This window comes from Plutella xylostella, chromosome 10 (assembly GCF_932276165.1).
Source record: "Plutella xylostella chromosome 10, ilPluXylo3.1, whole genome shotgun sequence".
In the NCBI taxonomy this organism is placed as follows: Eukaryota; Metazoa; Arthropoda; class Insecta; order Lepidoptera; family Plutellidae; genus Plutella; species Plutella xylostella.
In genome coordinates this window covers 6,023,011-6,311,368 of record NC_063990.1, presented here as the reverse complement: position 1 = coordinate 6,311,368, position 288,358 = coordinate 6,023,011, and the positions used below count along the sequence as shown (strand labels likewise).

Genomic DNA, 288,358 nt, shown 5'->3' with positions numbered 1-288,358 from the left:
CAACGTTTCCTCTTAAAATAGACTTAATAGGGGGGGTTCGTGAAGGTCTACGTGGGGCCTTGCATCTACGCAGTTACGCTATTGTAATCCTTAAGCAATAAGCACCCAACTATTACCTAACTTATCAGAATTAAACAGTAGTTATCGTGTTACCTACTCTGAGCAAATATAATTAGGTTTAGAACTTTTCATTTAAACAATTTAAACATTATAATTATGGATACAAATAAGTAGTAGGTAGAAAGTTATATACATGTATAATTGTATATACTTATACATACTGAGTTTAAAATATTTAGTTTAGTTTAATGTGTGGTTTAATTATTTAGTTACGTATAGGTACTTACGGTGTTTGGTTTAGAAGATATCATTTAAATAAAGTCACAATTTAACTGCAATTACTTATAAAAATATGTAATTACTCTCAAATTAGGTAACAAATTACCGGGTGTTTGCTTACACGACTTAGATAATTTATGTAATGTCCATAAAAACATAATAATGAAGTGGTTAGTGAATAAACAAGTGAGTCATAGTGTTTGGCGGGCCAAGCCGCGGTGGAGGCGCCTGGAGCTATTGAGGAGGGGGAAACCCCCCACTAACGAGCACGAAAGCCCCTAACAAGGACTTATATAACACTTATGCTGCTGTTTTCTATACTGAAAGCGTCGGAAATAGAATGAGTGCTATAATAGGGACAGGTGTCAGGCGTTACCCTTTTATGAAGAGGACAAAAGAACCGTTGGTAATAGAACGTAAACAGTGACACGGCTTATCAACGGCGTGCGTTTTGGAATATACAATAGGGGTTTCATAGTCCAAATAGTTACTTTACTAGCGTTTATTAGACGATTAGAAGTTTTTTATTAGACGTATGAAGTGTGTCTTTCTCTGTTAAGTATATCAAGATTATGTTTCAATTATCTTTGTAATTAGTCATTGGGCACCTCTAGGGAATGCAATCTCGTACGAGATTTCCACCTAGCGAGATCTCGCGAGACTCAAAACCCAGTCTCGCGAGATCTCGCAAATTACGAGATCTCGCGAGATTGGGAGAATGTCAATAAAAACATATATGCAAATGCTTATTAAGAACTAGTAATTGAAATGATATGTAATTAAATAGAAACTTCGTTGTTAGTTATTAAAATAATGTAAGGTTTGTTTTAAAAATCATCAGAGTACTTATTATTTTGTCTCTAATTCTAGTAATAACATTTGTTTATTGCTATACCTAATTATTATAAGTTCCTACTGTAGCTAATCAGTTCAAATTCATACAATATTGGTAACAAAATAATGATCTATATTATTATTCTTTTGAAAATTATTGCTTTAGTTTCAATAATAAAGAGTAATAGGAACATTAATTTTGATAAATAAAAACAACAATTTAACTTCACAAGTTTTAAATAAATGTTGTGAAATCGTATTAATCAAATAAAATAAGTTTAAAGTAGAAGTCAGATGAAGTTTTCAAGGTACGGAAAGGCAAGTTAGTTTGTCGGAAAATGGCTTCTCAAAAAACACGTCTTTAGCATGAAAAACACGTCGTCACGGTGCATTTCTCAATCTCGTTATCTCGCGAGATCTCGTTCAAAATTTGACGAGATTCAATCTCGTAAAATATGGCCGAGATCTCGCGAGATCGAGATCTCGGCGAGACGAGATTGCATTCCCTAGGCACCTCACAGACTTCAGCTTCAGACAGACTGTTTACATATTTATGTCCTTTTTATAAAATTAATGGTGTTTTTGTGTATTTTGGATATTGACACGGATAATGTGATGATCAACTAAACTAAAGCTCAAACTTCTGCAAATACTAAATCCTTGTAAAAATAAATTCTAAAAATATATTTATTCCTCGTAAAGTCGTAATACATTTATAAATATAACATTACCAAGTATTAAAAGATAATACTTATTTGTAACAGCTGACGGTATCAAGTCAACAGAGCACTTGTAACAATAAATCGTGACGGACCCAAGTGACCTACATTATACACTTGTTTTGATAATTCTACCAAGTTGTTGAAAGAAGTGCCGTGACGTCACGACTCACCCCACACTTGATGTTTGCTCTATCGATCAGTTTCCTCATCAAATATAGCTTTGCTTTAAGGAAAACAACTTCTTATAAATTATTCAGAATAATCTTGGAAAGTTGCAGAGTCTCGAATTCATTTAGTGCTTTGCATGTTTTTTACAGTTAACTGGTTACTATTTACATTCATATAAAATACAAGAAAGGGCTCCGCCCGATTGACTTGTCAACTGTGTTTTATATTCGACCTGACAGTCAGCATCTTTCTGAGTGGCTTATCTTTTTACAACGGTAACAAACCCTAGAACAATGCTCTGGCGTTTGTCACCGAGACGCTAAGAAGCATATAAAATACATTAGAATTAAGATAGACACAATTACCAATAGCGGAGTTACAGTTTACAAATAACCAAACAAAGTTGAAAACGTAAGCCCACAACAAGTAAGAGCATAACAACGACTGAAATTCTTTCCACAATCAAGTGCATAAGTGACTTCTCTTCAATCTACCCCATTCAGCTATTATACTGGCTGTATAAACCCCTTATTTTGTAGGGAGCCAGTATTATACTTCCATACTGTTATGTGTATAAAACCCCTTATTCTGTCGGCAGCTAGTATTATGCCTCCATACTGTTGTGTGTTCGTTCCAAGACGACCTCTGCACTTGAGGGGTCTCAGCCTTGTCCTCTTGGCGCCCAGCGCGGCCTTGCTGTGCGAACCACTAAATAATACTATCCATCAAACTTACATAATATCTGGAGCATTATTCAGGTTCAGTAATAGGGTTGCAGAGCGATTTAGGTGATTCTTGGTGCATTATGATATGCTACGAATACACTTTCATTCTAGGAACGCTGAGTTTCCCTGTCGCGAATTTGTTTTGACGAGGATTTTTGGATTCAAAATGTATTGAATTTGACAGTAATTACTTCGTAAATGTTAGTTCTTTTTGACTTATTTATTTATTTATTTATTTATTTATTCTTCATTGCACAATATACAAAAGTAATTATGTACAATTAGGTGGACTTAATGCTAAAAGCATTTTCTACCAGTCAACCTACAGGAGACTTCGCTATAGGGCCCCTGAATTGGAGGCGTGCACTTGCACATTCCCACTATGTACGCGGGTCGATATTTATGTGAACTCGCTCAGTTATCTGCAGTAAGTGTCTATAATATGATAGTTTTAATGTCATGCTACAGCATAGATGAATAAAATTTTACATCGGCATCGTAACTATTAAAATAATAACAATTAATTCGATAGGCGAGTCCCACACGCCCCTGAATGGGTGCTAAACATTTCTGCATTCACCACGTATCAGCTGAGCCACCGTTTAGCTCGTCTCCACTTTAGGCCGTATACAGAACTTACTTTACTTTTTCATAGTTTGCCTAACCAGCGCGGGACTATATCCGCAGTAAAGTAAGCGCTTATAAGTTTCCAGCTTTTACACCTAACAGTCATCTCCATAAAAACACGCGAAAACTGATTTCGCTTTTAATAACTACTAATAAAGTGGGAGTTTTCATTCCTTTTTTAAAAAGCCTCCGTTACAAGTCGTCGTTGGCGCCCAACACGGGGCCATTAAGGCGCACTAACGAGCGTGTTAAGGCTCTCGTAACCTCCAGCCGACGAGCTCAACCCAGTGTGAGAGCCCCTTTATTTCCCGCCAGCTGCAGCTGCAACCGACTTCAATAATGTACAGAGCAGCGACATATCGAGTTTGAGATACAGAAAACTATATTTTAACTTCAGCAGTTGAATTGAAGTTGTATTGGAGTTTGGATGCACATTTTCTTTTCACACTGTTTCATTTGTTCAGTGAGAAAGTGGTTTCAGAATGGAAGTTTCATATGCTATAATAGTAATAGTATTATGATGATAATGTCCTTAGATAGGTAGTCGGTAGGAGGACAGTATAATAAAATAATGTCGTGATTGTGACTATTTGTGACGCTCCTTAGCAAAGGCCTATGTCCATTCATCGTCCATGTCCAGCATTGGACGATTATGGGCTGATTATGATGATGATCTGGCCAGCACGTGGGTCGTAGTTTGTTGTTTATACACTAACAGAGCTCGTTATCAATCACTCCACGGCCCATCTGAGGCTACATCTGGTTACTGTATAAACTAACACTGACCGCCATCCGACAGATTGATATTGGATAACCAGACGTAATACAAATACGGACCTGGAATTTCATTTCTGGATTCGATATTCCATGAAATAGGCACGTGAAGGCGTTGAGACTGTTAGTAATTATAAAATTAAGTAAGTACCTCTTGGGCGGAAGCAATGAATGGATCATTTTATCTATAGGTACACAAAAATATGTCATAAGTTTCCTTATCTGACTTACGTTTATATTTCATGTATTGTCAACGAAATAGTATGACTGGCAATGTTTATTTCAGTAAGTTAAGAGATTTGCTACTAAGCTTCGTGACCTACCTAATGTCTATTGTTGCCATTATTTTGGTAACGTAATATGAGGGTATCTTTTTTCAATACACTACAAAACAGTTACTTATCTTTTATAAAATCTCCTCACATCTAAGAGTACAATAGGCGAACATCTAAGAGTCGTCCTTCTTTTGTTTGCTGATATTGTTTGAATTTCGTATGTCTTTGACATAACAAGTTGTACCTAGAACCCTTTGCTGTCGAATGGCTCTCTCTGACTACAAAGCCTTTGTTGATCAAACATCAAGATTTCACAACTGAAAACAAAATTCACCAACTAATTTGTAATAAAGTAATTTGTAATTGATCCTTCATTAATTATTATTTTAGTTAAGAACTCATTTACCCTGTGGCGTCTTTTATAAGCTGCAATTGAAGGTTGAAATTCAATATTTATTTTATGGTATCTTTAATAATCCCTTTGTGTGTTCGTGAGAGCGTATAGAGAGTCCAAGCCAACCGCATTTTCGAGGGCTAGACAAATGCCAATGTTGTATCGTGTTCTTGGTTACTTAAATATTGTTCACTGACCGATGATCGAATCATAATGATCGAAGTCACTGACAGTCAAATTCAAATGATGGCAATACTTTACAGATACTCCTGTCTGAGACTGTTCCCCCCCTATTGAAAACGGAAAATGATAAGTGTAACTACCCAAACGATATAACTTCAAGGGTATGTAAATCGTAAATACGTTTTCATTTATCCTACGTGTTGGCTCGGAAAAGTCACGTGCGCTCTTCAACTTTTGTCACCATAGGAGTCGATTGAATATCTACTTAATATGTATTGAAATGGCGCGCACGGTATAAGATATATGGGACTACGCTGATACGACCTATATCTCTATTACGAGTATATCAATTTAAACGAAAACTCTCGATTTTCATTTATATTTTATAAGTTATTCCTTTTCTTTGCTCTTCCAATAACCGAATCCTATTTATCAATCTGGTATTTTGTTCTTCGAATACTGTATAATTATTGAGATGCCTAGAGTTACCTACTTAATTATTGAACTTCATAGTAGTGCTTAAGTATATAAAATGCATATCCGACCGAGTAATTGTTGCCTCCGTGACTGATCACGAGTGGAACCAATTAGGAGATTGCAATGATTTGATCACAAATGGAGAGCATGAATGTGCAGTAAGATTGATCGACGTATCGGTCAGATGTAATTCTAACTTGCACTGTGGAACCATAATTTATGGCATGCTATCAGATAAATGTACTTACGACTCAGTCTAGAGTCTAGACTATAGACTGACGAGCTTTTTGTCTCCAACTCTCTATTCCAAAAGGAGAAAGTTATCGCCGACTCATTTGTTATTGTGGCAGCGTGGTGCCACGCGGTTCTATCGTCCTAGCCGCTAGCCAGACGGTAAATTTACGTAGCCACAGCTCAGTTTTCCTGTAAAAAAAGTTCAGTATCTAACTGCCTTTCTTTTCAGAGTTGGCGAAATTTCAACTTTGCAAACCAATAACTTGTAAGTGGAGTAAACCAATTTCAAAATACTTTATGTAAGTTAACTAAAAACTTTTTATAGATACCGTATTTTTAGTACATATTTTTACGTAAAATGTGCCCGTGATAGCCTTAAACCATGTGGACAGTATCGTTTATATTTATGTACCTAGTATGTTATTATCAATGAATGCACCTTTTCCGTCTCCTCGTATCGATCACTGAGATACAAAATCATGTTAAATGTCCAACATTCCTTCATTCCTCACAGTTGTGCCTTCAATGGGCGGCGCAAGTGACGGGGCAATAAGTGGCAGGTTCCCTATTTACATACTCGCTGGCCATATCGCCGCCGCCTTCCCGTGATAGGGTCACATACCGTCACCGCCTACCCGAGTTAAGGAAATTGTCGGTATAATTTTTAACCCATACCGAGGGTTATGAGACGTCTGAATCCGTTTATCATCACGTCACGTCCCCTGAAAACGTATGAAGCAAATTCTGTCACTGCTGTATTGCGATAGATACATACATACGAGAATATCGGAACAACTGAGATCGTCAAATGAAATTCAACAACCCTGCTGCTATAACTCGGAAAATGGTCATGAAATTGTGATATTTCTTGTATGACCTACGGTGCAGTAAGGCAGGATATTTCAATATTCCTATAAAACTATTGAATAACGGGCTCTTCACAGATATCGCTCCAGGGCGTCGGCGTCCGATATTCTCGTATAAAATATATTTAGATAGTATTTGAAATTTCTATTTTGTCCCGCAAAATCTCTTACGTATTCATACCGTTACAATGTCATAAACATAAGTTTTTCATATTAATTATCTACCTACTTTAAGTCTGAAATTACAATCGATTACTAATTAAACGTAGCTAAGTTTTATTACATTCTTGCTCCTATAGTTATCTAGGATTGATTTAGCATAGTTTATTCACGAATCTGCATCGATTGACGTGCTTACGCAATACGTAGGCGTAGTAAACAATATTGATTGACGACAACACAATGTTTATTATTGCATAGTAAATAGTACTAGCAAATGGTTGGCAGTATTTCAAATCATTAGGTACATACACATCTAACGCCATTATACACTAGACCTACTGCATGTCGCTTGGGCGCTTCGCTGCTAATTGAAAATACAAACGTTGTTGTATGTATTGTATTTAGTATATGTATAAATTTTTGCATAATTTATCAGCTACTTTAGTAGTAATTGTAGGTTTACATAAATTTTGCAGGATATATGTTGATAGATTTATATCAGATCTCTTAGGCCGTGGCCACAGCTTTCAGCGGTGCGGGATGAGGTGCGGCGTGAGGGGCGGCGGGCGGTGCGGATTGCGGTGGTATGCCACAGCTCGACCAGTTGCGACCGCGGCGGCGTTAGCGCGTTAAAAACAAAATTATTTGTTTTGGTCGCGCGTTGGCTAGTCCGTCCACTTGATGCCGCCGCGCGCGCCGCTTTGAGCTGTGGCCGCCTCGATACTCTCTAGTACATTTGTTTCGCTCGCACACCTCGCCGCCCGCCGCCGCCGCGCACCGCGCCAGTCAACCCGCACCGCTAGCCGCGCCGCTTTTCGCGCCGCGGCTAGCTGTGGCATACTTCGTACGTTGTCTAGCGTTTGTTTTCGGCGCTCACCGCTAGCCGCGCCGCTCGCCGCGCCGCACGCCGCGCCGCAATTGGCTGTGGCCACGGCCTAAGGCCGTGGCCACAGCTTTCAGCGGTGCGGGATGAGGTGCGGCGTGAGGGGCGGCGGGCGGTGCGGATTGCGGTGGTATGCCACAGCTCGACCATTGTTTTGGTCGCGCGTTGGCTAGTCCGTCCACTTGATGCCGCCGCGCGCGCCGCTTTGAGCTGTGGCCGCCTCGATACTCTCTAGTACATTTGTTTCGCTCGCACACCGCGCCGCCCGCCGCCGCCGCGCACCGCGCCAGTCAACCCGCGCCGCTAGCCGCGCCGCATTTCGCGCCGCGGCTAGCTGTGGCATACTTCGTACGTTGTCTAGCGTTTGTTTTCGGCGCTCACCGCTAGCCGCGCCGCTCGCCGCGCCGCACGCCGCGCCGCAATTGGCTGTGGCCACGGGGTTAGGGCCAGCATGTTGCATACATCTGGCATTCCAAGGTGTAATATTTGATACTCAATCTAAAACGCGAGCTTAAATATAGTAAAGTACCGTTAGCGATTCATAAAATGAAATACATAAGTAATGCGATGATGTTTTCGAAATAGAACAGATAAAACTTATTCAATATGTTTTTTTGTTCCTGTCCTTACATTTTCTTACGCTTTCAATCAGAGCGCCAAGGCTAAGGTTACACTTTCAATCTTGTTTTTCTAAGGAAAGTGATCGGCAAAGAAATTGGAAATGCTGCCCGTACATTGCGATAAAAAGAGATGTTAGCACCAGACGCTTTTGTCCGCCGTCTGTTCTTATTTATATTCAGTAGAAAGCCGGTGCCTGACATAAGAATCATTCAATATATGTAAATGACCACCTAGGGTGTTGTGGGCCCATTGAATGGAGATAAAACCACATTCTATATGAAAAATTGCTTTCGAATAGCCGTCATCAACTTTTAAAATAGTTGGGTAGAATGGGAAATTCTTTCTTGCTGCCGTTTTTGAAGAAGCATTACTTTTAGCTAGCGCTGAGCTTTCAATTTATCTTTCAGTCCGTGGCATTTTGGACATATCAAAAAGCGTTGGGCGGGCGGAACCGCCTTAGTGGGAAGGAAAGTGCAGCCCATCCTATTTATTATTAAGTAGATTGAGGCTCGCGTCCACCTTCGTCGGCATCGTACGCAATGATAACGGATTATAGTATTATTTACATAGAAAAATAAGTGTTTCCTCATCATCGGCATTGCCCACGCCGCCCGTTTAGTAACTATTTAGTACTCCGTAAATTTGTGACAATCCGTTTTGATGATGCGATGCGTCCGATACTTTGTGGACACGCTCCCGTTACACCACAAATGCACACACTTCTATGAAAACCACGCGTGCCTATTTTTGAACTGATGAATGACAGCTGGAAATGTTGAGAAATGCTTAACCTTTTGACTAGATTTTTACACGCGCAATTACACACTTGGGGAATCTAGTATAATTGACGTCTTTTTTTTTTTTTTTTTTTTTTTAAAGATTTTATTATCACTCCACAGACCTTATGTCCGTGCCTTTTTGAGAGATCAATATATTGTGAGAGTTTGGTTGTTTTTTGTCTTCATCTTTTAACTACTCACTACTCAATGTGGAAGCTTATAATATATATATTTTATCTTTTATATATATATATACCTATATATTATTAATAATTTTTTTTTTTTTGCACTCCTGGAGGAAAATCTACACAGACACCTGGGAAGGGGACCCAGGTAGTGTCGGCCTTTAACCGACAAAAAACCCCCAGTTGTGCATTTCTTGTTTTTTTTTTTTTTTTTTTTCTTTGTTTCACACAGTCACACTTACAATTATAATGGCAACAAACATTTGAAGGGTAGGGCCAGTGTCAGCTGTCTTCAGAGAACTTAACAGACGCCTGTCAGTGGCCACACACTCCTTTTGTCATCGCTGTTGTTTTGCCTGGTGTTAATGTGTGACAGTGTTCTTAAAACTATCTTAATTTTATTGGTTAGTTCTTATACAGATAATATTAATTCATGATATACTATACAATACCTACATATCAAAACTATACAATACATGCTATATACTATACATAACAAAACTATAAAATACATGCAATACGGTTTGGCCGTCAATATAAAATTAAAATCAAAATTCTCCTATTCCGCTCCATTTTGCGTTGCCAAAAGCCTTGATTGCTGGGCAACGACCTCTTTGTCCCGATTTTTTATTGCCATCTTTAGGTTGTACTCGAGGATCCGTTTCTTCGGTGCTGTTATTGCCGTTTTAGCGAGGTTGCCGATAGCGTCCTCGGTGTCATCCGCATAGTAGGTGCAGGCGGAGGTGTGCCTCGACAGCGCCACTACTGCGTGAGGTATGCTATCGTGCAACTTTATTTTATCTTTTGTTTTTATGATAATGACGGATTCGTACGTCAATCCCTGTGCTTCGTGTATGGTTAAGACGCGTGATCCCGTTCCTTCTCCAAACCCTTGGCTGGTCAGGGTCTCTTTTTCTTCCTGTGTATGCGTCAGGAATAGAGTGTTGGTTTGGGATTTTGGAATTGCTGCGTCTGTAAACCTTTTCAGCTGCAGGGATTGGATACGCGTTGTGGCTGCGTATATGCCTGAGTATACTTCTCTTAGGGCGTATGCAACATCCATGGGGTTTCTGTATGAGCACAACAGCTCCTGGGTGATGTTTGCTACCAGTGTTGGGCGACTGTACCTTAGTTCGAATAGGTTCTCTCTGTCTATGTACGGTAGCTGGTTGATGTCTCCGATTAGAGCAATATCACTGGCACGGGACAGGCGGGCGGCAATTACGATTGCCCCGAAATGGTTCATCAGGGCCTCGTCAATTATCAGGCGTTGGCATCCGACATGTTCTCTAAAGCCGTTTACTAGGACTGATGCCATCGTACGTACCCTAGTTCTAACCATGTCCCCGATCCTATGCGCTAGCCTGTTTCGTATATCGACGGCCGCCTCAGTTGTCGTGGTGATAATGGTGTCTTTGCTCACATCGAAGTTATTTACCACCCAGGTTGTCTTCCCACATCCAGGTACCCCGTTCACCCAAGCGATGGTGGGCATCGTCCAGCTATTCCAGGTAGCGTTAATGGTTTCCGCTTTTGCTAGGATTTTGTCCTCTAGCATAATCCTGGTACACTGAGCTACGACCACCATTTGGTTGTTGTGTGGGAGAGTGAGTTTCGGGATGTTGCGTTCCCAGGGCACGAATCCGCATTCCTCGCTATAAGCCGCCATATACGCTCCAGTCATTTTGCCTCTGAGGACTTGGCAACTACTGTTATCGTATATGCAGGCTTCGGCCTCCTCGAGTAAAACTTTTAGCCGGCTTTCGTTCTCTTGCCTGTAGGTCTGCATGATCGTTTTGCAGGACAAGAGATTTACCTGCTTTGTGGCGGTTGTAATTGCCATAAATTCGATGGCGGCATTCTCTAGATGGTCGTTTGAGGTGGTAGCTGTTTTCAGCTTCGGTGGGACCACCTGGCCCATATCCGCTCGAGTAATTTTCCTCTGGGCAAGCCTTTTTCCAGTTTTAGGTTCTCTGGAGATTTGGCGCCTCTCGGGTGTCCTCTGTGGTTTTCCTATAAGGCTTGAGGCAGCTGCTTTAAAAGCCTGGAGGAACCCTTGGACACGCCCTTGCGATGTTAAATTGTGCATCCTCCTTTCCATGTTCCGTTGTTCTGAAGCGGCGACAGCCCCAGCGGTCATCCTCTCCTGTAGGCGTTCAGATCCGGTGACCAAGTATTCGGCTTGTTGGTGGCAGTTGTCAATGCCCCTCGCAAGTATATGACCTTTGAGAAAGCTTAGATCTTCGCCTCTGTCCTCGTACACCACTATTTCATGATGTTTTGAGGCTTTTAGGCAACCCAGCTGGTCAACAATTTCGCCTTTCCTATACTCGATCACCATTGCGTCTACGCTTATTATCCTGGGGACGTTACTGTCTAGCGCTATCTCTCCAAGCTTACTGAGCCATGAGCATGCCTGAACGAACGGGGTGTCGTCGGCCCACTCGAATAGTGCGATGGTCTTGTTACGCCATCGCACTAGTCTGCAGGGCTGATTTCCCACTAGGGTTACTGGCAATGCGTCGTAGGCTTTACGCTTCATGGTAGCCTTCGATGTGCTCCCATTGTGTGTGTGTCCGATGTGGAGAGAGGCTAGGCCGGGTGATATGGCCACGCTCTTTCGCGCCCCTGAGATACAGAAGCTGATGCCGAGTCTTTCACTGCTTCCGTCCATGAACAGAGCCACGCTTCGGAGTCTTAGTCTAGCTTCTCCTTTTTCTCCACAATCCAACAGCTGATGTGTTGCTGTTTCTTTAGGAGTTGCTTGTGGTGGTGCTGTGATGGTTGTGACTGAGGTATAATTGACGTCTGTGGGGTAGGACATTATTATGAATTCTCCTCTCCTAACCCCCCCTCTCCCCGGCAGCTGGTGAGCAACGTGCTGGTGTTCCTGTGCGTGAACGCGGCCGGGCTGCTGATGCACTCGCTGATGGAGACGGCGCAGCGCCGCGCCTTCCTCGACACCAGGAACTGCATCGCAGCCCGGTTGGATATGGAGGATGAGAACGAGAAACTGGTAAGCGGTTTAAAAATATACTTTAACGCATTAATTACGCGGTTTAAACGTCCACTTTTCGGCATCCTACGTAAAGTCCTATTTATCCGTTTGGTGATATGCGTACGATTCCGAAAGGTGGACGTACTGATGCTGCGAGTATGGCATAGGCCAAGAGATGGCAACAGTGGGGGCTGGATTATTTAGGGTCATCTTCCCTGGCTGCTGTCACGGGACCATATCGATACCGATATGCTCACTGTCATAGTAGGAGAGCGCTTGCATGGTGCAATACAAAACAAAAACGCTCAACCGTAATATATACCGTAATGTTCGTATACAGGGTGTTGCAAAAAGGGTATACCTACTAAGCCGAAACTTACGTGTGCAGCGAGTTTCGGCTTACATAGTATACCCTTTTTGCAACACCCTGTATAATATACTTAGCATAATCTGACGCTATAAAACGTTCTTATTATGTTAAATCACAAACAGTTTTGCTAAGAAATAGGAATAAATTCATAACTCATAAAAACTTGTACATGGTAGGTACAAGTTTTTATGAGTTATGAATTTATTCCTATTTCTTAGCAAAACTGTTTGTGATTTAACATAATAAGAACGTTTTATAGCGTCAGATTAATAAATTTCCGCTCCGAACGTTTACTAATCTAATAGGTATAGTTAATTGAGCATTCCGATTGCTATTTGAACTTGCGGAAGGGGAAATGGAACGCAGCGCCATCTGGCGAGTTTAGTGATTTTAATCGAGTTTTCAACTTCTTCGCGAAATCCTCTGTAAATATTGGCGCTTCAAGTTTATTTGGTGGGAATTTTAGGCTGTGACCGCTATTGACATGGGATGGGGTCTGGAGAATGTAATCGTCACGCCAAATATTAAAGGATTACTCAAAAGATTTCACATGGAGTTTCGAACTTTTATTTCGTTTTGTAGTCAACTCTGTCCACTTTTTAATGAACCTGCAGGCTCAGTTGACAACTCCTGCATTTGAATGGTCAACTTAACTCACCATAACTATTGAAATTATTTGGTTCAATTTATTGAATTTGTTCGAGGTGGCACATTTACCCGATAAAGCATTTATTATTTACGTGGGACTGCATTTATTACAAGTGTTTATAGTCCGATTATGCTTAAGCTGACCTCAAATTACAAATTAAGGTATTACTGTTTAATCTTTCAGTACGCCTTCGTCCTTAACCAATTTCATTTACATTTGGCTGTGCCGGACATTGGGTACTTGACCTTACTTGACTTCACTGAATACTCGCATCATTAGCCATTCACACTTAATACTGTTATTACTGAACGTATCATAAGCACGTAATTTACCCTAAATTATTGCAATTGCAATTTAATAACAATACAGGTATCATGCAGTTATTCTGCTTTTTATCAGGTTGTAATAATACATTAACACTTGAAATGTTTTTGTAGTGCTTTCAAGTATTAAATTATGCTCTCCTTTTACGGAACATTCATTGTGTATTGATGTTACCATGGCCAGAAGTAGGTACAATAGTACAATTGGATACTTGATACTGACCATTGTAATTAGCCTGACTTGATTTTACACATAATGTAAAAGAAGAGCGCGGTTTAAATAGGATTAAATATTGTTTCTAGGTTGAAAAAAGATTTATTGTTGTCAAATATAACAAAGAGTGGCTATTTTTGAAATGTATAAAATGTATAAGAATACTTATTTAAATGCTCTGTATCAGTATATTGTCCATAATGTTAAATGTTGTTTTAAATTCTATCTGTATACAAAATCACTAAAACATCTTCTTCATTTACTTACCGTATTGTATATTTACGCTGTCCTATATCACTATATGATTTAATGTTAACCAGCATATCCAGCACGGGGCGCAAGACTCAAAAATAACTGTCAAAGTTTTTCCGTCGCACGCGCCATCGATGCCGCGCGATATTAGAGAACGCTTCGCAAGATTTATAACACGTCTTGTTGTACCAAGTCTTGTGCTCCGTGCTAGGTATCCACCTCTACTTGTGATGCAACAACACTGACACCCCCCCCCCCCCCTTTCCCCTCAGGAGCGGCTGTTGCTGTCGGTGCTACCCCAGCACGTGGCCATGGAGATGAAGAACGACATCATATCGCCAGTGGAGGGACAGTTCCACAAGATCTACATACAGAAGCACGAGCAAGTCAGGTTAGTTGGAAAAAATACGCGGCAAAATTAAGATGGTGTTCGGGAGTATAGTAAAAGCTGGCGTTGAGCAATGCTTTGGTTATTCTGAGTGTGACGGAAAAAGAGGGGAGTTGTAAGTTTAAAGTGTCTGTGTGTCGGTCTGTGATAGCGTACATGCCAAACGGCTGAACTGTTTTTGAAGTTGGTTCAGCCGTTTGAAGATTACCTATTAGCTCTTTTCTACTGCATGACGGGATCTGATAAAATTCCTATCAATCTGTCCGATCAAGGCAATTGTCAAATACTTAAAACAAAATTCACATTAGAATCGGTTCATCTGTTAGGATTGTATTTTTACCAAAGAATAAAACCCATTACACAAGAAATCCGTAAACTAAAAACTTAACGTAACTTTGGTACGTGCAAATAAACCAAATATGCTGTACGTAAAGCTAAACTTCAGTTGCGATTGCGAAACTATATTCAACCAGAATAGGTATTTCCCTAGTTCTGAAGTTCGTAACTTTGGTAGTGAATTAGTTCCCTGAAATAGCGTTTCGTATTTATGTGAATAACGTGAAGTTTACTTTACGACATTACGAAACGTATCGGAAATTTGAAGTTGAGTATTACACAAGTAGCATAGGTTACATTAATTTATTACATACACAGATACACAGATACACATATACACATATTTTTATGAATTAGACATCCAGTCATTTTTAATAACGATAAACAATAAAAGTTAAACCACAGTTTACGCCTGATGTTATGAAGTGGCAATTATTGCAATTTATACTACATTAAGCCGGGATTCGAACTAGAGACTCACTTGGCCTGAGGATTGAAAATTTAAAATAAACATTATCGCCATATTTATATTTACCCGGCTAACGGGTTTATTTCTTATCTACAAACCGATTTATTTAATTCCGCGTAATAAGAATGCATAATAAAACACTGTACGAAGAAAAACGTTTGATTCCTTTATATTTATTCCCATATCAAAGGGAGATGCTAATTTTATAATATACATAATAATTATGCATTACACAAGCGGCTCCCTTTTCATAAATATCAAATCTGGTCAAGAACCAGATTTGCAACACTCTGTACACCTGCAAACGTTTTCTTTTTAATCTTATATTATAATATTTTATATCTTCTTTGACCTTCCCCTTATTAAACTATACAATGATGTTCAGCAATATGGCAACAACGACATAATAGTTCTTGATTACTGGCCAAACGTTCCACAAAGTTATCTTTCTGATAATCTAAGTTATTCTTGACTGTAGACACAGTATAGGTACATAAGTACTCTGTAAAGCGCATTCAATTAAGTCATTTATAAACGTTTAAAAGATAAAATCTGTTACAAATAACGCATTTTAGATAGGCAGTAGATAAAATGTACATAATAAATCAATCGCTTTTTCGTTCTCTTTTAGGAGCGAAAATACATGTATAGTATAGATTGCTTATGGATAAGTACTTACTTCATTTGATAATAATATAAATTAGGTACTTAAATACTTACATTATGTACCTACATATATGGTTAATCGCAATAATTAACTAAAGTGTCTGATATTTATGACAGCTATAAATTCCAATTAGCATAGTATTACGTAGTTATGTGAGTAAAGAGATAAGTTCGCATGCAGCCACCGAATTACCATGTAAATTGGAGTACGTACTTGTAGGTAGTCGACAGAGCACAGGTATCGCAAGAATTTGTGGAAATTGTACTGTAGGGTGTAGTGAGTTTGTGTATATAATTATGTGTACCTGTTTATTTAACTGTATGTAGGTACTAGTGAAAATTTGTTTGAAACATAGACGCGTATTGTTAGTTAATTTAAAATCCTTTTCATTGAATTTGATGGAGAAAATAATATTATTTTAATTCGAATAACCTTTGACTTACGTATACCCACAACGTATACCATGTCGTTTTTCTGTTGTAGGTATGGGATTCATTTGGTATAAATTATAAGTCTTCCTGTTTTTTATATCCTTTGCAGTATTTATAATGATGACTGTACCTACATCGTGGTTTAGTGCACCTATATTTCGAGAGCTGCTAGTTCCCCGTGCACGTTCAATTTATTATTAGCTACACACACAAACACACATCGCAAACATTCATCTAGCGGAACCACTCAATAGGCGATGCATTTGATGAAGGACCATGTTTCAGTGCCAAACACAGTTTTAGGAACACGGCACCATCCAGTAACTGAACCCAGGACGCCAAGGTGTTAACGAAGCTTCTCCCACTAGACCAGAGGGACCTAGTGCAATCTAATTGAATAAAAATCCTTTCCAATATTTTGTCTATGCTGAAAAAAGGAAAGTAGAGGCCAGATATTATCATCTTTAAAAGCGAGGGGCTAGAGTTTAAAGTGCAATGTTTGATACTGGCGCGAATCTACTGATATTCTCAAAACCTATACCTTATCGGGAAACCGACTGGATCTGTGCCAAATAGTGAACCGATGGCTTTCCCAGTGCCCCAGACACTTGTTCTGAAGATCTAAATAGCTTCCATTGTGGGAATTGAAAGAGGGGTCATATAAACATGCATATAGGGTACACTGTACCTACACAGTTACTTATGCGTCACACTACCTAGACTAGAGTTTAACAATCATAAAAATGTTGAAGTGAAGATATCCTACTAGTTTACGTAATATTGAAAAAGCGAAAGTTTGAATGTCTGTCGCACTTCGTAGATATTTGTCACATTTTCAAGGGAAAATTGGTAAACCAATTATGATTAAAATTTCAATATAGGACGATTAATACATAGGCAAACTTTTCAGGCGAAGTAAAGCATGCGGGTCCCAATAGATTATTAAAATTTACATTTGAACTTCGAACCACTATTTCACCACTGATAAAGTCAAAGTAAGCAGAACTGGCAGAACTTAAGTATGAAATGAAGCGCTGTCATTGGATGTAATAAGGTTCATGCTGAGATGCATTTATGCATTTACTCAAATGAGAAACTGCCCATAATTTATTGATAACATGCTTTAATCTCGATTTTAAGGTTGCTAGGTATATAATCCACACTTGGAGTACCGAGTTTCTACCGAATTTATTTGATCGGAAGATATTGGATGTGCCACAGCCCTACTCCGACAGCTTGTGACAAATCGGAATACGAGTAGGTACCTAATAAGTTACGTTCGTCTTGTCGGATATCGCCGAATTGTGAGTATAAGGAAATGTTTTCCTTCTTTTTCTTATCAAATTGTTGGAAATAGTTGAATAAAACAGCTATTGTTGTCGGAGTTATTATATTAAATACAGTTTGTCCCTTGTTAAAGTGCTCATCCGAAGCGTAGTGACACCAAACCAAATTACCTACTTAACAGGAATCTCTTCAAAATTATAACACGCCTAATTTTTTGTCAGCTACATCGGTATGTATTCATGCAGTCAGGATGTGACTATTGGGTTTTTATTAAAAGACACCAGTTAAACAAGATTAGCCTCGAATTTAATAGTCACATATAAATCGATACATAGTGATACACAGGAAGTAAGAGATGACAGCCGTCACATAGAGTATATTGTTCTCCTTTTTCTTCTTGACTATGACTTTAGTTTACAATTACAACACTAGGCCTTAAACTAAAGTCATATCAATAGACCAAAAAATTTTAGCAACAGTGACATTGCATTATTCAATATTGTTTACTTGACTGGCTATTGTGAACTTCAGTAACTATACTTCAGTAACTGTCGGTTCCGGTCTTAATGCCGCTTTGCTCTTTAATTAAAGTTCCTTTGATATAGCGCTTTCTAGCATTAACTACAGGGCGAAAATGGAGCCTTTTAGTGTAATACGAGGATTGTGTAATTTGTGTATGAATGCAGTGTCAACTGAAGTCCAAAAAGAACTAAGTCGAAGTAGATTTGAGAAAAAATACACACATGATCACGCACGACTGTAATCCCAGAAATAAATATCAATGGTAGAAATACTTGTAGTGTACTCAATAACTCTAATTTATTAGGTACATTCATTCTCATTGTCAAGCGTCATATCCCGTCTCGAAAGCCGAAAGAACATTCTACAACTAGGAGGAAAACTACGTATGTGTGATGAAAATATAATAGACTAGCTGCGCCCGCGAGCTTCACTTCGCCTTTAAAAGATTTTCCCGTTGGAATTCCAGGATAAAAAGTAGCCTAAGTTCTTCCTCAGGGTCTAAACCATATTTATACCAAATTTCATTCAAATCCGTTCAGTAGTTTTGGCGTGAAAGAGTAACAGACAGACAGACAGACAGACACAGTTACTTTCGCATTTATAATATTAGTTAGGATTGATAGTGGCAATAGAATTTCCATTTCAAAGAATAAAATGAAATAGTTTCAGCAAGATCAGGAGCAAGCCCACATTATTGCAACGTGAAGGGGCCCAGATGCACGGACACACTGCGAAATGTGGAGCATTCATTATAAAATCTTGCACACGAATGGAACTTCAGACCAAATTAGGCTTATCTACGCCAACGCCAGCGTGAGCGAAGTTCTAAAACTTTAATAGGAGAGATTTCAACTAATCCGTGGATTTGCATAGGCGTGGTTAAGAAATAAGATATGACATTAATTTGGGTTAGTCGACGAGTGAGGTTATCTACCCACAGAAACAAGAGCCCTCGAATTCCTCACAGTCATTAAAAACGTGTTAAAAACCCATAACAGGTGAATCGCTAAGTAAATACAGACTTATATTACACTCTCCATATTTCAATAGATAAACAACTTACTATTTTGTACTTGTATGTAGGTCATTGACCCCTGTCTCATATTTCTTCACAGTCTGTAGTTGGAATGAGTTGGAATGATAAAGTAGCCATTTACTGCTTATAAATAACCTGCATTGTAATGAATTGCACAATTATTGTGACAAGTTCGTATGTTTCTCGGATCCTCACTCTTTCGCTGCCTAACATAGGTATAGGTAATTATTATAGTATGAAAGTATTGCTTAATTACTGCTTAATTGTTGTGTAGTTAAGGTTAACTAACCCCGTAGGCTCGTCCTAGTCTAAGGTTGGATGGCCGTATTTGAGAGATATCCTTACGCAATATTTATGATTTTTCAATTTAAATTTCGAGTAGGTACATACAGTAAGCGGTTTAACGTAATGTTTCAATCAACAGCCATTTACGTGTCTGACTGAAAACAAAACACACACGAACGTTTCAGTAAGTAAATAATAAAATGGAATTGCCAATAATTGTTGTGTGTATTTTTACGATTCTTTGTCCGTATTACGAGCTGCAAGTAGGTAAACACATTGTAGGCTTACTTTTATAGCTCATTGTATTAGTATTGTATTGATGTTGTATCATATTGATTGAAATGACGAGGATACGTCTACCGCTGTCATTATTTAGCTGTCATTGTTTTTGTCGTGTACTTTATTAGTTGGCCTACGATCATTGTAGTGGTTATGCCGTCGTTACATTCTTGTTTGTTAATAAAACAGTAGTTCCATCGTTCCATCTTGTATGTATACTTAGTCGATATTAGAAAAGACTTGGATAGTCGACGCACGTATGTAAATAAGCTAATACATAAAAATATACATAGTCGGGTCACGGACAGCTACGGATCTTCGGTCAACGGCAAACCCCAAGGGCTGTATGTTATGTAAAAAAAAAACAAATTTGGCATCCGCTCACAATATCTAATTGCCAAGAAAGACATGTAACGGACATGTTGAGATTTTCTTCGCCCCCTTATTTATTAGTGCTGCCAAACGTTTGACGTCACCGCTGTACTAGCTAGCGATATTATGTCCAGGAATTGACTAGGAAAATATACAAGTATGTACGGTCGCCTGCGCCTATAAGTATACAGGCGGAGTTTTTAAAATAGCGATCTCAAGCTCACTGCTGCTCAAGCACATCCACATAAACACCACTGCTACACACATCACACACAACACGTCCCCGGATTTATAACAGATGTAGCTGGTCCCTTCATCATCAGGGATCGCGCGTGGTACTCGGAAATATTATGTAGAACATGTTTATTTATTAGTCCTATGGGCAGTATATGTCTATCACGAGAACAAACAGACTGAATGATATTGTCAATTAGGTCCAAAGAACTACGCCTAGTCGATTGTACTCACGAGTCTACCAGTTGTACTCAATGATTACGACCTATAACCAAGTTTGTTTATGTTTACTGTTGCCATCTAGCCTCCGACTTCCAGACCGACGTCCTTATCTTGGTAGCTTTGGTGAGGATTTTCAATGTTTATAAAAATAACTCGATTTATGGTGTATTTACTCCACATTGTACTAGTATATTTCGTATAAGTAAATGATATTTTTAATAAACTGCGCCATTACTGAGATCTCACTGTAAGTAGGTATTCTTCTTAAAGCTCAATTTCTGAATATTCTTTTTCACTTACGTCTAAATCCGTTGTTTTCTTTAGACGGTAAGCTTGCCTTCGAGGTTTTCACAAAACGGCTGCCAGGGGCTTTCTTATTTTGCACTTTCGAGCACATTCAATGCGCCATTTTATCTACTCCTATTCATCCCTTAAAAGGTTGATATTAGGTAACGTTATTAGGATTATTTTCGACCTAAAAATTCATCAAATTAAGTACCTAATATTTTATAGCGTGTTTAATTTAAGTTTTTGAGTCACTTCAGACTGGCTGAAACAAAGTGCCATTATACGGAATGTTGCGAAAGCGGCATACTATGCAATTTAGTTAAAGTAAAACTTATATGTATTCAGAGGTAGCCAAAGCCAACGTGGTCGCTAGAGCACACAGTTCACTTACAAAGTGAAATTCATATTTATGAAGTCCCACTTAAAATAGCATTGTTCCCGTTACACGGAACGTTTAGTCATGTGCACTATATGCCTATCTACTCCTATTATATATTTATAGTTAAGTGACTATCGTTCAAAGAGGTTTAGTAATGATTAATAAATTTAATGTATTATTTTTAAGTAGGCAGGTAATAAGAGTGAAATGATTTTTGGAACTTATAATATTGTAAAGTGATTTGATGTATGCAACGAAAAAACTACGAAATAATATATTTTAAAATCTCTCAAAACCTATGTAATGTACATGTATGTCAGAGTGCTTTATCACTTATTTCCCGGAATTTTCACGAGAATTCCTTCGATCGCGATGCGAAGCACACCCGAAACAAAATTAAACTTGTATGAAAGGTGTTTTTTTTTAAAGCAACTACTCACAACACTAACACAGCTCATGCGATTATCTCACTGCAATACATTAGTCATCTAGAACGAGTCATGGATTGTTTTATACATAAATAAGTACCCTTATACTGACCGGGACGTGTGGCCGGTAATACATACTACCTAAGTATTTATGTTACTATATGTCCATGTATAGGTATATCATTTTACGATATCTGCTATGCGAAGGCACGACTTCCCTCTTTTGTTTATATGTAATAGTTATATATTTGCTATGATAATGATGCTGCTAAAGATTTGGTCTGATTATGTTTTGTGCTCGCAATGTGTGTTTCTAACATAACATAGTCGTAACTCACGTCTCATCAATCTCATTAATACACAATGTATCTTGTATGTCTGCCACTTTTGTAGTTCTTCTGTTACAATAATACTGGAAATGTAAACTCACTTCAGTGGAAACAACGAGACTGTAAACGAAAATAGCCATCAGTTTCTGCGAAAGAGCATGTCGCCGCACCGTCTCTATTGATTCTCTTCCACGATGCGACTGCTGCGTGCTGTGAATCGAGAAACTGTATCGAGAACAGACGAGTACTCGATGCGAGACTTCTCGGATGTGCCGTGGCGGGTTCGAATACAACGATCGTTGTTGCCGACTCCAGCACGCGCCGTCTGCAACCCCTCGCTCGTAATTACAAACATGTCTGTAAAACAAACTTATTACTCATGGTATGTTGACAATGGCCCACACAATGCAGCCTAATGCGCGCCGTCAGCGGACACGTTAACAACGTCCATTTGTTTCATATCGACAGTTTCATTGACGCAATGGAAAAGCTTTTCCTGCCGTGAAATATTGAGTGTCGTTTGTACGGAGCTAAAGCGACGCAGCGGCCGCGACACTCGAACAGAAAAATTGAATATTAATAGAGCTTTCAATCTGAAGCGTGGGAGCACCGGCGATTTCAACATGACCGGGTAAATATAAGCAACGGAGGCGGAAATTTATACTCGGATGAATAATTTAGAAAAGCATACGAGGTAGAGAGCGGTGGAGATGCAGCTCATTTAGTTTTTACTTACACCTGGAATAGATCTGTGTAATGTTTGAAAATAACACGGCTAATCTATCATCGCGGCGGTCCGTGCGGCAATGACACACAGAATACACGGCTAAATATAGATGGCCACATCGGTCACACAACGCAGCAGACAATACCTCTGACCGCGATTATACCGCATTGTCAATGCGGTTTGCAACCGTGCCGTATCTACAGTTAGACAGGCCTTCTCAATGTTGTAAAAGCCTAATGCCTTTTGATTTTTTATTAATTTCTACAAAAATAATTCCCCCTTTGTGCCTATTCATACTTTGTGTTTAATAGTGAGATACTGTCTGGTTGAGAAAGTAATTTAATGGGCCATCAGGCACAGTTTAATTACGTAGTACATCTCTGTTCATGATCTGAATGTCGGCCGCCGCTTCAGTCGATCCGTCTTGTTGTCGACAAGCAATTAATGGAAGTTTTTGTTATTATCATGTAATTTGTCATGGTTTGTTTGTGAAAGCTTTCCCTAGGGCAGCAGTATCAGTGACCAACTAGCCTTTTAGCCCATTAGCAAAGGAGTGTCATATCGATCGAAAGCTTTAGTAATAATTGAATTACTTGACAAACGAACATGCATAAAACTAATTATTTTACGTTGTAAGTGTGGCTTGGATATTTACCAGGAAGTTTTTACAATTAAAAACCTAATACTAGGTACTAAATATAATTGTAGCTTACTTAACTGTCGTACACTATATTGTCATAAAATAGTTTAAACCAGGTGTTAAATACGTAGATGATAGTTTCCGCTAAACATCGCTAAACGTCTAGTTTTCATAGTGAGGCCATTAGCCCCTAGCGTGTTGAAAATCATACTTGAACGAGTTATGATAGAGCTATAAAGGGCAGATATTATTTAATATTTATGCCTATAATACAGATTGAATTTTAAATAAACAAAATATTACTGGAATACCTGTAATATTTTGTTACAATAATTTTGTTCAATATTTTGTTAAAATCCCGTATCTTTCTTAGACAATATATTATACTGTATAAGTATTTGTTCATTTATGTATCTTACATATTTCATAATAATTATCGTTACTGAAATGAAACCATCTACTTGCAGTTTCAGAAATCCACTCCAAAACTATGATTACATAAACTTTTACATAATATAATGCATCCCTCATTCCCTACACACACGTATATCGTATGTGAGTGATACCATAGACAGTGAGAGCGCTGCAGACTGATCCCTTTAGCCTAAGCGGATTTAACTGCAGCCGTCTGACTTTTGTCTGCCAGTACCAAATCCACTTACCCTCATTACACTATAGCTACGTACTCACGTATCCGTCTGTTGAAAACCCCAAGTAATGTAATATTCGACAGCATTAACATCAAAGTTATCTATTAACGTGCGAGTAAGCCGTTTGATTTGTGTGTCACACACATCTGTAGATCAAAGCTGTGGGATGTATCATCAATCTGCGCGGTGTAGTTGTTGAGTGGTTTCGCACATTCCGGGCGGCCGCGCGAAATTGCCTGTCCGACTTGTGTGAGACGCTGCGAGTCACGCCAACCTGTGGGTTCAGAACTTCCACTTCCACGATATTGTTCATGTAATGTTGCAAGTGTCCTACAGTCCTATGAACAAATATTAAAGTATATTTCAGCTGCAATTTCAGAAGAACAAAGCCAACTTCAAATCTCAGGCTGCGGTAGCAAATTAAATTTGCAATAATCAGCTTCCCTCAGCGCGGAGACTCTCATTACCATTGCTGAGTGGCTTAAGTGAGAGATATACTGCTCGTGTAGCCCTATATGTATAATTTAGGCGAGAAGTAGCACGCTAGATAGATAGCTCTTGCCATTTGCATGAAACACTGAAAGCTGCTTCGAGCACGTAATTTATATCGCGTCAGAATTATACGGGTAATGGGCCATGTTTGCAAATACGATTGCAGTCTCTGCTTGTAACTGAAAGTTTACAGAATGTTAGTTTTTATGTTTTGCACTTCATTAAAAGTAAATTGATACTTAGAAGATTTGTGTACTTATAATAGCTTACAGGGAAGGAATCGTAAAGTCGTTGTTTACAAGTTGGTTCGTTGTTTCCTTACTTAATTTGCTTTCAAATACGAGATTCAAAGCCGCAATTGCTATCACGTCATATTTTGATGGTCCTAGTTTCATAAATTCATTTTACTGAAAATATTGCTTTAATTTCCGTTTCATAAAGGGTAACAATATTCTTATTCACAGCACGCAGTTTGTTTATAATGTATTTCGTGTTTGTTGTCCTTTGCCGGCCACGGTCGCCATTATTCAGGCTTCAGCTAATCTTTCATTTCATTAGGAGTGATGGGTGAGATGGGAGGTGCGGGGAGGGGCTCCTCTATCAGGCGTCCTGACTGTCTCCACCACTGGTACTCCGAATAAAAACTACACCCTTTGTTATATTTTAGTTTCTTGCTGTGTATCTTCAGCCTATTCCTCCATATTGTAATGTAAATCAAATATGTAACCAAGAATAGTGGATGTTTTCGCCAAGATATATTTGAAATACATTTTATACCTCGTTTAATGTCCCTTTAGGGGATCAACGAGGATGGTCAAAGGGTACTTGTTGATGCGAGGAGGCATGCGCCATGCAGCCCATTCATTCGCTTCTGCCTCGATATAAATTAGCTGTATATATTCCGGTAACCCTCTTACGCGTCGTCCAGGGCTAAACGGATTATAGCCGGCGCAAATAGGTCTTCGTTGATATAAGATTAAAGGTGTTTGTTGTTTGATTTATGTGTAAAGGTATGGTGAGGTTGAAACTTGATCTAGGTCCGTGCAGACTTTGTATGAGCTTATTATATTTTCTATTAATCATGGACTTACACATTCGTAAGATTCTCAATCATAACAGCACAGCTTGAGGTCAATATCTGGCGAATATTTTCGTAGCTGTGTGATATAATGATATTGAATGAAAATATTTGTCCAGAACAAAACGCACAGTGGCAACTCATTATAGCTTGAGGGCCATTGAGAACCTTCAAATGAATTTTCTCTTTGAGATTTATTTTTGGGTGCCGAACTTTATACCTCTTAATATGTATACAGATTTTATTATTCAAAAGCTTCGATTTTGAGTAGTTCTTGCTTTGATACCTAAACATCTGAGTATCGCACGTAATGAAATCTGTGACCAAAATGTTTAATTTGTGGCTATACATTTATACCGATCGAAACCTCATTTATTGCAACGCCCTGCGGTGGCAGCTTTATTAATCGCTCAACCATTTTAATCATACCGTTTGAAATGTCGAATTGTAGGTTCCAACCATTATGCTTACCACAAACTACAATATTACGAAATTATATAAAGTGCATGTCATAAAGGCTTGTTGCGGCTGGGGCAGCCAATTGATGGAACTATGTCAAACCGTCCTACTGGCTCGGAGAATACTGATTTGGAATCCCGTCTCGATCCGATCGGAATTTAGCGTCGCAATGGCGAAGCGCTGGCATGCGGGCTCCTTCCAAAGGTCTAAAGCATGAATAGGCCTTTTTGAACATTTTTGTCTGAACACATTCCAATTGAAAAATGTGGGTTTAAAAAGTTGGTGTATGAAGAATTTTAGGTCAAGGTAGCGTTTGGACATGTTTGGCTGAGTTCAAGTTCAAACAATAGCCAGTGAAGAATTTGGAAAAATATTTCTTATTTGTCCGGAGGTCTAGAAGGAAGTCGAACAGTTACTAGTCTAAATAAACTTCTGAAGTTAAAGATTGTGCTTTCAAACTTTCCATCCATTCACTTTTTGACCAGCCCAAGTGAACTAGGTGTAAAATTGTGTATGCTGTCTTTTGAATTTTCTATCCAGCCTCCTCGATATCCGGCTGGAGGTTAGTCCCTTATCTCCAATAACTATTATCTTCCCAGGCATTCCAAATAAACCACCATTGTGTGCATTGTCCACCAACCCGTACTAGGCCAGCGTGGTGGACTACGCCTAAAACCCTTCATTGGAAGAAGACCCGTGTCCCAGCAGTGGGGACGTGATGGGTCGTGATGATGATGCTGAACCATTGTGTATTGTTGCAGCATTTTATTCGAGGATATCCAGGGGTTCACGGTGCCCTAACCTCATTAACAACCATTCCTCCCAGACATTTTCAATAACAACCGTTGTGTATTGTTGCAGCATTTTGTTCGCGGACATCGTGGGGTTCACGGTGCTGGCGTCGCAGTGCAGCGCGCAGGAGCTGGTGCGGCTGCTCAACGAGCTGTTCGGACGCTTCGACCAACTCGCCAACGTGAGTAGATAGCTGAAGGAGTAGCACGGAGCGATATTAAGACGTGACAAAAGTTTAACATTGCGCTCACTCACACCGCCAACCTCAAGAGATAGCGCGACGGAGAATTTTTGGCACTTCTTAAATACGCCCCGTGATAGCCCTTCTGTCTTATTTATTGATGGACAGTTATTGTGTATTAATGAGTACAATGAATTAATTAAGAGGTACAGAACCGAACCAGAACAAATAGATATATCTAAATAATGTGATTTCATAAAATTATCTAGTAATGCCATTAAGCTAGACGTATGCTGTGAGCGCGCAGCACAGAACAGATCACAAGCAGAGGGACTGCTTCCTAACCCCCAGCATACGCCTAGTGTGGCCTAGCCTTAATGACCATTGTTTCATTCCCCAGAATCCCCACTTTAGCAGGCACCACTAATTTAATTACAATGATAGAATTTCATAACAATAGGTAGGTACCTACCTGCCTGCACAGCAGTGGCTGCCGGTGGTAAATCCATAAATTAGGCTAATAAAACAGTCGTTTTGTATAAGGATAAGGTGTTCTCGTTGTTATCCCTCGACCCTCATTAGGATTATCTTTCCTTGCTATGTTTTATGTACATTATATTCATTTTTCCACAATTATATTTTAAAAAATCCATGGGTAGGTTAGCTTACGGTCAAATCATACCTATTTTATTTTACAAGCTTAATTTTATAATCTGTTACTTATGTAGGTACTGTAGGGTTTATATAACTTTAAAGACACAGTAGCGTGATATAATAACTATCCACTCCAGAATCGATTCCGTGAAATTCGGTACGAACAATCGAACATACGAGTATTTGAAGTGATCAATTATTTATTGAATAGTAATTTGAAAACCACGTGCGCATTATTGGTTGCGTTATTAATCACGTAAATGTTTAATTCCCATTGTGGTGAAATTCGAGTAGCGCCTATTCCGCTTTCATAAGGAAGAATAATGAGATGTGACACGAATGGACTTCACAAGTTCATTAGTGAACCCAGCCGGTGGCGCATTCTATTCTGAACATTGTAATATTGTAAGCAACTTCATATGGACGAACTTTACAGTGTGTTTTGATGGAAATTGTTAGGTTGTCTGAAATCGACCCAGCAGACTATAGCAGCCCTTAAAAATCTACCTTTAAGGGCTGCTATACTCCAAATTCTTCGGTCTGTGTTAGCCTAAACTCTCCGTCAATTCGCCGTCTCTCCGCCGGCTTAAAAGTTATGAAAATGTTCTTAGGTTAAATAAATGCAAACTTTACATGCAGTGAGTTGCGCTTAGTTTACAGAAGATATTGTTAATAATCTGTTTTTATAACTATTCATTTTGAGCAGTTTTAGAAAATGTTACCTAAATTTATTCTGTATAATGCAGTCTGTAATTTTCCCTTCTTCTGCTGCGTAAATTTACGGTCCCGCTTAAAAAAAGCTAAATTTGTACAGCAAGCTGTATTCATATTTATTCACACATTTAATTCAGCAGCGCAAAACAAATGGTCTCCCATTATGTATGAAAATTTCTGCCTCACGCTCGTTTAGTTTTCCCACCCGCCACGGTCTCTACTGGGTACAGTGCCTTGAGAATTATTCAAATTCCCGTTGTTTGTCTTTAAAAATATACAATTGAATAATGTTTGCATAAAATTACAGTCGGAGCACCTCGACAGTCATCTCGACTTTATAAGTCGATACATTAGCTGATCATTAGTAAGTTAACAGGATAGGGTTGCCATTAAACCTAGAACCTTGGCATAATCAATTAATCATCTCTGTTACACTATAAGCGTAAGCCTTTTTTTGTCTGAAGATGACGATCCTTCCGCACAGTATAAACACGTTTGCCTGTCTCCAGGACAACCACTGCCTGCGCATCAAGATCCTGGGCGACTGCTACTACTGCGTGTCAGGGCTGCCCGAGCCGCGCTCCGACCACGCGCGCTGCACGGTGGAGATGGGCCTGGACATGATCGACGCTATCGCGTGAGTGCCACCCCTAACTTGCTGAAGGCCTACCACAGGGCGCACGCTAAGATGTGACAAAAGTTTTGCATCGCGCTCACTCACTTAGCGTGGTTTCGAGAGCGAGAGCGACGGTTTTATTGTCTCGTCTTGTTCCCGTACTAGGCCTTCTTACGTTATTTTTTCGTGAAAAATTGAGAGATTTCAAAATGTTTTTCTCCCAGATAGAAGTAATGAACTCATAAATCCCTATTATCGTTCCCAGAGTGCTAATAGAAACATAGTATGATGCTTAAGGGTCTTTCTCCCTTTCAAAGCGACACGGCGACAACGAAAAACAAAAGCCTTTCTTTAAATATAAAATACAAGTTCTTCATTTCATAAAACAAAGACAGGAAAAATATGTTGGTACATGTTAAGAGGAAAAAACGGTTGTTTTTCAATATGGAAGTCTTTTCTAAATTAAAATTTCAGGGTAGTATTATGATGATGACTATGACCAAAAATCACATAAAGCATCGTTTTTATATGTATTGGTTAAATACTATACACACTTCTCTTTCCTCTTCAAAATAATTCTTAAGACGGATCACTTATAATATAGGTCCTCATAAATCATGAACTCTCTTGTAAACCTAATCTAATTGCTATTCTAGAACGGTCAGGCCGTCCTAAAATATTAGTAATTAGTTTATAGGATTATCCTGTAATGAGGCTGCTAATACAATTAGCACGGCGTAATCTAACAAGTTTGGGCTGTGTTGAGATAAATTTCGCGTAATCTGTCTTCATTCAGCGACTCCATTCTGAATTTATAATAATTTTTTAAATTGCTTAAATCGTGTTTTGTTTTCATAATTCTATAATAACTTTCTACGTTGACCAGGTCAATCGTTTGAATATTTTTGACCCAAGAACTGCATGGGTACTTAGCAAAAGTAGGTACTGTAGTGTTTTCCTAGTAGGCACCCATTAAGTATGAATTCACCCAATTGTTCTTCTGAGTGTAGCAAAAGTATATACCAGTATACTATTGCACCCTGTATGTATAGGCACCTTATTAAAAGGCAGATGCATCCGAGCCACGTCTTTCCAGATGAAGCCATCTAGGGCCGGTTTGCATTCGTTTGAAGACCATTTCAGGAATTCCTGCCGTTAATTTGATTCGAGTACGGTCCAATTAAAACTTTTGATTCAAACGCCACGGCCGTCGGAGAGTTTATTTCAAATAAAATATTTACTGGGTTACATTTTTGTTAGACAGTTTGGTGTAAACAATGAACGCAATGTTTGTTTTTGTTAGCGTACCTGCTGATCATAATTTAAACACTGAGACAGTCCAAGAATTTCTAAATTTTGAAGCATTAGAAGTCGTCACATGCTGAAAATAGTTCACGATTAAACAGATTTAGATAGTACTAAAGTTTAGACGCAAAATTCCGCTCATACTTATTTTTATGCGACCAAAATATGTAGGTTACAAAATGTTAATAATGCGTTGGCCCACGGAGAAATTCGCGCGAGGATGGGTATAGCGGGGTCCCTCAGAGCGTGAAGTACGTTCACAGCTGATTGGGCTTTGACATCGTTTTACCATTTCATTTTCCTCTTCAGTTAACACTACAATCGATAATCCGCCTAGCAGCCACCCAAACATCACACTTATCACTACCGCGTCAAGCCCTAAACTTGTTCACCAATATTGTACATGTTACTTTCAATGTTTTACTTATAAACACCCTTCAATCAAATTACAACCCTTCGGTGGTAACATTTAGAACTACCATCAGGGAAACAGAAAGCTCTAAGCAGTAATGACAATCAATGCAATCTGTGTAACTTGCTCGGATCCTTAGGGTGCGTTGCACCATTTAACTTTAACTATTACAAACGTCACATCGTCTGTCAAAGCATCGGTTAAGCGAAAAATTGGTTGCACCATTCAACTATGGTTAAAATGACGTCATAACTTTAACGATAACCATAACCACCCCATGTTGGCCGGTTACTGTTAAAGTTAAAGTCAGGTAGCTGTCAAACCCGTTGTATAACCTCAAAGTAACAGTATTACGTACAAATATTAATATTCAATAATTCTTATCATGTCGCTTCTACGTGAAATAGTGCTTGAAACAAGTTCCTCAGAAATTGAGATTGAGGTGGAGTAAGTACGGAACTTATGAAATATGAAGAGAAAGGTGTACTTTCAGAGAACTGATAGATTCGCAGGTTCCAGGTCTCAAAAATGTGGCTCGTGTGTTGGCTTTAAAACTAGAACCTTTCTTACTGCCTCCAACGACGAAGTAAGTGCACCTATTATTATGTTGTAGGTGTAATGATCATCTTCACCACCAAATAAGCGTCCACTTCGAGCCATGGGCTCTTCCAAGGAGCGAAACAACACTGTGCCCTCGGCCTTCCTTATCCAGCCACTACCGGCTACCTGCCGGTTGCCGGTCCAGCGCAGCAATCTAATATCAAAGTAACCTACGTAACTCTTTAATTGAATAACCTTGTTTTCAGAAATTTTGCAATCACTCAAATACAGAAATATATCAATGAAAATAAGGACAGAACTAAGAAGAGTGCAGCCCATTATTGTGGCTACGGCATAGCTGCATAATATATTATGTAAACAAAATAGAGACCCTGTGCTGTACCACCAGCTAGGTTTTTTATGATGATTCATCATCTGATGAAGAGGAACCTGTCTCTGCAGTTAACAGGAATGATGAGCATAATCGAAGGATGTCAATAAATAATTATTTTAATAGATTACATCGTTAGTTTTTATTTCAACTTGTTACGAATTAATTAATAAGATAATTAATAATAAAGGCTTCTATTCTATTATATTCTCTGGGGGTGTAAGTACCTGCACCTGGCTCTCTCGAATGGAACCTTTGTGCATATCCCCAAGGTCTAAACTGCCTTCCAAAGCTTGGACCATTTCTCCACCACGCTGGTACACTGCGGGTTGGTGGGTTCACATATCTAGATGTGCTTAATCTAGATATGCAGGTTTCCTCACGATGTTTTCCTCACCGTAAGAGCGATGGTATACATTGTACTTATGTTAAAAGAACTCATTGGTACATGTCAGCGCCGGGATCGGACCCGAATCTCTGGCGTGAGAAGCGGGCACTTACCCGACTGAGCTACCACCGCTCTTAATAAAGGCTTATTAGAGTCTACTTTGTCGCGGGTTTTATTGATGATAATCTTTTGGTCAATATTTGGAGGAACAACAGACTTAGTTCCTATGACATGTTGACTTTGAGTGCTTTGACAGAGAATGACGGCTACAATGTACTCTGTGACGGCTTCAGTCCGACAGCTAGATTTGGTATTGCCTTACATAAAAACGTTTCCCACAATAACTTTGGGGATAATTATGTCTCAAACGAATAGCAACCCTAATAACATTAACAATGACCGACGATTTGATGGTGCAACACGTTACAGTAAAATATTAACTGTAACGACTCTGTCATTGCTAAGTTTAACCTTAACTATTACGATAACCGGGATGTTGATGCAACTCACCCTTATACTCATGCAGTTTTCAGGTCCGTAAAGTAACCTCTATGACCTAACATGTGCACACGAGCTCAGCATTTTAAATTTCTCCTCGAGCGGGTTATGCAACTGGAAAAACTATTCTTTCGATGTAATTTATCGAATTCGGAAAGAGCGTGGCTACTTATACGAAAGCTGTAACATAATTGTACAAAAAGTGAATAAAAATTATCTTTATCATCTAAAGCGTGTCTCTGTACTATCGTGCCATATAGGTACCTAGTTTTTGCGTAGATATGGGTATCATAGGCCACTATTGATATGTACCGAAAAAGTCTTACAGCAAAACTACTAAAAGCGAAGCGAAGCTCGAAACAAGAGCTAGTAAGTTATAATTAGCCAATAAGTATCGGAACGAGCCCAGGCACGAGGCCGCAGTGTGCCCACTTTACTGATCACAAAGAATATATTTAGCAGTCCTTTGATGAGGCGATGTGCAGATAAGCGGGTATCTCGGCATGCCCCGCTGCGCACGCCCCCCGGTGGAGTCCGCTGTTCTAGGGACGCGACACGCAACGGCCACGCTACTGCGATGCCACTGCCACGTATCTTAGATGGGATATGAAATACAGGCATTATGTTGTAAGACGGGCGTAGTTTACTGGATTACTATTTATTATACCACATCATTGTTAGCTGATGATGATGGTAACATAGGATGGTCTGTGACAACTGATTGTTTACTGTATTTTATAAGTCGGAGTCCGATAGTTACGCTTGTGTGTCTGTGAAAGAGCGCGTACCTTTGTGTCCGCCAGAACCATATACGAATAGATACGTGATGGATCTGGACTGCTTCGTATAAAATTGTTCATTTAATGTTATGTGGTGCTTTGTCTAGTTTTAAACTGTTTCTAAATTCGGTTAGATTGTTTCAAGTACTTGTATTTACCAGAATATACTTAGTGTTCCAGGGTTTTAGAACCCGGCTATAATGTAGCCTCTATTTAAACAGACGGGCCCTGATACGGATAAGCGCAAGGCAAATATCCCGCTCGCATCTTTCTACTCGACCTTAGCGGGTCAGTTGTTGAACTCAAACATTTGCTCGTAACTAAATATTTAAACGCCCGTGTTTAGTTAATGAGAACATTATTAATGGTCATCACTGACGTAAACGGCTTTGGGCTGGCTGTTTGGGTCAGATTATAGTGATTTTGTTTCTGCTTATGACGACCTGCGATGTAGCCATGTACTACTTAGCAAAAAAATATGTAAGACATTTAGAGCAAACACTTGGATTTTGAAAGGTGTAACGACGGGTTCTGAATACTGCGTAGGTGCGTAGCCTCCAAATATTAAAATTATCCGTATTTACCCGCAGTGATGACGCTTATATTGTGGTTGGTTGATTTCATAATAGTGGGTAATATGGTGATGTGGCGAACGATGCAACACTAGAGCACACGGAGGTGTCGGGTTGCGCTGCGGCGGCGAGTGTGGCGACCCGCCCCGCAGGCCGCGGCGGCTGCCGTGTGTGCCTGCTTTACCCCGTCTAGCTTGTCTACCGCAATGGACAGATATCTCATGCAGGATACAAAGAGGTCACTCTATATAACGAAAAACGAAGCTTTGGAGCGCTACTGCGCGAGCCACGACTCTATCTCGCTGTATTAAATATGGCGATGGAACGATAGCTCCTGTGCGTTCATTTTTCATCAGTATAGAGTAACCCTCCATTTCGGATCTCGGATTCATATTTCTGTGCTACAAGTTTCGAACCTTGCAAATATTTTGTCAGTGAAAAGAATTGCAGCTGAACTATTCGAACATTTGCCAGAGTCATCAGCATAAATCCATAAAATTACAATTTCCATTAAAATATTCCAAATGACACACAAGGAATCAATTAAATATCAGAACTCCAGTGCGCTATGTCGCGACATACCTGCCGACGTAAAAGGCTAAAGCAATCTGTTCTGCACTGATACTATGGGACCATTTACCTAATTGCTAGACATTCTCTTTACAATTTTTATGTAATTTATACAGATTGTATTACCGTTAAAGGTAATTTAACAAGATCGAACCAATTTTATGTCGTACGTTTGATGGGTGGTCGCATATATTATTTTGTATAGCACGTAGACCGTTTTCAACGATACTTCAAGCTATAGTGCCACAAACTTATCTGTTCCGATGAGAGCTCACGTAAATGTCTAATATTTCTTCATTCTACAAGATTTTAAGTTTGCCAGTAGTGGTAATTCGCTCTTGTGGTTTTAATAAACTATATGTGATCTATATGAATATATAATTCATTGGTAAATAATGATATATGGATCAATTTAGTTCGCTGTCCCCGGAACAGATAAGTTTGTCGCACTATAATGAATTGTTAATGCTATTATACGCGTATTATTTACCAGATCTTATGCTACAATTAATATGGCAAGTGCATTATTTTGTATTCACGAGTTAATGTAGACTGTAGGCAGTTGGTATAATAAACGTTAGTAAATTTTCTCTGTGCCTCTTGCAGGTTGCCTGTTAGAAAATGTTTTTACCATTAAGTCCACCTGATTGTACATAATTACTTTTGTATATTGTGTAATAAAGAATAAATAAACAGGAAATTCCTCACTCATTTACACCAAATAAAATTACACGTATTAAAAATACAAGGATGTTAACTAGAACCTTTTTTTAAATAAAGCCTGGATGACGGCAAAAGTGATGAAACAAGTTTCAGAAGTTTAATATAAACATCAAATTTTTATAATAAATTCAGAACATGTTTCGTAACTGAGTTGAAGTGAGCTTCGTATAATCGTGAAGTTTTCCTCCCGCCAACTTTCACAGGTCACGGTGGTTAAACTTTAAGTAAATTTAAGATAAAAATGGTTAAAACTCAGTAAATGGGTAAATTAAATTTTTATTCATAGGCCCTTGATCTCGTTTTCTGTCGAATCTCCAAATTGGCAATATTGGTAAAAGTGCAGTCTGCCCTTGCCATGACAGAGAGGATCCACATTGCGTATTAAATACAACATTTACTTACTTAACATTGCAAGTAGGTACATAACGACTACTACACAGAATTGTATTATAGCAGTTCGTCAGTGTTTAATGCTAGTCACAATGTTATAAGTTCAAACAACATATTCCTTAGTGTCTGGAATCAGTAAATCCAACCCACTTATCATAATAAATTCACAATTATTTAAACTACTCTCCACTATACCTAGTTACACTTTAACTATTTGAGTTCCTGTGATTAGCTGCTACAAGTCTATAGCAAATGCAAATGAATCTGGTTTGTTTGTTGGTAAACAGCGCTCGAGCGTCCATTCGGCCGCATGATGTCACTGCACCAGCGGAGTTCACAGAGTTACCAGCAGTAGCAATTAACTGCGACTGTCATTTCGCCAATGTCTCCTCATCCTAACTAATATTATAAATTCGAAAGTAACTGTCTGTCTGTCTGTCTGTCTGTTACTCTTTCACGCCAAAACTACTGTACGGATTTGAATGAAATTTGGTATACATATGGTCTAGACCCTGGGAAAGAACATAGGTTATAGGTACTTTTTATCCCGGAATTCCCACGGGAAAACTTTTTAAGGCGAAGCGAAGCGCGCGGGAACAGCTAGTAACTTATAAATAACATCATTTCCCGTTTCGGCAGGGTTACTCTAGCTCGATAAAAAACGAACGAACGTGAGCCGACCAGACAGTCGTGGTTAGCGCAGTAGTGCTCAGAAACTTAGTTGGGTACTTACTTTCGCAAGCTATATAGAGTGACCCCTCGGACGCGACGCACTACTGACTTGACCATCATGGCGCCACTTATTAATATTTATGCAGCTGTGTGTGTTGTGTAAACATTCAGAGGACTCGGTCCCACTAAATTGTTATAGTGCTACTAAATTTTACGATTTCGCATTGTACTCGTGTGTGTGGTGGTGTATTAATGTCAACTGTAACTAAACAGTAAAAGTTCACATACACAATTCTAATTCAGTTCTTCCCAAACAAAATGCTGCGTATGTATAATTTTGTAAGAACTCCTGTCAGCCACGATAAAATGTAAATAAAGCTAATGGAAATCCTTCAAGAGTAAACACAAGGAACTGTAACGTCAGGCGTTCACTAAACATTAGGCCTGATCCAATATGTTAGGGAACAAACAAGAGGCGTCATATTGTGGCAATCCCAGCGGAACCAATCACACGGATGGATCCCACTCTGTGTTCGGTAATGCCGGTGGAATGGGCGCTTCTACACCGATCACACGCACACGGTGCAAGAGGGCTACTTTCGACCAAATAAGAAGTTTCGATAAGCTGCCATGCAAACGTTGCTTCATTAGAATCGCGGTAAGTGCAGCAGCGAGCGTTCCAAAACATCGTATTTCGCAAATCCAGAGTGACCCTCCAGGCCACACAATCAATGCGCATGTTTTGATAGCAGCGTTCTGATACAATCGTTTCCCTGAATACGCCTCTGGTCCCGTGCGCGTCGGCTCACTCTGGCGGTTGTTTAGACACAGTCCTCTATTTGTTGACTCGCTCAGCCCGATAGTGTGCAAGAGAACTATGTATCAGTGAAATTTCGCGTCGAACTCGCTGCTAAAAGTTCAGCTGTTATATTGGGCGTCGGAAAACATTTTCCTTTCATTACATGAGTTGATGAATTTTTAATATCCATGAAACGGAATGAGCGCTTTATTTTTGTAGACGTGTTTTTCTGTGTCGAAGGCTTTGAAACATTTACCTACTGTGAAGTATTTTCGTTGAGTCGTATTTATATAACGGCGGCGGATTCTGATCGAACAGTCGCTTTTGCTGGTAGTTTTAAGTAAATTGATGGATCCTCTACCATATTTCTTTGTTTCTGGTGATGTTGTTGAACGTCGAGGCACGAGGTGGGGGCGGCAGCTGTCTCCAGCGCGTGGAACGGCCGCGATATCAAGCGATTTATCTACCATTAAAACTCTTCCACTTGTACTGAATTCGTACCACATAAATCACTTGCGTAAACATTACCACCAACTATTCATAGGTGCAAAACTACGCTAGCAGATTTGTAAAAGCACAGCTGTAATAATTTAGCGGTGTCCCACATATTATCATTGAATTTAATGAGTGTCGTCTTTGCCAATTCCGCGGTTTAAGTGCTCATCCCGAATTCTTTAGTTTCTTTAAATTAAAGGTCTCATTTTGATAGGCTGTTATTTTGCTTACAGATTTTTATGATGTCTACGTCCATAAGCATCAGTCAGTACATCAGTAGATCTGAATCTGTAGAATTTTTAATAATTGGCTTGTAATATCAACCTTCATGATATTTAAAATGAATAACTTTATGGTATTTCCACACAAAACGCAGGTCGGAAGCTTCAAAGTTACAATTCAATATACGAAGCCTTTACAGCGAGAGTTAACCCTGTGAAACACAATTTACGGGATACAAAAGTTCCATTACAGTTCATAGCATTACGTATTCAAAGAATTTATATTGCGCCCTTCCCCCTGAACAAATTCAGAACAATGTTTCAGTAATCGGGGCTTAAACCTAAGGGATTAAATATGTGATATAATGTTTGACCGGAATACCTACATAATATATTCATAATGTATATTATTTTATCGGTAAGTACCTATATATGCACATGCAGGTCAGTGTATAGAAATGCTTATTTTTAATGGTGGGTATTTGGTGGCAATATTATTATTTATCAATAAGTATCAATAGAAGGTAGTAGTATTTTTAGGTTAGGTTCATTGTATAACGATGCGGTTGGGCCCCCTATTCAACGTGTACCTACCGGAAACATACCAGACTGTAAAGATATAAAATCGCGGAATTTAAAATAAGGCAAATACAAAATCATCCTGACCTGCAGGCATTCGGCAGTGGCAATTATGTGGATGGCTATATGGTAGCTATTACCAGCGGATGCTAGAATGTCCTGCTGAACACGTCTATAATATAAAATTATATTTATTTTCAAGTAAATTCTAACCAATTAAAAATAAGACCGGTTATTTACCGAACCTACATTATTATTTTAAAAAACAACAATGTAGAAAAGGTGTTCCAGCTCAGTGAGGGTCCCTAGACGACTGCCACATTTCATAATTGCACCGAATCAATGGTGATGTGCTGCTGAAGTACTGTAGAGCCTCGTTAATCCGTACCCAGGCTTATCCGAACGCCGCTGTAATCCGAACTGGGTTTGGCTGATGAAAACGACTTGTCCTTACCCAAAAAGACGATGCCTTTGTTTGGTGAATAAATAGAAACCGCCAGACTAAAATTGGCCACTTTATTAATAAGTAACTTGTGTAACAAAAAGTTTAAATATGTATCTTAGTAAACTTCAATTCATAATATTCTATCAAAATATATAGTCACTTTTTCCGTACTATAATCCGAACGCTCCGTGACTTTCGTGAGTCCGAACAGGGGTTATGTTTTGGTATTTCGGATTAACGAGGCTTACTTTATTGCAATTCGTTGCATTCGAGGTGATTATGGCGTTGAGGAAGCGCTCTGATATTCATGGTCGGTGTTAGTTTTCAGGAGATGAAAAACTCTTGTATATAGATAGTAGATATAGATACCTATTGTGAATTTTTTAACAAGTTCATTTTTACCATGATACTTTTATAATGTAAAAAATATATAATTGAAGTTATGAATATGCGATAAAATAAGTGTTTGTGAACCAAATCCGGCTTACAGACAAAAATATAAACGGTGCCGACGCCGGTGTTAGAAGTAGACGGATTATCGTTTCGCCACTTACTGACGAGCGGGGCTTCGGATTATGCCTCGATTGTTCACAAACATTCCACGTCATATTCCTGGAAAGTTTTACCTTGTGACATGCTTTTACTGGCAGGTTACTTAGAATAGGTAAGTTATATTTTACTGTTGGTCTTCATACTCGTACCACAAACAATAGACAACCGATAAAAATATGTTTACTATCAATTACCTTGTTTATTTATGTAGTAGGTGTTATAATGAGTGAACTAAGGCTTGTTCAATAAAAAAAGGTTTCGCAGCTTTAAACTATACAGATATTTGTTTCAAACTTATACCAGTATTTGTATCTTTTATATAACTTCAGTCAGGTAATATTTATTTTTCTAAGAAATATAGGGTCGAGTTGAGTAAAAGCGTTAAAGTTCACTCGCACTCCATTTAAAGCACAAAGGCGAAAGTATAACAAGAGCTTTCTTTTCTCGCAAAAGGAAAATAAAAGTACTTATATTGGTGTCTTTTGTGCTCCGTAACAAGCCGCAACAATATCGGATGCACAAAGTGCTTCCATCGACCCCCAGGAAATGTAAAACGGAAACAAATTGTTTTCCCCACATCTGCTATTGGCAGTTGGAAAAATTCTAGGTATAACCTAGGTACGTGCTGTAAGCAATGTAGGTCATTTACTATAGTTTTGTTGTTATTTAGTTGGGTTTCTTTCGTTAGGTAGATAGCGTATGCTGCATTTTCATCCCAAAAACTTGCAAAAATTCCTCATGAAAGCCACATAAAAGCTTCGTTGCGTTGGCACAAAATAAAATGAATTTACTAAAGTTGTGTTTATACTCTACGGTCAGGTGTCACCGCTTTTGTCTTCATTAATGAAAAATTACGACGCAATTTCTCAAATCCCGACGTCCGCCGCTCGTCGCCGACTCATTTACAAAACGTGGATGTTGCAATTATTCGTTTGAAGTTGACAATTTGAGACAAACCCAGACAGATATATTTGTGCTTTACCCAACAAAGCACATCGTAAACAAATACATAGCGTCACGGATTTCTTTATTACGCAATACAAACACATTTTGTCTGCTTAGTTTTCCTTTCATCCACATTTTCCATAGCCGTTTTATGATGGCCTTATTAAATAAGTTATGGCCGAAATGGTAATAAAGCAGTGACCGTCGCACGCACAGCGAGACGGCGACGAGGCGACTGTAAAGTTAAACTAATTTGTTAGCAATAACTTACTTTGGAAGGAAACGAAAAAAGCGTAGAGACGGCGAAAATAAAGCCTTGATTACGAATCGTGGATTTAATCAGGTCGCGGCCACGCCCGTGATGTAAATGCGCCGAGCGTTATTTAATTGCGGGGGATGCGCTTCTCAAGGGCCATCCGCGCTCATTACTGCTTTTATTTATACTCCGCTTAACTGGCATAAACCTGGCTCGACAAACCGGCAATTGCGACTTCCCCGTTTGTACAGTCGGCTAAATAATGACATTGGCCACCCCAGCGTAAACGTTTTCGATACATACTTACAAACCATTTTTATTAGTTATTGTACATTTTGTTTAAATATTTTGGTTTCATTTCAGGTATCAGCTGTCATTAGATCATAAAATTTAAACTTGCACTGGAGTGGCCAATGCAATCCTTTTGCTGACTGTACTTCAATTTACAGAAGCGCGCTCTCGTATTCTAATATGAAACTCTATTAAAAACAAAGTTACGTTGGAGAAGTTCATTCATGCACCGATTCATCACCCGCCTACCACTACAGATGCCTCAAAATTAAACGATCTTTCGCCTTTATCTGGTTTTGTTTGAATCTACGCCAAGGCATAAATTGCCATCATTAATTAGAAACTCGCCATGTTTACAATTATTTGTAACTGAAAGTTGGCCGTCCGTCTACAAGCCACGCTCTTGACCAGTAAACTGCTACACGCAAAGTAGATGTAATAATTTATGTGTGTAAACATACAATAGGTGGTTGCATTTGTTGGATATTGTGTGTTATTCCTTTACCTCGTGTTTGTGGAGATAAAACTGGCACAATAAACTCGCAGACTGTTTATAGTTTAGCACCGACGCAAATGTAGTGGCAGTGTGTAAAATGTGTATATAAAAATCTCTTGGCTTGTTATGTTTATGACACTGAAAATTACGACCAGTGTAAAAGTAAAATCTAATATTTTTCTGCGTTTGCAGTATTGCCAACTTAAATGTGCGATAAATGATGCCGCTGTTTAGTTTCATAATAATTTTATCATCAGCTACACGATGTGTTCAGTTTAATGGGACCCGGGTCGGGACATACTTGGGTCTTTCACAAAAAAATATCAATTCTCTACTGACAATATTATAAATTACTCTCTTCAAAATTTTGCTCGGCTCTACTCTTCCAGCTGCCTATCAGTTTCCCATACCTATGTCATACCGTCTTCACATCCCTGGTGCAAGCGAGACAGCTACATCTCCCTCTCCCTCACATCAGAGCTACCGTCTTAACATCCCTTTAGCAAGCGAGACAGCTAAATCCCCCCTTTCCCTCATACCGATGCTACCATCTAATCTAAACATCCCTGGTGCAAACAAGACAGCTACATTTCTCCTCTCTCTCAAATCGATGCTACCGTCTCCAACTCCACATCCCTGGTACAAGCGAGACAGCTAAATCCCCCCTCTCCCTCAGGTCGGTGGTGGAAGCCACGGACGTGCAGCTCAACATGCGCGTGGGCATCCACACGGGGCGCGTGCTGTGCGGCGTGCTCGGCCTACGCAAGTGGCAGTACGACGTGTGGTCCAATGACGTCACGCTGGCGAATAACATGGAGGCGGGCGGGGAGCCGGGGTGAGTGAGCACTCTTTAATGAAGACGGGAGACTGAAAAAACTTTATTTATTTATCTTTGTTCACACGCCTCTACCTTTTGCGTATCCACTTCTGGATCTATTGTAGATAGGGCTCATGAACAGATCCATTTTCAGGCAGCAGGTAGAACAGTGTTCAGAAAGGAAAATAGTAAACTGCTTCTGATCTACGAAAACCTACCCTCGTTGTTGCCAATTTAAATGACAGCTGATGGAAACGTTAAGCTCCAATTTCACCATAATCTGTTAGATTTTAATATGGAGATGACGTATAATTGATGACATTACAATGTAACAGGGGTGTTAATGATCTAACCGACTATGGTGAAACTAGGCATAAGCATTGCAGTCTTTACTCCAGCAATTATTTCTTTAACCTATTATGTTCCAATGCTAGACAAAAGTCTTTCTCTGGGTCTTCCACGTATACCTGTCAATGGCCTCCTCAATCCAGTGCCTAAAATTCTCAGGTTAGTATATATCATATGACTGCTTGTATACCCCCAGGCGAGTGCACATAACGCAAGCGACGCTGGAGTGCCTCGGCGGCGCCTACGAGGTGGAGGCGGGGCAGGGCGCCAGCCGCAACGCGTATCTCAGGGACCACTCCATACAGACCTACTTCATCATCCCCCCGCCGAGGCGACGGAAAGTAAGTCAAACATAGACTAAGGGTGTCTTGCACCAAACATTTAAACGCAATTAAAACAATTTCTGTCTTACTTCGACAGTATAGTGTCACAGCAAGAGATCATAGATTTAATTTTGATTAACTGTTTGATGGCTGTTGGCCCGCGTGGTGGACTAGGCCTTAACCCTCCCTTCCTTCATTGGAAGGAGACACGTCCACCAGCGCACCAGCAGTGGGGACCTGTTGGGTTGTTGTGATGAGGCTATGTTTAGGCTACTTTTAGTGATCAACTCGAAGACATGGGGATTTCCCTGATATCAGCTCATCATATTCATCAGCCCGTAGTTATAATTGCCTACTGATAGATTTGGTTATGTCCCAATGAGCTTACTCATGTCAGGAAGGAAGTGTAAGGGCTATTTTAATAATTTTGTTGCCCCAGCGGGTGGCGCTGGCAGACACTTAAAATTCGCATATTTATTTACCCCCTGTATGTATATGGCAATGCCGAGCCCAGGGAAATCTCTCAGCAGACAGTTTGCGCAGTGTTTAACATGGGTTGGTTGCGAAGCTTCGAAATGGATACAAATACAAGGTACCTATAGAGAATACCAACCACGAGATAACCACTAATAGATACGTAGTTAAACGTGTAGGACGTTTTGTAGCACCGCGCCTTGTGATTGGTCTAATTTCGCTCACGATCAAATAGAGGCTGCGTATCCAATGATTACGCTGATTCCAATATTATAGTACTTACCTATAGAAGGTATTTCGCGAGTTAAGTTACTTGTACACTTTCATTTTTTTCAAGTTTCAAAAGTTCTTTGATGTCTCGGAATACATAATTTTAAACATATTACTCAAATACATGACATAAACTTATGATAGTGGCTTTGGCGGCCCCTCGGGGAGTACCCGTCGTAAGGGCTTGTAGTGTCGGTATGTAACACGGGTCGTCGTGGGTAGTGACCCTTGTTATGACATCTTATGCCGAATGGAGAATGTTTTTATTAGTCTCCAACGTCTGCTGAACTTCAGTCGAACTTGAAACAAATAATATAATTTTACCGGTTCTAAAATGTTTCGTGGAAAGGACGTATTTGTCAAAACTGAAGTAATTTGTTCAGCCTGAAAGTTTCCCTACCTACCTAACATTTGTAGAACTACAACTTTACTTTATTTACCTCTTCTATAACGTTGACAACTAAAAGCGGGTACTTATAGCAAAATTAAATACTATGTTTTATTGGCACCCCGTGGAGCTATTTACTTAATTAATGTATATAATCATGTACTGTGTACATATACGAGTAGTGACAAATCTCTGCCACCTACGTATATAGCTTTATGGCTTAATTATATCGCTTTATATAGGGTCAATGTCACATGGATCACTGCTGTGGCACTAGATGGGGAGACCAACTCTGCTGATTTATGTCTGGTTGGGGAAAATTTTAGTTTCAAAGGTATACAAGGTTATTGTTGATAGGTACTAATTCTGTTAGGTACTCATAATACTAATGAAAAGTTATGATCCTGAGTTATGGTTACAGTTCATTTGTAAGGTAATAAAGTTTAAAAATACTTTAGTAACAATGGAGTCTGATTGGCTTACGAAGGCAACAAGGCTCGCGATTTGAAGAATTACTCGTATTTTTTGGATAATTCTATTCACAGAAACGTTTGGTTATGGTGATTAGTATTAGCCACTGTAATTACAAATATCACTGATCAACACCTACTATAATATTATTTTTCTTTCCAATTCCAGATGTGTCTCTCGTCAGGCGTGGGGCTGGGGTCGTCGCGGCGCAAGTTGTCGTTCAAGAACGTGTCCAATGTGGTCGTGCAACTGCTGCACTCCATCAAGTTCAACGTAGACGTGCCATTCTCAAACATGGCCGCCTCGCCACAGGAACTAAAGGCTAATGCAGCTAGAAAGGTAAAGAAATACAATACACAAAGGTTTTTATTAATAGCTTTTGCTGATTGACATAAAATATAAGATGTAAGTGATTCGTTTGAGCTACCGAGCCAAATTAGTCAGTCATATGAAACGACATGAATAATGATATGACATGCTTGTGTCATATTCTTCTCAGGTTGAATTTGCGTCATGATATCGAAACGACACTGCTTGTGTTGTTTTGAGATACACCATGTTTGGATGAGATGATTTTAATAACAAATAATCTAATTAAAAATCAATGCTTTGAGTAAATTACAAAACGAAATTTACTATGGTACATATACTTCAAACTACAGTGCATGCTAATAAAAGACGAACAAATGATTGGTTTAATTAACGGTTTATCATAAACTTCTCAAAAATATTCTAAAAACTACTCACTGACTGCACGTTTCGTTTTCAAAATTGCACCTTTTCGGACGAGGCAAATACGCGCCGAGTCTATTCTGTTTTCTTGGATAATATCTGTTTGTGTGGAACTTGTTTTGAAGAGTTAACTTCGGCATTTCTTTCAGCAAGGTAAGTGCTCTTCTTTTAGTACAGTTTGAAATACGAACCCTGATACTTTCAGCATGTCTTGTATCAATACTTATCTATCAATACCTACATATTTATTTAAGTATACCTAACTTACCTACTATATGTCTCCTTATATATTCGTTGTGGTAGCTAGAAATTTATAAAAATGCTATAATTTTATGTATACAATATAAATTGTAAATGATCAATATTATTGCTAAGTACTGTAGTAGGTACTTTCGATTATTTATAAAACATCAAAGTTCGTGTCTATAACTAAAACAATTCATAACCGTAGAATAATATAAGTAGGTAACGTAAGCTCTAGTCTGTATTTAAACAACTATCCATGCACCCAATCTTAACACAAACATGTTTATTGTCAGCTAGGCTTCTTCTATTCATAGGCTTGACAGCATACACCAAATTCTATACCAGCAGCAACAGTAACAGTAATCAAATGATTCACCTGTCTAACTGCCCATGTGTCACCCAGGTGCTGGATCTCCGCCGCGCGTTGCACGCGGAGCCAGGGTCAGCCGAGGCGCTGCGCCTGGCGGCCATGCGGGCGGAAGACGTGAGCGCCCCCCACCAGCACACGTTCGACGCCGTCATGTCCACCCGCCTGCGCACTGACCTCCCGCCGGTCCTACCACCCTCCTAGCGACTGAGACATTAGAGCCGTGCTTGTCTTTGCTTGTGTTTGGTTTTTGGAACGCGGCTTTGCGAGTAGTTTTCGGTATCCAACTTTGTGTTTGGACTTAAATATCTTACAGTTAACGTTTTAACAACGAATTGAATGAAAGTAACGGTCCGTTAAGTGTAAGGTAAGGTGCCTACAGGAATTCGCAAGGATGGATATTGAATGTGCGGCCTTTTAAATTCAAGAACAAAAAACAACTTTTGCCGCTAGACCCATCGGCTGTACATCAATATTTTTTTTGTATCTTGGTTCCATCTGTTTACAGCCATAGTAGTTCTTTTTGATCACATGGTCAGAAAACATCTATACTGCAAGTCCATGACAGAATCACAAGCAAGATAAAGCAAGGCACTAGTGTCCATATGCGCATTTATTATTAGATATACTCCTACGCGTATGCTTACTTATCTGTGCGTCACAAGCCACTCTTTAGTTGCACAATCTAACGATGTGGAGGACTTTGGAAATTATGTTTTCACTTTCTACTTTTGTATGACAATAGCAGATAAGTCTGTTTTTTGACATTTGATTGTATTTGCGGGTCATATACGCCGCAAAGCAAACGCTTTCGCATCGCTGTTTAGATTTAGAACCTAGATCTAGATGTGCAGTCTCGAACAAAGAAACCTGACTGGTAACATTATTGTCACTTTGAGACGGGTCAGGTTTCTTTGTCCCAGACTGTACCTGATGACTTAGTTCAGCCATGAGCGTATATGACCCGCACTTTCTGCCTCTACGACTGTACATGAAACGTATTAGGTATGAGTGGTATGACCTACTTAATACCTACATAATGCGATTCATACTGTGTTCCAAAATTATAACCTTGCTATTTGTTTTCTTGTAGTTAGTTAATTCGAGTGTTGGTTTTCAACTAAAACGGCTTTGAAACCACGAAATGATTATGCTTTTCATGAATAAATACCAAAAATGTTTCATGAGATACTCGATTATGTATGCTTTCTTAATTACTTATATGAAACCTCAACTTCCGAAGACTGAAAACGATATGCACTTTGTCACTGACATACATCTAAAATACAGACATTGCCACCTACATACCTACACCATATCGAAGTAAGAACCATACAACAAATGCAATGAACATTCCCCCCATTCAAAATATCGTCTTAGTTGCTTATGTTTTCCAATTTTATGTATCTGGTAGTTACAAGTGTATTGGGTACGTGACACAAATAAATGCTTCACAAAGTTACCTACGTATCAGTAAAAACTATGCTATCCGATTCTACTCTCCGTGACTATCTAGTAACATGACATTGGAAACAACCAGCGATTAATTCCGGCCGTGTCCTCGTTGTTTTCAGATGTTCCGCCCCTGGACATTAGTCCCTCAGCAATTAACCGCTGGAACAGTAAGCCAAGCCGCCATGTTGTTCTTGTGTACTCTTGTATCCCTACAACCGGGCCTCACTCTAATACCCGACGAACTAAATAAAATAAACTACTTCTATCCGCTTATAAGGACCACTCCTAAACGGACTATGGGAACAAAACTAATCAAGTATAGAGTACCGACCAGTAACCTACCACAAACGCACAAGATAACCCTGCTTGCAGTGATTTATAAACGATAAAATAAAAGAATCGAATACAAAAGCAGGGTTATTTTAGACCTTGTGGCACCACCACAGAACCCAATACCTACCACACTATTAACAATTGGACACGATATTAATTTCTAAATTTGTGAAGGTGTAACAAGTTATTTGAATAAAGCCGCTCGCACTGAACTGTGTTTCACTCACGCCCCGGTAGAGACCTGCGCACGCATGGCATGACCCCATGACCTGACATGTAACTGCATGGATTGATCCTTACATTTGTAACCTCACAACGATTTTCTCTGGATTTTTTCATTCTCATCTAGCTGCAACCTCATTAGAGTCATTAGTCTAGCTTAGCGCAACACCATCCAGAAAAGATCGATGCGAATTTTATTAATTTAAGTTTAAATAACAGATTCTATCTCTCAGTAATTAATTATTTATCAATGAATGCAAATTACTTTCATTCATAACTCAGACCACTACTTAAATCTGTCTATCATTGTAAACTAGGTCCATTCAGATCTTCTAATCTTGTTTCTAAATTCATCTATTGATTCTCATTTGACTTTACCTATTTACTATTATTGTAATGATGTGATGCTGCTTCGGAGCCCGGACTTTAGCCGTCAAGGTCAGTGCGCGCCCCCGTACGAAGCATGTGTCTCCAGCGTCCGCCACAGAGCAGACCATTCTGCTCTGTGAACCCGCCCTTGTATACTTAACCCTGTGACCGTCGCCCTATCAGTGTGTCCTGTCGATGTTTCAGATGGGTTTTGGTGAGCAGTTGGCAATAAGTGGTGATTTGCGTCCACAGAGCAAAGTGACGGAGAAGTTCAAGCGGCCGCTGAAGAAGCGTCACTCGTCTGTGTACCACCAGCCCACCAACCGAGTGAACAAGTTCCTGGCGCAGGCCATCGACGCCCGCTCCGTGCACCGCGAGAAGGCCACACACGTGCATCTGCTCACGCTCTGCTTTAAAGATCCAGCTAAGGAGGCCAAGGTGAATGCATACAACAACCACTATGATGAAATCTGCATACTGTTAAAAACAACCGAAGTGCGGTCATAACGGAATATGGCTGAAACTTTGGCAGCACTATCGACAATCACATTGAAATCCAGTTTACTATGCGTCTTCTTCCTACTAACCTGTTACGTCACGTTTCCAGTACCGAGCATCGAACGACGGCGGCTGGGCGGGCTCGCTCTCCGCCGCATTAGGAACCCTGGCCACGGCCGGGGCGCTGCAGGCCACTATCCTGCCCCGGACCACCATCCTACTACTACTATTCGTCACAGCCTTCTCTTGGTCCGGAGCAGTGCTAGGGCTGACTCTGGCTGCGAGACTGAGGATAATTCCGTGTGATGTGTCCCGGCCGTTTGCGCTCAGGAATGCTATCACGACGTTTACGTTAGTGCTGGGGTATGCCGTCAGCCAGGTCAATGTGGTGAGTTACAGAAGATTAGTATTTTAATGGTATGGTGTGCTTAAGGAATGCCCTCTGCATAGCTATAAAAGTAGCTGATAGCTTTAATGGCTTGAGTAAAATGTTAAATTACAATCTTACCAAATAAAACTATATTTTCCAGGTGACCTGCCGAGAACTGAATATATGCAGGAACCTCACAGAAAACATAACAATGAACGACATCCGCGCAACAAGCGACGACATAGCCACAGTGTTATGGAGCATCAACGACCACAGAATATGTCCGATACCTCTGTACATAACCCTGGGCTGTTGCCTGAGTATGCTCGCAGTGGCCGTGTTTCTGCGGCTGCCGATACTGATAAAAGGGGTGTTGTTAGCCTTCATGACGGCAGGGTACATGGCAGTCATTCTGGCGTACCACAAGGATCTGTTCGACTGCTACGATAGGATGGTTGAGTGAGTATTAATGTTGGTTATTCAGTTTTTAATCAAAACATACATACCTATTGCTGTTACAGTCATGCACCCGCATATATAGCAATGTTCAACAACTGGGTTAGTTTCCATATTAGGTACTTTATCATCAGGCATATTTTAGGTCTATGCCTATACTCATCCTAGCTTTACTAAAACTTATTTATCCCCTATTCCAGACCAGGCCCCATAGGCTCAGCCTACGTGTCCTCAGCGTGGACATTAGCCCTGGCTCTAGCGGTCCTATTGCACGCGCGGCAGACCGAGTGGACCGCCCGGCTCGACTTCCTGTGGCAGGCGCAGGCCAGGGATGAGAAGAGAGATATGGATGCTTTGCAGGTAAGGTTTAACATGAATGTTTATGTTAAAGTGGGGGATTCAAACAAACAAAGAAACTTAAAGCTAGATGCTTCTGTGACCATCATACAGCGGCTTACCTACGCTACGGACAAGACTGGACTGAAACTTAGATTTTACGCATACTAGGATCTCATGTAATGTTTTCGTCGGTTTAATGACTTTCACGTCACCCATTGTAAGCCATACATGCCTACAATGGGTGACGCAAGAAGCGCTAATTTATTTTAATTTGCCAAACGTATATATGTAGGAATGGAGCATTATCATTTATTATTATTTGGATGAACAGAGTGTGTGAAGAAAGGAAGAAAGCATCGATTGTCTATGAAAGGAAGTTTGACTGAGATGGATGGAGGATTAGAAAATGTGGTTGTGCTCAAATATAAATAATTATTTTAAAAGATGTTTTAACTAAAATAAACGAGATTCAGTGATTAAATCAGCTTGGTTCTCATTTCCACCGCCTGGTCCCACAATTTTGGGGGCTCGTCCGGGATCGAGCGTGGAAATGAGAAAAAAACGACGCGTGATGAGCACACAGGACGACGGCCATTAAAGACGAAGACGAAAATACGACGAAATTAATTGGAAAAAGTGATTGGTGACAAAGTTGGTCGCTAGTCACTAAATATTTAAAGACGAAGACTAAAAATGACGACGCAAACAAGAAACGACGAAAGAAGTAACGCAATGCTTGGTAGCATGGTGTCCAACGACAAATTCTGCGGAGTTACAAAATTCAGTGGAGAAGATGAGACGTATTCCTCGGTGAAGTGGGCCGCCGATATTGAAGATAATGCCGAGATATTCGGATGGAGTGCCCGGCAGAAACTCATTGTCGCTCGACAATCGCTCGTTGGTACGGCTCAGTTGTGGCTGAGATCGGAGGAGACGTACAAAACATTTGAAGAACTAAATGCCGCCTTACAAATCGAATTTCCTGATGAATTAAATTTAAATAGCAAGGAAATGCACAAGCATAGATACCCAGAAGAAGAAAATGACAGCCATAGACACGAATCATGCAAAGAAGAACTGAGTGACAGCCAAGAAATGACAATGTCAAGCAGCAACTATCAAGAAGTTGTAAACAAACAAGGTTTACAGAATGAAAAGGGGGAAAAGATAGATATTTGTGAAAAATCTGTAAATATGTTGATAGATGACGGAAATGACGTTAACCTTATTGTAGACGATGTATATATTGTAAAAAGCGACGATGAAATGAAGACAATGAGAGATGAACTAATCGATATGAAGGTTAATCTCAAAGATGATATCCCTGAAGCACAGTGGCCAACGCGTATATCATCGATGGAACAGAAGTTAGTGGAGGAAGAAGTAGCAGAATGGTTGAGAGAGGGTATAATTCAAGGAAGTTACTCAGAAGATTCTAATCCTCTGGTGCCGGTGACAAGGAGAAAGACAAGGAAGGTGAAAAAGTTTAGAAATCAAGTAGTACCGAGGCGAAGAAGGATAAGAAGGCGAGTGACAAACGAGAGAAGAAAAATAAGAAGAGAATCGATACACGAGATTAAAAAGATGAAAGGAAAGAAGGAAAAGAAGATGAAAAGAAAGAAGACAAGAAAGAAGAAAAGAAAGGAAGTGATATTGGGAGAAAGAAAGATAAAAGTGATGATGAACGAATGATGACGAATGTGTGTGTTTTAAGTTGTAATGCCGTATTTGTTTATTATTATTAGTTAAGGTGTAATGCCGTATTTGTTTATGTTTATTAGTTAAGGGGTTAATCATTTAAGTTGTTTTAAATGCACATGCTGAGGGCAGCATGTAAGCAGGATGGCCGAGTTGTAGGAATGGAGCATTATCATTTATTATTATTTGGATGAACAGAGTGTGTGAAGAAAGGAAGAAAGCATCGATTGTCTATGAAAGGAAGTTTGACTGAGATGGATGGAGGATTAGAAAATGTGGTTGTGCTCAAATATAAATAATTATTTTAAAAGATGTTTTAACTAAAATAAACGAGATTCAGTGATTAAATCAGCTTGGTTCTCATTTCCACCGCCTGGTCCCACATATATTCGCGCCATAGAAATAATAAACTATAAACTTTATAATTCGTGCGGATTGAATTGTAGATGGCACTGGCTGTACTTTTTAAAATATACACTTTTTGAAGTATTTTTTGTTAAAATTTCAGGCATCAAACAGGAGGATACTGTTCAACCTGTTGCCGGCGCACGTGGCCACGCACTTCCTCGACAACCAGTTCCGCACCAACATGGTAATTATAGGGAAATACTTGAGCTTCTGCCTGAATGAGTGACGTATTTTTGAACAACGAGATATAAGGTGCGGGTTCGACTCCTGCGCATGTTATTCTGGAAGTTTTATAGTTACTTTTCAATTAATTAAATCCGTTCATCTTCATAATTATCGGGTCTTTTTAGATGTTTCAGAGTAGACTGTAAATAAATAATAATTCTGGTTTAATATTTCTAGGACCCCTTGCACCAACAAATTAAATCTAGATTTAGTGTCAAATGTCGATTTAAGAAACTTCAGTCCATATAAAATTTGACATTATATCGAGATTTAACACTAAATCTAGATTTAATATGTTTCTGCAAGTGGCCGCTAGTGTCTTATACTCATGAAAGCAGATTATACGCAGATTTTCCATGTTATAACTTCGCTTCTGAAGAACTGTCTTATATATTTTTATTAAAAACTGCTGCTTTAAAAAAGATACACATGCTGCTGTCACGGTTTGGCCTAAGCTTAAATCTCATATTTTACATCACCATTTTCATTATCGTGCACTGTTAATCATTTTAAATTCTTTCTTTTTGACACAGAAAGTCATTGTTTTATCATTTTCATTCGCGCACATAGCACTCTCATCCATTTGTGCCTTGTAATCTTGTCACTAACACATCTAACACGCTTTGTTTGTTTGCAACAAATGATGGTAGGTCACGTGACAGACTTACCAATGAAGGCAATTTAAATAACATAAGATAAGAATAAAAGATTATCTGCCGGTCACTTTAATGTTTCTTGAACCCATCCACACCAACTTACCTACAGACGTTTTATACATGTATAAGAGTAATTAAAACTATCTATAGATATCTGTGCACAAAATATCCAAACACACACCAATTTAAAAACCACATCAATTTACCAACACCAATATCTGCAGTTCCACACTTAGAAAACCCCTAATCCGCCAATCTAAATTCACTCGACCCAATCTAAAGTCTGTCACGCCCCTCCCGCACGCTTGCTTGCTGCTTGGCTGACTAGAGGCGTGGTTGGCAGGAGCTGTACCACCAGTCCTACCAGCTAGTGGGCGTGGTGTTCGCGTCCATCACCAACTACCACGAGTTTTATATGGAGCTGGATGGCAACAACCAGGGCATGGAGTGTTTGCGGCTGCTGAATGAGATCATTGCGGATTTTGATGAGGTGAGTTGGTTTTGGTTTTTAGGGGGATATTTTTGTTATGGACAAAGTTAGGCTTCTGTGGTGCGATTTTATGAGCAAAGTCTTCAGCGGTAACTGAGTGTACCAATTGTTCAATAGACCGCAAATGTCCGAAATTGCTATTCGCAATCTTGATTTTAAATACAAATAATTCTTATGTAAATCAAATTAGCTGTAAGTTTTCCTAAACAAATGGAGACATACATTTATTATAAGTATCTTTTGATGCAAATGCCCTTGAATAGACATTCTTTTAAGTTTGATCGATTTGTTTTGAATTTTAATTACAGCGTTTACAAGTGATAATGATAAAACTGATTGTATTCTTTCAGCTGTTGGGTGAAGATCGTTTCAGCGCGATAGATAAAATTAAAACCGTCGGATCGACGTACATGGCGGCCGTGGGTTTGATTCCCGACAAGAAGATGTCGGACGACGCCAGCACCAAGAAGTACATGGCCACTCTAGTAGAATTCGTGTTCGCCATGAGAGATAAACTGAAGGATATTAATGATAACTCCTATAATAATTTTATGTTAAGAGTTGGTAAGCATTTTTTTAATAAATAGGTATTTCATTCTTGGATATTTACTTATATCTTAGCCAACAATGTTTATTGTTATTTTCATTTTACAGGAATAAACCTAGGCCCAGTGGTGGCGGGCGTGATCGGCGCGCGCAAGCCGCAGTACGACATCTGGGGCAACACGGTGAACGTGGCCTCGCGCATGGACTCCACGGGCCTGCCCAACCACACGCAGCTCACCGGCGAGGTGTACCAGGTGCTCAAGGACCTGCCCTACCAGTTCGTCTGCAGGGGCAAGGTCAAGGTCAAAGGGAAGGGGGAGATGACTACGTACTTCTTGACGGATAGGGCGCCCAGTGAAGTGAGCGGACAGAATACGAACACGGGGCATCAGGGGCAGCCGCCGTCGGCGTACGGCGGCGTGGCGACCCCGCTGGCCATGCTGCAGGGCGGGGGCCGCCGCGCCGCGCCGCCGCCGCGCCTCGCGCCGGTCAGAGAGAGCGCTCCCGAGAGCGAGCCGCTGCTGCCCAACTCACACCAACTCACCAACAACCTGAAAGGCAGCAAGAACAGAAGGAACAAAGAGGAGGAGACGCCGCCGCCGCCGCCACCGCACGGGGTGGCTGTCAACCCGCGGTGGCCGCCGCCGCGCGCCTTCGTGCCGCCGTGGCCGCGGGGGCCGGAGGCGCGCCCCCCCGCGCCGCACAAGCGCCGCCCCCCCGCGCGCCTGCCCCGCCCCCGCTCCAGCGAGAGCCTGCCCCTCGCCCGCTCCCCGCGCGTGCACTCCTCTGCCGACGAGCTGAGTTCCCTCACGCGGTCGCCCAGTCTTAGCTCGTCCGACGAGAGCTACTCGCGCACCACGGACGCCTCGCCCTCCCCGCCCCGCGCCCCGCCCCGCGCGCCCCGCCCGCTCTACGACTACCCGCCGCTGCGCGCCAAGCCCGTGCTCAACAACATCAACGACATCTACGCCAAGCACAATAAAATCAACAAGAAACCGTCTCTCGAAGAGAAGATCTTGGACGGCTCGATCGACTTCCAGAAGGAGGACGAGAAACTGCAGCGTAGCATCATCAACATGATACAGGCTTCGTCGAAGCGCGACAGCTGCAGCCAGACGGACAAGAAGGACGTGGGCGCGCGGGGGCGGGCGGGCTCGGGGTCGGGGGCGGGGGCGCGGGAGGTGCTGTGCAAGCGCAGCCCCGCGGCCGACGTGGCCTGCGTGCTGCCCTTCGAGAGAGAGATACAAAGGCTGCTCGATGATAAAAATGTACTTAAGAGTGTTCCTCCGAAGGCTGAACGCAAGGATTTGAAACTTGAGCTTCGGTAAGTTATACTCATATTAGTTTTTTTCTGCTAACTTATTCTATATAGGATGTTACAATTGCAAGCATACCCTGATGTACATTAACATTAGTAATCATCGCCACCTTTTCAAATCTATCCATAAAGATGGCTCTGCACTTTCTTGGCCCCTTCTCCGTAGACTAAAAAGGCCATTTCACAATGGAGAGTTTACGTTACTTATAAAAAAAACCTTTCTTTCCCCACAGAGGCGCCCCCAGCCACGAGCAGCCAGCCCGCAACACCAACAACAACAGCAGCCCCCTTCACTGCGTGGGGCTGGCCGCCATCGCGTCGCTGGCGCGGCAGGACCGGCCCGCCTTCCCCGGCGTGCTGCCCACTGACGTGGTGGTGACCCCGCCGCGGGTTGACAGGTAAGAAGGGTGGTGGGGAAGCGCGAGGGAAAGTAGACTTGCAGCAGTGCAGTGTAAAATACGTGGCGAGTAGTGTGTAGCGTGGGACGCCGACGCCGCTCATTGCCCATGAGACGTATGACTTTTAACCCCAAAGGCAGTTAGGATCAAGAAAGGCCTTTCAAATAAAAAAGTATTGATGGATAGCCATGTGCAATGCAAGCAATTTTCCTCACTATACACTTCCTTCACAGTCAGAGATTAACAGATCACTGTTATGAAAATTATGAAGTGAAATAATTCAGTTTCGATAAAACGTCATCTTGTTTTGTTACAGTCCTGCGCACGAGAAGAATGAAGAGGAAGAGGAGGCTAAAGAGAAGGAGAAACAACAAGAGAAGGAGAGAGAGAAAGAACTCCAACACCGACTGCACAACCAGGTGCGTAATTTCACTTGATATCTTTCATATTTATGTATTTCCAATCTTACGCAATAAAGGTAACACTGCTATTTAAATCGTGTGTAAGACAAACGAATTCAGAACGGTATAAAGTCCAAATACCACTGTATACTTTTTCAATTCAACTCTCGCGTACTCCATACCTACTCTTATTTAGTCTATCATCCTTTCAACATAAATAACCAAACGTTTTCCCACGCAGGTGCCCACTTCTAACCACCGAGAGCTGGGTCTCTACGGCGAAAGCCAATCAGAGTGGAGCTCTTCCTGTTCGGAGGGGGAGGGCGAGGGGGAGGGGGGCCGCGCGGAGAGCACCGGCTACACCACCGACGACCCCGCTCTGGAAAACGTCTCCATGCTCAACGAAGCAGGGTTGACCGACGCCGAAGCCGCACTAAGCGACGTTAATTCATGCTACTTCGACCGAGACGACGATGTCTCCTCAAGAGCTTCTTCACGCCTACTGGATTCCGAAGCACTAGTGTCACTAGAGTCCCTCAGCGCCATCTATGACTCGGATGAGCCGGCGCATCGGTATTTGGCTAATATCCGCACGGTCAGCGAGTCTATCACGAGGAACTTCGGCCAGCCCGCACCCGTCACTGATGGGGAGAGCGACGTCTAGTGGTTGTTGAGGTTGATGCAGATCTACGCTGCTGTTTTGTGACCTACTGCCTTCGTGAGCGTGTGAGCAGTTAGCTCACTAGCGCCGCGGCGGCCGACAGAGTAACGTGCCGATGATGGGCCACGCGCTGACGGCTATGTCACACAGTGGCAAGCCGATTAGAACTCTTGTTACTTAAATCTTCGCACATCCATGACAGCGAATCCAAAGATTTTAGTTTAAAGCTCGTTTGTAAACGCTCTCTAGTGCAAATAATATAGTGCAATACTCAAAACCTCGGGACTGACAGTTCCCGAAGTCTGTTCTTATTCGTGTACAAAAGGATTTGTGAATGTCCAATGTTCATTTCCTCGGACCGATGTATAGTTTGATCTAAACGTATAATGTTATTGTATTAATTAGCCATGTTATCGACGTGCCTGCAGTCTCGTCTGTATCTATAGTCTGTATGATATTCGTGTACAGTGGAGGGACGCCATGTAATGGTGTCAAGCATCACCTAGGGGGTAAGAAATGATCTCTACAATTATAAGGTGCTCTGACTTAGAATTAATATTAATTTTGTTTAAAGGGAAGATGAGAATTTCAAAATTGATCGACCAATATTCGGAGATTTGTCTCAAGTATCGTATTGTTATCTTAAGGGATGGGGCTGGACCCGGCTATCATGTTCATCTCGCACTATATTCATCAGTATTGTAAATAAACAAAAGTATAATTTTGCATTTCCGTTATTAAGTAGCTTAACGTTACCATAATTATTATGAGTATGTAGTAGGTATATAGGTATGTAAGTACTTATATTTTCTTAATAGTATTTTTGTTAAGTATTGTTCATCCATTGCTAAAGTTTTTAACGATTTAAGTGCCATTATACAAATACTGCATGTTTGGTTGTCAATTACTTGATCTCACTACACATACGAGGTTATTGTGGTTAATATTAGTACTGCACAATGTGAAGGTACCTTAAATTCAATTTAAAACCTTCTTGGATTACACACTATTCATCAAATTTGATGGTTTTAAATGAGAATAATCAAATTAAAACTATTATCTTACGTACTTATGTAGGGTACCTTTACCTTATACTAAAACAAAACTTTCAAAAAGATAAAAATAATAAGTACTGTGTTATCTCCCTCATTTACCTACAGTAGTTATGAATTATGTATGACTGTATTATTTTCTTATAAGTATTATACCTACTTCAATACTTACCAAACGTGTAATAGACCTCACATCCTATTATTAAAGTACAATTGATTGGTTACATCCGTTACGGATATTTGTTATAGAATATTCATGTTTACAACACATTTCAAAATTGATTATATTAATAGGTATAATGTCAATTTCATGCTGTTATAGAACAATGTTAAATACTTACAGTAATTTTTTATTTTACGGAGGTATGCAGGTGTTATAAGATACTATATATATTCAGTTCTCTCTTAATTAAGGGCCATAATGGCTTGTGATAATATTTTCTATTTGATTAAAAACGATGAAACTTGAATCAATATTGTAGGTACTTATGATTTATTCATGTCTTATCATTTGCATGTGTTCGCAAATTATTTGCTTTTGGTTGATGCTTAGTTTCTATATCATATCACTGATAAATTTAATACCCAGGCAATGAAAAGGTTCCACTGAGAAAAGAACCACATTACTCCTAACCGGAAAAGGCTAGCTTAATAAAGCCTTCTGCAACATTGATGTACATTTAACAGAGCATCAGGATATTACCAACTAAAAACGGTTATATTTTGTTCAAGTTTTTTATTAAATGTTTGAAAAAAATTGGTTTCTTTGGTGTCGGCGGTCGGCATTTTGTGAGTAGAACTTTTTCTTTGCCCGTGAGTGTAGGTATACCTAATTGGCTTCTAAATTTTTTTGTGAAAGTTTCAGCATTAAGGCTGCTTTATTGTAAAATGAAGTACGTAAATCTGTGTAAATATTATTAAATCGACAACACCAACCTAAAGTATTTATTCCTGAAAGAAAGAAACCTACTTACCTATTTTTCGTAAAAATGAATATGCTAATTTGCTATCGGCCCATATTTATATTTGTAATGTTGTTTCTTGCTAATGGTATCGAGTACTTATTAGTGCCAAATTTTTTGAATGCAGCATTTCTATATTACCCACTTACGCGAGTTATAAATTTACTTGTTTAATTCAGCTGAGTTTACTATATTTTTTAAGAGTCACTCAATAAAATGATATTAATATAAAATGTTTTCAAAATATAATCTAGATCTGTCTTAGATAATCTAGATGACGAATAACATAAACACTTTATAGATACCTACTTTCAATTAATAAATATTTGTAACTGTAGTCATGTATTCACATTAAACCTGATAACACGACATTTAAGTTAACATCGAGAATAAAAATAGTAATCTTACGTACCTATATTTTTGATAACCATTACCATTTTAATGAAAATAACGATCCAGTTTAGTTTACTTTTATATACCCTTATTTTTGTACTCAATTTAGTTTAATGTGAATATTGTACCTACAGATCGACATTGTTCAACAATTTAATCATGGTTAAAATTATACTGTATTTTTTCCAATATGCCTTATGTAGATAGTGTATTTGTGTACCTTTTTATTTATTTGAATTCAATTTAAGCAATATTAATTACTTATGATTAAAGTGGTATATGCTACATAAAAATAATTTTATTTTTTTATTCAACATAGTTATAAATATATTACCCGCTGTTAATTTTGAGTTTGAGACACCTTAATCATTCTGTAAATATCTTCTTATGGAAGTACTTCAGTCAGTCAAGTACCTTACCTACAGACATTTAGGGAGTAAATTATTCATAGAAAAAAACAGAAAATTTTAGCTATTGAACTGTTTTGTCCCTCTCTGTCATAGAACAACTTGTTCTTCAAAACAGTTTATTACCTAAAACGCTCTGTAACTTTTCTATGAATAAGGGGGTTAAAGTAAGCTTTTCTTCTAAGTAGGTAGTTACCTATATCAAAGAATTTGATTAGCTTTTACTCTTCACAGCATTAGGCTGTCTGTTATTATTATGTTGTGTTGAATCAAAACGTAACAGCCAAGAATACATGATACAAGTGGTGGCGCGGTTCCTGTAGTGGCTGTAGTTTTTGTTGTACCTGGCAGTTAAATACACAAAATAAGTTACATGTGGGAGTAGGAAGGAATTGACAGATTCACGATTAGGGTGGAATTACATAATTTATTTATACTTACCTACCTACTTTACGAGTTTTACGACACAAGAGACAAGAGTCGGACAATAAGGTAACTATAAACTTATCTAATAGGAGCCAGACCATAAAGTATAGTCCTTCAACGGCCAAAAAAGTCGCGTTCCAAGTATGATGTGACGATTATTGGACATTATCTTGCAGATCACATAGTGTCGGCTGTGGTGCGTGCACGCATACTAATGTGAAACAGTCAAGCTCAAATGAATACAGTCGTGAGAAGTCAGAAAATAACCGAGTGTGTGACTAGCTTATAAAATAATAGTTTTTTTAAACGGTCTTGTAGATTTGAAAAATCATAGGAATTATAGCAAAAAACTTGATTCTGCGCCTGTTAAAATATAAAGTACCTACTTATAATGTATAGGTAGTAATGGAACCTAGAACATGCAGGTACTTATGTATAACTAAGCCAAATCGCAGTAAGTATGTGATGTTTTTATTGCAACACGCTGTAAAAGTTGAATGAATACCGGAATCTTGCTACAGCGCGTAATAGATTTACACCTATGTAGGTACTTGAATACCTAGATTTACACCTAGTAAGTACTTCATAGACATTTTTATACATAGATATGGACTTCATGTAATGACCGCTATGTTCTTATATATGTATTGTTTCTTTATTTTTTATCTGCAGCCTTTCAACTACCTACTCAATAATAGAAATAGAAGGCGGGCATTTATAATGCAATTTGTCGGGAAAAAACCTAAACTTTGTTTAAATAGTAAATTAGGAAACATGTTTTGAAAAATAATCAGGCACAGCACAGGTTGTCCCATGCTGTTTGTTGGCATGGCAACATTGATTAATCCCTATTCAGCATAACAGCCCATACCTGCCTACCTGAGTACAACTAGTTAGGTACCTGTATCTACCCTCGACTCCATCAGCTGAGCACCTTCCCGTTTATTTACTTTTAAAATATTTGATAGCATCAGCGTTCACCCGAGTCCGCGTTGTTCTATGTTGGTTGGCATCTTTAGTAAATCGCTGTATACCTAGATTACCTAGTAGGTATATAATCTAAATTATGTAGACTACACTACACCATAAGTGTACTTAGTGCCACGAATAAAAATCATTTTAATCCATATTTCGCATTTTGTGAGGTAGGTAGGTATAAAACCTAGTACTTAAGCGTTTGGGTTTCTCGCAATACTTACATGAGTCAGCCAGTTATCAAGACTGGTTTCATTCAAAATACGGTGAGTTGGTTGGTATTAGGGCATGCAATACCGCAATACCGGTATTCGTAATACCGGGATCCCGTACAAAATTCCCGCTTTTTTCAATACCGGTATTGAAAGTTAATACCGGTATTGAAGTAATACCGGAATCGGACTTTTTTAGGCTATAAATAAAGCGATTAAGATTTAGTTAGCCTTGTGTGTGTATATACTGTGAAAGCGCACTTGTTCCCAACCGTGTAATGCAGTTTTCGGCTGCTAGAAATCTACTGTTGACCATGCGTAAACCGGCACCGGATGTAAAAAAATAGTTTATTCTAAAATTTAAACTCTAAAACTGATTTCTCGTAAAAATCTACAACAAAATACAGAATATGATTGCATTTTCTTGTTTTATTTTGATGTATACGACCTTTAAACACAGTATATGCCATTTATTACAAGGAAGTCTAATACCGGTATTAATACCGGGATCCCGGTATTGAGTTGTAATACCGGAACTCAATACCGGTATTGAAAATTATTCCGGTATTGTATGCCCTAGTTGGTATGTTGTAGTGGCTAGAGCGGCGCGGGGCTGCGGCCGGGCCCGGGGCTCCGGCCCGCTCGCAGCTGCCTGATGCCCGCGTGACGCCGCCGACGATTGGTCGCCAGGAACCGGTCGCCCCCCGCGCCGCCCGCCGCCGCCGCTCCCCTCCACAACACAAACGAATTCCTCACCTCATCGCGACCGTTGCTGTCGGTGGAGCGAGCGTGTTTCGCGCCCGTATTCCGCGTAATCTTATCGAAATGCGCTGTAAATGGAATACTATATTCTTGATATCGTATTTGTGTGAATTAAAGTAGATCAGTGTCGAATGGCCGAGTGTGTAGGCAGAAAGTCGCGCGTACTCGAGCTATAATAAAATATGAAAGCGGACGAACGGCCCAGTGTTTTTGTACTTTTTGTTTCATCAGTGGTTTGTGAGCGACTTCGCAGCAGGCTATTTACCATGTGCGTGAGGTAGTGTTGTGCTCCTATTAGTTTGTGGACAAACTAATATGCTAGCGGTGATACAGTGAGTGGATAGTGCCATGAAGGTGACGGTGTGCTTCGGCTCGGTGCGAGTGCTGGTGCCGTGCGGCGCGGGGGACCTGCTGGTCAGGGACCTCGTCCGGGAAGCCACTCTCCGCTACAAGAAGGCCACTGGGCAGGTGAGTCTACGTTTGGTTTATTTATTGAATTCACGTCCATCCTAGTCTAAGCTCACCAAGCGAACTCCGTGAGTTAACCAAGAACTCGTGTAAAGGTTCCTATACGGACGGTTAACGAACTGTCACCTTTCAAACTGACCCAGTGAGCTAGCGTTATGTCATGTCTATTGGGTTCGAAATGCGCTGACTGGTGTAGGTTAGGTACTTAGTACTTGCCTATTATACCCAATTAAACACGTCATTAGTAGGTTACTTGGTAGGTACATTGTAGACAGTCTAATAGCTATAATAACTTTTCCCGCATAATTTTATATCTACGCATAAGTTGGTTTTGGTCCCTAACATAAATGTAAATCTGGGCTGGGTAGGTAGATATTTCTATCGCAGATAATCTAGGTAATACCTACCTACCCTATCCATAGCCACTATTACTTTATGTAGGTAGGCAAGTACCTAGGTACCTAGACATGCAGGATAGGTTAGATGCGTTGCTGTGTTGGTAACTATACTTCCCAGCAGGTAGTAGGGAATTCCTACTAGTAATAGTCTGTATGTGCCTAAGTTAAACATATAAAATGAGCACAGTCGGTCTTTGATATTTCAGTTCAGACTGTGCAGTGTGCACGCCATAATAATGGCAGAATAATAGAATGTCAGGTTTTGCCCCACACAGGAAATGGTCTCATAGCCTGCCATGGTCTAACGTGCGAAATTGCGATGCGAATGCTTGATGATCACTTCTGTGCTCGAATGTTTTGCAACGATCTAGGTTGGTAGGTACCTGTCTGTCCTGTTTTTGCATAATAACCATTACACTTTATGGAATGTTGATGTTGGTATGAATCCGTCAACGCGCATCGCTTTCCATCCACACTATACCTACATTATACTAAACTAAGTCTGGTGCAAATAAACCTGCCCCCGCTCAGTGTGACAATGCTACTTGACTTTGCCACAAACTATCTAAATTATGTACCTATTCTTTTAATTCTGAAGGATTCGGAACTTCCATGATACGTGAGGACACGAGTCCCGGCCCAACTCTACTGCTAATATGTACCGATAGCGATACAAACAGAACTTGTAAGTTCGATACCTCACCTCACGCTATTCTACCTATAGAGTTACAGTCAGTATAGACCAGCAAGAGGTGTAGGCAGCGGACGACCTCGCCCGTCACTCGAAGGCAGCTCTCCGACAGCTCACCCGAGTCGATATGGTGCACGGCACGAGGCTACACCGAGGTGCAAAGCTTCCAGGGTGCTTACATAGAGAATCGGGTTCCCTAACCCGAACCTGATTATGTAAAAGCGCTCAACGGAGCATTTCCCGGAATTTTAAACCTGTCAGTAAATACAGGGAACCCGATTATCTATGTACCTAAGCATAAGCACCCTAAAGTCATATTTGTTCCCTAGTTTTTTTCAGCACTAATGGAGTATTGCCAAGGGTTTTTTTAACGCCAAGCAAAGCATTTGCTGGTTAGGTGGTGGTAATGCTACGAATAAATAATTAAATTAGGTATAAGTTTCTCGTGCTCCTTGAATGGAGGAAGTTGGGGTTGGTAGGCGTACTTCGTTACGGTTATTCGGATAGACCTACAGTACAGTACAGGTATTTTGCAAGTGAATTATTACTTTATTTTATTAGGTACTTGTAGTAATTAACAAAATAGAAAATATCTATTTTTGAAAATAAGTAGGTACCTAAATAGCTACCTACCTAACTCCTTTGAACACGGCAGTGATTTCATGATTTGATGAATGAAGATGGACAGTTCGGACATATTTAATAGCGTGCACAACAATTATCATTGACGCTGATTTCTTCATGTCGGAACACTTTACATTCCATTGCTTCAACGCCATGAATTATGGATTAGGAGCAAATAGTCTACAACTACATAATACATAATGGATTATTTTATTTGCCATTCGTTGTGGAAATATTTGATACTTACTTGGGATTTGAGTAGGTGCATTGCATAATACCTACATATTAAAGTACATACCTACTAGCTAGATCAACACCGACAGGTCTAAATAACGATTTGTGTGTTAGTGTTTCTGCTTGATTGGGCATTGCGTTTATTATGCAATCAAAAGGTATTCTATACCCAACAACCGGTAAAAGAGAACTTATCCGCTTCAATGCAATCACAAAAACATGAAAAAAATAACATAAAGTAAATTTTAAAGTTCCAGGTATTTTATTTAAAAAAAGGAATCTTTTTTTTCAAAAGTTCTCTTTGTTTCGTCACGTGTGGGTACTCAATTTAGTTCGTGGTAAAACCTGTTAACGACTTCAGAAAACTGTCTAAAATCGCCAAAACAATGGTGCCGTTGTGAAGGGCAGAAGCTGGCGGGTACACACTAGGTATACAGGTATCGCTGCGGGTTGGCAGCGTCCACATATCCGGACATCTATAGTGTCTCGAGTTCGAGTCCAGTTACATATTACATACATATCTCGGGACCGGTTCCTGCCAAAATGACACGATGCATACCTATTCAAATTGATATTAGGATGCTGAAGCCTACATTGCTTTGTATTCTCCATAGAGATATACGTTTGCCCACTACAACCTCATACTTATACCTTTAATTATAATATTATTTACATAGTTTTCATTACTAAAACCACATGCCACGTAGTTACGGTAGGTATAGATTTTAAAATTATAGGCAACGTTAATTAACTAAATATTTTCTATGTTACTCGCTGCACGTGATACCTATAATACTAGATAACGTATCGCCATATTATAAGAACAAAAAGCCGTTGCTCTTAACAACAAGTGGTTTCCCAAAGCGCCATATGTTCGGTTTCCTGTCAAGTGGGCTAGGGGTCGAGAATCTTTTGTCCGGATATTTTTTTTGGAATCGCTAAGATTTCAGACTTAATGGTCTTCACGTGTTCAATCTTAATATGCATGTCATGTATATTGTTTTGCCACTAAGGAATCTTAAATGTGCAACGAAATCTGCCTAGAGTTGCAAATCAATGATTAATGTAAAATCAGTCATTCCATTTGACTTTGCAGCAAAGGCCGCAGCTTTTTATCGTTGCAAGAAATTTTTTGGCACATTCACACCTATCTATCTTAAGGAAGAAGTCAAATTTTAAGAACACAAATGCTTTAAAACATTACAGAAGGCAATACCAGAAGCTAACGTTTCAACCAGTGTTGTATCTCATAAAAGAATATCGGAGGTTGCCCTAGTTGTTAACGACCCTATAACTGTTCTTATAGTACCACGAAGTCATTAAGCTATGTACAAACGGACACAAACTCCTTTTATGATCAACAAGTGAAGACTCTGACCTATAGGAAATGCCTCAGTAGCTGATCGACTAATCCATCCAGCAGCTGTTGGATCATTGGATTAGTTCGTGCGTTGAAGGTCTTCTGATCTCTGACTCTTTGATTCATCATTTCATTTAGCGTGATCAGTATTTGTAAGTGCGTCCATTTAGTTATATATATGTGCTTGTCTTAAATGACCGGTTAATACATAGGTACTGCTCAATGCCTAAAAAATATTAGGTGAATTAGTTCATATTACTTTTTGGTGCTTTGACTACCTATTGAAATATTAAACATCTTCTCAGATTTCCTTGTTAATTAAACCAAATAATTGACAAATAATTCGTCGTTGTCTATCAACTTCTGTGGTCACTGCCGGGGCTGCGTGGCCAACATTTCGCGTGTTCCCCTCACACACTACAATGCCAAGTTACCGAGCATTTTATAGTCTTTATGTCAATTATATTACTCAGTGTTGGATGGAATGCGTACATAAACCACGACTGAGTATGCGTAGGCGCAGTCGTCGGAGTTCCTGTTTGTACCTTCGGGTAATATTCGTTAGTGACGGTTATAGTTTAACAATGATAATTCAGACGGTGAAATTACAGGAATGTTCACGGGCCGTTTGCCATTCGGACATTAGGAACTTAAAATCACTTTAATTCATATGTAAAAAAATCTAACAATCGTTAAATTTATTACATTTGTTGTTTAATCATCTCAAAATATTAGAGCCTTTTGTCAATTTTATCAAATCACTTTTCTTGATTTAATCTGTTCCTAATGTGGTCCAAATGCGAAATGGTCCACCTTTGTGCGTCTAACTAGAGACAGGTCATACATCCTCGTCGCTGTACCGACAGTTGACTCATGCGCGCGCGCACGTGCACATTGTCTCATGCCCAATTATGTGACAGATCGTCTGAGAACTGGAAGTTTCAAATTTCTTCGTTACCATAAGTAAATGAGGTAAGGATATGATGTGCTCATTCGATAGTTAGGAAGAAAAATTATAGCATATTCTAGGATCGATTAAACCCAAACGATAATAAAATATAATCACCTGTAATTTTTAGTGTATTCAGAGAAAATACTCACTTAGGTATATTCGGTAAGAATTGAGAATGACTCAAATACATGTTTCATTGTTGATTAGTTTTCTGCACATTTACCTTAAACTCGTATCGTACCTATGAGTCATATAGGTACCTACATACGCAGACCAGGGTATGTCCTGTTTGGCACTGATGCTAAACTTATCCTTATAAAAATAATAAGTACATACCTAAATTATGTCGAAAAATATCTAGGCAGGATTAATAATAATTACAAGCCTTTTTAAAGTCTTTTCAAACAATTCTAAACCAGGCCCATAGACTAAACTTAATTTTGTAGTCGTAGTGCCTACTTAATCAAGTACTTAACCATATTTATCAAATTTATGAACTATACTTGAGATAGTTTAATTGGTTTATTTAAAACTGTTATTTATTATGTGTACGTATGCTAACTCAGGTAAAGACTTTCTAACCCTACAATTAAAAAAAATACGATTGAAAAATATACTTAATTACTTACTAAAAAAAATATATTTTACGACTGTTCGGCGACTGTCTCATGAGGTTTAGTTTAGAGAGCATCATTTGTGCGATGTGCTTCAGCAAGTTTATGTAATTATATTTCGGTGACGCACGACGACATGGGATGTGAACCAAAACTCGTTAATTTGCCAAGTTTAAAACAATAGGCCATAGAATATAATAGATTATACCAAATCTCCATTTCGTTCGACCTCTAAACAAAACAGAACTATTGCGTATAAACTAAAAATAACACTACATTAAAGTTTGACGGAAAATATTACTTGATGTGTATCGGACCTACATTTTAGCAGCAACACACTGCCACGTTACCTTAAATTGTCTATGAATCGTCAACACAAACACAGTCCATCTGGAGATTATCTATCTCACTACGGTGCTGGTTTTTTCGACAATCGACATAATGCAGGTACTTCTCCCAGTGGATAAATAATTACTCCAACGAACTCTCCTACCTACGGAATGCTGGCTACCTGCGCCTGCGCTAGAACACAATCAAATAAAAATAGTCCAAAATAGACAGCGCGGGAACCGGCTGCTGCCCGTGGTTCTATTTCCCCAACATCCCCTCTCATGCAACTTGTTAAAAAAGATTACCTCATTTTGTAAATTAAAAAAAAAAACATTATAATAGGTAGGTATAGTACAGCCATATTTTTTTATTTTACACATGTTAAAAATATATATTCTATATAAATAGGTAATATGCAGGTTTGTTTGGTATACCTTGTTTCTAGACATTTACGACTTCGATAATCATACAACTACTATTGCTACGCAATTTTATTACTTACATTTCTAGCTCAAGTGAAGTAGCAAAACCACGTTAAACTTGATTGAACGTTACATAAAAAGTTGTCACAGGATATGCGTTCTCTATGGCCGCGAGCAAAGAGGTCCGAACTACCTACTTGGAGTCCGAACCATTCGAACGAGGTTGGAGTTTGATTGCTAGTTGGAGTAGTTGGTCAACTGGATCTGCAACTTTGTTAATCTTTCCGAAGACGCGTCGTCATGCTAGTTGTGTGATACTTTACTTTCGTCGCGTGATCCACTCGGAATAAAATTGGTCTCATTTGGTTCTTGACTCTTGACATACCAGTTTGTGTCATCCTCAGACAAAATTGGTGAGTGGTAACCTGCTGAATGAAGGAGGGGAGAACCCATAATTATGTTGCCCTAGAAATTGTCAATATTAACCCTGTTTTAGTCTTGGAACAAACTTGTTTTTGTTACAAATTAAATTTGTCGTTTCGTCGAACTCTGTTCTACTACGTTTGGCAGGCGGGTTGGAGATTGGAGACCCAAAAGGAAACGTTTGTAAACATGTATGAATCATCTTATATATTTTTATTAGAAATGAAGAAATAATTTAAATCGGGCTTAAGGTAGGTCTTGACTCTTGAAACACGCGTGGGCACCGCGTGTACGCGTAGCCCACATACACATATTTGCTTCAACCTTCGCCAAATTAGTTAGATAATTTGGATTTATTACTGGTACTGTAATGTTTGCCTTGTATGCCACTTTCCAACATTGTTATAGTGGCTTTAATGGTTGTTTTTGAGGTTGTACTCTTAATTGGTATTCCGAATACATGGAATTATCATAAAAATACCGTCTAGTCTACGTCTTGAGTAGTCTTGACGTTTCGTTTCTTGGTCCGAAGTTACGTTTTATAGCGTTATCTTAATTATTTATTTATAAGGATTAAGGGATGACGCAACTTCAATATATTTCTTAAATTTTAATCAGGTACATAATAAATAAAGATAATATTCATGCTCGAGCGATTTATTATTTAATCCGTCCCGATAATGGTGTACTTATAGAACTACCTTGAGATAACATTCTCCTATGAACTTGTTGGGCACGAGGAAACAAAAACCGGGGAATTATTATTAAACAATCGTACCTGGGAACGTTTACGATTCCAGAACAAAAACACCAGAGAAACAATGTGAAATTGTACCCGCCATTGTGTAAACTTACTCCGACTCGCTCCTAACTGCGAATCTGGGACTAAAATATAGCATTTCAGCAAGTATAATATACAAATTGTGAAATTGTGAATACAAATATATGTAGTAGTTACTGTTCTTGAGCTGGAGGTATAATATGAAAGCAGTAATCAGTAAACTATGATACTTACAAAACCTACTTACGACTTCATTATTACGTAGGTAACTCACTATGTTGTAAATTACAGCTCATTCCATTGCCAACCTTTAACAAGACGCAAATCTACTATTTATCACCAAATTAGAATGCAGTTCTCCTATTGGTCCAGTTTTCATTTGCATACCAGACTGGCTCGGCTGCATGATGCAAATTTAATTGACATTATCTTGTTGCCCGACGAAGGCTGCATTAGCCGGTCCTGCTTGCTTGGCTTCTATCACCATCCGCTGTTTATATGGCTTCTCTTTAAGCTTAGTTTCCAAGATTTCTAATGACCCTAGCGCTTGCGTTATAAACGTACAACGTATCTCCTTACTACGACGTAGTGCCCTGACCTATCAGTTCCTGCACTACAGTTTAGCATGCGGGAAAAGGGCGAAGGCATAGACACATTGCTTATCTAATCATGAATAGGTATACGTACGTACGAAAGGTACATTGTTCATGAAAGTAATCCACCGCACGCCATTTTGGTCATGCAGGTCCTAAACTAACAAAATATGAAATACGGAAAAAGACAACCAATAAATTATCGCTGACAGAATTAAAGAGGCCAAAAATATTGTGATAACCGGAGGAATCAATTTGCCGAGTTCGATATTAATGCGACTAGAATTTTATCAGTCAGTTCAGTACAGGTTCGATTGTCCCATTTAACGTGACCGATAACGCAGCACTTGTTGTGCTCAATAAAAATATGCCATGTGAATTTTATTATTATAACTTCTGCTATACCTATTTATGATGCTTTCATTCCATCTAGTGTAGAATCATATTATTGCTTCCGTGTTTGTAAGACCTTGAAATTCACGGTCGCTGGCTCACTGGTTCACCAGGGTACCAGAGTATCGTATTCTAAGCTATGTTTTGTAGGCCGTAAATGATCCATCCGAATAACAACACAGAATACGAATTTCATAAAAGTTCAGGAGGGATTTTGCCATAGCCTTGAGAGGGCTACTGCTGGAGATACCTCCGGTGCACATCCGAATATACTTCTATTTGCATCTGCGGTGAGCGTGCGGTGGCAACACTCTCATTTTCTCCCACGAGCCGTCAACGGTCACCCTCGGCTGGCCACCCCAGTTGAAATAATTGCACACCGGGAATTGGTGCAATCACCCACCTACTTGCGGCCGGGTCGACTGTTTCCGCTCGAGCTATAGCAACAAAGAAAGTGGTTTCGCTCCAAGCCGCCATTTGCATTCTTAGAGGATGATGGATGACCAGTCTGGCTGTCTATCCACACGTTTCGCCATGAGCGCTAATGTTCAAGTTGATTGACGGAAAGTCTTGACAGACCAAAGTCAGCTTTTGTTCAGATAGTTGCGACCTCTCGAAAAAGTTGAGTAATTGAGTAAAGGTATTTTATGTTGAAAGGAGATCAAGTAATTACCTGCTTATTTACATTACAGTTGGTATCATAGTTACATTACAGTTGGTTTTAGTTCTCTAATGAGCGCCATTTGATAATGCCTGATCGCCTATTTCTGAAGGGATTTGTTTAGCTGTGTAACGTATTTTGCTGTTACTATTCTATTTTATATTGGTCTATCAAGTTCAACAAGAGTATTGGTTTATTTCGCGTGCCCTTTGTTCAGCCTGGCACCTTTCACCGAGCCGTTTTTGCAAAATTGCCGGTTTCCCGCAAGCGATGAGAACTAATAATGAGGCAGTGGAGGTCAAATCTTACACAATCGAAGTGTAAAACAAACTGCTTCAGAACAGAACCCTTTATACATTAACGAGTGCATGACCTTGATCCGGGATACGTAAAAGACCTTAAAGGGTCAAAAGCTCATGATCGGATAAGACCAAGATCCAAAAATTATGATTAAAATTTTAATACAAAATGATACTGATTTCAAGGTTGGCAACTCAGTTTAGAAAATGAAAAGGTCATCCCTGCAGATTGCTAATGTGGCAAGGCAACCGACGACGTGGGTCGATGACCTTAGTGCGGTAATCAATGACCCCGAGATCCTCAAATATTTATTATGTGGTATTGTAAAATGACTAAGAACTTTTCAAAACGTAGAATATAAGAGCGTGATTGATGTAGTGTACCTATGAATGATGTCCATGAATGACTACCACGGTTTATTAGTCAATTCATTAAAAAAACTTAATCAGTCCATGATTAGAAACTTGTACGAAAGTTTACGGAACCCAAGACAAGCTGAGTCATTAAATTTCTCTCTGGCTTATTGTTGTGAGGTAGTCGCTGTGTCTGTGTGTCCGTCGACATCAGATATCGACTCCCACACTCGATCACTTGACATTTAAACCCTGTTGATTCTATTGTGACTAAGTACTGCGGTTATCTCGTAGACCACCGCAGGTCCTTAATTATTCCTGATTCTGTAGAATGTAAACCACAGTTTAGTTTAGAACACAATAGTGTACAATAGTACAATGTACACTGATATTTAACTAAGTACCCCTAAACTTCCTAACCATGCATGGGCCAGTCTGCCAGCCACAGCCAGGCCCCCTGCATCATCAAAAATCTAAACATGATATGTATTGAAAAAATATTATTAATTTCATTTATCTATCTTCCGCCCATAAGTCTTAGGATCAAACTGGCGCTGTTGTGGCACATATATCTTTTTCTGACTGTACATCACCTGCGGAAATCTATGTGAAGTAGAAAGAAAGGTATTCAACCATCTTCAAGTGGAACCTTTTATTGTATTCAATATCTGTCGCAAGCAAAAACACAGTCAAAGATATTTTGTGAAAGTGCATTACTGGTAGAAATGCTACGCGTTACGCTTGTTTTCTTTTTATATCGGTATTGATGTGTTCATTGTCGGAACCGATGGGAACTTCTACGTTGTGAGATCCCAGTGATGTGTTCACAAACAACGAACAGGGGAGTCTATAGCTGCTCGTATTGTGAAAATTAACGTAATTCAGTGCAATTACGACTTGGTAACTGTTCATAACTCCTGGGTGAGAGATCTTTGTTATCAATGAAAGAAGAAGCAAACCGTTACTCTAGGTAGGTACAGCCTTTGATGAGAGAAATTATTATTTTATGTTTTTTCATTTGCTATACTTTTACTATACTAACCAGTAGGTATTAGATCCTACACAAATAAACGCAAACCATTTATGATTTTACTCACCATTGCATTAAATCACAACTTTTAATGTTTTTGTTCTACTGAAAACCACATGCAATATAAAATCGATATTCTTTTCGCTATCTGACAACTGTAAAAGGCTTTGTCCGGAGTCATAGAAAGTTATTCTAGGGGACTTTAGCAAAGCTTAACAATAATTATTAAGTTTGTTTCTAAAAAAACAGTAAAGCTTAATTTTGAACTGATGTTGCATTTAGGGCTAGGGTTTGTGACTTGTGTGTAAAGCTTTCCTACGTCTAGGGTCAATGTAATGTAATAGGCTTGCACTTTTATGTCTTGCTGTAATTTGAACCTATGTATTGGTCATACAGTGTATATTTCAGCATTGTCATCATCAATCAATAATCTTCCACTAGCTTCCACTACGTAATATTATGTCACATAATGGCTACACATTGCAATTAATTGCCTCTAGTCTTGACAACTAACTAACTATGCAACGGGAAAAATATGGCAGCTAAGTTTATCTTCCTTTTTGTGATGTCATTTATTTCTGTTGCAAAGTTATCGTTATCGGAGTCTAGTTGCAGCAGGCTTGTTCCCTGTGACGTCAGTCCACGGGTAGACAGGTGGATTGTAAAACTACAAATAGGGGGAGCAGCAACATAACCTGTTTAAATATACATGTTTCGCTACCCCTGACCGGAAACGAGGCATATTCGACTTGTGTATCTGAATGTAGCATAGCAAAGTGGGTTCGTTAGGTACATTCAAAAATATTGGCCGTTTTGAATATGGCTTAGGTGAGCAAGTCGAATTAAGAGTAAACCAAATTATATTTTTTTTATCAACATATGATTAAAATTTTAACCGACTTCGATAAAAGAAGTAGGTTCTGAATTCGTCTGTATTTTTGTTTTTACATATTACGAACATTTAGGCATTACCTAAAATTACTCAAAACACTGACGAACAGCCAAGTATCCAAGAAAGTTAGTAGAGTTAGCGCCACCTAAGTATTTCCCAACACGCTAGGAGGTACTAAGAACGGAATGCAGCGTGGCTGCATAGCCTTGATCAATGTATTGTGTAGTGCTTTATGATTATGATCCTACTCCTAGGTACTTAATCATGAGTATGGTATGAGGTATTTAGTTAGACATAATGTTGTGATAAGTACTACGTTAGTATTTAACTCAATGAACTGACTTAAAAAGAAGGATATTATTATTCCAATATCATCAAATCACATTCACAAAGTTTGTTTGTGTAATTTCGTAACTTACAAAATTTTTGGATACCAGAGCCATCTATAGTCTAGATCCCGCATTATTTATCCGTAATTGAAACTCACACCGCTCTATAACATTGACGTCCTAGTTCTTATAGATCCCAGTAGATGGCGCCTTCAATGCGATGCGCAATAATCGTATAAAGTTTAAATACACCTTATGATTGATGCTAGCATATGAAGCTAAATTAAGTTTGGCTCGTATCAAAGTACCGACGTATATGTAAAAATGTATCGTCCCGTTGCTCGTATCAAATTGAAAAATACTATCGGGTCAGCCTTGGACACAGACTTCCGGCATTGGTGCCCCGCGGCCGGGGGGGCCGCAAGGATACCGTTCCGCTGGACTAGCCGTCATGGTTTACCGACCCTCGTCTCGCTAGTGACCCCTTGCACCAGATAACACAGCCTGCAAAGCACTTTGACACTTATGTCAAAGCGATATGGTGCGTGAAAACCTAGGGTTGGCTCGTTGGCAGGAAGAGGGTCCCAGCCATGCTTCCTCTTACAACCCTCAGCCATTTAGATACGATGTGTTTAGGCAGGAAATTGTCGATTTCAAGTAAAGGAACTCGTTATAATGGGGCCCATAAGCATAAAGTATTAAATAGGGGGGGGCGAGCGGATGTAATCTAGGTGCGTGATTTGTTATGGTTTTAGTCATGTTAAAGCTCCCCCAGTTCCATAAAATCGGGATAGATATGCTTCGATGAGTTACGGGTAGTTGTAAGATTAGTTAAGGAGCTGTTTATCTGGTGAATGACTCCTCAATGGGTGCTTCAGCGGCGGGTGGGGGGCGGGGCTCCCCCCGCGCGTCTCCCCGCGTTGCGCAGGCGCATCACAGCCAGTCCGCGCAGCCGCCCGCGCCGCGATGCCTCCACTTTGTTTACTTCTGTCGCCGTTGTACCGATAAATCCAAAAACCTTTATTAAATATGTGTTAGTACAGGCCGAGGACTGAGGTCTAGTGATATTTTGTGATTTTAGAATGTGTTACATTGTGAATCGCCGGCAAAAAGTAACCTGCTGTTTAGTGCTATAAAATATAAATCAGATTTGATTCTAGATGTGTACCTTACGTATAGGCACAAGTATACGTAGAATGGTTAAACACAAACTCCAAATGAAAGTCAAACTTAACTCAGTAGGTACCTACATAAGTAATGCATCAAAATATTAGTTAGCTAAAATTATTCAAGCATGCACTAAAATTTGCACAGATGTAATATTCTTACTTCAAGGTTTTCAAGAACCGCAGAGCAGATGATGAAAATGCATAAGTGAATAATGATTTCAGGCGAACAGTCTTACGTAATTAGGTAATTCATTATTATCAAGTCACGTTTAAAGCAACAAATACAGTATACAAGACCATGCAATGACCGTCTGCACGCGAACTTATCTGATGGACATGCTTGTTTCGTACCAGAATTCTGGAGATTCTTTTGAAGACCGATAATGACGATATGTCTGATATGTATTAGAAAAGAAGGCAACCTAAATTAAGTATAATACAGGCTACAACTACAAACTAAGATCATAATTTAATTAAGTCGTAAATGTTTATCTTAAAGACCTAAACGACACTATAATACAAATACAATACACCTTCTGAAAATATTTTCAACTAGCTGTTCCCGCGCGCTTCGCTTCGCCTTAAAAAGTTTTTCCGTGGGAATTCCGGGATAAAAAGTAGCCTATGTTCTTTCCCAGGGTCTGGACCGTATGTATACCAAATTTCATTAAAATCCGTTCAGTAGTTTTGGCGTGAAAGAGTAACAGACAGACAGACACAGTTACTTTCGCATTTATAAAAATAATAATTAAAAAAATTAAAAAACCGACTTCAAAAAACCACTAAAATGTAAGAAATAATTTAAGGTTTACACAAATTCTACTCGTATGAGACAGTACAAATATACCTAAGCAGGAACTGTTCTTTTTTGATGTTGGTGCGGTGACAAAGTAATCTGAAGAAATATGGCACCAACTTCAAAAAAGAACAGTTCCTGCTTAGGTATATTTGTACTGTCTCATACGAGTAGAATTTGTGTAAACCTTAAATTATTTCTTACATTTTAGTGGTTTTTTGAAGTCGGTTTTTTAATTTTTTTAATTATTATTTTATTTAATAGTTTTTAGTTTATTTGTAATAATTTTCAATCAAAAGTAAGGTGCAAATGATACCAAAATGTCCTACTAATCAATACGAATCATTCAAGCCTAAACACGAAGTAGTTGCTATATACCGTTGAGGAGTTCCCCTGACTGCCTTCCGTTTCCATCATCAGATCAGCTCAAGGTCACCATCATATTTTTTTGTTATAAGAACTATATTTACGTTCTTAATTTCATTAGAATCGGTTAATATGTGCCCAAAATTGAAATTCATACCCTGTTTTTACCCCTTTACCCACCCTTGGGGGTGAGATAAAATTCTGAAAAAAAAATGGGACCACCTGGAAGCTCAACCCAATACAACAAAAAAAGAATTTTCAAAATCGGTTCATAAACGGCGGAGTAATCGGTGAACATACATAAAAAAAATATATAAAAAAAAAAAAAAGATCCCGACGAATTGAGAACCTCCTCCTTTTTTTGAAGTCGGTTAAAAATTAAAGGATACCTCTCTGCATAGCAGTTATAATGCTGAATCTATTAGACCTACTTATCGACAGTTAGCACAAACAGCTAGAGAAATATTTGCTCACTTTAAACTGTATTGTTTACTCTGATTCTCTGATTGACACAGCACTCACGAGCATAGATCACACAGGTAGCCTAGCTAGAATCTATCTCCGACATAGATCTAGATACCTAGATCCCCTGGCTGTAAGCGGTAATCGTGATCGTGGGATCCTGTTGTGAAGACAATTGCCCTGATCCCCGGTATTAACTTTCACATTGCTTCTTTAGGTATAATGTTCAATTAACTGAGCTATACCTTTCTGTTGTATAGTTTGAGAACGTTTATTTTCTGTGAGGCTGACAAAGTTGAAAGATTTTCCAAAATATAAGAGTTTTCTTCGCAAACTTTTAATTAAACTTGCGCATACTCCATAGTTCGTGCTTTCGAAGTGCAATGATGGAGATATCCAATTAAGCGGCGAAACTCAGTTGTTCTTGAGCTAAATTAATTGCACAAGAGGCAAATGACTGAACAATGACACCTCGACCCTCAAATAACAAAAGACTATTATCAACATCAGCTCCCATGATTCCGCATATTATGGCGCGTACTTCGCATAAACTGTTCCACTAAGCATTGTTACCGACGTGTAAAAACTACAATGAAATATTTGGAGCGCCTATCAAGAAGATCACACTATCTGTCGCTATCTTATCGCCTTTCTCCCTATTTTTTAATTAAATGATACATACAAAGTTCACCTCTGCGTGTTAATATTTTTTCTCACACGGCAACATTGGTGTAGTAACTGCGGGACCCCATGGCTCGACAATGGACTCGGTTTGGTAACATCCAGTGCCGGTCACTCTTTATCGTCGATTGTTCGTATTCCGTCCTCATTGTTGTGGAAACGTGGCACAGGTTCCACCGACTATTGTTACTGCAGTGCAACTTAACCACATGTCATGTACGACAAATTATAGGGTTAGGTGGTCGCGTAAATAGTGGACAAACGGTAAGGGGGTGATTCGCGTCAATCAGATCAACTTTTGTTCTAAGACTTTTGGAAAATCGCGCATCCCCTTTCCGCTGGTCCACTAATTACGGGACAGACGCCCTTTATAGTTTGGACTTAGCCGGCTGTTTAAGAGACATTCCATTTCAGACTAATCTGAATAAATTATGTTTAGTTTGTAAACCATTTCGTTCCCGGTCGTGAATTTGAATTTACATTTAATTTTCGTCCGTGGCTGGTGCAACCATTCGTGTCACTTCAACTATTATTGACTGCATTCTTGTGACAGCACACAGAGTGCTCAGTCAAGCCTTCTCATTTCCATTTGCTGAATTTCAAAACGTTTGTGAGCGGTCTAATATACGGGTTGTTATGCAGCAATGTAGTAATAGTCTGTCTGGTTACTTGCTGCAACACTTGATTCAGCAGGTTGCTGTCCATTTCAAGATATTTAGATTTCATCTGAATTGTTCCACCCGGTGGGCAGGCAGGATTAAATTATTCGGGTCTGTTTACAATGAAATGCTGCATTTAATGATCATTATTCTTTATAAACATTTTGGTGTTCGTATCCATGCTTCTCTATCTTGGTCAATAAATTCCACATTCCATCGCTTCCTACGTAGTCCACCGAATAGTTGTTTTGACCAAAAAGAAGTTGGGACTACGAAACTTCTGTTTTTGTTTGTGTAAAAATAAAGTATATTCTATATATCTATCTACGAAATTAGAACTCTGGCATCAATTACAATTATAGCTGTATGGCTACATAAAACAGCTAGGCACATCAGTAGGTATCCACAGACAAACCATATTCCCATTTGGTTTTGTGAAATGTACGCATATCATAAGTTGGTTTTCTGAAATAATTATTTATTATATTCTATTCTATTTTGTAATAAACAAAATGAAACAAAACACTAGACTTTCTTTGTGCTATTTGCTCACGCGGCGTGGCGCGCGACATGTCCACTCTAATTAGTCGCGTTGTCATGCTAATTCCCCTTCTTTTTGTTTGTCAGCTTCCCGTTCCTCTTTGAGCATTTCCAGTTCCAGCCCATGCTATTCCATTTAATTAAGTACTTCGTAGACCAAAGTAGTGTGAGTCAATAGGTTTGGATTATTCAAATGTGTACTTTCTTCTCATCTCTAAATTTCGCTTTCAGAATCTGGTATTCGTGACTCGTGAGTGTGACCTCTGATTTAGATAAGCAATCAATCTTCTGTAGATGATTAAAAATAAATTTTGCCACTCTAGCAGATCACTGATATGATAAGGAATCAGAGGCACTCAACCTTTTAAGTGTAGATGGTGATAATTTTATTGCGACTCGTCAGCGCTTGTGCATAGAATTCCGTTCACCTATTCATTAAGAAACACCAAATTAGTGTACGTTTGTGTAGGTGTGCAGGTGTGTCGGTGGGTAGCAGGAGGGGGGGATTGTGACGTAGCAGATAACGATGTCGCGATAACGGCCCAGCGCACTAGCCAACTACTGGCAGTGAATGTCCCCGAGCTGGCTCCACCGCTCGCTCCACTACTCGCGCCAGTACTCGCCAGACAGCCCCACGCTCGGAGCTCGTACAAGTGCAGATTATTTCGGTGTCTGTCGTTACATTCGTCGCGTGTCTAGAGCCGCATGTACCGCTCCGCATAATGAGACGGTGACCCGGCCGGGCCGCGGCTAGCGGGACTAAACTGTTGCAAATGCCAGTGATTAGTTTCATAAATTATACTTAAATTTAAGCAGTATTTTTCGTCGCTAAAGATCGTGTAACCAAGTGAAATGTTACTGTGATACCTGAGTAGAGAGTGAAAGTGATTAGAAACAAGTGAAATGATGACGAATAAGAATAAGATAGTGAAGAAAAAGATGAAGGAGTCCGCTCCAAGGTGTGTGGATGTGGCGGACAAGTTGGTGCAGCTGTTCGGCTGGAGACAGACCTACCCCGTGCAGAAGCTGCAGAGGAACCTGCTGCCCAGGCCCACCTACGTCATGCCGAAGGTACGAGGGAAATTTACACGTTTCTCATTTGTTTGTCAACAAACGGAGTGTAACTATCAGAACATCTGGTTTCGTGCTGCTGCTTCGTTGTAATAATGTTTCACGAAATATCGTGGCGTGGACTCTTTCTTTTTGATGGTTATGTAAATATTTAATAATACTGCCGTGTGATGTGAGTTCGTAATTTTGTTAATACTTGGCTAAGTCAATTGGTAACCAGAAGGCAAACAAACTATCAAAATGCTGATTCCAAATGATGATTGCTCATAAATCTAAGAATCGATAATGTTAAGAAATGATGGTAAAATGATTGCTCTAATTGGCAATTTCTCGCAAACCTTTACAAACATTTATTAAATGGAGACCTTTCCTTCCATCAGCAGCGAACGATGACCCGCTGATGTTCAATTGAAAATGAGGCCTATAGATTATATCACATTGCTTAGTTTAGCGTGGCATTGCCTACAATAACAACAATTGTTATGGGTACTTTCTCGTCGTTTTGTTACCGTCTGAAAGTGTTGGAAAGCTGTTTTTATTAATTCAGCGCCGGTGTAAGGTAATAATTAAGTGTTCAATGGTGGATGTTGATATTGCATATTGTGCTATTTGCACACGCGATACGGTCACCGACCTCGTCACCGGGGGCATTTGCTTTGCACCCATACCGTCAATTATACTAAACAGCCCTTAGCGTAAAATCTGATATCAACTATCAAAAATTATGTGTACACACACACTGGTATCATTGGCCAAATGGGTACGTTTACTTCAATCAAATAATATGACCATCTAGAAATGCTAAGAAGCCTAACGTTCGCTGTAATGTGACGATGATGATATTTTAATTATGATACGTGGAAGTTATCTAATAACAGTCCAACTGACGCCTAAACGGCTTCTAATGAGTGTGTCCTCGAAGAGGTAATCTGACATTCCACCGCGATATGCACGGTGACAAACGAGCAGATAACATCTATAGGTACTAGTGATGTAACGAATATTCGCATTCGCATTCGCATTCGCGAATATTCGCAGGTTTTTGGATATTCGCATTCGCATTCGCATTCGCAAAATTTTGTGCGAATGTTTTGCGAATATCAGTACTAATTAGAAAACACTATTTGAAAATAATGGTAGGTTAAAAAAATCGAAATCAATTCATCTATAACCATTTTACTTATTACAAGTTACCTTCTTAATCACATTACCGGTCTTACTTTATCACTTGGTATTATTTATTTACTATGGGAAACTAAACTTAAGATATAGTGAAGGTGGGTTATTCCGAAAGGTTTTTGGTCGAGTTCGCTACATGTTCGAATTTTGTCACATTATCAGAACTGGTTGGGTTGTTGTTATTCATGTAAGGTCGCTTTGTAATCTTTGAATACTTGAATATACAATCTAAAACTCTGTTTCATAGGATTCTGTAAATACCCTCGGAATTCGTAAATATTTTAGTTTTAAAAGTTGAATTTTTTTTCATTGCTCGAGGGTAATTCCAAACATATGCGGGTAATTCCAAACATATGCTGGTAATTCCAATTACTTCGAAAAATTAGTTTTAGTTAATTAAGCTAAAGCTTAAGGTACAGGTACATTTAAGTATTTTTCGATCAACTTTAACCTCGCAAAAACATATTTCGTAATATTGCCTCATAGAACTGTCCAGAAGAACTTTTACACATTTATGTGATAATTTATAATTCAAAATTACCCGATCCACAGAATTTCATATTAAAATGTTCCAACATTTGGAATTACCCTAGTCGGGAAAAACAAAAAAATATGAGCTAGGGTTTTAAACTTTAAACTCACAACTTAGAGAACAAAAATGACAATCTTTTGGATGAAAAAACAATCATTTAAATAACTTAACTGATTTCTTAATTACCGATGTGCGGGTAATTCCGAAAATTCCGAATATGCACTTTTTTACTTATTTTACGTTTTCTACTTATTGTCCTTGCGCCCTGAGTCAACCTAATCAATCGCCTATAATCGGAATCACCCAAAATTCGGCATTAGCCGACTTCAAATAGTTTCTTAGGACCTAAATATAAATAAACTCTTTATAACAAACAAAAAGCGTATTTTGACAGTATAGTGTCAGAGCAAGACATCCATAGATTTAAGGCCTGGGTCTCCTATTTACGCCGCAGGTCGCGACCAGCGTCACGCCGTAGGCCGCGTCACGATGCTCACTATAGAAATGTACTGATGCGGTCTCCCTCACACGCCGACGTTGGCGCGTAGATGTAATGAGCATCGTGACGCGGCCTACGGCGAGACGCTGGACGCGATCTACGGCGCGTAATAGGAGACCCGAGCCTAAATGTTTCGTGTAAGTCGCCCTCAGAAACCGCACACAGTCGCAATGTGTCGTAACAGTTACAGAGCTTAATAAAGTGTTAAGTTTATTAAGCTACTCAAAAAAAAACTGCGACTAGTATTGGCTAGTCTGATTCGGAATGCGCCTAGAACGGAACGCACATCGTTCAGTAAGAGACTGCCACCAAATCATACAAATGAGGCCAAATTTAAACAAAAACTGAATATTCGCATTCGCATTCGCATTCGCGAATATCGATATCAGATATTCGCATTCGCATTCGCATTCGCGAATGTCCAAAAACACATATTCGTTACATCACTAATAGGTACTATAGATTCTATAGGTTTGCCTTCCTACTGCTTACAAATTTACAATTAGCCTGATTTTGCAGCTAAGGAGCTAATAGTGTGTGGTGTTCAGCGTTCAGTTTGATCATCGTAAACCTATAGATTGATACAACTAAAGGCGTCTAATATACATATAACTTATATGCTTACATATATATTTCATCAGACTTTTGATTTTCATTCATTCTTCAGTATCGTTAGTTATTTAGGACTGCCTAAATATTTATGGGATCGATTAATAATATTATTAGGTGTACGTACAGCTTTTCTTTTTACTCAATCGATGTAATGGTTCCTGAGAAGTCTAATCTTATTGGTGACCAGTGTGTACGTCTTTGTACATACCGTGTGCGGCGTCGCACATCAAATAAAATCCAATCTGCTTGACAATGTTGAAATCTTTTCAGTGCCATTTATAAGTTACTTACATTCTGTAACAATCATAACTGAAAGTAATACAATAACTATAGTTAGTTTTATTTTTCAAACTTATAACTACTTTTTATTGTCCACAGGTATGTTATGCTGCCATAATGGTACACTTTTCCCCAATTAATGATCATTAAACCGTGAGTCACATCATCACGACCCATTACGTCCCCACTGCTGGGGCACGGGTCTCCTTCCAATGAAGGAAGGGTTTAGGCCTAGTCCACCACGCTGGCCAAGTGCGGGTTGGTGGACCCCAACACAAGCAAGCTTGTGCTGAGAGAGTTGTCGGGTAAGTGGGCAACCCGACTGTCAGATGTTTTCAAGCCGCCCGAAGGCCTCTGACTAGGCTTAACGACTGCTACCGAAGCAGCAACCGGGACCCACGGCTTAACGTGCCGTCCGAAGCACGGAAGCGTCCAGAAAAGCACCACTTGAAATTGGTCACCCATCCAATGGCTGACCGTGTCAGTTGTTGCTTAACCTCAGCGATCAGTTACGATCACTGAGGCCCGCTCGACTACGGACGCTTCCGTTCCTTCTAAACCGTGAGTAAAGTAACTATAAGTAAGTAATTTTAATTTATACAATCCAAATTTCTTATACATATACTCCATCTCCATTAATGTAAAGACAAATTTTACAATTTGCTATTCGATTTAAAATACGTTATATCCTGCACAGTTTATTTTAAATCTACTGCCATCTAGCGCATAGAGTCAGTACTGCATTATACCCTCACAGCTGAGGTGCTGGAGTGTATAGCTTGCGTTGTCGTATCGTATGCTATGCTTAATTTTATCAAGTCAATCTGAAACACAGGAAAAACTCTGTTATTTCCTAGTTCAGAGCAGTATTTCACCTACCTTTAGCATTAAGATTTGACCTATTTTTAAAATACTACCTATAGTTTTCTGAATAAATATTATTCTTATTATTATTATTCTTATATTCTTATAAGGTATTTAATACTACGCACTCTACGCACACACCTATCAAGATAATATATTAAATTAAATTTTTGGCTATGTAATTTTTGTTGTACTTGTAAACTAATCCAATTAGTAGGATTTTATGGCTATGAGTTTAATAAATAGTTCTCTCGATCCTCAATAGATGACTCTTTCCTACCAATTATAACAAGGGATTTGCTTTTCTGTGTATAATATAAAAAATACTAATAAAGATTATAGTTAAATTTTCGTAGAGACGTAAAATTTCATATCATTAATTGATGTTTTTTTAGTAGCTGTATGTGTTTGTGTATAACCACATCACATTTAATAATCTAACGTGCGTATCTTATACCTTAGTGGTGGGAATTTATGATTAAAGTTGAAAATATAGTTCCCATGGGTTATCTTATCATTATCAGTATCAGTTAGAGGTTACAAGATACTATCTACCAAATTATTACTACTCTTTCTGATTATTTTCAGACTTTCTGTAACACTTACATCTACTGCTATATTTTGTAAGTACTTACACTAAAAACTAAATTAACAGAAAGTTATTTTACCGCAATAAAATATACTGTTTTTAGTGATTATTGCTATAATATAGTAGCTCTGAAACAGCAGGCAGGGTGATTTGGCATTAATTAGCATTAATCGATAGGTCCTTCATCATTATGGAATTCAACCAAATAGGTACCTGTGTTTAATTAACGACCGGACCGGCCTCTGCCATGTGCGACATATCGGTATAACCATGGCAATATATGGAGAATATAGCACACAGTTAAATTGTCAAATATAGGCAAACAACCAAATTAAGGTTAATGATGCGTTTAATAGCCAATTTACGGTTACCTCATCATCAGCCTATTATGCACTGTTGGACAAAAGCCTCTCCCAAGAAGCGCCACATTTTTCAGCCCTCGGCTTTCCTCATGCAGTATATCAGAATCCGTCGGTCAGCATGCCGGAGGGCGTCCCACGTTGCCTCGAGAACAAGTTGTCTCAGCCGGACGGGGCGCTGAAAGTAAATCAAGAAACATAAAAAAAAAATTGTACCTATGTAACTAGGTACCCAATACCTAGCACATAGGGTCATGGTACTCATGGTGACATTGGTGAATTTCATTGTCAACCAAACTATTTATTTTACAAATCAGTACAGCTTATTTCGATACTGAGATTCAGCTATGGCTATGACTACGGAACATAATATACTTCGCTTACGAGAAAGCTATGACTATGAGCCTAACATTAAGCTACGCTAATTTCTTACACCCTAACTCCCACTCGGTTATAATCTTATAGTTCCCCAACTATCTATCAGACAGACCAATGAATAGTCATCGTTATAAAAAGAATTATAAAATACTAGAATCTTTCAGATTTCAGACGGAGTGCGTTTAAATGGGGCGTCAATCGTCAGAGCTGCTATGAGCGTCAGTCAACAGTTTACGCCGCAGCTAAGCGATCGTGCGTCCCGCGTTGTTCGCTTGTTTTTATACAAATACCACGGAAATCTCGATGCGTGTTGTAGTTCCGCTATATTTGGATTCGATTAAAAATTGAGAAATTCTACGATATGTGTTAGTTTAATCTGGTGCGCAGTGAAAACGATCTTTGAAGTTTGTGTCACTTGTGAAACCGTAAAAGTGTAAAATGCCGATGCATGTGAATAAAATATAATATTTTATAAATACTAAAGTGTCGGTCAGTTCTCTTTGGTTATTGTTCGGACTTTTACTTGAAATCTGTAACAGTTTCGTAACTGAAAAGTCAGTTATTTTGTATGTAAATAGCGTACGCAAGCGATGGGTGCAGCCGGCATAGTGCTGGTGGTGGTGTAGTATTTGCATAACAATTTCGCGACCATACCTCCTTACACTGCACAATATTATTGCCTTGAACGAATTGAGTCTTATGCAGATTTATTCATATCATAACTCATAGTAGGAAAGGAACATAACATAAAACTTACAGTGCAGGTACTTTGCTTTACATTATTATGCTACACGAACTAAGTTCCTTTCACTCAGATAAAAATACTGTAAAATACTGTATGAGCATTACGGTTTTCAGACCACATTTATGAACCATGAGTTTTCTCACCTCTATGGCATGGATGCGAATTCATGCGATATTCACCACGACAAAAATACCAAAAAACTTGGGAGAGCTAGTTCCATATCGGGTTAATAAAATTAACTAGTACTTACACAATAGATAAGAGTTTTAATCAGTCATAAAATGTATAATTATACTAGGTATAACATCTATAAATAACAGTTCAGCTGTAAAATGTAGCACGCATTGTGCACAAACAGACACAAGCGTGTTCAATGGCGTTGCAGATTACAGCTAATTTATCTATATCCGATAGCGCGGAACCAACTTACGCAAAAAATATGTGTATTGTTGGTAACAAAAGCGATTCTGAACTTTTCCTTGGTTTTAATATCTAACCTATAAAAACTATGTAGGCTAGACTCAACTAAGAATCGATCATAGATTCAGATATAAAATATTAAATGGAAAATCATATTTTATGTTGGGATTTAGCGACTTTACAAATATGGTATACTTATTCAAATGTAGTCATTAAATGATTTCAATTGACGTATTCAACGCGATTGTCTATTCGACACACGGCTGATTTTCTTATATGGAAAAGGTTTCCGTTTGCTTATTATTATACCATACTCGGGCAACGACAAATTAGATCACAATAATGTAATAGCTCATGAATAGTCATAATAATAAACCTAAGAATAATTTATAATAACATGAAAAATCATAGTCATGGTGTTGTTTATTATAATTAACACAGGTTATTGTTTAAGTAGATTGTAGACATTACATAGTAGTAGGTATAATATACATAACATTACATTATTTATAATAATTATCACCAGCCAAATAGCGTCATGCTACAGCCTAGAATCCTCTGCCAAAGATCATAGAGGATGCTACTTATTTTTCAAACTCATCATCCGCCCATTTGAAAAGACGAGTAAGTTGGTCAGTTCACGTGATTAGAGAGAGAATACATATCTCTATGAAGGCACCATAATAATCTGAGATATTATAGCATATTATAGCTCTGTCCTGTCGGAGGAAATGGTGTAGTGTTCCTTCGCAGAATGGAAGATAATCGCTTGGTGAGATCACGGAATGCGACCGTTTTCACGTCCCATCGACGACGCTTCTCTTGCGCACACGCATGTTACGTGATTTCGTTACCGTCATTCATATGCGTACAGGGAATATAGGCACATATTGCTGAAAATTTAATAAATATAACTTACATAAGATTGAGAACGTTACTTATCTAAAATACTATACTTAAAGCCAAATCTAATTATGTTCCTAATTCGGAAAATAAACATAAAATATAGCCCCACTTAATTATGACATAAATCTAACTTACCAACCATGTGAGAAACATCTTGGTAGTGTTATTTCTGGTTCAATTAAAGTACGCAGCGACAATAACAATCACACTTGAGTCTGTCAACTGATGAAAGTGCAGAAGACACTTTCTCCTTTCTAAACGAAATGCTGCGTAAACCAGCAATTACTATGGCGGTAATTAAATCACATTTGCAGAATGATTTGAAGTATAATTAACATACGGTATGCGGTTGAGGCGTTTTGGTACCAGTGCATTTGCAGCGGTACTTAAAAGTTAGAATTAGCTGAAATTCCTTTAGTTAAATCCAGCGCATGGTGCAGAACAGCTGGTGGAAAATGGCGCGTTCTCCAAAAGCAGTCGTGCGCGAAAGCCAAGGTTCCATCCGCACTGCTGCCTGCTGGCTACCTTGTCTATGATTCTGTACAGATTGACGAGTAAAAGCGCGAACAATAAATAGGTTTATAAAATGAGTATATTAAAAAGTTATTATTCTGAGTGATACGATTTGCATTTTTTTGTGTCTCAGTTACTGAAGTTGAATCTATTTCGAACTTTAATTCTACAATAAAAAGGATTCTAGCAAAGTGAAGTCCAACGACTTTCTGTTGTTTTGTGGCTTTGTGTGCTCGATCAAAGCTTGCAAAAACAACTGACACTGTGCAGTGTGTACGGGAAAATGGAAATAAAAAGTGACAGTGTTGCCATGTGAGGTCGTGAGTTGTGAATAAATGGCAGTGTGCGATGGAGGGCCCAGGGGAGACGGCGGCCCCGGTGCCTCCGCCGAGGTTCAGGAAGCTGGCCCGACTCGCAGCCACCAAGGAACGGGAGAGGAAATCTGTGTCCTGGGTACATAGTATTATATACCTACCTACCTACTTGCACATTAACTATAATACATACGAGTATAACAGAAATCTATGTGGTGATGTCAACTTTATGAACGATTTACACGAAAATTCTGACTATTAACTTCGTTATTTTAAAGCCTACCTATTGCTGTTTTCTTAGGCTCGTGTAGTTTACGGACGTTCTGTATTTTTCCACAACAGTTAAGCAGGAAGGCAGATATTCCCACACAATCCAACTAAATGATAAATAAAACCTCATTCAAATCAAACATGAAAGGATCAATAGGACTGATGATGGTATGATGGGTCGTGGATTTCATTAGAACCCTTTGTATTGCGGTTCGCGAGCTTTGTTCTGCTGTCACAGGTCACAGTGACATGGAATGAATGATCTCAACTGCCAACGCCAACATAAGAATGCCATTTTAGTAGAACGACTGTCAAAATTATGGTTTTGGCGTATTGCGATTTAACATTTGGACTGTTTTTAAAAGGTAAATATAGGTAAAGTAGGTAATAAGTGTATATTTATGCGCGATAAATAAGATATATGACCAATAAGTATACGCTAGTCCGGGTAGGTACTGCTGGTTTACATACTTACGTTAGTCATACCCAAGATCCTAATTATTTCCCAAAGTAAAATTAGAGAGAACCGATAATTCTTTTTTTTTTATTACTATGTACTTACCTATGTAGAAGAAGAGGGCGGACTCTAATAATAAACACAAAGCCATTTATCTCCCTATTTAAATCTGAATTCAATGAAAGACATCTCAACTCAAGGCTATGTTCGTATGGTCGGGTATTGAAGAATCGTGGATGTCATTCATCATGATTTATGCGCTTAGAAGAAAAGTCTTATATTTTATATTTAGTTGATATAAATCACTGAACTCTGTTACCGTTTCTGAAATAAAGCTTTTTCAAATAGTGCAATTTTTAAGGTCAGACAATCATTAGCGTCCTAACCTAACGTTGACGCTGAGTCAAACCAAAAATATTTAACTGGCTAGTAAAATCTCAGAAAAATAACTTCATGACATTTTATGAAAAAAAAAACTTCACACCTCTGACTGGTTGGTCAAATCTCAGAACAAGGACATCATAACATTTACATTTCTTTTTTTCTAATAAAACTTTCTCACATTCCAGGGTCCAGAGACATGGGTGGGCGTGCGCGCGCTCCGCGACGGCTCCGGCGGCATCTTGGACCCGGACGACCGGGTGCGCGACGTGGCCGACGACCGGGAGACCCTGACGGCGGAGTGCAGCCCGCAGGCCGCGCCGCCCCGCGCCGCGCAGGCCGACGGCGCCAGCGGCTCTTCTGCTGGCACCGCCTCGCCTGATATGTTTCGGGTAAATATTTTTATAATTTGAAAGTTCAGTTTAAAAATGAAAGAAGAAAGGGTTTCAGAAAAGATGTTTTAAAGATGGTTTGAAGACAGATGTTGATAATACGTAAGTACCAAAATGGATGTTCAGTAGGAAACTATGGTAGGAAAGCATCACAACAGACTAGATATAGTCATGAGTCATGAGTCATGGGAACTTGGTAAAATTGTATCTAAATACGAAAATAGTAAGCACGTACTATACCTTTGCAGCAAATAAACATATAGCTATGCACCTGCTGCGCTTGTTGGTAACTATTCATTATTGTTGAATAATGAATAGTTACCTTGAATCGATAGGATCATCACATCACATCTCACACAACATTAATGAATGACGACATTCATCAATATTGCCTACGCGGTACCTTCCCACTCTACGTAAAGATTAGCATCAATATATATTCTATAATTATCTATATTTTTTGTCTACATATCCAAAATAACAAATAAAATTAAAAATACTTGGCCATTTGTTGGATTTAAAACTATGAAACGTAGAGCCTTTGCCAGCTTAGAATATTTTGTTGTTGTTTATGGTATGCTTCAACCAACCAATCACAATCCACTAAATTGAAAGAACGGACAGAAAGCGTTGTGATTGGTTAAAAGTTTATAACGCGGGGATACAAAAGTTTTCCTCTCTTTTCTTTCTTCTTTTCCAACCTCGAAAACTTGTTGAAACCTGCAGAGAAGATTTTCACCGAAAAGTTTATTCAGAATCCTTGGTCGCAACATGTCGTTACACAGTGTTAACTTGCATCATTCATTCATTTGTAAAATTGACATGGGGTTGTGCTTTTCCGTTTGTGTTTGTAAAAGAAGCTGCAAAGGGGTGAGTTATTCTTGTTACTAGCAAATTTCAGTTACAATACAAAGTTAACCGTTTGGCGATCTTGTTAGTTAGACTGTAACTCTGTACTTATAATCAAATTTTGCTTATGTTAGAATCTTGCTACATTAGCTGACGGCAAATAAAATCAGTGTCGTATACTTGTTAAGTTATAAGTGCTACTTACTAGACATGGACACAGCAAGTGAAGCCAAAAGTAGGCTAACAAGATTATACAGCTATCGCACGCAGTCACAAGAACCACCTTTATGTACCCACCGGTGTCGGTCTTATTTGTAATACGTTTGTTCACTTATCTCTATTTACTTAGCTAATTATATCGGTATGTTATCCCATGATATTTCCATTGTTTATAGTTTGCACCACTACTTAAGTTGTGATTATTGCTACCTATAGTTGCGCGGATACATACCTTCACACAGTATACCTAGTTATACCTAGGTGATATTAAAGTTCTTCACGCGCCAATAATCTACTACTTCAATAGACTACTGCTGGTCATAGGCCTCCCCTTAGGACGTAACAACGATTTGTCCAACTACCTGATCTAGCTAGCCACTACCGACTACCTGGCTAACATACGCTACATTACGAGTATCTCTTATTCATCTCCACTCCAACTCACACCCCTCTTAACTACCTAACCAAGTAATCAATAACTTCCAACTTGCTTAACTTCCAACTACCCAGCTACTCTCTAACCAGAGCTCCCCACCCGCAGGGCGGCGGCGGCGTCGGCGGCAGCATGAGGGTGCCCAACACGGAGTCGTGCGTGGAGGTGGGCGCGGCGGAGCTGGGGGACGGGCCGGCGGGCCTGCAGGTGCGCCGCGGCAGCGAGCCCACGCTGCACCAGGACAGCGCCCCGCCGCAGAGACAGGTGGGATAAATACTTACTGTATTCATCATCATCAGCCTGTAGCTGTCCACTGCTGGACGTAGGCCTCTCACAGTTGACAGATTTATTAGGCGTTGGACAGCGCTAAAATTTTGTTAAACACTGTCTTATGTTTTTTAGTAGAGCCCCTTATAGGCTCTTGGAATGTTGCGGTGTCAAAAATTGTATTTTGAGCTTAGAGGGTGTCCTACTACCTACCTATTCCTCAAATTTAACTCTTGACTCCTATATTCTTAAGTGGCTTTTTAGATTGCAGATTCGTTTTATAATGCTGTTCAGAATGATCTGTATGTTTTCCTTTCCCATTTTAGCCAAGTTTAGATTCTTTGTTTTTATCCTTTCACATCTGTGATAAATATTACTCATCTATGTTTGCACATTTATATCTGACCTTGACGCTGGCTACACATGTATGTGAATCTCTCGGCGCGGAAAGCTAATAAGTTCTCACTTCACACCCGGCCAAGTGAAACAATCCTATAGCGTTATAATTGGACACGATATTACTATGAAAGTATAACATAGGTACAATAATAATGCCTACAGGAAATTTCTGCTCCAGCCAGGAATCAAACCCTAGGTGAGTACATTATTTATCGCATTAGTCAGCATCCTAACCATTACAAGGTTCGGTCATCTTACCAGTTACCACCCAGTCCGATGACTACCTATGAACCTACACGTTCCCAAATACGCAAATTTATAACCGCACATTCCACACTCGCAGGTCACAGACCAAACGAAGCGCTGGTCAGCGGCGGTGGTGTGTCGCGATGACGTCAGAGTGCCGCAGAAGCACCCTCCCCCCGACCCGCCGCCCGACCGCGAGCGCCTGCAGCCCCCCAACCACTTCCAGAGACAGACGAATAGGCTGTCCATGCAGTTCTCTGGCCCTGGGTAAGATATACATAATTGCTTCTGACTGGCACAGAGTTTTTATTTATTTGAACTGTCTCAACCTACATTTGAGTATCAGAAAGTCTTTTTTAGTGTATTTAGGTAATAATAATAAATGAATGTTCAATATTTCGTAAATGTAACGTATGTGTAAAAATAAAATGGGTTTTGCGGTCCAATCTTATGCGTCTTCAAATTGAGTGAGAGCGCATAAGATTGAAGATTGATTGGATTGAGGTTTTACCAGAGATATGTCAACCACACTTGTCTAGGGTTTTACTTTGGTTGAGTTACTGATTGTTTACCTAGGGCTGTGGTGTAATCAAAAGACAATGCAAATATGTAATCGATGATGCCATGCAATCATGACTTTGGGAGAGGTCGTTGTCACTACTATCTTATCTTATAGCCGATATCTCATAGGTATCATCTCACCCCACCCAGATTTATAAACAAACACCTAACGCTCGGTAATCTTTGCTCTGCGATTGCCAAAAAGGATTGCCCAATATCTAGTCATTGATGCAACGTCTTTGCTACTAGTGATTTTCGCGACTTGAGACTAACTATTGTGTGTGTTTCAGCAATTAGAATATCTTTGTGTTTTAGACAATCAATAAACTCTTCTGTGAGACGAATACATAATTTTGGTGGCTATTAAAACTCATTTGATAGCGATAGGACTGTTTTTGGTGTGTATAATCCCAGATACTTCACACTTTCTTCACTTCCCAGATACTAATGTATTAATATTAAGTATTACATAAAGATTAATGTTTAAATTGTTAATTTCAGGAGTGGAGTGTGGTTGGACGCAGCGGAGCGGGTACATAGCTACGGAACCAAGAGTCTCCCGCGGGACGCCAGGAAGGAACCCCTGGGACAAGACACACCCTTGACTAACCATCAGAACCACAGGTAAATAAATCTGGATTGTATATTTTTTATTTACTGGTCAAAGTGAGCTTACGTCGACGTGAATCGAATGGGTAATGCGTTGTTGCTGTGAGATGAGTGACTTCATCGAGTGTTCATAATTAATATTATACTTAGTAATATTTTGTCAAAATCGGTACAGTCGTTTTTATAACAGAATTGAAGTTAATAATAATTATATTCTTCGGTCTTATAAATTTTGTCCAGCATAGCATTGTTTGTCATACTGTGCCGTTACAATGTTAATGTAATTAATAATAATTTCAGGGTTGAAGACATGCTGCGGTGGGTGTCCGGAGTGAACAACGTGGCGAGCGTGCCTCCTGTACAAGAAAGACCACTAGATCTCTTACCTGAAGGTAATATATACCATATTACTATCCAACTGGCCATGATACAATTAATTAGGATGACTGTTAATATTTTGCTAGGATACACAATCGAATGCACATTATTCAAATCACCTATCTCTATTCAATCAATATATTCTTTAAAAGTATTAGATCGACAAATAATGACCTACATCGTTCCCAATGCCCATTTGAAATCCTGTCCTGCAGCCTGCTAGATAGACCTTAAGCACCTGACTTGAACCGCCCCTAATCTTCCTCTTAGTCTAGTATTGGCGCACCTGAAAATACAAAACGTAAACTTGTGTCATGTTGTATCTGTGTTGATATATAAGCTGTCCGACACCCATATCACAGGCTCTAGCCTGGGGTCGGATGGCCGTGTGTGAGATGTCCCCGCATATTTATTTTATTATAAACTTGTTCTCATTTGTTTACAGTGGGCAACAGCGAGCGCGCAATAACCGGGCTAGAAGTCCCTGTCTCAGCCTCCCCTCCGCCTTCGGGCCGCGTGCAGACCGTGCCCGTGGCGCTGGTGAAGGGGGAGAAGGGGCTCGGCTTCACCATCACCACCCGCGACAACCCCACCACGGGACACTGCCCTATTTATATCAAGAATATACTGCCTAAGGTTTGTTAGTTTTTTATAGTTTATTTTGGACGATGCAAAGGTCATATTGAGTCATTGTGTCTTATTCAAAATGGCGGCCATATACGACTAGTCATAATAGACCAATAGCGGCGGAGTGCTATAGCGCGGAGCAATAGCGACGCGTGGTTTGACACATTCTACAGATTCTATATGCATCGCCAAGGAGACCAAAAAATACATTCTCCGCAATACAAGGCATGACTCATTATGTATGTATCTAAGGTATGTATATTAATAACGCATGTATCATAAACAAAATGGCGGACATTTAATTATTGAGACTATAATAGACCAATGGCGTCTCGCGGTTTGGCACATTCTACCCGCATCGCCAAGGAGACCTAAAAATTAAATTTTAAATACATTCAGCGCATATAGGGCATGAGTATTTATGTAGTAACCTGGTAGTAACTAATACTATATCTGCGGCCTAAGTACGTAAGTGATTTGCAATAATACCCGGGCTAGAAGTGCCCGTGTCCTCCTCCCCCCCGCCCCCGGGCCGCGTGCTGGCCGTGCCCGTGGCGCTGGTGAAGGGGGAGAAGGGGCTCGGCTTCACCATCACCACCCGCGACAACCCCACCACGGGACACTGCCCCATCTATATTAAGAACATTCTGCCTAAGGTTTGTAGCTTCTATATTCAGTTTACGATGCAGCGGCCATATTGAGTCATGTGTCTTAAACTAAATGGCGGCCATTTGCGGGTTTTCGAGGTTCTGAGGTTTGTAGTTTGTAGTTATTTATTGAGTGTGTTCTGGACGATGCCACGCTACATGCGTTAAAATGGTCGCTTATTCAAAATGGCGGCCATATGCGATTAGTCGTAATAGACCAATAGCGACCGAACGCCTTGGTATTGGAAGCAATATGGCCGCGCCTTGGAACGAATTCATTCAGCGCATTGGTATGGCATGAGTGTATATGTAATGACGTATAGGTACTATACCTTTGGTTTATGTACGTAAGTTATTTGCAATAATACCCGGGCTAGAAGTGCCCGTGTCCTCCTCCCCCCCGCCCCCGGGCCGCGTGCTGGCCGTGCCCGTGGCGCTGGTGAAGGGGGAGAAGGGGCTCGGCTTCACCATCACCACCCGCGACAACCCCACCACGGGACACTGCCCTATTTATATCAAGAATATACTGCCTAAGGTTTGTTAGTTTTTTATAGTTTATTTTGGACGATGCAAAGGTCATATTGAGTCATTGTGTCTTATTCAAAATGGCGGCCATATACGACTAGTCATAATAGACCAATAGCGGCGGAGTGCTATAGCGCGGAGCAATAGCGACGCGTGGTTTGACACATTCTACAGATTCTATATGCATCGCCAAGGAGACCAAAAAATACATTCTCCGCAATACAAGGCATGACTCATTATGTATGTATCTAAGGTATGTATATTAATAACGCATGTATCATAAACAAAATGGCGGACATTTAATTATTGAGACTATAATAGACCAATGGCGTCTCGCGGTTTGGCACATTCTACCCGCATCGCCAAGGAGACCTAAAAATTAAATTTTAAATACATTCAGCGCATATAGGGCATGAGTATTTATGTAGTAACCTGGTAGTAACTAATACTATATCTGCGGCCTAAGTACGTAAGTGATTTGCAATAATACCCGGGCTAGAAGTGCCCGTGTCCTCCTCCCCCCCGCCCCCGGGCCGCGTGCTGGCCGTGCCCGTGGCGCTGGTGAAGGGGGAGAAGGGGCTCGGCTTCACCATCACCACCCGCGACAACCCCACCACGGGACACTGCCCCATCTATATTAAGAACATTCTGCCTAAGGTTTGTAGCTTCTATATTCAGTTTACGATGCAGCGGCCATATTGAGTCATGTGTCTTAAACTAAATGGCGGCCATTTGCGGGTTTTCGAGGTTCTGAGGTTTGTAGTTTGTAGTTTGTAGTTATTTATTGAGTGTGTTCTGGACGATGCCACGCTACATGCGTTAAAATGGTCGCTTATTCAAAATGGCGGCCATATGCGATTAGTCGTAATAGACCAATAGCGACCGAACGCCTTGGTATTGGAAGCAATATGGCCGCGCCTTGGAACGAATTCATTCAGCGCATTGGTATGGCATGAGTGTATATGTAATGACGTATAGGTACTATACCTTTGGTTTATGTACGTAAGTTATTTGCAATAATACCCGGGCTAGAAGTGCCCGTGTCCTCCTCCCCCCCGCCCCCGGGCCGCGTGCTGGCCGTGCCCGTGGCGCTGGTGAAGGGGGAGAAGGGGCTCGGGTTCACCATCACCACCCGCGACAACCCCACCACGGGACACTGCCCTATTTATATTAAGAATATTCTGCCTAAGGTTTGTGGCTTTTTTGTTGAGAGTATTCTGGAGGAAGCAGCGGCCATATTGAGTCATGTGTCTTCAACAAAACAGTGGCTATATGCGGCTTGCTGTAATAGAACAATAGCGGCCGTGTAGTATAGCGCGCACCAATATTAACCGTGGTTTGACACATTCTACCCGCATCGCCAAGAAAACCTAAAAATTCATTCAGCGCATATAGGGCATGAGTGTTTCTGCTTATGTATCTAAGGTATGTATATTAATCAGGGTGTCCACTATCTGGAAAGTCAGGGAAAGTCAGGGAAAAGTCAGGGAAGCTCTAGGTGGTCAGGGAAAGTCAGGGAAATTGATGGGCCACCTGGAAAGTCAGGGAAAAATTACATTTTTCTAGCATAATTTTTAGTACTTTCCCTTACTAGTAATACTTATTTTTTACGTCAAATACATAAGTCATGAAATAAAATCTCGTTTAGTTTTGGAATATTTTTGAGTGATGCTAACTATTATATAATAATTATACGATTAAGTTTTTTAAATCTACGTGAATTAATAAAATATGACAGATGAAAAAAAATTTTAGGAATTTCAAAAGATTAGATAGATCCAAGACTCGCTGGTAAAATTATGGCTCGTATATACAGATTGATGCAAAAGAGGGTGACTCATCTCACCAATCAAAACAAATTTAGTTTAAAGACTTTTAGAAGTTTGTGATAAAAAATAACGTTTTGTTGGTGCAGACGCGCTGCAGCCGCGCTCATTAACTGATTTTGAAAAAAGGAGGAGGTTCTCAATTCGCTAATTATTATATGCGTCAACATTAATATAGCAGCAATATATGCGACCGCATACGCTGCCTCCGCGCGGCATCTATTAATCAATAATATATTTTTTTACTAATTTAGCAGAGCAAAACAAACTTTATTATATTTTGTACTGCATGTTTAATCAAATTTCATAAAAAAATACTTAAACAACTAACAACTTTGTCAGGCAGGAGAGAGCCATACAAAAAAATTGTTCTGTTTCTATTTCAGTTTCAATTTCTACTTCGATGGTAATCAGTCTAATTTTGGTCAGGCCATTAAACTAGGAAGTATAGCAACTTGCTGCAAGGCGGATGCATATTTTTTGCGGAAGTTTTCAATATTCGCACCAAAAAGTTGTTTAGAATGACCTAAGGCCTAAGGCTTAAGAGGAAACCTCGAGAAATAGGTATTTAGTAAAACATTTGCTATCGTTTGTGTACTCATGCCCCAGGGCCCGGGTGCTAAGTATAGAGATAAATGCAGCTCGTGACTGACATAGGTACTTTCCTGGATAAAATTTCGGGAGAAATCGTTATTTACCTAGTAAATATTAACAAATCTTTTTGATTTTCATGTCAATCGCTTCAGAATAATATATTCAAGCGTTGTAGGTTTCGCTTTAAAAAAAACATTGTTTTTGTTTAACGGCGCAGTTTTGATCGCAAAAATTGCGTTGCTTGAGGTGCCTATAAGTTTAATCTATAGCAAATTTAGAGAAAAAAAAAACTATAAACCTAGTAATTTATTCACACACACAAACACTCACGCCTTGTTCTAATGTACTTCCTTGCGGGGTAGGCAGAGGTGCATTGCTGCACCCACTTTTCGCCAGATTGTTATGTTAGTCCCAATGTAATAGGGGGCGGGCCTATTGCCATTTTACGGGCACATCCAAGACCCGAGAACAAATATCTGTGTTTAAACAAACATCTGCCCCAGCCAGGAATCGAACCCGGGACCTTCGGCTCAGTAGTCAGGGTCACTAACCACTACGCCATTCGGTCGTCTTAGTAATTTATTGTGTCTTAAATATCCTAAAAAATCATGGAGATTCGATAATATTTAAAAGTTGAAGAACGTTAGTGTGTGTTAAGTGCTATACTTCCCTCTTAATATACCATTTTTGCCGACCCTGTATACATATTTTACGCAATCGAGTTTTAATAAATGTCAAACCAATGAACGCAAAACTTTAAAATCAAGATTTTGTCTTCAAATTACTTAAATTAGGTTTATATTTTGATCTTTGGTCAGGGAAATTTTCTGAAACGGTCAGGGAAAGTCAGGGAAAAGTCAGGGAATTTTTTGGAGCATTCTGAGTGGACACCCTGTTAATGCCCGGGCTAGAAGTGCCCGTGTCCTCCCCCCCGCCCCCGGGCCGCGTGCTGGCCGTGCCCGTGGCGCTGGTGAAGGGGGAGAAGGGGCTCGGCTTCACCATCACCACCCGCGACAACCCCACCACGGGACACTGCCCCATTTATATTAAGAATATACTGCCTAAGGTTTGTTGGTTTTTTATTGAGTGTGTTCTGGACTGGTTAAAATGGCCGCTTATTCAAAATGGCGGCCATATGCGACTAGGCGTAATGGACCAATAGCAGCCGAGCGTCATAGCGCGCACCAAGACACCAATGGCGTCGCGCGGTTTGACACATTATAGTTATACCCACATCGCCAAGGATACCTAAAAATACATTCAGCGCATTGGTATGCATACAGGACATGAGTGTACATATGTAGTAACTAATACTATACAGGCTGTAGCAAAGTCGTCGACTTTTGGGACACCCTGTATATGTGGTTTATGTATATAAGGTATGTCTATTAATGCCCGGGCTAGAAATGCCCGTGTCCTCCTCCCCCCCGCCCCCGGGCCGCGTGCTGGCCGTGCCCGTGGCGCTGGTGAAGGGGGAGAAGGGGCTCGGGTTCTCCATCACCACCCGCGACAACCCCACCACGGGACACTGCCCCATTTATATTAAGAATATTTTGCCTAAGGTTTGTGGCTTTTTTATTGTGTATGTGGACGAAGCCGCGGCCATTATAATGCTACACGCGTTAAAATGGCCGCTTATTCAAAATGGCGCCCGTATGCGGCTTGTCGTAATAGACCAATAGCGGCCGAGCGGCATAGCGCGCACCAATAGCGACGCGTGGTTTGACACATTCTACCTGCATCTCCAAGAGACCTAAAAATACATTCACCGCATTGCTAATATTGCTATGCATACAAGGCATGAGTTTTTATTTAGTAACTAATATACTATATTCTACCCGTGCTAAAAATACATTCAGCGCATACATACATAAGTGCTTATGTATCTATGTTCATCATCATCATCATCATCATTATCAGCCCGTATCTGCCCACTGCTGGGTATAAGCCTCTTCCCTATCACGCCACCTCTTCCGGTCCTGTGCGAGTCTAGTCCAGTGTCTACCGGCCACCTTAACAATGTCATCAGACCATCGGGCCGGCGGTCTGCCTATTCCTCGTTTGCCAGTTCTTGGCCACCACTCTGTGACTGCCCCAGTCCACCTGCCGTCGTCCCTCCTAACCAAGTGTCCTGCCCATCTCCACTTTAATCTTGTGATTCGGCTACCCACGACATCCACACGAGTTTTACGTCGAATTTCGACATTGGGCACACGATCCACAAGAGAGATGCCGAGCATGTATCTATGTATCTATGTTATGTATATTAAACACTGTGCTACCAGTCCCCGTGTCCTCCTCCCCCCCGCCCCCGGGCCGCGTGCTGGCCGTGCCCGTGGCGCTGGTGAAGGGGGAGAAGGGGCTCGGCTTCACCATCACCACCCGCGACAACCCCACCACGGGACACTGCCCTATTTATATTAAGAATATTCTGCCTAAGGTTTGTTGCTTTTTTATAGTGTGTTCTGGACTATGCAGCGGCCATTTTAACGCTACATGCGTTAAAATGGCCGCTTATTGAAAATGGCAGCCATATGCGACTAGTCGTAATGGACCAATAGCAGCCGAGCAGCATAGCGCGCACCAATGGCGACGCGTGGTTTGACACATTCTACTCTCATCGCCAAGGAGACCTAACAATTCATTCACCGCATTGCTATACATACAAGGTATGACTCATTATATATGTATCTAAGCTATGTCTATCAATGCCCGGGCTAGAAGTGCCCGTGTCCTCCTCCCCGCCGCCCCCGGGCCGCGTGCTGGCCGTGCCCGTGGCGCTGGTGAAGGGGGAGAAGGGGCTCGGCTTCACCATCACCACCCGCGACAACCCCACCACGGGACACTGCCCTATTTATATTAAGAATATACTGCTGAAGGTTTGTAGCTTCTATGTATATTCAGTCTATTACGATGCAGCGGCCATATTGAGTCATGTGTCTTAAACAAAATGGCGGCCATATGCGACTTTTCGTGGTTCTAAGGTTCGTAGTTTGTAGTTATTTATTGAGTGTGTTCTGGACGATGCCACGCTACATGCGTTAAAATGGCCGCTTATTCAAAATGGCGGCCGTATGCGTCTTGTCGTAATGGACCAATAGCAGCCGAGCGGCATAGCGCGCACCAGAGTAACGCGTGGTTTGACACATTCTACCTGCATATACAAGAGAGCTAAATATACATTCAGCGCAATGGTATGCATTGCATACAGGGCATGCGTTTTTATGTAGTAACTAATATACTTTATTCTACCCGTGCTAAAAATACATTCAGCGCATACATACATACATAAGTGCTTATGTATCTATGTTATGTATATTAATCACCGGTCTAGAAGTGCCCGTGTCCTCCTCCCCCCCGCCCCCGGGCCGCGTGCTGGCCGTGCCCGTGGCGCTGGTGAAGGGGGAGAAGGGGCTCGGCTTCACCATCACCACCCGCGACAACCCCACCACGGGACACTGTCCTATTTATATTAAGAATATACTGCCTAAGGTTTGTTGGTTTTTTATAGATAGAGTGGGTGGACGATGTTGCGGCTATATTAACGTTACATGCATTAAAATGGCCGCTTTAACGCTACATGCTTTAAATGGCCGCTTTAACGCTATATGCGTTAAAATGGCCGCTTTAACGCTATATGCGTTAAAATGGCCGCATTCAAAATGGCGGCCATATACGACTTATCGTAATAGACCAATAGCTGCCGAGCTCTATAGCAGGCGCACCAATGGCATCGTGCGGTTGGACACATTCTACCCACATCGCCGAAAAACAAAAAAAACATTCAGCGCATTAGTAATGGCATGAGTGTATACTATGTAGTAACGTATAGGTACTATATCGGTGGTTTATGTATGTAGGTTATTTGTAATAACAACCGGTCTAGAAGTCCCCGTGTCCTCCTCCCCCCCGCCCCCGGGCCGCGTGCTGGCCGTGCCCGTGGCGCTGGTGAAGGGGGAGAAGGGGCTCGGCTTCACCATCACCACCCGCGACAACCGCACCACGGGACACTGCCCCATTTATATTAAGAATATTTTGCCCAAGGTTTGTTGGTTATTTATTGAGCCATGATTGATGCAGCGGTCATATAATTCATTACATAATTAATTGAATCATGTATCTTGAAGAATACGGCTATATGCGGCTTTTAGCATTTATAAACATATAAACGAATGATAACAATGGATGTGTCGTGCGTCCTTACAGTAATAGACCTATAGCGGTCGGGCATAGCGTGCTAGTAAGGGGCAGAAAAACCTGACGCCCCCCTCAGAAGCATTGTTACTATGAGAGGGGGGTCAGGTTTCTCTGCACCTGACCGTACCACCAATGGTGACGCACCATCTATTGTTGGTCAATTTTCTACCGCGCTTCACCCTATATCCCCGGATGGTGACGTAATTGTTGCGTAATTGTATATTCTGTCGTCAAAGGAGTAATCTACTCCATTAACTCACAATCTCAACATAGCCATTATCAAAACCTCAAATCCTCAACAGGGCGCAGCAGTAATGGACGGGCGCCTCCGCGCCGGCGACCGGCTGGTCTCAGTGAACGGAGTCTCATGCGCGGGGCTGACGCAGCAACAAGTGGTCACCATCCTGCGGTCTGTGCCCATTAACTGTACCGTGGACCTGGTGCTGCAGAGGCCTGACACTAGACAGGTTGGTGTAGTACTATCTGTAGGATCCACTCTTTCGCTCTCTTCCATTGAACACTTGCGAATGGGAAGAAGACGTTTTCTCGTCACAATGTTGAATCGTGTGTATTTATGAGAGATCTGTGATGAATTGAAACAGTATGGCGGCCGGCCGGCTCCGTTCTGGCAGAACAGATACTTGACAGGTCTAGGTACTGTAATATTAAATAGCCGCTACCATAGTAATTGTGGAATGATTACTTGAACAGTTAGTATTTTAATAAAAAACTGATTAATAATAACAATCTATTGATGATTACTTATGTTTCACCTAACTTTCCACTCCTCTTTCCAGTCCAAATCGGAGCCCCAAAGCCCGACAAAGTACACAGAAAAGGCCATCGGCTCCCCCAACACGTTATCCAAAGGGCTCGAAGTGCCAAAAGCGAATGAGAACGGAAGAGTCTCCAGTATCGTGAATGCCCTGAACCAGAATACTGTGAACAATTCCACGAGGGGAGGCCGTATTAGCAAGAGCTCTTCAAAGGATGATCTCATCAACAAGGATTCTACTCCGGAGAGTGTGCAGGATGCGCTCAATTCTTCTAGTAATTCTGTGAGTATTTATTTGTAATACTGAATCTAATAGGTATATTTTCTTCATATCAAAACGCTAATACAAGCACATAGTGACATAGCATACGTGTAAATAAACTGCAGTGCACAAATAGAAGATCTAGACAGTTGCTAATCTGACTGGGCAATCCTTTCACTATAGTGATAAAATCTAGTCTAGCTCTTGTTCTTATCATCGTCTCGATAAGAAGCAAAAGAAGGAACTTTGCAATAGAAGGAAATTATCTGTTACCCGTTCAATCTCTATATCATAGTAAGAGACGCATCTTCTTTTGGATTAAAGTACTTACCACTTTTACAACCCTCTATAACCATAATACTTTTACCCCCAGATCCTAGGCCTCCGCAACCGGCGCATCATGACTCTCGAGGTACCAGTCCACGACTCGGAGAAGGCGGGGCTCGGCATCAGCGTGAAGGGCAAGGTGACGGTGGGCGCGCACCCGCAGGACCTCGGCATCTTCATCAAGTCCGTGCTGCACGGTGGCGCCGCTTCTAGAGACGGCAGGTTAGCGAACTAATTATGTTTAACTGGCTGGCCAATGGCCGATCGTTGGTATTGCTTGACGGTAGACTACGTGTGTTCATTCGATCGATTGCCGATTGATTGATGGTAGAATAGTGTGGCCAATCGATCGATTGTCGTTTCATGGTATCGGTTAGTATTATTGACTATAAAGGACTGTCTATAAGCGACAGAATCATGGCGGCTTCACAAATATCTATGGCACCATAACATCGCCGTATTGAGACACATTCTTCGAGGGTGTACTCTGAGAAGGCGGGTCTCGGCATCAGCGTGAAGGGCAAGGTGACGGTGGGCGCGCACCCGCAGGACCTCGGCATCTTCATCAAGTCCGTGCTGCACGGTGGCGCCGCTTCGCGAGACGGCAGGTTAGCGAACTAATGTTGTTAAACTAACTAGTTGGTTGCCGATCGGCGGCATCGATCTATGGTAGTCTATAGTGTGTTCAATCGATCGATTGTCGATTGATTGATGGTAAAATAGTGTGGCCAATCACTCGATTGTCGTTCGATGGTATCGGTTAGTATAATTCACTAAAATGGACCGTCTATAAGCGAGATAATCATGGCGACTTCACGAATATCTATGCCACGATAAAATAGCCGTATTCAGACACATTCTATGAGGGTGTATACTTTGAGAAGGCGGGGCTGGGCGTCAGCGTGAAGGGCAAGGTGACGGTGGGCGCTATTGCGTTGTTACTTTCAACCCATGCCTTGTTACTTTCGCCCTGACCATTGGGTCGAAAGTAACGATTTCCCTTTTTTTTGAGGAATTGCAAAAATTCGAGATGAATTAAGTAAAGTAATAAAGGATATTTGTAGACTATAGACGAAAGTTTTATATGACTATATTTATTTTATCGTAAATGTTATTAATTACGAGAAATCAAACATAACACAAACTGTTACTTTGTCCCCGGTCTACTAACTGTTACTTTGATTTTATTAACTCCTAAAATTCATCACCGCAGATTGCACACCAACGACCAGCTACTAACCGTGAACGGGGTGAACCTCGTGGGACAGTCCAACGCAGAAGCCATGGAGACTCTCCGACGGGCGTTGTTACACTCGCGGCCGCATGTACACGGGAACATCTCGCTCACTATCGCTAGGAGGACTGGTAAGTACAATGTGATAGATTCTACTTAACTATCTAACTTAATTTCCTTAGCATAATATATTATGAACTTAACTTCGGTTTCGTATTCCGCCGAAAACGATAAATCGCCGTAATAAAGATATAAAAACAGCGTGTCTGGCAGGCATTGTCATTCAGTCACGTATATAAATAATCTTAATTTTTACAGCCATTATCGTTGCCTATAATATACTTAACTCAATGCGTAAAGTGAGCATGGGATAGGTCGCATGCTAACTACATAAAAAATAGAGCCAATGGTATAATGTTTGGATATCTATTCCCAGTCAGGTGTAATTTGAATGACCTACAAAAATCTAAAGTTCGTATGGTTTTACAGAGAGCATGGACAGCCTAGCACGGTGGAAAGACGACACGCCTCCCAACGGCACCGACCTATCCAGCTCCAATGACAACAGCAATAACTTCGCCAACACCGTCATATACAACAACAACTCTTGCGACAAAGAAAACAAACTAGACAACAACTTCAACCAACCAGAAACGAACGGACACAAAGGAAGCTTCGACAACTTAGACGGACGACCACATAAACGCCAAGCAACCGTCGTGACTATAACCAATAACAATAATAATAACAACAGCTGGGTATCCGGCCAATCAGATGACAGCAAAGGGTACCTAGAAAGAGATAAAGATACGTCGAACCATGATAGTAAAAGAGATAGCTTTGAATGGAGCCGGCTTGATGGCTGGAACCCTGTGATAGACAGACTGACGGGCTTGCGGAATGAGAGCTATTATATGGCCACGCAAGATGTTCCTGTGGTGAATGGACACGGGATGAGAGATTTTAGGCATAATTTAGGGCATGTGCATATGTCGCGGTCGCCGCCCGCGCACCATAATGTTATTATTGAAGAGGATTACGGGACGACGAGGTAAGAACTGCTTTTGCATAAATATAGGCTGGTGATAGATAAAATTGCAGATAGCAGCTCCATAGCTTTGTGATGCCCTCTCTAAATTTACTGGTCATTTAAATACCTATTTGTCCATTGAGAAAACTAGCTGCAACTAGGTATACGAGAACATCCAAAAAAATAAGATTACTTTCTACATACATACTCTTCTATACATATACAGACGAAATCACGGCACCATTAAGCCTCGTATCCCATTCACGGGACCTTTTTACTCCAACCACCACACAAACCTCTCCCAAAACCACCACCTCATTTCTCACACAGGGGCAGTGGCTCGGGCAGTGCAGCTCCAGAGTCGGAGAGCGAGTGTGGAGACACCGGCTTCAGCAGAGACGCCATCGGAAGGCGGTCTATGTCGGAGAAGCGGCACGCGGCCATGGATGCCAAGGCCACTGGGACGTATAGGAAGATCAAGGAGATGAAGGCTGGCTGTGAGTTGAGATTGATTTGTAGCTATGTTAGATGATACTTATAAAATAAATCCTTTCCGACGAGTGCTATTCTATGTGAACCAATGAATATGATTGGAAAATATCAAACGCATCCATAGCAATGTAGTATAACATAAATATTTAGTGGAAAAGCACCCTTAAGCGCAGGTTACACCGGCAGCTAGCTAGTGAGGTAGACAGGCGAACATCGTTAGACCTCTTAACTTTCTTTACTACTACTCTGCTTTATGGGCCTCTAATGGATTTAGCATACAGCCCTTTCTAATACAGCTTTAAAAGACTGATACAAGATGAATTTTATTTGGTCTTATCGCCTATATCCGTTACTGACAGATAAAAAATTATCTCCTGAATTTCCTTACAGCGGTACAAGTGGGTCCGTCGCTGGGCATGCGCAAGTCCTCCAGTCTAGAGTCGCTACAAACCGCCATCCAGGAGACGCAGAGGAACCCCAGAAATGAACCTATTTATGCAAGAGCGCATCCACGTAAGTGTCTCTACCGATTATAATTGAGATCTTTGTGTTACTATTTGCACAGCTGATTATAGGTAAACCTTTTCATTCGACTCATAGAGAGAAATACATTCACCACTGTTATGTGCTACATAATCATTGTTAGATTTATAATACATATAATTATTATGGTCATACCTAATGTCGATACACTACTACAAAGCACTACTGAAACCTAAACCATATCATACCATGGTTCGCACAACCAGATGTGATAAATGCTTATGGTGCGCTGCCTCTCTTGAGTCTTGACTTGACCGTTAAGCTCATTGTAGCGCGCATACTATATTTAGCATTGTCTTTATGTATTTCTTCCGTATTTTTTTAATGAAAGTATTGAATGTTACATTGTTGCAGCGTTAAAACACTGGCTGACGGACGACCAGCACGGGCCGGACATGGTACGTGGGTCGCCGCAGCAGTCCTCGCTGTCGCACAAGAAACCCTCGCTGCTGAAGTCCTTCTCTAATATGTTCAGGTAAACTCACTTTCAGTGTAGTACTAGCTAGGTATATAGGTTGACCCCTAGTCGAGGTTGAGGCCTAGTCAGAGGCCTTCGGGCAGCTTGAAAACATCTGACAGTCGGGTTGCCCACTTACCCGACAACTCTCTCAGCACAAGCTTGCTTGTGTTGGGGTGCACCAACCCGCACTAGGCCAGCGTGGTGGACTAGGCCTAAAAACCCTTCCTTCATTGGAAGGAGACCCGTGCCCCAGCAGTGGGGACGTGATGGGTTGTGATGATGATGATATAGGTTGATATTGCTGGATATAAAACACTGGCTGACGGACGACCAGCACGGGCCCGACATGGTACGCGGGTCGCCTCAGCAGTCGTCGCTGTCGCACAAGAAACCGCTCGCTGCTGAAGTCCTTCTCCAATATGTTCAGGTAAACTCACTTTCAGTACTTTAAAGATTTACATTGTTAATGTAATGTTGTGCTTGTATGTGCTGACTACTGACCGTCGTAAATTTTGCGTCTTTTATATTTGCCGGTTGGTGTTTCTTTGCCTGTAGTGTCCCTAATCACGGATTTTGGGTGTTTAATGTCGGTGTTGTGTGATATCTCCAACCGGTCCCGGTAATGACCTCCATTCTTAGAGGAGACACATGTCCTGCAGTTGGATTTTTTTGGCACATTATTTACTGGAAAGATTATACGAATCTTGCATACAATATTTTGGTCGTCGTTATGATCATTATCAGTACAATCGTCCACTGCTGTGCTGAGGTACACAACAAAACTCTTTCCTAACTATAATTAACAATTCAATACTTCATTCTAACAGAATCGGCAAACCACACAAGAAAGAAAACGATGTGCTATACGGCAGAACGCAGCCCGGAAGATCGTCAGAGAAGTCCCTGTCTCGGGAAGCGTTAGAGCGGCAGTCTAGGAATGAAGATAAATCTGCACAATCTAGGTAATTATAGACTCTTATCTTATGTATTTGTCTATTCTTACATGCAAAAAGTTTACCCTCTTTGTTGTACTATGATGCGATTTTTTCCATGATATTTCCATAATCTTAGAAATTAATGAAATATGACCTTTATCCAGGCCTCCAATATCCCACTCTCGAGAGAACAGCGGTGAACAAGAGAAGTCGCGAGCCGCGCCGCCCTACCGAGGCCCGCCGCGCGCCGCGCCTACACAGGTAATATACAATATACATAACATGTTATGTTTTTGAAATTCTGCTACGAAATCCTAAAACACCTTCTCCCCCACTTTTATTAAAATACGCAAAGCTTACACTAAAATTGAATTTTGAAATTTAATTAACACCAGAAAACAGGTACATGATTATTACTTAGGTATCTAGATTCCACTCTTCCTATTCGAATCATTGTCTAATGCAATGTCATTCAATTTACTTATGTAAAATTAATTCATTTTAGAATAGATTCTCAGAATTCCATCAAATTCAATATCCTCTAATAATCGTTTACGTGTTTTCTGAGTAATTCAATTATTGATAACGCATCATACTGAAGAGTTATGGCATGTGTTACAATACATTCCCCTGACTTTAAGGTCAATGCCAACCTTACCTTGAATAATTAAACGGTTCATCATCCTAGCTAGCGCTATCCGTAAAGGTGCCAATAGACCGCATACGACATGAGGTAGCAGGAGACGAGTGTTACTACAATACATGCCTGGTGTCAATAAACTCTTTCAGTCCGCGTCCCACCTACCTATCATAGCGTCATATTAACGGCGAATCGCGATATTTATCTACCTTATATACGTGTAATATAGAAACCAGTCGTATGCAGTAACCTCATGTCATTTGCGGCCAATTTGTACCTTTAACAGTTAATCTTCAGTCGACGTTGTAAGCTCGGTAATTTAACCCCTTACACGTGGCTCACATCACTAGGGACTAGCATGTTTACATAACTACGTAAGTGGATTTGTCTAAAGTAGTGAATGTTGTTTGCAGTCGATGGACAGCGCTTGGGGTCCGTCCGGACATTATGTTAATTACGAAGAAATACAGCAGAATCTAAAGTAAGTACTTATTAAATTAAAAATTCATAAGAGCTTATAAATAATATTGTAGATGACCTAAGTAATTTGTACCTATATGTGCACCAGCGGAAGATTGCGGGTTCATGATGATTGCATGTGTCGTAAAAGTAAATTTAATTTAAAAAATACATATCAATTAACTGAAGTAAATTACATTGAATGAAACGTAAAGAAATCAATTAACATAATACATTATCAGATTGGAGATGCTTCAAATGCAAATTATGACCTTTTGAACAGTAGCCATACCTTCGTTTACCGACTCAAACTCGACTAAAACCAAATCACAACTCATTAATAAAATTAAATAAAAATGGACATGTAATTGATATGCCGAAGAACCGATGAGAACTGGAGAGCGTCCCATGTTACGCTAGCGTATTCGTGCTCTCAAGAACTTTAACGGTCATTGGTTCCAGGGCATATAATTTACATGACCATTTTAATTACTGATAGACTGATGAAGATGATAATATGTGAATGCTAGACGGTATTAATGTAAAGCAGTGAATCGTTCCGCAGCGCGCGGCGGGAGAAGCTCAGCGAGGTGCAGATCGGCCAGATGAGGCGGCAGGTGCACGCGCAGAGAGCCAAGGCTGAGGAGGAGAGGTAATGTATCTCCACGAATAATATTATTGTTGTTAATGTTGTTTTGACGGTCGAATGGCGTAGTGCTTAGTGGCCCTGACTGCTATGCCGAAGGTCCCGGGTTCGATTCCCGGCTGGGGCAGATATTTGTTTAAAGACAGATATTTGTACTCGGGTCTTGGGTGATGATGTTTATATTTAGTATCTATGTATATTTGTGTAGATATATCAGCTGTCCGACAGCCATAACACAGGTTCTGCTTAGATTGGGGTCGGATGGCCGTGTGTGAGAATAAAAAAAAAAACGTTTTTCGAACATAAAAAATACCTTTAACTCTCTATGCGCAAGACGCGCACATCAAGACGTGACACAAGTTTTTCGTTGCGCTAACTCAACTCGCACGGTCTAAGAGTGCGAGCTCGACGCAAAACTCATGTCACATTTTTTGTGTGCCCTTGTGCTATGTACAGGTAGACTAGCCTTTGTAACCGTGATAAGAGGATTAGTTCACATCAGTTTTCAATTACTCACTACCCAGGGTGCCCCGGACCTATAGAAGGTACCGTTGATACGTCACTCTGCAAGGGTCGTTCATAGATGGCCCCCCTCTTTATAAGTCGGGAGTTAAAAAGGATTATGCAAGAGCTGAGATTGTAACCGTAGCTAGCCTATGTAATTAATGGGATTAAAAACCCTATTCCATTTTTATTCACAGCACAGAGAATAATCCAGGAAGATAATGAAATTAAATGTTTATGGTTATTACAACATCTTTACGATAACAATTCAATTTACAAGTTTATTTATAAATTCTTTAGGTATCTTCCATATTAGCTATCGGAGTGGGCGAAACATAGTTTAAATTTAGCAGAATAGTGTTCAGTGAACTGTGGTGAATGATATGGCTATTTTGATGTTAGTAAGTACCTATAAATGGTTAACAAAATATCTAATTAATGTAAAAAAAACTACAAAACTTAAGCCATGAATTCATTATTCAGTACCCGATACACCCGAAATGCCATTTATTACTATGGACACTGGACAGGAGTGGCCAACCAGTTAGTCCTCCTGCGCAGTTCGAAGATGTCAATAAAATTGGTAGGTTAGGATGAAATTCTTGCATTTTAAGACTAACTAATGATGTTTTACATCCTGTCTTATTATTATTGTAGTGCTTGTCAGCAAGTCCTTTAATTTCACAAAAAATATTTTCCCATACCTACTAATGATCTACTTTTTGTTTTAATGGATTACTAATTAGCTTACTGGCATTGGTAAGACCATGCTTCATAATATTAATTATTACACAATGGCCTGGCTAAGTTGTTAGTGGATAATGTAGTTATTACTCGACAATGACATCCGATCATAATTTTCAGCTTTTACACAGTTTTTCCGTGTACTCCATTTCTTATATTCCTCTTGTTCTCAGATGGCTTTTTAATTAATGTGGCGAGCTAGACATACATTTTAATTAATAATTGTGCTTTAATTTGCTACTAATTATCATTTAACCGAGTAACAATCTCGACAAGTTTTTCCGGGAAGTGTGGACTCAAATGTATGTCCTACTGCCACAGATTTAATATTAGTTAGCGCTATCTTGCGAGCTCAAGTCCAAACTTACTCCAGGCCACGAATATACTCATTTGATTAAAACTTAATATTTAGGCCCAGTTTCTAACTTTAGTAAATCTACTTAAGCATGAAATTAAGTCATACTCCACGACAAATCAGCCAGTCACTGCTTTGCATTCCATAATCGTGTCCTTAGTTTAGCTTATCTCTTGGCTAAGTATTCGTATGTACCCTACGTTTGTGTGTTTTCTCATTTCGATTTATAAAAGTGGCGTACACATACTCAGTGTATTTACAGTCTGGTTGCTTCATCTAGATTTAGCTCGTTTATTATTTAATTAGACATTTTCGTGCAAGAAACAGTTAAGCCTTCGTCTCGTGCTAATGACTAATCAAGAGCACACAGCTAACGAGCAATCATGTAGGTATCTCGCATTCATGTCACATGAGATAAACAAAAGATTATTATACATATACTACTAACATTAAAAACTATTTCTCAGGCAGGTAAATACTTAATTCGCTTCTAATTCTCTTCGTGTTTGAACCCGCAACCCTTGTCACCTACATAGTTTAGTCGGTCGAAAAGGTCCTAGTGTATTGTAGACATAATAGTTTATACCACCAATGTAATAACTATATCTAACTCTATCTAACTATAACTATATCCTTAGCAATTTTGAATGTTTGTTAATAGAATATATTATTGAGGCGTCTAGAAATATGCAGGTATTCAAATCGTTTACTAGTACAACAAAAAACTAATGACAAAAACTAACATGTATAAACGAATTTTAATGTTCTTTTAACTATTGCCGCAATGGAAACTTTTGCTATAATATGTAGACCCGAGGACGTAATTACTCAGTGGGAACATAGTAAATACTTATTTCAAGCTCGTAACCCGCGTTGCATAATAAACAATGAAATTTTCAATGTTAAGGTTACACCAAATCGTTGGATGTCAATAGAATTTGTAAGCACTTACCGAATTGTATAAAGATGCTTGTCTATTTTTATATTGTCTGTCAGACATGATTCTAATGAGATACCTTATTTCACTGGGTATTAGATCACCATGATTAAAAATACCGAATGACTGAGTAGGTAGTCCTTTGTAGGTTAGGTATATAGGTACTATTATTATTATCATTGCAAAATACTCATCATCGCAGGACATTAATCGAAGTGCACCTTCTATGTATGTCCATTACTATGCAACATTAGAGCTATTTAGGTCAGGAGAACAATTTTTCATAAAATAACTAGCCTTGGTTCACCTAAATGACTATAATTTCCTTGTCATCACACGTAAATAAATAATCATTTAGATATCGTGACTTCGCATTGTAATATTTTTCATTGCTACAGTTAAGTTTAGCATTATTCTCAAGTGCATCTGGTTCTATTGTGTCATTGTAAATTATAAGTTATAAGTACAACTAACTTTAGTAGATTCTCAACCACGTGTAGACTTTTATTATCTACTTACCATATAAATAAAGTAATTTATTTTCATAAATATATTATTGCTATAATGAGTAGGTATGTACACTTGTATAGTGTAAAAATAGATTCATTTCGTATACGAACACATCATGTCGTCACGTCTAAATAACCACTACCCGTAGATACATAATTATAATCTTCCAAACGCCCAGTCACAGGGTTCTCATTGCCCAGAAGGCCTAGCACGGGGCGTAAGACGCGTACGTCAAGACGTGATAAAAAAACTGTCGCACGCGATGCTAAATCCTAGGCCGCACGGGGCGCTTCATGCGATCTTGCGCACCGTTTAGGTGTAAGGACTGGGTCCCAGTCAATACCAATACCAGTACTAACAATTTCACATTTGTTTCAGTCGTCGCGGGGGAGCAGCTGGTTACCATTCTCAGCGTTCATGTAGAGACCCGCCCGCGCGGCCGCAGTCCAACTACTACGAGTATGAGAGCGCCCCGCCGCGCCGGCCAGGCAAGCTGTCTCACTACCACTGAATATTACAACACTTCTGGTCTGAGATAGGCCATTTTGGAAAATAACCGCCATCCGTGTCCACTGTTTTGAGTTCTATGGAAATTAGAAATAAGGATTCCTTTGAAGACAGTGACTAAGTTTGTCCGGTCTTACATGGAAAACTTGGAGACTAGTGTGTCACATAAAGCTGTCACTTTCTTTCTGTATCAGTTAAAGGATGACAGCAATAGTTTTAGTGTCGACATTAGTTTAAAGTCCCATTAAAAGCTTTCAGTACCTCGGCGCTATAGTGTCACATTTTACAATTAATAAAGCTCAGCAGATTTGGCATTTTATTCACAGGTTTTATTTTAATTTCGGTTCGGGATCGCTGATAACTAGGCTGTTCATATAAAGATGATGCCATATTTCAGTACCGAAATCAAAAAGAATTAAAACTCCAGAACTTTCCTTCAGATTATTTTACCCTTAGTTTCATTGCATGGGCAATTAGTTCGATAATTTAACGATGAAGGGCCCCTAATATCCGTTCGTCCGTTAATGGTAAATCTAGTGCGTAAAGTCTCAACCGCCAAACGTATGACATACTTGCGTTTCGCGGCCCCTAGCATTCACCCATGGTACTACATATTCCATACGTTTTGCGATTGTCACGTTACTTTACTTCACGTGCATGAGAGGTTCTATTTCTGTTCTGTTACAGTCTTAGCAATTGAGCCTGAGCAATGTAAACAAAGCGGTTTGTGAGAATTTGTGCTCATTTTAATTAAGTACACTCACGGGCATACACGCATACTTACTCCGAAAAAAACATCTAACCATGTAGGTAACTTAATAATTCAGAATAGCATTGATCCATTGAGGACCCATGGGGCACCTAACGTATTGTATTTGTATAGGTACAGTCTCGGACACAGAAATCAGACTCCTCTCAAAGTGACAATGCTACCTTAGAGAGGTCAGGTTTCTTAACGCAGACTGTACATCGATAGTCATCAAATGGTGTCTGAAATTTCATTGTAACACAATTTTTCATTTCTTACTTTAGGTACAATTTGAACTACATTCAGATTAGGTAAAGTATAGCTTCATTCACTTACCTCAGAGAATAAAAATACATTCCTTTTCAAATAATGATACTTAGGTATGCTAATGATAAGTTTATCAATTACAGTAAAGTTAAACATAAGAACGAAGCTTTAAAATATAGAGTTAGGTGATAGATTGGGAAGATTTACACACTTTATAGATTACCAGGTCCAATTGAAAAATATTTTGACTGAATAATTTATTTGTCGTAAAATATAATAAGTATACTTTGGTATTGTATAAGATTTTGATTTATATAGAAACTAGAGGGTATTTTTATACTTAATTGTCCGTAGGTTTTTTATAGTTAATTATTTAGGTGTAACGTAGCAGAGGATTAATTGCAGCTGTTACGTTGGAAAAATGAATTACTTATACATGCTTAAATGAAATATTTGTTCGGTGCGATATAATTTAAGAATACTGCTAGACTTATATTTTTGTTTCCCATTATACTTGTGATACTTACATTTGTACCTATTTAATAATGTAACTATACCTACTTAATATAAAAAAACGATTGTTAACTACATTATGTCTACAATAATTTTGACTCTATAAGTAGGGAATCATATTTTTTTGAAAATAATTTTGTTTGTAACTCTCAATTTTGTTGTAACTATTGTTTACTTTTTCCCATTTACCTACTTTGATAAGAACAAAATGTGTTGTATTTAGAATAATTATGCTGGTAATTAATTTAGATATTTTTGCAAAGTGCTCTTTGCACCCAAGTGCCCATAAACGTTTGTACATAAATATAACTTGTAATGTAATAAAACTCGGAGGCGATATGAAATTGTATAAATACGTTTAATTTTTATAAAATAGATTATCAATTTGGAGATTGGCCATCTGTACCTTTAAAAATACAAGTATTATCGCAATCATATTTTTTATTTAAATACAAAATAGATAAATACCCGAGAAATCTAGAAGTCTAAGAAACGACCTAATAATAACTTTTACATAGTCTGATTCGGTTTTTAAACAGCACAAACACAAAGTACCTAACAATAAAGGATAATGATATGACAAGGTTGAAAATCCACTTGATCTCTTTCCACTAGATTGCAGCCACTAAGGTTGTGTTATCTGCACAATAGTCCCACAGTTAAGGGCGAGGTCATCTTGGCGTACTATTCTTGTAAGCCACTCTTTCCTAATCTGATTGAAACAAACGAGATTACTTAGTAAACTCTAGTAAAATTTAATGCAGATTGGTAAAGAAGATGAGACTAGATGACGAGATACTTAATCTCACGATATAAGGAGGATCTAATTAGTTAATTCATTGATTGTCAGTTTACTAATAAAATACGATATATCGACTTACCTACATAAATACAAACACATCTGTCACATATCTAACCCACACAGTCATTTTTGTTATCAATTACCTATGATCATTTTTACTTATGCCATTTTACAAGAGTCCCTGGATCTTCAGAATAGGCAACTACCTTGCGTGCCATTGCTACTTTTATGTAAATAGTTACGATACTGCCCTTTGCCTTGACGGTGATGTGGCTAGCCCCGCGCCCCGCTACCCTTTATATTGTTACTTTATTTGGGTCAGAGGTGGATAGGTTGAGGTCTTGAGGTTAATAGTTGGCTTTCGAGGATACATTTGGTGCCTATTTATAAACGGATGCAATTTTATTTATTTATAAATTATATGTTTTTGTTAAACACTTTCCCACGAATTCACAGAACGAACATTCAGTTTACAAGAGGCTTTTTGTATCGTGAATTCGTGATACCTACTCGAAGTTCGACAGCGTTAGACAGAAAGTCAACGATCGTTGAAGAAATACGAGTTGTACTCGGTTCTACGAAATGCTATAAGAATCAAGTGGGCTACCCAAGTAGGTCCCCTCAGGTACGTACAGTTCATAAATCCCGAACGAACAGTATCAAATCAACTTGGAAAAAGTTCAAGCTCGTACTTTTAAACTTCAAAGTGGTTCAGTGCGGTCGGGTGGATTGTACGTGACACAAATGAATAAGAAACGGTGGGTCCACTTCAAGTTTTTTTGATATTATGACGCAAATGCCTGAGGCACCAGCTCATATCTTAGTTTACAATTTGTTACTAACGTTCTTAGTATCTGTTAAAGAGAGACTAATATCCATTTCTTTAAATGAGTCTCAGGGTATTTACCGAGACCCATGATGACGACAAACCACAAACTTGTTTAGAGCCTGCGTCATTGAGAGCACATTTTAAATCTTTCTTGTAAGAAGTGAATAACAACCTACCACATGCATTTGCATACCACTTAAAATGTATGAAAGTCTCAAGCATTGTTGAAGTCTGTGATAATATTCACGTTTATAAAGTAGGTAGGGTAGAACGGTGAAACATTAATATAGAGATTCAGATTTTTATAGAAACATAAAAATCTGATAAAAGTGACATTAATTACCTATTCAAAAAGCCCAGGTAGGTATTTTGCTATGTGGTAAGTATCCAATTATTTTTCTGTTTTTTTACGTCTACCCTATGAACTAAAACTGCTTCTTTAAGAACTTGCATACTTGTAGATGGTATCCGTCAGTGTTGGAATATACCAGTAGTTAGTATTAATATGTACCTACTAGTTAGTGACATTTATCATGATTGTCATCAGCCCACAAAAGTGAAGCCCCATGACGTCATGACTCGGATGCGGACGAGAAAAACCACAGGTCGGCCTTCAGCAGAAATCTTCGCCAGGCCGTGAGGGCTGGGAAAATTCCTGAACTAAACGTAGGTTCGCAGGTATGTATTATTTCTTATTATCTAAATAGCTTCATTATATAATATATTTTTGGATCCGTTTCCATTACCTAAGTATCAGGCGGGATGTAAACAGGTAACAAACAGTAGGGTTAGGTTATAGTTCGGTAGATGGGTTGTGATGTGTGGCAGTGTTTTTTTGTGAATGTGCTTGAGCTGCACATTAGCCTGTGATAGCTATTTTGAATATTCCGAATGTATACCTTTTATACGCAGGCCACCGTATAATGTATACCTAGCTGAAGACTGACAAGAAATAAACGTATAATTTAGGGGTACATGTAGGTACCTAGTCGAGCTATCTTTTGGCTTAGGTTTATGGTTCCTGTTCTCTTTATGCTACGGAACAGTTGTGTTCTATTCGTGGCATAAACAAAAACAACTGTTCTAATTAAAACTACAGGTTTATTAATTTTTCGTTAGTAAAGTAGGTAGGTACTACTTTCTAATCTTATCACACTTATCAATTGTGTATCGAGTCTGTAAGAGTTGTCACTTATCTTATCAATAAGTACAACAATAATAATATACATCGATACTTACCTTAATAGGCATTTTTAAGTAGTAGGTTAGGTACTTACATAATATATTATGTTACGATAAGATAAAAATTTCTACCGAGGTAGTAGGATTTTTTAGATAAAACAAAATCTGACTGCTTTCATAACATGGCTGTGTTTTGTCTCGAAAACGGTGAAGAACTGCAATTTTTCCCTACCTTGCCGGAGTAAAATGTTCACTGAAACTTGCCACACAGAAGTACAATATCCTACATCCTAACTAATATTATAAATGCGAAAGTAACTGTGTCTGTCTGTCTGTCTGTCTGTCTGTCTGTCTGTTACGCTTTCACGCCAAAACTACAGAACGGATTTGAATGAAATTTGGTATACATACGGTCTAGACCCTGGGAAAGAACATAGACTACTTTTTATCCCGGAATTCCCACGGGAAAACTTTTTAAGGCGAAGCGAAGCGCGCGGAAACAGCTAGTACATAATATAATATGCCCAATTTTTTCGTTTGAGGAAATCAATTCAAATTCAAAGATAATTTACCCTCTCCAACAGTATTTTTTTCCATGATACCGTTATGCTACTATAACTACTAATAGGATGGATTTGTATTAGTAAACTTGGAATCTAACCGAAGTTAGATGTTACTTATATTTCCATTGACTATACAATTTACAATTAATAAATACAAAATTGACTTACATCGCGAGCTTTTCATCGATGAACTTTTTCATTACTCACGAGTTTATTTTATTCCTTTTGAAATCATTGCTTCGCACTGGACTGGACAAAACAATCCTATGCAATGTAGAAGAGCAATCTAGAATACTCCGACTACACTCAACCTAAGGGCCGCCAAATGAAGGTCAGACCTTGTAGGATGTATACCTAGACGTTGTGTGTTGGTCCTAAATAGGGATTTACCGGCGGAACCCTCCGACACGGGATTACTGCCCTGATGAGTGCTCTGAGAAAAGATTTACGTTGGGGAAATCCGTGTTTATTCTACGTAGTTCTCCTTTCGTGTTTCAGAGTGCTTCAGAGTACGAAGATGTAGATGCCCACTCACCTAAATGTACTTATATTATAATTACGTCTGTAGAAAACTTGTAAGTGTAGCTATATTATGGACTCGTACTAAGGTTAGTCTGTTCGTAGTATTAACTATTCAGCAATCAAAGTGGTAGTAGTAGATTTACCGGCGATTTTTTAGCGAGTGTTCCTATCAACTCAACTGTATCGGTTATTTATACCATTTGCAGTTCCTTATTTAAAATAAACCTATACACCACCACCACCACCACCACCGGTCCACCCTAGGCAGTCAGCGACTGACGTTAACTATATTTTTTTCATCACAACGTGGAGATACACTTAGAAGAAGTGCGAGGTGACTCACAAGGGAGCCACTCGAGTATTGGCTGTGCCGTGGTCCGTGACCGTACGTCAATATTTTTTTCATTATCATCGTGAAACACACAAGTTCATACTATTAAAATCCTATTTAACTTAAAATATGGACTCGGCAAATAAATAATAAACCAAGGTCGAGTTTGCCACACGGTTGTTTATTAGCTGCTTACTCAGAGTGGGTTTTTTTAAATAATATTTTCCACTACCCTTTTCTTGCATTGCAATAACTGACTAATAACTGAAATAAAGACACTATATTTATCTGAACTCAGAACTCAAATGGGAAGTATTCTAAAGCTAACCAATGTTGTTTACCAAATGACCAGCTGAATGGACATTTGGCCCCGAAACGCAATCTACTGAACTAGATTGTAGAGGAACATCAATTAATTAACGATCGTCGTCATTGCGGCAATGGCATTTATCGACAGGAAAATGACGGACAATGGAGGGTCAGACTGTGCCAACAGGTTGGTGGCTAGATCCGCCTGCAGCCAGTTTAGTTTCCTCCTGTTTTACACAGGGCTATTCAAAATGAACTTGTTCAGTAATCATTTCTATACTTCCCTTACAAAGTCAAAGTTGTTGCATGGATTCATTTCGCATAGTTTATTGGAAACTTGCTGTGAGTGCAGTGTTAAATTCAACATGTCTTGTGCCGATTCCAATCATTATGATCTGGCGTAATGTCGCCGGCTGCGCAGGGGCATCCGACGTCGATGATCTTAGCGAGCTGACGTCACGCTGTTTGTAGCTTGTGCCGTGTTGTCCACATACTTCATTATTATGTTATTGGTAACACTATGCGTATGATAGTAGGTACTTAATTAACAGTGGAATGTGATCAGCAGTGTAAATCAGTCTGTATAATTAAGTACTTAATCCAATATCTCGTAGATATACTGAGGCAAGTACTTTTCCTAAGAAGTGAATCATCGCATCGCATGTAGCAATAGTGACCTTATCCGACAGACACAGAGCGGATACGATTCGATCTGTGTAATTTGCATTTAGTGAGCCTTGCATCATCGCTGCAGCGACTTCTAGAACGGTTTGAGTACATGTTGTCAAGATTTAACTGCTTCGGAGCGAAAAATCTAGTTATGAAAATGGGCCGGTGACGGCGAAAGTGCGTTACGCAGGCGGCTAGTTAGTGGGTACTGCGAGGCTGGCGTCGTGGAGCGGTGGTGCTGGGGCCGTGGTCCGGTGGTGGAGGTGAGAGCGCCGCGTGCGCCGCAGTGCCCGCCCGCCGCGCGCGCCCCTCGCCCGCGTCCGCCGCCGCCGCCGCAGCCCGCTGCTTGCTCAACTGCCGTTATTCCTCAATCAGCCTCGCGCCGCCCGCGGCCGCCGGTTCAGTGAACGTCCGCGCAGTGCCTGCTACCGCCCAGTGTTTGCACAGACCGAGCGAAAGCGGTCAAGCGGCTTCGGTTAACTCGGACGACGGAATTCGGTTGTGTAGGTGTTTTCCTTGTGAAGTGTCGCAATGAAAATAAGTGTTGGAATGTCGAAATATTGTTTATGAGGAGCGCGGTGAATGTGCTCGTGAGCCTGTAAAAAACGGGCACAAATGCTTATGTAAGCTCGTCTCTGCGCACACATCAAGTGAGTATGGTTCACTATGAATATGATACGCCGCTGCGCGCTGCGAGCTCGGCCACTGGGCTAACATTATGCATTTAGATTTAGAAATCGCTTCCTCAAAACATGCGATTGCAACGTCTCTAATGTAATCGGCTGAGAGTATAGTTGTTGTGGCGGCGGTGGATGCTGGGTTCGTGACTGGACGCCGGCGCGGCGGACTCAGGGCCCTTTCAGCACGCTTTCCCACCAGAATCACTTAAAGTATAGTCAACAAAAGATGTAAACACACATCCAATCACAGCGCAAACACATTCTTATCATGATCTACTGAAAAGCAATATGAAGGATATAAGAAGAGGAGAGAGAATAATCCTTAATGAATACAGCTTATAATAGTGTCAACTATTAGTATTCACCTTTCACCTGTGATCAAACTGTTGATCAAACTGATGGTGGATACACCTATCTGTTTTGTTGACTGTACCCGACTACACTACTGAAACAATCTTCACTACGCGAGAGTTAGTAAACACTTGTGTTGTTACCAAAAATATTTATAGTTCCGATTAAATTCGGGTAGGTGGAAAAAGTAAATAAACAACTGGATTTAATTTTTATAATAATATAATTAGTAAACTATTAAATTGGGACTGAAAAGTAATATATTATGAAAGTTTAACTGGAAATACCTGCCATACATTATTATCTCCTTCATACAAGCAACATTTCCTGCATCATCACAAACTTCACTGACATAACCTCAAACTGTTGACAATGGAAAGCATCAAAGAGACAATTGCTGAGATGATGGGCCAACTGAACACAAGAATGGCCTCCTTCGAAGCACAGATTAATAAGTCTCCAGCTTCACCTTCAGCTTCGGGACTGGCTGTTGAGTTTGCTGCCTTCAGGAGCTTCACAGTGTCGGCCTTCAACATTCTTCAGAAGCAGGTTGAGATGCTGGCAAGAGGGATGGACCACCTGGACATGCGCAGCCGCCGGAAGATCCTGCTCATTCACGGGGTACCCGAGACCAAGGGGGAGAATGTGGTGAATGCAGCTGTCCGGGTGATTACAGGTCACATTGAGGAGCCCGAGCTACTTTCTCCAAAGGATGTCACTCGCAGTCACAGGATGGGTCGCTTGGGTGATAAGCCTAGGCCCATTCTAGTCAAATTCAAAGACTTAACCCTGAGAAACAAGGTATGGTTCTCCAAAGCGAAGCTTAAGGGCAGTGGAGTCACGCTCTCGGAGTTTTTGACCAAGCCGCGGCATCAGGCATTCATGGAGGCTCGGCAGCGGGTCGGCGTGAAGCAGTGCTGGACGCGGGACGGCTGCGTGGTGGTGCTGGGCGCTGACGGGAAGCAGCATCGCATCGTGTCGCTCGCCGAGCTGGACCAGGTGTGTCCGCCGGCGAGCCTGAACGTCGGTGTGGCGCCGCCAAAGGCCAGCAGCAGCAAGGCGCCAGATGCATCAGTGGTCTCTGGCAGAGCGAAGCGTGTCGCATCTAAAAAGTAGTGGTGCAGATAGGATCCATTTTCCTTAATCACAATTTTGGTAACGCAAGTTTATACCCTCTATTTAAAATAATATTTTTCAATTTATGATTTTTATAGTGTTGTGTACGTCTGTTTTGTCAATGTCAATGTCGTCGTTCGTAAGTGTCAATGTCAATCTGACAAACAATTGTCATTTTTATTTTGTTCTTTTCTCGAGTAAAAGTATTCTGTGTTCTTTTCATAGAGGTGTCCTGTCTTTGTGATAGTTATTGTTCGTAGTTCGTAGGCACTACTTTGTTTTTTCTTTTTGTTTCTGTGTGCCGTTTGGAAACTGCTTTTAGTTTTCTTTTGTACAGCTGGCAGGTGGAATAGTATTTTAGTTAAGAAGGTCCAAACCGAATAGGTTTATTTGTTATTATTATCTTAAATTATATTTTATTTTATATATTTATTTTTATTTATTTATTTTATACTAGGTATTTATTTTATAGTTATATTTAAATAGCATACACATCAGTAAATTTATGAGTTCTGATTGCGTTAACAGTGATTCTGAGATCCTTTTAGATTGCATTTCCTCTTCTGATGGCGAGTTAAACAGTATTGATAGCTTTCATAGTATTCCCTCATTATCCGACACTCTTCACACAACATTTTCTGATGTCCCGAAAAATTTTAATGTGGTACACATAAACGCCCAGAGTATTCCGGCTCATTATTCTGAATTATTAGCGTCATTTGACACCAAAAATATCCATGCCATTCTCGTTTCGGAATCATGGTTAAAACCATGTCTCCCAACAACCTCTTATTCATTGCCTGGCTTCATTCTTATACGTAATGACCGTATTGGTGCACGCGGTGGAGGAGTTGCAATTTACCTACGCTCCCACATACCATACTCTGTTGTCAGTATGTCAGCTCAACCACCACCGGACAATGCAGGAGAACACCTTATTATTGAGGTCATCCTTTCCCAGAACAAGACATTGCTTGGCGTCTATTATAATCCTTCAATGTACAACAACTACTTTGACTCATTCGAGAAACTGCTTGAAGATTATATGCCTATGTATAAGCACATAATTGTAATGGGTGACTTCAACACCTGCCTGCTGAGGAACGACGTGCGCTCCTCTTCCTTCATGTCCCTAACACAAGCTAGCAACATGAATATTCTTCCCCTTGGTGCTACCCATCATTTCCCTAATTGTAATCCTACCCTCCTAGATTTAATACTAGTTTCATCTCCAAATCATGTTGCTAAGCACGGTCAATGTGGCGCCGATGGATTTTCCTACCATGATCTCATATTTCTATCATACAAAATTCGTCCCCCTAAGGCTAAACCTAGAACTCTCCTTCAACGCAATTTTGGTGGAATGGTGCTGGAAAATCTTCGCAGTGATGCGCAAAATGCAGCTTGGGACACGGTGTTTAATGCTGATACAGTGGATGAAAAAGTTTCGGCTTTTAATTCCTTACTTATCCGTCTGTACGATGTGCATGCACCCGTCAGAGCAGTAAGAATGAAGCATCTTCCGGCTCCCTGGTTGACTGACGAAATCAAAGTGATGATTAATCGCAAGATTTCCGCCAAGTCAAAGTTTAAACGCCAGCCTTCTGACTCAAACCGTGACAAATACCATGCGTTACGTAATCACTGCAATAAGGTGTGTAGGGACGCACAACGACGCCACATTCATGAGTCCGTTCAGAATGGTGATCCCGCCAAAGTCTGGAACTTCCTCAGGTCATTAGGAGTTGGTAAATCGCGCTCTCAATCTATTCCTAAAGACTTGGATTTAAACCTTCTTAATCAGCATTTCACATCGTCAGTAGCCATGGATAGTGCCACTAAAACCAGAACATTGAATACTCTTTCTTCAATACCAACTCCTGACTTCCCCGAATTTAACTTTAGTCAATTTGCTGATAGTGACGTTGAGAGAAGTATACTCGCCATCACTTCTAACGCTGTCGGTAGTGATAGCATAAGTCGGAAAATGGTGCTCCCTATCCTGGACATTATCCTTCCCGTTATTTCCCACATACTCAACTTTTCCATATCCACTAATACGTTCCCGTCCACTTGGAAAGATGCCCAAGTAACTCCTTTGCCCAAAAAATCTAACCCATCCTTCTCAGATTATCGCCCTATCTCCATACTTCCTTTCCTTTCCAAAGTCCTCGAACGTCTGGTCCATCATCAGCTGAACAGATTTCTTGTTAGAAATGATCTGATGAATCGTTATCAGTCTGGTTTTCGCCCTGGACATAGCACGGTAACGGCTTTGGTGAAAATCACGGACGACGTTCGCCAGGGTATGGAGAACGGTGAACTGACTGTGCTATCACTGCTCGACTTCAGCAACGCCTTTAACACTGTGGATTTCGATATCCTATTGGGGGTATTACGTTCTCTTAATGTATCTCCTACGGTAATTGACTGGTTTCACAGTTATTTGCACGGACGCCGGCAACGAATCCGTATCGAAGAATCCAACTCTGTGTGGTGTAGCACCACAGCCGGTGTCCCGCAAGGTGGCGTGTTGTCTCCTCTTCTATTTGCTATATTCATAAATAGTATATCCGACAATATCTCTTCTTCCTACCACCTTTATGCAGATGATCTCCAAATATATAACCAAGCGTCAATTTCTGATCTACCACATGCGATCCATCAAACGAATATTGACCTTGAGCATATACTCTCATGGAGTAAAGATCATGGTCTGAGAGTTAACCCCACCAAAACGCAGGTCATAGTTTTAGGCAGCCCTAGATTTACCTCTCTTGTCGACCTAAATGCCCTGCCTCCAATAGTTTTCAATGGAGTTCACATACGTTGGAGTAACTGTGTGAAGAATCTAGGGGTTTTCATGGACAGCGCTATGACTTGGAAGAATCAGCTCGACGAGGTGAGCCGGAAGGTGTTCGCTTCTGTAGGCTCACTCCGGAGATTGCGGAATTTCCTACCCACGGCCACCAAAATTGTTCTTTCTCAATCCTTACTTCTTCCTATTCTAGATTATGCCGACTCTTGTTACACCGATCTTACCGAGGAGCAACTTAACAAACTTGAGCGCCTCCAAAATGTCTGTATAAGGTTCATATTTGGTTTACGCAAATATGACCATGTTTCTGAATTTCGCACCAAGCTCAAGTGGCTCCCTATTCGCCTCCGCCGGAATACCCACATCCTTTCACTATTGCATTCAATACTGTTTAACCCAGCATACCCTGCGTACCTTAAAGAGCGCTTTAACTTTCGGTACGAATCTCATACTCGGACACTTCGCTCATCACATAATCTTCGCCTCAATATCCCTCCCCATTCAACAAAATTTTACGGTGATTCCTTTACCATACAAGCCATCACCTTATGGAATGATCTCCCACTACACATACGTAAAGCACCGTCATTGGCTTCTTTTAAAAGAATGGTAAAGGATCATTTTCTTAGTGTTTAGGTAGTTTTTTTTTTCCGTTGTCTTATTATTGGAGCTCAGACAAGAATTAATATAATCCTATAAAATCTGATAATTATATTTATGTAGGTATATGTAGTTTATTATATGATATATATGATTGTTATGGGTATATAAGTATAATTTCACGTAAGTATATTGTTTAGTTTGTAGGTATTTATAGTTAATTAATAAATTCTTTAGTACACTTGACCCTATCTGAACATAAATATTCTTCCACCTAAAGGTTGTCTTGAAAAAATCGCTTTTAGTGATAAGACCGCCTTTTTTGTACCTATGTGTTTATATTTAAGCGTTGTATAATATTCTATTTTTGTGTACAAATAAAGAATATTCTATCTATCTATCTATTCTAAATTCTGTGATAAGATCAGATAAAATGAAGTCATTTTTCAAATGCACCTATCTAGTACATAAGTAACTACATCTATCACCATAACAAGTGGCTAATCGGAAACACTTGTTGGAAACGCTACCTAAACGCTAGGTACATTGGCACAATCATGATGACATGACACCTTAACGTCATCAAGTCATCAGCGAATTACTTAATGACACCATCAGTGCCTCTACCGACACCTTTTATTGCATTTAAGTATAGTGTTACATGAAGTCAGCGATTAACTTCTTGCCTTAGCAAAACCAAAACATGTAGGTAATTCATGTATTTAGGTTAGATATTTCATTTTTCTGTAACATTTTGTACCTAATGCAGCTACGATGGCATGAAATGCAAACAATATTTAAAAAGAACAATATGGGAATGGATCAGGGAGGCGCGTCGCTTCAGATAGGTATTATAGTGAATAAATATCTTTCAGTTTCAGGAATTTGTTTAACACTTTGTAGTCGGTTCTGGCTTTGTGCCCGGCGGCTCGGTCCGCTGTCGAATGTTTACTCATATTGACCATTATAACACTCTTTGATATCCGCCATTTTTGTGTAGATACAAATCTCATCTCATGATACGTTTTTTTTAAGTTCTTTCCTACCTACCTATTAATAGCAGAAAACTACCGCGATTTAACTCGAAGATAACTATATATTTTAGTGTAAGTAATGAACTCCAATATTTAATTTGCATAGGTATGTGCTAATTTCCATGCCGGAACTATGTAGAATAATTTTGATAATAAACTACGTTGGTTTAAAAATTTACTAGGTATTAATAATATTTTAAATAACCTTATTATTAATTAAATGAACTACTTACGCGTTTACCTATTAATTTTTGACAAGTAGATGCTTCATTGGTTTAGCAATTAATTACGATTGTGTATGGTGAGGCTGATTTTGCCATAAGTAGAAGTAAACCTAAGATAAGTAAAAGCCGAATTGTGCTATTTGACTTCTGAATGTAAATATTCTGCGGTCAATTCGAACCATTAAATATTTAGGTAGGTACTTATATTCGATATTGTTTCTATCTTTATCCCTTTTACTAATGTAACTAAATAGCATAAATAAATAAATTAATTAATTTATTATGTAGGTACTTATCGACTATGCGTAGAAATAAACAAACAAAACAAATTTGCTTACAGTAAACTAGGTCATCGGATCAGGTAATTAATTATACAACGTGTCTGTTTTGAATTGGCAAAAATAGGAAAAGTTGATTTATTATTAGAGAGCCTGGAGAAAGTTAAATATTACTTAACTAATACTATCAGTTAATAATTACTTATAATACCTACATGACGTCACACATAAATAATGAAAACATAATCATTTATTTAAATTCGATAAATTGGCTTTGGGCGATGAAAATCGGATTATGATTATTGATTATGCAGGTGAAATCAAATTGGTATTTCATATTTATTCAGTAAATAAGTCTGTTATAAAATTTATAAGGACTCTTATTAATTTCGAATTTGAGAGCCTCTGACTTTGACTTATTGGAGAGTATTATTATGATCATGTGACATAACACAATACACGCATGACGTGCACGCTTCAGCAGTGCGATTCTGCAACATCAGCAGCAGCAGCGGGGCTATCACCACCGACGTGACTAGTATGGTACGGTAGCTGAGGTCAGTGTTTCCAGGGCGCACCCTGGACACTCAAACACTGACGCTTATCCGAATAGCCAGTCCTCTAGCCAAGGTGACAAACCCTGAGCCAGCTCATTTGTTTGTCACGATAGGAAGTCCGTAAACTCGCCCACGAAGTTAGAGCTCATCATCGACCCATCACGTACCCACTGCTGGGGCTCGGGTCTCCTCCTTCCAATGAAGGAAGGGTTTTAGGCCTAGTCCACCACGCAATGCTTGCTCAAGCTTAAGTTAGAGCTACAGAGGGTCAAGTATAGGTTTTTCTTAAACGGAGTAAAAACTGGCACTTCCCATGCTGAATAGAGTCGCAGTTCCTCGGACGAGCTGACGTCTCGACTCAATCTGCACAATCAAGAGCAATCGAGCCCCGAGCCAGTCACAATCACCGCGACCGCAGACACACACACACACACACACACACACACAGAGACAACATGATACATAGATAATGACGACTGTACAATACATCATATTATGTTAAATAGACATAGGTAGGTATAGGTAAAAAAGCTTTTTGGCGCTAATCCTAATCCTAACTAAAATATTATAAATGCGAAACTTAGACAAGACTGTGTCTGTCTGTTTGTTACTCTTTCACGCCAAAACTACTCAACGGATTTGAATGAAATTTGGTATATATGGTCTAGCTAGAGCTAGACCCTGAGAAAGAACATATATATATAGGCTCTCACGGGAAAACTTTTTAAGGCGAATCGAAGCGCGCGGGAACCGCTAGTTTAATATAAAATTTAACAAATGTTGTTAAGTTAATAATTTCGAATACGTACATCGACTACCTTTCGAGTTGTTCACTGATAAAAATCCAGCCTGTATAATCGAATAATAACACCAATAACTTTTGGATATCGTCGGCGAACTTCCGTCTGATGTTATTGGACAAACATACTCGCTAATTGAATTGCTGTTAAATTTGACACCGGCCCGACATAATATAATATTAACATTATACGGGTGGATTATCCTTATTTAATATTAATTAATCATTTGCAAATAAAACACAGGCCTGCAAAAATCGTCAAAAGTAGATAACTACATAAGTATACTTAAAATAAAAAGACCTGCGTGAAGTTAGCAGCCTAAAGTTAGCAGCCTTTGAATAGCCGACCAAATTAAGATGGTCACTTCAGTCATTGCATACTTTATCAATTAAAACACGTAAAAAGCCCCAAAAACATTGGAATAACAATGCTAGGTATTCATATAAACACTATAATATGTTCTAAAACAAATAAATACTATAAAATACGACGTTTACTTACTGACGCCCTTGTTGGTTAATGGATATTTTGTATGGGGGCACCGAGATGCCATAGACCTGCCAGCATCTCACCTGGTTTATTATGTGTGTTGACTCATATAAATCATATGAAAGGTATTATTAATACCTAGAAACGGTTTTCAGCAATTTCAGATTAAATGACTTTTGGTGAATATTCAAGGGGAAGATCAGAAAATAAAAGTTAGAAGCCCAAGATTACCATTTTGTATGGGGGCACCAAGATGCCATAGACCTGCCAGCATCTCACCTGGTTTATTATGTGTGTTGACTCATATAAATCATATGAAAGGTATTATTAATACCTAGAAACGGTTTTCAGCAATTTCAGATTAAATGACTTTTGGTGAATATTCAAGGGGAAGATCAGAAAATAAAAGTTAGAAGCCCAAGATTACCATTTTGTATGGGGGCACCAAGATGCCATAGACCTGCCAGCATCTCACCTGGTTTATTATGTGTGTTGACTCATTATAAAACATTGACAGAAGTTTCATCAACATTGAAACGGTATAGCAGGTGTCCAGGAGCCACTTTCTGACAGATTTTGGGTAAAAATTCACAATATTTCACGAATAATCAAGTTTGCAGGTGGAACCTGAAGGAAATCAGCTGCAAATGATAGTTCATATGAAAGGTGTTATTAAAACCTAGAAACGGTTTTCAGCAATTTCAGATTAAATGACTTTTGGTGAATATTCAAGGGGAAGATCAGAAAATAAAAGTTAGCAGCCCAAGATTACCATTTTGTATGGGGGCACCAAGATGCCATAGACCTGCCAGCATCTCACCTGGTTTATTATGTGTGTTGACTCATTATAAAACACTGACAGAAGTTTCATCAACATTGAAACGGTATAGCAGGTGTCCAGGAGCCACTTTCTGACAGATTTTGGGTAAAAATTCACAATATTTCACGAATAATCAAGTTTGCAGGTGGAACCTGAAGAAAATCAGCTGCAAATGATAGTTCATATGAAAGGTATTATTAATACCTAGAAACTGTTTTCAGCAATTTCAGATTAAATGAGTTTTGGTGAATATTCAAGGGGAAGATCAGAAAATAAAAGTTAGCAGCCCAAGATTACCATTTTGTATGGGGGCACCAAGATGCCATAGACCTGCCAGCATCTCACCTGGTTTATTATGTGTGTTAACTCATTATGAAACACTGACAGAAGTTTCATCAACATTGAAACGGTTTAGCAGGTGTCCAGGAGCCACTTTCTGACAGATTTTGGGTAAAAATTCACAATATTTCACGAATAATCAAGTTTGCAGGTGGAACCTGAAGAAAATCAGCTGCAAATGATAGTTCATATGAAAGGTATTATTAATACCTAGAAACGGTTTTCAGTAATTTCAGATTAAATGACTTTTGGTGAATATTCAAGGGGAAGATCAGAAAATAAAAGTTAGCAGCCCAAGATTACCATTTTGTATGGGGGCACCAAGATGCCATAGACCTGCCAGCATCTCACCTGGTTTATTATGTGTGTTGACTCATAATAAAACACTGACAGAAGTTTCATCAACATTGAAACGGTATAGCAGGTGTCCAGGAGCCACTTTCTGACAGATTTTGGGTAAAAATTCACAATATTTCACGAATAATCAAGTTTGCAGGTGGAACCTGAAGGAAATCAGCTGCAAATGATAGTTCATATGAAAGGTATTATTAATACCTAGAAACGGTTTTCAGTAATTTCAGATTAAATGACTTTTGGTGAATATTCAAGGGGAAGATGAGAAAATAAAAGTTAGCAGCCCAAGATTACCATTTTGTATGGGGGCACCAAGATGCCATAGACCTGCCAGCATCTCACCTGGTTTATTATGTGTGTTGACTCATTATAAAACACTGACAGAAGTTTCATCAACATTAAAACGGTTTAGCAGGTGTCCAGGAGCCACTTTCTGACAGATTTTGGGTAAAAATTCACAATATTTCACGAATAATCAAGTTTGCAGGTGGAACCTGAAGAAAATCAGCTGCAAATGATAGTTCATATAAAAGGTATTATTAATACCTAGAAACGGTTTTCAGCAATTTCAGATTAAATGACTTTTGGTGAATATTCAAGGGGAAGATCAGAAAATAAAAGTTAGCAGCCCAAGATTACCATTTTGTATGGGGGCACCAAGATGCCATAGACCTGCCAGCATCTCACCTGGTTTATTATGTGTGTTGACTCATTATGAAACACTGACAGAAGTTTCATCAACATTGAAAGGGTATAGCAGGTGTCCAGGAGCCACTTTCTGACAGATTTTGGGTAAAAAATTCACAACATTTCACGAATAATCAAGTTTGCAGGTGGAACCTGAAGAAAATCAGCTGCAAATGATAGTTCATATGAAAGGTATTATTAATACCTAGAAATGATTTTCAGCAATTTCAGATTAAATGACTTTTGGTGAATATTCAAGGGGAAGATCAGAAAATAAAAGTTAGCAGCCCAAGATTACCATTTTGTATGGGGGCACCAAGATGCCATAGACCTGCCAGCATCTCACCTGGTTTATTATGTGTGTTGACTCATATTAAAACACTGACAGAAGTTTCATCAACATTGAAACGGTTTAGCAGGTGTCCAGGAGCCACTTTCTGACAGATTTTGGGTAAAAATTCACAATATTTCACGAATAATCAAGTTTGCAGGTGGAACCTGAAGAAAATCAGCTGCAAATGATAGTTCATATGAAAGGTATTATTAATACCTAGAAATTATTTTCAGCAATTTCAGATTAAATAGCAAATAGAGACAATAGCATTATTTTGCCAGGTGCACGTCTTGTCAATAAAAACTTTTGCAAGTTGGCTTATGATCAAAGGTAAAAAAAATATTCTGTATACTAACGCACAAAAAATAACCATAATCAATTCTTTAGTTTCGCAACAGGTAATAAGTTAGGACATTCTATTGTTGTGGTGTGATGAACTCTAACTTTTAGGCAGGTAGGTAAATGGTTTCCCAACTATAAAATAACACTAGTCGGCATGCCATCAAAGGCTCACACCTGCGTCATGCGTCATGCGTATTGTATGGCGGAAAGAGTAAGGCTGAAAAGATGACCTTTTGTTATACTGATAAGAGTATTGTCCTTTTCTATAAGTGCAGTTTTTTTGTCGTAAGTGCGTGTTTTGAAACTATACAAGGCCAGAACGCACCCATAGTGTACTGGCACTGTATAGTTTCAAGTGAAAAAAAATATTATTTGACTTGAAAATATACACGATTTGTGCGTACTAATCGCGTATACTTTCAAGTTGGGAATTACTGAATCGTTCTTGAAAATATACATTGCTATTACGCACATTGCTTGATTGGCGTACTTGTCGCATATAATTTGTACCTACATGCTGATTCTGATTTATTTAACTATTTCGGTAAATGTACATGACTACAATTTACTTGTTCTGCCTGTCATACTTATAGAATGTTAATAAATAAAGATGAACAAGCTCTAATTTGATTGATAAATTGATATTTATAGCAATCATACTTGCAAGTAAGAATACTTATATCTTATTATTTATATGAATTAATATTTGTTAATCAGTAATAAACGCTTAAGTTTAAACTAGATGATATACAGGAAGAGCGGAGTCTCCTGGCACAGGCGTTTCCAACGCCTAAAAGGAGGCTTCAAATTACTAGTTGATAAGCAATCTTTGTTAAGACAATAAACAATTTTTGTTTTTTTTAATAGTAATACCTACTACACTCACGAGCAATGAAAAAGTTCCAGTGACGATAGCTCCTGAACGGAAAAGCCTAGCTTAATGAAGCCGTCGGCAATATTAAAGTACATTTAAGAGCGCATCAAAATATAACCAACTAAAAACGTTCATTTAGATCAAATTCTAAATTAAATGTTTTAAAAAATTGGGGTTATTTGGTGTTGACTTTTTGCTACTTGGACTTATTTTTGCTCGTGATTGTAGTAGGTATTACCCTATTACAGGCCTATTTTTATCAAGTTTTGAATTCACCGTAATTGTCTTTTATGAATTGTTCTACACCCTCTTCTCTTTTAGTATTTACAACAGTTCTACAGTTTAATTTAAATCAATTTACTTTTTAACTGTACGATGTAAACAAAAAACACGTTACGAAAACATTGCCGAGTGCGGAATGATGATGCAATGTTTAGAAAGCGATAGACTAATTACTATTTCGCATGAAAGAAAGAGAGAGCAACAATTCAAAAGGGCTACCTGGTAACTAATCATGTATAGTTTCAAGTGCTCGCATTGCCCCTTGGCACTTGAAAATATACAAGATTAGTACGCAGTGGTTACTGCTGCAGTATATTTTCAAGCCATAATTTTGGCCCAACTTACTTGAAAATATACGCGATTAGTGCGTAATGGCCTTGTATACTTTCAAGTAAATCATGGCACCATTTTAATTTGAAAATATACGCGAGCAGTCCCAGCCTCTGCGTTCTGGCCTTGTATAGTTTCAAAACACGCGTCGTAAGTACAAAAAAACTGATGATAACAGATGTCAGAAAGTGGCTCATGGACATCTGCTATACCGTTTCAATGTTGATGAAACTTCTGTGAGTGTTTTTATAATGAGTCAACACACATAATAAACCAGGTGAGATGCTGGCAGGTCTATGGCATCTTGGTGCCCCCATACAAAATGGTAATCTTGGGCTGCTAACTTTTATTTTCTGATCTTCCCCTTGAATATTCACCAAAAGTCATTTAATCTGAAATTACTGAAAACCGTTTCTAGGTATTAATAATACCTTTCATATGAACTATCATTTGCAGCTGATTTTCTTCAGGTTCCACCTGCAAACTTGATTATTCGTGAAATATTGTGAATTTTTACCCAAAATCTGTCAGAAAGTGGCTCGTGGACACCTGCTATACCGTTTCAATGTTGATGAAACTTCTGTCAGTGTTTTATAATGAGTCAACACACATAATAAACCAGGTGAGATGCTGGCAGGTCTATGGCATCTTGGTGCCCCCATACAAAATGGTAATCTTGGGCTGCTAACTTTTATTTTCTGATCTTCCCCTTGAATATTCACCAAAAGTCATTTAATCTGAAATTGCTGAAAACCGTTTCTAGGTAATAATAATACCTTTCATATGAACTATCATTTGCAGCTGATTTCCTTCAGGTTCCACCTGCAAACTTGATTATTCGTGAAATATTGTGAATTTTTACCCAAAATCTGTCAGAAAGTGGCTCCTGGACACCTGCTATACCGTTTCAATGTTGATGAAACTTCTGTCAGTGTTTTATAATGAGTCAACACACATAATAAACCAGGTGAGATGCTGGCAGGTCTATGGCATCTTGGTGCCCCCATACAAAATGGTAATCTTGGGCTGCTAACTTTTATTTTCTGATCTTCCCCTTGAATATTCACCAAAAGTCATTTAATCTGAAATTGCTGAAAACCGTTTCCAGGTATTAATAATACCTTTCATATGAACTATCATTTGCAGCTGATTTCCTTCAGGTTCCACCTGCAAACTTGATTATTCGTGAAATATTGTGAATTTTTACCCAAAATCTGTCAGAAAGTGGCTCCTGGACACCTGCCTTACCGTTTCAATGTTGATAAAACTTCTGTCAGTGTTTTAATATGAGTCAACACACATAATAAACCAGGTGAGATGCTGGCAGGTCTATGGCATCTTGGTGCCCCCATACAAAATGGTAATCTTGGGCTGCTAACTTTTATTTTCTGATCTTCCCCTTGAATATTCACCAAAAGTCATTTAATCTGAAATTACTGAAAACCGTTTCTAGGTATTAATAATACCTTTCATATGAACTATCATTTGCAGCTGATTTTCTTCAGGTTCCACCTGCAAACTTGATTATTCGTGAAATAATGTGAATTTTTACTCAAAATCTGTCAGAAAGTGGCTCGTGGACACCTGCTATACCGTTTCAATGTTGATGAAACTTCTGTCAGTGTTTTATAATGAGTCAACACACATAATAAACTAGGTGAGATGCTGGCAGGTCTATGGCATCTTGGTGCCCCCATACAAAATGGTGATCTTGGGCTGCTAACTTTTATTTTCTGATCTTCCCCTTTAATATTCACCAAAAGTCATTAAATCTGAAATTGCTGAAAACCGTTTCTAGGTATTAATAATACCTTTCATATGAACTATCATTTGCAGCTGATTTTCTTCAGGTTCCACCTGCAAACTTGATTATTCGTGAAATATTGTGAATTTTTACCCAAAATCTGTCAGAAAGTGGCTCCTGGACACCTGCTATACCGTTTCAATGTTGATGAAACTTCTGTCAGTGTTTTAATATGAGTCAACACACATAATAAACCAGGTGAGATGCTGGCAGGTCTATGGCATCTTGGTGCCCCCATACAAAATGGTAATCTTGGGCTGCTAACTTTTATTTTCTGATCTTCCCCTTGAATATTCACCAAAAGTCATTTAATCTGAAATTGCTGAAAACCGTTTCCAGGTATTAATAATACCTTTCATATGAACTATCATTTGCAGCTGATTTCCTTCAGGTTCCACCTGCAAACTTGATTATTCGTGAAATATTGTGAATTTTTACCCAAAATCTGTCAGAAAGTGGCTCCTGGACGGGAACACCCAAATATTCCGAAAAACTTTTTTCCGAATTTGATAACACCGAATATGTAATTTACGAAATATTGCAATACCGATTTTTTTAAATATCGAATTATAAAAATTACGATAATTATAATTTCGAATATTATAATCACGAATATTGTTATTACGATTGTTAAATATACGAACGTTAAAAAATACGAATACTTTAATATACGAAAAATAAAATACCTATTTATTAAAATCACGAAAAATTAAAATCCCGATCGGAAATATGATAATTCGTGATTTTGACAAAAATTCATCATATAATATGCCATTTATTTCCAAACTAAAGTGACTTAAGTATATAGTTTTACATTTTAACATTCTATATCAAAATTTTATCAATTATCTTAAATTCATTATGATGCATTATTAATTATTAACTTTACTATATTGATTACATTTCTTCAAATCAAAATTCAAATTTCAAATTCAAATGGTTTAATCGACGTAAAATTTTACAATTATTTGTCGATAGTCATCTACCATCTATAACTAAGTATACATTATTTATTAATTTAACCAATTAATATCAGTACTTACTCTATTTTTATTACATTATTAATTTAAATTAAGATAATTTCATTATTAATTTTACTAAATTGATTACATTTGACAAAAATACATAAACGTCTTTAAAACTTCAGAACCAAAACCAAAAGATAGGTGCGACGACGAGCAAAGCGAGGAGGAGCGTGTTAGGTGCACATAGATATCGAAAAACAAAGCGGAGCGCAGCGAAGCGGAGCGGAGCGTTTCAAATATAGAGTAAAATTTTTGTTATACAGTAAAATATTTGTAGTATTTGTTGTTAAGTTACAGAACAAAGCCAATATAATATAAATATAATATAACACAATTGCTCGGATTTTTACGGTGGTTAACCTTAAAAAGCTTAGGACCCAAACCTAAAGATAGGTGCGACGACGAGCAAAGCGAGGAGGAGCGTGTTAGGTGCACATAGATATCGAAAAACAAAGCGGAGCGCAGCGAAGCGGAGCGGAGCGTTTCAAATATAGAGTAAAATTTTTGTTTTACAGTAAAATATTTGTAGTATTTGTTGTTAAGTTACAGAACAAAGCCAATATAATATAATACAATTGACAACATTTCAAAATTTTATACAGTTGAAATTCGAAAACCATTTAGAGATATGGCTCTAATATTCACAAAAAAAAATGTTTCCGATTTTTCTTTTGATTTATTTCAGAGAAAAACATAAAAATCTAAATTATCATTCGTGACACCACGATGTGGCATAATAATTAAACGGGCTTTTACTTCTAAAACATAAACAACAAAAAAACATGTTATGTCACTTTGACAATGACAATGACAAACATCACTCAAATGTCTGTCACTTTTATGTGTCCTTGTCAATGACGGAAGTACGTGATTGGTCCTTGCCACAAAATAAAGTTGAAGTTAAAGCTGATTGGTCCTTGTTCATGTCAAGTTAATGTCATCCAACTTTTTTTTTTAGGTTAGGCAGGCAACGAAAATATTTTTATCCCAAGCCTCGACGTGACGTCACTCATACTAAAAATATTTTGAACTTTGAAATCAAAAAAATATATTAAAACATAGAAATATTAAGAAATAAAAAATAAAAAAATACGGGTCATCTAAATTTGTGATATCTCGTCGAAAATAAAATAAAATCGGTGAGCATTTTATTTGAAATGTTGTCAATTGCTCGGATTTTTACGGTGGTTAACCTTAAAAAGCTTAGGACCCAAACCTAAAGATAGGTGCGACGACGAGCAAAGCGAGGAGGAGCGTGTTAGGTGCACATAGATATCGAAAAACAAAGCGGAGCGCAGCGAAGCGGAGCGGAGCGTTTCATATAATACAGCTTAAAAAATATTGTTTGTATACGGATTATGCTGTTAATAAACATACCCGTACTATTCTTAATATATGACTATTTTTTGTTCACTAAAAACATTCGGGAATTTGTATTTTCGGAATATTAAAAATTCGGAATTCGTAATTTTAACAATTCGATATAATAAATAATCGTACTTTTGAAACATCGAAATTATAATATTCGGAATTATGACTTTCGTCATTTTAATTAATCTGTGGTATGAAATTTCGTTTATTATACTATTCGTGATTTTCGCTATTCGGAAACTTAAAATTCGGGATTGTAAATTATTCGGAACTATGAAATTCGTAATTATGAAAATCGTTATTTTCATATTCGTAAAAAAGTAATTCGAAATTCTGTAGTGTACCCCTCCTGGACACCTGCCTTACCGTTTCAATGTTGATAAAACTTCTGTCAGTGTTTTAATATGAGTCAACACACATAATAAACCAGGTGAGATGCTGGCAGGTCTATGGCATCTTGGTGCCCCCATACAAAATGGTAATCTTGGGCTGCTAACTTTTATTTTCTGATCTTCCCCTTGAATATTCACCAAAAGTCATTTAATCTGAAATTACTGAAAACCGTTTCTAGGTATTAATAATACCTTTCATATGAACTATCATTTGCAGCTGATTTTCTTCAGGTTCCACCTGCAAACTTGATTATTCGTGAAATAATGTGAATTTTTACTCAAAATCTGTCAGAAAGTGGCTCGTGGACACCTGCTATACCGTTTCAATGTTGATGAAACTTCTGTCAGTGTTTTATAATGAGTCAACACACATAATAAACTAGGTGAGATGCTGGCAGGTCTATGGCATCTTGGTGCCCCCATACAAAATGGTGATCTTGGGCTGCTAACTTTTATTTTCTGATCTTCCCCTTTAATATTCACCAAAAGTCATTTAATCTGAAATTGCTGAAAACCGTTTCTAGGTATTAATAATACCTTTTATATGAACTATCATTTGCAGCTGATTTTCTTCAGGTTCCACCTGCAAACTTGATTATTCGTGAAATATTGTGAATTTTTACCCAAAATCTGTCAGAAAGTGGCTCCTGGACACCTGCTATACCGTTTCAATGTTGATGAAACTTCTGTCAGTGTTTCATAATGAGTCAACACACATAATAAACCAGGTGAGATGCTGGCAGGTCTATGGCATCTTGGTGCCCCCATACAAAATGGTAATCTTGGGCTGCTAACTTTTATTTTCTGATCTTCCCCTTGAATATTCACTAAAAGTCATTTAATCTGAAATTGCTGAAAATAGTTTCTAGGTATTAATAATACCTTTCATATGAACTATCATTTGCAGCTGATTTTCTTCAGGTTCCACCTGCAAACTTGATTATTCGTGAAATATTGTGAATTTTTACCCAAAATCTGTCAGAAAGTGGCTCCTGGACACCTGCTATACCGTTTCAATGTTGATGAAACTTCTGTCAGTGTTTCATAATGAGTCAACACACATAATAAACCAGGTGAGATGCTGGCAGGTCTATGGCATCTTGATGCCCCCATACAAAATGGTAATCTTGGGCTGCTAACTTTTATTTTCTGATCTTCCCCTTTAATATTCACCAAAAGTCATTTAATCTGAAATTGCTGAAAACCGTTTCTAGGTATTAATAATACCTTTCATATGAACTATCATTTGCAGCTGATTTTCTTCAGGTTCCACCTGCAAACTTGATTATTCGTGAAATATTGTGAATTTTTACCCAAAATCTGTCAGAAAGTGGCTCCTGGACACCTGCTATACCGTTTCAATGTTGATGAAACTTCTGTCAGTGTTTCATAATGAGTCAACACACATAATAAACCAGGTGAGATGCTGGCAGGTCTATGGCATCTCGGTGCCCCCATACAAAATATCCATTAACCAACAAGGGCGTCAGTAAGTAAACGTCGTATTTTATAGTATTTATTTGTTTTAGAACATATTATAGTGTTTATATGAATACCTAGCATTATTATTCCAATGTTTTTGGGGCTTTTTACGTGTTTTAATTGATAAAGTATGCAATGACTGAAGTGACCATCTTAATTTGGTCGGCTATTCAAAGGCTGCTAACTTTAGGCTGCTAACTTCACACACCTAATAAAAAGGAATTACCTTCGATGATTGATCTTGTAAATTGAATTTGGTATTTCGTCTAGCAGACTGTTGAATTGTTGATAGGTCGTATGTTTATGAAATATATTTTTTATCAGTTGGTTTTTTCAAGTCTTTTATTACTAAAAGACTACAGTCTCAATGGTAAAGATCCACCTAATACTATTCATTCGCAAAAGCGCACAGTAAAATGCTATACAATTCGGTCATTTGGCGATTGTTTTTAACGATGTAACAGTTTTGTGTTAAAAAGCTGACGGTGGTGTGCCGACACAGTGCGTCATTCGCAGAGTTATTTTTTTGTTTTATATTATTGTCCATATATTATTATTATCTTTATCAGTGTGTTACTGGTATTCCACAATATCCGGTTCTTTCATTTGTAAAAAACTAATAAATGTAGGGACCTTACATATAGGTAAGTCAGTACGAGATTACTCGTATTCATAGTAGTAGACATTGCCCATATTATTATGAGCAATCATTTATTGCTGAAGATAGTTTGAGGTCTCTCAATTACACACAGTGCTTTCTTAAACGTGTAGTTGTTAATATTTTTTTATTAATTATTCCGTCTGTTGTCCTACCTAACCAGAGGTTTACAACTACTTTCATATGTAACCTACCTACACTAGATAGAAGTCACTTTATAAGCCTTATAAATAATTGTTACCGTACCTTTTATGCATACTTTATTCTTGATTTTCCTCTTTCTAACTTCTACGAAGCACGTGCTAACTACTGCTAACCTTCGCGACAACTTCCTTAGAAATGTTTTACTTCTTATTATTTTTCAATGTCAAGTTAAAATGCACTAAGGGTGCTTTTACACACTTCATAATAATATTAAATACATACATATCTATTATACGATCTTATGTCAATAGATAAAGAAATAACAACTTACTTAGAATCAATGCACAGCGCAAACCCCTGGGGCTAGAAACTATAATAACACTACTTACCAAAGGCGCCTAAATTCCTTGTAAAGTCTAGAAGGAATATTTTTTTCAAAAATCAAGCTATGAAGGGGTGAAACGTGGGTTCAACTTTTGTAGGGATAAAACAGATTAATTAATTAGACTATTTTGTTAGAAACTAGCTGTTTTCCCGGCGGAATTCCGGGATAAAAAATAACCTTTGTTCTTTCCCAGGGTCTAGCTAGACCATCTGTATATAAAATTTCATTAAAATCCGTCCATTACTTTTGGTGTGAAAGCGTAACAAACAGACACAGTTACTTCGCATTTATAATATTAGTTAGGATAGTTAGGATTGTGTTCAGGAAACACACTCTTCAGCACAACTCCTAATTCCTGTTATGGGCCTGTGTTAGACTAAGTAAATTTGGTTATTTTATTAAGTTATTGTTCTACCTAAAAGCTTATCGGAAAACCTCTAACTCACCCGATGTTTACAAAAGTGAATAAGTAGTTCGGTAAAATTATCAGTTTAGAAGCAAGAGCAAAAAAGGTTCAGTTCGTGAAACAAACTTGTTCCAGGCAAAATGTGCGTAGGCTTTCAGCTTCAGCAAATATAATAAATATTCACCCCGAGGCTCTTAGTCCCGCAAATAAACAGAGAATATCATGCATTAGCCACTTTCAGCAGCGCTGCCGAATGAAATTATTAATTTCAAATTAGAGGAGGGAGTTCCGCTGAAAACTGAAACAAAGGAAAACTTAAAGTTGAAAGCATCGGGATTGGGAATAATGAAAATTTCATTATTCATACTGAGCTAGGTTAGGTATGCGAAACATAAGCTGAGGCTAAGAGCACTTTTTCAGCCTTTTGTTAATCTTCCCGATCAGCTGCTTTAAGTTTTGAAGGTCGTTGAAATCTAACACTTGTGCGTCTTGTTCAGTTTTGTGGAAATGGCGGGAGACACAAGATGGGCAATTTTCCCGTTTTCAGTCGGCGCTGGGTGTCGGCCTGGCTCGGCTGCGCTCGTGGAAATGTATCTCGGTCTCGCTCTAGCCGCGCCGCGCCGCTCTGTCGCTCGCAGTACAGTCGGGGCTGGCGACCGACTATCGCGTGTACCGGTTACTGTCAGCGAGACACACTGCCGCCTTATCGCTACAAAACAAACGAATTACACTTTCTGACATAAACAATGCCGGATATTAATTAAAACCATCCTGAAAACACTTTTACAGCTATTTCAGGACGGTTCGACCGTCAAACAGTTTGCCATCTAGACGACCGGCGTCTTAGATCGTGTTGGCCAGGTGAAGTGCATTAGTGTCGTTTACTCGCTGAATTTCGGTGAAAGGAGGCAGCGTTTGTGGTTGCAATGTGCCGTTTAGTGGGTTCTGTAGTTAACTGTACCTCGCTGAGTGAGATCTGAGTGAAAGTGTTGAGCCGAGCCAGTCAAGGCGGACGGCCTGCATCACCGACTCCCATACATGCACATTACACTTTAAACGTGAGTATCTTGACACTATTTTATTCTACCCATACACGCACTGTACCGATTCATTATTCTACCGTCTGAACCGTCTGAGAGAGACCATTTATCGCCATTACCGGTTCAAAACGTCAAACACATGATTTTTGTTATGAAGAACCCGCCAAACTGGTTTTTAAAGAGAACCCTATTAGAACTTGTTGCAGGTGCGAAATTAACGAATATTATTATATCTACCTACAGAGGTACCTAGAAGCGGCGGCGGCGGCACGTCACTATATTACAACCTACCTACTTTAACCACTAATTATTCTGCAAAATGTTCCTACCTACTATCCGTAATGATACCTACTTATGTTGGTGAGTGATACCTAACGTTTAGAACCTACATACTTACCTAAAGTTACTTATTTCAGAGGACAAGACAACACAATGAAGGTACGGAAGTACCTAGTAAACTAGGAACTAGGTACCCGAAGCTCACGCGGAAAACTTAATGATAATAATAAGTAGGTTAGTTGGTAATGGGATAGTCTATCTATACCTAGGTACCTATGTACTTACTTACCTACTTTATTTAAATCAAATGCAAGGAAGAACTACTCATGTACTTACTAGCTTTAGGTACTTAAACCTACATAATAATATAACGTAAAACTATTCTGTTCCAAAATTGATTGATGAAGTTGGTTGTAAATGCAGCTGATTAAATAAATAGTTTATGTACTAAACTACTAGGTTAGGTACACTATTTACATTTACTTACATACAGTAAAGAATTTTATGATGACATTGACATTAATGACTGGACTTTGAATATTTGTATTATTAGAATAGGTACCTACTTAGATTTATCTTATAAGTAGTTGAGGTACTTCTATTCTATTCTATGTAATTGTTGCACGTTGCACCTGGCTCTCTTGAATGGAATCTATACATGTCGTATAATGTACGAATATTATAAATTATGTAAAGTCAAAAAACTCTAAAATTCCAAAACAATTACTTACCAGTATAAGTACTTACCTACTTACCTGCAATCAAAATATAAATTAGTAGGTATTCTACAGATTCATTGATAAACAACTGGCAATTGAGTTTCAAACCGATGTGTTCATTATAAGCCCTCACCAAGGAACTTCACTAACGAAGGCTCTCACGCATCACGCATGACGACAAAGCCTGTTACATAGACTCACATGTAAACATGGTTTCATTTCATCAGGTGTATCCTGTACTGCCAATAATTTCATGATAGTGAGACAATAGGCTCTGGCGGAGACGGCGGCGACAGGAAACAAACACGTTGATTGAAGGGAGGTTCTACCTGTGATGTATGGAACTATTAAATGAAAGACCCGGTAGAACGGCCAGAGTGGGAAAGCCTTAAAATAGAATACTGTGATGTAGACAAGATCTGTCCTTAGGAAATTAGGAACATTGGAGTGTACACCCGCGTCCGCGTTGTTCAAAACAAATGGTTAGGAACTATTAATTTAAAATTTTATCTTTAATAATGAATTTTAACGTATGAATCTTCTTTTATATTCTTCTTTTATTAATGTGTGACGGTGATAAACATTGTACGGTAGAAAAGTTTGTGGTGAAAGGATTCTCCAGAGATCTGTTGCCAGTCTCAGCCCCGGGTGCGTGGCGTATAGCTAACACTTGGGGATGCTCCATTTGTGCACCCCAATTATAAAGTTATTTAGCTGAAGTAACCTAGAATCGATTTAGGGGTTAAAAAGACACTTCCGACATCATACTCATGCATTATTAGCGGAGAGACGACAACACTGGCGTCTCGCCAGGTCTATTATGCAACCAACTTTATTTAGAACTAATTTATACAATATTCTTTATACCTACAGCATCGTGAGTCTGTACAGTGCAGTTGGATGTTGCCTGCTGTGGCTGGAGGCCGATATGCATGCATTTACATTATCTATAAAGCAGAGTTTGAAAAAGGGTGCTCCTACTAATAATATTATTATTATGGGTTTGTTTTAGTTAGCATTATTTTAGTAAAAATTTAGGTAGAGTACGGTGAAAAGTTGTGTCTGACTTGCGAGTGACATCTGCCTATCCCTTCGGGGATTACAGAACTGAGCTTGCAAGCATGCACGTACAAAAGAAGAGAATCCCTCTATTCTAACGAAGTTAATTTCCATATCGTTAAACTCTCATCGTATCCTATTTTACTGCGTTCGCTCCAATTTCCTGTTGAGTGCGAAACTAGAAATAGTCTCGGCTTCATTAGCTGCTACGGCCTAGTTGGTGCGACCTACAATCTACGTGGCGGCAGGCTGCGCTGCGCGCGCGCACCTCCGCGGCGGCCCATCACTGCTGTGTCCCGTGGCTAATGATGACAAATGTAATCATCATAGGGACGGAGGATTTATTGCTTTAAAAAAGCAATTAGGTATTTATGCATTGGTTTTGACTTTACTTACACAAAATGTTATCCCGAAAAGTTCTGCCAAAGTTTTGGAACATGGACTGTATTGTACAACATACGTGTGTCGCAACAACGGCATTCGAAACTATGTAGCGTACCCTTACCACTAGGTTGGTTATTCAGAATTTGTAAGCTGTACGATTAAGTAAACTAATTATTGATGACAGTGAACAATCCACATAGGCGTCTCCTCATCTGTCCTCAGCCTTCCTCATGAATCCACTGCCCGAAGCTCTTCAGATTCAGTGGTCCACGTCGTCCTACGCAGTGAATGCTCTGTGTTTAAATATTTATAACTACATTAATAACGATTTCAGTAATTAATTAGTAGTACAAACTAATTGGATTCGTATTGTGTACATATTTGTGTACATTATTGTGTGGGCGTAGGCTTCTCTTGTAAATAATAATTTAATGAATACCTACTGCCAGTGGAAGGCAGAACTTTTCAGCATTTATTTCCGAGTCGCTTTTTGATTCAATAATTAATTAAAAGTATTGTGACCTAGGCTTTGTTACAAAAGACAGCGCCGGCCGAGGGAATACTAAAAGTTTCAAGATGGCAGTTCCTTCAGTTCTGAAGTTCTATAAAACTATCTAGCTTTTCCAAGCGAGCTTTGCATCGTGAATAACATTTGAGTAAGTAAAAACAGGCATTGAAACTGTACCAATACATAATAGTTCTGATCATAGACACATATCCACTATCAATATAAATACTTACAACAACATTATCAACGTACAATTCTTTATGACGCATAATAAAGACTATTAAAAACCAACAATTATGTACTTATCACAAATTGCGAGGATATTGCAAAACGCAATCCGGAAATGCGCTTTACGACACACTTCGCCAATATTTTGTAGTTTTGACCTCTTCTACTTAGTTATTCTTAGATGTAGAACCAACCCACAGCGTATCAATCGGCCAAATATTACGTTACGTTAAATATACTGTAGACCAAGAACCACGTAACTTGACCGATGCGCAGAAAAGTTACTTTTTAAGACGCGCACCAACTCCTCTCTTATATAATTTGTTCACGAGTAGGTACAACATGCCCAGACATTCTGATAGCCCCCATTTTGTTCTTCTTGCATGATCCGATGTGTACATAATACATTATGTGCTTAAATAAAGTAAACACAGCGTTGCTATCAGTGTGGTCGCGTGCCTCGGCGGGTCAGGGGCGGCATGTCTGTGGGGTCACTCTAGTATATATGACGAAAAACTATATTTCAGACCGCTACCTGCTCCGCGAGCCAAGACTCTTATCTCGTTGTATTAAACGTGCCGATTGCACGACAGCTCTGGTTCGTTTGTTGTTCGTCATTCGTCACTATAGAGTGACCCTCCTGAATCACACCACTGCTACTCGATCAAACATTTATTAAATTATACCTTAAACCAGTTTGTAGAGTAATTGACACCTTTGTAAAGGTATGTAGGCTGTACTTGTCTACTTGTATAAGCTGGTTGAATGGTTTGAACACAGCAATTAGCAGTTTACGTAGTATAAAGTAGTTAACTAAACAGAACTTATGAGTAAAATAAATAGATTCCTTTCCAAAATACGAGTATACATAGAAAATATTGTAATCTATTAGTTATGGGGGTTCACCCACCATCACCCAGCCTCGCGCATCTTTTTCTTTTGCTTGCGAATGGACTTTCTCTTACGAACTAACTGAACTATTACGATATAATCCTTAAAAGAGAACCGGAGCATAGCTGTTACTTCTTAGTTATAAAAATCTCGGAAATTATGATCAGTTTATCTTCTCTCACGTTACATGTTATTTTACTTAAAGCATGTTATGTCTATGTCTACAATCACCTAGTTAGGTATGTATGCTATGACGTTAATAAGCAGACTAGAACCTAATTAACGTGTACATATTATATTGTGTCAGGTTGCTCGGTTCACCTCGACTCTGGCCACGGTCAAAGATTGTCAGATAAATCTATGTCTCCGAGCGAACAATAACAACTCGTAAACAATAGACTGCGTCGTGTGTCGTGGAGCTACTATCCATACATAAGCAATACAGTGCGACTAACTTATCTGTTCCGGTGAGAGCGGACTAAATTGATCCATATCTCATTACTTACTAATGAATTATTATATTGATATAGATGAAGATGGGTTTATTAAAACTACAAGAGCGAATTACCACTACTTGCAAACTTAAAATCTTATAGAATGAAGAAACATAAGACGTGACATTTACGTGAGCTCTCACCGGAACAGATAAGTTTGTGGCACTGTACGTTGCGTAGATGAGCGTATGTCTACTTTACGAAAACCTTTTCCGTTCTTTGGAAAGCTTTTTACATATTCACCGATTCTACAAATGTTGTATTACATATTTCATGAATGAACAACAATGACAGATGCTCCGCTTGTCGGGGCTTTTGACTTGGTAATGGGAGGATCACTGATAAGATTCTACCCTACCATATCGATTCACGATTGTGTGCACAAAGCTCTGTTTACATACTACAGCGCTGAACCGTGCGCCTTTATCGTTCAGTCTATTGCGCTGTGTCAGCACTGCCGACGCTGAAAATACTCAACAAGGCTGCCTGTCCACCAAAGCGGAGCGGGGGAGCGGAGCGGTGTGCAAAGCATAGAATAACGAGTACTAGTACTGCTACTACTGTACTTGTTATTCTATGGTGCAAAGTAACCAATGAAATAGCATAAAAACTCCGCTCATGCTATTTTTTTAACGATTATTGCTTCGCACACCGCTCCGCTAGCCCGCTCCGCTCAGTCCCAGCAGGAAAACTGTTTACCCGTCACTAAGCGCGCGTAACCCTGCAAATTGATTAGACTATAAGCTCAAATGTAGCCAACTGAGCACTCGGCATGCTAAACCATGATGTCGCATTACTGTTTCCATTAATGATTGAAAAACTTGTAAAATCATACAGATAGCTTCCGCCAATTTTAATTAATATAATTCTACTTTCTTTGCAGGTAAGAACTGAATCCTGAGAGATTACAATGAAGATGTACTAGAATTTAGCGCTTATTTGAAAAAACACAGGTACTTACCTACTTAATTTCCACATTTTATAAAATACATTTAAGTATTTATGAATCGAAATTTTGTACCGACGGCGACGTCCTATAAAATATTTGCAATACTTTACGTACACCGGCAGACTTCATCTAAAATAATGTAAAACCTGTACCTAATTTTGTCCTATCACTAAAATTATTAATATAATAGTGTATGGCATTAGGTACAGACTCTACTTGATTTTTGATAGAAAAAGTAGTCTCGTCATAAAAAACAAATCCTTGAAATTCTGTGTGCTAAGAAGTATCCTAGAGATGGTTTTTGCCTTAAGTAGTTTTTATCCTGTGAACTAGAAAAACATCGTACTTAATAACTTGGAATCAATAATCTAGTTCTTACATCGTTAAAAACGATAAAATTTATTCTTTTTTCTTGTGGCGTCGACTCAGTTTACTGCTATTAACTATTCAATAAAATGTATTTGATAAAAAGATAAATAGATACTTAAGTACCTACTTACATTTCAAAAACACACAACAAATATCATGTTTCTCATAAAAAGTTACATACTTTATCAAGTAATTTATTAATTAAATCGAGTATGACTTCTTATACCGTCGACTACGAGCATAAAGTCATGACCATATGTCATGACTATGACTATGACAAAACGTCAGGTATATTTTTTATCCGGGTTTAAATTAATAAGGTACCCTGAATCTTGATAAAAAAATATAAGGAATGATAATTTGCTCTGACCAAGTATGGCGTGAAAAAAATAAAAGTGCTTGTCTGACTCGTCTGAGCCATTTAAACCTATGTCATATACTGTAAAGAGCAAATATTTGAATGTATGTAAGCTGTATGTTTGTTGGTAAGTAACGAATAAACTAGAAAACTACGAATCCGGAAAGTCAAATGATCTTTCACAGTAATAATATCATCATAGGCCTTTGCAAACTTTATGTAATTGTGACCTGCAACAAATAATAACTGAATACTGAGATTGTCTCCCATGATAGCCATAACAAACAGTCAAAGCTAGACGCGGTATAAAGCTCGCAAAGCTACTGAGATAGATACTTAATAAAATAAAATAACTTAAATGAATACTTACTAAAGATTTATCGAAACTGGCGGCTTCAGACAGTTCTATAAATAGTCTCGTTTTGCGAAATTATACTTATAAATCAGTCAGCTCTACTTCAGAGGATAGTTTTGAGACCATTCATTGCAGGGAGCCACGTTTATATCGGGCTTCGTAGTAGCATTCACCCAAAGTTGTGCAATTCACTAATAATATTATTAACAAATAATCTGTATGAAACATAGACCTTACTTTCCGCCTTGAATGATGGTAATTGTCCATGTCGAGACGCATCGCAGGTGCGTTGAACAAACACTTTCCACATAGGAACGTACATTTTATTACACTTCGCTGTACGGAAAGAAAACTGGAGAATCGTAGCAATTATAATAAACTGTAAGTAAGTACATTTACATTGACTCGGGCCTTAAATTTATATGTATAATGCAGGAGGGACGAAAGGGAATCGTGAATAAATTTTATAAAACCTTTTGAATGAGTGTTCCTCCATTTACATTTTAAATCTGCACTGCGGTGCGGGTCCATTAATTCTTAAATTAAACATACGGATTATTTAATGGAAAGGAATACAATTTGCTTATTTTATTTACCAGCAGTAGTAATAAAGCGCAGAGAACAGTAGTGAACACAGGCCTTTGTGTTAACAATAACCAAAATGTATATAGGTATTTTTGTTTAAATAACGCACATAGGAAATATTCTTCTAATAAATGTCCGTTTGTAGTTCCGAGTTTTCCTTGTGAAGAAAATCTTCTACCAGCTAATGGTCATGGTTCTCTGTTTTCCTAGTACACACCGCCTTGTGCCGGGAAAACAAACATCCACACCTCACAGGATTTCCTGTTAGCGGGTAAAAATCTCACTCAGGGGGGTTACTCTATACAAACAGACGAAAAACTATCGAACTATTAGAGAAGCGGTGGTGGCGTAATGGTTAAGGCCTCGTCTTCTCAATCGACAGGCCGTGGGTTCAAATCCTGGCCTGCACCAATGAATTCTTTCAATTGTATTTTCAATAAAAGAGTTCAAGTACAATAAGACCACGTGCTCTTACGGTGATGGAAAACATCGTGAGGAAACCTGCATATCTAGATTCTAGATGTGTATCCTAAGTGCATTGTACTTATCCCAAAACGGCGATATGGTTCGCAACCTATCACGTGAGTACAAATGTGCTGCGTAAAGTGGGTGGCTCACTTGTGAGCCACCTCTGACTACACCTTCGGGGATTACAGTCGTGAGTGCATATAGGTATATAAACTATCGAACAAAAGCATGCAATCGGCACGTTTAATACAACGAGATAGAGTCGTGGCTCGAGCACCGCTCCGAAACTTACTTTTTGTCATTTAGAGTGACCCCCAAGATGCGCAGATGGACTGAATATGATAGTGACGAGAAAAACGTGAACGTTGTTATCTGATCGGAGGTTTCGGAGGACGTCTCCTGACGATTGAAAGCCTTAGATTAGCCATCTGCGGAGCGGAAGTGCTTGACAATTTTGAGATCGCTAACATTTTTACGAATACATTTTCATATGTAGTTACGCTCTTTTTGTTTGACTTGTTTTGGTAGACTGCCTACTGGTCTGGACTTCCTACAAAATGTGGACGGAACCTTTCAAAAACACTTAACAATATTACTTACCACAAAAATTTGACGCAATTTACCTACAAAACATTTTCTTCCCTATTTTTATTAATACCGCGATAAACACACGCGTTAATGGTGGCTGTATTTGTAAGCTTATTGTTAGAAAACTAAAGAAAACATTAGCCTTGCCGTTTAGCAAAACGTGCGTCAAATATCAGAGGGAGAGGATGAATCAAAAGAATCTTCATTTTCAATGTAAACATGAAACGAAATAGCAAAGGTTGTATGTGCTTCCTAAACAAGAAGTCACTGCATTATGTGCTCTGCGTAGATATGTTCAAAGGTCGGATTTCACGTGAACATCATGAGCATGCAACATGAAACACCCGAAATTGCCTCGTGGAACGCAAAAAATGCGGCTTTTGTGATCTACTCTTGACAGCCTTCCAAACTGATCATTGATTATGATTAATCACCTATCCATACACAGAATAATTAATTTTGCAACGTTATTTCTTTGTTAGTATTTTTTGTGTACTTAAAACAAAAACTCCCCGTGACTAGGATATAAATTGCTTATTTATACATGCCTATAAACTATTTGCAGCGATCAGCAGCAATTCGTAGCAGAATAGTATTTTTTTAAAGAACATTCCTTCGCCGTAGAATATCAGTTTTTGGAATGACCAGCTGAGTCACCTCACTGCCTCCCAGCTTACTATACCACTTTTGCAACAGCCTGTAAATATAATAATGGTTGGTATTGCTTGCTTAATTATATATCTAGATAGGTACTTAACTAAGTCCGTGTTTAACTTTTAAACCCATCTTACCATTAAAAATAAGTCTCTCTCTCTCAGCCTTCCGTAGTCCACTGCTGGACATAGGCCTCTCCTAACGATCGCCACCCCAAACGGTCACCCGCCATCTGCATCCAGCGGCTTCCCGCTACCTTCCGCAGATCATCAGACCAACGGGTTGGGGGGCGACCGACACGCCGTTTGCCGACACGGGGTCTCCACTCCAGAACCTTTCTACTCCAGCGGTCGTCGGCTCTGCGGGCTACGTGGCCAGCCCATTGCCACTTCAGCGTGCTAATCCTTTTGGCTATGTCGGTAACTTTAGTTCTCCTGCGGATTTCTTCATTACGAATCCTATCTCGCAGGGACACGCCTAACATAGCCCTTTCCATAGCACGCTGAGCAACTCTGAGCTTGTGGATAAGCCCTTTGGTGAAGCACCACGTCTCGGCTCCGTAAGTCATCACTGGCAACACGCACTGATTGAAAACTTTTGTTTTCAGACACTGAGGTATGTTTTCAGTGAAGATGTGTCGTAATTTCCCGAACGCTGCCCATCCGAGTTGGATTCTACGAGCTACCTCTTTATCGAAGTTGGATTTTCCTAATCGGATCACCTGTCCTAGGTAGGGATACTGATCAACAACTTCGATGGTGACACCTCCTACAGTTACGGGCGATGATGAAACATGTTCGTTCGACATGACCTTTGTCTTGTCCATGTTCATTTTCAGCCCAACTTGTTTAGAGGCATCATTGAGGTCTGTGAGCATTTCGCCTAACTCCTCCAGCGTTTCCGCCATAATAACTATGTCATCAGCAAATCGTAGACTTGCAATCGATTAAAAAAATAAGTCAGCTCAAGTGTTTTTCTTTCTCAAACTTTTCTTTTTCAGCAAGATAAAATATATACCTTGGCTATTAGGTTAATCCGAATTAAAGAATATTTTTTTTTAAACATGAAGCTAAAAAAAAGGAAAAATTATGACTTTAAAAACATTAGGATAAAAAAACATAATTGTCATGAAAACTCACAATACTCTGAAGTTACCAATTAAATTATTTACCATAATAGCTATGATTAAAATTTTAAACATGGATCAATAAGCCGTTGACCTGAGGGTTTCAGTTTCAGGGAGGTACCTCATAACATAACCAACGGATCTTGATGATCAGTTGGGAACTGTAGGGCGGTGAATTTTGTTCAAATATGGAATACCTACAGCGTGACCGCGCGCGGTTGCTGGCGGGCTCGGTATGCTTTATTATTAACTGTATAAAGGGTGATGTAACTTTACCCTATACAGTTTGAGATTAAATAAATTATCTAAATAATATTTTCAGAATAGAATCACTGATCAATAATCATAAGTAGGTAGGGTAAATCGTGGTATAACTGGCATGTGTCAGTAACTGGCACTTTGACTATAAAACTAAATATATTAAGCTTTTGGATATAGTAAGACCATCTTTGATGTGTTTACAGCAGTGTTTTTCAACCTGTGGGTCGCGACCCCCTGGGGGGTCGCGAAGCTTCTGTAGGGGGGTCGCCAAAGGGCGAAAAAACTGGAAACTTTAGTCAAAAAACAATAAAGACAATTACATAGTATTAATTTATTAAGAAAGACTCTTACTTTAAAAATACTTAATTTTACTTAAAATTTTCTTAAATGCGAAGGCTGAGCTTGTTTTTTATTAATTAAATTATCTCATCGTAGATCTATTTTAGTACAATAGACCACATCCACACCGTAAGGCAGATTACACAGAAGACCGAAGAGTATAATCAACCTCTGTATCTAGCCTTTGTGGACTATGAAAAAGCCTTCAACTCCATCGAGACATGGGCAATTTTGGAAGCGTTGCAGAGATTTCAAATCGACTGGCGCTATGTCGAGGAGTTGAGGAGTCCCGATGCCGCTGGACATGGCATATGTATAAATAGCGAGTACATGTCACACCTCTCTGTCAGGACGGTCACCGCTGGTGTCCCTCAGGGCTCGGTTCTAGCACCTCTGCTTTTCTCACTTTACACAAGTGACATTCCGAGACATCCACAAGTCTCGCTCGCACTCTATGCGGACGACACGGCTATCTATGTCACAGACATTCATAACCACACCATTCGCCGCAAACTACTCCAAGACGCAACCGATGCCTTAGGCGATTGGTTTCGTAAGTGGAGGATGGATGTTAACCCCGAGAAAAGCACAGCAGTGTACTTTTCCCGGACTAACGCCTATTACAGATCGATCCAGCCGAACATTCGCATGTTCGGCAAACCTATTCCATGGGCTAACAAAGTAAAATATCTTGGAGTCACTCTTGACTGCAGATTGAACTTTAAGGCCCACATCAACAAAGTGAGGAACAAGGCGGCATTCTATTTATGCCGACTTGCTCCTCTCATTCGCAACCCCAAGCTCTCACTACGCAGCAAAGTACGCTTGTATCTGACATGCATTAGACCAGTCATGACCTATGCTAGCGTAGTGTTTGCCCATTCATCCTCCATTGCTCGACTTCAGGTCATTCAAAATCGTTTTCTTCGTCGTGCCACTGGTGCTCCCTACTTTGTCCGAAATTACAACTTGCATAAGGACCTTCAAATTCCGACCATCAGGAAATTTATTAAGGATTCCTCAACAAAATATTTCGACAAAAGTTCGGAGCATCTTAATCCGCTTATATCCTCTTCATGCGATTATACAGTTAGGGTGGACGCTCCAAAGGGCTGGAGACGTCCCAAAAACATACTTACAGACCCAGATGACAGACTCACTGCTAGGTTGGCGACAGCGCCGTTAAACATCAGATCTCCCCACTCCCAAGTCCGAGTAGCGGCATCATCATCTCTATTAGAGGAGGCTACCCGGCGCAGACGCCGTAGCCTCCAAACTTACAATCGATTTAGACATGTGCCAGGGCGCTTCACGCCACCCCCCACCCACCGCGACGTCCTAAGCTGAGGACCTCATCTTAGTCGCTTTATAACGGGAGAAGGCGCCTTACGACGCCTTCCCCAAACGTTAGGCAAAGTTGCAGAGGTCGCAGGACCGCAACAAATAGGTATCCCTTATCAAAAAAAAAAAAAAACACCTCTCTGTTTCGCGGACGAAATCGTTATTATGGCAGAATCTCTGCAGGAACTCAGCTGGATGATGGAAGTGGCCTAAAGCTGCTTCCCAACGTGTAGGCTTCGGGGTATTAACTTGGACAAGACGAAAGTCATGTACAATGCTCACATCGAACCGAAGCCGGTGATCATTGGTGAAACAACAATCGAAGTTGTGCAAGAATATGTCTACCTCGGGCAGACTATTCGGCTAGGCAGAAGCAACTTCGACAACGAGGCTGCAAGGCACATCCAACTGGGTTGGGTTTCATTCGGAAAACTTTGTCAGCACATATTCTTCTTGGCCATCCCTGAAAGCCTGAAGACTAAAGATCTCAACCAGTGCGTCCTGCCAGTGATTACGTATGGTGCAGAGACGTGGGCACTGACGGTAGGACTAGTCCACCGATTTAAAGTCGCTCAGCGTGATATGGAGAGAGCTATGCTTGGGGTTTCTCTGATGGATTGTATCAGAAATGAAGTTATCCGTCAGGGGACTAAGTTTACCGACATCGGTGACAAAATATGCAAGCTGAAGTGGTAATGTTTTTCTTGTTAAAAATAAGACATCTAGGAACTGTAAAATATAAGTTAATTGTTAGATACTTAAGTAGGTAATGTAACTCTGTTTCGTTTAAATTAGTTAAGTAATTAGTAACTTTCTGCCAGTAACACTCGCTGCTACAGATAAACCTAGTGGTTTCCGATAGTGGCTAGATAGAATTAAGTAAAAACATGTAATTGGGATAAATAAATAATTAAAAAAAATGTGCTGGTCATACCTGCCGAAGAACCGATAACCATTGGGTAAACGAGTTCTCGAGTATAGACCACGAATAGGCAAACGCTGTGTGGGAGGCCTTCCTGCCTGGACGAAAGACGACGACCACAAGTATATTTTTTTTGTAAAGCCAGGTATTTTGTCTTTTTATTTTCATTTCATACTTGAAAACTTTTATTCAAGATATTTAAATGCTCAAAAAATTCGGAAAGAAAAAGCTAATTTCAAAAAAGAAATTCCGGGTCGCAATGGCATTAGTCGTACGTACTTATGTACAATTGTACATGGCCACAAGTATCCGATGTGTGTAATTGTAAAATAATGTGTTTTTAAATCCGATAAATATGCGTACTACTTCGAATCCTAATCATGGAGACCATAAATACGTCGTATGGAATTAATATTGTGAATACTGTAACAGTGTAACATACACATACATACCTACATGATATAAAACCGAAAGGGTCAAGGGGGTCGCGAAATATTTTTTTATTCCAGGGGGGTCGCGTCATGAAAAAGGTTGAAAAACACTGGTTTACAGCAATCTCCAATTATTCATTGATATTATAGTTTAATTTTACGCCGCTAGGTGGGTATTTTCCGGCGCTGGAAATTATCTCAGACAAAGCGGCGAAGATCGCCAAAAAAATGCACGTGCGTTAAATTTTTCTTAAGGAGACGCCAAAATTTGTATGGCCTGTTTTCGCGAAAATAAATAAGTTTTTGATAGTGTGACAATAACAAGGAAGTAGGGGAAGGTCTAAACAATATCATAATAGCCCGTTTCACTGTGATTTTAGTTGCTTTTGAGTTATATTTGAGGGTGCTAGTTACTGAAATGTAATTTATATCTTCACTTAGTAACTGGCACCCCCCTGCCAGTTACTAATATTTTGGGTTTTGTGATTTTAAGCTACTTTATACCTTCTATCGACAGAAAATAAGATTTAAAGTGCACTGTAAAAACCCCCAGTGTCTAGGCAGCTTTATTTCAATAACTGGCACGGGGCTGCCAGTTACTAATCTGCATACATTTTTTTACACACCAATAACTGGCACTTACTGGTGCGGTAAACATTTCTTTCATGTTTCTTTTCAGAAAAATGACTAAAATCAAGGCAATCTACAGTAGTCTGTAATTGTCCACTGCTGGACCTCTCACCAGCAGTGACACTGCACTCTGTTCTCGACCTTCCTCATCCAGTCACTACCGGTCAGCTTTATAAGGTCGTTGGTCCAGCTGGCCCGAAGGTATCCGCCGCTACCCTTGCCTGTTCGTGGTCTCCACTCTAGAGCGCGTTTGCCCCACTGGTCATCGGTTCTTCGGCAGCTATGGCCTGCCTAATGCCACTTGAGCATACAGAATTTAAGAGCTATATCGGTTACTCAGGTTCTCTTATGGATTACCTTATTTCTGATATGGTCCTTCAAAGAACCACCAATCTTTTCAATGCCCGCTGATCGATTTTGAATCGGTGGACCAGTCCAACCGTCAGTGTCCACGTCTATGATCCATACGTCATCACCAGTAAGACGCATTGACTGAAGACCTTTGCCTTCAGGCATTTATGTGAAAATTTGTCAAATCTTCCCTTATGCAGTCCAATCAGTGATACATATTTTGTTTTATGCACCTTACAGCTTCGTTTTCGAAGTTCCTTCTGCCTACCCGAATAGACTGTCCAAGGTAGACATAATATACTGTTGCTGCATTAAGGCCGCTATGCATGTTACAACGAGGGAATTCTAGAACTGCCCAGGTCTAAATGGAATCAAAGGCTTTCTTATAGTCCTTGAAGAACTTGATTGAAACATGGTTCGTGATGACCTTATAAAACAGCTTGAAAACATGACTTATAAACAAAATTGGTTAAAGAGCTTCTGAAGCTGTTCGAGGATAGTAATAGCTTTCAGAAGAGCTGTACTAATTCTGTCTTTACCCAGAGCATGTGAAGCTGAAAGCCGTAAAAACCTTCAATTTCCGCAAAAAATTTCAGCTTAGAGGCAACTATACTACCGTCAGCAGTCTTCAACTTAGCCAGATCACTTCTCCCAAGCTGCTGAATGAATACGTCAAGGTCCACAAGCATTTGCTTTCTCCATTTCCGTTTCCAAATCCAAGAGTTTCTCGATTTGTTGCATTCATATGGACCCACGATTCGTCGCATACTTGTACTGTCATTTTGTCGTAGAAGTCGACCATTCGAAGGTGATTTTTAGTCTTACCGGTACAGAACCTAGACAGGTAATTGTACACTACCTAATATCAAATATATTATTGATTTTAGAGTACTTATTGACCTAATTGCATGATTTTTTAAAAGGTGCCAGTTACTGAAACATCATGTGGCAGTTACTAATTTTTACTGCCAGTTACTAGGTTTTTTGGGGGTAGTGGATATAAACTTCATTAAAATCGAATATTAATCATATATCTTTACCATTTATGCCTATAATTGTTCGTCATCTTATTGCCAGTAATTCAAGCCTACCAGTGCTTAAATCAGGCCAATACTTTATTTTTAATATATTTTTTTGTGTTGCTAGTCGCTTAAACTGCCAGTTACTAGTACTTTTACCCTACTTTACATATTTTTTTTTGCATTTTTCACCGACACGCTGAAGAAAAAGATACTTAGGAGAACCTGCCCGACGGACTCAAATCCGTTCCGTCATGAAATCTAATTTAAAACGAGTACTTTACTTTCACTTCCCAAAGTTTTTCGGTGGTTAAGTAAAAACTTAATTACTCCTCGTACAGGTACTAAATAATTAAATTTCACTCGGCGGTTTATTCATAATTGAATATAAACTTTGCTAACCAGAAATTTGATGAATTTGCTTAAATATCACGAACAATTTGTAGTAAGTATTGTTTAACCGAGGTTGTTGTAAATTATTGTTTTTATCTCAACAATCAAGGCACCGCTGAAATCATTTTTAAATTGATCCGAACCCAAGACAAAACATAGGTACTAATAAACAGAATACACTAACTAAACTATACTTCCACCATATTTTTTTTGACGTGGGTTAAAAGCTCTTATCCCTGGGTGGGTAAAACACCTACGCAATTAAACAAACCTTGCTTATTTTTCTCATAATGCAGCCCACACGGCGGCGCGTGAAAGAATAATAGTATAATCTGTGGCAGGTACGTGTACCTAATCGTATTCTTCAGGGAAAGCAGAGTATGTACAGCAGACAATACACCCGTAACACAATACCCCGAGAGTATACAATGGCGTGCACACACGTGCAACTCTACATACTGGCCGCCATTGGCTTATTCAACGTTTGTTTTTCTATTTTTCAATTTCACTGAACAATTTTGAGATAACGCAGTAGTAGTACAGTCAGCTTCTGAAGCAGGTATACACTTTTGGACCTTGATGTCAAACTCAAAAGCTAACAACACATATCTTTTAGCATTTAGTTTGATATTGTATAGCTCTACTTATACCGTTCGTTGCTTGGGTAGAGGGGCCCTATCTCGAAGTCAAAAAAGATATAACATTTACGAAGCAACTGTAGTGTCAAATTCAATACATTTTGATATCGAAAATCATTGTGGAAACAAGTTCGCGATAGGTACACTGACTAATGACAGTGTCTGGGTTTTTCATATGCGCTTTTAGCCCCCAAATAGTTACTTTTAAGTTTCATAAAACATTTAAAGTAAATATTATGTTCCAAATTTACCATTTTAATATAATGTAAGTTACTTGTACAGTGCTGGGTAACACGGGATGACAGGAGTAGCAGTAGCAGTATATTACAAAAGGCTTCGGAATTCTTATATTACACGCATTCGGGCGTGCCGGGATTTGCCGCTTGCCGCAGGAATCCCAACTCACACGTAAGAACGAGCTGAGGAACATACATTTTATATTATATAATATATACTTAGCTATATATTTGTTTATAATATAAATTTATATGAGGAGTTACATTGGATAGGCAGGTGGAAGGAAGTCTTCTTAATTCTGGCAGCATAATCTTGTACAAGCTGGTATAGCGCCGGTATGAATTGGTGATAAAAAGTAAGAGTGTGTGATTGACGAAAAAAAGTCTCATACAACTACTCGCAAAAGACTGAGCAAAGATTAGGTAAGTTTCATTTAACTGTAATCGAACAACAAAAACAATAATTTTGTTCAATTTAATAGTAATGCAAATGCTTCGTGGCATGGCGCAGGGGTCACTGACGCAGGTTATGCTAATTGCTGAACAAACACCACCTGGATCGAATGTCATCTGCTGACGTCAGCTTTTAGGATCTTACTTAAATGTACCGGAAAACAGAAACTGCATAAGTACATGTTACATATTATGCTCACGATCGTAGGTTATCCCTGAAGGGGTAGTTAGAGGTGACTGGCAAACAAGCCACCCGCTTTTCGCTGTACATATTTTGTCAAGCGATAGGTCGCGAGCCGTATCGCCGTTTTTTTGATGCACTTAGGGTAATAGTAATAGTAAAAGTAATATGTTTATTGCAACTATGTAAGTTTTACACTGATCTTAAAATTATGTACATAATGGTCCTTAACATACACAGGAAACCTGTACACATCTAGATGTACAGGTTTCCTGACGATGATTTCCTTCACCGTAAGAGTCATGGTGTAATTGTATAGAATTTATTGCTATGTGGCAGGATTCGAACCCACGGCCTAGACGAATGAAAGCCGAGACCTACATTACAGCATCGGGACTCTAAACAGAAACTATTACTTATTAATTTAGTGTAAGTATACTTAGTTGAACGGCTTTGCATTTCGCTCCAAATTTTCATAGAAACACGCCTACGGTTATTCCCGGGTTGACTTGAAATTTAATAACTATGAATGAGTTGAGTCCACAATATTTACCGCAGCGGCTCCGCAGTGTCAAGTGTCCAATTTAACGCCAACCTGACACCGGCTCCAATAACTCGATCGCCTAATGCCGTGACAAGAGGTTATAAATTGGCAACAATACGTCTACTGACGTCAGAGAAATTGATACTCTACGCGGTGTATTTCTAATATCAAAATCGATTGCAAGTCTGTGAGATTCACCTCAACGGGTTCATAGATGCATTGAAACCGGTCGCTGACCCGTGGTGACGTCACGCGCCTGCCCGCATCATCGTGCATTTGCAGAGATCAGACGGGAATCGAGATGGGTGTAATGTTTGGCGTTATAGAATTGGATTCTTTGATGGTAAACATCGTAAGGAAATAATGAATCTTTGCTTTGATCCGTTTCGTGTACTATAGGTCTGCATAATAATTTTAATGATACCGTCAATTTCTGAAAATGCGCTTAAGTGCAACGTTTAAGTGTCTAAAGCCGCATTATAAGAGTTACCATCTAAATGAGGTCAAAAAAATTATAAATACGGTGGATACTTGGGTAGGTGTTGTCCTTGAACTATAAAATACTGACGTGGTGAAAAAAATATTGATTCATGCTGTCCATCGACTATTATGTTATTATAATTAAGGATATTAAACTAATAAATTACCAATTCTGCCTATATATCATGTATAATAATTTACCTTTAGATGTTCCCAGCTATAGCAGACACGTGGGGCATTCTCAGAATAATAATTACAGGTATTTACTATGTTGCTGGAATCAATTTAGGTACGACGATATACTTATACAATTCGTACCTAGTAGGTAGTTAGTTTTACTACCAATTTTACTCTTTATAGGACTCTACCATTTCAGTAGGTAACTCGTTTTTTCAGTATGTAATTCATGTTATCAAGAGTTTTTTTTACAAATTACGAATTAAATTAAATTATTACTAATCAAATCATTCACATTCACACTCGCTCATAACTTAACACCTTTCAAGTTATTAATTGCATTATCACGCTTTACGAAAAACATAAATTAACTGAAACTTCAAACTCGGGTTGGAACAGGACAAAGTTGATTAAAGTTTGACGTGTCGGTGTCTCTGGTACAAGCTCAACTAATTTCCTTTGAAACTTTTCTTGTTTACGACATCTTGCTGAAGGAAATAAGTACTAAAGAGCTTAAAATGTTTTACACACCTAATACTTAATAAGTTTTATTTTAGTAATACCATTTGTACCACTACGTGGAAATTTGGCAAAAAAATTATACCTACTCCCTTGACAACTTTTGCTTAGTGAGTATTAATGACTGAGACTTAGGGTTGTGGTTTTCGGCTTACTATAAAATATGGAGGGTATACCTTTTTTATTAACCCTATACCTGTATCAAAATTTATTATATCGTATGTTTTTGGTCACCATATCTCTGTATTCAATATATAGCACTGTCACCTTGTGAAGATAGAATCTTATCCGTAAATTATGTTTACCTTATTCCTAATTTAATTTGAGAGTGGAAATCCTCGATCGAGCGTAGAAAGTAGCTGATAAGCTGATAATATTGAAGCCTGACCTTATCCCAGCTTTATATTATTTGCGAAATATTTTCTATAACAAATAACAGCCACAAGATTATGTCACAAGACATACACAATATAATAATCACGACCATCAAGTCCCCACTGCTGGGGCACGGGTCTCCTTCCAATGAAGGAAGGGTTTTAGACCTAGTCCACCACGCGGGCCTAGTGCGGGTTGGTGGACACAATTTAATAAACGACTCGAAATAATGCGACTCTGCATTAACCAAACTATATTATATAAATTATAATATGTAAACTAAACGCTTGGGCGCCTTTCAGGCCTTAGTAGGTAGTGGTATTCCAAAAACGAATTGTCAGCTTTGCAGAGCAGTAAGTACTAACTGGTATTTAACCTGCCGATTTTATTTAAATTTTCCGCGAAATTTTGTGAAACAAATTCCAGCGCATCAATTCAATCGGTACTACAAATAAATAAATAATTTAAATTTAATTAATAGTCAGTCGTCATCAGTGGAGCAAGTCAACAAGTAAACAAACTAGCCGTGACCTGAAGCGAAAATGATTTCGGTTTATTCTCGCAAATGGCACCGTTTTCTCCATTCTCTCATGCTAATCTGCAGTGGGCGAGTGACGTCACTGGAAGGTTACTCCAGCTTACAAAAAACGAAGTTTCGGATCGCTCTTGCGCTAACCATGACTCTACCTGGCTGTGTTAAACGCACCAATGTTATTGTATGATAGCAGATAGCACCCGTTCGTTTGTTTTTTGTGCAAGCTAGTGTAACCTTCCTGCATCGCTAATTCGCGTTCAATAATTCACACGTCGAAGTCTGCCGTACTGTCGTTGGATAACTCACTTTCATATTATAACGGTTGAAAAATGGTCACAAATATTATTATACTCGTCTAACATATTATTAAAATTCCAATAACGTGACGTAGGTAGTTCGAAATTTTAGTTTTATTCCGTAAGTTTCGGTATTACATATTATTATAATTCATTATGAATGTATCTTATCTCATTATCGTCATCAGCCAATATCGTCTCCTAAGAAGCAATACAACACTCTTTCCCACCACTCGCGATCACCATATTTTATTCAGACGATCTACTTAGCTTGCTAATTTTCGGATGTGCATTTTTATAACTAACTCTCATTTCGAGCAGATTGAACCGGATTGGGCTGAATCGTTAATTTCAAGCATAAAACTAATAAATCTGTCACATCTAACCTACCTATTAAACCATGCTGACCAACAGAACAAAACAAAACACGCTCGTCACGTATATAAACATCTGAATTTATTCAATCATAATGTTACTGTCGCTCGCTCTATTAAACTAACTGCGTATCTCGGAGTAACCTCGTTAAAGCGAGGATCGTTTTCCACTCGGTCTGCGAAAAAGGACCCTTTACAGTGTATGTTTATCTTCAGAGAAGTAGTAATAACAGAGCTGGGACCGCTGAAGCGTTGCCAATTAGGTGAAAAGTTCTTGCTTGGTTGAGCGTTCTCTTATCAAACACTTATTATATCTAGTAAATTGCGAAAGTGTTGTTTTGTTGAGTAAAGAAAAATACCGGGAAAATGTATAGGTAGCAGTAAATATAGTGAAAATAACTTATAAAGTAGGTATATTAACGATGAGATTTCGGGTCTGGATATACGATTGTATATCTTATCAATACACATTTGACTAATTAATCTATGGACACAAAATCATAATTAGATAAATACAGTGTTTTGCAAAAGTGGTAGCGGTGAGAGGTAGCTCGACGCCTCATTTTTCATACGAACCCATTCACTTTCAGTAGGTGCCTCTCACGAATGCCTTATCGAATATTTCCCTGGAAAATACGTTTCGTCTCACGTTTAACCTTTCATGAACTGGTTTGAAATCCTACATGACTGCATAAAGAGGTTGGTACGTGTAGCTTTTGCTTGGAAAATGTTTTTTTCTAGAGGGATTTCCCGTTTCATTTAATTACAGTATTTAGTCCTGGAGATCATTAGTTGTAATGGCGTGCCTTTTAAGCTGCATACAGACCGGCCAAACGAACGCCAACGAACGGGTTTCGTTGACCTTCGTTGCTGCAATCTGCCCTGCATTATGTATGATAAATATCCATCGTTGGGCGTTCGTTGGGCCGGTCTGTACCCAGCTTTACGTACGCAATGGCGATGTTATTTATCTGAATGTCAATCTTTGCGTTCGTCGCGGTCTAATTGCCGTGGCCACTGACATTGCACTCGTCAGTCTCGGCACTGCAGCTTTATTCCATTATGTACGCTGACTGCATGTTGCATAACAATTACATACTGGTAGGTGATTCCGTAAAAATCATAGAGTCATCAATTAAGAAATTTACATTTAATTAAGATTCAACCATGAGCCTACGATGATTTTCTTACAGAATTAGACCTAGTAGCCTCGAGTATTGGCTGTTCCTGAAAAAAATAATTTCGATACACCCCTTACACCATACTAATGGGACAAACATGGTAAAAATGCGATTGCGATATCAATAAAATTAAGCTCGAAATCTACAGTAGAAAAGGTGTGTGTACGGGTACGAAATCTTCTGTAAAGGCAGTAAATGGAATGGAACCCATCCCTCTGTAATCTGTTAAAATACCGCATGTTCATCCATGCTCGAACATAAAACGCCACCGACAAAGACTTGTTTGCGCGAAAACAGGGAAAACTTTCCAAAGCGAAACTTTATTCACCGTGGGTATATAAATATTACACGAAAATGTAGATATGTAGGTATATCATACTAAGATGAAGTATTTGTGTGCATGTATTTGTGAGGATGTACATTTGTATGTTTCTAACAAACACATTCACAAAAACTACTGAGCCGATTTCAACCTGTAGGGTACTTATTACATTACATACTTACATGAATATTCAAGTATCGATCTCTATTGTAGAAAAAATAGGGTTATAAGACTGCTTCTACTAGATGTAGGTAGTACTGCCTGCTTAGTCTCGCCAGAAATTAGCTGAAAGTTTCAGCAAAACTTTGCAAACACTTCCCGCCTGCCCACAACTCAAGTTTTAAACCTTAAATTAAACTTCGTCTCGTAACAACATGTAAACTAGACAGAGTAAGGCAATAAAGTGCTTTACGAGACAGAATTAGCGAGTCTCAAGATATTTCAGGACGGGTTCATTGGCCGGGAAAATAGCCAATTGGCCGAGCACGGCTGACGCGCGATCAAAGGAGGCGAAACATTGACAGATTGGGCCTCTTTACACCATGCTAGATCGAGATTAGCGGGGTTTTACGTTAAACTCTGAAAATGTTTCAGTTAATTCAGATCAATAATTCTTCTTCGTGGTTAGGTTCGGTTCTTATCAGTCATCAAGTACTGATAAAAACTTCTATTTAAATTGAATTTACGTGGCAGTTCTATAATAAGGTTCATTTATAATTTCTATAATGTAGTAGGTAATGCTTGGATAGGAACTTAATAATATGGGAATCTCTTTGGGGAGGTCTCTTTGATTTAATATAGGTTAAGTAGTAGTCTAGTAGTCTTATTTAGGTATTTTTATAATATTATTATATTTCTAAGATAGTTAAGTGTTTATATGTAAAATTGGTAATTATATCAATATATGCTAATTTAAAAATGATACCAGTTATGTATGTAAAAGGATGATCGTTTATCTTTGATCTAAGTTTATCTTTTACATCAATAAGTGTATTGGTGAAACCGTCCTGAAATCGAGAATTATTGGCTGTTAAATCAATGATTCACAGTTTACTATTGCAAAGTGGTGGTTATTAATGTGGTTTTGTGGAAATTTTATGTAGTTCGCGGTATTAGTGGCGGTTTGATGAAGTAACTAAGTAATAATAAACACGTGGACTAGTATTTTCTTGTTTTGGTTAACCAATTTTATTTTTTTGCAATATTTTGTCATACTTAAAATTATTTTGTTTAAGTACCTACTTACATTACATCTGTTGCAAAGTTGTCTGACGTTAAATGCGAACGACCACAATGATGAGTTTATTAGCATACACGCAGTATATGTGGTCACGCATTCCTACCACCAACACTAGACAGATGCTAAACAAGTTTTTAGGTTATATCTACAGACAAAGTCAAAATTATGTAATAACAATAAGTAGTTATTTATAATTAGGTATAACCCAGGTACGGTTGAAATCAACTTGGTTAAAATAATTTATCCTTGAACTTGAACCGTCTTGCATCACAGTCATAAGCTGTATCTTATTGAACCTGCCTCCATTCTATTTATACACAACAATACCAAATCATACTTATTTTTTTATGTCACTAATATATTATGTGACGCAATGCACAACATTTAGTGTAAAATTTTCCAGTTCCTTCTTTGAATTTGGTCAAAACAGCGACAGCGATACTCGTAATAAGTAATATAATTCATTTTGTGCTGTATTTAGTTTATGTACTATGTACATATTTACATTATACTTGCTGGTGTAACTGCAAGTACCTTCTTAGGTACCACATTTTAAATTCGGTCAGTATATTTTTCCTGTTGGACTCAAATATTACGAGTGCAACATAAAGTAAAGTTATTTTTTCAGAGTAAGCTTGTTATCTTTATTAGGATCGTAAGACCGGCGGAGCTCATGAAAATTCATGACTCCTTGTTTTGTCACGAACATGACGCTCACTAAATTGATGTCTCAATATAAAAATATTATTTTGGGAAATTTTGACATGTTGTTAATTGTCTTTTACGGAAATGCTTACTAATAGGTTGTTACTTAAAGAACATCCAAACTTTTTCTTACTAAAATTACAAAATTACTAAGGTCACCTACCCTAAAATGTAATTTTAGTAAGAGTTGGGTTAAATAAGTAAGTTCCAAATGTGTTTTATGTTACAACGCATAAATTTTAAGTAAACACTGAAGTTTCAACGGAAGCAATCTAATGAAGTATATTTACATTTGAATTCAACTGAAATATAATTAAGTTAGCGGAGCGAGTAGCGCTTTATTCGTATAGCTTTTACAAAGCGATATTGAATTCATTTTTGGTATAGGAAAGTTACTAGACTATCAGATAGATGAGACTACGATGGTTATCAATGAATGATATTCATCGTTGAAAACTCAATAAAATTCTTACAAAAAACCACCTATCAGTTCGGAAACACCAACTTGTCCCGAATAGGTCGCCTGAACCAACCCGCGTGGGCCGAGCAACATGTAGGAGAGACTTCCTCGTAGGAAAATACATCGAATATCCCTGCAACTGTAAATCGGTGGGGCACACCCTGGGTAGACTGACGTTATACGTGTTGACTTATCCTTTCACTACGGTGATAAACCCTAAACCAGAACCTGCGGCACGGGTCCATGATCGACATCGATAAACTCGTTTAACGTTTACACACACTTTCCACCAATAACATCGCCGAATCGCGATATTGTTACGAACTCTTCGTTTGTGACAGTCATGCACGCTATGTAAAACACTATAAATCTGTCAAGTATTTTAATAAAAAAAAACGTTTTGTTTTAGGATGCCGGCGCTCCGGCTGCTGGGCCGCAAGTGGCTGGCGGCCTCCGACGACCTGGTCTTCCCCAGCATCTTCGAGCTCCTCTTCAGATTTGTATGGTAAGTTCGGCTACCGCCTCTCATCCACCATATCATATTAGCAATTAATAAGTAATGTTGCTTGCAAATCAAACATCTTCTGTCATATTCATACAATTTACGTCAGATTTGACAAGCGAGCGTCGCTGCTGGATTGTCAATTGCTAATGTTCGGTCAATATAATAGTCAGCAATATTTTCCACCGTAGACCAAAGCTATGACGTAAGCGGGATATGATGATGAGGTCCAAATGTCAAAGTGTTTCGTATTCAGTATTCAGTGAGTTATTCGGGTTATTCCATCGTCTGTCGTAGCCGCGTACTACTAGAGTTGCAAAAAACTTTCGTTTTTGCACAGTCTATGAAGGTTCCATACAAATGTGTTGTTTTGTTCATTACTGCGGCTCACTACGACTACGGCGCGGGCATAATAAGCCTTCAGTTGTAGCCTTATGACCCTATGTATGAATATTTAGATGTTCTTTGCTGTCGGATGTCACATGTCAGATATTATTTAATTAAGTGCATAAAGTAATTAAGTAGTCCACTATAGGTTGACGGGCAGTTAGCAGATCTTAGATAGCTACTTACTAAAGTATCAAGCATCCAGCATTGTGATTGTGAATTAGACTTATACCCACCAGGCCACCACCCATCAGCTGAGGGTTGACACAGGCTGCAGACCAAAATCCACTGCTATAATTTTATCATATATCTAAAAAAGAAATGGTTCACACTTATCGTACATATAATAACAATGTAAGTATTCAATTGTTATCTCATGATTACGATAGCTTAGATAATAATAATGTTTAAAGATAAGCAGCCTTTGTTCGCAGCTGAGTTTCCCATGGATAGATACTTTTGCGACATCCATATCCGCGTGACAACAGCTACTGACATAATTATATCGCTTATTGCTTTACTACACCTCACTATCTGTAGTTATTCATAGTTGGAGATAAAGAGAAGCGTGCGCGCGTGATGGATGTCATGTTATCAGAATAATAGTCATGTTATTTCTTTTGATAATGCTGATTTTTGGCTATCTTGAATCGAACAAACATACGTAGATATAAAAAGATAAATGCCTTGTTTTCAGAATTTTAAGCAAAATTCCAAGAAGGTACTTTACTTTATCTACCTACCTATACATTTGTATATTTCATCGATTCATGTACGGTACGTAGTTAGGTTTAAGGTCAAGGTTCTAATCTAGACACTGTTCTACAATGACAGGTCAGCTTGCAATGTACCTGTACATAGATATGAATACTTACAGGTGAATTATTCACTACTTACTGAATATTGTCTATTTTGAATGTTATTGGGCAGGCATTCGAACCGATCCTACTTGCTTTGGTACAAATAAAAAAATATACCTAAGTACTAGCTAACTCGGAGATAAAAGCAATTACTTACTACTTATTTTATTGCAACCAATGCGCTGTTGTATCTATGGCATATGTCATTGGTTTGCAAATAGAACAGAAGCCAGCAGGTCTGCAAATACCGAATGCGGATAACTACCGTGCCTAACCGAATCATCCATTCTGTCAGTGATTCCGCCCGGTCCTAACAAGCCGTGTAGCTGGAAATAGTGGTAAACTAATAATCCTCTCTCTTGCTGCTGTCGGGTAAATATAGACCTGCAAATGCCATGTAGACATGCTGATTATCAAACGTTAATACCTAGGCATATGGCTGGTAGTATCCTGAAAGAGCAACCTCGACAGACGGAGTATGGCCTTTTACCTCAAACCTCTTTAGGCCTTGGTTTAGAAGAGATTTAGTTTTAGTCAAAAATTATTGTGACAGGGAAGTTAGATTTTCTCAACCAATTAAAAAGTCCAATTTCGAGCACAGAATTTTGCGATTTCACATAGTTAAATATGAGTTAAATTTAAAATTTCTTTCAGAGGCGCTACCACGTTCATTTTAATTGTTGTATATTTTTAGTGGTAGCGGCTAATAGGGTAAGTGAGCACACACTGGCGGGTAAGTGGATTACTTACACTCCGCAGTCTGTCCCCGGCTGTAGTCACTGCGACCCCCCATCACCTGACTCTCATAGACTAACCAACTAACAAATTGTGACAAAACACTTCAAAAGCTAAAACGTTCGGTAACTTTTCTTTTATAAATATAGGACTAAATCTACGGAAGTTGGCAACCGGTCAAACACCAAACTCACTAAAAATGTTGTTGAAACATGTATAAAAGCAACTAAACTTAAATTGTACCTACTTAATTAGATTTTCCGATAAAAAAAATCTGATGACACTAATGCTGATGATTTGTTAGCGAAAACTAGGCCCACTCTTATTCGATGGTGAACTTTATTTGAATTCTGTAATTAAATTAATAATAATAAGCTAAAGCTATCAACAAAAACTACAATATTCTATCGTTAAAATAAAACAAGCATTTAAAAAAAACTTCGTTTGGCAATGTGCCAGCAGCGGTATAGGTACGTCTTATCGTTGAACTGGTTAATAATCGAAATGGATTACACTTGGCATAATGGTCGATTACGGCCAATTTACGGCATATTCGGTTTGTCACTTTCATGTAGGTAAAACTGAATCTGAGTTCAAGTACGTAGGTATAAGAATAAGAATAAATAAGAATAAGTTGTTGCAAAACTGGTATACCTAGTATGCCGAAAGGGAGTGACTCAGGGGGTCTTTCTGGAGATTTTTTGTTCTAAGAAATACATAAACATGCTTCTCCATAGTCCAAAATCACGTGACCGTGATACGGGCTCTGTTCTTGGTTTCTGTGGTGCTACGCGTCTTGATGAGTCGCAGTGGTAGTGAGGACGATAATGTAATTTATTATACCACTCCGCAACAATGTAAAGGAGCCCTCCCAAGGATTTCATCACAGTTTATGTTCAAGGATAGACCACAATTTTGTGACCTGGGTTAAATATAAATTAAATAAAGTAAAAACATAGTTACGTAGTTTTGAATAAATGCAAGTTTTTTATTACTTACTCATTAATTACATAAAACGCTTACAATATCATAGTTAAAGTCATGTTCTGGATATATCTCAACTTTATTACCAATTTTTTTACATTTTTAATCAGGCAAATAAGTAATCTTTTGTATCCATAATTCGGAAAACCGCGCTGAAAAAGGCCAATCATTCAATAAATTTCATGGCAGAATCTGAAAGCGGAAAATGTTTCACAGTAAATAATACATAACAATGAGACCGAGGGCCTTTTGTAAGCGGAGAGTGAGGCAAAGGGAAATTGATACCACTGTCACGGCGACGGAGGCTGTGGAGGAACTTCGACGATTTATTGTTTGAATCGAATTCAGGGAGTGAAATTCAATGTGGAAAATTCTATACTTATCTTCCTTTCTGCTGGAAACGGGAACCATGTTGTTTGGAACTCGTTAAACTAAAGTTAACAACTTGACTCAAAATGTTAGTTTTATAATAAATATTTTTTCGATTATTTCGGTCCCCCATAAAACCTTTATGAGAATTTCCCCTGTCCAATATAAAACCAGAGTGGCAGCGTTTTTACATTTGTGGAGCCTTTGAGTTAAATAAAGAATGTGAATACCAAAACATTTTCCAATTACTTACCGTTTAGTCATTTACAGTCGTTTGCATTTTTTCAATGTCAATGTTTTTGTGAAGCTATGTACTTTTTAATAGATTTAAAAATACAGTCAAAATTTTAACGTTACAATAGTTTTTTGTAGGTTCCTAATCATACTTTGTTATACCAACTTTTAGTAAGTAATACCGCAGATTAAAATCTATTTAAAAACCTTATTTTTGAGGCTGCGCTGGTTCCACATTTAAATTCCCGCATTATTTATGAAATTATTTGATGCTTCTAATTTAATAAAATAAGTAATTGCGATATTAAAGTATGGAGCTATTAATTATCTGTCGGTGCCTTTACTTGTGAGTAAACTGTAATCGATACACAAGGACAGCTAATTGCGTTCTTGGCCGAAGAAATTACTGAGCTTGACCAGCGGTTCTGCTGACCCTCATTGATCGTGGAGTTAGGGAGGGCCTATGTCCACCTGGTTACCGGATGGTATAGTGGTTATTTACCCGACTGCTATTTCAATGGTCCCGGGTCCGAATCCGAACCCCTTCCGTGGCAGATATTTAATATAGTATAGTAATAAGATAAGATTTGTTTAAGTTATTTGTTTATGTTGTATTTAACGCCTCTTATGCCACTTCGCTTTGCTCGCATTTTGGACTATTTTTAGCGAGTGAAATGCAACTTTCACTGCAGGGCAAAATGACTTCTATTACCAAGAAAGGTAAATGAAAGGAGTCGCGGAGCCAAAAATAAATACTATTATACTGGAGTTAAATACATTTGAATTGTATGAGGTATTCCCACTCACCTTTCGCAAATAAACCAGGTGGGCGTGTGAAAAAGATACGATTCGACGTAAAGAGACATAATTCATACACATTTACCTTCTATAGGTTTTATTATTTGATTCGACATTAGAATTTAAACTGTCTACTCAATAGGTAGATAACTCAACTTTCAGAAACATGAAAATGCACTTCCACGGTCATCTAAAATATACATCTATTCTCACTTGATGAAGGCTAATACTTACTTATTTTTACTAGGCCAAGCTGGTAGGGATTACTTAAATGTAAGGGGTGACTCACTAATTATAGCATAGAGTTATTGATAAGTATATCAATCGAATCAAACCGAGCAGAGTGGCCAGACAGTATCCTCGGCTGATCCTCGATCAATGAACGGCTAGCAAGTAGCAACTGACCGAGTGCTCGGCTGAAGACTTGGCCACTCTATAGGTGTAATCGAGATTTAACTATTTTTACTTGTCAACTTTACCAAACTATTCCCCTCATTTCTACAGGATATTTACTTATCACCTCACCAAACTCCCTCATTTCCACAGGCTGGTGCTGATAGCCCTCGTCGTCGAGGTAATCTTCCCGGTGACATGGCAGTGCCGGTCGGAGGGCTGGTCTGGGGGCTCCTTCGTGCGCGGCTACCTGTGCGGCACCCTGGCGCTGCAGGCGGTGCTGATGCTTCTGCTGGCGGGGCTGGCGCAGCAGTCTGCGCGCGGGACCATCGCTGATGTGGACGCGAGGAGATATGTCGCGCCGCTGCTGCTGGTCAAGTGAGTTTTTTTTTGTTGTTTAAAGTGTAAGTAAATAATTACTATAAAGAGGAAAAGCTATTGATTGCTTGCATTTAAAAACATCGCAATAAGAGCTAAGCTCAACTTTGTAGGTATATAGCTACCGTTCGTTGTTAACACGTGCAAGTTTTGCGGTTTGTAGCTTTCAATCAATTAGTTGAAATGTCAGTGAGCCCCATGTTGGTTAGGTTTAGTTAGATAGAACACCGGTCCGGCCCGGTGCCTACTGGTACCTGAGAGTAAGTAATTTACTTGAGTGCAACAGACTACACGAGGGTCCATGGCCGTAGGTAGGTAACACAACACCATTTTGCAAATTGTATACTTAGCCCAATAGCCCCCCCTCCCATGGGGAAAGCCGTTGCTAAAAGCCGGTAATTCTGACTCAGCTTAACGAACTCGATTTAAATAATTATAATACTGACTAGGTCATTACCGTTATCCTTGGCCACTAACAACGGCTATTATAGATACTTAGGTACCTAAATAAAAATAATAATACTGTTGAGGGAAAATAAATACGAGAATACCTTTTGCCCTTGTTTGCATAAATATAGAAACGCTTTAAGTAACTAAGAATGTAGCCGGTACAAACACAAAGATGCCTTCAAAGGAGTTCATACCTTTACATAGCATCTCAAAGTGCTTTATTCGAGTATTTAAAAGTATTTCCAGTAAATGGTTCATGGTTTCCCTGTAAGTAAGTAGATAAAATATTTATGGATCTTCTGGAAATAAGTAAGTAATTTAAAAATTCCATTATTGTCCCTTGTGTTCCAGTAATTGACTTGGTCGCTAAGCTCTTTAGTTTCTACAAAGTAATTGGATCGGTTTCTAAGGGCTTTTATACATTTTTGTTGAGTTCAGTGGGCCGGCCGGGGCACTGGCGTTGTCTGCGTGGGATGTACCACTCATATTCATTCATGTGATTCACTTAGCATGTTTACGCTATCCGACGTTTTGCCAACATTATTTTCCTGACCTTGACTTTAAAATAAATAAAGATTTATTGGTTTGTGTGCAATTTGTGTGTCAAAAATATCAGAATTATCAGAAATTAACAAGTTAGTGCTAAGTGGGTAACTTTGAAAATGCCAAATAAACGACTAACTGTAGTCGTAAATTGCGTCCAAACTGTTTTTCTGTGTGATATCTATGTTTAAGTAATAGTTTCCAATAATATTAGCATTTTTCCCACACAGCCTTTACAGAAATGTGTAACGTGAAGTTAGTATAGTAGTAGTAGTATAACTTTATTGTACAAAACACTTAAAATTACATTTAATCTTTAAAATCAAACAGTTAGAAACAACTATTTTCGCTCACCAACATTTTTACAAAAGTACCTATAGCAGGCATAGGTGCATCTATGTGTAACAAAGTAAAGCAAACGCTTTAGCAAATCAAACACACAGATGCGTCTGGATCGGTATTTTCATACTGAATGGAGCATAAAACGCGCGTGTTTACAGAGCAGAATCCAAACAATTCGATTGAATCGTGAACGTATTTGCCCGACTCCATTTTATAGTGAACTGCCAACTGAGCACACCCCACGGTGAGATCCGATTCTGCAAAATTGCATTTTGATTGAACCCTAAACAAATGGAAGACTTGTGATTGGAATGAGTTTGGTTTTCCTCGACCCTTTGTTGGAAGTTTGGAAACAACGGAAACCGTATTCAACGTTCTACGAAAAATGCAAAAGTGAAGAAACTTTGTGCTGTAAAGTATTGTCTACTGGTATAATATTATACATAATTTATTCTTACAAAATATATTTATTGAAATTAAACATAAATAACTACAATTTATGCACAGTCGTTAGTTATGTGTAGTATACGTACTAATAGGTACACTGGTACAATATATTTTTTAAATTCACAACATAATTAATATCTGTAAGTAAAATTACAGTGTAATGTAAAGCAGCCACTATTCACTGTTTCAACAACAACCGGTATGAAAGTTACACAACTATCTATGTTTCAGCGATGTTGCAAACTATCAACAGTGAAGTTAACCGCTGAAACCATGTAACATGTATGCTAGGTATACCTATGTTAGGTAGTATTACTCATAGGAGTCCAGCAAATGACATGAAATATAGTAGGTATTATAGATAGCAAAATATTTACCATGTGCAAATAGTCGAAAGAATGAATTGAATATAATACGTTAAACCCGTAATGGTGGTGAATAGGCCTCTGCCATGGGCCATTTAAAACTACCATGCACAGTTCTACCTGGTCAAAAGTCTTCAACCAGTGTGTCCTGCCAGTGATGACGTATGGTGCAGAGACGTAGACACTGACGGTAGGACTGCATGGCTATCACATAACTTCACTGTCTTTGACTTGAAGGCAATCCTTGCTTTCAACTGTCAATTTCGTATCACGTAACATGATGGTCAATGCAAAGCCAGAATACAGAAAGCCAGCATTGAAAAGAATGAACGATTTTCGGTTTTTGACAGTTAATCGTATCACGTATCAATTCTGTCTTTGATATCCATGGATTTGAAAGAATTATTTCCTTCGATTTCTGCCATTGAAGGAAGTTGCTCTTGACCAACTTCTTTTAAAGTTTTTCAACAAATATTTTTCAATATTTAGGTACTAAGTGTTTGGATTGTGTCTGTGTTGTGATGGCACATATATTATTCATAGCGTTGGTGGAAAACGAAAGGCTGAAGAGGGAATTGGCAATAAACCGAAAATTAAAAGTGAGCCACTTAATCTACCCGACGAGGAGTTCAGAAAAAAAATTATGCTCACCCAACTACAATTTAGCAGGTTGTGCGAATAAGCGGCTGATTTAAAGGTGCGAATATGTTAGGCAAGTTTTACCCCCGTATTCATAGAATTATATTACTGCCTACCCCGCAAGGGAGTACATTAGTACAAGGCGTGACTGTTTGTTTACACGTTTATTATTGTTATTTATATTTTATCGGCGCGAAACAGACTAATTTCGTCTTTTTCTGGCTATTCCTTTCAACCCTTGCCCAGCTGTATACTGTTAAAAGTCACCGATTCACTAAGAAGATTTTTGAACACTGGAACATATTAAATCTGTTTAACATATCTTAATATTTTTTTGTTTTTTTTAGATTCTTGCTGCTGTTGCCTTTTATGGGAATGGAATGTACTTACCAGAAAAAAATTGGGGCCTAGTATCACCTAACTATATAGGCCTCTCGCATAAAAAAAGTACCTATAATATTATGTATTCATTTGTTGCATTTATTACCTATACATGGCAATTTTAATAATTTACCTTAGATCTACATAAAAATCACAGTTAAGTATGTATTAATTTGTTGCATTTATTATCTAAACAGTCATTATAATAATTTACCATGGATCTACATAAAAATCACAGTGTATTTGCAATATTACAATTAAATAATAAAAATCACAGTAAGTATATTATATCATGTTTTAGGGGGCGAGTTGGCGTTCCTAGTTCCTGCTCAAAGGCGAGTCGTCGCTCCTCCACGGCGAGTTGTTGCGTCTCCACAGCCAACCGACGCTCCTCAACGTCGCATCCTCAATGTCGATGCGACGTTCCGTCTGGTGGAGCCGACGCTCCTCCAGCTCCACGAGCCGAGCACGTACCGCCTAACCAACCCCTTCCGACAGCTGAAAATAAAAATTATATGTTACATTACTTATTTTTTAATGGACCACATAAAATCCGAGCTAGCTCGTCTCAAACCATCTTTATGGCAGGCACTAATCAAAGGGCAGACACTAACATATTTTAAAAATATTAATGAAATACCTTAGGTATTTATAACCCTACTTAACATAAACAGTCACATCTACGCCTCTGCTCCTTAACGGGGTAGGCAAAGGTGCACTATTGAAAGTTATTTAGTAAATGTAATTTTAAGTGATTTTCATATTAAAGTAGGTAGCATGATTCTACAATGAAAATATGTTGTACAAACTAAACTTTACTTACTTTTTGCATAAAATCCGGCTCCGGCAGTATATAAATACTCGTATATATTTCAAACAAAGAGGAAAACACGTGGAAAACACTTCAGATAAAAGAAAACACGAAAATTCGAAAATTGGCGAAAACTTAGTTGTTTATGTTGGGTGTAATTGACATTTAGCAAAGCGGTTTGTTTAACCATTATAAATAATTATGTTGAAAATAATAAATTATTAATCGTAAAAAAATTATAAATATTTATCTTATAGTATCTATAAGATAAATAATCGCTCGATATCATCTTTATTTAAAGATTTAATGAATATAATTTATTCTGGACTGATTTTTTTCTATCTAAACTATTATGTCATTTGAGAACAAAACGCAACGGTATGTCTGAAAACAAATATTGCACAAGTGTATTTACGGTCAAATGGCTTTCAGTTTGGCAAAGCCAGTCGTTCACTCTACCATTCACAAATGTTATGTGATACCACCAAAGCAATAGCCATTGGACAGCGCTTTCTTTCAAAGTTCAATGTCTTTCAGAGTTATGTGATAGCAATGCAGCATTGCTATCACATAACTTCACTGTCTTTGACTTGAAGGCAATCCTTGCTTTCAACTGTCAATTTCGTATCACGTAACATGATGGTCAATGCAAAGCCAGAATACAGAAAGCCAGCATTGAAAAGAATGAACGATTTTCGGTTTTTGACAGTTAATCGTATCACGTATCAATTCTGTCTTTGATATCCATGGATTTGAAAGAATTATTTCCTTCGATTTCTGCCATTGAAGGAAGTTGCTCTTGACCAACTTCTTTTAAAGTTTTTCAACAAATATTTTTCAATATTTAGGTACTAAGTGTTTGGATTGTGTCTGTGTTGTGATGGCACATATATTATTCATAGCGTTGGTGGAAAACGAAAGGCTGAAGAGGGAATTGGCAATAAACCGAAAATTAAAAGTGAGCCACTTAATCTACCCGACGAGGAGTTCAGAAAAAAAATTATGCTCACCCAACTACAATTTAGCAGGTTGTGCGAATAAGCGGCTGATTTAAAGGTGCGAATATGTTAGGCAAGTTTTACCCCCGTATTCATAGAATTATATTACTGCCTACCCCGCAAGGGAGTACATTAGTACAAGGCGTGACTGTTTGTTTACACGTTTATTATTGTTATTTATATTTTATCGGCGCGAAACAGACTAATTTCGTCTTTTTCTGGCTATTCCTTTCAACCCTTGCCCAGCTGTATACTGTTAAAAGTCACCGATTCACTAAGAAGATTTTTGAACACTGGAACATATTAAATCTGTTTAACATATCTTAATATTTTTTTGTTTTTTTTAGATTCTTGCTGCTGTTGCCTTTTATGGGAATGGAATGTACTTACCAGAAAAAAATTGGGGCCTAGTATCACCTAACTATATAGGCCTCTCGCATAAAAAAAGTACCTATAATATTATGTATTCATTTGTTGCATTTATTACCTATACATGGCAATTTTAATAATTTACCTTAGATCTACATAAAAATCACAGTTAAGTATGTATTAATTTGTTGCATTTATTATCTAAACAGTCATTATAATAATTTACCATGGATCTACATAAAAATCACAGTGTATTTGCAATATTACAATTAAATAATAAAAATCACAGTAAGTATATTATATCATGTTTTAGGGGGCGAGTTGGCGTTCCTAGTTCCTGCTCAAAGGCGAGTCGTCGCTCCTCCACGGCGAGTTGTTGCGTCTCCACAGCCAACCGACGCTCCTCAACGTCGCATCCTCAATGTCGATGCGACGTTCCGTCTGGTGGAGCCGACGCTCCTCCAGCTCCACGAGCCGAGCACGTACCGCCTAACCAACCCCTTCCGACAGCTGAAAATAAAAATTATATGTTACATTACTTATTTTTTAATGGACCACATAAAATCCGAGCTAGCTCGTCTCAAACCATCTTTATGGCAGGCACTAATCAAAGGGCAGACACTAACATATTTTAAAAATATTAATGAAATACCTTAGGTATTTATAACCCTACTTAACATAAACAGTCACATCTACGCCTCTGCTCCTTAACGGGGTAGGCAAAGGTGCACTATTGAAAGTTATTTAGTAAATGTAATTTTAAGTGATTTTCATATTAAAGTAGGTAGCATGATTCTACAATGAAAATATGTTGTACAAACTAAACTTTACTTACTTTTTGCATAAAATCCGGCTCCGGCAGTATATAAATACTCGTATATATTTCAAACAAAGAGGAAAACACGTGGAAAACACTTCAGATAAAAGAAAACACGAAAATTCGAAAATTGGCGAAAACTTAGTTGTTTATGTTGGGTGTAATTGACATTTAGCAAAGCGGTTTGTTTAACCATTATAAATAATTATGTTGAAAATAATAAATTATTAATCGTAAAAAAATTATAAATATTTATCTTATAGTATCTATAAGATAAATAATCGCTCGATATCATCTTTATTTAAAGATTTAATGAATATAATTTATTCTGGACTGATTTTTTTCTATCTAAACTATTATGTCATTTGAGAACAAAACGCAACGGTATGTCTGAAAACAAATATTGCACAAGTGTATTTACGGTCAAATGGCTTTCAGTTTGGCAAAGCCAGTCGTTCACTCTACCATTCACAAATGTTATGTGATACCACCAAAGCAATAGCCATTGGACAGCGCTTTCTTTCAAAGTTCAATGTCTTTCAGAGTTATGTGATAGCAATGCTGGTCCACCGATTTAAAGTCGCTCAGCGTGCTATGGAGAGAGCTGGGCATGGGGTTTCTCTGATGGATCGTATCAGAAATGAGGTTATCCGTCAGAGGAATAAGGTTACCGACATCGCTGTCAAAATATGCAAGCTGAAGTGGCAGTGGGCTGGTCATATCTGCCGAAGAACCGATAAACGTTGGGGTAGACTAGTTCTCGAGTGGAGACCACGAACAGGTAAACGCAGCGTGGGACACCCTCCTGCCCGCTGGACTGGCGACCTTAGGCGGGTAGCCGGTAGTGGTCGGATGAGGAAGGCCGAGGACCGAGTGTTGTGGTGCAGTGGATGATTATTGGCTGATGATGATAATGACAGTTCTACCACAAACTTCTATGGGTTACGTTGTGTAAGGAATTATTCAGTTATCTGTGTCATGTGGTTGGTGAATTAAGGAACATCAATTTATCTAAACTAAATGATAGCCAGACTCTGTGGCTGGAGCGATACAACAATGTGGATGTGGTTTAAACATCGATTAACTTTCCGATTCGGATTTGTTTACTCCCAGTTCTGACCTCCGAACCTGCTAAATTACTTTTCGGGGGTTAGGGGGGGGGGTTGTGTCGTGACGCTGACTGATAGGAGGGCACGGGGATAGACGGGTGCTATTGTATGATCCCGAGTTTAAATATATTGAACGAGTTTGTATATTGACATTTTTCAATTAATATTATGAAAACACCGACCGGAAGGAAGAACTTAGCTACTTATTCAATTTCAATCGTTTATTCATAAATTTAATTTACACATCAATACAATTATGAATGTGGATCTAGTTCAGAATTATTGTACGTACAGGTACGTACATAATTTTCAGCGAATTAAAGTTTTTCCTCAGCTTCTCAGTCAGTCTAACAAAACGCATTAAATGGGGAGACTGGATAACCGGGCTGTAAACTTTTTATGACAGAGCCAGGCACCGGAAGGACATTATTACCAGTTAGTACTCGTATCTACCATAAATGACCCACTTGCCACATCACTTGAACAGAACTTAACCCAGAGTTAGTGGAGTTATTCGGAGTGGTGTAGTTCTGGATCTCAGAAGAGCGAGAATTCCGAAATTTTATGGCACAGTTAGTAATGTTAGCATTTTGTATATAAACGTAAACTGTAGGGGTAGATATATTTTATTTGCCTCGTCTAACTAAACAGGCTGAGCCACTCAAAGCAAAGTTGGTGTGTCTCATAGATTCTAAAGTGCTCCATTTAATCCTGTTTATCCAAAGTTTGGAAGTATTATGTAGTTCGTTGGAGCAATCTGTTTGTGAGCGCTTAAGGAGAGGTATGTTTACGAACTAGGTATATCTATGCACATGTTTGCACACTCTGCAATGCAACCAGGCGATATGTTCATAAAACATACTGAAACTTTTATAATCTCGAACCGATCTACGGTATGTCATGATTAGTTGCTATATTGTTTGTGGCTTTATTTAGGCGTCAAAACTTTGCATAATTTCTGGGAAGACATTGTCTCCTAACATACAGCTGCTCGATCCTAGCTAGGAGTCAGGGCGTCACCATTTATATAGGCTAACCCCCTTATTCATATAAAAGTTACAAGACGTTTTAACTAATAAACTGTTTCGTCCCTCTCTGTCAAATTGTTCTTTGTCGGAGAGGGACAAAACAGTTTAATTGTTCTTTGTCGGAGAGGGACAAAACAGTGTATTAGTTAAAACGTTCTGTAACTTCTCTATGAATAAGGGGTAAGTTTTTATTGCACAATGAAGTTATGTTTATTTAATATACGCGTCGCGTTTCCAACACCCTGTATACTGAGGCTGGTCTGTCTACAGGGTGCTGCTGGTGCTGCCGGAGGTGGCGCTGAACGTGATGGGCACCATGTGGATGTTCTGCGAGCTCATCGACTGCTCCGTGCAGGACAAGTTCTCCAGCATCGTCATACAGAGTGAGTACAACCTTAGATTAACGATACGCGAACAAGATGGAATGACAGTGCTAAAGTAACGTCTCGACAAATAACACCCCGCTTCTACAACTGAGCACTTATTTACATTAATTTAAATTAGTTCAGTAAGAAGATTTGTGACGTTATCCAGTGGTACAATAGTTGTCATTAGGTTGAACTTAAAACGGTTTGACATTAAGGGCCACTTGCACCAACATATTAAATCTAGACATGGTGTTAAATCTCGATTTATGCCTAAAATTTATATGGACTGACGTTTCTTAAATCGAGATTAGACACTAAATCTAGATCAAACACTTTGGTGCACGGCGCCCTAAACTTTGAATGCGGACAGTTTTTGCTTTGTTTTTGTATGTGATACACCATCTTCTTCGTTATATTGTTAATCTAAGCGTAAACAAATAAAAAAAAACAACGACACACGGTATTATAGTCAAATACGAAAAAAATGTGACTTGGATACTTACGTTTATATGTAGGTATATCGGTATATTTGTATATATATTTATATAGGTTAATTAGGTATAATATTAAGTGACTTAGGTTTACTATTCTTTTCCTTTTTTTTTTAATTCTTTTTTGTACACCTTATTATCTATTTTTCCTGTACCTTCTGCGGGTTGACTGGCAGAAAATGCTTTTAGCATTAAGTCCACCCTTTGTGCTTTTATTTGTAATATTTGTACAATAAAGAGTTAAATAAATAAATAATATATCTACCAATCATATTTATAAAGGAATCGCATCCAATGAAAAGTAAACCTGGCAACCTACAAAATAATTTCAATACAACAACGATGATATTCACTTGTTTACACTATACTCTAAAGTTATTTCAGGACTGAACTAAATTAATTCAATGGTCTCTCGACCCATAAAACTAATTGAGAACCCCCCATAAACCAATCTAAGTGAAAGGTAATTAAAAATCTCCGGTGTGCCTCCCACCACCATTTACTGGGGTGCTATGAATTAATTACGTCATAATTGCTTTTTAATTGAATGATACTGCATAATCAGAACGTTTTGAATAGCCAGGGTATTTATTTATTTTATTACTCATAATTTCAATAAATACGAGGATGCTCTAGATTATTTTCAATGTATATTTAGTGAATAAACTGTTATTATAAAAATAATATGTAAGGATAGGTAGTCACGATGAGTGAGTAGTAATAAGAATAAAGTCTATCATGACTGTTTCAGATTCAGAGGTAGTATGTAAGTATGTATGTATGTAGTATGCAATAGTAGTGACTAGTAAAGTTATTACCCCGTGGTAATAGCTGCTTCTTCACCTTGAAAGGTTTTCCCGTGATAGTTCAACGATACCTACGGCATCACACACTTTCATCAACTTTCATTCATTCAATAATATTCATAACGTGACAAAAAGCTCTATAAATTCGGGGGTTAATATTTAGTAAGAAATATTCACCCGCACTAGGCCAGCGTGGTGGACTAGACCTTATCCCTTCCTTTATTGGAAGGAGACCCATACCCTGATGATGAAGAAACACTCAATTAATACTCATCGTAATTCTGCAGGTATAGTCCTGTTCAACTGGGTGCAACTGGGACTGACTATATTCGGTCTGTTCATGGTGTTCGACCCACTCGGGTCAGTGAACTACGGGGACATGCAGGACACGCCGAACCAGGTGCGCCACCACAGGAAGGTCACGGGGCTGTGGTCTAGAAGGTTCCGCTGGGCCTTCTGCTGGCTGAAGAAGGATGAGCACGGGAAGGAAGCGTTCCAGCAGGTTGCTGGTAAGAGATTTATCTAGTTTTTTTCATGATATGAAACCTCCTTTACTGTTTTTAATTCTTCTAACAAGTTAGTGTAGAAAATAAAATAGTTAAAATCATAACCAGCCAGTGTTAGTATCGATAGCCACGAGTTCAGCTTGAAGTAACTCTAATAAGAGTAACAATACGTTTTGGTATTTAACTAGGGCCATTTATAACTTCATTGTTTTTAATTTGGCGATCTCTTTCTTTCCTTTTTCTATTGTTTAGTGTGTTTTACGTAAGTCTAATTTCATACTTATATTCCGAGTTCATGATCTAATCAAGAAATCATTATTCGCAGCTCTCCTGAGTGCACTATTCCGGTCTACGGACCTGGTCCCATCGGACGTGGTGGCCGGCTGCGTGCTGCTCAGGGTCCGACAGAAGCGGGAGACCAGGGAGATGAGGCGGATACAGATGATCAACGAGGAGGAACCCATCTACACCACCGACGTCAGCAAGATATTCTCCGAAACGCCCCCTTGGATGAATCTGGAAGACGCGTTCTATTACCTGAGGCTGTCGATCGCGGCCTACGGCTGGCCCTATGTCCTGTACAGGCATTGTTTTACGGGGTTCTGCAAGCTGGCCAGGCATTTGACTTGCTGTTGTTGCAGGTAAGATTATGTGGATATCGATTAAGATCATTTTTAAACAATGAACAACGCGGACTCGGGTTTTATTACACCCGCTAGAACCCGCTAGCTAGACGGTTGTCAAGTTAGCCGTTATTGGCCTTCTAAATGAGTAGGGAAAGATTGGTCAGAGTGGTGGAATGTGCATAGACAGATTCATATCTCAAGCAGTGAACTATTATACTTAGTAGTACAATTTTCTATCACTTTTAAAATTGGTAATGTAGTGTACATAAAGTTAGCTGCTGATGACGAATATGATCCTAAGTTTTACCTAATCAAGAAAAGTGATCACTGCAATAAGTTGTTAATACTGTGTTTCACGCATCATTAACTTCTCCAACATTTCATTAACTAGTAGTTTATTTCTGGGTTGCGTACAGTATAGTGAATCTGGCACAATGCATAAGACTGCTTCCTTTATGTCAAGGCTTCAAAATAAGCCTAACGCACGCTCCGTAGGTAGGCGGTTAAATACATTATGTACTTACACGCCTGCACATATGTACGGAGAGGTCGAGGACTATTTATTTTATTATTTACCTACCCTGATAACATCTAACCGGATGTTTTTTGTTCTTTCCACATTAACCTCGTATAAGGTTTTGTTTCTACATTTTATTACTACATGTGTGATTTTTTTCGTGTTAACTGCCTAGACTTATACATTTTTTTTATTTGCAGGCCTCAGAATACAATAGTGACGGATGATAACTGCTGTTTGTGTCATTTCGCTGGTTTCAAGTACATGAGCAAGTTAGAAGCTGACGATATTATCTTCGCTTCCTTCAACAACCATGTGTTTGAAGTAAGTTCCCACCAAGCATTACTTATAATAATAATTCCTAGTTTCCTACCTCATATTAATCATGCTGTCATGGAACCCGTTAACGTCCCTTAAGGAGTCTACACACCAAACCCGCCGACCCGCCGACACAGCCCGGCGGCTTGGTGTCGGCGACTTTGTTTCAAGAATCATGTCGGCGACTCGTACCCGCGCGTGCAAGTACTAAAAAATTTGTACTGATTTCTTGCCGCCGACCTCACCGACACAGCCCCATGACACATGTTGGCGGGTTGGCGGGTTTGGGTCGCCGACACGAAGCCGCCGGGCTGTGTCGGCGGGTTTGGTGTGTAGACTCCTTTACTACCTTAATGTTTAGGTACGCTTCCAAAATGTGATGTCAAGGAATCGATCGACTTTGCCCCTCGCGCAACTCAATAATATTATTATATGAGTTGAAAAACTATTTTGCTACATTTTCCTCCTGTGAATAACCATAAAAAACTTTTCTTCTAACAAGCGCCTGTCGGGATAACTAAGATGGATGAGCTGAGAAGTGTCGCATTTTCTTTCACAAAGGACTTGTGTACCATTTGGTCGAAGCAGTCGGATCCTCGAATAAAAATATCAACTTTAAAAATGTTGATATTTTTATTCGAGGATTCTTATCCGAGTGATGCGTTTTAAAATTACAAATAAACAATAATTTAATGAATCTTTAAAAGAGAGTAATAATAAGCCTATGTCTGTAGGTAGGTACCAAATACAATCTACTTAATATGGATTAAGCAGATTGTATTCGATGGTTTTGCATATTTATCTGTTTTTTTATGAGATACCAAAATATTATTAAATTCTTATGTATTTTTGTGTTGAACTTTTCGATTTACCACAGTTATTGAGTTTGTTTTAATCAGATTACATAGTAATTCCTAGGTCTATTCCACTGTACCTAAATGTATAGTATATATAATAACTAGGTAGAAAAGTACCTTAGTACACCATTGTACTAGTTAAAGGTACATACTTTAGTAAGAGCTTAGTAATCGATTACATGCCAATGATACTCGTGTAGTAGCTAGTAGGTATAGGTACCAATTAAAGTAATTAGTACCCTTACTGTCGTATCGCTTCAGGCATGCCTAGTGGATGTATTAGGCTTTTACGGATAGTGTAACTCGGAACAATTACTTAGCTAAGCGGCTTAATTTAGGCGCAGTGGATAAATGCGAAGGTTTAATTAATTGGATGAGGGCAACTCGTGAACTAGTCTCATCTTCGGAAGGTACACATATAGGGCTAGATTCTGGATAGGTGCAGTTAGCAGTTATAAAACGTTACCGTTAGGGCTACGTGGCCGTCCGTCACTCCAACGTATTGTGTGGCATGTCGTTTAGATCTATGTAGGTAGAACGGCGGACTCGTGTGGCAACTTGCGCTCTGCCGCCATTTTCCTATTGTTTATTTATGTGCGCGCGTTATAACACACCTAATACTCAGCAACTGCTTCCCTATCTTCTCACCGCGTCTGTTCCACATTCCACTTTCCTAGAGTACTGCGGCATTAGCTTCAGCGGTTAGATCCACTGGTCTATGGATCCCTGATGTCAGACTTATTTTAAGTCTGGCTGACGGTACCTATAGTGCCTGTAGTTATGACCCAGTTATCGAGAATTGTAGCAGGACTGGGACGTGCACGTGCAGTTAAGACGTGACAAAAGGTCTCCGTCGCGCTCGCTTTTGAGGCTACGCGATGCAACGCGGTCAACCCTTCTGGTCATGTAGGTAAATACTATATGACGTAGTTTCTAAAAGCGGGTGCTTGTCCCTCATTCCAGTTGCCGTTCTGCGTGATAGCGGACCACGAGCGCGAGAGCATCGTGGTGGCGGTGCGCGGCTCCATCTCGCTGAGGGACATCTTCACCGACCTCACTGCTGGTTCCGAGAAGTTCGAGGCTGATGGTGAGTGGAGTGGGGAGGAGCGCGACTGTTTGATTGGATATTCGTCACCAATCGTATCTGCGCTATGATCGACCTACCTCTCTGGTAATCGCTGCGTTGAATAGATTGTAGAATAACGCATATAAATATAATCATAATATTTGTACAGTTAATATTGACTTTTCGACTTTGAGTTAGTGTTGTCCGTACGTAGTTTGAAATACATCTGCCTAGTTTGACGTTGTTAGTATGATGAACAACAGCAATAATTAAAATAAATTTCAGTTTTACATAACGGTTTCCGAGCTTGCTAGCTCTGTGGTAATTTTATAATCATCTTCGAAATATTTTCCGGTCCTTCTAAATATAATTCGGTCTACATTCCCAGGTCTCCCGGAAGACACGGCGGCGCACAAGGGCATGTCGATGGGCGCGGCCAAGCTGCTGAAGCGGCTCTCGCCGGTGCTGGACCGCGCTTTCCAGCAGTTCCCGCACTACGACCTCATCTTAACAGGTCAGCTGGAGTTATCTTGTACAGTCAGCTGCATAAGTCGTTATAAACTTCTGTACCTTGTCAAAGTGACGAATAGTCAATTTGTTCAATGATTGGATAGGCGATTTCAGAGTGACAAGGTACAAAAGTGTATAGCTACTTATGCTGCTGACTGTACTAGCTGTTAAAGTGGGAATCTGCGATAAAAAGTAGCCTATGTGTTAATCCATGGTGTCTGCTTACTCCTCACCAAATTTTATTAAAATTGGCGCAGGCGTTTCGACGTGAAGAAGTTACAAAAATACACACATACTCTTAAACTTTCGCATTTATAATATTAGTAGGATTTATAGTACACACATTATCAATAAGCAGAACAATTTTTGTATTAATAATCCCTTTTGGTCATTAATATTATTGAAATGTCCTGTTAAAGCGTGCGTTAAATGTTAAATCCCAATGTGAATAGTACAAATTAGTAAATATGCCGTACCCATTTCTAAGGCCATACGTCACTATTTCACACACTCACACATGTCCTTCCAACCCCAAAAAGGTGACCATTTATGGCTAGTAAAATATGTGAATCAATACTTGGAGCTACTGATGATTGAGCACAATGTAATGCACATTTTATTAGCCGCAACCCAAAAGGCCAACCACCCTATGAATAACGAACGACCCTGTTTACGTTTAACGACAGCCCGAATCCCGTATTCTGCCAAAACGTAATAGCACTTACAATTTAAGAGAGCCATTAAATATTTTATAACGAGACGTTTCCATTTTCAGGTCACAGTTTGGGTGCAGGAGTAGCAGTATTAGTAGCTTTAAAGTTAAGACCAAAGTATCCTCATCTGAAAGTATTTGCCTTTTCAACCCCAGGTAAGCATTATTAATCAATATACCTAAATACATAACTTTGAGATAGAGTAGTTACTCAGTATCACTAATTGCTTTCACCGTTACTCCTAAAAACACTGCCTTAGCATCCACCCACTACCGCCTACCTGTCTACTATCTTTGGTCCAGCAACAGCAACGGGGACAGCGTCCTACACTACTTTTTTAGATAAAAATATTTTTCTTTTGTTTCTGAGAATCTTTAAAATGACAACTCTGTCTAGTGTCATTGGTCCAGAGGCAGGGATAGGGAGCGTCCTACAGTTGAAATAAAATTATTTTACCTTTATTTCTGAGTTACCTACTACCCACTCATTTTCTTTAAATAACATACTGTTCCTTTATTTCTGAGTAAGTATTCTTTAAATAACATAATGTTTGTTCCCAGCTGGTCTAATTAGCCGGGAGGCGGCGCGGTACACCGAGAGTTTTGTACTAACCGTCGGCGTTGGAGACGACCTGGTGATGAGGCTGTCCGTGCACAGCATAGAGAACCTCAGGACCAAGGTCATACAGACCATCCACGCTACAAAACTGCCTAAGGTGAGATGATAACTGAATATATGAGAAAATTCAGTTTGACGAAAATTGCACTTGATAAGTTGAAATTTGTTTTAGCAAATAACACACTAATGAGCTTTGTTACATAGTTTGTATAATTTTTTATATGCGTTACAGTTTTTACAAAATTTCTTTCTTTTTACCAACCATAAAACTCCAAAACCTCTACATTCCAGTACCGAATAATGCTGAACGGCTTTGGCTACGCACTGTTCGGAGTACCAGCTCGCGATCTCGAGTCCACCTGGAGACGGCCTGAGGAACTGGAGGCTCCGCCGTCAGACGACTCCTCGGACGCTCTCCTCATACAGAGTGTCTCCACCGTGAGTGCTGTCAGTTGAAACGATTTTACTACAGGTGTCTTCGTGTGCCGTTGCAGTGTGCTGTGTGCCGCTTTGGTTTTTGTTCCGCTGTGTTTGTGTGCGTCACTTTCATTGGTTTCATGGTAAACTTAGTTAGTTCTAGTACATAATGTAAAGGTGTTGTAGTACATAATGTAAAGATACATCATTATGAGCAAATTTTGTTCTAAGACCTTATGAAATGGTTAAAACTTGTTCAGAATGAAGTTTTGTGAGCTCATTTCGTTACTTTGTATATTTCATGTTTCACACTCGTGACCTATTGCTTTGAACATAATGTGAAATCACTCAGAACTTGATGTCATATTATTGTTAAATTGTGATATTGGCTAGTTATATAATTGTATGGAGAGGTTTTCTTCTTTGTTTGTTAAACTATGATCTGTCTAAGGATACATCTTCTGTCATTTGTTTTATGATGTAGTTACCGCTATACTCGAGTCGTGATCGTATTTAAATGATTGTAAACAAACATAAAAAACTTTTTTCAAGGTGCAGTTATTCTGTCATTATAATATTATAAGTAGGTACCTAACTACATTTTGCTTTTGATAAGAACGAGCACCTTATAAGACTCAAAGTCAAATTGCAAACATTGTAATGCCGCCAAATCAAAGAGGACACTAAATCAATGATAGTTCTATTTGAAGTTCATCTTTTACATTTGTCAACACCTGAATAACTGTCACTTTGATGTTTACAATCATTTAAATAAGATCACGACTAGAGTTTAGGAGCTGTGTTGTGTGCAAAAAAAGGGTAACGATAACGTAAAAGTACACAGAAAGTATCTAAGTAAGTGGTAGGTAAGTAGTTGTGGTAGTGGCCTACTAAGTGGTAAGTTTTAATTTTTATGCTTTTTTGGTCATTTTGGTTTAGTTGTTTTAATAACCGTGCAGTTTAAATATTTGTTGACATTGTAACTAACTAAACTAAACAACATCGACGGTCTTACCACAAAAATAAAACTTCAAATATTTAGCAAATTTAATATCAGTCAAATACCGTGTTAAACACGCGTTAACCAGATTTTTGTGGCAATACAGTTAATGTAAGAAAACTTAATAGGGTGCAAAGATATTTCCCTAAGTGCACCCTGTAACTATGTGAGTCCGGTCCATTCAAATTAGTTAACTACTATGAAATTATTACGCTTTAGTTTCCTAAAAGTGACAAAATACTTACAATGACCTACCGACAAAAATACACTAGTAAAATTCCCACTCTGTATATTGGTTGATGTAATGTGGGTGAACATTCAACAAAATTCCCATTCTGTATTTTACCTACATTAGGCGGTTCACACACTTCAGCGCTTCACCGCGCGGATTGCGGAATTTCCGCGCGGTGAAGCGGTGGCAGCGTTTTTTCTATATAAACTGTCATTTTTGCATACAATGATAATCTGCCAACCGCGACTGTGCGCGGTCAAGTTCAAGTGTGTGAACCGCCTCAGGTATTATTAGCATTATTAATTATAAACCAACCGCTATTTATTTTCCCCCAGGAGGCGGCGCTGCTGTCGCGCAACGTGTTCGCGCGGCGGTTCTCGTCGGCGCGGCTGTTCACGGCGGGCCGCATCCTGCACATCGTACGGCGGAAGCGGATGGGCATTGAGAAGTGAGTCTTATTTTTTCTGACCCGGTGTTAAAAGTGTTAAAAGGCACTAAAATGCGAAACAGGTAGACAGTAGTGACTAGGTGAGAGGACAGTCTGCTGTGGAACTAATTTTGGCAGATGTTCAGCAGTGGACCATTACGGGCTGATTATGAGCAAAATATTCATGTAATAAAAATTCATTTCTGGACTCAGAATGTCTAGATTATTTAATAAATTACATAGGTACATATTTAATTGTATTATTATTTTCTATGTCTGTTCTAAAGTCCTAATGGGACAGAAGAGAGAGAAGAGACTGAAAGGTAAATGAACATAATTTTTTGTACACTAACTCCCTTTAAATCCTCATTCTCACTTTTCACACTCATGTTATACTTTTCACAGGAAAGTCCGCACACAAGAGCCGACGTATGAGATGCGATGGGCGTGTCCCGAGGACTTCATGGAGCTGCAGGTGATGCCGCGCATGCTGCTGGACCACCTGCCAGAGAACGTATACGACACCATAGAGACTGTGCTCAACGAGCGCCAGTCGTACCGCGTCACCCACATATAGAGGGCGCTAGTGGCATTTAAACTTGGTGTAAGGAAAAGTGAATTAGTTCCGTTTTTCGCCGCGTACAGTGAACTGTGGTTGTGCAGTCATCGCTCGGTTTTTACCGAAGTATTCAAGCGTGTGAAAGGTGTAAGATAAAATTTCGATTTTGGATTAATTCGTATCCAGTGAGTCTCAGAAAATGCTGTTTCTTTCTACTTAGGTACTAATTTAGTTATTTATAAGTGTTTCTCTTTGGTATTTTTCGTGATATTTACCTGATAAGATTAGGAGTCAGAAGCACAAGTGACAAATACTTGCAGCATAATATAGTTATTTACTGATGGAAAGGAAAAATCTTGTTTGTAAAGTGAAATATCTAAGCTCTCCGCACATAGGCTGGCCACAGCTATGGCGACTCATCATTTTGTTCCTTATTATAAACGAGACTTGTCTTAAATAGTACCTATACACGAACAACTATAGATATATTTTATAAGAAGCTTTTGTACATAGTGTTTCCATGAGATATATTTTTTTCTTTCCTGAAATCATGTTGGCAACCAGTGTCAAAGTAGTAAATAAGTTTATTAAAATCTATGTAATAAGTAGGTTTAATTTGAGAAGACTGTGATGATGTTTTAGTATGAAATAATTGTTAAAATATTAATGAAATGTTTATTGAAAATAGTTAAAAGTAGATTTGTTAACAGAAATCTCATTACCTATGAACCTAGGTAATTAATTTCCTTTTGGGGTTCTTAACTAAATTTAAAAGTTGAGTTTTTAAATTGGCAGGGGAGTAGGCCAAGTTATTTTTATAACATGAGTTTTATTTTATTTTAAATACATATCAGTAAAAATGCATTATTTGCTACACATAATATGCAATCATGATATAACAGAGTAAATTATGTTTTTTTGTTTGGCTCGTATCGACATGTAATTAAATTTTACCACCTCAACTCATAGCGCTAAGTCTAAATTGGGCAAAAAACACTCATTTGAGTGTCATAACATAAACATAGTTGTGTTATTCAAGATATTATTTAAAAAAGTTATAGTAAGTCGCTCAAATCGAAAGCAATCATTTCGTTAAGTTATATCTCCAAGTAGCTGGTTTAAAATATCGTTGCCAAGTGAAGTTATCTGCTATTTAGGTATATCTAAATGTCCTACGTAGGTATTTGGGCAATTTGCATGACGTGACAAAAGGCACCAATATTTTTGCTAGTCTTTCCTTAAATTTTCTAGGTTGTACTAAGGTTGTACCTACCTGAAGTGACACTGACGGTGCAAGAATTTCACGTATGTATAAATAAATATACTTACCTACCTATTTATAAGGATAGTTTTGTATTTTGTTCCTTATTGGTTTGTGAATAAATCTATAGACATTGCCCGTAACCCGAAAGTGAAATCAGTTAATTTTGCAGATACTTATATGTTTATCTTGTCGTAGCCTAAAAGGTACAAGATAATGTAAAATTTGCCCCCATGTCTGCAAACCTACCAGTAAGTACAATAATTAGATATGTAGTGTAGCGATCGTTACCGGAGTCAATTAAATTGTAAGAGTATGTCAGCGTTTAATACGTGAGACCCTACCATCCTTTCGACGTATACAGTATACCTATTTCGTAATATCGGCCACTGTTTTCACAGAATTCAACTTTGGGAACCAATAACCTTAATTTATGTATAAGGTATTTCATTAGAACATATTTGAGGTATCTATTGTGAAGTTGATTATGCATCTACCTAATCTAACAGAATAAAATAATTTGGAGGCATTTAATGTAAACGTAATGAAAACATTCCAATCTGTATTTAGATACAGCTAGGAACCTATTATGTGCCTAGTTCTCTTGTAGCCCTCAGTTCCTTCCCTTGTAACATCGATTTGATGACATAGAGACAGTAACGTAAAGGGACTTATATTACTGTCGGTGCCTTGGTGTAGGTAGAATGTAGATAATTAAAAATGGTTATTAAAACCTTACTATTTTATAAATATTACGTACTATTGATCTGTTTGTGAAATCTCTACTTAACTGTTTCAGTAAAATTGTTTTCTTTTTTACAGCTAAAGCTGACACCATTGTTATTGTAAATTTCAAAGATTTTATATGTTTTTTTTTATACAGTAATATTACTTTCAAATATTACGAAGGACTGAGGTTCTTTTCACTTGTACCCTAAATTAGGGCTTTATATTTGCTCTCACTGTACTAGAATAGCCAATGTCCTGTGTTGGGTATATGTTAATTTATATTAAAGTATATTTAAGTAATAAACTGAGTCTTTTTGTCCCCTAGTACCTATCTACACCCCCAGTCAAAACTTTTTTCTGATGTCGTCAAATCAAATTTGTCTGGAAGAAATAGCTTTAGGACATAAGCCTCCTTTTTACAAAGTTTTGATAAACGATAGTCAATGAAAATTTTACATTTTACTAATTAGCTTTTATCTCGAAAACTGTAAGAGATATCGAAAAAATAAGCAAATTTTCACCACCCCTAGGTATCTACACCCCCAGCAAAAACTTTTTTCTGATGTCGTCAAATCAAATTTGTTTGGAAGAAATAGTTTTAGGACATAAGCCTCCTTTTTACAAAGTTTTGATAAACGATAGTCAATGAAAATTTTACATTTTACTAATTAGCTTTTATCTCGAAAAATCAAATTTGTCTGGAAGAAATAGTTTTAGGACATAAGAATCCTTTTTACCAAGTTTTGCTAAACGAGTCAATGATTTTTTTTCATTTTACTAATTAGCTTTTATCTCGAATACTATAACAGATATAAAAAATAAGCATGTTTTCACCACCCCCTGGGTATCTACATACGTCCCCACTAAAAACTTTTATATGTTACCTATTTGGAATTCTCCGAAAACGATAATAAAGTGCTTAAAACAGGGATTTCATACGGGATTGTTAATATTGATGTTAAAACATGTAATCGCTTTTCAAAATCTATATTTTCAGTCGAGTAAATATCACAGCATAATTTTAGACTTAGAGCTAAATAAATGTACTTATAAAGGTAAAGTTATATAATCTTATTAAAACAAAGCATTTAGCTAGCAAAATATTTTTCTATAACAATAATAAAATAAACTAGAATTTTTTGGAATACAAAAACATTGAGATCTTATAATAAAGTGATTCTCCTAACCCCTCTAAAAAATATGAAATACCTAGAATAAGTAAAATATAACCATTGAACTTGTGCTCGCGGTATGGCATCTTTATCTACGTATGTATGAATCACGATCTGCGTAAACCACAGCGATGTGATAGGTGAGACATACATAACACGACTTGTTATTGTAAGTATATATACATATAGTTAGATAAAAATGCCATGTCGCGGGCGTTTGATTGAAATTGAAGAAGATAATAAATATAAAAATGTATGAATATAGAGATGGTTTAATAGGGAATATGCATTTATTTTTTTTATATTCTTATTCGATAGTTTTACATCGCTTTATTATAGTAAAAAAAAATTCAACGCCAAAAAAAGTAATTTAAGGTACTTTAAAGAAAGTTAAAAATTTATAACCGACACGTCCATTATAAACGGCCAAAACTTTGTGTGAAGAGTTGTGACGTCATAATTTAGTTTCACGGCTCAGAATAATGACTCTCACCAGTCGCGCCGACGCTCAGTTCTATGGGCATAGATTATTTTGAGATTGACATTATCGTCACATCCGCTCTAAGAAAATCCGTCACGTTTCAAAGATTTAAAGTTACCGAAGTTTTTTTGTACTTTTCAACAATTATTTACTCGCTCAAAAATGAATTATAATCAAAAATATTGATGGAGGCATAATTCGGAAATAACAAAGTTTATTAAAAATAAAAGTTAACATTTCCGTGTTTGTCACCTGCACAGTGCTCTCAGCTCGGTCATGGCTGCTTGAGACGCAGCCGTCGTTTTCCTTTCAGTTTTGTATCTGAAAACAACAACAAAAGTTTACTTTGAGTTCGTTCGTTCGTTAAGGTTCTGTGATAGCCCAGTACAGAACCACTTCCCAATAAAATCTTTAGGGTGAGGCCACACGAGCGTAATTTTGTGAGTTGTGAGTCGCGTATTCCGGCAGACATATGTGCGCGGGGACGAGGGGGCGGGAGGGCGGTTATGTTATTAGCTCCCTTCGTCCCCGCGCAAACTTTTCTGCCGGAATTCGAGACTCACAACTCATAAAATTATGCTCGTGTGTTCTTTATAAACAAAAAAAGAAAATGTAAATAACTTTTGTTACATTCTTTATCTCGTTTTGTTGGCCTTACTTTAAAAGGTTCTGAATCATCTGGAAAACAGAACTGTCCAGAAGGCCTAGCACGGGGCTCAAGACGCTCTCGACAAGAAACGACAAAAGTTTTCCATCGTACTCGCTCTCGAATGGACCTGGCTGATGTTTGACAGGCGAGCGACGCTGTTTATGGATGTTTGATTATGGAATTTTGTTGCAACACCAACACAAAGTTTTTATTATTTTTCAAATATTTATTTTGTCGTCTGGCAGCTTCCTCTCTCTCTACCCATCTACCTACCGACGTGTTGTTATCATCTAATAATTCGTTATAGTGCAATTAATCTATATACCTAATCAGCGTTTTATAATCAAGTCTACAGTCCCGCTTCGCTACAAATGTGTCGGTGGTGATACGTACAGTCGAACTATAAAAAAGTCCTGACAATAAAGAGAGATTTACTTATTTCTACATACATTTTAAAAATGAAATACCGATTGATAATGGATTTACAACGGATTTGTCCTTAAATAAATATAATAGATCGATTAAATAACAGTTAACAATTAGTTAGGATCCACTTCCGTTTTCAGGACTTTATAGTTTTGCTGTAGCTGTTTCCTCACCTGGCCAAGAAGTCAGCGGCTACATCGGGGCGGTAGGCGGCCATGTCTCGCAGGTAGGCCTGGTCGTTGCCCAGCACGCGCCGGTACGCCAGCTCGGCCCATTGCGACCCCCCGCGCCCCACCATCAGGACTAGGCCTTCCATGAAGCTGGGGGGGAAACGAGGGGGTGGAATTATTGGGACAACAGAAAAAATAACATATTGAGAGTATACACTCCCGGGCAATGAAAAAGTTCCACTCAGAAAATGCCGATAAAAACAACCCCAATTTTTTCAAAGTTTTAATTTAAAATTGGAACAAAATATTACAGTTTTTAGTTATTTATATCCCCATGCTCTGATAAATGTACCTCAATGTTGCAGAAGACGACATTAAGCTAGCCTTTTCCGTTTAGAAGTAATTTGGTGCTTTTCATTGCCCGTGAGTGTAGAATGCACTATGTTACAAACTAAACTACCTATATAGAAACTATAAACCTATGCAGTTGGGAGTATAATAATCTTTTGTTTTTATCTTGTAGGACAAAGATTGTGTTGCATCAGCATACCTAGCGCATATAAAAAGCTTGCGTCGAGCTCGCTATCGAGGCCGCGTGATGTGAGCGTGGACGACGCAAGATTTATATCACGTCTTTATTTGCGCATCATCATTTGAGTTCTATACTAGGTATGCTGTTGTACGGGGTGTACCTAGGTTGATAAATACCATATTATCTAGATATACATACTCTGTTATATAACAGAGTAATCATATTAACATACCTCAAATACTCGCTGACCAACTTGTACATTTGTTCCGCGCTCCTCCTCAATATCAGCCGCGTAGGTGACGCGTTCAGTAAAGATATCTGCAGGGCTATTTGTTGAGCCAAATCCGCCATTTCACCCGCAAACCCCATGCACCCGCCTTGCAAATACAACTCTGAAGCGTCTGTACAATGATTCAACGCAGTTTCTAGCAGCGATCTAGTGCTTGCGCAGTCGTGGATCAGTAGCCATTCGGGAGCTTGATACGGCTTTTTAGATGTCGCTTTAGTCGCGTCCAACGCCAGCTTCTCCAAGTCATTAATCAGGTCCAACGCTTGCTTCTTCTTGACATTTGCCGCTTCAGTGTACATATTAAAATGCAGCGCTACAAGGATATATGTCTCCGTATCACCAGGGCAATAGTTCTTTAGAAAATCTAGCAGTCCTTGCTTGAACTCCGTGATCTTATCCTGTTGCTGGCCCAGCATATAATCAAACTGTCCGAGTAAGAACTCAAACTGATGGTTGTCTCTAAGCATTTGGAAGACGTAGGCCATTTCTGTGTATCTTGCGAGGCCGGTAAGTATCCGTACCATGAGGCGCCAGGAGCGGGCGGCGAGGAGTTGGGAGATCAGGGCCTGGGCCGAGCGCAGCACGACCGCCACGCCCTCTGTGTCGCAGGCGCACGAGAAACATTCGTGGGCTAACACTAGCAGCTCTATGGAGATTATGTTCACCTGGAAAATGAAATGGATTGTCAATAATTATTAATTAGCTTTTGTCTCCAGAACTCAAGATATAAAAAAGTATAAGCGAATTTAGCAAAATAGTACATCGACCAAACTAGCCAAAGATAAACACGTGTCATAGCGTGTACACGTGTGTGACTGTTGACTGATGATATACTATGGATTATAATAATTTACCTGCTTCGTGGACAATTTGGCTCCTTTAGTGATCCTCCTTATATTCGACTTCACCTCATACGGAATATGCACTTTGTTCTTCGTAATGACATCAAACAGATTCCTCCTTGATTCGCGCGACAGTTTGTTTCCGATGCTGTAGACCGTGGAAACCGAGAAGACAGACTCCGTTTCCGTGGAAACCGTTGTAACTCCACCATCGGTGTTCGCTGATTGGTTCGCCAAGGATTCTAGTTCTGCTTCGTCGACTGTCGAGTATTCTTCATCAATTAGAGTTTCTACATCGAGCGAGCTGTCGTCTAATGGATTATCGGGGGCCTTTGAGGGGCTACAGCACCTGTAGATCTTGCGGAATGCCATCAGGTGGTCTAGAATAAGTCTCCCGATCTGGCTGCAGGCGTCCGGGCGCATGTTGAGGAACATTTCCATGTCAGAGTTGAGAGCGTAGCCCCACAGAGTGTACTGGAAGTGTTCCTTCTGACGGAATGAAGACGTTTTCACCAGATGCGGCGATATTATGGCCGATACCATCTCGTGGCAGAGGAACTCCGAAATCTGTAGATAAGAACATTAGTAAGCAAATTAATGTATAATTTATACACTAAGGAGATTTAGGCCCGATTTCCCATTGAAGAATAAGACCTATTCGAGAATAAGTTGACGTATAATATTACGTATTCTCGAGTAAATAGACGACTTTCGATCGGAGTAGCGTTATTCCTCAGTCGTGAAATAGGGCTTTAGGAATGTAGCTTATGTGCATACCTGTTTGGTAGAAATATTGAAGGTCCTAAATATCAGATTAGCGAGCGACATCCGCGCCCTGCCACTGACGTAACTTATAAAGTCCATGGGGTTATTCTGATACTTGAGCACGGTCCCATAGTTCCATCCAATCTGCAGGGATATTCTGAAGTAATTAGCCACTTGTTTCGCGATGACTAGGCCGCTTCTAGCCGCTAGGGCTTCGAGGGCTGATAGGCGGTCGGCGTCTTCTCTAGCCGCGAGGTGGGATGCGTTTTCTGGCGCGTTGTCTTGCTTCTCTTGAATGATGACCAGCTCCTCGAAGCTGGTGTCTGATACTGAATGAGAATAATTATTAGTTAGGTGATGGTTGGTGTCACTTGGGGGTAGATTTTACAGTAAATAATTTTGAAGCTATAAATAATGACACAGATATGAAAATGGCGGCTGTCACATAGGTGGAAGAAGGAAACGACGGATCTACCATAAGAGCAAGATAGCATCAAAGTAGAACACAAGGAATTTATTACATAGTAAATAACAATTTGATAAATTAGAAAATCGGCCGAGGCCGCGGAAAGCAAAGCAATACTAACCGGTCAGTTTATTCTGCAGGAAGGGCGACGAGATCACCAGCCTCAGCTCTTGAGGCAGCTCGTACGGAGAGCACAATCCTTCCGCTAGCTTCAGACATGTCTTCACAATCTGCACAGGGCACGGCGGAGGCCTACACCTGTACTCTGAAGGCGCTTGGAACAAGGCTGACAGGCGAAACGCATCAACCATCAACTTCATCTCGAGCAGTTGACTCAACACCTTCCTCCACACATCTATCACTTCCAGGTCTTCGAGAATAACCACTTTCGTTATATTAGCCACGTCGGATTCTATCTCGACCTCGCTTAGCAGCATGGAAAATGGTCTCTCAGAGTTTATTAGACCGATTTTCTTGGCGAAAGATTGGTCTTTTTGCCCGCTGAGGATGAAGTGCAAAGTGCTTTGTGAGCTGTTCAGGAATATTTCGTTTTGCGCTTCGCTCTGCAGATAGTTGTCCCACATGAGGTGTTCTATTTCCTCTCTCGTCAGTCCGTATTCCCGATGTTCCTCGAACCAGCTCATGATGATTCTGTAAGCGTAGAACTTCTGAACCGCGTCTGTGATTTCGTTCACTCGGTTAAAGAGAAAGTTGATTGCGGTGTTGAGGGTGACAGCTGCCTTTTTGAATGCCTCGCTGCATTGCGCTATGAAAAGCGTTCGGTCTTTGTCTTCCGGTGTTGTATCTTCTTTCATGAGAAGTTGCTCTTGTTTGTGAGTCCATTCTGCGGTCAGAATGTCGTCAACTGGCAAGCTCGCTAGTTTAGCTATCTTGAGCGCCACATCGTAGTTTTTATTGGCCGTGTATATTTCCACCCATTGAGCAAGGTACTCTTGAGAGTCGTCTGTCAACATTTTTGAGACGTCCACGACCATAGATGTCTCCATTGATATTTGCAGGATTTCGTAGATCATTTCGAAGTCCGGCGATGGAGCTACAATAAAAATAAACAGTATTACGATAACGCATAGAGGTCGAAGGTCCAACTCAAAGATGTGTTTTTTTCGAGCTCGTGGTGAAAGTATTCGCACTTCATCATCAATCCATACTACAAACTATTATGTACATGAAAAAATCCCTTAAAAACAATAACCTACCTGAAAACTCCTTCCCAAACTGTGCATCAACGAGACACTTGAGAAACTCTCTCTGATGCAGCGCGCTGTCGAAGCTCTCACTCAGGGCTATCTTCAGCAGCGTGACCGCGATGCCCTGGAGGCTCTGCTTGGATAGAACCCACGGGGAGGCGGTCTCCAGGCTGTACTTCCTCTGGCAGTGTTGGGTGAAGGAGGACAGCAGGCGACTGGTTTCTGAGTCGAAGGCGCGCTGCCAGATGCAACGGCAGAGGAACGCCGTGAGGATGGTTAGCGGGCTTTCCTGTAAAGGGAAATATGTTGGGTTTAATTAAAGTTACTGCAAAAAAGGAGATCTATAATGACTCGTGCAGCATTACCACTTTTGCTAAGCGTTGTAAGTAAAATAGCATTTATTGCCAAAAACAAATGAAACCTTCTACATAAATAGGTACTCAATTAGGTAAGTAGGTACTTCAGTTCTGGCAAAAGGCATCTTGCTCAGCAATGTCGACTGAAAGCTTGTTTTTCAGCATGCTCCAGTTGCATTGATCTAACCGTACCAAAAGTGGCGCCATCTATAATCTAACATGAAATTCAATAAATTGTAAACCAAACTCCACAATCACTTTCATCTTTTGTAGTAGTTACTTCCAAATATTTATTTTTTATTATTTTTTTATTTTATTTTGTTCGGAAAACTAGAGACTTATAACAATGTATGTAGCTATATCTTAAAGTAACAGGAAGTCAATTAAAGTTTCCACTGATAGTAACATTGTAGACACTTGAAAACAACGTCGTAAGCATTATTCAATAATGTAGAACTATTTAAATAAAAAATATCCTACTAATCTTATGCTAAGCTTGTACCTTAGGATTTTATTATTTGCAGTACATACATTATTTTATACTATTTATCTATTGTACCAACTTAAGGGTCAGCAATAGGTAATCGAGGGTTGGCATTGTCATAGAATTATGTAGTAAATGATGCTCTACAGCCTTGAAAAAAATCACACCGGTAGTCGAAGAGTCTAGCTAGGTGCTGAATCATTCGAATTTAAGTAAATGCTTATGGATAACTGTAAATTAAATTCAGAATATGACGAAAAACCACTCCCGTATTGTAACAACTGTGTCGTAATCATCAAGAATTTTCATATGATTCTTATCAAATTATAAAGTTAAAGGCTTGGACTAGGCGCTAAATACCTTGTTTTTTAATAAACATACACTTATTTTGTGTAAATTAATCCCAAACTTGAGCAATTTTTTTCCCTCAAATCTTCATACAAATATCTATGGCGGCTTTCTGTGTTATAAAATCATAAACACAAGTGACGTTTGACTCAGTTGGCCGCTGGCCTCCAAAGAAGGGTCACGTCGGTTTAGGCAGCACTGACAGCGATCTTATCGTGTACAGATACAAAATCACTGCACATTGGTTGTCATTGCACTTTTTCAACTTTTATGACACCAACATAATTTGATTTGAAATTGAGGAAGCATAATTCTTCCAGTATATTCAATACATTAAATTAAATTAGATAGTGTGCAATATTCTCGTGACATTACAGTCTCGTAAAGGTCTGATGAGGAGCAGGAATATAGCGAATGGATCTAAGTGATGACAATACGCACGAACATTAGGTTAGGGATCAAAAATACAGTCTCTTGGTGCTGGTTGAGGTATGGTTTCGTGAGGATCTGATGAGGGCAGTAACACGGTGGTGGCTCAATTTTATTTCAAAGATGTTAATAGCTAAAAGCATCGAGTTTGGGCTATTAAGTATGTTTTTCAGAGAGAGAGAAAGAGATTTTATTTTTCCTCTGGATGTGTTAGGTTTACTGGGTTTACTAAGTTCATTCTGTTAATGGCATCAAGTTGTTATGTGTTCATAAGTAATAATTATTTATTAACAAAATGCTGTTGGTTCTCCACGAAAATGTAAAAATAAAAATAAAATAAATAAAAATAAATTCGTAACGTAAAATTGTCAATGACGGAATTTCTTCTATAGACAGTAGCCACAAAAAAAACAAACGATAGATAGCGTGACTTGAAGATAAAGATACATTTATTCGACACATAGACAGCAACAACAAAAAAAATACAGATTTAAAGAAAACAAACACATACTTATACAAAACAACAAAGAAAAAAAAGGATACACATCAAAATAACTGGAAAAAATATAAGCCCCAATTTACTTGTGTGGGACAGGGAGTACCATAATATTTTTTTTGGGTTACTCCCCATCTATGTGAAATATCAGCTTGATATCTTTACCCGTTTCTGAGAAAAAGGGCGGTGACAGACGGACAACAAAGAGATCCTATAACGGTTGCTTTTTTTCTTTTGACGTTCGAAACCCTAAAATTAATTAAAAATATTATGCTGCTACCAAAAAATATTACTTACTTACAGGTATTGAAAAAGCGGTATATAGTGCCCCGCCTGCGATACTTTCCATTAACATTGGGACTTGTTTTCATGTTTTTAGCGTACAGTCGGGTTTTTCGTTTGTTTATAATTGTATTTTTTTATTTGTAACTTTTTAGTTGTTTTTATTTTATGAAATTTTACGTCAGTAGTTCATGATCATTTTTTATTTCAATAATTTTGGTGTTGTTATTTAAATACCTTCAATATGCATATTTTTATAATGTGATTGCTATAAGCAATAAGGCCGCCTTTTTGTACTGTTTTATTTTTAAGTTTTGTTTTTTGTAATTATTTTTTTTCTTGGTGCAAATAAAGTGTTTTGTATTGTATTGTATTGTATTGTGAAAATCAAGCCCTTTCATTTGATACCTTACACGGCAAAGTTGAATTATTATTTTTTCGATCATCACGTTATGTCCTCTAGAGGACGCTATGTACATTTTAATAGAACGTCACATAGCCTATAACCATCACGCCATCAATACGCTTCTAACAATACCTCATACATCAAAATCTATCAAGCCGTTTAGGCTACAGGAGGGAACAAAGAAACAGACAAACATACATACATACAATCAAAAAACATTACCCTCCTCTTTCGGCAGTCCGGTAAAAAGGAGTAAGACAGGGGGTCATTCTGAACTTTTGCTCTACGAGTTTTGGAAATTAACTTTGTTGGACATGTGACTTTTTACCATGGAAAACGAATATTTTTTTTCGCGAATTTGCAAATCTCGTAGAACAAAAGTTGTTCAGAATGACCCCTTGAGTCATCCCCTTTTGGCTTAGTATAGCCCTTTTGCGACACTATGTATTTACTTTGCTTTGTCGTCGGGGTTCAGTTGGCTGGAGGATGCCCGAAACTTATTATCTACACTTTCATACTTGTAGTTACCTTTCTACAAGTAAATACCAAATTTGTTTGAGAAAGCTAATCGGGTTCCGAGTATAGAGTAAAGTGGCACCCCTATTAATTTCTACTCTTTCCTGGTGCCTACCAGTGTAAGTAAGAATTATACTTACTTACCCTAAAATCACCCAAAATGTACTTGAACATAATTGTCATTAAAGTTGGCGAGTAAAAGTTTATCGACCCACTGTGCAAACTTACATGTGTGCGTGTCACTGCGTGTGCTGTGTGAAGAGCATTGAAAACCCAAAATTGGCGCGGCACGTCACCCTGTACGGGCCCTTAATAACTAATAACAGTAATACTTTATGTGCCACAGCTGTCCTAATGGAGTCCTAAAAATGGCGGATTCAAAATGGCCGCCGTGTAAACACTCACGGGGAAGAACAGTAGCGTGGCCTCATGCAGCGCGCGGGCGCTGGCGGCGCGGAGACACATCGCGCAGGCCGCGGCGAGCTGCGCCGGCGTCAGCTGCTGCTGCCCCAGCGCCGCGCCGCCGCCCAGCGACTCCACGGAGCGGCCTAGGGACGCCGCTATCCAGTGCCACCAGATCACGCCCACTGCGTTTGGCTGGAAGGGGGAAATGGGGTGTTTGAAATTGGCGTTCATATGCTGTCACAGTATTCATTCTTTTCTTTTCTATTCTTTTCTTTGTGGGGGTGTAAGTACCTGCACCTGGCTCTTTCGAGTGGAACCTTTGTGCATATCCCCAAGGTCTAAACTGCCTTCCTAAGCTTGGACCATATATCCCACCACGCTGGTCCACTGCGGGTTGGTGGGTTCACATATCTAGATGTGCTTAATCTAGATATGCAGGTTTCCTCACGATGTTTTCCTTCACCGTAAGAGCGATGGTATACATTGTACTTAAATTCAGAAAAGAACTCATTGGTACATGTCAGCGCCGGGATTCGAACCCGCATCTCTGGCGTGAGAAGCGGGCACTTACCCGACTGAGCTACCACCGCTCTGTAATAAAGATAACAATAAAATTGTACCTAATCGGTTACAACCAGGTTCATAAGTACCTTGGGTGACTTTTGTACTTTGTCAAACTCACAAAATGCTTACTCATACAAAAATTAACGGTTAGTTTTACTAATTAACTTTGATAATCGTCGCCGAGCATTGCGTCTTCGTTCAAGATTTATATTAATCAAAATTACCCATTTAGCATTGCTACTTACGTTTACTGCTCAATAAATAGTACCGTACAGTGCACGTGAGTGTAGTACCAGGACAACACACCTCATAGCAAGTAGCGATCAGCGCCAGCCACTGACGGGAACTCGATGTTATAATAGTACCAGGACATCACACCTCATAGCAAGTGGCGATCAGCGCCAGCAACGGCTCCTGGTACTGTATGGCGTATACTCATCAACATTATTAACCTATACGAATCCTAACTAATATTATAAATGCGAAAGTAACTGTGTCTGTCTGTCTGTCTGTCTGTCTGTCTGTCTGTTACTCTTTCACGCCAAAACTACTGAACGGATTTGAATGAAATTTGGTATACATACGGTCTAGACCCTGGGAAAGAACATAGGCTACTTTTTATCCCGGAATTCCCACGGGAAAACTTTTTAAGGCGAAGCGAAGCGCGCGGGAACAGCTAGTGCTTAATAAAAGTACCAGGACAACACACCTCATAGCAAGTGGCGATCAGCGCCAGCAGCGGCTTCTGATATTGTATGGCGTATACTCATCAACATTATTAACCTATACGAATGCTCAGTTCTATTTTATTATGAATATATTTGTAGTTTTGTTTCATGTTTGCTTTAATAATAGTTAGGTTTTATTATTTTTGTTAATTGTACCTACTTCAAATTTAATTAGTTAAAAGATTTAATTTTCTATTTCTCTTTCACCCAGTCGTAGGTTGGCTGGAAGAAATTGCTTTTTGGCAATAAGCCCGCTTTTGTATACGTCCTATATGTTTTAAATTTGTAATCTGTTTTGTATATTATTTGTTTGTGTACAATAAAGCGTTTATAAATAAATAAATGAATGCTTAATAAAAGTACCAGGACAACACACCTCATAGCAAGTGGCGATCAGGGCCAGCAGCGGCTCCTGGTACTGTATGGCGGCGCGGAGCAGCTCATGAGCGAGAACTCGATGGTATAATAGTACCAGGACAACACACCTCATAGCAAGTGGCGATCAGCGCCCGCCACTGACGGGAACTCGATGGTATAATAGTACCAGGACAACATACCTCATAGCAAGTGGCGATCAGCGCCAGCAGCGGCTCCTGGTACTGTATGGCGGCGCGGAGCAGCGCGCCGGGCGGGTCCTCGGGCCCGTGGCAGCCCGCCGCCACCTCCCACAGCGAGCGGCTGAGAGACACTGACGGGAACTCGAAGGTACTGCTGTGGGTTGGGCTCTGTAAGGAAAGTAGTTGTTGTGTAAGTTGTGTTAGATGTTCAGCCTTTGTGAGTCTAAAGTCTACATACAGCAACTGCGTATTTTGATCTTCAGGACATACACCTCCAAATGTATGTATGATTATTTTATGGAAAAGGGAATTAATTATTTTAACTATACATTAAAAGCTAGGTTTTTGTTTACAGTGTAGTATAAAATAAAAAGTCTTACCAAATCCATAGAGTTGAGCCTGGACATTCGTCGCTGCAGCGTGTTGCCGCTCGACTTAAACTCCTTATCAGAGCCCTCTTCTATGTTCCGATACAGCATTATGTGCTTCATGTGCTCCGCGTAGCACTTTTTCTCAAACTCCTGCGTCAGCTGCAACATCTGGTTCAATGGATAGCGGAAAACATCCCCAAATACTAGGAAGTTGAACCAAGAGTTGCTGGCTATAAACTCTTTGAGCAAAGTCTCGGGTAAGTTCAAGTTGTGCAACATCGCAAACTTTACCATGACTTGAGACTCGTACAGGACGTATGACATGTCGAGCTTGCCTTCGACCTCTAGGCGCTGCTTGATCTTATTCAACGTTATCGTCTCCAGGTACTGCAGAATCTCTGCGGCAACATTATCGCTGCTCTGTAGCAGTCTCGTGACGTATTCGTTGACGGTTTTGTTCGCGACTTCTTCGGCTAAGCCCTGGTCTTGAACCAGGTGTCGGCGGATCATGTCGGCGGCGGTGACGTGGATGCGGCAGCGCGCGGGGCTGCAGCCGATCATGGCGACGAAGGAAACGGCGCAGGCGGTGAGCGCGGCGTCCTGCCAGCCCTGCAGCGCCAGCGCGTGCGCCTCGCAACACGCACTCTTCACACTCTTCTCCTGAAGCCTGTTATACAGGTGGTACTGCTGCGCCATGAACGCCTGGCTCGCGTTGCACGGCCGGTACTGCTTCAAGTAGTAAATGTGGTTCAACTTCGCAACGTGCCCGTACTTCTTCATCAGATCCTCGTTGGCGAAGTGCGGCACTTCCATCAGCTTCTGAGACAGCAGCTTTATGCTGCCCGCGTCGATGTGCACGTCGTTCGCTAGCAAACTGCCGAGACTACGCCTGTCCGATTTTTCATTCATTTCGTTGCTGGTGTTCTGGTTCACGAGCTGGAATTCGAATATTTTCGATACATCGAGGCCGCGGTAACCCGAGAGCAGTTGATAAACGTTCACATCTTTGCTATCATATGCCTGAGTCATTTCGGTGAATTTTTTATGGACGTTATTTAAGTGAGGAAGCCTGTCGTTGTATCCTTTATTTGGCAATTGAAAGTCTTTGAATTGTAGTAAGTCTTCTGTTGTAAATATATCAAACAGCTTGGCATTATCTTCGAGAAGAATCATTCCAATGACTAAATATGGATTGGCATTGATATAGTTATCTATGTCTCCTTTGGCAATTTGTTGGCAAGTCTTGTACACAGGCACAACATGGCTCTGCTTGTCCGAGGTGTGCTCGATGCTCTTGAAGGAGAGCCACAGTTCAATGCACTCCCTCGTCTCCTGATCCACTTCATCCAAGTCTGTCCCCAACATTTCTCCCTCCACACATATTGTCAAAACTTTATACAATTTATTTTTTACACAGTATTTAGCAAGCTCAATATTAAAATCAGTTTGGCTGACGGTGGAACAAGTTTCAGACAAGATGTCATCAATCAGTTTCAAATTCTGGGTCCTTGCTAATCGTGAGATGACTGCAAAGAGACTATTTCGTTCATTATCGCTGACTATGCCATATGAACATAGTGTGTCATAAATGCACATTTTGGTATATGCAAAACAGTTACTGTTACTGATACTGTCAATCATATCTTTGTTGATAGTCCATTTGCGGAAGACATTGTCAAGTTTTTCTACATCTTGCTTATCAAAACCTTTGGTATCAATATTAAGAATCTTTTTCACAAAGTTTTCATTGTTAAAGAAGAGGTATCTTGCATTCATATCTCTGACTACTTCAGACATCTGTATGTTGATCCAGCGAACTAGCACCATAGCCTTGTTTTGTTCTAGTAAGTAATTCCATACTTCCAATGATGATGAGAATTCAAGCAAGGTGAAATCTAAAACATAACATAAACAAGGAGTAAACAACAGATAACATTATTGGTTTAAAAGATAATTTTGTAATTACAAGTAACCAATTAAGTATCATTATACTGTAGATAAGGAAAGCTATTTTGTAATGACCTAAATTTGGCCTCACATACCAATTCTAACAATTAATTGAATATCTAACAGATTCATACATATTTTGAGAACTATCACTTAGAAATTATGTAGAATCCTAAACATCTTTCCCTATATATTAACATAGTACAACATTAGCATACAAATGGGATCCTGAAGGATCTGTGTAAAATCTAAGTATTATGTGTTCCCAAAATTCATAATGACACAAATTACACTTTTATTATGAAAATGTTCCAATGACAGGTGGATCTTTTTCATTGCTCACAAATGTACAGTAGTTTATGTTCAATATATGTAAACAATGGGATCCTACAAATTGCTTGCGACATATCCACCATATTGCTGGCACATATCATTCATAAAATATTTAATTCAAAGCCAACTTACCAAATGACTCAAAGAACAAAGCTGTAGCTATTTTGCTTTTCCACTGGTCAGAGTATTTGGTGATTTTGTCAATAGTCAAAGCTTTAATTTCAGTTTCTGTCACAAATATTCTTTCTGTGCCCGTTCCAAATACTTTATTTTGCTTGAACGTCCCATCTTTTTCAAAGGATTTCTCAAGTTTGCTTAGAAGTATCCAGTGTTTTTTGAAAGAAAGCCATTTATCCACATTATCAGGTTTAATTTCTTTAGAGATCTTCTCCAAGTGTTCCACAATGAAATCTCTGTAGTCAACCTGAGCCGACTCGCCTGCTAGAGTCATCAAATGTTCTTCAGAATTTATTTGGACTTTATTCAGTATGTGCAGCACTTTGAATATCTGCTTCCTCATTAGTAGCTGCACTGTCCATGCTTTCACCTGCAAATACATATCAAGTTATAGTTATTACTTTAAAAATTATCACAATAGACAGAACAAAATAAAAATAATACTGAAAAATTACCTCGGCGAAAAACCAGTCTTTGGCAGTTTCGTCATTCCAGCTATTTTTGTATTGTAAATACTTGATAGCCAAGTTGATAAGGGTGCCTTTAGCTGCAGCTTCCCTGACTACTTCCCTGGGTGACTTCTCTTCCCAACAAGACCAAATACTTTTTTCATTCTGCGTCAACGCCTCCATACTTGATTAGGATCTTCTGGCAAGTATTCATGGAATACTGAAATAGATTGATATATGATTTGTTAAATCTAATATAGAACAATAGTTTAATAATACTTTCTATTTTTAGCACATCAACTCGATAACAACAACGAAACGAAGAACGAAATAAACATAACAAGGAGAAAACTTGAGAAAAGATAATAAAAATTGACAGAAATCTCAGACTAATGAATATTTTCTGACATTAAAGCCACAGACTACTTTCTGTATTTGTTGTGGTAATTATACTGAGCATCAACATGTGCGTTCCGCGTTTGTTTTGTCAGCTATACGGGGCTAAGCATGGATTTAATGAAACTAACGCAATGATTTTATATTACAGTCGTCGAAATATAATAGGCCCGTTTGGACAGTACACAAATTTGCTATTTACTCTTGATTTACTTGATGAAATACATAAAAATACACATAATCTGGCTTATTATTTAACGGTCGAAAGAAAAAATAAATTTTAAAGCACCAAAAGTTACTTATTGTTTAGATTTTTCATGATTTAGGTTTGACACCAGCTGCTGTCATTCCATACATTTTGGAGCTGTCAAAACGGGCCTATTATTTCGACGACTGTAGTTCAGAGAATCGTAACCATGGTCTGTGTTAAAGCCGCGTACACACCGGGCCAACGAACGCCCAACGAACGCCAACGGTTATCCCAACGATGGATATTTATCATACATAATACATGGCAGGTTGAAGCAATGAAGGCCAACGAAACCCGTTCGTTGGCCTTCGTTGGCCCGGTGTGTACGTGGCTTTAAAAAAGCAAGATGAACGAACGAATATCCACACTGACATGCATGACCTTCATGGTCATAGGGTTGTGCGATTTGATATACATCGAATATAACTTAATCTTATCGTTTCCTCCCGTACAAAATTACTTTCTAGCGAAAAATTATAGGTAAGTATCAAAACTTTTGGATAATGTTTCATCAAATCTTTGTGTTTTTATTTCAAAACCAACCGTTGGAAGGATTTGCTATTTATAAGCGGTGTAACTATTACCAACTTTTAATATAACTAGCTTAATAAACCAAAGGTACATACATCATATATACATACAACATAGGTACATACAAATTTAAGTTACTTACTATAGAGAGTGAAAGAAAAGTGCAATATAATGTGTACAATAAAGAACAGGAGAGGTAAGATTATCGGACATCTGATACGATACAACCAATTTATCACAAATATATATAATGGAAGTATGGAAGGCAAAAAAGAAGGGAAAAGAGGAAGAGGCAGACCAAGAAAAAGCTATGTAGACCATCTCGAAAGCAAGGCAAAGTGTAAATTTCCGACAGTGATTTGACTAAGGGTGGGTTGCACCATTTAACTTTAACTATTACAAACGTCAAATCTCTTGAAGATTGATCTCGCTCTTCAAGGGATTTGACGTTTGTAATAGTTAAAGTGACATGGTGCAACCCACCCTAAGACGAACGGCGATTTGTTAGGGAGCGCTTCATCAATCTGAAAGAAACAAAATCTAACTTTTTCCCAATGTGATAAGAGTTTTGACTGATAAAAAATTCGGCGAAACAATCTCTATTACCACCATAGACTTAGTATATACTAGCGTATAGACGAACAAAGCGAGCGAGGGAGAAGAAAATCCCTTACGGAAATTAGGCAAGATAGAAAAGGATAGCGAATAAAATGAAACTGTGACTGGTTTTGAATGACAGAGCGTCACAATTCAGCACGCGGAAAAACAACCCCTTAGTATTTTGGATTTTTTGCGTACATCGTGGTTTATTTTCAGTAAATCTAATTGTATTCAACAATGGTTACATGTTCTGTGAGTGATTGTGGTGTTAATAATAGAAATAAACCTGAAAATTGCACATTTCACAGGTAAATACCAAAATCGTCATCACTACCATGACCCGTTTATTTTTGGTTATAATTTGTCTTTTATCATGTATTAAATATTAAATAATGCGAATGCTGATGTTTACTTTCATATTTTGTGTATCTGGAAGTCCATTTGTTAATAATTTTCATGATTTTAGTGGATATATTTTTCATCAATTTATTTTACATGTACGCTAGGGATTGACTCAAATTAATCGATATCATTATCGATATTTTATCTTGAATGTTACCTATGAAAATAAATGCTAGCTTGCGTTTACCGTCTCGTATCTGAACCATTTTGTCATGGCAAGGTACATCTTTTAACAAATACATAAATGAATTATTTTCTATAATTTGTCCAACAGATTCCCTCTATAGATACTATAATAAGACGAAAGTGGTTGAAATTTGTTGGAAGCGTTGGTTGGAATCCAAAGAAGAACTTTACCATTTGCAGCAATTCGACTTAAGAATGAATGTAAACTTAATAACTTAGGAAACGAAACTGTAATGAACCAGTTAAATAAATAAATATGTGGGAACATCTCAGACACGGCCATCCGAGGCAGAGCTATGGGTCAGACAGCTGATATATCTAAGATTGTTCTGTTTAAAAGTCAATAAAATAAGGAGCGATGAAAAATGTGTTTTTATTTTTATTTATGCATTTTTTTACACTATGTCAAAATTATAATCTGGAAAACAACAGTCTATGGAACAACTCTCTCCAAGGGTTGAACATCGAACTTCAATAACTTATCGATGGTCCTCCAAAGTAAAGAAAGATACATCACTAGCTAATGCACACACTGAAAAATCAAAATTGGTCACGTTTTATCGAGCTGTCAGTTCGTCTATACGCTAGTATATACTAACCCCCTTATTCATAGAGAAGTTACAAGACGTTTTAACTAATAAACTGTTTTGTCCCTCTCCGACAAGGAACAATTTGTTCTTAGACAGAGAGGGACAAAACAGTTTATTAGTTAAAACGTTTTGTAACTTTTCTATGAATAAGGGGGTAAGTCTATGATTACCACGGCCAAATTGTGAGTTTTTTTTTTGGCAAATAGTATACCCAAGGTGTAACGGTTTTTGCACATCCCTAAATTTTAATTCATTCATTCATTCGGTTGTTCATTTCATTCATTCATTTGTTCGAAGTGTGGTGATGGTGAAATAAAACTGAAAAATGTTAAGAAAATAGCAATACAGAAATTTATAAATTGGCCTGAAAGTTGTGAAGTGAACAATAATAATACATAAAGGAAACAATTCAGTGATTTTCAACATATAAAGATTTGAGAATTTCTGATTCAGCAAGGTCAAAACACACCGATGATGTAAAATGCTTGTGAGTAATCGTTTCTCTTACAAACCCCCCGTAAAATCTCGTGTGTAAAAATGTAATCTTATTGGTTATGATTAAGACCAGTTAATTAAATAAATAAGCAGTTACACAGATAGTTATGTATTTATTTCCCTATATGTGATTCTGATATGTTAATATATAGGTACAAATATACATTTCAATTAAAATGCTGATTATCACATTATACTTTCGCTGTAATATTATAATTTAATTCTTAAATGATTAAAACAGATCAAACTCGGTTTATTTTGCATGGTTTTACTCAGATAGTTTTTTGGCTGATATAGGTTTATTATTTATTTACTTTTTTCAGTTAATTGTTGTAGATTACCCACCAAACATGTTGTTAAATAAAGAATTCTGTTTAATTGTAGATTATGAACACCGCAGTCATCAAAGTACGCTAAACTGGAACTGTAAGTAATAGAAATTCATTATAAATAAAATGTTGTGTTACGCTAGCTACATAATTATTTTCTATAACATGCCTACCTGATTTCTGATTTGTGAACTGTTAGAAATAAATAGATATTGGAGTAAATGAGTTGTTGAGTGCATACCGCAACTACTGGGCAAACAGATTGTGGGACATCCCACCTTAGATATAATAACCAGTAGTGGTGAGATGAGGACAACCAAGGGCAGTGTTGTGGCACTCCTAAGTTTCCTACCTACATCCAGTGGTACATACATGATTTTTGGCTGATAATGTTAAGCCTTATTAGATTTCCCTTAACACAGCTTTTTACTGAAAGTGTCATGTCACTTACATGAATGACGAGTAGCTATGTATAAAGAGAGTACACCAGAAAATGATACCTTCAAGAGTCTATGCATTGCAATAATTGATACAAAAAGTAACATTGAGACAGACAGGCAGACAATACAGTGCTAGTGTCTAGTCTAGGTCTAGCTGATGCATGTGGTGTTCCTCCAGGTCACTCCGGCAAGCTGGCGGCCCTCCAGGATGTGGCTCGCGCGACCTCGCTAGCACCGCGCGCCACCCGCCACGTCGCCACACTTACTGGTAAACCCTTTGTGTATACGTGTTGTCACATCATTGTCTGCTGCATAGGGTGGGTGTTGAAGAGTAAAAATTATCTTTTTGGGATGAAATTGGGATTCTGGGACAAATTACTTACTATTAGTACTTATTTACCGTGTAAAGGCCACTGGAATGTAGTAAAAATTAACTGAATTGAATATTCTAATGTTCCATATTAATATTATATTGTTCATGGTATCTTAAATTTCTATTGGTTGAACGTCTTTGCTTCACATTATGTACTGAAATGGTTAACATGACTGTACATCAGTTTTGTTAACTTCTGATAAGTTAATTGAATATTAGACTAGACCATTTAGACCAGCGATCCTACAGCCTTCCATAGTTCTACATTTCCCCAAACAGCATATATACAGAACAAAAGGCTTTTCCCAACCACCCATGATGAATGGGGGGATGTTCCTCGTCTCCTGGCTGGTCGCCAGCGGCGGTCTATTCTGGGCGGCGGCGCCGCACGCGCAGCCCCAGTTAGATCCGCGCGCCCGCCGCTAGTCCAGCGCGCTCCCGCGTACATGCCTGCGTCTCCTATCACTAAACTTATTTTTACATTCTTTACACTCGTAGGGAGTTTATGTTTGTTTTAGTAAAAGAGTGGTATTTGAATGCTAGTCGCCAGAATGTTCTTGCTGCATTGTAAATAATTTAGGTAATGCTGCTTGCTCGGCAATAGACTGTAATCATTTCTAGGTCAAGGCGGAATAAAGTAGTTTTTTTTTTCTTTCTGTTGCCGCAGTTATTGAGTGAATGATCGCCCTAAGTCAAGAAAGCCATGAAAGGTATTTCAATGACTATTTCTTGGCATGCCAGTGAAGTTAATAATGTATGTTTATATCTTCTAATGATACACGTAAGTCATATTTTAAATAAAACACTCATGTCTTCTAATCTCACTGGGCACCATTTAAATATTGTCTAATTGTAATTTCCGACACTGTGTTGTGTTAGTCTCTTTTTTACATAAGAGTGTACACAAGCTGCAAGTTGTGCTAGGAGTACAAACTATACATAAGTGCACGTAACATTGTACTAATCCACTGGGTTTTTGGTTCATGGATTTAACCTGTTGTGTAAAGTGAATACTAAATGAAAATATAAACGCAACAACTAAACACAGATGATTTGATACATATTTTCTAAAGCCAATAACTGTAACACTTATACTTTCTCCGTTGCGTGCAAAAAGTCGTATTAAAAATATAATAATGGTTCGGTTTTGTTTGGCACTAATTTCTCTGCCATTAAAATGGGATGACTCTTTCTTTGCCCCTTCAATACAGCAATCGAAAGTGAATTATAGCCATCTCAAGGAGAAATGAATGACATAATTGACCTGTCTTCAACCGTGTTATCATCAATGGGCGAGTTTGGCGCGCCTTGCCAAGTTTTTTCGGGTGTTTTTTTGCCGTCCCATTGCGTCTGGTAATTCAGCGATTTGGAGCGTTACAGTTTAGTGGGTGCCGTTACGCCTTCAGCATAATATCAGCAATACGGTGTGCGTGTTTTAGGCGTATCAAGGTCGTCAGTGCTGACGTCACAGATGGCAGTCCTCCCCGTAGGTGACCCGCCGTGGTACGGCTGCCAATGTATTGACGACATCCTTATTTTTATTATCGCTGAGTGCGTCGACCGAGCGGAGCTATACGAGTCTAGTCTCAGCGTGTGGCCTCCAACTGCTTATGTCACAAGACTCACAGCTTTAAATTGACGATGAACGTTTAGTGTAAAGTTCATTCAATTATGGCCGCTGTTTGCGATGATGACTCATTATTCGAGCGCAGTCACGGACAGAGACGCAGATTAAAAAGTGCGAATACGGCACAAAAAATACAGCACCATCCGTATTATTAACTGCCTTAAAATGCATAATGAGAGTCATTTAATATGCCAAAAATTCGCTTCGTATGATATGTATTCGTTGAGAATTTACTGAGTCTGTTGGCAGATAGATGAGTGCTCGTGACGGTTACATATTGTTGCATAAGGTCCGCGCTTGTTATGTTTAATTCATGGCCTGCAGACGCGCTATTCGGATGAAATGCAATAGGTGCAAATGCGATGCAAATGAACATGTCATTCCGCTCTTTGTCGGTCCCGTGCGACATACATTACATCTTGCACACGGAATGCATAGGTCTGGCCTGCTTTGCATGAGTGAAAATGATGGAAGTAATGCTTATTAACATAATAATAACGTAGCGCGCTCTATGAGATTGTCTGATAAAATGGAAAAGGCGCTCACTCAACATACCTTTATAAGAATCACATAACTCATTATGTATGGAAAAATATTGAATGCACAGCACAGCTAGTAGTATAAAACAGCGGATAACGATAACTCGCTGCAGCTCAGTGAGATCACTGAATAAAATGTAGATGTTGACTTTAATTTCCCCCTATGCTGAATTATCAGGCGGCTGACGTTGAACGCTATCTCTTATCATAAGATTGGCAATAGTGATCGATGCTTTTAGCACGTCCGCAGTCCGCTGTGCAGTCGTCTGGACACAGTGTTTGTTGTGATGTGATGTTGGTGTTTAGTGGAAGAGGACAAGCATGAGTGGAGCCAGGAGCAAGCCGCGGCCGCGCCGGCGGGACAACCTGCACGAGAGGAAGCAGGACCTCCTGCTCGCCTGGAGCGATGGTGAGTCCGTGTGACAGAGCGAGACGCACAGCATCCGATCGATTCTCCGAATAACTTATTCTAAACGCGGTAAACTGTGTGAAAAGCAACATTTCAGACCGCAAAACCTAAAGGTCGTTGGTCGCGGTCGGAAAACTAACTTAATGCAGCTTCTGCTAATAACTAGCTCGTTATTATAAACCTGAGTTGCTTATTCATGGCGTTCCCACCATAGAAAGGTTTACAATACCAGCATTGTATTGTCAAAGAGAGATTTAGTATTTATCCTAAGCTACAGCTGGCTATCTTATTGAATTTAATTAGAATTGCGGCTTTCTCTTTGTACGAACAGAATGTTTACTTGTTGTTATTCGCTTCACGCTAACATCTGGTTAATTACATGTTTGGTTTGACCATAATTACCTTTCGTTTAGTTTCTAACATGGTCAGAGCATGTGACATTCAGTAAGGCGCAAATATAACTGATTGGAAACTGAGCAATATTTAATTGATCAATTTAGGAAACAAAATAACTCTTGGTGAGGACCAATTAAAATCAAAATAGCTGTAAAAGTCTTCATAACCGCTAAGATACTTATTATCATGATTACCTGTAATGGCTACAATGTATCAAATATAGGAATATGGTTGCATCTTACTTGTTTTTATTTATATTCTTGTTCGCATCTATACTTCACACCCTAATCAATCGGATTTGCAAACTTTCCAGATGTATCGTTTTGTTTTGATAAGGAGATGACCTTGCTTTTTGATAAATATATATGCAGTGATTACGAGCGTCAATGTCATTGAACTTTTATACTTCACTACCATAATGATCCAACAAAATGTCTTATTCTGGAAGTAGGCCTTCTTTCTTATCCAAGAGCGCTCCAAGTCTTTTCTCGGATTTCGTTTTCCAGTACCCCTACGTAACCTTTACTTACTACCAAAAACAACGTAATAAAAGCCGTAAGGAAAAGTAAAGGTTAGCCATCCAGAGGGCCCACAATGAGCTTTGAAAGTTTAGTTTGTAAAGTGAAAGGGTCCTAAAATCGATGGCACGACTATCGCGACACGACTAGAGTACACCCATGATTGGGCCGATGCAGACAGTTTGTGTTTCAAGTTTAAAATTGGAAAATCGCGTTCAATTTAATATTTTTTAAGTTGGGATATGTTCAGGATAAGGAAATGGTACGTTCGTTTTTTGTGCTCACTTAGAATAGTTCCACCCAGTGTATGTTATAGTAGTCAGTTGTAGTGATGTAACGAATGTGTGTTTTTGGACATTCGCGAATGCGAATGCGAATATCTGATATCGACATTCGCGAATGCGAATGCGAATGCGAATATTCAGTTTGTGTTCAAATTTGGTGTCATTTGTATGGTTTGATGTCAGTCTCGTACTGAACGAGGTACGTTCCGTTCTAGGCGCATTCCGAATCAGATTAGCCAATACCAGTTGCAGTTTTTTTTTAAGTAGTTACCCTTTATTTAAACACACCCTTAAAAACATTTGATTGAGAATTCTCCAATTAACAGTAATAACCGGACCACTTATACGACGACTTTTGGCTTTCGAAAACGGACACGGATTGGATGCTGGAATGTCAGGACCATGGCTCGACCTGAAAGGCTACCCCAAGTAGCCAAAGTCATGAACGACTACGGCATCCACATACTTGGACTGAGCGAGACGAGGTGGAATGGGTTTGGTGAAGATTCAGCAGACTACGGTACCACACTATTGTACAGCGGCAAAGAAGACGAGGATGCGAGCCGTGAATTCGGAGTTGGTCTACTTTTAAGCCGCAGTGCCAAGATGAGCCTGTTGAGTTGGAAGCCAGTTTCGGAACGCATAATCACGGCACGTTTCGACTCCCGCGCTCGTAAAATTAGCATCGTCCAATGCTACGCTCCAACTAACTCTGCTAAAGACGATGCTAAGACGGCGTTCTATGAGCAGCTCGAGCACACCCTCAGAAACATCCCCAGACAGGACATCGTCATCTTGATGGGAGACTTCAACGCAAAACTGGGTAGTGACAATACGAACCGCGAACAGTTTATGGGCTCTGAAGGAGCTACCGGAAACATGAACGAGAACGGAGAACTTTTCGGCGAGCTCTGTTCATCACAGAATTTGGTTGTGGGTGGCACTCTTTTTAAACATAAGGAGTGTCATAAGGTCACATGGGTATCCCCTGATGGTGTTACCCGCAACCAAATAGACCATGTTGCGATCAGCCGTTCCTGGAGATCCTCGTTGCTGGATGTGAGGAACCGACGCGGTGCGGATGTGGATAGCGACCACCACCTTGTAGTAGCCGAAGTGCGCCTCAAGTTGTGCACCCCAATCCGTAAACCTGAGCAGACGTCTAGAAGCTTCGAAGTACGAAAACTCCGAGACCCGGAATGGCGGGAAAAATTCCGCATATCCCTTAGGAATCAGTACAAACTTCTAGAAGAACTCGAGGACGAGGAAATGGATGGATCTTGGACGCGCATAAGGAACGCCTACACAAACGCAGGGGAAGAGGTGCTCGGTTACTCCAAGCCTCAAAGAGAGAACTGGATGTCGCAAGAACTGTGGCAGGCAATTGAGGATCGGCACCAAGTCAAAGGCCAACTACTGTCTGCAGTGCAGCCGGACGCATCTTGCTTAAGAAGCCGATATGCCAACCTCCGGTCACAAATAAAGAGGACTGCACGTCGAGACCGCCGCAGAGCCGCAGACGAGTTGGCAGACCGTGCCAACGTAGCCGCTCGCCACAAGGACATGCGTGCGCTATACGACGTGACGCGACGCCTCAGTGGAAGACGCACACGACCTGCGAGGAAGCCACTCAGAGCCAGCGATGGCAGCCTATTGTGCACCCAGAGCGAGCAGCTGCTGCGATGGACAGAGCACTTTTCGAGTCTCCTAGAGCAAGCCCAGGGCACAGACCAACAAGAGCCCATCAGCATGGATAACGACAGCATTCTTCTGGACATACCAACAGCGCCACCCTCTTTCGAAGAAGTAGTTGCAGCTGTGAAATCACTGAAGCCAGGGAAGGCGCCAGGTATCGACAACATCCATGTAGATATGCTGAGGGCTGATGCTCCAATGTCTGCTACTATACTGTTCCCCCTGTTGACCCGTATCTGGGAAGCCGGACAAGTACCCGCCGAGTGGAAACAAGGACTCCTGGTGAAAGTTCCAAAGAAGGGGGACCCATCGCGATGCGACAACTGGCGCGGCATCACACTACTGCCCGCTGCCGCCAAAGTGTTTGCTAAGATCCTGCTAAACCGCATCGCGCCGAAAGTAGCAGTGACCCTGAGAGATGAGCAGGCTGGTTTTCGCCCTGGACGCTCCTGCACTGACCACACCAACACCCTACGGGTCCTTATTGAGCAATGTGTCGAATGGCAGTCGGAGCTATTTCTGGCCTTTGTAGACTTCGAAAAAGCCTTCGACACCGTGAAGTGGACCGCGTTGTGGTCAAGTCTACAACGCAGAGGCATACCAGCCTGCATCATCCAAGTTATACGCTCGCTATACGAGGGCAGTACATGTAGGGTCGTACATGGAAAAGAGCTTGGGGCCCCAATACGCATTTCAGCTGGCGTCAAGCAGGGATGTCTCCTGTCACCGTTCCTATTTGTTATTCTTCTTGACGATGTGATGAGGAACGTGGTTGCTATCCCGAGAGGCATAAGCTGGGCTTCAGGTGTCTTAGAGGACCTAGACTACGCGGACGACATAGTGTTGATTTCGCCAACTCTCGACCTATTACAAGAGAAACTCGTACACCTGCAGGAGGAAGCCAGAGTAATGGGTCTGCGAATAAACCGACGCAAAACAGTCGATATGCGTATCAAGGCTAAAACCTCGGACGCCTTAATACTCGATAACCAACGCTTGGACTCGGTCGATACATTCACTTACCTCGGAAGCACGGTCACCCGTCAGGGAGGAGCAGATGAGGATATAGAGAGCAGGATCAAGAAGGCGAAGGCTGCGTTTGCCCAGCTCAAACCTGTTTGGGACTCGAATGTGCTCACAAGGCGGATAAAAATCTCCCTCTTCGACTCCATCGTGAAGTCCGTATTGCTCTTTGGTTGCGAAACGTGGAGAGTGACGAAAGGGCTGACGAACAAACTGCAAGTGTTCGTCAATAAGTCCCTAAGATCGATCCTGCGCGTTTTCTGGCCGAAGACAATACGTAACGAAGATCTGTGGAAGCTGTGCCGACAATCTCCCATCGGCAAGGAAATTGCGAAGCGAAAGTGGAGATGGATTGGGCACACTGTACGAAGAGGAGCTACGAATGCCGCAAACGTAGCTTTTGACTGGAGGCCACCAAATGGCAAGCGCTCCCGTGGACGCCCTGTCCAGACATGGCGCCGAAGCGTCGAAAACGAGCTGCGAGCCGCTGGACTAAGCTGGAGCGAGGCCAAAAGTACAGCCGAAGATAGGCGGAAGTGGCGGACGTTAGTGGAGACCCTCTGCACCTCTGGGGTGCCATAGGAACGACAACAACCCTTTATTTATCTCGACTCATTGCGACTGTGTGTGGTTTCTCAGGGTGACTTAAACACGAAACATTTGAACGTAAGGTACGTGCTCCTTTTAATGCCCATTTTTTTGCAATAATTAAATAAATAAAAAATGTGAAAAAAATATTAAAATGAGAAACAATTTAAGAATATAAACATGATTACCTACTATATTCTGCATTTATTTTTGAATATTAATCAACAAATAAATCATCAGATTAAATCAAGCTTCTTTACGGAAACAATCATTTTCGAACACCTTTAATGTGGGGCCTTCTTAGGAACATAGGCATTTATCATGGCCCGATATTAATGAAGTAATTTATAAATGCTATCAAAACAAAAACCATGTTTTACCTAAAACTTAAACTTGTAATATTTGTGCAATAAAGATTTAAATAATTAATAAACAAAAATATGAACTTCTTTGTTAATTAGTCAATTACTATCGTTTTTTGGACGTAATAGTACGGTGGTCTATCTTAGGCTTAGCAAAACTAAATCTAACTTCATTAAAAAAGTCTGTAATGATATTAAAATAATAAAAATGTTCTTCTGTTATTCTAACAATTTTTTAAAGTAAAAACAGTTTTTTTACTAATTCACAAAAATAAAAACAGTGCTTAAATATTGGCTTTATTAGGTTTATAAAAAAATATGTTTGAATTTTTATGAATTTTATAATTACTTAAATTGGAAAGAAGATACTTAAGAGACTGTAACTATGCTTAAAGTTTGAATTGACGGTTGAATGGCGTAGTGGTCAGTGGCCCTGACTGCTATGCCGAAGGTCCCGGGTTCGATTCCCGGCTGGGGCAGATATTTGTTTAAAGACAGATATTTGTACTCAGGTCTTGGGTGTTGATATTTATATTTAGTATCTATCTATCTATGTATTTGTGTAGATATATCAGCTGTCCGACACCCATAACACAGGTTCTGCCTAGCTTGGGGTCGGATGGCCGTGTGTGAGATGTCCCCACATATTATTATTATTATTATTATTATTAGTTTAGTTTCTGTGTTTGAATATAACATAATAATAAAAATATAGCCGAAATCACTCATTGTCTCTTTCATGTTCCAAAGAAACTTTCATATTGTATAGTACTGTAAGGCCCGGGCCATCTTGGCAACGCGTGTGGTGGGCCTTCATAGGAACAAGGCGACAAGAACTAATTAAATAAAATAAAACCGGCCAAGTGCGAGTCGGGCTCGCGCACAAAGGGTTCCGTAGTTAAATCAACCTATCTCAAAAACTATAAGAGATACTTTGATCAAACCAAAAATCGTTGAAAGAGTTAATTAGCATGCATCACCTCTATTTTTTTTAGAATTTTATACCCCGTAGTTATAAAAATAGAGGGGGGGGACATACTTTTTACGACTTTGAGAGCTGATATCTCAAAAACCGTTCACTTTAAGAAAAATGTTTTTTAGAAAACTTTATATCATTTTAAAAGACCTTTCCATTGATACCCCACACGGGTATGTACATCGAAAAAAAAAAATTCATCCCTCAGTTACATGTATGGGGGGCCCCACCCCCAATTCTTTTTTTTACTATTTAGTGTCATATTTTTGTAGCGGTTCATACAACACATATTCCCATCAAATTTCATCACTGTAGTACTTATAGTTTCCGAGTAAATCGGCTGTGACAGACGGACAGACGGACAGACGGACAGACGGACATGACGAAACTATAAGGGTTCCGTTTTTGCCATTTTGGCTACGGAACCCTAAAAAATCAACAAAGAATACAAACAACGCTTAGCTTCTTCAGAATGCCATTGAACCAACGAAAGTCTGAATAAAAAAACGAAAATAGTTTTTTATTTTTAAGAAATACTAATAAGTTTGTAAAAATGAGGATGTAAATCGTAGGCTATTTTTTCTATGGCACTAACCAAACATTAGAGCGAAATTACAACTTATCCGGGCGTCTAAAAGATTGAAATTGGCCATCTTAGGAATAGTGCCATCTTTGGCGCACGTACCTTATTTAAATCTATGGCTCTCTTGCTCTGACACTATATTGTCAAAATACGCTTTTTGATTGTTTAAAGAGCTTATTTATGTTTAGGTCTTATGAAACTATTAACTAAATCTATAGTTTCATTTTCCAAAGTAAATAAATATGATAAAGTAAGACTAGTAATTAAGAGGGTAACTTTTAATAAAAAAAGTTATAGACGAATGGATTTTGACTTTGTTAACCATTATTTTCAAATAGTTTTTTTCTAAAAAGTACCTACTGATATTCGCAAAACATTCGCACAAAATTTTGCGAATGCGAATGCGAATGCGAATATCCAAAAAAGTGCGAATATTCGCGAATGCGAATGCGAATGCGAATATTCGTTACATCACTAGTCAGTTGCTATGTCACTGTAACATTTTCATTGATCGCGAGTGTATTTTGTGCATTGTTTTGGTCAGCTAAAATATAAGAAGGGTTGGTAGAAGAGAGCTTTTCTTTGCTTCTTTTTCTACGATTATGGTAATGCTACTAGTTATGGAAGCGATCAATACAGACCTACCCCTACACTTTCGAGAGCGATTAGACTCAAACAAGTTACCGTACTGCTTGAGGGATAGCCAAGTATCAGACAGAGTAATTGCTTGTTTTATAATTTATTACTTTTACTGATCATTAACCGTTCATTCAACGTTGTGATGCGTTCTGCCTGCAACATTATGGCCATCGGAGGTTCTTATTCGCATTCTCGCACAGGTGTCGTTAGGGCTCAAGTCGACAAGATCAGTAAAGGTGCAAATAGGTAGGAGACGACATGTGGTCGCAGCATAAGACGTGTAGCAAAGACATTACCTACTGGTTTATTTGTATTTATATGGGATTCATTTGGTAGCCTAGGACAATCGTTTGCCGACATGTCCATGGAAGTACATGGAAACTAGTAGTGATTTTACGAAACGTGTAGTCATCTCAACTCGTCTCCCAAAGCACAAAGACTTAAAGTTCTGAATCAGACAACAACGGACTAGTAAAATACTAAATAAGTATTTTAGTTATTTTTTAACCGACTTCAAAAAAAGGAGGAGGTTCTCAATTCGTCGGGATCTTTTTTTTTTTTTTTATATTTTTTTTTATGTATGTTCACCGATTACTCCGCCGTTTATGAACCGATTTTGAAAATTCTTTTTTTGTTGTATTGGGTTGAGCTCCCAGGTGGTCCCATTTTTTTTTCAGAATTTTATCTCATCCCCAAGGGTGGGTAAAGGGGTAAAAACAGGGTATGAATTTCCATTTTGGGCACATATTAACCGATTCTAATGAAATTAAGAACGTAAATATAGTTCTTATAACAAAAAAAATATGATGGTGACCTTGAGCTGATCTGATGATGGAAACGGAAGGCAGTCAGGGGAACTCCTCAACGGTATATAGCAACTACTTCGTGTTTAGGCTTGAATGATTCGTATTGATTAGTAGGACTTTTTGGTATCATTTGCACCTTACTTTTGATTGAAAATTATTACAAATAAACTAAAAACTATTAAATAAAATAATAATTAAAAAAATTAAAAAACCGACTTCAAAAAACCACTAAAATGTAAGAAATAATTTAAGGTTTACACAAATTCTACTCGTATGAGACAGTACAAATATACCTAAGCAGGAACTGTTCTTTTTTGAAGTTGGTGCCATATTTCTTCAGATTACTTTGTCACCGCACCAACATCGAAAAAGAACAGTTCCTGCTTAGGTATATTTGTACTGTCTCATACGAGTAGAATTTGTGTAAACCTTAAATTATTTCTTACATTTTAGTGGTTTTTTGAAGTCGGTTTTTTAATTTTTTTAATTCCATTATTGCCTTTAGATTTGTCTGGATTTTGATATTAAGTACATGAGGATGTGTGTCTTTTCATGTTACATAAGTAAAACTTTCATGTGGGGATAAATAAAAAGTAGTATTTTAATGATGTATCACGTCGTTTAATTTATACCAAACTTAATCGTCTTTACGTCTTTACGTCTTTTCACACTCTGCTTTCACTCTATGCTCCTCTGTTATTCGTCGTCATGGATACTTCACCTTGCGTTCTGTTCCACTCCCACACTCGGCCATCCTGACATTAAGGCTGCCCTCAGCCTTATTAATTACAATATATTAACACCTTAACTAATAATACTAATAAGAACAAACAATAAGAAAAAACAAATACGGCATTACATTTTAAAACACACACATTCGTCATCATTCATTCATCATCACTTTTATCTTTCTTTCCCCCAGTATCACTTCCTTTCTTTTCTTCTTTCTTGTCTTCTTTTGTTTCATCTTCTTTTCCTTCTTTCTTTTCATCTTTTTTATCTCGTGTATCTCTTCTCTTCTTATCTTTCTTCTCTCATGTGTAACTCGCCTTCTAATCCTTCTTAGCCCCGGTCCCACTTTTATCATCATCCTTGTCCTAGTCTTTTCCCTTGTCACCGGGATATCATCCTTCAGCACAATCTTCATCTGTATGGGAGCCTCCTTGACCTGTAGGGGCTGGTAGTTCTCTACCATCTCCGTCAGCTGCTCCTTGTACTGGATATCACCAATGTAATCTACAACCACAGAATCACACCCTACTTGTTTCATCCATTCGTCATCTTTCATACGTAAACTCACGCGTCCGTCTTCCATAATCAATACCACTCTTCTCAAAAAATCTTGACCAATTATCACATCGTAAGGCAAACAACTTCTATTCACAACATGAAACAATACGTTATTATAATGTTCTTTATCTATCTTCACACTTAAAGTGACTTTCCCTAGGGGTTTCACTTCCAATTGTCCGAGTCCCACCAAAGCACTCACATGTCCCTCGTCAAACTTAGGAGAACCTATCAGTTTGTAGTATTCGTCGGTTAACAAGTTAACTTCACTGCCCGTATCCATTAAAGCAGTCATTTTGCAGTCTGAAATTTCAATAGTCTTCATCGGCTTTCGTCTTTCCGTCTGTTTGTTTACATTTTCATTCGCATCTGTCATCTTGACGTTGACGTCCATACAGTTTGAACTGTCACTGGCTGTCGCTGCTGAATTTTCGTTGTTTGACTCTGTGAACATTGAACGCGTCGGCCCACGCTGAGGTTGCTGCAGACCAGGTCGTCCTCGTCCAAACGCGTCGTTGCTCCGCCAGTTGCCGCTTCCGCCTGGCTGTTGACACTGCGTAGCAATATGTCCAAAGTCATTGCAGCGGAAACATTTAATACCTCTCTGTCTGTACGGGCAATCTGCTGACATGTGTTGACTCTCTCCACAGTTGTAGCACAGTCGCACGGCCGTCGTCATGTTGCCTGGCGCGAGTGCAGCTGCTGCGGGGTCTGCGGGTGTAGTTGCAGTAGGTAGACGATTGAAGACCGGTGCCCGTCTTCCGCTCGACTTCTGCCTGATGGTCTCGTACACTTTCAACTTTTCTTTCAGATCCCCATAGGTCGTCACGCCGTACAGCATCACCTTATGTAACTCGTCGTCTAGTATTCCGTCCACGATGTATTTAATAGCGACGTAGTCGGGCATCTTGCCTCGCTTGCCGAGCTCTTTCATTAACAGCATGTAGTCTAGGCACGTCTCATTTGCTTTCTTCTTCCGGCTGCTCATTAACTCATGGATCGTCTTGGAATCTACGGTGTCTGGGAACTCCTTGGTGACCGCCGTCTTCAGAGCCTCCCACGTCTTGAAGGGTTTCTCTGAACGCAGCCAGAGTGCCGCCGTGCCGGTCAGTGACCTGCGCCCCACGATCAGCCGCTGCAGCTCCGTCCACCCGAAGATCTCGGCGTTGTCATCGACCTCCTGCGCCCACCGTGCTGCGGAATCGGTCTGGTCGCACCCACTGAACTTAGCTACCAGCTCCTCCGTGTACGTGAGCGGTCCTGATGTTCCGACTGCCTCCCCGTCATCTCCCGTCGTCGTCCGTGGCATCTTCTTGTCGTCGTCGTTACGTCTTAAAATGGTATATGTTCAGACCTGAAGGCGTTGTGATGCGAAGAAAAATTTTCTTGTAAAATTTGCAACTGTCAGTCTTGTTCCTTTTTATAAAAATCCGTCTTCATCCGCCGTAATCTCCGAGATTTTTTTAATTTTATTTATCCCGGACGAGCCCCCAATTTGTGGGGATAAATAAAAAGTAGTATTTTAATGATGTATCACGTCGTTTAATTTATACCAAACTTAATCGTCTTTACGTCTTTACGTCTTTTCACACTCTGCTTTCACTCTATGCTCCTCTGTTATTCGTCGTCATGGATACTTCACCTTGCGTTCTGTTCCACTCCCACATTCATATATTATTGTTTTGTGATGTAAAGAATTTATTTGTTTTGGATGATATCCAACGGAAATGCGTAAATAATTTCGAATTATGCCAAGTTTTGTTTGCCATCTAACTGAACTCCAAATATTTTTGGCTGTTGTTAGATATTGTTTTTTTGTGTGTTTGTTTTGTTGGTGTACTGTATTGTTTTTTTTGGTTTTGTTTAGGAAAGCAGTGTGACGTTTTAATGAATGTGGTAAAAGTTCCAACTTTGTTTCAGTGAGATTTTGCTAGGTTCATGGAAAATATCATGCATTACTAAAATGCATTGGCATCTATTACATTGCACATCTCATAATACATACATCTACAGCCATCATGGCAGCATGGGGCTCATTCTACTAAAGAAAATACCTATTCTTTCACTGCCCCGTGAGTTCATACCCAAGTTCTTAGAATAAATAAGAGCATAGACTAGAATATTATAACTCAATAAGAGGTCGTCACTATTTTATATCGACGTACTACAAGACCCACTTTTGGTTATCAAGGTTTAAAATCTCATACAAGTCGCTCTTTTCCCAAATTTGAAAAAGTCGTGGAAAAAAGTAATGCATTTAGCATAATTTTACATCGATTGGCTTCACCCTACCTTCTCCCCTTTTCGGCTTGCAATACCTACCCTTACACCCTAATCTCGTTACAAGTTCACCTAAAGTACGTCAAGTGCGCTGGCACCTGACGTTAGCGGACTGGGCCCCTGCAGCGCTAGAATGTGGGGGTGCATTCCCCTCGGCGCGGGACGCCATATCGATCCGTCTGGTCCATGCCCGCCGGAGGCTAGACTCCACGCACACACAGCCACTGTTGCATTTCGAGTAGACGCGCATCGACGGTACCAACCTTTTTGCTTAAACCTTTGCCTTATGTGATGATTGCAAACCTCCTTTGAGGCTGCAAGTTTATGTGTTGTGACCTCTTTGGTTTACCTCCTCTTTGGATACGATTTAATCCTCGATCTTTGCGATTAGTGATGCCTTAAAATATGCAGGTATTTTTTGCGTGTTGTTTTTTTAACCAAGTGTTGTTTGTTTGTTGACAGAGGTGTGCAACAACGACGAGGTCCCCGAGGTAGAGATCGTCAGTCTGCTGCAGGAACACATACCGAAGTATCGACTGAGGGCCGACAGTATCACTCAGTTTGGAGGTAATGTCGCTATCTAATTATTACTTATCTTTGTCATTAATTATTAATTTTATTACACGATAAGATTAATAGGGGAAAGCATTGGTGAACACCGCTGAGTTAGATATAAAAAGCAATTGTAATGTAACGTCTCCGATGCCTTAAAATCATTAAAAGTTAAGAATTACCCATAGGTATACATGATTTAAACAAATCAGGTTATAGGAATATTTACGATCAAAATATCCTGGAAAAGGTAGGCGAGGCGTGAAAAATACGGGCGGCTTTCCTCGGAAATGCCATTCATTCGGTGTTGCCAGTACAGAAATAAAGCAAGTGATAGGTTTCGGCTGGATTCGCCCCAGTTTCTGCGCTCGCATGCTGTGCTTCAGGTCAATGTTCAGTATTTAGAACGTGGCCTATAAATAGGGGTGTAACGTCTACATTTGTAAATATCGCTAAACATCTGTAGGTATAGCTTGTGCGGTTTCGCCGGGCGAATTTAGTTTGCGATCTTCTAGAGTTTTGACGACTTGTTGCTAACAATAAAAATTAGAATGCCCTGGCCTTCTTCATGTAGGATGTAGATAGTTGTGCTAATCTGAAGAAAGTTAGGGCAGGCTTGTCACTTTTCTATTTTAATTATACAATTTTTTTTATAATTATCTAGAGCTCAATTAACAGCAAAACGAAACAGAAGAGACGCTATCTTTTATTTCCCTAGTTACCGTATTGTTTATTTTGAATATTCTTATCAGCTCATTTGAGCACATTTTTATCTCCAGTAGCTATCACCAATTTTTCCATTGAAAAGTGCTAAATTCGAATACTTTACGTCATAGCATTGTAGGTATTATACATAAACTTTGTCGTATTAATGTATAGTATCCATCAACTATAGGAAAGTGGCAAGAAAGTACTTATCTTCTTGTAGATCATAACTAACTGCTGATGAGCTTTTCTAATATTTCCCCGGATTGAGTCGGACTTTGTTGATGATTGACATCTGAAGATGAATTGTGGACATTTATATTAATGGTTAGTATTAGAAAGTTTAGAACTACTAATATACTATACTCGGCTGTCCAATTTCAAAACACAGTAAGCGCCAACTTTTAAAAAAAACGGGTCTTTGATTTATACATTATTTAAGGCGATTCCGCACATTCCTGCATTGTCAGAATATCAAAAAACGGCTTAGAAACGAAAATAAAATTTCTAAAAACCTAGTAACTCCACCCTGCGAAATCAAAAATGCCACGAAAACCATTTTAAAACACAGTAAGAGCCACCAACCATTTTAAAACACAGTAAGTGAAAATGACTTACTAGGTTTTGAAATGGTCAGCAAAGGTCAATTTTTGCCCGTTAATTTTAGTAAGTCACAAATGGCATACATTATTACAAACACTTTTTTCGAAAAAATATCAGATATTTCAGAACCTGTATCTTTGAACCAATGAGACCTAGAGAGGTGAATTAAAAGTAGAACATAAGGAAATTTTGTCTTCTTTATAAAAGCCATAGAGACCTTTCTCGTCAGAACCTTTCTACTAGCCCTATTTTGCATAAACCCCAAAAAACTCAAACATTGTAAACTAATTTTAGCTCAAAATTTAGGAAATATTGTCTAATTTAAGGCAGCCATAAATAATGTTCGTGTCAGACATGCCTTCTTAATATGGCGATTTGGTTCATTTAGATAAAACTTAAAAATATGCCGGTATTTCAGCTATTACTTGTGTGCGGTCGTGTAAAAGTGCTGCAAAATTTGATTTATATTATGTGAAGGATCCAAAACATATAAAAAAATAAAAAACATATAAATTATTACGTTATTATTGCAATTTCAATATACTTTACTTGTCTTAAATTACACAATAATGGCTCTTACTAGGTTATAAAATGGTCAGTGAGGGCGGTTTTAGGGTGAGAAAACCATTTAAAACCTAGTTAGTTTTTTCTTTTGTGCATTACAGCAACAATATTAGTCATATTTAAATGAAATAGTATTGTATGTAAAGCCTAGGTTCTGCCGGTTCTTTTAAGCTTACATTCGTTTAGATATGTATCATAGTTTTACCAGGGCATTGAAATGAAGGGACAAAAACGTTTTTTGGCTCTCCTGAACATTTTATCTCTTGGCTGTTACTGTGTTTTGAAATTGGACAGCCGTACTATATTTCCTACACAAAATAATTTGGTATGTAAATGCGTATAATATGACTTTTAAGAAGTCAATTTGTTTCCTAGTTTTCTAGGAGCAGTTTTTTTTCTTTCTTATTACTCACAACAAGTCTTTCAAAGTAGGTCTTTATTCATCAATCTTTGTATATTTTTTGGGAATTATCCATTCTAGAGCTGGTGAGAGATTGCAGATTTTATTGATGGTATTGTGTGTTGACATGTTATTAAACAATGATAAATCATCAATGAATAAAGGCACGGAAGTAAATAAACTATTAAAATACCGAGTGATCTATATCATGAATGAATACTCACTATTAAGGAAAACTAATCGATTACTAGAAGTCACAACTGTGAATCATTAGCGGCGATTCAATTCGCTATGCGACAATACATTGAATGAATTCAAATATAAAAGTGGGTAATTCGGATAGTTAACATACACATTTTTATTTTATAAACAGGTTTTAATTTGACCTTAACCTCCTTACACGGATTGTACAATGCGTCCTCACAACAGTAAGGACATTAACTGACTGCGATTACCTCATCCTCCTAAATAAATGGATAAAATAGTTACTGAAACTAACGTATAATAAGGGAGATTTGTAGGTACAGTGCAACTAAAAATTCCTCACAATAAAGAGTGCGATTTTGCAATGACATTTTATAATTTTCAGTTATTACATTTACATACAGTTTAAAAGTAAAATACCTATTGATAATTAAACGATTTGTGCTTAAATAAATATAATGGATCGATAAAATACGGTCTTTAACAATTACGAGTAGTTAGGATCACTTCCGTTTTCAGGATTTTATAGTTCTTTACTTTACTTTTAGTTTACTGTAGGTATGTGTTATAGCTATGCTGTCCGCATTATTAAATTTAAAATTAGTTTTTTATCTTTCTGAACAAAGCTCACATAAAAAATGATATTTTTTTTCAATATAATATGTGCAAAGCTCATTCTAGACAGTAAGGAGGTGCATAAGTATGTGTGTAGTCCGTTCCGTCCCACTTGAGGCACAGTGTGAGGCGCGTCTTCCGGCGCCGGCGCCGGTCCGCCACTATAAATAATGATCTCGCGAGTCATCGCTCTCGGGGAACTATGCGGCTATCACAGACTATGATATGAACTAGACTGCGCTTTGCAGAGACTTGCAGTCACCAGTAGGGTGTAATTGGGGATTCTAAATCACAGACGGCTCGCTGCGCTCGCCGTCCGTGATTTAGACCTCCCCAATCACACCCCGAGCAGCGATCCGGTGGAAACCTGCGTCGTGCAACTGATAATCGGTACTGGTCGATCAGGATATCTATCTTGTACAAATTACGTGTTACGATCAGAACATAACTTCATACTCTAACATATGCATTTTTAAATCGTAGTATATCTAACTGCCATGTGCCAAATATATCCACCTCATCTCGAGCAGGCACAAAGTAATACTTGATATTATCGCTGACTGTAACATATTTTTCTGTATGCTTTCATTTTTTTTTTTAATGTAAATTAGGTTATTTTTTGATTACTTATGTCAGTTGTTTCTGAATAAAAATACCTACATATTTTTTATAAAACTTTATTATCCAAACACCATTTTCTTAAACAAGTTACATTCCTAAGAGCACATATAGTTGGATGATAAATACAACTTAATACATCGGTCGAATGTTTATATTTTTCGTACAAACTTAGTAACTTAGGGCATTGCATATCTTCTAAGTTGTAAACTTCAGCACGTTGTAACATATTTTTAATCCAGACCATTTTTTCCGTACCCTTGCAGAAAATTATTTTATCGATCAATATTTCATTAATATACATCGAATAATTTGAATAGGGTATAAAACCATCATTCCAATATATTTTTCTATTTTTTTCTATCCATTTAACTTGTTTCTTTTCAGTCACTGACAATTTATGAAATGGAAAGGGGGGCTGGATTAACAATAGATGTATCTGATCGTTGTATAAGATACAAATTTCTTTCAAAATGAACTGATTATGATCGATTTTAAATCCTTGTACATCTACTATCACTTTCATGTTATTTTTCTAACTATATTACTCAGAGGTTTATACTCAAAAAGTCGATCGTTGATTATCAAACAGTAAGCACTTGTATTTTCAGGAATATCTTGAGATGTTTCAATTTCTAAGCGTACATCAACCGGTCCAGTCTTTAGATTATCGTTTTGCCTTGAGCAGTCAATAACAAATAGAGGTACCTTTTTCTTAAAGGTTTCCAGATCAAGCAGGGGATCAATTGGAAGGTTGTAAAATGACTGTTGAAATTTAATATACATTTCGTATAATATACTATATTTGTTTTCATCAAATTTCAAATTAAGTGAATCATAAGGAAAATACTGAGAATTTAGAAATAGCGTAACATTGGTTATATTACAGTGATCAAAATTGGAACTGTCTTTAATTTTGTTGTTTTTCCTTTCTGTCTGTAAACCAATTATAACAAATCGCGGTTTTTCCAACTGCGATGCTGTTTTAACAGACCAAGAATGCTTTGTAGTTTTTGGTAATAATGGATACTCATACAAATCCCAGTTTCTGAATGCTATTTGTATAGGATTATCTTTTTCTAAATATTTCAATAATGTTAATCTTTGACGATCTGCAACTTTTATATGTGGCATACGCCATTGAATTCTGTGTATATTTATAGATACAATATCATCTTTCTCAGCTATAATACTGTTTAAACAAGAGCTACTTCTGTTAAGTATAAGTTCATGTTTACAATTAATAATGATTTTTTTATAATCCTCAGCAAAGCCCATTAGTTTATTCAATGGAATAAGAACATTAAACGCGCCATTTTGTTTTTTTAGCCCGTCTACATCCCAACCCCAAACTGCAGCGGCTTTATTCTCACCACTATTTAATGACACATAAGATTTAATTGTTGATGTGATGCCAGTATTTTTCACACGATCGATTTCTACACCATTTATTTCATACCTGATATCTTGAAAAAGAAATGATATAGCGTTATTAGTGAAGTCAACATTTTTTTTTTGTAACTTTCCCGTCAGGTCTTTACTGCTGACAACTGCATTTCCTTCAATGTAAATAGAACTAGCTGATGGTAATACATATATATCTTGCTGATGGATTGGTATACGTATTTCATCATTTTCATTAAAACTGTTGTTATATGGATTATAGGTATGCACTTCATAGCTCTCAATTGAGTTATCGAATTTCGGTAAGTCGTTTATACTTAGTATACTCATACTTTAAACCCTAGAGCACGAAGGAAATCTTTATTATTTGGACTAACGTTTTTCAAATATTTAACACGTCTAGAACCCTTGATACATCGTTTAACAGTGGATTGTTTTATATGGTTTGTAGGAATTTTATAGTTAACACTGTTATTGAATATAATCATTTTGATTCCCGTAGATGGAGACACAACTGAATGTTTTCGTTCTGAAAATTAATTAGATTTCCTTCCGAATCAACAATTTTAATAGAAACTGATGTTATTATTTTCTTCCTCAGAGGGAAATATATAACGTTTCTTGGTACTTCAATAAATTGGTAACCAGGAGCAACGTTTGGTACAAATTCATAGATTATATGTGAAGGCGATCCGTTTATGTATGATCCTTGCACCAAATCACATTCAATTCGTATCACAGTCAGGGCAAGAATGCTTACAGGGTTCATCGACTCATGCCATTTATTTGCTTCTAGTTTTACTGGGGGAAATCCTAATAAAGGTGCTATGCTGTTTTTTACTTCAAAATTAATACACTGAGAACAAAATATAATAATATAATAATAATAATTTATTTATTTTTCAACCAACATGGATCAAAGTGTTAGTAATACATGTACAAGAACAATCACACGACTTAGACATCTATTGTTAGTATAAAAATAGGAACTAATAAACAAAACACGCAACATAAAGTACTTAACTAAGTATGTAAACACTTTAAAGTGTTATTATTTGCTTTTATTTGGATGTCGCAATCCTGGACTCTAGTTTTGACATAGTCATTTATATCTTGCAAATCGTATAAGCCGCAGGGTATTATAATTTGTTTTCCTTCATTTCCATACATGAAAACATTATTTTCGTTATTTATATTTGGCACGGAATTTAGTGCAGAAAAATACAATAAACCACACTCATATTTTTTGTTTAATGTTAAAGGAGGAAAGTAATTTGTGTTCAGCTCAGACTTATTTCCGTTGATACTAAGCGTGAAAGACATAATGACCGACTGAACCTCATTTTAAATACTGAAACTATTTATCTGAAATTATTACTTCGCCAAAAATTTTTTAAAAAATTTATACAAAGATGACCGCAGTTAAAAGGATGATTCCCTTGATAATTGATATAATTATAATTAATATCTAAATTTGAACCCATATATTTAAGAAATTCTTTTGGCGGTTTTAAATTACCGTAACTGTCAAAGTATTCTACAAAATTATCTAACTTCACGTAGGCTACCCAATGAGTACCATGGTTTTGAGAACTGTCTAAATTAATAACACCACTCTCATTTTTAAATGGATGTGGTGGTAATTCATCCCTCATAAATACTCCTCTGAAATAGGGAATCTTTTTTCCATAGTACATAATATCAATGTTAGTAAGAGCTCGATTAGGTAGCCTCTGATTTAGTTTTTTGACTTTATTGGATATATTCCTAATCCATTTTTATATGGTTTGAGTTGTAGCCCTCTTCCGATACAAAGCGCCTCCATTTCATGGTTATGCCTTTTAAGTTCTTGCAAACGTTCTTTAGCAGACTTTATTGCTTTGATTGCTTTAGCTATACCCGCAGCTCCTCCTGCTAAACTGCCAGCAGCGGACAATCCAGCAAATATGGGTATTAATGGTAAAATACCACCAGTTTTTGGAACTGGTATTACACGCGGTATATTTATAGGTAGGTCTGATGTGAACTCCTTAGCTGCTGCAAAAGCTAGGTCGATAGCAGCCTTTTTACACTTTGGTTTTAATTTATGCATATGTTTCTTCGTTTGAGAGATGATATTCCTAAAAGTCTTTCGAATTCCATTACCTGAGTTCTTAGATTTAATTTTACTAGGAACAATATTTTTCTGGAGTTCATTTAGATCTTTGTTTTGCTGCGATCGTTTTTTTGTCATTTGGATGAATCAGTTTTTAGTAGGTTATTATAACAAAACACTGTTACCAATCATGCACGGAGTAAGACTGATGACTTTCTTGTGTGTAATTTGTTTATAAAATGTTTGTTTTATCAATCCAACAATTTTCTCTTGAAGACAATCCTAGCCACTTAACAAAGAGCTTGTTTTTTTTTCTTTTTATAACTTTTTCAACAAGATAATTATTAGGATATTTGGTTTTTTGTAGTTCTTGAGAATAGAACGATCCTAAGATAGGTTGATGGTTAGCATCTTCTAAAAGGTAAGTTACAGGATTGGTTTCCTGCACTTTAACTATCTTAAATATTTCAGTTGACCAATTCGGAGTATATCCTTTTTCAAATGTTCCTTTGTATTTACTTATCCGAACAAATTCACCAAGTTTAAACATCCTGCATTTTTTTAAACGTAAAGTTTGTATTTTTTTGTATCTTTCCTGTAGTAATTTCTTATTATTTTTATTGACTTCAGCGGGTGCTAAGCCAATCGTTCTATGAGTTTTGTTATTATACGATTTTATTGAATTATCCAGTAGACCAACAAGCCAGTTATAACTTCCTTGCAAATGAAATTGTTTATAAATTTTACTTTTTAAAGTTCTTATGAATCTTTCCACTATAGATGCTTTTTTTGTGGAATATGTGGAATAATGGTTAATTCCATACTTATTAACCAGCGATTTAAATGACTTATTATAAAACTCAGTGCCAAAATCAGTTTGCAGATTTTTAGGAATGCGTCCTGCTTCGAGTAATTTCTTAAACGCTTGAATTATATTTTCTTTTTTCTTTAGTTTTAAGGGATATGCCCAAGCATACTTTGAAAAAGTATCAATCACTGCTAAAATATACTTATAGTTTTTATTATCTTTGTAAACAGATTGCATATCAATTAAGTCAGCTTGCCATAAATCATCTATATCTTTCATAACAACATGCCTCCGTGGAAAATTTTTTCTCGCGTTTCTATGTATTTCATTTACAATGTTTTCTTTACTCATTTTTTTTTAATTTTGTGACTCAATAATTCAACATTTTTACTAAGACTTGTGATATCAGTATTCATTTGCTGTACTGTTTGATTTAGTGTGTTTATTTTTTTTGTATTTATTTCAATTTGTTTATCAATATATCCTTTTGTAGCGCAATCAGTTTGATCAATGGGTGTTGCTATATGTTTAATGACTTTATATTGGGCATTGAAATTGTTATTGTCATCAACTAATAAGTTAGCAGTAGTTGATCTTGTTGATATGTTTTCCATTATTTGTATCTTATTTATATGGTGACCAAACTTATCAACATTCATGTTGAGTAGCTATGAGAATACTGATAAATGTAATGATCTTCATCCAGTTTTATTCCTTTATGATGCCGCCTTCTTTTAATTCCTCAATAATAGATATTATCTCATTGTCATGATTGGTATTTCCAGCATCTTTTGAAGCTATTAAAATTTTTAACCTATCGATCAATTCATTAGGATCATCCCAATAAATGAAATCAATATTTGAATTATACTTTTTTAAGGTCGGTAACTTACAGCCTTCTCCTTCTTTAACATTATTTAATTCATGTTTTGAAAATAATGGTTTTACAATATTTTTGTATTTATTGCTTTTATCACCTTTAATTTGACCCAAAGGTTCATAATCTCTTCTGTGCGCGTTTGTTTGGCATAAAATGTCTTTATAGTTTAGTTTATCTTCCATAGATATGACCTTGTTGTCCGGTTTACTATGAAACAATAATTCCATCAGACCTTGAGTGGCTTCGTAAGATTTATTACCTATTATAGCCATTGATTTGTTGCCTACTGAATCGAAGGTTATAGGAGTGTTACCTATCATAAGTTTATTATTTTTATTACGAACTCCAAATGGTACCTGCAGGTTTTTATAATCATCTTTTAATATCGTTTGGATCGGTGTACTAAAAGGTGAACTTATAGGTTTTAAATTGGTCGGTGTAGAAGATTCGGATTCTGTATTAGATTCAAAATCTGCACTTTCAATGTTATCATCACATGGTTCACTAGTAGTAATAAAAGAATTTTTATCTGAAGAGTTTTCAACTTGCGGAACAAGAGCACAACTCTTCGTAGATGCTAATTCTTCCAAGGGATTGATTATTGATTTGAATATTTTTCGTGATTTTAATTCCAAATCCTCATCTATTTCTTGCATTCTTTTCACTTTATTTTTTATACATTTTACAGAATTTATTATTTGTTCTTTTACATGGGGATCCATTATTATTACTGGATGATTTTATTGAATCTATGAAACGAGCAGATAGATAACTAGCAAAAAGTTATGTGACTAGTTTTACTCTCACGCCTGCATATATATATTCATATCTACTGAATTCAATCAAATTTCACAAACACATCGAATGATTTTCTGTACCGTCCATTATTTAAGGCACAATCTTTGTTAATGATCAAACAAGTGAAAGGGTCTTTCCATATATCTGAACACATTTTTTTAAATATTACCCAACTTATATCAGAATTTACATGTTCATCATAAATATGTTTTAAATTTATATCGTCTTGTTTGAAAATTATTAAAAAGTTAACATTATCTCTTATTAACTGCTTAGGTATTTTAGAATAAGTTTGGGATAAATAAAAACAATCTATTTGCTTATGTCTCCCCATAGAAAAGTAATTTCTTATATTTACTTGATTTTCACAAGTAACATCATCAAAAATAAAGATCGATTTATTTAAGGCCTTATCAGGTGGAATTACATCATTATTATTCTTAAACATGAATAAATTAATACTGGGAATTCTACTCAAAACTTCTTTTAGAAAACGGTATTTCGGTTGAAATATAGTCTTCGAATAAAGGTATATATTTTCAAATTTAAGACCATTTTCATGCAGTAATAAACTTATCATTGTATTTGTTTTACCGCAATTTGAGGGCCCGCATATTATACAACGGATTGAATTAGGCAATAATTTGCTATGCCTGATGACATTGGAAGAATGATCAACCTTTATATTTTTAATTTCTAATGAGAGAGGTTGCTTCACTAACTTCATTTTGTCTTCTAACAAAATTGGAGTAAATTATTACTTTTATAGATGCCTCGTCGTTGGCATTATGAAAAGAAACAACTTAGCCTTTTTTGGTATTATTAGCATTATAGTGCATACACGCGTGATGTGATTCATACTTATTAAATACCTGCCTGAAATAAGATCCTCTTGTTTTCATTACATCATCAACTTTCAAGTTGACTAGACACGTAAATTTCTGCTGTAAGTAATCAAAATATTTACTAATGATTTTATAACAAGTTTTTATTTTTTTAGATTGTAATACTGTATACTGTATTCTATGTATTTATTATATTTGTTGCAGATAATGGCGAAGATTAACCCTCTGTTTTCGCAAGATACATGTCTAGAAATGAGCCCGCCTATTGGTAATATCAGCCAAGATAGCCCATTTCCCGCTTATGTTCAAGGATGGGATGAATGTGGATGGCTAGATAAAGTTGAAAAAAAGCAACCAGAAAAAGAAAAGAAGTTATCAAAATGCGGAAAAACAAAAAAATGCAAATGTATTAATCAATCTTCTACGTTCATATTAAAAAACGATCAGCGCAAGGGACGATTTTTGATAAAAATTGATATTGAAGCTTTCGATAACAGTGACAATGAACATGCAGTGAGTGCCCAATATATTATGACTGATCAGTATGATGAAGTGATGGACGCTGCTCAATGTGTGGTACGCAAAATTTTTAAAAAAATGTGCGAGCAATAAAATGTATTTTAATGGAAATAGATTATCATCATCTTCAGCCTATAATAGTCCGCTGCTGGATTAATGCAAATGATAGGTATATCCTTAATAAAAAAAAGATAATAAATTTATATTCAATAAAAAATATGTTTTTTATTTTACTCATACTTACAGGCACATTTTGGAAGATAGGTCAGCGGTAAATAAAAAAAATAATATTTTAATGCATGAACTGTTTTATTCATAGTAACTGGGTATACATTTATCACTAAGAATTTACAAATACAATTTAACATGCGAGCATGACCTGTTTTATGCATAGTAGGTACAATTATCACTAAAGGTACTAATCCATGCATCGCGGCTTACGACTATGGCGCGCGGCCAATGCCAGTATTTTTCATCGACATCAGCGTGACAGTTAAAAAGCCGCGATGCGCGGAATAGTACCTTACATATCTTAAAAATTATTACCTTCTTACAAAACACAATGACACATACTTATGCGAGCATAACTTGTTTTATTCATAGTAGATAATACATTTATCACTGTGTATCTAAAAAGAATTACATAATACAATTTAAGAAGTAGCATTAAAGAGAAGTATTACAATGACCCCAAGGTAGAGTTGTTATTTTATCTTCTAAAATTTGTCTTTTATTGTCAGATCTACATAGTATTAATTTATTAACTCTTTGTGTAAATATTTGATGATTTTTTGAACGAATTAAAAACATATCATCCCTAAAGCTTTCGTTTTTAAATAGTGACTTTTTGTATTGATTTAATTGAAGTTTTTTTGTTACAGATTTTTTAATTCCTTTTGCTTTTTTAATACTGTTTTTACATGTGTCTATAAAATATAACTTAGCTCTTAAGCCAACGAATTCCGAAATTATTTCTCCACCCAATTCATCCTTAAAATACCCAGGTATTTTCATATTTTTGGGAGGTATTTTGTAAATATTATTTTTCTCGAAGTTACTGGTATCAAAGTATTGTATATTATCTTTCATATCTTCATAAAAGTCATTCGTATATATCAAGTAAAGAAGGCTATCTGTGTCTGTATAGCATAATTGTATACTATTGTCATAAAAAGGTTTCATAAAGGAATAGTGAAATCTATACAAATGAGTTTTGGCTAATTCGAGAACAGAAAAACCGATGTATATTGGTCTGTCTAAAATAACATGTGTTCGCTGTAAATGAATGGCCACCAGGTTCTCAGATATAATCGCTAAATTTTTAAAATTCGGAGCGCTTATATATTTTTCTGCACCGCAAAGTTTATTTGTATTGTTGCAAACATCTTTCCACACTGTAACTAATTTAACATCGACTTGTTTCCGTTTATTTTCTATTGTTTTTCCGAATATTGAATTGTTTTGTTTTTTAAAGAAGTCTTTTTCAAAATCCGAGGTGGCTTTTTGACGAAGGGATGTATTTAGCGAAATATAGGGTTCTAAAAATACTTTCTGATCAAACGCTAGTATTTTATGTATCTTTAATAATTTTAATCCATGTTTCAGGCATTCTTTTAGGTGAACATAATGAATAATATAATGATGTTTATCATATAAATTAGCAATAAGTTTGCTAGTTGTACCGCCGGCGGGAACTAACTTTTCAGGCGCAAATGGCAAATCAGAGTGCTCTTTATGGATATTAGCTGGGTAGCTGAGATCCACCTCTAGTATAAATCCTTGATTATCATCAGCACTATGATTTAAAATATTAAATTTCTGTATTTCAAAATCATTTAAAAAATGAAAATTACTTGTTGGAAGCTTTTTCATCATCGCAAATCCGTATAAATTTACGCAATCCAAGTAAATTAGAAATGAGTTTGGTTCATTTTTATCATAATGTGGTAAGTATTTGTTATTAGCCTTTGCATATCTTAGGGAACACTGCGCCAAGCCACCTCGTATTCCATTTTCAATCATTTGATACATTTCTAAATCCGATATTAAATCTAATTCAACTTTTGTGAATTTTAACATCGCATCCCAACTTAATGATGGAGATGAGATATAGTAGCATGGATCCAATTGATAATATTTTAAACTCATACTACGAAATTTTTCAAAAATATCGCATAACAATAGCACATCACATTTTAAATAAAGATCCGTATACTCTCCAATATTTTTAATATTAAAGGATTGCCACACATTCAACGCATGCTTATAATCTTCTTCGGACACATCTTCAGAATTAAGTTTACTAAAGAAGTGTTTTCGCTCGGGAAGTTGGTTCTCACTATAACGGTCCCATGAATTGACATAATCATAGCAATAAATTCCTTTGCGACGAACCAAATCGAACAAATATTGATCTTTGAAATATTTACGTAGGTTTATAAAGTCACTAGAACTTAGTGTTTTGGCTAGTTTATCTAAACCAGAACTCAAAAAATTAAAAGAATCTATGAATTTTAGCTGAGCCACATTTTTTGCGTCAATAGGTATAAACTTAGTAAAGGAAATGAATTTTTCTTTATTTTTAGGAATGAGATTAACACGTCCTATTATACTTGACAGTTCATTAATGAATAAATGGCAATCATAACCCGATAAATTATGAAATATTATGGGAATGAAAGGACAAACTTTAGCTTTTAAGTTACACGACTTGTGGCTAGGACCTCGATATTTACCAGTGAAATGATCATGGTCTGCTACTTTAATTTCATCGCGCGAAAAGTTTTTTTCACAGAAATAGCACGTATTTGCGTTATCAAAGGATGTTTTTTCCTCTTGGCTTAAAGGCAACATAGGTTGCGCGACTGACAATATCTGATACAATCTTTTAACATCATTTGAAATAGTTTCCACAAATTTTTTAGCACAGCGGGCCCCGCGATATGAAACATACTCATTTAATTCCGGGTTAGATTTACAGCAAATGTAATATGCAAAACAAGTAGCTTCATGTTTTTGAATGTTTTCTACATGTTCAGATTTGTTCTTGTCATTGTACTCATGAAGTAAACTTTCAAAGTCCCCGTAAATAACTATTGGAATTCGTTGCGTCTTATCTACGTTTGAAAATGATATCTTACTGCCTTCCGGGGGCAATGTAGTTTTTACTCTTGCACAGTTATGATCACAAAGCTTTTTTTCTGAATTAAAATAAATAAAACATTCATCGCATAAAAATATTTTACATTTATGCTGCGTAAGTTGGTTACGAACAAGTCTATCAAAGTTTTTGATCAGACAATAATGTCCTTTTCCACCGTTATCAATATATAGCAAATTTACGTGAGTAAGTTTACGTGATGAAGTTTTAAATAGTGGTCCAACGACATCACTGTTCGTTTCTAGGCCGTAAACATTAATACTTATGTCAGGATTTAATTTCTCAAATAATTTAATGTCCTCAAAACTTGGTGGGAAAGTCATTCCCGCAGTGTTTAACACTTTGGAATAATGGGGATACATTCTTACTCTAACTGGGTTATTTTTCGCGGGATATAAATGAGCCATTATACTCCACAAGAAACAATGTTCGTCCTTATTTTGAATATTTAAACAAGCTTTAGTTCTGCTTATTTTCGCCGGTAGTTTAACGAAAGATCCAGCTCTCAAGGGATTGTATTTATTTATGTTTACCTCTAAATGGCTTATAGAATCAATCGTCCAACCAGACTCTGAAAGTTCAAACTCGGAACATTTGGTAACAAGTTTTTCTGCTGAGTTGCAATAAACAGATGAAATATCTGAATTTTCAAAAAGAGCCTCATAACTTGTGTTGAAAGATTTTATTGACGTTTCCTCGTTTTTCGGCAAAGTATAAGAGACATAAAGCTCAAAGTTAATTTTTATTGCTCTATGTGCTACCAAAGATTTTTTGATAAGATTACAGACAGTATCTTTTATATTTAACAAAAATAGTTCTGGCGATAAGCACGATGTTGATGGATTGACTCTATAGCTCAAAATTCGATTTTTAAAAGCCGTGGCTATTATTAACACATTATCGAATTCGGATCTGATTAAACTGTTGGATTTATGAATGTTAGATTTTTTATGCGCTGCATAACTTGGTACGACCACATTACAAGTTGTGCAAAACATTTTATTTATTAATATTAAATAAAGAAACCTTATTTATTTTTACTGGATTGTCATAAATTTTTAACTAGTAGGTATATTAAAGTATAACGTACCTACCTTGTATATTTACCGAGTTTCTCAATTATTACAAGTATTAAGTCACTACTACAACATCAATAATCGAAAGCGAATAGACAGATATGTGTTTAAATCCAAAAAAGTTATTTTACGAATCATTAGCTAATAAGTAATTCAAAGGTTAGAGTAAAATGTAAATAATTCTATAATTGTTTGATTATATATTTAAAATAACAAAAGTACATATTAATTTTTATATATGCCAATAGGTTGGGTACCTAGGTATAACCGTAACCATACAGTTGAAAAACGTAGGCCTCTAATATGAATAGCAGTTGGGGTAAATGATGGGCTGAATATGAGCAAAATCTTCCCGAGTCGCTTGAACTAGACGACTCGTCGCGCGCCACACGCTACTGTTAGTATCCGCGCCTACTTTTATAGCAAGGATTGGATGACGCCACTTCTCATCCTGGAGTTTCTCCGCTTCCGCTGTGTTATAAACGCGCAGCTCAATAAAATATTCGCCTCGCTTGAGAGGATCTCGCTGAGTGCTGTACCCAGAAGCAGTCCTCTGCGTAAAGAAGCTGCGTAGTTGTGTTGCAGGCACCGCCGCGCGACTGCATTTGCCTGGAACAACGTTTGTTGCTTCGTCCTGAAAGTAAATAAAAAGTAATTAGAAATCAGCCCTTACTCATACACAATCGCCTGAAAATCGAATGAATTAAAAAAATAACGAACGGGTTGAGGATTGCACTCCCTGGTTTCAAAAACTTTACTGTATGCTGAATTTAAAGGGGAATTGATAATGCACACGCATACACACGCACACACATGTGCACACTTAACAGTCCACTGCTAGACATGGGCTTCTTTCGAATACGATCTGAATTTATTTTCTTTACACCAAATGCCTGTCCAATAAACATTAATTCGTCGAACTGCAGTTAAAGAGCCCCAGTACTTATAAATGGCTGAACCGATTTTGATGAAACTTAGCCAAAGTTTTATAAAAAGCTTCATACCAAATAAAAAATATGAATGTTTTATTAATTACCTCGGAATCAGGAAAAACAGCACGCTTGCGTTTAACGGCCGAGGGCTGCGTTGCCGGGATGGGCTCCTCGGGCTCGGTGTCGGAGCCGCAGGCGAACAGGTCTCGCGGGGCGACGCTCGCAGCGGGCGGCGGCGCTGAGCTCTTGGAACTAGCTTTACCGCGTTTTGCTGGTTCTTTCTTCTTTTCTTTTTTCTGGTTCGAGGCAGGATTGGTAGAGCTGGATGCGAAGATATCCTCGTCTGCCCAAAACGGATTTTGCGACCAGTGAGCCCTGAAAGTAAACATACATAAACTTCGTAAAAAAACTGTTGAATAGAAACGCAGTTACGTTAAATTTCTTTCAAATTTATGAAAAGTATAATAGATGATAAATTTGGGCATAGGTAGGAACTATTTGCTCTTACATCGTCACATTATATACCTAACTCTTCTATCCTTTTTTTTAAGTGCTCTTACTGGGAAGGGAATATATGTATAGTTAAAAAAACTAAGTTTCTAAGGGTGCTGAAATATATCTTAAAAGTTTCAGTCAAATGGAATAAATCAGAGTGCGATAAAGTAATAAAATAGACACGTACATACTTATGAAGATCTGCTGAGGAGCTACAGGAACACCAGCACTTATAATCACAACACTGAACCACTGAACGATGCAGTATAATGTCACTCTCGCAGTCTCGCGTATGAAAAAGGTCCTCTGAGGCGGAGCGAATAGTTTTGTTCAGCAAATTATAAGGCGCTATTCATAATGCAAAACCAACATAAATATATATTTTTGTTAATACATGTTTAAAGTATAATAAACCTTATGTCCCGAATCCTTAAGAACTAATTACTCAACTTAATAAGTCATAGTGATTCTTTAGTATAAACTCATCCTTACATACCTTAAGCGGGTCATACATTTGATTATGTTTACCGAATTCAGAAATAAGATACTATAATTTTATAAGGCAATGGCTTCCAATAAGGCATTACATGAAATAGTTGCTAGAGATCTTTAATAACATACTAGGACGTTACTATCTAGTAGCATATCCAAGTTATATTAAGCTACGGAGACATTTTCCGTGTTTTCAAAGCTTTTCACCTCAAATCAAACCTACCTACATCTTCCGCTTTCTGTTTCCAAAAGGCCAATAAAAGTTAATCATCGATTGAATTATGTATTGGAAACTAGCTGTAAGTATGTTTTAACTGCACTAGCTCGCATTGTAAATAAATCTTAAGTGGATAAGTGATCAGAAGAAGGTCTTTCAAATGGAAAGTCAGATTCATTTCCTTAAAAAATTCTATGATATATATAATATAATTTTATTCTTTAATTGCCAACTTAGCCAATGGCTCTCGACCAAGAGGTCGCGGGTTCGAATCCGCGGGGCAACACGCGCTGTGAAGATAGGTATTTTGAGTTGTACTCATATTTGTTAGGCCGTTAAGACATTGCATTGCAGGCTGAATCACCTGATTATCAGAAAAGCAAGATAAATCTGTACTTCGAAACGCAAGTTACGCCCATGGTGCTCATGCGCATTACCATATAAAATCTGGCGAAACACGCGCTGAGGGTTCCGTAACATCATGTATAAACAGGGTGTTGCAAAATTGGTATACTAAGCCGAAACCTACATGTGCAGCATGGTATATCTAAGCCTGAAACTGAAATCAGAATTTGGAAATTTGTGAACAAAATACCTTTTAACCACGATCACGATATACATCAAGTACCAATAAATATAATAATGGATATTAAAATATATATATTTATATTTCAATGTGATTAAATGAAAAAATATATTGAAAACAAAAATTGCATTCCAAGTACGTACCTAGCAGGTGAAATAACTAACATTCACTTGTCATGCATGTAAATCAGTACCTACTTGTTGAAGTATTTATAAACAATTTCTTCATTGAGGCAGATATCATGTGGCATAAAACGAGACGTGACGTATTAGAACCATGTATTAGTTTACATTTAACATGCATCAAATTAGTACATAGTAGACTGAAATAAAGGCTACATTGAATGAAACATAAGTTTGTATTCCTACATCGCGCTGTCAAAGTTTTTACGATCCTTCGCTATATATACAAAAAACAAAGTTATTAACTTGACTGGTCTTGTATGATATGCATTGCATGAGTAGGATACGCCCAATCCGAAATTGCAAGTATCCTTGTACCTAGTCACCCATGCTACACCATAAACGTTAGTAAGATGTGGGCAGTCTGAACACGTTAATGGTAGACGCATGAAATGAAATACTATTGAATGGGAAATTATTGAATGAGAAATTATTGAATGGGAAAATGACCCGAGCAAGCGGTGTACCGTAAAAACATTACTGACTGAACATTATTGATTACCAGACGGTACACCGCATGCGAAGGTTTTGCTGTTTTTTACAATAATTTGGTAAACACTTGCAATTAAACCTTTGGATAAATAATAGTTGTTAGACATGACGCTCTAAAACATTTGCTATTTTTCTACATTGCTGTATTAAAAATGATACTGAGACCGCCCGCATATTTAATGGTAGACTGTGAGTAAAAGCTCGATCAGGATTATGTATCTGGTACTGATTTGTACAAGATAAATATCCTGATGGACCAGTACCGATTATCAGTTGCACGACGCAGGTTTCCACCGGATCGCAACTCGGGGTGTGATTGGGGAGGTCACTAAATCACGGACGGCGAGCGCAGCGAGCCGTCTGTGATTTAGAATCCCCAATTACACCCTACTGTCACCACGTCAGGGACTATTCAAACACAGATACTCGTAGATAGACAGAGTACTCTTAATTTGTATACAAATAAATAAAAAAAAACATGACAACTTAGGCTACAGAAGCCATCCTTATGGCTAATGGCTAGCTCATCCAGACAACCTTTTAATGGATGGACTTAAAGTGACACAAATAGTGTACGTACTAAAACTTACCCAGAGTTTTCCGCTGCCGATATATCTGCGATTTGAATATGTTGTAGGCTTTATCTATCTCCCTGAACCCCACGATATTTAAGCTATATGGTTTTCATACAGAAGTTTACTTATGCGTAGTTCTGCTGGTTAAATGTGGTCTGTGGCGCCATTCGACCGGTCTTGCGTGCCATCTGTCACCTAGAGGTGCGTATCGCGTCAAACGCGCTGCCACCTCACCTTACAGACTGTACCGCATTCTTCAGCGCTCTCACGCAATTTCCACTCTTAATTGCTTGTTGGAAATGGTTCCCTGTTCGTTTACAGGTAAAGTGAGACACTGCATATAATGGTCGAGTGTCGTGCAAGAGTTTCCGACTGCTGCTTATCGTCTTAGAACCTTCGTAGGGTTTCTAATGCTCGAATTATCGCGTTACGCAATGTTTGATGCGCTCACAATAATTAATGTGTATTTTATTTACCGGATGTACTGGAGTGGATTTTATTATAAAAAATAGTATCCATACAACAGTAAATGGCTTAGATTTGCATGATGAAAGGTACTTAATATGGTAAGAGCTGATACCAGGGCAACTTGCTGAAATTACCATAATTTGTATTAGCTGATATTGAACCGCTTCCTAGCTGGGTGGAAGTAGTTATGCTAGCTAGTCGTAACAATTTAGCGGAAAAGATTTAGCAGCTCTTATTATGGTTTTTATTCCAGTACTTTGGTTACACCATGTTACACTTAATTGCATTGCTCTGCTAGTGGTAATCGACTGTACTAAACTGTATGAACGACAAAGTGTTGTAATGCTTCATCAGCAATAGACGATTCCATGCTGATGATGATTCTGGAAAGGCAGCTTATTATCTTGCCCTTATTATCAATTCGTGAGCAGCATTCTTAGACTTGAGCACTAGCGTTTCTTATAGCTTCTGTATCTTTAATCCTGCAAAATTCAATTTGAAATACGCGACTCAATTGAAAGGAATATCCTCGAAGTCCTGTGACGTCACGCCAGTCCCAGCGCCGGGCCCCACGCAATGAATTGCTTTTATTAACAAACTCGCACACGCAGGGCTGACTCATCCTGCTTCCACTGGGCATTTGTGTGGAGTTTATTAAAACTGAAGGATATTTTTGTACTCATTTTAGTATGAACGATGTAAAATTTCCGCTTGAAAAAATGTGAATCATTCGTATTGAATGCATACCTTTGTGTGTTTGAGTTGATGTTTTATAGTTATAATAAAACAATAACCCAAGATTTGGACCTGAGGTGTCCAACTAATAAGATGTATAAACGATATTTTGGTAAAATCCGGGATGCACCGGGAAGATGCGCCTTGGGAGCCTGTCCCATGTGTATGAATTATGTCTATAAATGGAAGATATCATTGCTGCATATACCTATTATTTACAGCATTCGTGACTTAACCCTGAAGTCAAAGAGTTTTTAAAATGATCACTTCAACAGTTTGTGATAAAAAATACTCGTTTACTGTAGTTTTTCCCGCAACTGACATTGAATGACCGGAACATAACGAATCTCAGTTGGATTTCATTGTGCTTACTGTCAACAGTTTATTGCGATATTTCCATGAAGCTGACGCCTTTTATTTTACTTTACATCGTGATTTATGGTTTTTAAGATATTATATTGTGAATGGTGTAAAAAGATCTTTAAATGTCAGTTAATAAGTGAATTCTAATAATGAAGGAGGTATTCCACTTGAGGATATACAGGAAACATCAGTATGTGACAAGTTATATTTATTTTGAAAGTTTGCATTCTTGCTTTAAGAAAGGTGTATTTTTTTATCTTTGCGTGTCCTACATCTGTCAACGCTTATGATCTCCCTATGCGTGCCTTCTATCTGTCAACGCAAGTTATTCTTGCCATAACCGATATAGAATATTGAATATTCTTCCATGACTAAAGCAGTCTACCGCATTTCCACCGTCTACAAAACGGTACTTTTACGTCACTACATTATGTATTAGGGTTTTAAATATGTTTTGAAAATATTTCATTTAATAAATAATAACAATATATAGTTACCCATGTAAACAAATCAAAATGTACAGTAGAATAAGGATGAATATTAATCATCCATTCTTTATCCATTCGTATTGATTACACCAAATGGTTTGGTCCACCTCCCAAATGAATCAAAGACTAATGAAGACTGTTTGTTCCAGGCTACGAGAACCAGGACTGGTTCATTCCATCGCCGGCGCTGCCCGTCAGCGACGCGGACCTCAAGCTCACGCCTGACCAGATCAGGGAGACCCTCAATTACTTCCGTGAGTACACTCACGTTTATTATTCTAGCGCTGCAAATGGACCTCATTATGGTTTTTCTTCTTCTAGTATTAGGCAAGCGGCAGGGATAAATCGCTGATACAAGTAGTTTTTTTGAGCTAATCTAGGAAGTAGATATTTACGTAGGTTGCTAAGTTCTAAGCAGTTTGTTTACTTAATTGATTTTTGGATAATATCTTTGTCAAGGTATGAAGATCGATTTTTTAAATCTTTGTGAATGATTCTATTTATGTCGATTGATCGTTTATGAGGACTGTTTTGTAGTTTTAAAGGTTCTTCAGAAACTAATTTGGTTTTCAATTGATTAATCGGTAATTTTCGTGTAGCAGTTTGGATTGATCAATTCAAATAGAGACTTCCTTTATCAAGCAAAAGCGAAGCGGCTTACGGTCCCTGTGTCCTTATTTGGGTACTTACTCATAGAGGTATATGAACTGCCTCCACGTATCTATACGAGTCAAATAAAACAGCTATCCATTAGCGAGCGCCACGCCCTGTTTCCTTTTGTATGGACACTGACGGAGTGGTTTGTACTAAATTAATACGAGTTTATTATGAGCTATTATATGACTTACACAATCGCAATAAACCACGGTGTGGAGTGACCCAGCCCTACGTTTGGCCCTTTATTTTAATCAACTAATTAGTATGTTTTCCACATGCGTCCGTGTTCCGTATTTTGTTGACATCGCGGTATATTTACCAAATCGGTCGTAATGTGATGGATTAATACGTCTTTATCGAAAGCGTGCGACTAGAACGGGTGCCTTAGCCTTTTGGCTCCTGTTGTTGTAATATCCGTGAGACACAATAGAAAATCTATGTTTCACAATATTCAAGCGGTTAAGACGATCTCCTGATGTCCTGAAAATATAATACTGTTCTGTTCTGAATATCCTAAACGTAGACCTTTATTCTTTATAAAAAATTCAGCTCTCAGAAAAGTCGAACCATTTTATTGTATCAGATCATGCCAAATAAAATAAAATACGAACATAGCACGAAAATAAGTCAGAAGATTTGTCTTTCCGTGCCGCTGTAAATAGGTTTACTTCCTGCCAGTTAAATTTAACCTGAAAGGAAACACCTAGACATTGTGCAACCTATTGCAATAGTGAGCTGAACTGGTGAAATATTATGGATTCGCCTCAACACGAGCGTGGGTGGTAATCAATATCAGTAGAGTAGCTAGCTGCAGTGCAATCCAACCCCTTTATTAACGTGGACGGTCTGCTAAAATTACTTGTGGCGCGAAACTCGGCATCGCTGTGAAAAGTGTTAAGATAACTTGAACTAAACGAAGAATTATTCCCGGAAACAATACGTGAACATGAAGATACTCCGGTGTCCCCGGGACAAGGACACGCAAGCTTTTCCCTTCCAGTGCCCTTGGTGAGGGCTGGCATTGAGCTGAAGGCCGCACCGTTGGGGATGAGTTGTAAAGAGCAAGATCAATATTCGGTTGCGTAATCTTGAGAAATTCGACAGTTATTCAAGTGCCGCAATTTTCTGCACGGTTCAACGTAAGCGGTTATGTATTTTATGTGCGATTTGGGAATGCATTATTTGTGTTGTCTGGTTCCAAGTTAACGAGGCGATGCAGCTGCTCAAATATTAAAGTACGTCTAGTCTAGCTCCATGGCATACATCTTAAATACCTCCTCGAATGTCTGCATTTGTATGCTGCTCGAAGAGAAATTCTATTCAGACAGCTAGGTTAATTGCCTTTCACGAAATGTTTCATGAGCAACATTAACTCGACGTTGCGACATTTTAGTATGCAAATGCTGATTAAACGTTACTTCTTTCAAGTACCCATCTCGTTTGTGTGTGCCTTGACTGCGGATCGTGATGAGCCTCCATTGACATTTTATAGTTTAGAAAGGTTTTGTGATTGAGTGGTGGGAAGGCCACGGAGGTGGTTTAGTAGCGGTGGTTATGTAAGTAGATGCAGCGTGGGCGGATGGCGGCGGTCTGGGGCGCAGGCGCGTGGCGCGGGGGCGGCGGCGCGGCGCCCTGCCCGGCAGTGGAGCAGTGCCGGTCGCGCCCCGAGCCACGCGGCACGCGCCGCCCCCGCGCCGCGATCAATACCGACTCCAAGCGGCTAAACTTAGCTGCACCGCTGCACCGATATAGCCGCGCCACGCGCCCACCTGCGGACGAGCTCGCTTCGATGCAGTCGCCCGACAGATACGCCTATGAGCGTAGAATCGGTGGCAGCGTCCATTATTATGCGATAGTGACGCATTTCGCCGGTTACTGTCTACCATTTCGTTGCACCGGTTAATTAAACGCGTCGCGTGTAAGAATAGGTGCAAACTGAGTTAGCGGTGGGTATATGGGGTATCTATATCGCGGGTATGTCGGGTATGAATGGCATCGATTGAGGGCGGTCGCCGCGCCGCCGCCCCGCGCCCCGCGCACGCCCCCGCCGCCTCTGAACAGCGCAACAGCTGCTGCGCTCCTGCTCTCCAACCGTGAGACCAAATATTCATTGTCTTATGTATTTACATATACGTATTATATGCTCGTTCGTTACCTAAACCATATATTACTGTAATATGTATTGTACAATTACTAAACACTATATTGAGTGATATAAAACGCAAAAGTTATTATAATACTTATTGATATTATGTTATATTCGCTTGCATGCACAACTGTTGAAAGTCAGATATTCATATTATGTAGTAAAACGTATTAGTATGGGCATGGTATCGTAATATTGGTAATGTAAATTCTGATGTACTTAGTATTGTATGAAATAAACCAAAGTCACACGTATATGCTACCAAATAATTGCATTTTAAAGCCACACGCTGCAATTTACTGTCAAAAACAATTACATTTATTTTCAGGAATGTAAATCACATGTTAACTAACGTAAACAGTGTGTACTATCACTATCACATCAAAAATATTTTTGGCAACGCTCACGATGAATGAATTCCCACGAAACCACCAGCGGTAGTCCTCATATCGAGATGAACGCTTCAGCCGACCGATTGTATCATAATTGACACGATGACTCGACCGGTATGGCTCGCTAGTAGACAGTTCGTTTAGAGTTGAAGGGCGCATAATTACACCTGTCCAATAATAACGCACATGTACTTTCAGAGCGGCAAAATGTCCTCAATTATGAAAAATATTCAAAACTCCAATTTGCTAAGAGTTACTATTGGCATTGGCAATAACCTGAAAGCTAAAGTGGTTTTAGATTGCTACTAAAATATGCAGCTTGGAATGGTTTATTGATTTGTCTGCCGTATATGCTGGTGGTGGTTATGTTTCCATCTCTAGGGAGCCACGGCAGCCACCCACGGATTAGTCGATCGATGACTGTCTGGGGTCAGGCTATTTGAATACGGCACTACCTTATATCAATTAATCACTAGTGTACTTGTATGGTTTACTGACTCTAATCGACTCGTTGACTTATTGGAAGCTAAATAGCTGCAAAAACGTTCACGTGTAGATTTTTTGTCATTGCATGACGCTGTTAGTTTTTTGGTGGATGTGGTGTGTTAGTGTTCCATAACTGAAACGAACCTACTTATTTGATGCTGAAATTTTATTGTATACAGTGCTATGAATATATTAATATTATTACAGTTTTGTAAACTCCTGAATCAATACAAGCGATCAATCATAAACGGTGAAAATATTCTGTTTCAATGACTTCAGGCGCTGAAAGCAAAGTATTGACTACCTACTTCGCGATCGAAGATAAGAGCGATTAGACCGTCCATTCATACTTTCATGCCGTCTCGTAGAATTCACACTTTCGTCGCATTTGAAACGGATCACGATAACTATTTGGTCAGCGCGCACGCGCTTCGAGCATATCAAGTGGTCCGTAGTGGACGATATGTGACGTGCCGTTACTTGTACTTAGTGGCGAGACTTAGTTGTCGCGTCAGTTCGGACGGAAGCGCACGTTTGCCTGCGCCCGCGCACGGCCCCTAATCGCGTGTCTAGTGCCGGACACATTACTACCACTTCATCGTGAAAGCTCAGCACTCAGAACTAACCTCAAATCTGGAGCAGCGTCTGTAAAAAGCTTTAAAAAAAGCGTTTGTTGATATAAAACTCGACGGATTAAGTGATTGATTCGGCGCGCGCGTATTTTCGGTCTCGATCGCGGTGATTTATGATTATGAGTGAAAAAGTGTAGTGATATATTCAGAATTTAAAATATACACAAGGTCGCATTGGAGTGTGTATAAGACAACCTACTTTCATTCACATGTTGCTTGTAATAGTGCCAGGACATAATCTTTATTTGATTGTGCTCAATGTCACTTATCGTTATATTATTTTGCATAATGTAGATAAAGTTTAATCAGTTTGCGCTTTAGTCGATAGATGGCGGTAAACGTTGTGGCCAATAATGGCTGAAAATAGCTGAAAATTAAAAAATCACTATGGACTTTTCAGTCTTGCAGAACTGCTTATCGCAATTCTCGGCATAATTAATAGCATTTTTTCAATATCGTTACACATTACCTACCATTGTTTTACTGATAATGAATCATGTTGATAACCAATGACACACTTACATTGAGAACTCATTTGGATCAACAATATAACATTTTACGTGAATAATTAAATTATGAAATCAAACTAGTTATGGCCACCTAAACCTGTAGGCAAATGTAGGTTTGTAGGTAGGTACCTAAGTACACGTTATATTTTATAGTCTGTGGTTCAATAGGGAAGGAAATGTTTTCTAGATATTATTCTGTGAAGTGTACTTTGTAAGGAGTGGTTCAAGGCTGTGACGTCACTACATCTCAATCACGTGCAAGTCGAGGCAACCTTTCAATCTTTGAAACGCATTCACCTCAATGATCCACCGGAAAAAATATCCCTACACAACAAAAAATACTAAGAAACTGTATAATAATGGTAAACAGACAAAGAAGTCGAAACAGCTAATTAAATTTAATGAATACTAATAATTCAAAGTCTGGCTGCGGTTTTCTTAAAGTCATATTGTCTAATCAGCATTTCTAAAACAGGTTATTAACCCTCAAATAGTTTACCGAAACGAATGTAAAATAGCTCACATTATACTAAGTGCGGCTGAATACAGTCCTTAGCTAGTAATTAGTATTAGTCCTAGGCCAAGATAAATAGACGAAACTAAGACGGAGTCTTAGCTTAAGCACATGCTAAGAACAAGAATTCACTAAAATAGACACTACTTGAGCACAGACTATGCCAGTAAGTTCGCACTCTGACTTAGCCAAGTTCAAGTTCACATTTGTCAAGACTTGGCCCTTGCTTAGCATACATACAATTTTGTCTATTGTCACATCTGCCACACTCTCAGGAAATTATTATTCTAAGCTCTCAGGCTATCCACAGACCACATTTATACCAAATTTGCTAAAAAACTACGGAATGAAACCATGACCACAGATAAATAAATATATATTTGACGCAGATTTGAGATAACAGGTTCTAAGACAGTGACTTAGCCGAGCAAACGCTAAGTAGTGTCTATTTTAGAGACTCATTGCAACTCGACTTAGTTCAGGTGAAGTCGTACTTGGCTAAGCATTAGTTTGAGCAAGTGCTAAGCAACGACTATTTATCTGGGCCCTAGTGTTAGGCACTAAGTCGATGGTACATTTTCGAGGCTACGGAAGCATTAAGGCTAATTCGCCATTTTCCTACATTTCCATCTGACCGTGAAATCAGACTGACTAAACACCAAGATCTATCATATTTGCAGACGGGGAATTTGTTTGCTGCCTTACATTGTAAACAGTTTTGTTTTAATGAGGTTATAAGTGGAATTTGCGGTAAATATAGTTTTACCCCCTTATTCATAGAAAAGTTACAATATGTTTTAACTAATAAACTGTTTTGTCCCTCTCTGTCAAAGAACAAATTGTTCTTTGTTGGAGAGGGACAAAACAGTGTATTAGTTAAAACGTTTTGTAACTTCTCTATGAATAAGGGGGTTAGAATCATACTTCCAACTGTAGAAAAGAACACAGTGGAAAGATTTAAAGTGTATTTTACATATTTGAAATTAATAATGTGTTATGCTGTAACACTGAAAATTTTAATAGTTTTACGTTACGTTTCTAACTACAAATGCATTCCAATCCCTACAGTAAGCATTTTGTTTTTTTTTTACGATCATGTCACATGAAAATTTCAAATCAAATTAAGTTCAGTTAGTTCTAACAAAGCACGCAAGCCTTGGCTGGGTCTATCTAATGGTAACATTATAAACCTTTATGAATATTGCTGTAGTAATAGTAATGTGGCATTGTATCTGTCGTGGTTAATGGTGGCACAGGGGAGCGGGCCGCGCCCCGCACTGTTTGCATACCAAGTGATCAATAGCGCAGTGGACGCACATATCTCTTGTTATATGAATTATAATTCATACTCGTACTTGCCACGATCCGATGAGCATTAAGACTCCTCTCGTTCGACCTAAACGTGGAGATTTCATTCCTCGCGTTTTCTGCAACACATGAATTCAACACATTTCGTAAGAAATTTAAAATAACATTTCGCTTGGCCACCCGAGCGTGCTCGCGGTTTATAGCGAACCTTTTATTTATACTCTATTCTGAGCAGAATATTTACCCGCGCTGACCTAAGTGTTGGTTAGCCGCCGCACGATTTTCAAACATAGATTTTCACAGGTAGTGATGTCATAGTGCTCCCAGTTGAATTACATTGAAATACAAAGTGCAATTAGTGGAGACGCGAGGGATAAATGAGTAGTGAAGTGTCGTCGTGAGTGGTGGTGTTTAATTGGGGCGGGGGTGGTGGTGGGTGAGGCGGATGCGAGCGGGAGGCGCGGCGCGACACGGCGGAGGGTTCCGCGGGGCGGGGGCAGGGCGCGGGGGCGGCGGGGCAGGGCGCGCCCCCCGCGCCGCCGCCCGGCTTCGACCCCGAGCTCTTCGAGGAGCTGAGCTTCCTCCCCGACGCGGAGCTGCGCGAGTGTCTCGGCGAGTACCCGGACTTCCTGTACCACGTGGCGCGCGACCGCTACGGCCGGCTGTACTTCAGAGTCATCAGGATCTTGCTCCTTGACCGAGGTACGGAGCGACGCACTGCCCGGTCCACCTGCAGCGGACACGTCCACTCATCAAGCTTGTGTCATCTCACGCAACATGCATACATGTCTATATTTCCATCCATGTGCTTTCATATCGCTTCTGTGTTTTCGTTATCATACCTTGGAGTTGTACTCCTAACAACATCTAAAAATAAACACCGTAAACATTGACCTAATTAAATCTATGCCGGCGGTTAACCACCCGTGTCGTCTCATGTAGCCTACTCAAATATTGACTATCCATTATCTCACCGCCCGTCAGTATACTTCAGCGTCTCAAATTGTGAGCACCCATTATTGTATCACTTACATCAAACACAATAGGGTTCCGCTCATCTGGCATAATCTTTATTGACCAAAACTCATTTTGCATAACTCGTATGGTCTAAACTTTTTTGGCCGAACCATCACTTTGCCAAGACTTATGTGGCATAAGGCTCGTTTCGTCTAAAACTCTTTAGGCACAATCTTTAAACACATAAGTTTCGTTTGCTCAAATTTATGTTCGTCTATACCAATATATAATCTTGTTTCTCCTAATGTTGTCTTAATAAATAATACATTAAGTATGTAGTAAATGTACAAATTGTGGTATTTTTCTCCTACATCCCGAAAATCACGATATTGTATGATCAAAAAATCGAAAGTTAACGACCAATATAATTATTACAAACCCCATGAGATCGAAACCTAAAAATAGGTGCGACGACGAGCAAAGCGAGGAGGAGCGTGTTAGGTGCACATGTTCATCAAAACCAAAGCGGAGCGCAGCGAAGCGGAGCGGAGCGTTTTCCAAACAGCGGAAACAATACAAGGCACCAGTTTGCGCTATGTAGGGAGACGCTCCGTCAAAGTTAAAGCCAAACGAATATTATTACTTTGTATAAACCTATGCCATAGCATTATTAGGCTATTCAAGATTTGGCCATACCATTATTAGGCTAAACAATGTTATGCGAAATAACTTTTTACTAAACGAGATTTATGCCATACGATTTTCGGCGTAACGAGACTTTGACCAAACGTTACTATGCAATACGAGATTAGGCAAAAAAATCTTATGCCAAAAAAGGTAGAACCAACACAATATTATAAGAGCGAGCGCTCTGAGCTTTTATAGCTTTTATAGCTGAGCTTTTATACTGAGTGGTGGAATTGGGTGACGTTTTATTCAGTGTCTGCGGCCCCGGCCAGTCTGCCAAGCGTGTTATTGTATTATGCGTCTCCCGGGAACACGAACAATTTGCCGTCACGTTACAATAGTCGCATTATAAAACAGTAGCGGCACGCGGCGGCCATTACGAGATCCAGCAGCTAGCAGGTAATGCGGAGTGGCGATCGGCACAGTGATACCGGAGCGGCCGCGCAGGGCTATAAAACGGTGCTCGCTACGGGAAACGCTCTGAGGAAAAAAAAACTGAGAAAGTGCTCGCACCGTGTGAGAGACGTAACCGCCACCAACACAATCAATATCCGTTGTAATAGTTCTTAGGTAACACCAGGAAAAAGCCCTCGTCCCATTCAATGAAGGAGAACTCTGTTCCCACACGGGAATTTCTTACTGCTGCCGCTGTAGAAAGCAATTTGTTTAGCTGTCAACTAAGCATTTGGTATTTAGCTAAATGCTTGCGCAACCGTTACTTGTTTCAGTATTTATACGACGTCATTATATCATGTCGAGATGAAGAGGAATGTTTTTCGACTCCGTTGCAACTGCAGTTCCATAGTTTCCACATTCCTTTCTGAGAGTCGGCGGACGCTTTTTGTCTGTCACTTTTATGTTTATTGCTAATACGTGACATAGGTATACCTACATTCACACCTTGTACTAATGTGTCCCTTTCGGTCTAGGCAGAGGGCATTTTTCGGCACACTTATGTTAGTCTCGATGTGTTATCACCATATCACATGTGCCTATTGCCCCATCTTTGGTCGGTACTATTCAGTGTAATAAACCACTGCACCCTTTCATCTTCTAATACTCATTGACATATCAGCATAACATAAACACTTATGTGTAAGGAATCTCTCTATTCTAATGAGGTAATTGCTCTCTATTGTATCAATCAATAATCAATATCTATTGATAAAATAATCTGCATTGTTTGCTCCACTTTTCCCACAAATGTGTAAGACAATGCGTTTGTTTTGCGGCCCTCCGGCGCGGCGGGGAGGGCGCGCCTCCACTCTTGTTATTGTCTTGTCGCGTCTGTTACCGTGGTGTCGTTTGTCTAAACTACGGAGCTGATCGAATGCGATACGGTGTAACTACGGGTGTTGTGCTATCGATGTAACGCGGTGCCCCAAGTGTGATATCACTCGTGCTATGTTTGTTGAATCAGTGCGCGGTCACTAGCGGCCCGATGTTCCCGCGACGGTCCCACTCGGATCCTTATGACGATATTCCCTCGGGTCAGTTGGCTTAACAAAGTATTGGTTTGGATATTTGCTCGGGTAATCGGTAAATAATGAAGTGGCTATCAGATCGACGTATCTTATCGTGGAGTGTCGGCGCTCGTGTACACGCGATTATGTTATTTTGTATGGTGCTAGCTCTCGAGTGAGCTGTGCCTACGCACTGTGGATGGATTTGAGGGATTCCGATTATAATAAACGTATTTGTTTAATAATTTCTATCGCTTAGCCATTTCGTGTAGTTTTACGCTACACGTCGTTTCTTGGTAATTAAGTTTGAATTGATTAAATATCTCGGTCCTCGAATAGTAAAATCTGTATAGTAATTACGAGTTTACGACTGCTTTCATCAAATAATTGATCAGTAAAAAAGCTTCTTCGCAAATTAATAGTCAGACTCGAGTGAAGTGGGTAATAGCGGTGTAGTTTACAGGTGTTTTCTGTCGTAATATTTAATTAAAAACTTGTTTATAGCCATTGAGTGTGTAAAAATGTGATTTCCTTGTTTCAACCGTGCATTTTATTGTTTCTGGTCTTTAAGTGTTGTGTTAGTTAAATTGCAAACTTTGACTTACCTTTCATACTGAGTATAAACTATTAATTGTTTTTTTTTTATATTTTACTGCGGTCTATGAAGTGCATATTTATCTACATTGTTTTGTGAAGTACCGTGCATCCTATCTACAGTGTGTTCTCATTGTCCGCAGTTCTATGCAGCAACAGGGTGAGCCAAATGACAAAAACCTACAATGACATCGAAGCGGTAACACGGCTACTAGAAGAAGTGAGTATTATTTATCAATACAATCATCGATAGTAGACAATAGTTAAATAACGTACACAATGTAATAAATAAATTCAATATCACGGGTACTTAATCTGTCAAGATAGGTACCTAATCTAAAGAATTCTATTCATAGACATTTTACTAAAATTATATATTCAAATCATAATGTATTTCTTTAAAATCATATAACGTACATAGTATACAGTCATGAAAGAAATAATCATTGTGATTTCCGGATGTAACATTCAATGTAACCTAATTATTCATAAATTAATAAGTTTAATTTCAATTTGATCCTTATCACTTTGGAAATCCCTTTAAGATCTTATCAAGTTAGTCATTTCCATAGTTAGGTAACACAAAGGTCCTGGCGTCTTATTGATATTTTTTTATTCTGAATTCATTCACCAGCCTCAATTAACATAGACTTTGATGGATCTAAACAATAAAGTAGGTGGATGAACAGAAAAGATAATAAGAAATCCAGATTACGTGCATTGAGGCCTTCATATAACAAAGTACGCACATATTTATCTAACTATGTCACATCATCATCAGCTAACAAAGACCTCTCCTAACAGAATGTGGTATGAACCTCTAAACTCATAAACCATTATCGGACGCCACTGCTATAATAAGTCAGCTTTAAACGGCGGATGCCCCGTGAGCTGGTTTGCGCTTTTTGATTGGACCCAACCAACGCATACCTCCCCTCCCTCGACCAATCACGGCACAGACCGCCGCATCTCCACCCTATCAACACACTCTAACAGCCCCCAATTCTCACCACCCAGAAAGAGAAGGACTTGGAGTTGACGGCCCGCATCGGCAAGGAGCTGCTTACAGCCAACGGGCGGCTGGAGGCGCGGGTCACGGCGCTGGAGGGCGAGCTGCGCAGCGCGCGCGACCACGCCACGCAGCTGCGCCACGACCTGCAGGCCAAGAATGAACTGCTGCAGGTGAGTGTGCCTACAGGAGCTGCTGACGGCTGGTCACAACTGTGCACCTGGCCAATAAGAACCAGGGTTCACGCCGGGTATGCCAAAGCTAGTTAATATGATATCTGGCTCTTGGTGACCACGCCACGCAGCTGCGCCACGACCTGCAGGCCAAGAATGAACTGCTGCCGGTGAGTGTACCTATTGGAGCTGCTGATAGGGCGGCTGGAGGCGCGGGTCACTGTACAACTGGCCAACAAGAACCAGGGGTCACGCCGGGTAGGCCGAAGCTAGTTAATATGACATGTGGTTTTAGTCAGTCAGGTGCACAGCTAATTCGTACGTGTAGTACCTATAGGTTGCCTAGGTTTGAAAACAATGAACTGCGGAGTGCAAGTGAGAATACCTATGTTGAGCGGGTTGAGTTTAGTTGGGATTTTTTTTGTAAACATGAGTTGGATATCTGTATTCTTACAACAACAGAAAATGCAAACTTCCGTGTCACGAACTAATTAATACTACCTACAGCTACAATATGCAACACAAAAGATTGCGTTTTGTAGAGCATCAAAGGGACAGCCCTATGTTTACATAGATTAATGATTCATTCGATTCAGACGTTTATTATGAGTATTTTTATCTGATTGGTTTACAGCCAATTTAATTAAATTGGCATAAGCGAATTGCGGCCAATGCTCTTTTCACTGAAGGGTACATAATAATATCAATAACATACCAAAGTAAATACAGTGCGATGTCATTGTAATAATAAAAATACGGAGATAAACTGCTCCTTTCCCCGTTGTTTTACAATTTGTTTTATTAGTCAGGTCACATAATACACGAAGAGTTAGGACCACAATCTCATGCGTCTTCTAACTTCTTTATTTCCCTCAACAACAGGTGCTAACAGATGACACCGAAGACCCGGACAGCAGCAACCAAGAGGAGGCGTGCGCCGCGGCCGCCCTGCTGAAGCGGACCGGGGCCCTCGAGCGGGAGAACCGGTCCTTGAGAGACGAGGCGGCGAGGCTGGCGGCTGGTGCCGACAGCGCCGAGGCGGCCGAGCAGCAGCTGCTCCGGGACATCGCCACCCAGCTGTGTGAGTGTAGCCGTCTCTTGCACTCCTAGAGTAACCGGTCCCTGCGAGACGAGGCGGTGAGGCCAAGGAGCAGCTGTTAACCAGCTGTGTGAGTACCAGCTGTCTCGTGCACTCTCAGCATGGCTGGTGGCCCGTGGTGGAGAAGGAGAGCACTATTGACGTTTGGGGAAGATGATAAAAGACCTTTCTATAGTTATGTGTCATGTCTAATAATATATAATACCGTATCTGGTGGTGTCAGAGGAGGAAAGGTAGGGGTGCTGGGCCGTAGCTTCTTTCAACTGCAGCTTGTTGACAGGAGGTGGTCTATTGATTGTTTTTGTCCCCTTTCACTCTTTGTAATCCAGTATAATCAAATCTCATTAGGATCTGGAAGCTGGCCCGATAAGTTGGACGACAGTTTTCAATATCTTAGCTTGGATTTCATTAGTTACGTAACTTCAGCTCCAAGGTACTAACATTTTGCTAAGTCGAATGTTTAGCATACAATGCGGTGCAAGTGTCACACACATCGATCAATGTAACTCTCTCGTCATCAATTTAACATGTGGTTTCTCGTATTTCTTCTCACATTAATGTATCAGTGATTGTGTAAGGTCAGTGTAATTATACCTTTCGAATGATCGATAAATGTATTCTGATTTTACTTTTAAATTATGTATTAACTATCGTTTGTAACTTAAATCAATAACTTTACAAAAGCGGTTACGTAACATATTTGCCGGCATTGTAGGTATACCCCTATCTTTGGATTGAATTGTAAACATTGTTCGGTCACGACTCAATGACGAAAACACATTATCATGTTATCGGGTAAATCTATCTCTCACGTTCTTTTACTCCAACATGATACTAAAATAATTATACTGACAGAAAGAAATGTTCAAGCATCCGCTACATTATCATTTTTATTTAGCCATCAGCCAATTTACAAACCTATCAAAAGATAATCGGGAACTACCTATGGTGACGTTTTAATTATAAGACTAGTTACTTAATCACATTTTATATGTGTTTACGTATCAATTGTCCCTGGGAAAATCCATGGCCAATAAAATTATTAGATTTAATAGCTAATGTATTGAATGAGCAATATTTAGCCACCGTCTACCCTAAACCACAGAATAATAACTAGTACCAGAATTTGTGTGAAGAAAGAAGTTTCCAGAAAAGAAGATGGAAGACTCTCGAAGGTCCGGTGGCTCAAGGTGGCCTTGCAGCGTGTTTTCTATAGGTTTGCACCCTGTCAGACCATACTTGTTCTAACGGGCCTTATGGCTACTGTAAGAAGACTGAAAATGAGCAGTAAGAATCCAATGCTGAAAGAAGACGCTAATATTTGATTTTGGGATTTATATGTTGTATTTTTGTTAAGTAATAGATTTAAGAGCTGTGACCAGATTATTTTGTAAAGTGGAACTATAGTAGAATAATTCTGACTTTTCATTCAAATATGTATTGAATAACATTTACCTTTGCTATGTGTTTAAAATTTCCCATATAATTCTACTACTACGTACTAGGTATACCTTTGCTGACACTTTTATATTTCTTCATTAGTTCTTATCTGGTGCCCTAGTTACCGCTGTTTCATCAAATCACTACCTTAAATCACAGAACAATAACTAACAGATCTTAACTATGCATAATCCATGTGAGACTTTTACACTTTCTGCTGTTGAAATATATTTCCCATTGATATCAAACAAAACAATTATAATGTAATCTAAAAGGGATCTTTTAATGACTCTGATACTTTTTGTTAAGTGTGTTTTCATATTGAGATTAAGAAATAATATGGATAATGCGGACGAACTCATAACGTCACCGTCGGTCGTATTTTTATATTGATTGTTTAGGTGCAGGGATAATACTGGTAGGTAGGATTATTACTTACTAAACTCGGGTAACTGCTCATAGTATCATAGTTCCCCTAGCTGTTAATTATATGTCCTCCTAGACATATTTGAGCCTCACCTCTTTTCCTCCAATCAGCCACTACCGACCTTTCGTGGGTCCAGTAAGATTGATTAGTCTTGCGCTATGGTTTCCTAATCTTACATTAAAAAGTCTGCTCTCATTTACCATAAAGAATGTCAATGTTACTCAAGTACAACTTAACTATACCAGTTCATTTAATCCAATTTGCACACACTAACGCAGTGTTTTTCAACCTGTGGGTCGCGACCCCCTGGGGGGTCGCGAAGCTTCTGTAGGGGGGTCGCCAGAGGTCGAAAAAACAGGGCAATGTAGTAAAAAAACCCAATAAAGACGATTAATATTTATTTAATATATACATTTTGCTCCATCATTGCAAGTTGGATGGTTTTTTACAGCAAACTACTACTAAATCGGGTCAAAATCTGTAGTTTTCCAGGGAAATATTTCGTCGAAATAACTCGAATCAGCTATCTGGCATGCAAAATGGTGACTTGTGGGCTAAATAATGAGCAAATTTACCCGTGGTTACTGATGAGACTATGCTAAGTATATAGATATTTTTAGTTGTAGCTGAGAACTTGTGCAGTCAAATCGGGTAATTTTGATGAACTTGACTGAAACTTAACCACAGGTTGTTCTAACAGTTTTCAAGGAGTTTTCCGATTGGTCATTTTAAGGTTTCAGTTCCTGTAAGTCCCAGCGTATAGCAGCGCCGCCCCTGAAATTCTTCGAGATATTTCTTGGGTATTTCGGGATATTTTTTTGCACTTTAGGTGGTTTTCATCATATTTATCGTTTACTATTTTATATAAAAACAATATAAAACAATAGTTGCCTTTTTTCAGTTTTTCTAAGATTTTTCCGGACACACCCAAATGAAATTTATTGAAATGTTGATTTTTATCTGTGACTTATAGGTACATTTTTAGTGTCGCCTAATCCTAGAAATTATAAAATGCGAAAGTTTGCGAGTATGTGTATGTATCCTCTTCACGTCAAAACGGCAGAACCGATTTTAACGAAATTTGCTATGGAGTTAGCTGACACCTTGGATTAACATAGGCTACTTTTTATCGCGGTATTCCTACGGGAAACATTTTAAGGCGGAGCGAAGCTCGCGGGAATAGCCAGGTTACTCATAATTTCTTTATACTTATGTTGAAAATAATTTTCTTTGATATCACAGATTTCAATAAACAACGACACATTTTTGCATCAATTTGCGAGGGTCAAGGGGGTCGCGAAATATTTTTTTATACCAGGGGGGTCGCACCATGAAAAAGGTTGAAAAACACTGCACTAACGTATACCCCGTGTCTCACACAGCGAGCGCCAACTCGGAGGCGAGTTGCCTGGCGGCGGAGCTAGCGGGCGAGCGGGAGCGCTCGGCGGACCTGCAGCAGCAGCTGGACTCGACCAGCGCACGCCTGCACACCACTGAGAGGAGCCTGCACCAGGTACTGTTGTTGTCAGCTGCCTCCAGGTGTGGCACACTCGGAGGCGAGTTGCCTCCGAATTGACAATCATCAGCCGCTAATAATCGGCCACTACTGGACATAGGTCTCTCCTAAAGAGCGCTAAGTCTGCGGGTACGAAACTTGCGACAGGTGAAGGCGGGGCGGTGCGACGGCGCTGTAATCAACAAATGCATTAAAAACAAATGTTTGTGTGCGAAATGGGCTACGGCATAGGGGCGCGAACCGCCCCGCCATGGCCGCCATACCGCGCCGTCGCTCCGCTCGTCGCAAGTTTCGTACCCGCAGCCTAAAACCTTCCATACTTGGCGTTCCTCGTCGGACCACTACATTTGACTGAATCCCGTATCAGGGATGACAAAGGGCTGGAAGTATTTTCTTCCACTCGGGTCAACTCACTTTTTGTGTGCCATATGGCTGCTGGAATAGATTCTTCGAACGAGTGCCACAAAACTCTGCTTAAGCCCTAAATCTAAATCAACCATCCACTCTAAAATACTTACAAGTAGCTGTCGCTTTTATAGTCTTGTTTTGATATTGATTGATTTTCCGTACAAAGGATGATGAGTTATTTCCAATATTCTATTGAACAAAGTTTTCCCATAAAATAAAGTGGTTTCATTCCTTTTACGATCGACTGTAGCGAAAATCGATCAGCACCAGTAGTAAATACTGCGGTATTTTCTAACAATAGTTTATGGCATTTCAAACATTACCTTGTCTGTTTACAAGGTTACAGTCGTCTTTAAATAGCACAATAGTTTGTCTTATCGGTAGATATCATAATATGATAAGTAGAAAGAATAAACACCTGGGTATACGACCCACGTGTAAATCTGTCCAGGTGTTTGTGAGAAAATTGTGTGAAATGGGTAAGGAATTATCCTTTATCATGGCTTTACTGCTTCATTAGTTTTCAAAAGAGCAATTAGATGTCATACTATATATACACTTTGTGTGGATATTTTGTGTATAAAGTATGACCAAAGAATGCAGAGGATTTATTGTACCTACGTTTTCTGTAAAGTATCGTGTAGGACGCTAAGTGAAATGCCACCATTTTGTCTAGACGAATGACGTCAGTCCCGTGACCCCAAGACATTTCACGATTTTCCAACAACATTTAAGTACAAAAGACTACATGTCTGGTGGCGTGAGACGGCGCTATCGTACACATTTTGTATCAGAGTTTATTTTTGTTTATCAGTTAATGATGGACACCACGTATATTAATAATTAAGAACATTAATCAAAATACTTCTCAAGTTATCAATTAATCCGTTATTTTATTCAAAATGTCTCGTCTTGATTAATTTATATCTTAATTTTCTTTACAGCTAAAAGCAGAACATGAGCACACTCTTCGAATACTCGAAATCACAAAGGACAACCAAAATGCCCTCGCTTCAGAACTGGCGGACGCTAAGGTATTCCACTAAATAGTTCTCGCTTTTGTTGCAATTCATAACAATAAGATAGCAATTATATCTGACAAAAACCGAGTAATGCAACGATGTGTACATAACTTCAACCTATAATCGTCTCTATAAGACAACCGTGCGAAAATTGTTACATTTTACATTGTATCATAAACAGTAATAGGATTGGAGCTACAGATTTGTGTAAAATGTCAACAGTCTATCAATTTCTTTGCTGAATTCTTAAGTCTTAAGCTATAACATGCAAGTCTAATCTCTGATAAGGCTTTCAACATAATTACGATTGCATGTCGACCTCAATTATGCATTGACTGAACAATTCTACGTTCTCGTTTTCAATATCTTTTGCCAACTTTCTATTCTTTCTGTCTATAGATTACCGACAAGGATAGCATTTCTTTAGAGTGTAGTTGAACTTGAAAACCATTAATGGTCACTTAATGTTTCATGAAAAGCTGTTGCCAATTACCATAAATTGTATATTTAATGTCAAACGGTTTCGCTTGTCGATCGCTACGTCTTTAGTAAAGAGGCAAGAGTACCTACATAGACTGAAAACTGAAGCAAATAATAATGTAACTCAGTAAAGTCACAGATCACTACAACTACTACTAATAACAGGCCAAATTTGCGCAAAAAATACAGTGTGCTTAAAATTCACTCACTACACATTTCACATCTGTCAAATGTGACGCACCTAATCAACCTTCACCCACCCCTAGGAGCGGTACGCAGAAGTGGCGGCCCACCTCCAAGAGGTCCAAGAACAATTACGCCAACTACGCAAGCGCGGGGAGCCTATGCGCGGGCTCATGCCGAGCGTGGCCGCGGCCGCGGGGCTGCTGCCCGCCAGCCTGCACCGCGAGATGCACTCCAGCGTGTACTCGGAGCTCAGCCTCGACTCCGGCATCGGGGACAGCCAGCACCAGTTTGTAGTTTTGAACTAGTGATGCTTCCATAGGGCTTCCTACTGATTTTTTGAGTGTCGGTGATAAACAATAGAGCTGGATTAGGGTGCACCGGAAGTTCTAGGATACAGTTGACATTCAAAAGATCATTCGTTGAGGCTCCTTTCCTCAACTCCGGTTTAGCGTTGTTCAATAATGTTCGTGTTACTGATGGCTTAATGCCCGCACCCCTATCCTACCTAATATACAAATGTGAAAAATACCTACCTATAACTAGAAGTACAAATACCTGGAGCATTATTACGTTGATGACGCTAAAGCGTTTACTGCTAGACATTGGCATGCAAGCTTTAACCTTTGTGAGCTTCTCATACTTGTGTGAAGAAAATAAAAAATCAGTAATTTCATTGTAAAAATCATTTCCGTATTTTCTTACTGTAATGTTAATTAACAATCAAGATAAGAAACAGCACATAACTCAAATACATTCTGGAAGGTGTAATTCATTATTGCAAATCTTACACAAGTGCAATTATATTGACAGCATACTTCTTTGGAAGCAAAGTTTTTTCACGGTTTCCTGCAACATTCTCAGCAGTAAAGTAACGAGAGTTATGCAACCTATTAGTCGTCTATTTACTAGAAAACTGATGTTTATGGCATCGTAATTCCAAGGATTATATTGAAAAAAAAAGAAGATATTAAAATAATTAATAGAACTACGCAATCTTAATAATTTGTTATTTCGGGAGCTGTATACTTGCAACTCGACGCTAGAGCCTGTATTGTAGAGGTACAGTTTAGAAATGCTGGCTACACATGCATGTGTCCCAAAAAATATTGTCAACATTCTTGTTTCAGCCCAAACCCACAAAAAAAACCCATTTAATTTCACCATCTAACCCCAGCCCTATCTCTCCTCAGGTCCAGCATGCAGAAAGTATTCGAGACGGTGCAGTGCGCGTCGCGCTGGTCCTCGGGCTCGCTGGCCGGCTCCGACGAGCACCCGCTGTCGTCCTCCGCCTCCGCCGCCGCCTCCGCGCTGAGGCACAAGCACAAGCCTCCGTCCCACGACTCGTATCTGGACTACTCGAGCGACACGGGCTCGGATGAGGATGTTTATCCGTGAGTTGTGTTTTGTTTTTTGATGGTGTTTTGTTTTTAGGCGCTTCCTTACTGCTGCGTTATAAACCTACTTCGAAAAACTGGTATTTGGACTAATCCAGCGATTTGTCTATCCGTGAGTTGTGTTGTCTTTTGTTTCGGGCGCTTCCCTACAAACCTCCTCCATATGATAATTTCTTGGTCCGTGAGTTCGATTGTTTTTAGATTTTCGTTTGTTTTAGGCGCTTTTTTACTGCTGCGTCATAAATCAACTTCGAACGACTCGCATTTGGACTATTCCAGCGAATTGGCTATCTGTGAGATGTCTTTTGTTTTGGAAGAGTACGCGAGCGCTTCCGTACAAACCTCCTTCGAATGACTCGTATTTGGACTAAACCAGCGATTTGTCTATCTGTGAGTTGTGTCGTCTTTTGTTTTGGACGGGTTCAGTATTGAGAAGGTGTTGGAGACGGTGCAGTTGGTCCTCGGGCTCGCTGGCCGGCTCCGACGAGCACCCGCTGTCGTCCTCCGCCTCCGCCGCCGCCTCCGCGCTGAGGCACAAGCACAAGCACAAGCCTCCGTCCCACGACTCGTATCTGGACTACTCGAGCGACACTTGCTCGGATGAGGATGTTTATCCGTGAGTTGTGTTGTCTTTTGTTTTCGATGTATTCTCGGAACGGAAACGGGCTGCAACGATTGCGTTTAATCGCGAGTTCTGCAGCTTTTGTTTGTTGTGAAAGAGTATCATCATCTGTTTGTCTGGAGTCTGAAATTGCCAAATACAAACAAGTTGTCACTTTAAATTTAAAGTGCATCGAACTGGTTTTTAAAACATGTAAGTTGATGCCTTGAAAAACAACGATCTCATATTTATTTTAGTACGTTATATGATATCTAAAATAAACAGAATCGATTGTTTCTGCGCATTGCCAGGTGCACGGTAATTAGCAACGCTCATATATCACACTGATGTCATGTCTGTCAAGTAATAAAAATATCATTAACATAACAATTCACTATACATGAGATGTAGTTGCACCAACATGAATATGAGTAATGGCTATGTATTCACAGAAACAACATTGGGGTCAACATTCGCCTAAAGGAAAGCCCGTATACCGAAATAAAAGTCAACATTTCTGATTCTCTCAAGTTACTAAAGAAGTACATAATCTGTTTAAAAAAACTAATAATCTCCGACCCACTTTACTAGCGTTGAATCTTTCATATACAGGTATAGCGAGCTTACTTATTTATCTTTTTTATTTTGTTCCCCACAGGGGCGGCTGGGGCGGCTCGGGCGTCCCCGGGGCGCCGGGCGCGGCCGAGCTGGCGGCGGCGCTGCGCCGACTAAACCCCGCGGAGATCAGCACGCGCCGCGCGCTGCTCACCGCCTCGCACGCGCCCAAGCATAGGAACTCCGGTATGTAGTTCAATATTTCATCATCATAATGATCATCGTCACGTCATAGTCCACTACTGGACATAAGCCACTGCCAAGCAGCGCCGTAACACTGTGTACTCGGCCTTTCTTATCCAGCCATCTACCGGCCACCTGTCTAACGACGTCGGTCCAGCGGGCTGTCTAGTTACAAACTCAAAAAGGCTTTTATCATCCTAGAGGACCATTTGACATACATAGTAAATAAGGTTTGCTCACGATGCCCACGGTATTTTTTCTCAAACATGATGTCAATTAAAAATATTTTAAATATAGTGATGTGTCAAGATAGGTTTCCTGCAGCTGCAACAGCTTTTGCCCTTATTGCCTTTTTACTCTGTATATTAAGAATAACATTAAAATAATGATGTAATACTTTCTTTCCTTGCAGACGCGGACACGATATCGGAGAGCGCGGTGTGGGGCGCGGGCGCGGGCGACGGGCTGGCGCGCTGGCGGGCCCCGCACAAGCTGCAGATCGTGAAGCCGCTGGAGGGGTCCCTCACGCTGCACACCTGGGCGCAGCTCGCCAAGCCCACCATGTCCGGTGAGAAGACAAAATAAGTTGATAATATGATGCGTGATTATTTTTTCTCATGAACAGATGGTGTAAAGATTATGTTTCTCGTTCGCAGGTCTCCTAGAAGAGCAAGAAGGTGTAGGTGTCCGCGGGCAACGGTCGGCGGCGACGCTGGGGCTGCGGCTGTACCGGCTGTCGGACGTGGAGGAGGACGACGAGCCGCGCCTGCCGTACGCCGCGCCCGTGTACACGCTCACCAACAGCACCGTGCTGCACCCCGGCCTGGCGTCCTCCACGCCCTCCGCCGCCTCCAGCCTCTCCTCCTCCGTGCTGGGCAGCGCGTGGAGCAGCCGCCGCTCCTCCCGCCGCGAGTCCGTGGCCGCCTCCCCCGCGCCCTCGCGCCGCGGCTCCGTGGCGCCCACGCCCGCGCGCCGCTGGTCGCCCACCGCCACGCCCGCCAACTCCCCGCTGCTCGGCTCCCCCGACGCGTCCCCGCCGCGCTCCCCCGCGCCCGGCGCCGCGCCGCCCTCGCTGCACTCGCTCATCGCCAGCGGCCGCCGCTACCTGTCGTCGCCCGCCGCCGACGGCTCCTCGCCCTCGCCGCTCACGCTGCAGACGCCCGGCTCGCTGTACACCGGGCTCGTGCACCGCAGCCCCATGGAGCAGCTCACGTGCCTCAAGCGCACGCTGCGCTCGCCCGTGGCGCCGGCCGCCGCGTCCACGCCCGCCCCCGAGCCGCTGGGCGTGCCGGGCGCGCCGGGCTCGGGCGCGCTGGAGGGCCGGCGCCGCGCGCGCGCCCCCCGCCCCCGCGCCGACCTGGGCACGGTGGGCGCGCCGCCGCCCGCCCCCGCCGAGCCCGCCTACACCTCCTCGCTCGGGACGCTAAGCTCCCTTCTGTTCGGTCGGAAGGGAGGCCTCATGTGAACGTCCGGGGCGCGCCGGTCGGCTCGGCTCGGGAAGGTTCCTCAGATCCGACTACGTCTAGTTTGCGTTGGCAACGGAACCGTTAGAGGATCGCCGGCGGTGAAACTCGCTCGGCATTTAGCTCTATTTATTTTCTCTATAATTGTGATTTAGAAGTAGACGCTTTTAATTTTTTTTCGATCATTTACTCTACAAGGTACCTAACTTTGATTAAGTATGTAAAATTTTGTTATGTTTTATTTTATGTTTTGATTTAATCATCGTCACGAAAGTATTACTTTTTATTAACTTTTGACGTACGGTTTCTGTAGAGGATTGTGTATGTAGGAGGTTTGCTCATGCATTTACGTGACTAACAACAACAATGTGTAAAGTTTAATTTTTGCGGCTTTACTTAGTGTATAGTAAGTTCCAGTGAAATATAAGTTCCTCCCCTTTTGAGGCTTGTTGAATTGTTGTTACGACAGAATGCACGGGATTTTTCTCTACTCTCTAATGTCTAAACATTCCTAGAAAAGAGCTCAATTTCTACTAACTTTGCTCCAAAAAGAGAGAGTTCCGACCGGCATGCACTATAAGTGCGATACAAAATAATCAGTGATTACAATCAGCTATACTATAGCTTAAATCAAAATCAAACCCAATGAACATTTATACCTTTTGATAGCTTATATATCATTGAAACACTGTCTTCTATAATAGTAGCTCCATGGTGGAGTTACGCAAAACAAAATAACTATTAAGATTAGCAGCTGTGTACATAATATGGTTACTTAATTAAGTAAAGACGAGATAAATATTCTCCATAGTCAGTTAGCTGCTTTACTCTTAAAGTAGCGGTAACAGATACTTATTAGAATATTTATTGTTGCTGTCATGTTCATACCGAGAACTATCGAAATGTAAATAGAACCATTTACTTTAGAAGAGTACAAATTATGTTATTCAATGAATCAAAATTAGCATTTCATTTCCATTAATTCCAATAGTAGTTTTGAATTAAAATGCCTTAGTAAGTTTAATTTTTATTGAAATAATTATTAGTTAATGTAAATAATTAGTAAAAGTAAGAGAATATCATGTCGAGTTTTGATGGGGTTAAGTTTGATAGGGTCGCCGCGGCGATGTTAAGTAATGGTGCATGCCATAGAATAAGTAGTATTTTTTAAATTCAATCGAAGGTGCATCAGGGATACAGATTATTGGCGTAATAGTGAAAGATACTGCTGATGGGAATGTGGATCTCACTTGTGACTTGTTCATTCAAACATTGTGTTGTCTCCGGTGCTATTTAGTTAAACCGTGTTTTGTTTCTGTCATTTTTAGGTTGTATTATGTATGTATAAATGTTTTTGTAATCATTCAGTACTAAAATCCAAAGAAGATGAGAATTTATTTCGCTTTATAAGTATAATTTGAGATCGATCAGAATGTTGTTGTGAATATGAAAAAGGTTGTTAGGCTGTGAGATCGGAATTGTTTTCATTAATTACCAAAATACAATGACATTGTTACGGAATATAAAATGCTGAAATCACATAATTCGATTTGTAATAGCGTTATTGTATTTTGCTTCAATGGTACAATTCTAGGAAATGTTCCCAAATGCTGAAACACTCTTGAGGCACAAACTGAACAGAATAAATTAGTCTAAGGATAATTTGTTGAGATTTGACATTGGCAACAATAAATATGATTGTACGATAAATAACAGAAATATAATTTATTCAAAGAATTCTTGCTTGTTTCTTTTACCTATTGCATACATCATGACTTTTAAATCTTATTAGACACAAAGCTATAAATTTCAACTGAAAAGTGGTGGCAGTTGTAAATAACGCTCGCAGATAAAGAAAAATATTTAATGGCGTCCGTTGCATAAGTGGGAGTGTATTATTTGACATTATTTTATTATACCATGACTAAATTTCAATCAAATTTCAATCCTCGATTCCCTCGATTCGAAGAAGTCGCGCATGCGTACACAGACTAGAGAGATGTTTGCGCGTGAGTTACCATGGCAACTACTTTTCTGTCAACAAGGAGCCATAGCAAGGAGCATCACTATTTTTTGATCAGAAATAGTATTTTTGAGTAAAAATGACTGATCAAATAAAGTTTATAGTGAAAGAGCTAAACGAGGTGCTGGATCGGTGTTACGACCTGATCAAATTCGACTCTCTGGACGAGAAGCAGCTTCTTCAAGTGCTGGTGGATTTGCTCGTGTCATTTGGCGCTGGAGAAAAGGTGAGACCGTCTCGCAAATATATTTCAATGCCTTCTCGCTAGGTAAGTACCACTGAGCAAATAATCACTACTTGATAAGTACTTCCTTGGGTGAGACATGATCATTGCTCATGTTGGATTCGAGTTCAAAGTTCGGAACGGTTTTTTGAATTTAAGCAGATTAATATCATAACATCTTTACCGGTTCTACCTTTTTTGGCATAAGATTTTTTTGCCTAATCTCGTATTGCATAGTAACGTTTGGTCAAAGTCTCGTTACGCCGAAAATCGTATGGCATAAATCTCGTTTAGTAAAAAGTTATTTCGCATAACATTAGCCTAATAATGGTATGGCCAAATCTTGAATAGCCTAATAATGCTATGGCATAGGTTTATACAAAGTAATAATATTCGTTTGGCTTTAACTTTGACGGAGCGTCTCCCTACATAGCGCAAACTGGTGCCTTGTATTATTTCCGCTGTTTGGAAAACGCTCCGCTCCGCTTCGCTGCGCTCCGCTTTGGTTTTGATGAACATGTGCACCTAACACGCTCCTCCTCGCTTTGCTCGTCCTCGCACCTATTTTTAGGTTTCGATCTCATGGGGTTAGTAATAATTATATTGGTCGTTAACTTCCGATTTTTTGATCATACAATATCGTGATTTTCGGGATGTAGGAGAAAAATACCACAATTTGTACATTTACTACATACTTAATATATTATTTATTAAGATAACATTAGGAGAAACAAGATTATACATAGATATAGACGAACATAAATTTGAGCAAACGAAACTTAGGTGTTTAAAGATTGTGCCTAAAGAGTTTTAGACGAAACGAGCCTTATGCCACATAAGTCTTGGCAAAGTGATGGTTCGGCCAAAAAAGTTTAGACCATACGAGTTATGCGAAATGAGTTTTGGTCAATAAAGCGGAACCCATCTTTACCATTAGCGCGCTTTGATTATTAAGTTAGCGAGTAGGTAATAGTCTACTGCCACCATTAGAACAACGCAGACTCGATGACTGCTGCTGCAGATAGGCATTTTCCACAACAGCGCTAATGGAATAGTTAAAAGTTAGGGCCAGTTTGATATGTAAGTTACAGTTACTCTATGAGTTATGATGTTTATTACTTTACTTACTTACTTTTAACTAATGGTTTATGGTGGTGTGTGGCGTAGCCTTCGAATGTCCCTAGCTTAAGACATAGATTTAGATGAGGTCAGCTTATCTGTGATATAGGTACATATCCTAGGTAGGTCGGTTGGTACTTACCTACGTATTTTATCTTATAAAAGCCAGTCTAGCGTCCTAGCTTTTATCGTTAAGTGAAACCCTACATTACCAGTTCAATAGATACCTAATACCTAGCTTCGGTAATTTATTACATACTAAAATGTAGGCTTCGACAGGTGTAAATGAACTTAATGCCCTCCAAAGCGTTAACGAGAACCGATATATTCATCCCCAAATGGAAGATACAAGGCCTTCCATTAGAACCTTCGTCAATAGGTAATTCTGTTTTAGATTGTGATAGAGGGACCTTTTATGTAAAGTTTTGGCGTTTTAGATTGAAAATTCATTGAATTAAAGTATATAGATACCTATCCTACCTGCGTAAATGATTTAAGTCTATTGAAAGCTCATTTTGTACCTATGTATTCCTCAAATAAAGAGACACTCAGTAGCTCTAAAACCTCCCCTAATGGGTGTAGGTAGATACAATTCGGCTCACGAACAGTGACCAAAAGTAGTGATAAGTAGTTAGTGTTTTTCAGACCAAAAAATATCGAGACACTAATCAGCTATAAAACCTCCTCTAATGGTCGTAGGTAAGTACAGTGAACAGTAACCAAAAGTGATCAAGTGTTTTTCCGGTCCACCCACCCTAGATCTAGAATTCCCTGAAAGTAACCGAGTAGGTAGGAAGGTACCTATTTACCTACAGCCACCGTTAACTAATAAAAAAACTACTTCAGAAAAGTTCACATAACCTGAATTGAGCCACTCATTCCAGCTGGACATCCGAAGCGATGACCCGGAGCTGGTGTCAGTCCGTCTGTTGGAGATGTTAGCTAGCGTCAAGTACCGGCCGCCGGGGGGCGTGGAGCCTACCCGCTTCCGGACCCTACTCCTGGCTGGAGACGCCAGGACCGTGCACCACGCGCTGCACTGGTTGTTAACCAATAAGGAGCAAGTTAAGAACACCGCGTATCTTGCTAAGTAAGTCGGAGTTAGGTCAAGCTATAAAGCTAAACTTAAAGTGCGTATAGAGTTTGTTGAGTTGGTAGGCATTTCGTGCACCCTCAAGAAAAAAGTAAGGTATCTGAAAGAGGCAAGAGGTGGCTTCTTTGCCCAGGCCTGTATGTATAGGTATATACGTAATTATTTTGAATAGGTAAATTGATTGCCTTAGATACCTCTATGGATACGGCTCTGAGATGGAGTGAATTCATATCCCTTCCATGAAACGGAATCCCTACCCAATTAATTCCAACTTTCAATGCCGTAAAGTAATTAGGTAAAATAGCTATAGATACCTACACATTTATACTCTATCTAAACACCAAATTTCAATATAACACAGATATTTGAAAATACCCGACATCCCAAGCGATGTGGTCCGGAACAATGCGGTCCAGGATTTGTTGGACTTATACCAAAGCCTCATCGACGAGTTCAAAGATGTGCACAAAAGGACCCGGCTGCTACAAAAGGAAAATGCCTCGGAAATTATTAATGATATCAAAGAGATGGCCCTCGAGAGGGACATTGGTAAGTCGACATTTTAACCACATTGCAAAATTGTAGGAACAAAGTACCTACTTTACGAGTTTTTTAAAGGCCATGCGATTAGATGGTAAAATCGCAACTATTCGCTTCTCTGTACCTCGGCACCTATTAATTTGACTAAGTCAGTGAAAATTAGAGTTTTTTTTATTAAGTATCATCAAAAAGTTATTATTATTATTATTATTATTATAGCCTTTATTTTCCCAAACATAATAGAAATTCCATGCGATACATTAAAATTATAATAATTAAATCATTAGTTAAATATTTCATAGTGTAAAATTAAAATAAATATTTCATTGTATTAACCTAAAAATTCAACATTTCATGTACTTAACAAATTATTAAATTTTAAATATCATTTACCAAATTATATATTTTACAAAATTACTATTAATATAAACATTACTATCATACAACCAATAGCAATAACTACTATAATTTACTAAATTAAGCCTTAATTAATATTAATAATTTAAATTCTATTAAACAAACATAAAAATTATTTAAATCATGCAAGTATTACTTAAATAATTGTAGTCTGGGACGTCCATTGTTGGACGTAGGCCTCCTCCATCCGTCTCCAGTGGTCCCTGTCTGCCGCGAGCCGCGTCCAGGTCCTGCCCGCCAGCTGCACGATGTCGTCCACCCAGCGCCGCCGCGGCCTGCCTCGCCCGCGCCGAGTGTCCCGTACCTGCCAGTGCAGCACCCTTTCGCTCCATCGTCCATCTGTCACTCGTGATATATGGCCAGCCCATCTCCATTTTAAGCTACATGCCATCTCTACTGCGTCTATGAGTTTTGTTTTATGTCTGATATCCAACGCCCTCACTCTGTCTGTTAGTTTTAAGCCTAACATACTTCTTTCTGCCGATCTTTGGAAAACTTGTAATTTGTTGGTTATTGTTTTTGTAAGAGGCCAGGTCTGACAGCCGTAGAGCAGCGTCGGCAGTACTACAGAGTCGAAGGATTTGAAGACATCTTTCAACGACCAGTATTTGTTCCACGCTTTCGCTACTCTTCTCTGCACTTCTTTGATGCCCCAGTTTTCCATAGCAATATTTTGACCCAGGTAGACATAGTTTTGGACGTAGTTCACTAGTTTCCCTTGGACAAGTGTGTCTTTCTGTTCGCCGTTTGTGAGTATACATGTTTTATCGGGATTCATAGCTAATCCACACGCTCTACTTTGCTCATCTAATGTGCTGAGCATAAATTGTAACTCTTCATGGCTTTCACTCAGGAGCACTATGTCGTCAGCAAATCTCAGATGATTTAGTTGCTCTCCGTTAATGTTCAGTCCAATAGAGTCCCAATTTAATCTTCTAAAGGTGTATTCTAATAGAGCTGTAAAGAGTTTTGGGGAAACAGGGTCTCCTTGTCTCACTCCTCGTTTGATAACGAAGGGGTCGCCCTTCCGCTCTAGTTTGACTACTCCCTTGCTTTTAGAGTAGATTTCCTTTAATATTTCAACGTATTGTTTGGGGACTCCTTGTTCTTTTAGAGCATGCCACAGTGGATCATGTAATATGGAATCAAATGCTTTTGCGTAATCCACAAATGCAATGTATATAGTTTTTTTGAATTCTGAGAATTTTTCAACGATCTGGGTCAATGTGAACATATGGTCAGTTGTGGAGAACTTAGCTCTGAAACCGGCCTGCTCTCTCGGTTGATTGAAGTCTAGTGTTTGCGATATTCGTTTAAGTATTAACTGAGTGAACAGTTTATAAATTGTCTGGAGAAGACTAATTGGCCTATAATTACCAATATCTTTGGGGTCACCTTTTTTGTAGAGTAGTCTTATCACTGCAGTTTCCCATTGTTGTGGAATTATCTTTTGACTTATTAATTCATTAAACAGATAGGTAAGTAGAGGTGTCAAAGGCTCTACGATTGCTTTTAAGATTTCATTTGTGATGCCATCTTCTCCAGGGCTTTTCGACAGTCTAAGTGACTCTATGGCATGTTGGATTTCTCGCTCTAAGAATGGTGGTGGAACTTCGTCATCTGTATAGTTTGATACTTTACTCTGATAGAGTTGTGCCGTTTCTGTGTATAGGTTTTTGTAGAAATCTGATGCAATATCCAGTAAATCAATACGGTTCGTAGAGCTGCCACCTTTTTTATCATGGAGTGCCGGTATCCATGAGATAGATGTTTGAAGTTGTTTATTCGCTAGTTTAACAGATCCTCTTTTCTCTAAACTTTCTTCTATGACCTTAAATTTATATTGTTTCATAGCTTTCTTAATTTTTTTCTTTATTTCTTTATAGAGTTTACTTAATCGTCGCTTTTCAAGTTTGTTCTTATTTGTTTTATTCTGAAGCTCTATTCTCTCATGAATTAAATTTTCGATATCTGGTGTTACAAAGTGGTCGATATTTTTGTCATCACAAGTTTGTGGTAGCATTGACAATGATTTTGTTATTTTTGCTATAATTTCGTCGTATCGTTCTTGTATTCCGGAATCGTTTCCATTTTCTGTCAGTTGTCTAAATATATTTTTTAAAGATTCCGCTTCTATTGGAGACAATTTTGCCTTTTTTCTTGTGAATGTTTTTCTTGATTTTTTATTTTCTTGTAGGTTGGTTGCGTATTTATAGGTACACCTTAAAAGTCTGTGATCACTAGGGTATTGGGTATTGATGACTTGTAAGTTTTGTACTCTCTCATTCTTGTTAGCTACGAAGAAGTCTATTTCGTTACGCGTTACTTGATCTGGGGATCTCCAAGTCCATCTTTGTTTAGGTTTCTTTTTAAAGTGTGAGTTCCAAATGTAGAGTTGGTTTTCTCTACAAAATTCGAGAAGTTTTGAACCTCTTTCATTTCTGGTGCCATATCCCCATGGGCCCATTGTAAACTTATCTTCCGCCATTGGGAGCCCTATCTTAGCATTAAAATCACCCAATATTATCGGTTCTTTACAATCTCCCACAGCGGCTGATATATCGGTGTACGTCTTCTCTATCTCGTCCCACGAAGCTCGGCCGGTTGGAAAATAAACTTGAATTAAGTTGAGTGTTTTAGAGTTCCCTAGTTTTAAGCTAAGTCGCGCAACTCTATCTGAGATCGGCTTAAAATCGACTATATTTTCTTTGAATTTCTTTTTGATTATAAATCCTATACCGTTTGTTCCACTTCTCTCTCCATGGTACATAAAGACGTACTCTTCTTTTTCCAATATTTTTCAAAAAGTTAGGTTTATTTAATAACTATCACTTCTTTTGCATTTCAGTTATAAAAAGAATAGAGAATGTTCAGGGAAATCTGATAGATGTGAACGATAAGGAGGAGTTACTGGCGCTTGGGAAGGCTTTGCGAACTCAGCAGGAGAAGGCGAAGGAGTTGAACCATCAGGTACCTCTATTTAATGAGCAGGGTCAACGATTCGGGCATTGGTTACTTACAACTACCTACTTATCTACCTCAACTTTCCAAAACGACATCTTACTATGTTGAAACCAACCAACGGTGAAGTCTTATAACATTAATTCATCTGTTTGCTAGATATAAATTTAAAACTAGTTAAAAAACCAATTCCAGATCATTCCCAAAATTTATGAATAATCCTGAAAAAATATATTTTATCAAATTAATGAGGTAGAAGCGATGCTTTGTGATATGTGGCGATGGCGATGTACCTATCGTTTTTAGTTTTAAAATGATAGAACCTGAATAGGAGCATTTATGAAACCATCAGCTATCCCTATTACAGGCTTTTGAAAAGAAGTATAAAAAAAGTAAGTAATTCAGAACAAGCTTCCCTTTCCTGCTACCACTATTGCACCACCCAGTATACATGCCGTCTGTTCCCAGTACGAGACCCAGCAGTCCCAGTTGAAGGCGGCGAGTGACCAGCTGAAGAGGCACCTGAACGTGGTCCACGGCCAGAGCGCGGCGCCCCGCTCCGTCAGTGACGTCATCAAGCATTTGCAGGAGGAAGTGCAGGTTAGATTTTTTTAATGACTCGACTATTCCTGATGAGGGGTAGCAAAGTTTACTGAATCTATCTGTTAACAGGGTAGGTTAACAGATAGATAACAGTAATTTTACATTCTGACTGATATTGCTGGGCCAATCGTGGCAGGAAATATATTTTTTTGCCTCATCCCGTTGCTTTGTTGCTTATGTTATGTTATTATTGTTGTATTTTGGAATATTTTTTGAGAAGTTGACCTAGGTTGGTGCAATAAGTATATAGGACACTCGTTTCTGACTGTCAAATCGTTTTCAAAGTCACAAATCTTCTAACCGAACTAATTCAAAATAAGATCTCAGTGGTAGAAGTGGGGAGTTATTTGTCGAGACGCTTCTTTTTCACTGCCACTCCATCTAAATCTAATCTAATCTAGTCTGTATTAAAATATCGTTGGTTTCAGTTAAACAGTTATCTGGTGAAAGAGAAGCTGCCCCACGAGACCGCGGCCATCCAGCGAGAGCTGAACATCATGCAGATGATCGCGACAGAAGAACATCCGTCTCGCTCTGACCTAGTCGCTGTTCAGGATAAAGTAAGCTTTCTCATGTAAACCAATGAACATAATGTAGGTATTTAATATTACGTGAAGTCAGTGAACTTTTTTCCCTCACCTCCGTTTAAAGGTCACATCACTTTGTATCTTTATGAATGTGAATTTCGCACAGTCATGTTTCAGTTTCAGAGTCACAAAAAATTGTGTCTTCCATAAAAGTAAGTAGGTATAATTTTAAATTACCTATGTTTAATAAATAACATTGTGTTTTTCTACCACCAGCAAAGACGATGGCGTAATGCATAAATATGTAAATTGGTCGTTAGGTCCCATTTTCTATTTTTATTCTCCGCTAACTAAACTTTAGTTGACAAAGCTTCTCTTTAATTGCAAAGTATTTTAAAGAACAAAAGGCCTACGGGAGAGCACCTACAAAGTCAATTATATCTTTATGAATATTTATTTTTTGTACATCGAGCCGACTTTTTTAAAAAGCAGGTGTTTTATCAGAAAACAAATTTAAAAGTTTTCCCTTTGCGATGCCGATGGCGGGCGACACTGAGAAATGAGTTTTAAAATTTCAAAATAAAAATGCAATAGAGTCCGACCACGCTATCCACGCATCCAGAAACAAGTGCCAACACCAATAAAAGTTTATTAGGGAGGGAGGGCACAACAATTATTCTTAGTAATTTCATCATCTTAATTTCGTCATTCTTTTTAGAAAAGTTTATTTAACTACTTCTATGGGCAACCAGTTAAAATAAAAATTATCTCCCTTTTTACCCGTTGTAAAGTTAGGATTTTAACATGTATAGTAGATATGTCGGTACCTCTGTAGCTTTAAACTATTTATTTATACATTCAGGATAAATAAATAGTTTAAAGCTACAGAGGTACCGACAGCAACACAATTGTGAATGCAAACAAGCCTGAAATGTGACGTGTTTACCGCTAATTCGGCATCCTCACGAATAATTAATGTTTACCAACTTACTTCTGTGTGTTCGTTATATCTTGGCGGTTGCTATAATTTTAAACGAAGTTAGAAAAAAATAATATTGGGTGTACTTAGGTATATTTTTATCCCCATAAAGTTTTTGAATTCGCCATTATTATTTTTTTCACATAAGTACATCGTTGAAGTGACCTTACATCCTAACTCCTAACTAATATTATAAATGCGAAAGTAACTGTGTCTGTCTGTCTGTCTGTCTGTCTGTCTGTCTGTTACTCTTTCACGCCAAAACTACTGAACGGATTTGAATGAAATTTGGTATACATACGGTCTAGACCCTGGGAAAGAACATAGGCTACTTTTTATCCCGGAATTCCCACGGGAAAACTTTTTAAGGCGAAGCGAAGCGCGCGGGGACAGCTATACTAAATAAACTTACCTAACTAGTATACTGAAATACTCACCTTCGTAATGGCATAGGTAATTAAATAAAATAATTTAATAACATAGCACATCAAAGCAGCTCCATACATTTTTGACTGTCCTCTTTCATCTCCACAGCTTCCTTTGTCATGCAAAAGAGTAACGGAAAGAAAACAATGCGACCATTTTGTCGTAAAACAACTACTGAAATTGCTTTAATAAGAACAACTTTAACAAGCAACCAACAGCAACAGGAAATTCTTATCTGTTTCCCTGTTATTGTTACAATCAATATTGGCGCCCAACGTGGGACAATACAATAATTACATTTCACGCTTATAGGGTAAATTTTTTACAGATTGCTACAGTGAATAATGAAATTGAGCTCCTGGTGCAACAACGGCTGGCCACCGCTGGCCCTCAAGAGGACAAGCTGGCCCCGTTCAGGCAACAAGCGGCCGTAATCCGCCGCAACAAGGACGCGAGTGCCGTGCGCGTGGACGAGCTGGCGGCCACTCTCCGAGACCAGGAGGCCTCGCTCGCTGATCTCCAGTCACAGGTCTAATCTACTTACAGTCACTTAAAGGAAAGACATTTCATTATTTCCATTGAAGAGCCTCTTTAACATTTCCTTTTGTGAAGTGCCGCGGAGCTTTTTTTAATTATTTTTTGTTATCTCGGCCGGCGGAATGGGCCCGTCAAGATAAACTTAATTAGATATTACATCGTTATAGAATTCATTTAATAATAAATAGCTGACCTTTTAAAGTCATTAGTCTCCTCTACTTAGACAATCTATGGATTTATAATGGATAAAATTGTCGGCTACCCTACCCTCATCTGTTCTGTAACTTCTTAATAGAGGTAGACATAACGTAGTACCTACCTTACTTAAAAGTTATACTTATAATAGTTTTAGCCACCGATCGTGTGTAACTAAGCAACTTAATACCCCGTCAGGGTTATCGTCCTTTAAACGATCAATTAAAACTAAAGTTTATCTAAGGCTCAAACCAATTACTTTAAAATCGAGTAAACACTGTAAGAAGCCCGCAAAGTGCTTATAAATTTTATGGCACCAAGTAATATGCTTGTACATATTATATGACATAAAAGTTTATATTATTATTACTCTTGTACATGACCATCTTAAAATTACAGAATTAATTTCAAAAACTACTTAACTACTTATGAAAACATGTTAGAAAATAACGAATTGAAACTAAGGTACACTACATCAAGATCATCATCATAATCGGTTACTGAGATCCCTAATCCATCAATGACATAGGGCCTCTACGAGCCCTCCATTTTGTCAGATGCATACAAAAGATAAAACGGCAAGACCCGAATTAAACTTTAAACTGAAAACCCCGGCGCAAGTATTGTGGCGTGGTTAAGTAATTGCTGCCCAGGTTGGACTGTCTTGAGTTACTCAAGGGATAAGCCCGAGAGCTAACCAAACGAGTCGAACTGTGTCAAGAGTCCTGTCTCCCAACGGAACTTACCAGAAAGGATTCTATTGATGTTCCAATGGGATTTCCCGGAAGTTTCGAAGCGGATCTCTAAAATGCTTTAGCTTTAGATTTGCAAACACGATTAATGCTAATTGGATAATATTGAGTTACAAACATGAAGGCAATAATGGCGATAAGGACGCGCCTAACAAGTCATCGATCCTCCATTTTCGAAGCGTTTTCAAGATACGAGGTCGAAGATAATTAAAATAAACAGTCCAAATCCAGTGGTGCGTCAGAGATCAATCGATTGGGGACAATCCAATATATTTTTCTTGATTGTTTTCGTAATCTGGAACAATCTGAGTGGGTCTCTCGCGAGCCGAGAATGAGATAACGTTTCTCGTCAGATTGATGTGGAAGGAACACCGCCCTACTTCGGTAAATAATGCCTTTTGTGTTTTTCGTTTGAAAAATATTTGAAACACAATTTCGGCGTCGGCTGCTTTTGTTACTGTAGCGATAAAACTTTGTTTACTTACAAAAGGTGCCGTTTTATTTGAGAGCTGGGAAATTGTTATACAGGAAATAAATGACAGAGCGCGTGATTGGAATATTTAGACACTTTTGTGTTTTCGATATTTTTGTTGTTTGCGTTTGATTCTCGTAGCCGTGCTCGTAGCATTTTAAATTAATATAACATAGTAAATTAGGGATATAGATGTCAATATTAAAACTAATAAAACAATGTAAGTACACAGGTAATGTAGATTACATTAAATAAAACTCTGTTTCACCTCCTATATACATATATACTTTACGGACAGCTCAAAATTCCTACGTGCAATTCGACATAGGTACCAGGACTAGGTCTAGGTAACAACACATAAAGCGTGAAAATGCGAATGACTCCTTTCACGTCACCTGTAATCACTTTCAAGAGTATGGCTCTAGATCTTAAGTATACTTTTCAGGTACTATTCAACAATTACTAGCTGTAAGTTTTCCTTAAATCTAAAATAAATAAAAAAATATTAATCTTACACAATCATAGTTTATATACAGGATGTTTGTACAGGTGCGGCAGCTGCTGGGCGACATGGTGCTGCGCGGGGACGAGCTCAAGAAGTACGTGGCCTCGCTCCGCACCAAGAGCACCCTGTATAAGCGACAGCGCGCCAGCCTCTCCGCCTTCAAGGTAGGTTACTTATTACTTACTAACTACTTAGTTGAACTTAACAGTGCAATGAAACACAAGTTTGTAGTTATATTCGTATCGCCTTTGTTTAGTGTTATTCTAACTTACTGAAGTTATTTTAAATTATATGAAAGTTGCTAAGTACCTACATACTTCTTTGAGTGTCGGTTAGAAACACAGCTATTTTGTTACGAAGGTAATTTATTTACTTACTTACTTACTTATTCCCAATCTCCGCTGGGGAGCAAAGGGCCGAAGTGAAGCGCCGCCATTCTTTACGATCTTGGGCCAGCTCAGAGACATCCTCCCAAGACATCCCCGCCTGGCCCATTTCTTTTTTCACAGAGCGCTGCCATGTCTCTCGCGGTCTGCCGAGTCTTCGTTTACCGCCCTCGGGGTGCCATGTCAGTGCTTCCTTTGGGACGTCATCAGTACGCCTGAGAACGTGTCCTATCCATCTCCATTTGCGTTCTTTTACGGTTTCTGCTACAGGTTTTTGATGTGTTCTGCGCCAAAGTTCCTCGTTGGAGACAAAGTCAAACCAACGAATCCCCAGGATATTGCGTAAGCATCTGTTTACGAAAACCTGTAGCTTGATCGTGGTTTGAACCGTTTTCTTCCAAGTTTCGCAACCGTAGAGGAGAACGGTCTTTACGCACGCGTTGAACAGGCGGATCTTGGTTTGGAGACGGAATGCGGAAGACCTCCACACTGGGCTTAACATGGCAAAAGCTCCACGGGCTTTGTTAATGCGGTTCCCGATATCCTCGTCAGTTCCACCATTTGGTGTGATTTTGCTTCCCAGGTAGGTGAAGGTGTCAACATCTTCAATTGGTTGGCCGTTGATTTTAAATGGAGTACGGTCCGCAGTCATTACTCGCATTGACTTGGTCTTTTCTCTGTTGACATGCATGCCCACTCGGTTACCCAAATTGACGAGGTCATTGAGTTTCCTTTGCATATCAGCGCTATTTTCGGAGAAAAGACAAAGATCGTCCGCAAAAGCGAGATACTCCAGAGATGTTCCATCGGACCAATCCAGACCTCCTTTGCCATTCTGCTCCATCATATCCAAAATTACCTCGGTAATCATGATGAAGAGTAGTGGGGATAACATGCAGCCCTGCTTGACGCCAATATTGGGGCTTATTGGTTCGCTCAGCTTCCCTTCGTGGATTACTATATAGATACTATATACTTTATAGATAAGTATATATTTATACTGTACATTAATTCATTTATTGAATATTGAATAGCCATTTTCCATAAGAATAGATATAAATCACGCCGTTCTCTCACGTTTGTATAAAAATTTAAGCCGCATGTGGCTTTTATACGTCCGTGAAACGGCCATTAGCTTGAATAATGTGAGCTGATTTTAATGCATTATTCATCCCGCGGAGTTCACATGAACCAATGATTTCTAAAGCTTAGTGCGGATTAATTCTAAGAAATGCTTATATGGGTCGTCGGAGTACGCGGGAGCAAATTTAATATGCTCATAACTGTGCAACGATGGAGCGATTTGCATTTACTTTGTTTATTCAGCTAAGCGGAGTACAACCCGAGATCACTTTTTCCCAGAACTATGCACAGTCGTACTCTTCATTAAGTTATTATTTGCATTCAAAGTAAATATTGTCAATTCTCTACCTGTAATTAAAGAATTGGTACCTAATAATATGCTTAATGTAATGTGTTATCGTGGGATTGTCGTGTGGTCTCTACAGTTAGTAACCTAAGCATCTACGTGCCACGTGTTCAGTGTTTTTACTACAATCTCACGCATGCAGGAAGAGATTCGGAATATTGTTATGAAATGGGGCAATTAGAATTTCCCCGCTGTTACCGTAAACCGGTAAACCGGTGTTGCAAAAGTACAAATGCCGTTCAGAATGGGCCCGTAAGTCGTGCCTCTTTTATTGTACCACTATTCATTATCATAATGATATGAACAAATACCAGGTGGAGGCGGGCATACTGGCGCGCACGCTGCACATCATCAGCTCGGCAGACCCCACGGTGGAGCTCGCGCTGGTCAACCACAAGAAGCTCAAGATAGATGACGAGGAACCTGACCAGCCCCCACCAGACATGGCCAAGAAGTCACTCCACGACCTCTCGCAGGTCAGTTAACAAAACCACGCAACCGAAATCTTTTCACCAATTAAATCAAAAGATTTGTTCCCCTCGATTTAGCTTGAATTAACAAAGTTGTTATCTCCCGCAAAAGTTTTTTTATTCGATTAAAAAGTAATTAAAAACTTGGTCCTGTGCTTTTAAATTGGAAGTGCTGTCATCACGTCTTTATGTTTGTCTTTCTTCTCTACCTTCGCTCGTAGAGCTAAGTAATAAAAAATAGTACTAGGAACAAGCACACTGAAGCGTTCGAGTAGGTTGTAGGTACCTAGGTATTAATTCACCAGAGTAATGTTATCTGATTTCCAATGTAATTGAAACCCTATAGCTTATTGCCACGATGTCTTCAAAATTAAATGGGGGTCGTACATGAAAAGACAATTACATCTCAGTACCTATACTTTCAGCTGGTAGCGCAAACAGCTCAGAAGCTCTCCCAAGTCCGTCAAGAGATCCAGCCTCTCGCGGAGAAAATAAAACCCGTCAAAGAAGAGTTCCAATCCGTGCAGCAGCAGTACGAGCAGAAGAAACGAGCCTACGACGCCGCGTCCATCAACATCACGTCGCAGATGCAGCCAATCAGGGACCAGGTGAAGGATCTAACCGACCAATTAGAAGCCAAGGAGGACGAGTGGAAGACTCTGCGTCAAAAGATTGAGAAGGCGGAGAGTCTGCAAGAGATAGTCGCGTCGGAGATGAAGAACTCGATTCAGTCGCCGCGAAAGCCTTCCAAGATGGAGGCCTTGAAGAAAAGAATTGAGGACATGGAGAGGAAAGTGAAACAGTTGGAAGAGGTTTGTATGTTTAATTCTTTAATTTCCACAGAGGATGAGCAAGCCATAAGAGTGCGTTAAAAATACCACGTCTCGGGCGCTGGTATAAAAGTCCATAAACTACTTTATGATTGATTACTGGCATCGGCATGCATTGAATGGATCCAAACCAAATAACTCGCAAACCGTCACTTAGGTACAGGTTACAGCCGCCAAATTGAAAGCCGATGTTTGGACTACCCTATAAAATATTAACCCCCTGCCTCAACCCTGCAGGAGCAGTCAGCACTAAGCTCCCGCCAGAGCGCGGTGGAGACGCAGACGAGGCTCTGGCAGCGCACGGTCCAGCTGCTGCAGTGCGCGCTGCGAGCCCGCGCCGCGCCCGCCGCGCGCCCCTCTCGCGTGCATATTACGAGGCAGACGCAGATGCTTACGCTGTCTTGAAGCGGTTGAGGATAGAGCAAAAGCATAGTTTGTTTAGATAAACGTGCATAGTTTGCCTGATAAATTAGGTGTAATGTACCTAGGTACACTCACGAGCAATGAAAAAGTTCCACTTACTAAAATGCCGACACCAAAAGGATGTTTTAAAACATTTTATTTTTTTTAATTTTTATTCAATGCGCCTACTTTAATATTGAAGATGGCGCTATTATCACTAGAACTTTTTCATTGCTCGCGAGTTTATGGGTAATGTCATTCTTTATTATTATGATACAAGGTTTTTTTTGCATACCAAGCTCGTTTGATATAATCGTCCAATAGAAAACGTTTAATTATGGATTGTATAATTTATCCTTATTCATATTTTTTTAAATAAACGATGCCTGAGTAAAATTCCTGTTTTTACTTTATATTGTGCTTAAGGTTATCTTCAGGCTACAACCCATATTTATAGAATAATTTATATTCACATTAATTCTCCTGATGTGGATATCCACACAAATATATACTTAAATCGAAGTTAAATTATGCTTTGATCTAATTATGACATCTATAAAAATGTTAAAAGAAGGTTGTATGACTTTTCCCGAAGAGAGTTTAAAAAACCCATTAAGTATCATTTGATCTTATGATGGACCTAAAGCACTTATCAGAGTAATCTATAAGACACAGTACTTTTATAAAGTCGTTTACGAAACAATTTTCATCAAAACTTAACTTACGAATTTACGGTTTGATACGTCAAAGAAATTGTCTTTTTACACGATCTAACTTTGTTCAGCTCGATTATGCAAAGTAACTCCCAGTTTAAACAACTTTACCGATAAGGAGTTCAGT

General features: G+C 39.0%; 7 protein-coding genes and 1 long non-coding RNA gene across 32 annotated transcripts in view; 6 read left to right on the top strand and 2 right to left on the bottom strand.

The window, feature by feature from the left end:
- Positions 1–58,161, top strand: part of LOC105380532 (Ca(2+)/calmodulin-responsive adenylate cyclase) — a 79,986-nt gene extending 21,825 nt beyond the window's left edge. Inside the window, exons 4-23 of one of the 9 annotated variants that reach the window (XM_048623303.1) lie at positions 12,115–12,264; positions 14,327–14,445; positions 26,914–27,025; positions 28,903–29,030; positions 42,005–42,163; positions 42,690–42,834; positions 44,588–44,758; positions 45,801–45,950; positions 47,339–47,386; positions 48,396–48,581; positions 48,751–49,029; positions 49,172–49,470; positions 49,668–49,827; positions 52,013–52,096; positions 53,122–53,283; positions 53,634–53,847; positions 53,938–55,153; positions 55,381–55,545; positions 55,862–55,964; positions 56,188–58,161. In XM_048623303.1, coding sequence (XP_048479260.1) covers positions 12,115–12,264; positions 14,327–14,445; positions 26,914–27,025; positions 28,903–29,030; positions 42,005–42,163; positions 42,690–42,834; positions 44,588–44,758; positions 45,801–45,950; positions 47,339–47,386; positions 48,396–48,581; positions 48,751–49,029; positions 49,172–49,470; positions 49,668–49,827; positions 52,013–52,096; positions 53,122–53,283; positions 53,634–53,847; positions 53,938–55,153; positions 55,381–55,545; positions 55,862–55,964; positions 56,188–56,610 — 4,473 coding nt within the window. In that variant the 3' untranslated portion in view covers positions 56,611–58,161. Of the gene's footprint in view, positions 1–12,114; positions 12,265–14,326; positions 14,446–26,913; positions 27,026–28,902; positions 29,031–42,004; positions 42,164–42,689; positions 42,835–44,587; positions 44,759–45,800; positions 45,951–47,338; positions 47,387–48,347; positions 48,582–48,750; positions 49,030–49,171; positions 49,471–49,667; positions 49,828–52,012; positions 52,097–53,121; positions 53,284–53,633; positions 53,848–53,937; positions 55,154–55,380; positions 55,546–55,861; positions 55,965–56,187 lie in introns of all 9 variants that reach the window. The other 8 variants (XM_048623308.1, XM_048623307.1, XM_048623306.1 and 5 more) reach the window with 8 other exon arrangements.
- LOC125489029 lies at positions 31,254–31,787 on the top strand. The gene is made up of 2 exons (XR_007266679.1): positions 31,254–31,312; positions 31,533–31,787. It is a non-coding gene; the product is annotated as an uncharacterized LOC125489029 (long non-coding RNA).
- Positions 58,162–61,983: 3,822 nt separating the features above from the next.
- Positions 61,984–113,150, top strand: LOC105380483 (partitioning defective 3 homolog). Of its 5 annotated transcripts, XM_048623364.1 has the most exons (22): positions 78,514–79,388; positions 88,874–89,077; positions 90,687–90,842; positions 91,588–91,757; positions 92,553–92,675; positions 92,961–93,052; positions 93,484–93,502; positions 100,578–100,749; positions 101,757–101,921; positions 102,252–102,512; positions 102,865–102,927; positions 103,314–103,426; positions 104,032–104,183; positions 104,542–105,103; positions 105,413–105,579; positions 105,965–106,087; positions 106,472–106,592; positions 107,405–107,539; positions 107,677–107,773; positions 108,566–108,633; positions 109,162–109,263; positions 112,686–113,150. In XM_048623364.1, exons 1-22 carry the CDS (start codon positions 79,221–79,223, stop codon positions 112,816–112,818), a joined length of 3,366 nt encoding a protein of 1,121 aa, XP_048479321.1. In that variant the 5' UTR covers positions 78,514–79,220; the 3' UTR covers positions 112,819–113,150. The 5 variants fall into 5 exon arrangements, with proteins under 5 accessions (XP_048479323.1, XP_048479321.1, XP_048479322.1 ...); XM_048623366.1 differs by lacking the exons at positions 78,514–79,388; positions 103,314–103,426 and adding an exon at positions 61,984–62,264 and having other exon boundaries at positions 102,865–103,040; XM_048623365.1 differs by lacking the exon at positions 103,314–103,426 and having other exon boundaries at positions 78,521–79,388; positions 102,865–103,040; positions 109,177–109,263.
- A 6,267-nt stretch (positions 113,151–119,417) lies between these two features.
- On the top strand, positions 119,418–192,246 carry LOC105396064 (diacylglycerol lipase-beta). Of its 7 annotated transcripts, none has more exons than XM_038117579.2 (16): positions 119,418–120,199; positions 147,011–147,080; positions 166,392–166,487; positions 171,398–171,622; positions 180,192–180,304; positions 181,874–182,095; positions 182,418–182,733; positions 183,436–183,559; positions 185,374–185,497; positions 185,865–185,990; positions 186,762–186,854; positions 187,260–187,414; positions 187,609–187,764; positions 189,302–189,414; positions 189,681–189,716; positions 189,799–192,246. In XM_038117579.2, the coding sequence occupies exons 3-16, from the start codon at positions 166,393–166,395 to the stop codon at positions 189,968–189,970; spliced, it is 2,070 nt and encodes a 689-aa protein (XP_037973507.2). In that variant the 5' UTR covers positions 119,418–120,199; positions 147,011–147,080; position 166,392; the 3' UTR covers positions 189,971–192,246. The 7 variants fall into 7 exon arrangements, with proteins under 7 accessions (XP_037973507.2, XP_037973505.2, XP_037973506.2 ...); XM_038117578.2 differs by lacking the exon at positions 119,418–120,199 and adding an exon at positions 140,886–141,583; XM_038117577.2 differs by lacking the exon at positions 147,011–147,080 and having other exon boundaries at positions 119,419–120,199.
- A 1,589-nt stretch (positions 192,247–193,835) lies between these two features.
- Positions 193,836–214,584, bottom strand: LOC105396561 (spatacsin). Its single transcript, XM_038117564.2, has 13 exons — positions 214,565–214,584; positions 207,797–208,010; positions 207,297–207,711; positions 204,894–206,779; positions 204,514–204,681; positions 202,665–202,856; positions 198,952–199,231; positions 197,856–198,788; positions 197,281–197,597; positions 196,516–197,070; positions 195,605–196,326; positions 194,844–194,990; positions 193,836–193,916 (listed from the first exon to the last, which is right to left on the bottom strand). The coding sequence occupies exons 2-13, from the start codon at positions 207,971–207,973 to the stop codon at positions 193,844–193,846; spliced, it is 5,865 nt and encodes a 1,954-aa protein (XP_037973492.2). The 5' UTR covers positions 207,974–208,010; positions 214,565–214,584; the 3' UTR covers positions 193,836–193,843.
- LOC105397468 (trafficking kinesin-binding protein milt) lies at positions 211,625–272,366 on the top strand. 6 transcript variants are annotated; one of them, XM_048623397.1, is made up of 14 exons: positions 211,625–211,666; positions 212,188–212,277; positions 226,860–226,964; positions 248,418–248,522; positions 258,757–258,833; positions 259,631–259,795; positions 260,678–260,876; positions 264,144–264,274; positions 265,630–265,719; positions 266,454–266,659; positions 267,564–267,764; positions 269,027–269,169; positions 269,579–269,734; positions 269,823–272,366. In XM_048623397.1, the coding sequence occupies exons 5-14, from the start codon at positions 258,783–258,785 to the stop codon at positions 270,629–270,631; spliced, it is 2,151 nt and encodes a 716-aa protein (XP_048479354.1). In that variant the 5' UTR covers positions 211,625–211,666; positions 212,188–212,277; positions 226,860–226,964; positions 248,418–248,522; positions 258,757–258,782; the 3' UTR covers positions 270,632–272,366. The 6 variants fall into 6 exon arrangements, with proteins under 6 accessions (XP_048479354.1, XP_048479349.1, XP_048479352.1 ...); XM_048623392.1 differs by lacking the exons at positions 211,625–211,666; positions 212,188–212,277 and adding an exon at positions 214,734–214,957; XM_048623395.1 differs by lacking the exons at positions 211,625–211,666; positions 212,188–212,277; positions 226,860–226,964; positions 248,418–248,522 and adding exons at positions 250,572–250,871; positions 255,216–255,614.
- Positions 238,238–244,958, bottom strand: LOC125489038. 2 transcript variants are annotated; one of them, XM_048623390.1, is made up of 3 exons: positions 243,858–244,958; positions 243,280–243,550; positions 238,238–242,877 (listed from the first exon to the last, which is right to left on the bottom strand). In XM_048623390.1, exon 3 carries the CDS (start codon positions 242,163–242,165, stop codon positions 238,674–238,676), a length of 3,492 nt encoding a protein of 1,163 aa, XP_048479347.1. In that variant the 5' UTR covers positions 242,166–242,877; positions 243,280–243,550; positions 243,858–244,958; the 3' UTR covers positions 238,238–238,673. The 2 variants fall into 2 exon arrangements, with proteins under 2 accessions (XP_048479347.1, XP_048479348.1); XM_048623391.1 differs by having other exon boundaries at positions 242,423–242,877; positions 243,858–243,988.
- A 310-nt stretch (positions 272,367–272,676) lies between the features above and the next one.
- Positions 272,677–287,557, top strand: LOC105396588 (intraflagellar transport protein 81 homolog). Its single transcript, XM_048623656.1, has 11 exons — positions 272,677–272,878; positions 274,879–275,084; positions 275,449–275,636; positions 278,893–279,014; positions 279,474–279,605; positions 280,037–280,168; positions 281,869–282,069; positions 284,046–284,165; positions 286,131–286,292; positions 286,712–287,098; positions 287,354–287,557. The coding sequence occupies exons 1-11, from the start codon at positions 272,732–272,734 to the stop codon at positions 287,519–287,521; spliced, it is 1,965 nt and encodes a 654-aa protein (XP_048479613.1). The 5' UTR covers positions 272,677–272,731; the 3' UTR covers positions 287,522–287,557.
- The last annotated feature ends 801 nt before the right edge of the window (positions 287,558–288,358 follow it).

Coding starts and splice junctions, on each gene's coding strand:
- LOC125489038 (XM_048623390.1), bottom strand. CDS start 242,165: ATGTTTTGCACAACTTGTAATGTGGTCGTACCAAGTTATGCAGCGCAT.
- LOC105397468 (XM_048623392.1), top strand. CDS start 214,870: ATGAGTGGAGCCAGGAGCAAGCCGCGGCCGCGCCGGCGGGACAACCTG. Junction 248,523..258,756: donor GGAGACCCTCAATTACTTCC/GTGAGTACACTC, acceptor CATTGTCCGCAG/TTCTATGCAGCAACAGGGTG. Junction 258,834..259,630: donor TAACACGGCTACTAGAAGAA/GTGAGTATTATT, acceptor CTCACCACCCAG/AAAGAGAAGGACTTGGAGTT.
- LOC105396561 (XM_038117564.2), bottom strand. CDS start 207,973: ATGGAGGCGTTGACGCAGAATGAAAAAAGTATTTGGTCTTGTTGGGAA. Junction 204,682..204,893: donor GGCTCAACTCTATGGATTTG/GTAAGACTTTTT, acceptor CTTTCCTTACAG/AGCCCAACCCACAGCAGTAC. Junction 202,857..204,513: donor TGATCGCCACTTGCTATGAG/GTATGTTGTCCT, acceptor TCCCCCTTCCAG/CCAAACGCAGTGGGCGTGAT.
- LOC105396064 (XM_038117579.2), top strand. CDS start 166,393: ATGCCGGCGCTCCGGCTGCTGGGCCGCAAGTGGCTGGCGGCCTCCGAC. Junction 185,498..185,864: donor CGAGAAGTTCGAGGCTGATG/GTGAGTGGAGTG, acceptor CTACATTCCCAG/GTCTCCCGGAAGACACGGCG. Junction 186,855..187,259: donor ATTTGCCTTTTCAACCCCAG/GTAAGCATTATT, acceptor GTTTGTTCCCAG/CTGGTCTAATTAGCCGGGAG.
- LOC105396588 (XM_048623656.1), top strand. CDS start 272,732: ATGACTGATCAAATAAAGTTTATAGTGAAAGAGCTAAACGAGGTGCTG. Junction 272,879..274,878: donor CATTTGGCGCTGGAGAAAAG/GTGAGACCGTCT, acceptor CACTCATTCCAG/CTGGACATCCGAAGCGATGA. Junction 286,293..286,711: donor CACTCCACGACCTCTCGCAG/GTCAGTTAACAA, acceptor CTATACTTTCAG/CTGGTAGCGCAAACAGCTCA.
- LOC105380483 (XM_048623364.1), top strand. CDS start 79,221: ATGATGACGAATAAGAATAAGATAGTGAAGAAAAAGATGAAGGAGTCC. Junction 90,843..91,587: donor GCGCCCCGCCGCAGAGACAG/GTGGGATAAATA, acceptor CCACACTCGCAG/GTCACAGACCAAACGAAGCG. Junction 105,580..105,964: donor CAAGGAGATGAAGGCTGGCT/GTGAGTTGAGAT, acceptor ATTTCCTTACAG/CGGTACAAGTGGGTCCGTCG.